At 47.5% G+C, this 284514-nt stretch overlaps 3 protein-coding genes and 1 long non-coding RNA gene across 19 annotated transcripts; 1 reads left to right on the top strand and 3 right to left on the bottom strand.

Moving 5' to 3' along the window:
* Positions 1-2229: 2229 nt before the first annotated feature.
* LOC110352682 (uncharacterized) lies at positions 2230-27908 on the bottom strand. Of its 2 annotated transcripts, XR_005267656.2 has the most exons (6): positions 27742-27908; positions 11826-11869; positions 10108-10245; positions 6774-6886; positions 4953-5079; positions 2230-3577 (listed from the first exon to the last, which is right to left on the bottom strand). It is a non-coding gene; the product is annotated as an uncharacterized lncRNA (long non-coding RNA). The 2 variants fall into 2 exon arrangements; XR_005267654.2 differs by lacking the exon at positions 6774-6886.
* Positions 27909-63514: 35606 nt separating this feature from the next.
* Positions 63515-78078, bottom strand: SEC16B (SEC16 homolog B, endoplasmic reticulum export factor). Of its 3 annotated transcripts, none has more exons than XM_038183334.2 (26): positions 77375-78078; positions 76575-76846; positions 76256-76362; positions 75621-75726; positions 75433-75511; positions 74966-75095; positions 74565-74713; positions 73914-73975; positions 72945-73080; positions 72254-72478; positions 71845-71942; positions 71076-71157; positions 70863-70980; positions 70585-70696; positions 70248-70353; positions 69862-70002; positions 67773-67886; positions 67466-67538; positions 65635-65853; positions 65320-65384; positions 64854-64982; positions 64556-64657; positions 64164-64278; positions 63980-64035; positions 63820-63882; positions 63515-63666 (listed from the first exon to the last, which is right to left on the bottom strand). In XM_038183334.2, the coding sequence occupies exons 1-26, from the start codon at positions 77630-77632 to the stop codon at positions 63601-63603; spliced, it is 3183 nt and encodes a 1060-aa protein (XP_038039262.1). In that variant the 5' UTR covers positions 77633-78078; the 3' UTR covers positions 63515-63600. The 3 variants fall into 3 exon arrangements, with proteins under 3 accessions (XP_038039262.1, XP_038039263.1, XP_038039264.1); XM_038183335.2 differs by having other exon boundaries at positions 64854-64979; positions 77375-78077; XM_038183336.2 differs by having other exon boundaries at positions 64164-64251; positions 77375-78074.
* A 526-nt stretch (positions 78079-78604) lies between these two features.
* Positions 78605-89924, bottom strand: LOC101795071 (quinone oxidoreductase-like protein 2). The gene is made up of 10 exons (XM_038183337.2): positions 89777-89924; positions 89425-89548; positions 89161-89257; positions 88143-88201; positions 87861-87926; positions 87444-87553; positions 87014-87095; positions 86332-86513; positions 85661-85889; positions 78605-84877 (listed from the first exon to the last, which is right to left on the bottom strand). The coding sequence occupies exons 1-10, from the start codon at positions 89797-89799 to the stop codon at positions 84809-84811; spliced, it is 1041 nt and encodes a 346-aa protein (XP_038039265.2). The 5' UTR covers positions 89800-89924; the 3' UTR covers positions 78605-84808.
* Positions 89925-95741: 5817 nt separating this feature from the next.
* On the top strand, positions 95742-272673 carry RASAL2 (RAS protein activator like 2). 13 transcript variants are annotated; one of them, XM_038183330.2, is made up of 19 exons: positions 95742-96022; positions 170915-171042; positions 179606-179729; positions 216703-216809; positions 230935-231044; positions 240930-241083; positions 242626-242724; positions 243524-244078; positions 246386-246530; positions 249853-249997; positions 250876-251112; positions 251787-251988; positions 254773-254972; positions 255739-256597; positions 260611-260745; positions 261849-262051; positions 262532-262619; positions 265336-265366; positions 267455-272673. In XM_038183330.2, exons 1-19 carry the CDS (start codon positions 95860-95862, stop codon positions 267595-267597), a joined length of 3828 nt encoding a protein of 1275 aa, XP_038039258.1. In that variant the 5' UTR covers positions 95742-95859; the 3' UTR covers positions 267598-272673. The 13 variants fall into 13 exon arrangements, with proteins under 13 accessions (XP_038039258.1, XP_038039260.1, XP_038039259.1 ...); XM_021272309.4 differs by lacking the exon at positions 95742-96022 and adding an exon at positions 128932-129170; XM_021272308.4 differs by lacking the exon at positions 95742-96022 and adding an exon at positions 148904-149698 and having other exon boundaries at positions 254794-254972.
* Positions 272674-284514: the final 11841 nt, after the last annotated feature.

The raw sequence follows: 284514 nt of genomic DNA, 5'->3' as shown, positions 1-284514 counted from the left end.
GTGAGATTAAAGCGGAGTGGGTTTTGGTGCCCACCCTCCGCCTGCCTATAAAAAAGCAAACCTATTCTCTCTCTGCATGCTCTCTACTTTCACAGAGAAGCAAGAGTTAAAACCAAATCCAGGCTGCTTCAGCAAAAGCACAGACACTGCCAAGCACATGAACATGAGGGAGAAGGCGAGCGCAAGCCCGCGGCTTGCAAGCTGCCCAGCTTTATTATTTTCTGAAAAAAGAGACATCTCTCAGTGCAAAGGTTTGTCAAGAGATACAAGGGATCCAATACCTGTGAGGAGCTCCTTCTGAAGCAATTCTCCTCTTGGGAGCACCATTTGGAAGCTGAGGAGCAGCTTTTTGCTTTGCCCCTTCTCAGCCCTCCGCAGGTGCTGGTGCAGCACCATTAGCACCCACAGACCCGTGGACCTGCCCGCTCCGTGCTGCACTCCAGTGTCCTCAGCAGAGTTAATCCCAGACAGGATCTTCCTAAGTTTGTGCCCCTTCTGAATGTGTTCCTTTCCACAAGGTGAACTGAAAAAGAAGAAGGGGTTTGGAAAGCCAGCCATGAACAGGAACAAAGAAGTGCTGTTCTCCAAAGGCCCTCAATAACAGGGCTTTCTCACAGAAACCACAGAGCACCATGATGTCTCGGCACACGGGAAAGCCAAGGACTGCAATTACCTTTGTGAACATCCTTCAAGACACCACAGCAGCACTTTTCCCAAACCCAGTTCTTCCAAAAGTGATAGCTTCACAGGGTACCTTTAGCCCACTAAAGGTACCCTTGTAACCACAGTCCCATCCGAGGGTTTAAATCTCACCCAGGAGCTGAAGCCAGAAAAGTTAAGTGGTTTACACACTTCTGCTGAGATGATGAGTATCGTTTTCTCCTGGCTCCCCACATGACTTACAGCCCCCTCTGGGCAGTGCAGAATTGCTTTTGAAGAGCAGCTAGAAACACTTCAGCACTTTCTGAACAGATAAAAGGAGAGCTTGAATCCAGCACATTCTGGGGAAGAGGCAGATTTTGCTTCCCCGCAGCCGTTTAATTACAGTGGTAGCACAGCCTGGCCAGGGCAGCAGTAACCACCCTGGTGCCCCGGCACAGATCCCAGCACCACCCCGCAGTTGTGTTTGCCGTCGGAAGGAGCAGAACTGGACTCTGCCAGCCTCCAGTGAGCACTCAAATCCTACCACATTTGTACACCCCTGCAACCATCCAGCTTCCCCAAGGCTCTGACTGCCAGCGTACCCACAGCAGAGCCAGCCCTGCTTTCACAGCCAGCTTGGGGGCAGACACTGCAGAGGCTGCGAAGAGGACCTGCAGGGAGGAAGGCACCGGCACATCCCAACTCTTCTCCAAAGCACAGCAACGTGATGGGCTCTTGGCAGATAACAGCACGGTGTGGATGCAGAGCAGCAGACCAGTGGCAGCAGGACCCCAACAGGGCGAGCTGCACCCCAAAACCAGCAATGAAACCATGGGACTGAGCAGCAGCACACTATCCCTCCTCCCTCCATGTCTTGCTTGTCCCAGTCTCATGAGGCCTTCCAGCAGTTCGCAGCTCAGGAACATCTTTCATTAGTTTGCTTAAATGCTCTCCAAACCCATTTAACTTTAGCATCCCCAGTATCCTGTAGCAATGAGTTCCGCAGTTTGCAGGCACACTGCGGCAAGCAATTTCTCCTTCTGAAGTATCCATAAAGTAATTTCACTGCAGATGCAGAGTGAGATGAAAAAATCAGGAAGCTGTCCGGAGGAAAAGAAATAAAAACAGCCACAGCTTTAGGAAAAAGAACTGGCAAGTAAAGGTTAAATGAACTAGGTTCATTCAGCCTAAAAAAAAAAATTAAGAAAAAAAGAGAAGGCTAAGGCACAGAGGCATAACAATCTTCCAATAGCTAGCAGGTTATTAAGACAGAAGTCGATTGTTCTCTGTGTTCACAGTGGCAGGAGAAGAAGAAATAATTTAACTTGGAGCAAAGAAAGCTTAAGTTTAGACATTAAAAAAAACTTTCTCACTGGAACAGATATCAGGGAAGTTGCAGAATTTTTCACTGGAGACAACTACGGAAAGGTTAAGCAAACACCTGTGAGAAGGGGAAAGGTGTAATTGATCTTGCCTCAATGCCAACCTAGAAGGAGATTTATCTGCAGCAGCTCGTTCCAGCCCTCTGTTCTACGATACGAACAAAACTTCCAAAATGCTTTCTTCATGCATTTTTAATTGCATTTTAATTTTTATCCTCATGTAGCTCGAGACACGTAAAAGAAGCAGCCATGTCTAATAAATCAGGAATTACATGTTTCCCATTTCTCCAATGTAATAAAAAGATGTAAAAGTTCCAAATCAGAACAGATATATGTTAAGCTATACAGTCACATCAATAAATATGTATGGGTGTCGCGTCCCCTTCTGCTTTGCCAAAAATAGTACGAAATTATGCCAACCAATGAGAAACTATGTTTCATTAGGAAATGAACTTTAAAATACAAGATTAAAATGTGCTTTTTAAATCAAGATTTCCTGCTTGTTGATTTAAATCATGATTAAAATGGGTGATTTAAATCAACCATCCTGAACAAAACATGCATCTTTCTTAAGTCTTCAGGGTGGAGAAGACAGTGGTATCCTAAGGATCAGCCAGATAATTCTAGTTTCTACTACGCTGCTCTTTCTCCAGCTAAGCAGTTCTATTGCGTTCATCTTTTGTGAACTAAAAGTAATTTCCCTACACAAGCCTGACACCCTGAGTCCCTTCCATTAACCTTCCCCAGACCTTGTGCCTGTACACCTCTCCTGCCCAAGCAGCATCATCAAGGAATTTCAAGCTGACACCGAATCAGGCTCAAACAAACTTCCCTGCTACAATTATAATCAGATCCTCCCTAGATGCAAATAACAGCCCCCACCCTTCCGTGCGTGGGCTCCAATCACGGCTCGTGAATAATTACGGCAGGATTTCAAGAGCCGCCCTCAAGAACAAGTGCACTGTGGAATCAACATGCCTTGCGGGGCTCAAAGGGTAAAGACAAAGTGGGAACTGCCCGCCAGCGAAGCAGAGAACAGAGAGCCCCAGAGACTTCACTAAAAACAGCTGTTGAGCTTTTCATCCCCAAGTTAGAGCCATGGCACCCACGAGAGATTCAGTGTACCTTTGCCAGACTTCCAGCGTGATCTCAAACATTTTATCCAGGGATGGCTGAGCCTCTCATCCCAGCCTTGTCTCATTTTTCTCTTCCCAGCACGTATTCCCTTCGCTGCTCAGTGGACGTGGTAGCCAGACATCGTTAGGAACAGAGCAGAGTCTAAGTGAGGTTTGCAGGCTGAGGTAGCTCTGAAAGCCCCACTGGGAGCTATAGCCATGCCTCACATGTTTGGGTGGCACAATGCCAAAGCTGACCTGCAGTCCCTGAACTGACACAGCCATACAGCTTGACGCGTGGCCCTACCCCACAGAGAAAAAAGAAGGTCACAGCCAAACACAGCAGGAGAGCACTGCTGGACATCACACTCCTCAGCCCCACCGAAGAGCACCAGGGTCCCACGGCAGGCAATGGCTCCACTCATCCACAGAAGGGACCTGAAACAGAAAATAAATCCTGAGGGATACATGGCCAGAACACCTCACAGCTTTCTCTTTCCTTTCCTCCAAACACCAACCTATGGTTCAGAAGACTGCCTAAACGGCTGTTTTTTAAATATATATATATATATATATATATATATATATATTTAAAAATAGCTTATACTTAACTTTTTATTTCCAAACTTATCTAACAGATGGGCAGAGTGCTAGCAAGGAGGCTGAGCTTCAGTTATTGCAAATCCAGAATGACTCTCCAGTCACTCCAGGCACATACAGCCACCTGACCGACCTACATGGGCCACGTGGACTGCTCCAGTGCCAGAGCCTACCTTGCCATATTAGGCTGGGAGAGAGATACCCTGAACCAAACTTTCCAGCAGTAATGTGTAAAGTGAAGTCAACTTGGTCAGCCCAAGAAAATAGCTCTGGGAATTATAAAGATCTCAGCCCCAATTAGTCCGTCCAGGAAGGAAACACCTCAGAGTCATTTTAACAGTCTTGACGGTGGTAATTTTAGTGGAATGGGAGGAGGAGTGGAAAAAAGGCATCAGCAAGGACAGAAGGGAGAAACACAAACAGTACAAGAGATGAAAAAGAAAAGCAAAGACGAGCACAAAGAAATAAGCAGAGCTCTAAGAGGGAGTGGAGAGCACAAAAACAACTCAAATTTTTCTCAGTGTATACCGAGATTTCATCAGAAACAATACAATTCCACCAAGTAACACTTCAGTAGGAACGCAGCAAAAATGAGAATTCAGATTTTTTTCTCCTCCCCGTAAAATTGTAATTTTCTCTCTTTTGGCTTTTAAGAGTCAAAAAAATCAAAGAGCTGTGAAGATTTTGAATGCTATTTTCTCATTTCTTTCTTCTTATCCCTGCCATTAAATGAAATAGAATGAATGGCACCTAGGCAGGATTCACCTTCCTTTCCCTTCCTACCTATTCTAACTTGCCAAGACTTTTTTTTTTTTAAACAAAATATAAAGAGTCTGTAAAAGGAAAGGCTAACTTGTGTTGAAAATTATGTTTCTAGAAGTCAACAAAGCTTTGAATACAAGCACAGAATGGAAACAAAAGGCAGCAAAAACATTACTAAAAATAACTTTTAAGCTTCCCATTAAGTCCTTCTTTTCTGTACAATGGATTTGGTTTTAACTCTTGCTTTAAATTGGCTGCTGTGTTGTCTGTTGTTTTTACTGATTTAATATTTCCCTCCGTGTGAAGTTGGGCGTCACAACAGGGCACTGAGCAAGTCAGGCTTGGTATTTCCACCTCTGTATCAAAAGCCAAAATACGTTCTTGATCACTTGGGCAGAACAGAAGAGAGTCCAGAGAGAGACAGAGAGAGCATTAAAATCAAATTCAGCACCTTCCACGGAATGCGAGGCACCTCTTCTCTTTCCGTCTGTCATCCCAACCAATTCTCCTTGCCACCCGAGAAGCAGGCCAGCACCTGAGCATATTTCGCAGATCCTTCTGTGATTTGCAAACTCGCCCTGTGATGAGAGAAATCGGCAGCACACTAGTCTGCGTCTCCTGCTCTCAGCGAGCAAACTGACTGCCTGGCCCTGGTTTCTGTCATTAGAGACAGGAGTCGTTAAGAATTCATGCCCACTGCCAACGCTGCATTTTTGGAGAGGTCTTGCACTCAGGCAGAACTAATGAGCAGGCAAAGCAAGAGAACGACAGCTAAAGCAGAAAACACGCAGACAAATATATCCAAATTGAGAATGCAGACTTATCCGAAGGTCTTCTCCCCTCCAAGGTACTTCAGCAGCATCGCATAATGAAATGTTTACCCAGGGGAAAGGATGATTGTCATACCTGTTATATGGATGGGGAGGCTGAGGTAGGAAGAGTGTGACTTTATCCAGACACACTGGAGGGCTGTGTTCAAACTGGGACTGCATTTGAAAGGACTGGTCCTGACATATTCATTCAGCTGAGGAGATCACCAGGTGAAGACAGCAGCATCACCTAGATGGGTCTGATGGCTGTGAATTCTCAGCTGTAAAAATAGGCCAGATAATGCCTGTTTGTCGAGGATTTACCCGCCTGTACTTGCAAAATACTTTGCAGTCATTGGACAACGGATTTTTATCAAAATGCAGCCAGAGGCTGGACAAGATAATAGCTTCCCCATCTTCCAGCTCCTGCAAAAAATCCTGCTGGTTTCTGCGAGCAGAAGGCAGTGCTTCTTGCTGTAGTTCCGCATGCAAGAGCCATCCTGCGGAGCATGTGCTTACCGCTAATAAGAGCCCTAAGTGCAGTGGGCGAGCAGAGAACTTAATCACATATAGGAACAGGGCATGCAGAGAAAGGACTCTCAGAGGGCCAGGCTCCCTCTGTGCCCGCGGAGCAGTTTGCATAACGAAGGATGCTCTCCATGTATACATGCCTGCATACCGCTTCTCTGAATTGTGGCTGCTGGGAGAATCGTAACGAAAGCATTTCTCACTCACATCTGTTTACATTGTAAGCCATAACGTTACAGCAGCATTTATTCCTCCTTCTCTTCCCTTTCTCTTCCCTGCCTGCTTTTTCCCCGAGCATCCCATTTTTTTAGACCTATAACCCTGAAAATGATGCAAGTCTCCCATTGATTTCAATTGGCTTTTGTTTAAGGGCTTGATAGCCGAGAGAAAAATTGAATGATCATTCATTGAAAGAGACAGATTTGGCCCCGTTCCCCAGCTGGTGTAAATCAGCACAAGCCCACAGAGCTCGGAGGCTCCCTGCCCTCTGCTGATGGCTTCGCCCACTTGTGTGCACGCAACGAATTTCAATGCTGCTGCCCTGCCCGTACTGCACACAGACCCAGCATGCAGTTTTCAGCTCCGTTCAGCACTGCATGGCCAGGGCTCATCCTGCTCCCTCTTCCCACCCACAGCAGACACCTCCATGGTCTAGGCATCCTCACTCTGGCTTGGGAAGGGTGAAAGAGGACCTAGTTATGTATTTACTCTGCCTCCCTCTATCTCCTCGCACACCAGAGCCCACCCAGCACCCCGTGGGGAGGCTGCCTGTGCTGGGAGCATGGCAAAAGGCACCGGGAGGATTTACAGCAGCAGGGGCCTAAGGCAAGACAAGACAAATACCATGCATGACTCCGTAAGCCATGCTGCTGCTGGAAATCCTCTGGAATTAACTTCCCCTTGTGATGCAGATAACCCTTCCTTCCACAGCTCACCTGCATGTCCAGCCTGAGCAGGATGCTCCTGAGAGACAGGGATGAAAGAGGACCAGGAGAGGATGCTGCACACCACAGCACTGCCATCTCAGGGTCTGGGGTCAGCCAGGGCTCTGAACAGGAATGAGGAGATGGGAGAGGGCCAAAGGTAACCAAACCTCTGCTAAAAGGTCTTTTTCCATGCATTTGCATTTATCTGAATCAAGGCATATTGCAGGAGACAGGCCCAGGGAACAAGAACTATTTGCCTACAGCCTGATCAGCTGGGTCCTTCTTCCCCCCCCCCAGAGGAAATTGCTTTGGTAGTCCAGGAACGGAAGGGAAGAGCCAAAGCCATGAAACGATCAAGCTAACAAGAGGAAAATCTCCTCTGGCTGGCATGTCTCTTGCTCACCTTGATTAGCCGAGCAGGATATAGACATAAAATTACAATTGCTTCCTCCATTCCCCCTTGCCCCCCTTTGTGTGGGGAAGATGTTAAAAACGTCAGGCTTGATTTACCCTGACACTCTGACTGACTCACGATACCTATAAATCCTCCCCACCAAAGGCAATCTCCTCTTTACCTGCTGCACAGCTGCGGATGGCAGGGGGGAGAGGGGGGAGAGACTGTCTCCCCCTCTCACCGTGTACATCAAGTCCAATAACTTCTTCTTTCACCTGCCTCAAAAGAGGAGACAGGGACCTTTTGTTCGGGTTGCTTATGCTTTGGTGTGAGTGTGTTTTAAACAAGGCCGAGTGATATCCCTTTCGCTTTGCGGCTGTCTGTGTTCATTTTTATTGATGCAAGAATCTGGGTATGTGCTGGAGCACACACGTTCAGCTCAATCTGACCACTGCCAACTGCATTACAGCTCAATTTCAGCAGGGTGATTAGCTCCAAAAGGAGAAGGGGGGGGGGAGAAACGACAACCTATCCTCGTGCAAACTTCCAGGCAAGAGAGGCACGAAAAGCAATAGCTGGGGTGCGTTTTGGATAGAATAGCAATAGAAAGCTCTATCCAGGAGGGAAGGAAAAGGGGTGGATGAAAGGAGAGAGGGAAAGATCTAATAGGAGAAGTGAATGCAGTGCAATCTGGGATACAGTTCTGGCACCTCTCCAGAGGCCGCAGTAGTTCCTACAGGATGGAGGCTTTCTTTTAAAAATACTAATGGGCTGATTTGCAGAGCTGCCTGGCTCCCAGATCTCCCACAGAAACTACTCCTCAAACATCATTAACATGTGCACACTGCTGAGAAAGCCTTCCAAATATGACCCTGCAGCCGTGCTGCCTGCCTGCAGAAACCAACTCCAGCAGTACCTAAATGAGAAATGGAAAGGATCTGCCTTCCCCTGCCCAGCCACCATGCACCATCCAAACACTCAGGTGTTTGCTGGGGTACCATCGAGTCCCATAGGTGGGCTGAAATTCACAACTTGGCTCTTACCTCTCAAGCCCACTGCCAGGCTTCAGCCCCATGTGGTGTCTGCTGCCCCACCGAGCCCAGATGTTTCTGGTCAGGACCATGATGTAGCCCACCAGCATCACAGCCCCTCCATCCCCGTGCTTCCTCAGCCACTACACAAGGCCACACACTGAGGGAGAAGACTCTGGGGACATCTGACCCTGAGGAGAAAATGCTCTCAGTGAGACCTCACCAACTATACCCTCCAGGGCTCAGCCCCTGAGCCCCTGCTTCACAATAGAGGATGCTCTGGGCAGAAGAAACACAGCCACAGTCTTGCAGAGGGGAGGAGGGAGGAAGCAAATGAGTGATGGGATATTTATGGCCCTCTTCTTTCTACAAACCCTTTGGTTGTGCTCTGCAACCCCCTGGGATCTGCCTTCCACAACAACCTAGGCCCACTTCACATCTATACTACCCTCTCGGACTCCAAAGCAGCCCACAGTGATGAATTACGTATGTAATTATGCACTTCAGGAAAATGTACTTTCCTTCATTTGCTTTAAGCCTTCTGCTTAATGAGTTCACTGGGTAACCCTCTTGAATCACAAGACATGGCAAACAATCATCTCTGCCACCTCTTCTCCACTCCAGGCTGCATGATGTCTCAATTGCACCCCTCTCCTACCTGCCTCTTTTCTAAGCTGACACATCCCAATCTGCTTGATCTCTCCTTATTCAGAAGCTCCCCCGTGCCTTTGATCACAATCTCTCTTTTTTTGACACTTCCTATAACCTTCCAAAAAGGATGATGACAACCCCAGAGGTGGCAGTCTCTCTCTCCTGGTAACGCTTATGTCTACTGCTGGTGTTGACCACCACGGAACGTGGATGAGATATCCGAAACACACACCAGCACTGGCAGAGAGCTGGCCATCATGTGCAGCTATTTGCGCAGCCCAGCACCCCCTTGCCACAACTGTTCCAGATACTGAAGGCTCAACAACATTTTTCATGTTGTACTTTTAGGAGGTTGCTGGAAGGATACTTTGTCAAATTACTGGAGGGACTAACAAGACATATTCCAGAGCTTCAGGCTGCTTGTATTTACTAGCAGAACCACTACAGAGTTTATATCTTATCTACAAAAACAAACACAGAAACCTCTCCGTCCCAAGGGGGAGAAAACACCATTTGCACAGTACAATACAACCCAACAATTCTCAGTGACACTGGCACACTGAGCTCCCTTGCAATCTCCCGGTTAAGAAAAGTTCCAAAAATGTGTGTTGTGCGATAAACAAAAGCAGCCCTGCTGGAACTCTTCTGATATGGAAGCCTGTTTCTCTGTAGTTATTTATAAACTCTTCTTTCCAATAGTCGGTACCTTCATAAACTAGAGCAGATCAATACAACTGGAAAGTTAGAGGCAGATCAGAGGGAATTACATGGCATCTTGTATGCATCTTCAGAAATTTAAAGAGAAGAGCTGATCAAAACGTGTAGGTCACTAAACCCTCTTTTTTTTTTTTTCTTTTGAAACAGGTATTTTCTTCATTTCCAAATATTTTTTTTTTCTGTTTGACATGAAAAATGTCTTTTTTTTTTTTTGATACTTTATTCTCACCCCCCCAAACCAAGTAGTTTCTGATCTTTTTTTTTTTTTTTTTTTTTAACTGGAAAATGCCATATATTAGAAATCAAACATACCATGCTTCTGGCAGGGGAGTGAAGAGAAAAAGAAATCTGACATGAGTTATTGTATTTCAAGCCTTATTTTAGCCTTTTTTTTTTTAAAAAAAAAAAAAAAAAGAAGAAAAACTCAAACCCAGCCGTTGCTTGGCTTCTAAGCTGTTCAAGAAAGAAAAGAAAAAGCACTGTTTTCTCAGTGGAAGCACTGCAGCTTGTGGATAGCCACGTGGTTATTGTTCATGTGTGAAAAACTTACGGGCTCCAGGCTCCTGACACAGAATGGAGATCACCCCCAGCCATGGAACTGTGAGCACGGTTTGAGGATTTTTATTCTGCGAGGCCAGGAACCAAGTCCAACTCTCCAAGTTGCCTCTGAGCCACTTCCTCAGGCTGTCTGCAATCCAAATCAAATCACATCTGACTTCAAGCCAAGACCAGAAAACTTGATTATCTTTCTCCCCTATCCAATGGGAGATGGCAGGTTGAGGGGAAAGAGAAGGGAGGAGTGAAAAATTAACACAAGCACTTAAGATGTTATGAAACTGCAATATGCATCTCTAGCCTGCCCCCTGGCCCTGAAGCCCATACATTATTTAACAGAAAAGAAAGCATAAATGAGCCAGAACAATAGCTTGAGGGAGGGAGAGGAATATATATATATATTTTTAATTCTTTAAACCATGCCCATTAGTTTTGTTTCTTATTTAGGATACGGCATTAATCATGCTAATATTTTACAGCCGGGCTGTACACTTTAGCCATTACTTTAATCAAACCCATCAGCGTACCCAAGAACACGCTACCAGGTGGGAATAGCTGCTACCGCTTGCTGTTAATTACTTTGCATTTTACAGCAATCAGCAGCAGGGGCTGAGATCATAATAAATTCATGACTTATGGGTCCATAAAATCATTACCGTAGGAAAATATGTTTTATCAGGCATTCGTCGGGCTGCTGCTCAGAGAGAGATTTCTTGAAGGAAATGACACCCATGAAATTAAACCAATCCTTGCAGTCAGCAGAAATGCTAATGTGGGCACAAACAGAGCCGAGGCTTGTGCGGAGCGGCGGGGTGTGGGAGCGCAGGGATAGGAAGATGGAGAAGGAGAAGGGCTGGTGGGCAGCCAGCTGCCCAGGGCAGGTGGGACACAAGGAGGATGGGGGCACCGGAGGGATATGGAAGCAGGACGGATGACACTAGGATGCTAAGGGGAGACTCAGGGTAGGATGAGGTTGGGGAAATCGCAGATGTGGAGAGAGAAGCAGCAGCGGTGGCAGGAAGGAGGTCTGCAGGAGCAGGAATTGGTGAGGGGAGATGGCCATGGCATTTACACCCTGCTGTGCCCCCAGGGCTGGTCCTGCCTTGGCCCCCAGGGGCAAGAGGAGAATGAAGGCAGGACTCAGCAGGGAAAGGCAGAGCACCAACAGCTTTGCAGCCCAGAGAGACATTGCTCCATGGTGCAACGTAAGCACACAGACACGGAGGGAAAGTCCCTCTCACGCTTCTAGTGGGAGGGATCCTTCCAGCTAAAGATGCATTGATTAGTTGATGCGCAGCGGCTTAAAAAGCCCAGGCTACATGCAGTTTCCCACGGCAATTTTCCAGGAGGAAACACATTCATGACAAATCACAACACCTCTTTGCTTACATGATGTGCCTGTGATTTTGCACATAGGTAACATCAGCTCAGCCAGAACTTCCTATCCCCAAATAGGGCAATCTGAAAGCAGCAGCTTTAATTCAATCACCTGAAATCCCACGCAGATAACATGAGATGTTACAGATGTGATCGATGTGGGACCCGCTCAGCGCCAAACACTGCAGTGCCATCACAGTAAAATCAAGAACGACAGTGAAATCAAGCAGTGTCAAATTGACATAAAGCAGCAATAAAGAAGCTTCAAGATTTGAGAAGCATGAAAGGAGCCTAAATGAACTTGCTGAATAGTTTCTAAGTCTTTTCTGCACTCACATAAAATCCCATGGCACTTCTGGAGTCATTAGCCCTGCCAGTTCCTAAAAAAAAAAAAAAAAAAAAAAACATACACAATAAGTTCACTTTTAATTTTTTCTTTTTTTTTTTTTTTTCCTTCAGTTGAAGACCAACTGAGCTTTCTTTGGCAAAAAGCCACTAGCTCTTCAAAGCTCTTGCATTTCTTGGCCTGTGAAAATGAAAAAGTAGAATGCGAGCTAGAAAATACCCCCGAAGTGTTAACTTGGCCAAGCCCTTGTTTTTTACTGTTTGTTTCAGTTTGAAAATACTAAGGAAGCTCAGCCATAGCTGGTTTGTTTGGTTTATTCGCCTCTTCCAATTACGCTGTGCAAACAGGGAACATTATTTAGTGTTACTTAAGCATGAAATTATAACAGATCATTTTAAATATCAACATCCTAAAAATAAATCTTTGTATCACAGCACAGCAGGACTAGATCTACTAGCTTGTTAACGTCCACCAGGGTGGGCAGATGGCAGGAAAACCACGGTGGAGAGCAATCCACGTACAAGATTTGTTGCTTTCCTTTGTGGGGATGGTGAGAACCTGGCCAGCTCGGCTCCATGCTGCTGCGGAGGGCCCCAGGAGGAAGCAGACACAGCAGCTGCGTGCCTGGTGCCCTCCTGAGCATCATCCAGTGCTGAGCCCAGGAGAGCAGCACCAGCTGAGGGTCCCCTGCCACCTCCGTGGTGCCTGGATGTCAGCTCTGAGGGTGGTGGTTGGTAGGAGGGTTTGTTATTCCCTCACCCCGGGGAGTCTTCCTGAAGGAAAAGCACCCCGTGCTGCTCCGAGCAGTAGCTATATCCCCACTCCTTGGAGAAGGGGGGATCCCCACACTGTGATGGGGAAGTCAGGGCTTTGGCCACACCACATTACAGCTCCCTCTCCAGATAATGCACCTGGATTTCTTTCCTTCAAAAACTTGGGAAACACATGGAAATAGAGAAAAAGACTGTCCCGTGCTGACTAAACGGAGAAGGCATGGGCCTTGTCCTACAGCTGGGATGTGCTCCCAGGCCATTTAAACTCAGAGGTTTTCACAGCACAGGAAGAACAGCCCCAGAGCTGCATTTGGCTGGCACCAACCCTCAGCATCCAGATACCCGGTGCCTCATCAGAGCCTCCTCGGCACTGTGCTTGGTGCCTCAGAGCAAGCCCAGGGCCCAGCCTGCAGCACTGCTTACACCAAAGCCCTGCGTGGCCCCACAAAACCAAAGGCCACCACAGCCACACTGAGCTCCCCGAAGGCTGCAGCAGAGCCACCCAGCCCCTCACCCTCCTTCTTGCCTGCCGTAAACCAGAACTCTTTGTGCAGAACAAACTGGGGGGAAGAGCAGGTTGCGGCAGAGCTCTGCTGTCCCCAGACACGCTGCTTTTTCTTCACGAGCTGTCTTTACCTTAAGAAACCTTAATCACTCTAATCCCAGGCAGCAACCTGCTCCAACCACAGCCCAGACAGCTGCTCGCTGCTCCACATCCCTGGCCTGGTGTCAGCCCTGGCTGAGAGGGAGCAAGGAGAAACCAAGACCAGGGGCCAGGTGCTCCACCAGCCCCCAGAGCTCCTAGCCACACAGGGCGAGCGAGCCAGGGCCTCGGCGTGAAGAGCTGCTTTTCTGGGGGTTCAGCACCTCACCTCTAGTTAATCCCCACCCTGCCTCCCACAGTGGCAGGAACGATCCACACCATGCTTGAAGATCACTGTGTCACTTCCCACAAATTTCCAACAAGCAAAAAAGCACTGTAAGCCATACAGAAAATGGTGGATTTTTTTCCACAGAAAATATCGTGCTCCAGCCAAGTCCACCTCCACCCCAAGGACCTAGGCCAGATAACCTGGGTGTCCCAGGCCCCTCACCTTCTTTCTTTCTTGCAACAGACTCCACGTGGGCTGTTACAACGGGGCCCATAAGTAACCTTATCTGACAGGTATTGCAGCCTGGAGATTTCCCCGCTACGGTCCTACCCGGCTATAAATATCTTTCTCTTCTTCAGGGAAAGAGCGTCTGACCCAAAGTGTATGAAGCTTCCTGACAGGCTGGGAAAGGAAGAGAAGAGGTTTAAATGTCAGCTAAAACAATCTTCATTTTCTTTTCTAAATTTGCAAAGCTCCCCGAGTCACTGGAGTGAGGCACATGCCTGTTTGAAGTTCAGCTTGAAAATCCTTTTGCAAAATATTTGCTGAAATACAATAATGCTGGAATTGGAGGGGATTAAAACTGCTTCTGTCCTTGCCCCCATCCCCCTGAAGCCCCTCTTTAAGAGGGTTTTTGTAGAGGCAGGGACTTATATCTCCATGTCTTGAAGGCGCAATACAAAAGAGAGCGGGAGAGAAATAAAAACGTAAAGCTCCTAACATTACTATTATTGAAATGCCTCATTTGACATTTTGACTGTTTCAATTAGCTAACAAGGAACGCTCTGCTTAATCCACCCTCAGATGCTGAAAGAAACTCTTTCCCTGCCTCCCCAGCCCCAATCCCTCTCTGCAGCTCTTCCCAGTCTCCCTCACCCCAAAGTGATCATGCGGGTGATGCTCTAGCCCCACCGGCTGCCCCAGGGAGCTGGCTGACACCTGGGAGCATCCTTCTCCCAGCCTCTTCATGCCTTCAGACACAGCACCAGGAATTCCAAGAAGCAAGTAAATGGGTACCCCGAAAAGCCCAGAACAAACAGCTAGTGCCTTTTCTTACCACTTCAGGAAACACAGCACTAATGGGGCACTTCTAGACCATCAGAGAACTGGCCTCTCTCCCTTATTAGCATTAATCAACAAGGACTGCTTGCTGGTTTGAACTGCAGCATGCTGAAAAATTACCTGCAATGATGTGGTAGCCACAAGAGAGGGCTAAACACAGTGAAAAGGTTCCCCACCTCCTGCACGTGGTCCTGGGTTAATTTCATTGGGTTTGTTTCATTTCTCCGGGATTTACCTGCCACTATGATTTTATGCCAAGGAAACTGAAGTGCTGGGAGCTCTCCTGCTGGCACAGGGAACAGCCGGAGCTTTCTGCCACGAAGCATTTCACCACCTCTAAACGCACACTCCATCCCATGAGTGAGCCATCGCATGCTGCTGGTCAGAGGGGGGCCGCAGGCATTACAGGGCAAACACTGCTCACTCCATAAAACCAGGGCCACCACGCTCAGCTGGGGGAGCTCTCAGGTGGATTGATTACCGTATGGGGAGCAATTGGCTTGCCTGGGGCACAAAAGCAATTTACTAGCTCTTCCACAGCTCCATTCCCACAGACAGCTCTCTGGGCACCACAAAGTGTATTTTCTCCGAAGTCTTCAGGCAGAGGAAGGCATGGGGATGGAATGGTGCACACATGGCCATGCAGATGTTTGATGTTCACAGCACGATGACTTGCCCAAAGGACTGTGCTCCTGAAGGCAGTAGGCTCTTACAAACCTTGGTCAGGCAATACTATCCATCCTTTGCACCTGCTTGAGGAAGCCAGGAGGTTGAGAATACGAGGGAGATTTAAGTAGGGGGAACTTCCAGGGATTCTTCCTGCTCTAACTAGGAGGCCTTTCGGGTCCAAACTCAAACATCTGGAGGCTGGCAGAGGGGAGGGAGCTGCCTGTCAAGCCAAGTGTTGATGGACACTTGGAGGAGGTAGAGGCAAAGTGTCAACAGCAAGTAAAGGGCCTTTTTTGGAGGGGTTTAAGACCAAACCTCCCTTCCTGCCCATAAAGAAGGGCTTGCACAACTGATGGGACAGATCCTGCCTATTTTATACCAACCACAACCTCAATCTCTTTGTCCTGTCCCAATCAAAATCAATGAGCTCCATGGAAGGAGAACAAAATCATGCTCAATCAGAATAGCCTTTTCATAGAGTCATTAAGGTTGGAAAAGCCCTCCAAGATCATCTGCTCCAACCATTCCCCTGCCACCAATGTCATTCACTAAACCACGTCCTTAAGCACCAGGTCCAGCCTCTCCTTCAACATCCCCCAGGGACGGTGACGCCACCACCTCCCTGGGCAACCCGTCCCAGTGCCTGACTGCTCTTTTTGAGGAGAAATTTCTCTAATTTCCAACCTGAACCTCCCCTGGCACAATTTGAGGCCGTTCCCTCTAGTCCTATCACAGTTACCTGTGAGAAAAGGCCGACCCCCAGCTCCCCACCCCTTCCTTTCAGGCAGTTGCAGAGAGCAATGAGGCCTCCCCTGAGCCTCCTCTTCCCCAGCCCAAACACCCCCAGTTCCCTCAGCCGCCTTTCACAGGACTTGTGCTCCAGGTCCTTCACCAGCTTCACAGCCCTTCTCTGGACACGTTCCAGGGCTTCAGTGTCCTTCACATAGTGAGGATATTTGAGTTTTTCCTTTGCTACTTCAATAACTCCCTATGACCTCTGCTTGTCACAGGTATGTTAGAAAGATTTAATTTCCCCTAAGCATGAGAAAAAAGCAAAACCTATACAAGTGCTTCCAGAACCACCCTTCCCAGTGCAGCCTACCTTCCTCTAGCACGCAACCAGCTGGCTTTGTAAGGGCTGTGCCAGATGCCGCTGGCACTGCTGCTCTTCAGTACAAAGTTAACTTCCATCACAGGGATCTTTGCAGCAAAACACTTCTGCCGTAGTTCAGGAAAAAAAAAATCGCATGCCAGGCAGCACTTAATTGAGAGCAAGCGTGTGCCAAGAGAACAAACAACTAACAGAGGGGCAGGAAGGCTTTGCAGAAAAGCGACCCCAATCCTCTCCTGAAACCTCCTGGCTACCTTTGAGCTCCCAGCCCCACAAAAGACACACAGACTGTCATAAAGAAGACAAGCAAGAAGCCCCAACCTCTGAGCAGTGCTGGAGTCCCATCACATAATCACTCTAGCTCAGCTTCACCTTCAAGAACAGGGATGTGCTTCCAGCTCCGTGACCAGCACCTTTCTGCTCTGTCGTGCAGGAGCCTTCAGCTCACTGCCAGGTCCATTGCCAGCATGTAACTAATTGTCTGTGTGCCAACAACTGATTAACCTAAGCACATTTTCCCCCTGCCAGCTGCTCCTGCCCCAACATACACACAGCACGTTACCTCTCAGCCTTGCTTTTGTGAAGCCAAACTCTCAGTGTCTGATCTTCATGCCCCTGAATGTATGTAGGTTTCCTACATACCTGCTCCCTTTTGACTTCAGAAAAGGTGGCCGGAGCATCCTGACTGCTCCTGATGGGGTCTCACCAAATCAGCTAATGACGGTGCTAACACATCCCCCAGCCTACCACAAACACCTCACTGGGGCTTCCTACAATTCCATCTGCTCCAGCCTCGGCTGCAGCTCATCATCCTGCTGCCTCATACTCACTGGGGAAAACAAGTTAGCTAGGTTAAAGGTTGGACTCATGAGGTTAAAGGTTGGACTAGATGATCTTGGAGGTCTTTTCCAACCTAAAAGATTCCATGATTCTAAGTGACCATAAAGCTATGGAGGTCCTAGGGCAAATTTCCCTGGAAAGAAAAGAAAAGATTTAAGAAAAACAAAACGATAAATCTATAGACTGGGACTGGAGACCCAGCCCACCCTCATGACAGCTTTGAGAGATTTACTGTCTTCTAGCTCTGTTAGCCAGGCAAAAAGACAAAATGCGTGCTGAGAGCTGGGCAGGATAACCAAACCATCTATCCAGAGCAGAACCTTGGAGCAACCCTGAAAATAAGAGACTTGGTTTCCCATATCCCCCAGAAGGGATTATCCCTCTGGGATGGTTCTTCTCACTCCCTTGCGTGATGACACTCATGCATCCTCATCTGTGTGCTCAGAAAGCCCAGGACACTGGGGACACAAACTTCCCTCAGCTCTTCCCCAGCATGGACACCACCAAGTTTGTTTAGACAAGGTCGCTTCGCTTCCTTTGCTCCTCTGCATTCCCACCACCGAAAGGTGGGAGGTGATCTGGAAAAGTCCTTAACGTTCAGGAAGGGCAGCTGAAGTCCCACCAGCTCAGCACAGGGCCCAGAAGCCACCTTACCAGCAAGCAGAGCTGTGCCTTCATGAAAAAAGCACCACTGTGTATGCAAAAAGGAGCTGGCAACAACTCCCTCCCAGGCAATTGCCTAGATGATGCACAGGCACAAAATACCTGGTGCATCCCATTGAGAGGCACCCCTATTAATCATACCCCTCTGCAGTTAAAGTTATTTAATTCAGAGGTGAGAGAAGCTGCTCAGCTGTTTATGTCCAAGGGTTAAACTTGCCCCAGCCGCACACTAAACACATTTTTTACAATCTGGCAGTGATCCTTGCCTATTAAGCATCTCTGGCTTCAGAGAAGAGGTATTGATTTATTTCACTTTTATGGCTGGAGGTATTTATTCCTATTTGCTTTCTCGCTTCTTCGCCCCACCTGGGGTGGGGTGGAGAGGGATGAGGAGGAGAAAAAAATTGCAAGACTGGTGGAGCCAAGAGGTGATGACTCGTGGTTTTTTGATGGAGGGCACGAGGGCTGGGACAAGGGAGGTGGGAACCAGCTCCTGGGCTGTGTCAGGTTTTGTCACAGCTTTTATTTTCATGATAGAAAGGGGCAAATATGTGGCTGGAAGAAAAGGAAATCACATCAAACTTCAGAGGGAAGGCTCCTACCGAAGCTGTGTCCCCAAAGGGTGCTTTCTGAGTTACAGCTTGATTGATCTGTACCAGCCAAGGACCTCAGCAAATTTCTCCTGTGGGAAGAACGTCAACATTTTCCCATATCTTAAAATGAACCTGGAAAGGAAGATAAAACCCTGCTGCCACCGGGGACAAGCCTGGACTAATATCCCTGACCCTGAGCCCCTTCCCCACACCACCAGACTCCCATTTCCAGGCAGGACTCATGGCCAGGGCCCCCAGCACAGTTTCTAATGCTGCATTTCAGCTTTATTCATCTGGCTTTGTTCTGCAGTGCCAGCACAAACACACTTCTTGCATTCGCACCACCTTTGCACACTCAAGCTCAAGGCCTGAGAAGACTCTGACTGCCGAATATCTGCCTGAGGTCAGCCACACTTCTCTTGGACTTTCTTTCCACAGCATCTGTCCAGCTGTCAAACATAGGCACAAACACAAACGAGCTTCACCCTCTGTCTTGTACCAAATTCTTCTGCCTCCTAGTCCGGGGCTGGCTTCTCAGAAATGCCAAAAAAGTCAATAGAAGACTCCAAACACGTCTATTTTCAGCAGCATCCAATGTCAACGTGACCCCCTGAAGCTCTGCCACGGAAACCTCTGGTGACGCAGGAGCAGCCCCCTTTGCCTCCTCGCACAACCACCCTTGCAAGCAGGAAGGAACAAAGCACCCTGCTCTCCTGTGCCTGCACAGCCTGTTTTGCAGCAGGCGAGCTTGCAGACAGGATGCCTTCCACCCCTGCGCGCACATAATGTGTACACAGCACACAAGCCTGCAGTCTTCAGGCACCACCTTGGGATTTAGGGAAACAGCTGTAACCAGGTTTCTGAAATCCCACAGCACTGGGTCTGGTGACAGAAAGCAAACAAGGACTTGGTTGCAATGCTCTGTGCTGGGAGGAGAGGGGGAGAGGAGCATTGGGGCAGGGGTTCCTGGGGGGAGCAGGCTTGCTCCAGCAAGGAGAGCTGGGGAAGGTACAAGGGAGGTGGGAGGCATGTTTTGGGAGCAAGGGGGTGAGCAGGGTTGTGGGGTCAGTACCCTACAGAGAGGGTGAAGCAGTTTGGGGTAGCAGAGCACAGCCTCCCAGCCTGCAGCCAGCTCTGCCCACCTTCCCCTGCTGCCAATGGGGCACAGGCCACGTGGGGCTAACACCTCTCCTCCTGAGCAGAGACAAGAGAAGCACATAACAGCATCACCCCAGCCAACAGAGCAAATGATGGGGGAATCCAACCCCCTCAGGAAGGGGCAGAGGATTTCTGGGCAGAGTTAGGAGTCACCCAGAGACCCCTTAACCGCACCCCACTGCTTGCATCAGCTGGGGTCTCCAGGCAGACCCAGGTCCCTGTCAATCCCCCCTAGATGCCCCCTTGTACATCTTAGCCTAGGAAATGAAAATTTCAGTCCCCACCCTGCTTGTTTGAGATCCCTCTGCATCAAAGAGAAGCCCACAGTCACCCAGAGCCAGGCAGACAACATGCAAATACCGAAAGAAGGAAAGAAAGGAGCAGGCAGGCAGGCGAGCTGGTGGCAGATAGCACGGGAGCTGCCACTGAGCGCAGCCAGTTCATGCTTCATTAGCATCCCCTCACCAAGCTGCGAGCACAGCCTTTCAGTCTGGCTACACACAGACAGGCAGGGAGGGAAGGATGCACATTTTCCATACGGAGCTGATCTCCCCCTTTCCAGAAGCCAGCCAGCCCCCACTGAGGCTTCCTTGGGCTGAAAGGTGCACAATTCTGCTCCAGCATCTCCCGCACTAGTTAAATATACCTTCAGGCAAGCGTCAGGAGTGAGCCCAGTTTGAAACTTATTGTGTTGTCAAGATGACAAGTGCTCTGCCAGGCTGTTAGTCTCTGCTGCCCTTCCCGTGTCTGCTCCCCCTCCCCTTCTGCTCATTAGAAGCTCCCTTGATAAAGCAAGGCTGGCTTTTTCTTTTTCTTTTTTTTTTTTTTTTTAAATCATTTAAATGTTTTCTTAACTTCAAAACATCAACAGCTGCGGGACTGCAAGAAGAGCAGCGATGACACTTTCCCTTCCATGCAGACGGAGGCTCAGCCCACCACAAGGCAGGAAGGCGGCTCGCTGGACGTGGAGCCCCAGGAAAGAGCCCCAGCAAAGGGGCAGGACAAGGCTGGAAGTCAGGCACCTGAAGCCCAAAGCACAGGATAGAGAAAAGATCATGCCCAAACCAGCAGCTCGTGCAGTGCAGGGCGGGAGGAAGCAGAACCGCATCCATAGGACAGACCCAAGGGGACAATCAGCAGCTTGACACACGGCTTTCTCCTTCCTCGCCTGCTTCTCAGTCCCTGGGCCTCCCTGTTCTTGGATTTCCACTCCTAGTTGTGGGGTCTTTAAGCACATCAGTTAAGGATGGAGTTAACCAGCTCTGAGAAGCACAAACTGATCTCCTCTTGAAAACAAGCTAACCCTTCCTACAGGCCTCCTACATTGCATCCTCCTGCCTGGGTTCCTCACAGCAATAAAATAATAATAAAAAACCCCACTACTCTTTTGCCCCTTTAGAAGCGTCAGAAAGCACACCGACTAGCAGCCCAAGGCCCTGGCAGAGCTTGCTCTACGTCTTGGCCAAGCTACTGAATCAGAGCAGCTTGAGAGGAGAGATGAATTAAGCACTCTCCTCTTTGCCTGCAAACAAAGGCCTAGGGGTGAGGAATAGAGGCCCTCGAAAACAGAAGGGACCCAGAGGACTGTCAGATATGCCTCTTGCCACAATTTAGCCTTCCTGTCGAGCTGCACTCCAGACTTAAAGCTTTCATTTTTTACTTTTACTCTGGTTTCCCCTGGAAAAGAGGTTTATGGAGCCGTGCAATGTGCCTGCCCATCCATCTCCCCCAGCACATGCTCCCCGGCAGCTCCAAGACCGGCAAACACAGGCAGAGGTATCGCAACGAGGACAAGCGGGCAGAGGAGAGATCCTGCTGCTCTGAGCAACCTCTGCTGAGTGACGGAGGAGGATTCCCAGGGATCTGCTGGCCCCAGTGACTCCTGCAGTGTCTCCAGGCAGCAGCGAGTCCTGAGCTGCCGTGGGTGCCTCTCCTGCGTGGTCAGTCCTTCCCCTGGGACGGGCTCTGCTGCCTTCTGCGGGTGCTTGCAGCACCTGGCACAGCGGTCCCGAGCCTGAGCCTTTGTGGTACCGCTGCCATATAAATGATCACGATTAGATACTCTAAATGAGCATCCCCATCTTCTAATAAACATCATAAAAATAGGAGAAATGAGACTTAATTCACTTTTATTGTCACAACTGACATGTTGCAAGATCTTAATTGGACTGAAAAGAGCTTCCAGTAAGGAGACGCTGTTTAACTAACTCATTAGCAGCAGCCTGACAGAGACGGATGCTCCAGTTTTAAGAGGAGGTGAAAAGAAAAAACATCCTACCCCATCCCCACCTGCCCACGGCCTCAGTACACCTCCCAGGCAGGGTTTCGCACTGAAGAGCCTCCTCTTCAGCTCAGGCACACAGCAGCCAGCATAGCTTGCACCCATTCAAACACCTGCCCCGTGTCCCCAAAACAGGGAGCTGCGTGCCAGAGCCAGAAAACAGCTAGGCTAAACTGAAAATATCGAGCCCTCTGCTATGCACTGCTCTCAGGATATTCAGAAGTCCCAGAGTAACAGGTACTCCCGAGGTCCTGAGAGGCAAGGCAAGGCGTGCAGCTCCTTATCTTCCCCTCACAAAGCAGAGGGACTGCTTTGCACATTAAATAAGATCACCCTAGGGGCCAAGGCAGATAAAACATCACCCCCACCAGGCAAACTGTCTAGTAAATTCTGAAACTCATGGGCTGGGATAGAAAAAACGGTGCGGTTCTCACTGATACTGCAGCATCAGCAGCACCCCGAGCACCTCGCGAGCCACGGACAGACAGACAGACAGCCTCGTGCTGTTTGCTCTCCCCAGCAGATCTGGAGCAGCGCCTGGCTGGTTTACTCCAGCTCTCTCTGTCCCGATGCAGATAAATTTAGTTTTCTGCTCTTGCTGCCTGGGGAAGAGTAGGGAGGGGGAGCTGACATCTTTCAAATGAGACCTTAAAAATAAGCTGTCTGTGCGTCTGGGCACTGAAGAATCCTGAGCAGAGCTTTGTCTGGCTAAGCCAGCTTGCTCCAGCACCCTAACCAGGTTATACCCTAACCAGCCTGCTCCCCACCCAGCAGCAGCCGCACTTGTGCAGCGTGCAGTCCTTGTTCACTGCATGACCGTCACCTCCAGCACCTCACCGTGCCAGGGATGCCCCTGGGGTGCCATTGCGCTCTGTGCTGCACACACACACAGCGACAGTTCCTGCTCTTCGTCTCCTACAGTCTTGAGGGAGATCTGGAGGATGAGAGGCCAGGGATATTGAGCAGTTCCAAAGCCAGGGCAGCACAGAGCAGGGAATAAAGCCCAGATCTCCTGCCTTCCCCAACCATGACCCACTCTAACCACTACGCCAGCTTCCCTTCCAGTGAGACGCTTACCTTCCCTGGGGCTGAAAGCTCCTCTGTGAAAGCAAGTAAGCATTTGATAAAGAAAATAACAGGATGAATAAAACCATGTGTTTGTACAAGAAAGCTTTTGCTCTGATCTTTAGTGCTGCAGTATGTTTTGACCTACTACTGCAAGACTCAGCTACATCTTCCCTCCCTCCAAATGTGACAGAAGGCAAAAAAGAGCCGCGACGGTTGCTGCAGAGCCCTGTGCTGGGATTCCAGCTGACAAACAGCATCAGCAGAGCTGCCCACACACACGGATTAAAACCCACACCCTCCTCTCTCCCGTCACCTGCAGGAAGTGCATGCACACACACACGCGGGGCCCGATTCCCTGCTCAGCCACGCAGCGAAATATCAGCAGCCTCCAACAGGTTTGTGCGCAAGGAGAAACACACCCACGAGATACATTTCCTAATGAGGGCTGACATTTACCAGCTACCAGAGATCCCAAACTGCCAGGAATAAAACTTACAGGCAGAACCAGCTCTGCTTGGACAGGGCTGCTCCCTGGCAGCGCGGGCGGAGGTGGGCGCAGGCTCCAAGCAGTGGCTCGGCACGGATGAGGAGCCCAGGTTGGTTTTGCTTGTGGCATCTGCTCTCGTGCAGCATCCAAGGGAAGGATCAATGACTCTAAGTGGCCTTTGGTACAGCCTCTCCAGGCTCTTTGGCTACTGTGAAGCCCTGTTGGCTTATCAGGTCTGTGTCGATACAGAGGTAAGAGGGACACTTATCACCACCAGAGGCTCACGGAGCAACGAAGGCCTCCGCAAAGCACTAAAGCTGCTGGGATCTCACCACAAACAGGATTTCGACTCTGAGGTTTGTTCCAGAGAGCATCAGTGCCAACTCCTCTTCAGCATGGGCCAACCCTGAACCACACACAAACTAAGTGCATTTTGCATCAGACTCCAAAACCCTGCTGGACATGCCTCATCTGATTTACTACTGCTGCCAAGGAAGGTGGATTTATTCCCAAATTTAGCAGCTGCCAAATCAATGCGAGAGTGCTCACATGGGGATTTGCCACAAGCTTTTGTTAAGCCAGGGCAGGATTTTCACACTGCCTTTCCCTCGAGATGCATCAGGCCCAGGGCTGGCAGTGCCCTCGCTCACTCCATCACAGCCCAGGCTGCTCATCAGGTGCCCTGCTCTTGCCTGAATCCAGCAGTGATCCCTCTTGGAGCCAGTCACTCACCTTTCCCGGGTGACACAGTGACAGAAAACAAGCAGCTGACAAGGAAATGAGGTCAGGGCTCCAAATTGCTCTCCTAAACTTCCCCCCTGACTTGGCATGCGTGGCACATGGCAGTGGGTTTATTTTTCAGCAAACAAGTTTCCTTTCTTCCAATCAACTCAGAGGCAATAAGAGGTGGGTTTCAACGAGGCATAAATCTGCCAGCAGCATATCAAGGCTTCTGAATAGCAAGGGCACAGACAATTGTCCAGTGGAAAAGAAAAAAAGGTCAGAGCAGTAACTCTTGCAGTATTTGTTCCACAAACAGAGAAGGTTTACACAGCTTTTCTGGGCAATTATTGGGTAGGAAATAAATCTCAACAGAAACTCATCTTCTTCTCCCGCTTTGCAGCTGAATCTCTTTGCCTCACGCCCCTAGCAATGTCCCCAAAATGCTTTGCAACAAGATGTCAGTTACACAACCCAAGGCTGTGCCCAAAGAGCCAGTGGAGAACTGTATTAAATTTAATAGCATTGCTCCAGGTAATCTACGACCAGTTATAATCAATTGTCCATGCCCACTGCAGCATGACTATAGCCGTCTTCAGTGCTGCAGGTGCAGGACTAGCTGAAAAAGCTCTGCGTGGGCTGGAGACAAGAGATAGCTTAGCACAGCCTTGAATACCTGGAGAGGCAGCGAGGAAGCCCAGCCCACAGCTGCTGGGCTCGTTTCAGGCTATGGTTCAAGGGCCCTTGGTGGACTGGAGAGCCCTGGCATGAGCATCCCAGCCCCGCAGAGACTGTTATCCTCACAGGGGGATAGTCTCTCCCCTTTGGTGTTAATTCAGCAAGGCAAGGAGAGGATCACAGTCTGTTGTACACAGAGGGAACAACACAGAGGGAGGCAGGAAGGATTTCCCTTGCTGCGAAGCTGGGACAGGATGGGTGTCGCACTGCACCCTGCATCCCGACCCCAGCATCATTCCCCCACCCAGGGCCAGATCCACTCCTCTGCAGCACTGGGGGAGCAGAGCACGAGCAGCCCAGGTGAGGAGCTGGGGCTGGCAGAGATAGGCCAGGAAGATGTTTCCCAGGCCCTCCAACCACCACCACAACCACCGCCACCACCCTGGAGCTGCCACTTCATTCGCCTGTATCTACACCCAGCCCAACACCCTGGCTGTAAATATTCCAACACCTCAGCCTCAGGGAGGCAGCCCTTTTAGACCACATTGCAAACACCTGCACACAAGGGCAGGCTCGAGGCAGAGGCATTAACAGCTGAAGTCCAGGCTGGAGACCATGACTGAAAGCCGGAAAGGAAGACCCAGATCCCAGGACAGCTGTTACCAAATGCCAGACTACAAGTCCAAGCAAGATCTTGGTCTAGCCTCTATTTCTGGTCCACAAAACAGAGAGAGTCCTCCCAAGATGAGGGTATAATTGGATTCATAAAACTTTGAGGAGCCGTAACATGGATGAACTGCTTGTCTGATCTTTGTTGAATACGGTGCTTGCTTTCCACCCTGCCTGGCTAGGGACTTCAGAGAGGGGCTGTATTTTCTTGCCAGCTCCTGGGAGGACAATAGAGGGAAGGGTTACAGGATCCCAGTCTACACATGCTGCATTTCACAGTGCTCAGAGGCTGGAAGACATCCCCAGCTCTCTGAATCTTCCTCTCCTCTTTTTTGACTGCAAGTGGGTTGAGCCCATGAAAAAAGTACAGCCGGGAAAAGCCCAGTGAGCTCAATACCCCTGGGAGCTGCAAGGACATCGGGGAGATGCTAAAAGCACGTGGCAGCTGGCTCCTCGGGCAGCCTGTCACTCAGATCTGCTTTTGGAGGGCCCTGAAGAAGGATTTGTAGCACAGGCAAGACAGATTTTTCTTGATCTAATGCTGTCTGTGGGGCCAGTGAGGGACAGCAGATTTCTGGTAGGCCTCCAAGCCTCCCTCCCTTGCCAGTGATGGCCAAAGAAAGTACCTGCTGCACTGGCACCCAGGAGAGATAATGAACACGGGCACAGTGTCCGAGCTGTGGTCTCCATCCAGCATCACGGCAGGAGCTCTGGGGAAGGCAGAGGGCATTTATCCCAGCATCCCATCACTCAGGCGCTGAGCAGAGCAGAGCAAGGTGCAGGAAAGTAGTAGCGAGTGACAGCTCTAAGTGTGAAGAAGTAATTACAGTCCTGTTCCCAGTGACATTTCCCTTCCCTAACCTCCCAGCTTTTCTCCTGCTGAACAGCAAGGCCCTGTTTCCACACACTCTCCCCTCCAGGCAGGCTGACTGCAGCAAATGGAGCTGCCCTCCTCAAGCATCCGTGCCTACTGAACGTCAGGAACGCCAAGCACTTCGCCAGCAGCTCCCAGTCACAGCATGGCATCCGCATCACTCCAAAAAACCCGGTGCCTCCCAGACCGACAGCAGCTCTTGGAGCGATCGAGCCAGAGCCAACTTTATCACGCGGAAGAAAGGAAAGCCAGAAAACTATTGTCCAGCCTGCTGAAACCACTGGTCCCCTGAGGTCACAAAATCCCAGCCACTTTCAGGAAGTGATAAGAGGCAGCAGGGTGTTAAGCTGTCCACTCCAGCTCCGAGTAAATCTCAGAGCTTCCCCAAAGCTAGGCACGGAGAAGAATGGCACAGCTTGCCTGAAAGCAGCTCCTGGCCTCCTGAACAGTAACATTGCCATCTAGAGGCCCTCTTGCCTTGCTTCTGGAAGGGCCTGGTAAAACTCGGTAGGTATTTCCACCCTCCCAAGGCTCCTGCATGGAAGAGAGGTGGTAGCAGGACCAGGGGCATGAAGGTGCATGTGTCACACTCCAGGAAAATTTCAATACCAGGTAAGGAATTTTAAAGGGTACTGCAATACTCAGCTGTGCTATTTCCTTGGGAGCGCTTGGACACACCGAGGCTCAGCCAGAGCAGGGATGCTCTCTGCACAGCTCTATGTAAGGCTCAGAAGGAAGAGCAGGGTCCCAGGTCCCAGCCATGCAAGGGGGGGGGAAATGGGTCAGAAAATTCTCCCCCCAGTAAGGAAGCCAGGCCTGCACCCAACCCTCCAGGTCTGCAAGCCAATGGTTGGAGGCAGTATCTGGAACCAAATGGGTCTGAACAGATCTGGAGACCTAAGTAAATCCATCACAGACCAGTCCATGAGAAAAAAGCCAGTGAGCAGGAGGAAAGGACAGCTTTTGGAGATGCCAGCTGAGAGACTCAGTCTTTCACAGCTGACCACACAAAAAGTAACTGCAGATATGGTCCTATGGAGAGCTGCAGGACAACAAATGCTGTGCAGTCCAACAGGACAGGTGTGCTTTGCTATCAGCTGCCAGGAAGCTTAAGCCAGGAGAATTCAGCCCCAAAACCCAATAATTTTGTGGAGCACAATGCAGACCTAAGCCCAAGTCAGCCACCTCCCCACAGCTCTAAGGCTGTGGAACCAGAGTAACCCCCAGAGACAGTAAAGGAGCGTGCCTAACCCGTCAACATATCACAGACTGATATCTCAGCTTCCTAACACGCAGCTTCTCAAATAGCAGAGCTCAGCCTAGTTACGTACACTGCAAAGGTCTCAGCCATGCACAGCCCTCCACACTCACACCCAGCTTCTCTGTACCTTCAGTCAGGGGTTATCCGGCCATGCTCATCCTTTCTGAGGGCTCTTTTTCATCAGAGCTAAAGCCAGCGGTCCAGGAGCTGGGAGAGAGAAAGCAATTCTATGCCCCTCCCTGTGCCACCAGGACAAGGGGCCAGCAACCCCCCACCCCCTTCCCATTTAACACTTAGCAGGCACCCCCAGCAGCAGCCACTCAAGTGGGGGCCCAGCAACTGCTAAATCACTCCTTGAGCAGCACCAGCTGCAGCTTGGACACTAATTGCTCATTAGCACGAGTCACCTCTCACCCGGCCATCTGGGTGGCTCCCCGAGTACCACAGCCCCCTCCTGCCCAGCTCCTGCATGGTCCTGGAGAGGTGGTCTCAACCTCACAGCTGTGCTGGGATACTCGGGAACTCAGCACCCATGCTGGCGGTGGGTGCTCTGAGCCCTTTGCTGCCAGGTTCAGTCAGTAAATACCCAGCTTCAGGCAATTCTGCAGCCAAACTATGATTTTTGTGCTGCTCAGGGCTCTCAAGGACAGTCTTAAGGATCTAGGCAATTTCTGTCAGATTTTTTGCGGAGCATGGCTCATCAAGCTGATACTCGGTCCTGATCACCACAGTGACCAACTTCTCAGAAAGAAAATAAGAAACCAAAATACGTAATTCCTCCCAGCAAGACCTCTCAACTTGCCATTTTAAAGAGCCGCAGCTCCTGGCTGCTGCTTCTTTGCCCTCTGTGGTGCAGCAGGGCCTGGAAGCAACAGCAGTGGTTGGGACCCCTGATCAGCAGAGAGGGTCAGGCCTGCCAGAAAGGAGCATGATTCAGGCAGTCCACAAATGCCCCCTTTGGGCTGCCCACGGTGTCCTCCCCTGGTAAGTTCAGTGCCCCACGGTGGGCACACACCTTGCACCAACCTCTCTGTATGTGGCAGTGCACATCCTGGTGCAATCTGCACCTTTTCAAGCTCACCTGGGAAGCACCCTGCTCACACACAGCCTGCAACTTCAGGCACATCCCCAAATCCAGATCAGCGCTTAGTAGGGAAGCCTTTGTCAGCAAAGATTAATTTCTGCAGTTTGCAGCTTTCTACCTGAGCTACCTTGGAGCTTGAGCTGTCTGGGGAGGAAAAGAAAAGATAATAAAATCCTCTGAATGCATTGATCAGAAAGAAAGTCTGGTTGGGTGTCCCACAATAATGTCACATTTCTACACTGGTGAATCTGCTAAAGAGTAGGAAAAAAAAACTCACCACCTGAGTGGGGAAGGCGAAAGTATATTAAAAAAAAAAAAAAAAAGCAAGGGTTTTATAAAGAAACCACTATTTGGTCTTAATTAGGGCTGGTCCAGACCAGGCAACAATTACCGTGCTTGTGCCCGGAGCCACGCTTAGTGCTTGCTAATGGCTGAGTAAGAAGACACCCCGGGATGAAAGCCCCCGGCGCCTCTGAGGACTGACGATGGAGGGGAAGCTTCCTGGTAGCTTCTTCTTCTCCCTCTCTGCGGTGAGATTCGTGATGGATGCCTGAGTCCCAGCCCTCTTCTCCCACAACACATCATTCGATTTGCCGCAGACGCGGGGCTGGAGGTCTCCGGCGGTGCTCAGCGTGCCAGGAGAGGTCAGCGTCTCTTTGAATAACGTCCTCGTGGAGCGCCAAGAAGTGACATCAAGCTTTGCCCCTTGCCACCCCCTTGGCACAGCGAGGACGCCAGCCAGCGCGGGGGTTCGAGGAGGCACATTCCCTGCCGTCTCTGGCTACCCATGCATGATTTATACCTGCTGTGTCAGACAGACATTTACATACCCTGGCACGGCCGCACACGCCGCCTCCCCGCAGCTGCAGCGGGGCTTGCCCTCAGCGAGCCCCTGTCCCCGGGGAGCAGGGCTGGAGGAAAGCGCTGGAGCCAGTGGGGAGGCTGCTGGGCACCCCCTTGTGTCCCTGCGGAGAGGAAAGCAGAGCCCCATTACCTGCTCATGCGTGGGGCACAGCCTGCTTGCATGCAGGGCACACGTGTAACACCTGGGCACCTCCTGGGAGGGCACTCCGGAATGGACCCTACCCAGTGGGTGGTGGAGGGCTCACGCTGGCACAAGGGGATGCGCATCACAGGGTGTTTGCCTCCCAACATCCATTTCCCAAACTTGCCTCCCAGCTACAGCACGGACCTGCTGCTCCCTGACCCTACTTTGCCAGGCACAGCTGGTTCGCAGCTCAGGCAAACCAGTGATGGCAGGCAGCTCAGGAGCAAGGAAGAGCCAAAACACAGAAGAGACAGTCCCAGCCGCAGGGAGAGCGGCACCACAAAACGGGGAGGCTTTGCAGAGCATAGACCCCCAGCCGGCCCAGAACCTAGCTATGAAGTTCCCCCTCTTCCCAGCATTTTCAATTTCAAGTTACTAAATTGTTTTATTAAAACATCTCCGAACACCTCACACCAGGACAGGGCCTGTGCTGTGTTTCCTCCTTTCCCCCCCCTCCCACCCACCTCTCCCTTCGCCGCTGCTCACCAGCCCAGACAGGAACGCACGTGAGCAGCCACCTGCAAGCACCCCGGAGGGCTCTGGAGCCTGCAGTTAATATTTACGGCGGTGTTTCTGCTTCTGCTGCTGCCTCTACCCGGCAGGGCCGGGGACGGTGGGGCTTTCAGGGCAGCGCTGCGAAGCACTCAATCTGAAATCACAAATATCGTCCCGCCACCGGTTGGCTCATCACAGGGTCTTCCATCATCGCGGCCAACTGGGACCCTGGGTGATTTTCAGCTGCAAAGTCAGCATTCAGATGGGGCTGGTGCCGCTCTCCCTGCAAGGAACATCGTGTTTAAAAAACAAAGTGCAGCTAGGGAAATGGCGGGGGGGGGGCAAGAGGAGAGATGCTCATTTGTCCTTGGCAGAACAGCGCTGAGGCTCCAGCAAACACGCAGCTTTGAGGGCAGGGGAAAGCACTGGCAGCTACAAATTACTAATCAATGTCGGGTAACAACAACAGCAGCTAATAATGAAAGGCTGATCAGCTTACTATGGCAGTAATTATTCCTGACACCAGCCCTCTGAAGGGGCATCCAGGCTTAGCACACTGTCTACCATGATGATAACCCAAGATAACTAGAGAAATTTTGTGCTGGAGGAAAGGAGGGGGAGAGGTAGAAGGAGGGAAAAAACTCAGCAATTAGCTAGACTTGTGGTGCTAATTACACTGTGAATGGTGTGCAGGCTTTGTCAGAGCTAACTTGAGCCTTACCCACAATGCTGTCGAGGTACGCGAGGTGCCAGCACACCTTGCAGAAAGCAGCAGTGACAAACGGTTTTGGCAGCTGGTTATTTTTGAGAACAACACGGCTCGCTGCTGCCAGGGCCCGCTCAGCCCACCCTAAAATCCGCACCAGCCCTTTGCCATCACCCTTGCTTGGGGAGAAGCCTCACACTGCTGTATCGGCTGAAATTGCAGGGCTCCTCTCCGTGTTTCCAGGTGGTGCTGAGCCTACTTGTATCAGGGTGCAGGACCAATCCAGGTGCAAGCCTTTTGGGACGAGACACAGCCAACGTGAGACCAGAAATCTCCATTTACCAATGTGTCCGAGGAGTATGTGTTCAAAACATGCTGCCTTCACCCACTGCTGTACGGGAGGCTGTGGCTACAATGCTCTGCACTGCTCCAGCAGCCAGCAAACCAAAACCCCCATCGCTTCCAGCACGTCCCACCCCCCACAAAAAGCCCCCACTGCCACCCGTGCCCCAGCAGAGGAAGGCTTCTTGCAGCCAGCAGGGGTAGCGACGTGAAGGTGCAAACACACGTGTGCTTCCCCCAACACCCGTGTGCTTCGTGCTGCGAGAACAGGTGAGAAGAAAACGTTAGCAGCCCCAAAGGCTTGCGATCACACATGCCTCCCTCACCCGCTTCTCTCCCAGGCAGCTGTAATTAAGCACACCGTCTCCTTGCACCCTGCATCCGTGAGGCTGCCGAATTGCTCTCTCGGTGGCTGTAAGCGCTTTGCAGACATGAGCTTAGCAGCGAGGCGGCTGCTTTGGGTGCGGGTCACCAGCATAGTCCAGAGACTAAGAGATCACAGCATCTCTATGTGCAGATCAATTCAGCTACAGCAGCAGCCCCCATCCTCCCCGGCTCTTCCCTCTACTCCCAGGCACACCGGCTTTGTCCCTGAAGGGGTACAGAAGGCTCTCGGGCCGCCAGGTCTTTGCAGAGAGCCCTGCAGCCTGCAACCCCTGCAGAAATTCAAGAGTCAAAGATGTCAAACACAAGCGGAGGTGCCCGTCAGCTCTGCGTTCATGGCCTGCTCCCCAAATCTGCATCCCTCTGCCCCACCCCGCAGGGTTTTCCTGCTGATGCCCTGGAAGATCCACCCCCCAGCCCACGAGCAGCGCTGCCATACAGCCCCAAATCCTATTACAGGGCAGTGCCGGGGGGACGCGGCTCCCAGCCCTTGCACAAACAAAATCCTATTACAACAGAGATCCTGATTCCAGCCTTTATTTACAGAAATTATTATTACAAGGGACCCTGAGGGAAATCATGACTGTGGGCTTTATACGCTGAATTCGTCATTGCTAGGGAAGAAGCCTCGTAACGCTTTGAGGCAGATAGTGAGATGCAAACTACCTCCGAGTTACATGTCATGGAGCGGGGAGGGGAAGGGGAAAAAAAAAAAAAAAGGAAAAAAAAAAAACAAACACAACCACAGACTAAGCTGTTGCAGGAGGAGAGGAAGGGAAAGACATGCATATTTCTTTTGTCCAGCCCAAGGCAATTTCCATCAGCAAGGTGCACTAAATCCTTTGTACCGCTTGATTAAATTACAGCTGAGCTAAGCAGAGGCCCTCGTTCTGCAGAAAAAATAGCAGCCCGGCCTCAGCATCCTCTGCAGGACAAAGGGCCACGGTGCTGGCCGGCAGGTGTGCAGCTCGAGGGGAGGCTGGAGGAGAGAGACGAGGGGAGAAGCTGCAGGGCTGAGGCAGTCCCGAGCCTGCACCACGTGCAGCAGGCAGCTCGTGAACACCCGACAGCGGGGGGAATCGATAGGGCAAGGGGTGCCAGCACCGGCACTGAATGTGAATGCGGGGCTGGAGCGTCTGCTTTTGGGCAGGAGGATACAGGTGAGGGAGGAGAGAGAAGCTCCATGGTGTCCTCTGGAGGTGGCAGACGGGGACAGTCCTGCCCGTGGCTCCTGCACGGCGCTGCGGCATCAAGCGCCAACGCAGCCCCATGCTCAGAGCGCTGCCCTCTCTCCTACCTTGAGCTGGGGATACGAGCAGTGGAGGCTGGTAGGGGACAGACAGGAGGTCTCCTCGGGGCGGATCATCCTGTCAGAGGCATGCGGTGCAGGCACGCTGTGAGCGGGACGAGGAGGAAGAGGAATCTGACCCTATACAAACCCACAGTCAGCGCTGAGCGAGGCACTGGAGGAGGAGGGGAGCTGCTCCGTGCTGCGAGGTCCCACAGGCTGCGGCACGGCCAAGCAGCACCATCAGGGCTATAAATTGGGGTGCTGGCACCGGGCAGACCGCAGAGACTGCTCCCAGCACCAGCAGAGCTCCGCGCTCCTGCCGCAGAGACCTCCAGCAGAAAGGTCTCGCTCACCCTGCAGGTGCTTGCATAAACAACCCGTCAGTGCTTTGCTGGCGCACAGCCAGAAAGCTTGACCCTAATGCCAGCTACACAGGTCACAGATGCTCTGACAGTCCCTGACGTGCACACATTTTCAAGCAGCTGTCCCTTCAGCCATCGCCATCCACTTGTCTCTAGACATTAGGCACTCCACATGAAGGTATCTGCCCGCCGTGAGGGGCGCAGGGAGGCACCAGCACAGCACGACAACAACAGGGGAAGGCAAATCCTTGCGGACAACAGCAAGGTCCCGCCAGCTGGGGGCTGCCACCAGCAGGGCCTTGACAGCTCTCCAGGAGGGAACCCAGAGAAATGGTGCTGCCCAGAGGGGACACGAGCACAGCGTGCAATCTCAGCCTCAGGACTTCCCAAATTTGAGGCCGGGGCCAAACCATTCTTCCTTTGTGTCTTCAGCCCTCTCAGCCTCCTCTTGCTGCTTCCTCCATCGGCAAGGGAGGCCGTGGCCTCCCCCACCTATGCAGATTGCGGCGCTGACAAGGCAGGGTAACGAGGGTGCTGGCCCCTGCGAGCTGTTTGCCAGCACTTCAAGGTGAATCTGATGACACAGCTGCTTTCCTAAGTGTTAGGAACGTGCTCCGCTCCGGCTTTTCATCTCAAGCAACACGCAGCATGAAGGGCAGCTTGCCAACACACACACACACACACACACACACAAATAAAAAAAAAATTACATGCAGGGCGAAAAGCATCACCCCTGGGAAATCTGCATCCAAAGAAGTCTGAAAACCTCCCCCCAAAAAGTGATATAAGCACAAGGTTATTCAAATCCCTCCCCTGCTGAGGCAGTCTCTTTCAATTTGTTCAGTGGAAGCATTTCACGCCTCACCTGCAGACCGACTGTTTCCTGAAGAAGGAGGGACCATAGAAAAGTTTGAGCACAGCAGAAAGCCAAGCCCGGATCATGCCTCTTGTTTTATTGCTTCTCCCCCACTGGGGCACACCGGGAGGGAGTTTTCGGAGAGGCTGGTGATCCTGTTAGCATCCGAGCCACCGACAGCAAGCCAAGGCTGGAAGGAACAATACAGCCCTCTTCATGAACTGGTCCGTTTTTTTTTTTTTTCTTTTCTCTTTTTACAGTACAATGGGAGGCTAAACTCACACTCAAATAGCAGTGCTGGGGATGAGTCAGTCTTCACTGTTGTCAGCTGGAAGAAGGATGAAATTACATCGCTTATCAGCCACGAGCCAGCAGGGGAGGTGGCTGCAGGACCTGTGAGCCAGGCTGAGCCCAAAATAGGGATGTTCCCAAAAGCCTCAACCTTTTGCTCAATTCCTACACACACTCAACGTTGCTCCAAAGCCTAAAAACAAGCTAAACATCTGCTTGCAGAGACAGCAATCTGCCTACAGAGGAGAAAACTCGTTGGGGGTTCGATGACAATTTTAGCACCAAATTGTGACAAGTTCTTAATGTTTTCAAGCTGGGAGTCCTGCAGGGTCAACGGACATGGACTCACTGATCACAATGTCTCTGAATGATCACACCCAGCTCTTGTCTGGCCATCTGGTTAAAGATCTGTATTACTCTGACCCTGCTCTAAAGCCAAGCCAACATTTTACAGCTTCATTTTTTAGGATGGAAAATACTCCCTACCCCAAAGCTGCAGAGCAGTGAGAGCAGATATTGAGACGATCATGGGGAGGATGAACACTCATGGATGGTCACTTGGGGAGAGATGATGGATCACAGGGCAACATCCGTGCTTCTGATGGACTCACTGAAAATCAGACATTACAGTTTGACCCCTTTTACAAACCAGTGCCTCCGCTCTCGCTGCCATTGCAGCAGCCTGGCTCCACCTTAGGCTCTGCCACCTTTCCCGCGTAGCTGGTTCCTCTCCCTGTTTTGGCCAGCAACCAAAAAGCACCCAGCCGGCAGGGTCTCACAGCTGACAGGCCAGCTAACAAGTCCGAGACGTGAAGCAGCTGAGCAACTGAAGCCGTTGGTTGCAATTACTTGCAGCAGAGCCATGCCTCGGCCGCTCCACATAAATCTCAGTCCACTGAGGTTTCCCCAAGTCCTCCCATGTTAGCATTTATTAATGACACCTATTCCCTCACACGCCTCCCTCTCAAGATGCAAGAAGGGGAAGCCTGTCACAAAGAAAGAGCCACCTGATGTATTGCAGAAGACATTTCAGGAGCACCTCCCAGCTCTGAAGGCAGCTGGTGCTGCAGCCCTTTGCCCGCGAGAGAGGCGAGCGTGCTCCTGGGGCACGCTTAACCCCAAGAAGCCATGACTCACCGACGTTTTCCTTCCGTAATTTGGAGTGTATCAGGCTGCGTAATGCCAGCTCAGGCTCAGTGATTCACGTTGGAGGGGATGTGTGAGAGATCACCTCTTACCCAAATGGGTATAATTTTGGCTGACAGCTGTAATGGGCACCGGAGCCCTGCTCTCCGTGCGAGATTCAGCCAGAGATGGCTGCAGCCTTTGCAAGGCCCAGCTCTCTGCCTGGAATACAAAGGGAGCAGCTGGCATCGAGATCGGTGCTTCAGGGACTGCGAGCTCAACCAGGCAGGCGGCTGCTTTCCCAAACGACAACGTAAAGCAGATAGAGGAGCTGCAGGCTAATTTGATGATTTAATCAATACGATAATTCTATTAATTCAATAGTTTGATACAAAGCCACTTCCTTTCTGTTTGATTTACCTGAGAGAACTTCATTTCAGAATTTTCATAGCTTAGCTGATCAAATACATAAACCAGGAAACGTGTTACTCAGATGGATTTTCTTTAACTGCGAACTGCAGGAGAGGCAGAGCAAGCAATGACCCAGCAACCACGCAGCACGGCCCTGAGATTCCCACCTACAGTCATCACACAACCCCCTGGAGGCTCATCTCAAATGTAGGATGTTTCCCGGGCTGTGGGGCAGACGAACCAGGAGCGAACCCAGCAGAGAAGGGAGGTGCTGGTGCACCCACGTCCTCGTGTTCCACCTCTTCTGGAGGTTCGTGTCCCACATCCAGCCTGGGGTCCAGCCACCTCTGGTGAAAAAGGACTGCTATCAGGTTTATAGCTGTTTCCATTTATAGGAAGAAGGAGTAATGAAGTGTCTTCCTTCGGGAGGTGCCTTTTTTTAGCTGTCGAACTGTTTTAACTTTGTTTCCTAAGGAAGCAGCAGCCAGAGAAGCCAACGAGCACTCCCACCTCCCTTGCCCAAAGGCACGTTCGCATGGTGAGCACCATCCTCCGTGGTACCAGCTCGGAGAGAGCCACTGCAAGAGGCTGACAAGCCATGGTAGGAGCCTGCCAGGCTGCAGCAGCCCCTCCACAAGGCAGGGAACAGGCATCATCCACCCCCTGTCCCAAAGGTCCCCCCGTGCTGCTGGGCAGAGAGGAGAAGAGCAGCTTCTGGAGCTGGGGGTCTCCCCTTTCCCTGGGTTGTGCAGCAGCCTTACAGCAATAACACACACAGGCACGTAGTAACTCCCAGTGTCACCACAGCCTGCTTTCAGGATTATCTTTTTTTTTATTCCCCTTTCCCCACCTGACAATTAGCCAACACCTGACACTGCCAGCAGAGATGCGGTAAAGGCAGCAGCAGGTCAGCCTCCTTCAAACAATTCCGGGGTCTTCCTGCCAGGTCCCTCTCTGGGTATCACCATCCCTCCAGCAAGAGAGAAAAGCCTCTAAATTAAAAAGGTCTGGACAGCAACCCACCAGCTCCCACTCCTGCCCTGATCAATGAAGCTTGCTAATTAAAAGCAGTTGACCTGAGCAAAGAGCGGCTTGGAGATTAGCCTGAGGGAGACAAGATTTAAGAATTAAATTACTTGACTGGTCTGTTCCATTTTATTCGACAACCCTGGTTTTCCCTCCTGCCACACGTAGGTAAACGGTGATTTTGAGGACTCGGTCCCAGTTTGTAGGGGCATGGAGCAGAGAACAAGGCTCTGCTGTTTAATCCACCGCCAACAACCCCATCCGTGTGCATCCACGTGGGGCTGTCGGAGCAGCGCTTGTCTGACTGCCAGGTGACAACTGCAGAACAGCCGGGGGGCACCTCAGTCCTCCAGCTTGATTAACTGGTCCTTTGCACCCTGCCACAGCACTGGGACCTCAAGCAAGCATGCAAGCAATTCCCCTGATGCTTGCTCTGACTCCATGGCCGGGGCCTCGCTGATGTATTCATCTCCGCCTGTAACCTCGGGGAGATTTATGCCTAGCAATCCAAGGGGACGACCACCACCCAAAAGCACGAGTGCCCAGGTCAGGTCCCCATCATCCCATCAACCAGTGAACTGCTGGTTTGAGAATCCCACCGCAGAGGGCTATAAAACAGACAGGAAGCCCTAAAGCATCACCGCACATAGCAAACACGCTGGGTCTCGTGTCTGGGGCCTCGCACTGTGCCCTGGAAGAGCAGCAAAGCAAACAGAGGGCTGCGCTCTTTGGAGAGCTCTCACATCTAATTTTCAGAGTTGCTCTGCCCTGCTCACGTCAGTGGGAGCTGCAGAGCCTCTGGAAACCCTGCTAATAGGAGGCAAAGGAGAGGAATGTAATGCTTCCTTGCTTCGGGAGAATTGGCTGGAAACGTGGCGTTGTTTTAGCCATATGAGAAGAAATTCGGGTGCAAATATGAAATAGGCTCTCCTTCAGACGGTGATATTTCAGGACCTTCACCACAAAATATCTGTAATGGAATTTGCCCAGAACATATGCGTTTGCACAGGGAGAAAGAATATTCCTGGGAGAAAAGAGCAGTTTCCTCGCAGAACGCTCGGGGGTTTGTGTATGTTCCGCATATAATCTTGGCACTCGTTTTCTTTTTAAAATCACTGTGTTGGAGTTGAGGGGGATAAGACCAAGAAAAGGAGCCGTGGCAATCTGCTGTGCATAACTTATTAATCCACTGCCCTGTTCCCTCCTGCATCCCTTCTCTTTCCCCATTCCAGACCCTTTCTTGCTGGGATGACTGGGGAGCTCTGGCACTCCTTGGGCTCGTGCTTGCTTCTGGAGGAGATTGCTTCTGGATAAACTGCTCTCAGGGTCCTAGGTGATTTATCCAGTGGTGGCGACACTCCTGGCCCTCCTCTCCCATTTATTTCTGGCATGGCTGCAGGGCCTAAAGGTTTTCCCCTTGCTCCAGGCCAACCTTCAGCTTCCCTTCCTCCATGGTTATGCTCTCTTCTCACCATCATGCAGCCTGCAGCAACCTGCTATTTTCCAACCAGCATGGTTTGGACACGCCTGAGACTGGACTGAACATCAGTGCAAGGCAATTTCTACTGCAGCTGCAACTCCCAGGCTAAAATAATGCTGCGTAGCTTCCTCCAGTCCTCTTAAATATACTGTCTGTAGGGTGAGACAAGGAAGTGACTGCACAGCATCCAGCAAGAGGAGCTGGTCATAAATTATGACCCTAACGTACTACCATCAGAAAAAAAAATAAAAAAATAAAAATGCCTACCTGCAAATGCCAACCAAAGGAAAAATAATACAGCACCAGAAATGAAAGCAGAGCCAAGCTGCATCCCAACGAGCCAGTAATCTTCTCCACAGAGGAGGGTAAGTGCGTGGCAGCAGGCATGGAGTCACACACACCTCTCTGCAAAACCACAGATCGGCCCCAAAGGTGCCCGGGGTGGAGGAAAGCCGTACAGCTTGTGGGGGGCAGCTAGCCTATGTGGACATGTGGCTGATGCATTGCTTACACAAAGGTGTCTGCGATGTACCGAAACGCTGTCACTCAGAGCGTAAGCCCTAATTCCCCTGCTGCTGTCACCGAAGTAACCCCTCGCTTTCATTACCAGGAGGGAGCAGACTGCAAAACCAACCACATTTTCTTCTGAAGGGGAGAAATTTCATCGGCACGCAGAAAGCCATCCTCATCTGACTTGTGAAGAAAGAGATTTCTTTCAAGAAAGCTCCTCTCTCCCGTGACACCTCCCTCCTGCCCAAGGCGAGAGCAGCAGAGGAAGGCGTGAAGAGCAGCAGTGCTGGATAGTCCATCAGAGCAGGGTGCTGAGCCACAGCCCTTCCAGCTACCTGGCTGAAATTCAAATGCTGGATTAGTGTCTCTGGCACATTCTTAATAGGAGGCAAAGGAGAGGAATGTAATGCTTCCTTCCGGCCTTGCAGATCTATGAACCTCTCCCAGGTAGCAGACAGTCTGGCCCATCAAACGGAGGCTAGAATCAGAAATGAGGCCCATTTGTCAGATAAAATACCCAGGTCCGAGGAGCCAAGCTGAATCCGTATCAGGCAGAGATGCTGTAACAACACAGCAGCAGCTGGGAGCCCCAGTCAGGTGAAGGTCAGGGCTGCTTGGCATTCAGTGCAGTCACAGGCCTCTCAGAAATCCACAACGAGCAAAGGACGAACACCTCCCCTTGGCAGGCTCGCTCCCCTCCAGCTGCATTTGATGGGCTTTGAAGGTTGGGAGCTCAGCAGGGCTGGCCGCAGCGAAACAAGGAGGAAAATGGACATATGGCAGGAGAGGTTAATCCTTAAAAACAGAAAGTGTTTTTGTTCATCTTCCCTTTGGTCACCAGGGTGGCGCCAGCTGTGACTTGTGTGCTGGGACTGAAAGGCAAACTCCAGCTGGAGCTCTCGAGAACCGGAGCCACTTCTGTGTCTTCTTTATACTGAGTTGTGGCTCCCGTAAAAAGGAGGGTGACAAGCCCTGAAGGTGCCTTTTAGCCATGTAACAGGAAAGGTACCGTGAAAGACAGACCTTGGTAGATCGCGATCCAGACGGGATGCTCACAGCATCCCTCGGGGTCCGTGACAGCTTGCAGCCACCCGACAGCTCCGGGCAGGGCTCGGGCACTGCCTTCTGCCCAGAGCCCTTCAGCGGGTAAAAGCAAGCGGGAGGGCTGCTGTTGCTCCCAGATTTGGAGCAACATGTCCCATTTCTACCACCAAATCCCTACAAAAGCAGAGCTTTCCCACCTCCCCCTTGGACAACTACGAGGACCAGCAGCTGGAAGCTCCTTCCCACTGCCAATCCCAGCGCCGAAGGACCTGCCATCTGCGCGGCAGCCTGCCTCCTCCACTGATTTGTTAAGTTTTTTGCCCTGATTGCACGCCTCGGGCAGGCGACAGTTGCTTTGTGCAGGACTTGGAGGGGGGAAGTTTTACAGCTTGGCTGCTGCCAACGCACAGATGTTACAGGCTGGGTCACGGCAAGGTGCTAAAGGCCTTCAGAAATGTTGCAAAGCATTAATTATGTTCCCGCAGCTGTTCTTTAACCCTCGTATGCTTCTCCTTTCTTCCAGGGGCTGCCAGAATGACAACTGTGAACGGGAAATCAAAGCAGGAGGCTTTGAAGGGAAGCAAAGCAGAGACGCTAAAGGTTAAGAGAAACAGCACTCTGAAAATAGGCTTTTTTTAAAGCTGCTTGTCCCTGCCATTTTCTGGAACGCCTCCTCCTCTCCCACTTGGTGCAGCGCTGAAACCGAATGGCACCCAAGGAGTGACAAAGAGCCCACCCAAACCCCGAGGCATTGTAGAGAGTGCCTCATCTGGAGGGCCAGCAAGTGCCGACGAGAGCAGGGAGACGGCTCTGCTCCTGACAGCCAGGGCTCCTGTCGGGGTTGCCCAGGGGAAACTCTGCTCACCCAAACCCTGCAGACCCCACTGCAAACCCAGGCACCACTCACACAGCCCCGGGGCTGGGCTGTGATGCAGGGAAGTAGTCTCGCCACCACCAGCAGGATCCCCCGTCCTCTCGCCCGAAGCTGCAGCCCGGCAGAGCAGAACTCCTTTTCAGACTCGCAGATGTTGTGTTCCTGAATCATCTGCCCGCACGGCTTGCGCTGGTGAGAGCAAACAAGATTGTTTCTGGAACCCTTTGTGCTGAAGCTCTCTGCACAATGAGCTCCCGCACACTTCCAGGCTAAATAACTTTTTATGTTAGAGATGAAGTAGGGGGGAGAAAAAAAATACAGTCACAACAACAGCAAGCAAACAAGCAGAGGCTGCAGCAGCATAACAGCACGCTCTTATGGAAAAGCAACGCTGCTGTGCCTGCACACCCCAAACTGCAGCATCTTCCAGCACCTTCCACGTTTAAAAAGGCAGGAAACTAACTGAAGACGACAAGCTTTGCCTGACATCTCCTGGACACATCTTCAGCCGGGGATGGTCACGACACAGCACGCTGGCCGGGACCTGAACTTGTGCTTAATGGACTCGGCTGCTGCTGCTCTCATCGGCTGCCGGCACGGGTATTAGCTCCATTGCCATCTCTGGAGCTCTGATAACTATAAAAGCCCGATGGACAGACCTTGAAAAGAGACCCACAATAGCATTAACCACTCTGAGCTCTGGGGCCGTGTCACACCTAACGGGGTGAAGGAGTTTCCTCCAGGCAGCTCAGGGCATTTCTCCTCCCTCACCCAAGTGGCTGGTGCCAGCTGCTCCTCCCTGCTGGGGACACCGCAGGGGCACGCAGCCCCTGCAGGGGTTCCTCTCCCCCATTCCTTCAGAATAGCAGCAGGAATTGGGGATCACCACCATCACCCCAAATCAAGCTCACAGTCCTTCCACGCTGGATGGGTTGTGCCCTTACCACCACGCAGACACGAGCTCCCCGCTCGGGTGGGCTCACGGCCAAATGACATCAGGGAAAAGGCTTTGCTGGGACAGCCTTCCTGTTAGACACCTCTGGAAACTCCCACGCTGCTAAAATATCGAGGCAGGAGACAACATTTTCATCTGCCTAATAGAGCTCTTCAAGCCACACGCAGTCACGTGTCTGAGGCCGGCTATTTTAGAACAATGCTCAGCCGAGACTTTTGTTTTCAGCAGAATAATTTAACACCCCTCTCTCGCAGAGTACTTTTGCCTCCAGATATCACAGCCGCTCAGAAAGGCAGGGTCAGCTATTCCAGGAAGGAAAAAAAATAAATAAAAATAATAATAAATAAAAAAAAAAGGCAGCAACATAACCCACAGCACCTGTGATCCCAGGAGCAGAGGCCCCTACCTGCCCCAAATCCCCTGCCCTGATGGAGGAGGCTTCTCCAGCGGCCGCTCTCCTCTGATCTCTCCACTTCTTTTGCGAGCAATTTTTTTATTTTTTTAAATCTTTTTCAGCCTCCAAGTTCAAGTTACTTAAATTTCGCAGAGGGGCTGACATGTTCTGATGAAGACGATCCCATCGGTGTTATTGTCTGGCTGCCAGCTCCCGGGAAACAGGCGAGGCACGAGGGCGGATGCTGTTTTTAACCGGGGGCCGCGTCTGACTCGAGCGTTCGGGGAGTTAATGAGCGCTGTGCGGCGGGAGGGAGGGCCGGGGGAAAGCAAACACAGAAAGCTTTATTTTTACATGTCGTTATTTTTGTAAGAAAGACAAGCCGGGGACTTTATGGAGGGGGGCATAGAGGGGATTGTTTAACAGCAGAATTGCAGGTTTGTGGCTGGAAGAGCCTGCCGGGACATCCCATGTTCCCACCCCGGGACAGCCAAGGTGTTCACACAGACACGCTGCAAACCTATGGGGACAGCCTCTGCTGCCCTCCCCGTGCACAGGGTGGGTCTGCGTGATGGGGTGAGGGGTCTCCAGGCTGTGCAGGCACCCTTGGAGCACCCACGCCAGCTCTGGAAGAGGCTCGGGCCACTCAGCACCACGCAGGCTGAGGCCAAACCCTGGAAAAGGTGGATAGGAGCAGCACATCTGACACTACTCCCCTTAAAGCAGCAGGGAACAGGTTAAAGGAGGAGATTTATAGACATATATCTTTGCCAGAACCACCAGGTGATCATGTGTACACATTTCTCTACTCTAAGACCTAATTTTCCACCATTTCCCTTGATTTGCTGTTCCTTTTCTCCCATTTCCTTGATTTAGGGCCCAATTATTTCTTGTCCTCTTGCCAGTGAAACAAAATATTTCATAAGCACTCCTGTCGTCTCCCCCCACTCCCTCCCTCCTCTGGATGCTGGTTTCAATGCCTGACTCATGCCTCGTGTTCTGCAAAATTTAGAGTATTTTAGTGAACACCTAACGATGATTTTACCATTTTTCACAGCGATGCAAATGGGATTTGGCACTGACGAGCTCCGTGTTGGAACTTAAGCAATTCTGTGGCCCCCGCAGCTCTGGCAGGTCTTTGCAAAGCAATCCCTGGGGACTGTCACCTGCAGACGATTTCCTTCTGACAAGGCTGTTTGCGTCCTTCAGCAGTGACGAGCCCCACACTCTGTGCAAGGATGGGAAGAAGGCAGACAAGAAAACTCTGAAGCTCACCTGGATCCTGAGCAATCCGCAGACATAAGTGGTTTGAGTGCAGTTTCCACACAAGGGTAACATCAGTGAGAACAACAGGACTGTGCTAGCACACGGCAACGCTCTGGCCGGGCTGGGCCAGCAGCTGGGTTTGTCGGGTCCACATCAGCCCTGGGTGCTGCTGCATGGAAGAGCTGGGGGCTGCCACCCCTGCACAGGCAGATCCTTGTCCATCAGCTTATAGACAAGTTCTGCCCTCGTTAAAAGGAACCATACAGAATCTGGAAAGGACAACACTGCCTGTCCCTGGTGGGCCCCTGCTCTAATATTCCAAGTGCAATCAAGCCTTTGCAGTGGTTCACCACAGAAGGAGCCCTGAAGCCCACCCCTGTCTGCAGCAGAGGACAGATGGACGTCTGTCAGAGCACTGAGCACCAGCCCTTGGGAACAGCTCCGGGCAAACGCTCTCCTCTCCCCTTGGGGCAATGGCTTTACAACAGCTTTCCATCCTTCTCCCCCTGCCCGGGCCCGTGCACGCACAGCATACAGCATTTCTATAGCATCCTCCTACCAGTTCCCATAATCATTTCCAAACCTGTCACAATACAACACAACCATGAAAAAGACAGTTAAAATGCTATTTCAATACTGGCAACCTTTATCAGGTCCCTAGCCTGTGAGGGGGGAGAAAAAGCTGTTTGCTCTGAATCAAACAGAGCAAGGACTCAAAACCGTGTCTCCCGTGTTCTGAACTCATGTCTCACATCCCAGCTCCCACAGCCTTTCCCATAGCCAGAGTCTCTTCAATGTACACACACATCCAGCAAGCCGCATCTTGAGCGGTTCCAGTCCTTCCAGTGGCTGGTAGCAACAAGGAGGAAAAATCCAGAGTGTCTGGAGGATGTAGAGGAAGGGATAGGAAGAGGCACTCTGTGGCAAACCCTCCCAGGTAGTTCAAGCTACGTCTGCTTTTGACCCAAAAAGAAAATTCCCACAGCATGTGGAATAGTTTCCAAAACTGATTTTGGAAACCTGGCTCCATGCTCAGCCATCACTGATGGGGACAAGAAAGTTGGACACATGCTGGGGGACACAGAGACCAGGCCCTAAAGCACCACACCAGACAGCCCCAGGCAGGTTAAAACAACGTTCAGTTATGGCATTGGGCTACTGCTCTCCAAAAAGCCTTGCAAAGTAATCAGCCACCAAATGCCACAAGAGAAAGATCGCTGCTAACACAAGAAGGGACGGGCATCCCTTTCCTTACCCTCGTAGGATCAGCCCTGCCGACTGCGCTGGCCTGGGGCTTGCTTGATTAACGTCACTTCTAATTGCTCGTGCGGATGGGCTGGCTGGCAGCACCCCTGTGGGTAAAGCGGGCTCACCCCAGGCCCTGTGCAGCACACCAGCTTCCCCCCAGGGTGCCTGCCAGCCCCCTAAAGCCAGCATCAGGCAGTTCACATTGCTGCCAAGTGCCAGCACAAGGTTCAACATCCCTGGAAAGTGTTGGAAATAGTAAAAGCCGGCCACCGGGGCAGCTTTATATTGGACAGAGATATTCTACCCTCTAAAGTGTGTTTGGAAGGACTTCTACATTCCTTCCCTCCTCCTTCCTTAGAGGAAAGGAGACAAATGTCTGGTCAGGTGTTCACAGCCCTGGGCAAGGGAAGCACAGCACCCTAAGTGACAGCTAACAGAAATACTGGAGAGCAGAGCTCAGGCACAGGCAGGGACTGCTCACACACCTGGCTCGCCCTGCCAGCGTGCCATCAAACCCAGACCACCTCCGGCAAGCCCGTTGCGGGTCTTTCGCAGCATCCCCCTGCAGCCCAGGGGCTGAGATGCTCATTAGAGCAAGCAGAGCCCTAGCCCTGAACGGCACAGGAGCTGTGTTTGGTCCTTGGAGAGCTCACTAAGCTAGTACTTCTGCATGAGACGGGTGCCTGTGCACCAGAACCTAAATATAGCTTGAAAAAATAAAATCAGGCTCTACTCCATCGGAGCAAGAGGGAAGTCTTCAGAGGGTAAACCAAGACAGGAGTGTTTGCTCAGATTTATGGGGAGTCTGAATAACAACTCGGAGAGATCTGAACCAAATCCATCCCCTCGGTGGAAGTGCAACTACATAACCCTGAAAGTCTAGCTATAACGGCCTTTGCTGCCTGCCAAAATCCACAAAGAGGGGACAAAAGGTCCCTTAATGACCTTCATCAGTGACTCAGATGACAGGACAGCGCACTGCCTGCAAGTTTGTGGATGAGACAAAGCAGGGAGAAGTGGTCAGCAGCCCAGATGGCTGCGCTGCCCTTCAGGGGGACCTCGACAGGCTGGAGAACCTCAGCAGGAACCTCAGGAAGACAAAGCCCCACATGTGGGCAGGCACAACCCCGTGCACCGAGAAGGAGGAGCAAAGACGAGGGAGCCAGGGTCCTCTTGGTGGTAACAGGCATGAACTGAAATACAGGAAATTCTGTTGAAACACACAACCTTCTTTACCATAAGGGCAATGAAACAGCTGACCAGGTTGTCAGGGAGGTGTCCACCCTTGGAGGTTCTCCAAGTCTGCTTCCCTGGAGATACTCAAGTGCTGCAGCTCCATCTGACCTTGCTTTGCACAGGCAGGTTGGTCTAAATGATCCCTAGAGGTCCCTCCAACATCAGCTATTCTGCAATTCTGTTGGACATGGGATTCATGGCTCCCTATTTTGATGCTGGGAATAGCAGGGATGTGGCTAGGGCCACCACAGATCTCCCATCCCTTGTCCCACCTGGTCTGGTTTCTAGCACAGGGCTGGATTCAAAGAGCTCTGGCACTTTCCCCAAAAGGAGTTGTCAAACAACCTTGAGAAAGCAGATGTCTGCCAGAGATGAGCTTTTCCATTCATCTACGGGATGGATCAGATCACAAGAGCAGGGACAACAGAAATCCTACAACACACCAGTCCTCATATGGTAAAACATCTCCCAGCCTTTTATTTGCAAAACTGGGGCAAAAAAAAAGACACCACGAGAGAGAAAGATGAAACTTGGTTTACTGGACCCTCCTAATGGAGCTCTAGTGCCTAGGATCAAAGATTAGTTGATTAAAATCCAATTTCAAAGCTTATTAACTTTTGAATGAGAAATGCTGCTATGGTGAGCTAACTCAGGCAGGCTATTTCTGGCTTGGCAGAAGTGGCTGGCAGGGAAAAACAGCTATTTGCTTATCAGCGTCTAGCTTAGACCCGGACAAAGCAGGCAAATCTGACTTCCCCAGACCACCCTGAACAAAGACAAAATGAGCAGAGGGACTCCCCTCCGGTCAGTGTGGCATAGCAAAGAACAGGGCTAGCTCAGATGCAGAGAGCTCCGTCCTCAGAGTGGAGGCAGCACCACGAGCAGCTCTGTCCCCCTGTGCCAGGGCCGAGATCGCCCAGCCCTGCTGCCAACCTAGGCAGCCAGCCAGCAAAGCTGAGATCTCCTTCTTGCCACCAGGTTTTATCCTGAGGGATGTAAATCCCTCTCCCAACCTGAGATTTCCTCCGGCCCCCATCCGGGGGTTTTAAAGTATGCAGGGTGCTGTGTGGACCTGTGTCCCGGAGCTTCGGGGTTAGACATATTCCTTGTCCCAAAAACAAATCGGGGGTAAGCACTGTTCCTTGGGGAGCCAGCTCACCCCATCCCCTCCTGCTCGAGCTGCCCCTCGCAGTACTGCCTGCAGAGTCCCCAGCTTCTCAACTCCTTCCTGCAGCAACCATGAGGACAAGAACCGAATTACAGAACCACAGCAACTTCTGCAGGCTGTACAGGTCTTTCCTCTGCGGTACAGACCTTCTCAGAACATCTCTCACCCCAGCAGACAGTGTTTAGGGCCATCCACACACAATGGGCTTCACCTCTTCTGGTGAAGGACTGAATTTATCAGCCGAGTGCAGTAGTTGTCAAGATCAAGTATTGACAGGCTCTCAGGTGTGCGTGGCGAGGGTGCCAGCGTGAAGCACCGAGGTCTGCATCTGCCTCTCGCCCCACTGGCAGTGAAACACACGGCCTGTCCTCAAAAAGCCCCAGAACAAGCAGAGGTTAACGTCAAAGAGAGCCAGGAGAAAGACAACTCATGCCAGTGCATATTAAAGAGAAGGCAGCAGGTTGTCTGGGTGACCAAGTCTGCTTTGAGGAGAGGCTGGCGATAGGTACCTGACAAACATCTCTCCGGGAAGCAGCTCGGTACTTGTCTCTGCTCCCAGCCTCAGACACACGCTGTCCAGCGCAGCGCATGGCTGGATGAGCTCCATTTTACTGCAGTCCTTCCACATCCAACCCCGAGTGGCCACCAGACCATTAAATGACACCCGTCTTTCTTCTTCAGGAAAAAGGCATCTTTTACATCCTGCCTCAGGCACACCACTGGGCACGAAGGAGGAGCCATTTACCTTCCAGAGGATGAACGCTCATGGGCTCTGCTGGGCTGGAGCAACCTCCCTGCACATTGACAGGAGCCCTTCCTCGGGATTCCTGCCCTCCTGGATCAGCCCAGGCTTTGAGGAGAGGGAGGTGGGTTATTCCCACACGCCTCGTTGCAATCCCCAGGCGGGGCTGGTGCCTCTGGGGATGGGAGCAGCTCGGACAGCACAGCCCACAGGCCCTCCCCTCCCTGCCAAACAGAGCAGCAGCTCTCCGCGTGTGATGACAGAGAGGGGACAGCAGCACACCTCACCTACCTGCGGGCCAAAAGGGCTGGTGTCCCTGCACAGCCTGGGACAGAGCCAGGACATCAGCAGCAGTTTTGCGAGTGCCGTGCCACGCTGCGCTGCCTGCTCCCGCGGCAAGCCACGAGCGAGCTGTGAAACAGCGCTCGGAAGCGAGGACGACACCAGGGCACCCAAGCAGACGCTGAGGAGAGGTGACAGTAACAAGGAGGGTTATGTTTAGCCTCACATCTGTGCTGTTCAGAGGCTCTCTTCAGGGGGGTCGGTGGTGGGAACATCTCAAGAATAAATCTTTTACTTGAAAAAAAAAATTAAAAAAAAATCCAGCCTGGGAATAAAAAAGCAGTCTAAGAACAGTTCAACAGAGAGAGGCTGTTAAACAGAAGAGGCCAGGGGATGTGGAGAGTGAGCGTGCGAGACCACTGGCATAGGACAGGACCCATGGGGTGGGCAGGAACGCTCTGCCTGCTCTGCCTGCTTCATGGGATCATCTTGCAGGGGAAGGGTTGAAGCCCTGTGCCTCTTCCACTCCTCCAGCCTCCCCTCCTTCATCAGCTAGCTCCGTTCCTCCCTGAGCTCCCACACCCCAAAGCTAGGCAGGAAGCCAGACACTGGACAGGAGCTGGGACCTTCAGCTGAAGGTAGCCCGGAGTGGAGGACACGCCAAGTCTGTGAGCCTGAGCCTCAGGGCAGAACTAGCTGCTGCAGAGTGGGGACGAACATCGCAGAGCCCTCCCCACCTCCTCCAAAAACCACCGGTACTTCTTTCTGTAGCCTCCCTCCATCCCAAAGCGCCTGGAGCAAACCCTACTGCAAGAGCCAGTGCCAGCAGAAGAGCCCATGTTGTGTGCCCAGGACCACCCAGTGCCCACCAGGAGCTGCACGCCGCGGCAGCAGGAAACCAAACCCAGGCAGGCCCTGAGGGGAAGCTCCTGCCACCGCTTCCACAGCAAGTGACAGACCTGAGCCCCACTGCAGAACAGGAGGCTGCACACCACATTTCCTCCCTGCTAGATCCTAGGCACGTTCCCATCTGCCTCCAGCCCTCCTGCACCCTGCCCAAGGCTGGACCGATTGGCTGAGATCAGCTCAGGCCCCACCTGCATGAACCCTACGTGCTCACATCAGAAACACGAGTCCTTCATTTGCTTCATCCCGTAGTCACCGAAACGTAAGCATCACTCCCGGTCCTACTTCTGTATTTATTTTTATGGTTGCAGGTATTATAATTGTTGTACTAGCAGTGCTTTAGTTGCTATTATAAATACAAAAACTCACATGCCTATACAAAATATATGTGCAGGCACGCATACACACACACTCACTCCTCTGCCTCTTGAGAAATGGGCCCGTTCCGCTTTCTTCTGCTACTGATAAAATATTGATTAGGGAATTTGAAAATTTGAAATGATTTAGGAGTCCCTGGATGGGAAACGTAATGTACTGTGCCGGTCGCATTATGAGCCATCCATCACCTGTCAGCAAGCAGCAAGAAAGTGACAGAATCAATACAAACGTGTCTGAAGATGGGTTTAACTCATTTCCCTTCCCCCTCGGGCAATGACTGGAGCATCCCAGCCCTAGGAGAAAGGAGGTTTGGGAACAGGCCAAGGCCAACCTCCAGCCACCCAAAGGGCAGGGGGTTACGCTCCTTCCACAGCAGCCCACCTGCGCCAGGCTGGGGAGCTAAGGGGAGCAGGCTTGGCCACATCAACCTCCCGAAAGTAGCTGCCCCCCGACCCTGAGGGGTCAGCACACTGGGCTTATGTAACCAAATCCTCCACACGCGTTGCAGCACCTCCCCATGGCACTTCGTGCCTCCTAGTGAAGCTCCTGACCAGCCTGAGACAGCTTTTGGTCCCTAAAGCCTCCCACTGCTGGTAAATGTTTTCAGCTCCTGTCTTTCCCTGCACACAGGCACTTCACCCCATGCCATGATCCCAGAACATTGTCCTGCTTTGGGAGGGACCAGGCTGGGCAATGCCACAGCGTGGATCTCTGCCTTGCTGCTGCCCACGTACATCCTCAGCATCGCCTCTCCTTCTGCATCACACCTCCAGTCAGCACGGCCTGACCCAGCTACTTGCCAAATTACACCACAGAGCTTGTTTCCTAAGCATTTGTTGTTCTTCCTTGGTCTGAGAGTCTTTTAAAATAGAGGAGGGAGGGGAAAAAAAAATAAAAATCCATCTGCAGGGTGATATATCGTGCTCCCATACTTTGCAGATGGATTCAATTGGCCTGTGATCCTATTTTGCAGATTCCCTCAGAGCACTGTAATTCATCCTGCGAGATGTTTCAAATGAGACTGGACAGAGCATGGGAGAAATGACAGGAGCCGAGAGCCCTGCTGTGCGGGCAGGGTGACCAGGCAGGCTATTGCTCATGTGTTATTAGAGTTAATTATTCTGAGGGCACACCACAGGAGGCGATGGCAGCACAAGGGCAGCTCAAACACAGCCGACAGAGCAGCCTGGGCACAGAGAGGCTGCTCCCAGCAGCAATCCCCAGCTCCAGCCTGCCCACCACGGGCCAGCATCAACACCAGCTGCAGAGCACGCTGTGTGGGATGAGGGGTGGAGCAGGGGAAAGGGGACACTTCACAGCAGGGGACACGCTCTGACCTACCATCTGTGGGGTACGAGAGCCAACAAGTCACTGGGTGGGAGCAGCAAGAACCTCCATCCAAACTGGCCCAGGTCTTACCCCTTGTCCAGCTCTTCCCTGCTGTGTCAGGCAGCTTGTAGGTGCCACCTTCTTGTCTCCTGGGCAGCTGCTTTTGTTCCCTGTTCTTTCTGTAAGGGTGGAGGTTCATCCTTCGAGCAGAATCAGGCCACTGACTTGGAAAAAGGAGGTTTTTAGCCCTTCTAGAGGGAGCAGCAGGAGCCAGACGGCTGCTACAGTCCAGTTCTGCCATTGCTGCTGCTGAGGCTGCAGGTAAAGCTTCTTACAGAAATTCTCATTTATTTTGCCTTTAGTTCTATTATTTAATAGACTGCAAAACCCTTAACGTGGGAGTGAGTTACTGCATCTCTGCAATTCACTCCGGATACATCCCTTCTACCTTAGCATCCCTAATAGACTCTATAAATGGCTTCCAAATCCAGCAGAAGTGGTCTATTTGCTGCCTAGTATACCATGTAATCTTTTGCAGAGGTGGTATTGATCTTGTTAAACCTGCAGCCATCGAGTCCTAAAATGTGTCTCGGCATTTGCTTTCCTATAGCAAAGCAGCTCTTCTAGCCACGTAGCAACATGCAGGTGACAGCACCAGCTTACCCTGACCTGCAGACAAGACGGTCACTGGGTTTCTGAGACCAATTTAATAGGCAGTAGAGCCATGGCTACAGGGTATGTAGTCAGAAGCAATACCCAGACTCACGAAAAAAACGTCTGAGTCATTTTAACTGTCAGGGACAGAAATTAAGGACTAATTCAGCCCGTAACAGGTACTGAATGCTGAGCCCAGAAGCAGTTTTGCTCATGGCTAATGGATTTTTCACAGTAAAGCTGGCTCGTGGCTTGAGGCGCACAGCTCCAGGACGCTCAAAAGATTCATTTGCAGCAGTCTTGCCAAATTTTCCTCACCCATTCACAAAAGGAGAAAGTCATGTGGTCACACTAGCACAATCCCCAACAAACAGCTTTAGCCGTGGCATTTTGCAAGCATCCCTCCTCCCCGCCCAGCCACTCCAGATGCCCCAAGGCGAGCAGCAGGCTGCTGCGGCACCAGCACTGCCAGCATTACGTGCTCATCAGCAGGACAGGTGGTGGGCACGTGGTGGCACACGGACAGCTCGGGAATGGGATCCCAAAGAGCCAGTCTGGGATCTCACACAGATTCCTGAGGGGTTTGCTCCTCACTAGGAGGAACAACAAGGTCCTTTTAATGAGTACAGCTGGACCCCAAAGGCTGCTGTGCTGGAGAGCAAGTCACACTTGCATTAATGCGTTGGTGTGAACAGTCTCCAAGACTGCATTGTGCAAATGGCTTTTGAGCAAGCTCCATAGGAAGTGAGTTGCATTTTCTGTGCCAGCCCTCCACAAAGCAGCCAGCATCACAAGTTCACACAGTCACATGTATTTTTTTTCACGTTTTTCCATACAAAACCAAGATTCTTACCTCCCAAAACCCCCAGACCATGGCTATTTTGTAAAACTTAGACACGCAAAGCTTCTGCTCTTTGGGAGCTCCCTGTGTGATGGCCACCAGCTTTGTGTAACAGCTACCCAAGGAGGGCTCCTGGGGTGACTGAGGAGAGAAGGGAGAGACACCGACAGGCTGCTTCGGCCACACCAGTTTGGGCAAGCATTTCTCATACAGCGACCCCATCACTCACGCAAAGCAGCCATTTTGTGTGGTCCAATCCATTGCTTTGCCTCCTTTCCCCACCTCTCCCATCAACATTTATCATTACAGGTCACCAGAACCCCTCGTGTCTTTCTGCCTGCAAGAAGGCTCACAGGTGACGTAGGCCTGGTGGGCCACAGACACCACCACAACTGTCTCCCGGAGCAGTTTGTGACATGGCTTTGCCTGGGGCAGGTGCTTTGAGCCCGGAGCATGCTCAGAGACCTTACGCTGCACCACCTGCAGTGGCTCCAGGGCCCCAGGCAGGAACAACTAACCTGTCCCATGTCTCAGAGAGGAGAAGCAAGAAGTGCTGAGGCTGCACGAGGTAGAGCACGGGCAGAGGTGCCAAGCCGCAGAGCACAAAGTTAGAATTCTCTAAAAATAGGCATATACATGTGCAGATATATGAAGCTCGCTTTTTTTTGGAGGAGGAAAAGGAGCGCCACAGTATGCTGAGAAGGGAGCAGAGCAGAGTCCAACCAGAAATGTAACTGACACTATCGGATATGTTCCCACACCGCCCTGGCACCAGCATCCGAGGAGAGGACAGATGGCAACTCCACAGAGCAACGTTAGGACCATGACTAGTGTCTTCCTCCTAGATGAGGCTCTCATGCTGCCAGCTTACATCAATAACGCGAGGAGGTGCTGATAAGTGGCGGCCGTCTGGCCCAGAGGCGCTGGGGTGCCAAGAGGAAGGGAGAGGGATGCAGTTCTCACCCTCTGACATTGATGCTGCCCCAGTTGTGTCAGTGCTGCTCGTCAGCCCATCTGTCACGGCGCTGGTTCCTTCTGGGCCTGCAGGACCGGCGAAGGCTGCTGCACGTGTTGGTCCATTTATCTTCTCAGGTTGTTGGGACAACAGGCCTGACAGTCCCATCAGTTATCCCACAAAGCAGAGCCCAAACATATCCTCAGAGAAAGGGACGGGGAACAACCGCAGGAGCCAGGGGAACACCACAAGCTGAGGGGCTCCTGTGGCCTTAGGGGAATGCAAAGCTGCAGCACAGAAAGCACCAAAACCCCCGTGAGAAGTCTGTGGGGAAGAGCCCTGGAAATTGAACCTTTCGCCCATCACCTGTCGTTGCACCTTAGCCAGGCCATCCGTACCTATGTGCTGGCCACGTGTTCTGGAAGCAGTCGGGGAGCTGCACCTCTCCCTCCCCCCAGAGAAGAACCAGGATGTATATAACAGATCATCAAGGCACTGAAAGAAACAGGCACAGGCATTAGCGACTGGGTGACTGAGAAAAAGTGTCCTACAAGTCCTCAGGACACTTCAGCAGGAGGAGCTGCTTCAGCAAGATGGCAAAAGAGGAGCCCTGCTCAAAAACTGCCACAACGAGAGCTCTTCCGACCCGTGTGCCTGTTCCCAAGGGACATGCACCTAGGCCATGCATCGAGGCAGCTCCCAACTCCCTGCCCATGCTGCCTTTTGGGTAGGGATGTCTCCGTGAGTAATTATGATCCAGGTTCTCACCATCACCCCCAGCCGCCCACCTGCCCTGCTGACACCCCAGCAGAGCAGGAGCCCAGCCAACACAAGGCTCGGGATCTGTCCCAGCACCTCAGAACATGGCCGGGAGCCAGAGGCCAAGCCGAGGCCTAGAAAATGGAGGTTGTCTAGGTGAGGAGGAGGCAAGACGGGGAGATAGCTCTTCAGGCAAGTCATTTCAACTGCCTCGAGGAAACAAGCTGTTAAAGTGATGGAAATAAATGGGTTGCTTGAGAGTCTCAGAGCTGCTTTCAGAGAATGCTTTCACGTAGGAACGTTGATTGCAAATACTTATTAACCGCTCCTTCATTATCAAAGAGATGAGATACATATGTTTACATATTTTGATACGCTTTTATTAATCCTACTTACTCTTTAATTCCCTGCCCTGCACACGCATGCGTGGTTATCAGAAGTCCCCCAAGCAGGAACAGGCCTTCAGTTAGAACCAAACTGGCTCTTGTGATCACAGCCTCCCAAAAGGAGGGGCTTCCTTTGGACAGCCGCTATGGCCACCCACCCCTCTGGCTACTCACCACAGCCATGAGTCAAGAGACCACAGGTCCTTCTAATTCAGCATCCCACCTCCAACAGCAGCCGAGCATGGTGCTGATGGAAGGAGCTTAACAGAAGGTGGAACATGGAGGTCTTCTCCCAGTACACTTCTCTAGCTTCCAGCAGCATGGGTTTATAAACCCCCAGGCTGTAAGTTGCTCCAGGGCTGTGTTCAGGTCCATTGACAAGGGTTATCTGCCATGAAATTGTCAAATCCCTTTTTAAAGGCTCATGTTATTTTTGGGCTCCCCAACATTTCAGGACAACAAAGCTTCCTCAGCTGAGTTACTTACCCCCAGAGACATAGCACGTACTGCTGTTTGGTTTAACCCCACATTGTTTTAAGCCTTCATAAAGCCTGATGCTTTCAGCAGGAAGCCCCAGCTTCTTGCACTGCAGAAAACAATAAAATTGCTTCCTAAACACCTTCTTGCCACTTCTTAGCCCTGCACTGGTCCCTCACAAGTCTTTATCATCACTCCTGTCTTTTCCAGGCTGGTGAGTCCTGACCTGGTGTCTCCACACATGGAAGCTGCAATGCTGTCAAGTTACTCAAAGCCCAGCTCACATCTCCAGCAGCGGTGTGAGCACAAGCAATGCGTTGCCCTGGGACATGGGCTCTCCTCTGGGGCTCCTCACTGGGGTCTTTTTCCCACAGAGAACCTGAAGGTCTGCTTATTTTAAGCAGGCCTTGAGAATGGGCAGGCAGAACAGTGAGAGGCACAGGCAGAGGGTAGGTGAGGATCTCTGCCTTTTACATGGTGGCACAGCCTGCCACAGGCCACTACTTCTTCACCAGAGACAAGATTTTCCCCTGAGCAGGCCCGTGCTGGAGGGGTGCACAGGTTGGCAGCCCTTGGCCCCTTGGGAGAGGCATCGTGTTGACAGCCAGATTCCTGCAGGTTTTCAGAGCCCACATCACCACCAGCCCTCTTTCCAGAACTCCTGCCTAGGTGACAGCAATGTTTCAACTCAAAATTGCCCTCCAAACACAAGAGAAGAGCAAAGATGTTGGTATGGCCTCCAAATGGTACCTGGCCCAGGTTGCAGTCAGCCCAGGAACACATTTTGTTTTCAAAAAGAGCAAAATGCCACTGAAAAGCCTGGTGAGCCTTGGATTCTTCACCATTAGCACCTTGCCTTAAGACTGCGCGCAGCACGGCTGGTGATCACAAGAGAAAATAGGAAATGGCTCTCTCTCCACACACGGCAGTTACAAAACGCTGCATCAGAAGGGCAAACCCAGCAGGGCCCAAAGCAGATTGATCACAGGCATAAATTGAGAAGTGTGGCGTATCTGATGGTCTTCATTCCCTGGCAAATCTCTCTCATCAGCTCAAGCAATGAAAAAAGAGCTTAAGCTTTCTGCAAGTAGTGAGGACATTGCTTTGGTGCGGTTGCAGCTTTCATACCTTCAGAGCAATGATGGTGGGTCACAGCAATGGGATGTTTCGGCACACAGACATCCAATTTGCAGACCTCTAGGCCCTCAGCATCTCTGAGAAGTCCAGAAATTGAATCAGTGTCTTTGGCACAAAAGCCAGTCCCCAAGTAACCTGTAGGCAACATCTAGGTTCTGCTCCCCATCACACACCCCCTGCAGATACTTCCTTCAAAAGGGCCACCACGTTAGCCCCAGAAGTCACTGAACACCACATCCTGCTGGGCACAATCCTAACCCAGAGCCCACAAAGTCCTCTGAGAGCTACATCAAAGCATCTCTTCCACCGGGAGAGCCCTCAGACACAAAGCTCTGGGTCTGTCTGTATAACCCACGGAGTGTTTTTACCACAGAGAGCAAACAGCAGCAGGTCTTTCCGCATGCACAGACCTCATCCCTCCCTCATTGCAACCGTGCAGTCCCGGGGGCCTTAATTAACTGGCATGCCTTCTCACAGGGAGCTGCTCTGTTGGAACATTTACATGTTAAACTCCTTTGGACAAGTTCACAGGCAGGCGGCTAATCCTCTCCCAGGTTTCAATGTCATATCAATTTCCTGTTCGAAGCTGAGTTCTCTCCATCAGGGGGTTTTAAACTAATGAGATGCACTGAGGCCTTCAACTCTGGGAATATCAAATGCAGTGGGATTCAATTTCGCTTGATTTTCATGTGTTTTTCCCTTTGTAATTAACACCAGACAGCATGCAACTTCTCTTCATCTTACCACCAGATACAATCTCCTCTCATGACAAACATGTCAAGAAAGGTGATGCTTTTACCCTACACTGTCAAAGGCTTCTACCAAACTTTTTTGGCCTTTTTTTCTCCCTCTGTGAAGATAATTTACTGCCTCAAGATGATATTCAGTACTTAAGATCTCCAAGAGCAGTGGCATAGGTCCCTCAGGTCCTGCAGGTGCAGGAGGCCCTCCTGCTCCCTACTCGCATGGATTATACTCCATGGAAACGCTGGTGCATGGACAGAGGATTTTGTAGGTCAGTCTTTCCTGCCGTCGTTAGAGGGCTGGGTTTCTCCCGTGTTTCTGAGCAAAGATGAGCAGGTATGAAACCATCTTGCAGTTCTCCCCAAGGCAACTCATTGGGCTTCCTACCATAGTGAATGTCCCTCATTTCACAGTGAATGCGGGCATATTTGGGTACCAAAGGCTTTCTGTGCTGTTAGGACATGACAGCCTGCAGCAGCCACAGCTTGGTGGCCAACACGCACCGTTTTTAAACATAAATGAGCACAGCTGTGCCACACCTGACAGGACACAGAAGGGAAGGTGATGCTCCTTTAGATCAGAGGAGTTTGGAACAATCCCTCTGTGTAGCATGGTGCACAAACCTGGTCAACTAAAGGGAAATTTCTACAGCTGCAGGCATGTGAAGATGTTGAAGGCGGATGTCCATTACTGTGACCAGATTCCAGCAAGATCCCAAGGCCCTGATCTGCCAAAAAACCCTGCAGAGGGGCTCCTGTGATCACTGTGGGCAGGGAACAACCCAGCCAACAGGGGAATAAGATTGCTCTACCTGAAAGCAGGGCAAGCAAGTGCTGCTTTGCTCCCCGTGGTCTCCTTTCTCCAGGACTGCAGCAGGTTGAAGCTCTTCCACAGATAAGAAAATAAGAGTCACCAGCCACCTAGGCCAAGCAGCTTGACCCTGGGCTCTCAGCATGGAGACCCATAAGAGTTCAGAGCAAGAGACCTTGATTTGGGGTCATCTCTCCAAGGTAGACTTTTGACAAGCAATTTTGCAGCCATTCAAGGCATATATTAAATATGCACTGTTGAAAGGCACAGTGAAATGCCTATATGACATTTGCCAGATTAGTATGTAAAATACTTAATTAAAAAAAAAAAAACTATTTTATCTATGAAATCTCAGTTGGCATCCAACTTTTCCACATAGGGTAACAGATGTTGGAAGGGACTTTCCCGCAGTAACACAGCAAAATCCCATTTCCCAGACTCAAAATTATGTTCCTCCCTCGTGCACATCACAGGCATCAGGCAGTCATCTCATTCTTTGAGGTGATCCCAGCAAAAAGAGGCCACTGTAATAGATGTTGTGTCGTGTCTGCCCTCCCCTGCTCCCATCTCAGGGCCCTGGAGGACGTTGACTTTCACTAACCAGCACATTTGCCACCTGAAGTTGCAACAACAAGCTCTCCTCTACCAGCAGTATCAGAAGTGTCCCAGTGAGTCCCCTTCCTGTTAATGTTCACACTGCTACGCAAGAGCGTGGAGAAGCAGCCAAGCCACCTCATTGCGCTGTGCCAGGAGCCCGCAAGTTCAAAGTCCTGAGCAGCACCTTGGAGCAGAGTTCATGAACACTTTATTATAGCTCCATCATGGAGTTCCCCGCACTGCCCAGCAGCTCCAAACGAGCCCTCTGCGGCCGTGACAGCCAGCACCACAGGACAACCGAGGTTTCATTAATATTCATGTCCCATTGACATCCGAGCAAGCAATGAAAGCAAGCTTTCTACAGCAGATCATTAAGTGGGGGGAAATGAGTGACCTCTTAAGACCAGCTGCGTCACAGATGTCACCAGGAGCTGAAGGGACAGAGACAGGGTCACCACCCAGCACTTCTTTTAATAAATAACAGTTCTAAATGACTGTGGCCTTGCTATACCCAGCGGGACACACGTGAGACTAAAAGCAGCTGGGCAGAAGATGCCAGAAACACAAGCTGGGCACCGCGGTGCCTCCTCTGTGCAGCGGGGAAAGCAAGGAAGGAACATCTCACCAGCCTAATTCCTAAATAAATCAGTGTTTTGGGCACAGCTAGCTCCAGCTCAGTGGGAACTGGAGCTGCCCCAAAAGCAGTCCATCCATACTCACCTGTCACAGGCACAGAGAGTATGTGCCCTCACTAACCTTCAAGGAACTCTGTATGCCAGTGACCCGTTTGAGAGCTCTTGCACCGCATCGCAGGCTGCTGACGGGTTTCCAGCACCCCCCGGCTGCACCATTACCTCCTGAATACTCAAGTCGTGGCTGGAACCATGCAGCCAGTCACCTTAATACCAGCAGAAAGCATTTGCAGCCTAGTTCAGCTTCCAGCCATTTTCACTGAGAAATGTAAAGACCTCACCAGCCCTCCTCGTCCCTCTAGCAGTGTTGTGCTCGCACCTACTGCCACGCTGTGCAGCACAATTCTGTCAGGAAACAATTCCTCTAGACAGCTCCTATGGCAATGACAGAGATGTGGATCCATTTCTGAGCATGGCCTGAATGAAAGACATCTTCAGCTGCCCTCTTTTTGTCCCCAAGGGTCTTCCTAAGCAGGCAGCCAGTGTGGAGACACAGCAAGGCTGCGACAGAACCCCGCATCCTCAGAGCCTGGCACACACACCTCCCTCTGCAAGCCAGTGGCATCGAGGAGCATCCCAGTGCTCCCAGAGCATCCCAGCTCAGGGCATTTAACGGGAGCTCCCCCAGGCAGCAATTACAGCACTGCACGTAGCAGACACCCCGTCTCAGATTACCGGCCCTAATTGCTGCTATCAGTCAGAGTAACACTTAGCGTCAGGTTAATGCATTTCCAAGGCTCCTAGGAGAGGATGGGGAAGAAAAAGAGAGCCTTCGTTCCAGTTTACCTCAAGTTCATCAGGAGGCCATAAGCAAGCAACTCACAGGCAAACTTCCCAGTTGAGGTGCCCCTCTGTAGACAACCAGATGCCCCGATTCCCCAGGATATTTAGCGTAGCTGCAAGGCCTGGGGAATCCCCTATTTCTTCTTAAAGGCTGGGCCAGCACCTCAGAGAATCACTGCAGTGCACCCCTAAGTGCACAACACGGGACAAATGGATCCTCTGTCTCCAGCCTTGCTGAGCTGGGCAGCGTGGTCCTGCAGGCCAGGGGGCTTTGCCCCCAGCACAGAGATGTTCTCGCTACCTCTGAAGCACCCAAAGCAGCACAGAAGAAAATCTCTCCCAGCCTCCTAGCCCTAGCAGACAGCTGGCCTGCCTCTACACTTCCACAGCAAGACGCTGATGGGAAATCACTTCTAACCCAGAGCCCAGCCCTCCCTGCTGCAAGGAGCCACCAACACCAGCCACAGCCTCGATGTTTTTGAAGCCCTTTGACTGAAGCCTGACACACGGTTCACACACACCAGACAATGCAGATCCACCCTCTGAACTTTTTCATGACTCCTGATCTCCATTCCCCCGTGCTATTGAGACCAAACAGCACACCAAGCTAGAAGCAAGTGAGCAAATTCCCGCTGCCCCTCCCCACGTGTGGCTGAGCTGCCTCTCCTGCCTCAGAAACACCTCGCTGCCCGACTCCTTACAACCCCAGGGGTATCAAGAAAGGAGTTTGAAACTAAAAACCCGAGGAGCGAGCTCGAGACCATACAACTTCTATCTAAAAATATTTCCCCTGACATTTCAAATTTCATTCTGTTCCTCTGCCAACACGCAGGAGTCTCCGTGTCTGCTCAGGCAGAAACTGCTTGCCACCCTCATCCCTCGGCGGGGAAGAGACCTGCCATTCATTCCCCCTCCACCACCGCCCTCACTTCTCCTCCGCTCAGGCTGCCCGCAGCTTGCTTGCCCCCAGCGCTGCCTGCTCCCTGCCTGCCGCTGCAAGCACAGGGCGTTATTTCAGCACCTCCGCCTTGCAGAAATACCAGATATTTCCACCTGTGCCATCTTACACAAGATCACTTTTCTCCCCCAAAAAAAGAGGTTTCCTGAGGGCCATGACACACAATCCCAAAAAAGTAGGATGTTTAAGGCTCCAGGTGAGTGCTGCCTGCTGCTCAGCCCATTTAAACCATCCTAAAAGGGGGGAAGGCAGCAAGAAGTGCTCAGTGCCACAAAGCAGGCGGGGTACGGACCTCACAGCAGGGCTGCCCTACAAGCACCGCTGTCCAGGGCCCCCTGTGGGGTCCGCAAACCTGTGGGGTCCATCCCAGCGTTGGGTCACTTCTGCCCCGTAAGGCAGACCTGAGGTGCAGGGGGCCCTGGTGGAGGCAGAGCCAGGTGTGCTCGGGTTTGTGTCACTCCTGGTGGGTTTTGTGGGTTTTAGGAGAGCAGCGATACCCCACAGGCGGTCACGGGTGGGTGCCGGCCCCACAGGGGCCCACTCGCTGGCGGTGCCCAGCAGCCGGCAGCGCCCCACGGCCCCTCGAGCCCCCCGCTGGCCGGGAAAGGGCCGCATGCTAATGAGGGGCGTGGCCTCATTTGCATGCGGCGCGGTGCACGCCGGGTACCTCGCCCTGACCTGAAGGGCAGGCGCAGCGCGGGGCTTTATATCCCCGCCCGGCACCCCCAGCGCTGTCCGGGGGAAGCTCACCGCCGAGGCCACCCACGGGGTGCCCGTCACCCGCCGGCCCCGCCTCGGGGAAGGTCTGAGGGAAGGGCCGCCCGCGGCCCCAGCAGGGCCCCGCCCGCGCGGGCGGGTGAGCCACCAGCAAGGGGGGGCGCCGCGCAGGGCCGGCCCGGGCAGGAGAAGCGGGGGCGGGGGAAGCCCCCATCGGCCGGCCAACCCCAGCCCCGCGGATGCTCGTGGCCCCGCGGGGCCTTGAGACAGACTCACGGCCGGCGCGCTGAGTCCAATGGGTGGGGTGGGGCACGGCCCCACAACCCAATTCAGACTACTCTCCCCCGGGCACCATTTTGGGGGGCCCCGCTGCCCACCATCTTAGAGACACCCACAGACACCCCCAGCATCTTGTGACAGAAGCACCTGCAACACTCACACCCCAACACTTTGAGTGGGTGTCGAGAAAGTGGGTGCTATTAATAAAGAAGGGGGAGATTGGCCATGGGGGTCGGAATGCAAAGTTGTTTGACCAGTGAAAAGTTGTTTGGAAAAGGACTGCTGTGGGGAGAAGGGCATAAGAGGGGAGCCTGTCCTCAAAATAAAAATAAAAGGCAACACAGCACAATGAAGTTATGCCATCAATAAAGGAGAAAGAAGGAATGGAGAGGAACAGGCTGGCAGAACAGAGACCAGGACGGGAACAGGCACATTGATCGCCTCATGAAGATGGGTTCGGCCACTCAGCAAACCGCTCAGAGAAGCTCGTACTGAAAGTCGCTGGAGATGGGTGCACCGGAGCTGGAGAGAAGCTGAAGCTGAGAGAAGCGGAGCCGCGCACACAACTGCCCCTCGCTGGTAAGCAGCTGCGCATTACGGGGAATCATACGTCCTTAGGAACAAAGCCTGTCCTGGTAACCTTACAGCTTATTCTCCTTGTTAACAATCGGACAGTTAATGATCCTGAAATACGGGACCAAATTGAGGTCAAGGTGTGGGACTCTGCAACTAAAAACGACCAGGTTGCAGTGGGATTGCTCGGTACCTTGCGAGCAGTCTCTGAGGCCTTAAAGAGCCCTGTGGGACCACAGTCACAAACGTGTGGTTTGCCAGACAGTGAGGGAGCTGCGGGCTCCTTTACTGATCCGACTGCTACACCATGGGCCCCTCTGCTGCTACAGCCATCGAAGGCTTTTGCTGTTACATCTCCTGGTGACCTGGACGTGCCTTTTGACCCAGGCCCTATTGGCCTTGAAAAGGAGATGGATGGTAACGGTTGCCATAGTAACAGTTGCCGTGGTAACGGTTACAGTGGTAATGGTTGCCATGGTAACGGTTCCATAGTCACAATTGCCCTGGTATAACCCATGGTAACAGTTGCCAGGGTAACATTTTATGACTGAAACACCCCCCAAAACCCTCATGCCTAACATTTTATGACAGAAACACACCCAAAACCCACACCTCCAACATTTTATGACAGCAACAGCCCACAAAATATGCACCCCCAACATTTTATGACAGAAACCTCCCCCCAAAAAAACTAACATTTTATGACAGAAACACCCCCAAAAGCCACACCCCCAACATTTTATGACAGAACCCCCCCCAAAAAAAAACTAACATTTTATGACAGAAACACTCCCCCCCCAAAAAAAAAACAAACTAACCTTTTATGACAGAAACTCCCCCAAAACCCTCTCCCCAACATTTTATAACAGAAACAGCCCCCAAAACCGCCATACCTAACATTTTATGACAGAAATTCCGCCCAAAACCCACACTCCCAATATTTTATGACAGAAATAGAATCACAGAATTTCTAGGTTGGAAGATACCTCAAGATCATCGAGTCCAACCTCTAACCTAACAATAACAGTCCCCACTAAACCATATCCCTAAGCTCTACATCTAAACACCCCCCAAAAGCCCCACACATAAGCTTTTATGACAGAAACACCCCCTCAACCCCCCTCCCCCACCATTTTATCACCCCCAGATGACAGAATCACCCCCAACACCCCCACCATTTTATGACAGAAACACCCCCCAACACCCTCAGAACCTACAGGCAGAAGCTGGGGAGAGCCAGACATTTTGTGTCATCCCCCCTGCCCCCCCCCTACCCCCCCTCCCCCCCAAAAAAAAATAAATAAAGAAACCACAAACACCATTTTATATCAAAGCTTTCCACAAACTGCTGTTGGTTTCTCGCAGCCATACACATGCATTGCCCCCTCCACTCACAAAGGGTTGGGGTAGCGGCGTTGGGAGAGCAGCCTGGGCTGGCTGGGTCGGGTGGCGGTGAGCTGGGGAAGCACAGGAAGAGACATTCATGGTTTGTCCCCACTGCCCCCCAAAACAGGTGTGATGGCTGGCCACAATCGCACCTCTGTTATGCCCAAAAGTCAGGGTGCTGCCCCCCCACCCAGTCAAGCAGCAGCCCAGAAGGAGGCTCTCACCTGGGAGATCTCAGCAGGGTTGAAAAGCGGGATTGTCCCCAGCGGTGGTTGCTTGGAGCCAGGCTGCAGTGGGTGAAGGGAGAGACACCAGTCAACCCCGATTTCAGAGCTGCCCCAAGCAGATGGGTGGCTGGACACCACTACGCCCACCTTCCCTCACCTGCTCTCCAGCCTTGTGACTGTCCACATCCCACGGGACTTTCATGTCAATGGACACTGCAGTAGCAACAAAGAGATTTGACTTTTTGGTGATTCTGGGGCATGCAACTCAAAAACATACTTAAAGAAACAAAAGGAGCAGCATTCCAAAGGGAGGGGGCAGAAATGCCCCGTGCCACACTTACCGGGGTTTCTGGAGGGAGGCAATGGGGAGGCTGAAGGACTCATCCCAGCTGCAGGAGCAGCATCAGGTGGGGATGGCGACATCCGTTCCTGAAACACATCCACCTGCTTGGGGCTCTGTGTGTGGAGAAGGCCTTTGCCCTGCACGTTCCGGTTTGGGGTGCCAGCCTGCACCCCCTGAAGAACCACTATGGGGGCTATAAGGCAGCTGGCTGGGGTGAGCAGTCTCTGGGGAGATTGCCCAGAGCTTGGGGCACCTCCCAGAGCAATAATGCCTCATGTATTTACAGTTATTTTCAATAAAGGATTCACTTCTAGGATTGAAGGATGGATGGGAGGGATGCAGGGAGCAATGCACCACCCATCCTCATAGCTGCACCTGTGTCCCTCCTACCTGTGGTTCTGGTGTGGGGCAGTCTGCAGCAGACGTGGCTTTGGGAGAGGCTTCTGTAGTGGGCTTCGACCGAAACCAGCCAAACCACCTGAATCCAGAGCTCTGGCAAGCACAGGTTTCACGGTCAAAGCGGCAAGCAGGTGAGGCTGCTACAAGCCCAACAGATGGGAGCAGGACGGTGCCTGCAGCTCCCCCTTGTACTGCTGACACCCAGACAGACATTTTGTCCAAGGCACAGCTGGGAGAGGGCAGCCAGGCACAGTACAGCCACGCTTCCCATCAGCTACAGCTTGCTCACCTTGTCCTCACCCGGGGTCACCTCTGCTGCTGGCTCCTCAGCTGCGCTGTCAGAAGACGGCTGGCTGCCTTCCTCCTGGGAGATGGTCGAGCTCTCTGAGACCGAGCGAGCCCTCGTGCTTAACCCCTGCTGGCATCGGAGACCACCTGGTCTGTAACATGGTGCTTGTGGAGCACCAAGTGTGACCAGAGCAGCCTGGGGCCACCACCACACCAGGCTTGATGGTTAATGTCCCCTGGGACCTGTTGTGTCCCTTAGGGCAGGTGGGAAGGTGCTGCCAGGTGCCCCAGATTTGGGATGGAGGATGCTGGAGAGGGCCACCATGACCCCTCGGCTCTCCCTAAGGGGACAGGTGGCACTGTGCTGTGTGGTACGGAAACCAAGGTGTGGAAGGAGAGGAATCAATGAGTCCCACGTCCCCATCTCAACACCAAGCACTGCGGTTTGACCGCTCACCCCAACTCACTGGCTCTGCTGGCAGGGACGGCTGCTTCTGCACCCCATGGGTGTCTTGGGGCTCTCCAGCATCTCCTAAGGAGCAGAGGAAAAGACATGGTCAGGGCTGAGCCCAGGAAGCTCCTGCCCCATCTGTTGAAAGTCTTTTAAGTCCCTTGCTGCTTTGGACAATGCCTTGCAGGAAAGACAACCCACATGACCAAGGTGATGGTCCTGGTGGAAACTGTTTGGGTGCATGGTGACCCTATTTTCCCAACGGACACCCCACTTGACTGCCACGACTTGGGGACAGGCATTTCTGCAGAAAAGCCAGGCTGGTGCCTACCTGCTGGTGGCACCTCCTGCGGAGAGGGCTCAGAGGAAAGCTCTCCTGGAGAGGTGGCCGGTCCCGTGCCCAACACTGCAACTTCAGCAGGTGCCAGGGGCTGGATGGACACGTCCTGGTGGGGACTGGGTCCCTGTGGTGGCACAGGGGGGACAGGCTGGTGCCACAGCTCCTGCTGGTAGCCATCACTCAGGGGCAGCTCGTAGTCGGGCTCTCCACCTGCAAAACACATCCGAGAGCTCAGACCAGTGTTTGCAATTCCATCGAGCTGTTGCACTGGGTTTTCTCCTTCTCCATTATACATCAGCAGGAGCTGCAAGGGTGAGGAAGGACCCCAGGGACCACACGTGGGCGAGGAAGGAGGCAGGGCACGGAGCAAGAGGCTCCAAGGAAGGTGGGCTGTGACTGATGGTGGAAAACCTCCTGGGAACCTGCCTGAGGTTGCAAACAAACCCAGAAGAACACTGTTGAAGTAGAGGCCAGGAGCAAGCAACACGTGCCCAGCAGTTGAAAGCAATCTGGGGCTCCGAGCCTTTTTTTTCCCCTCTCGCTGCAAACCCAAGTGGGAGTGAAGACCCACAGCTCTCCAGCTGCAGCCTCACATGTGGGGGAGCTTCTTGCTTCAGGCAGATTTGTTCAAGGGTGGGTTTTTGTTTGAAGGGAAGGCTGAGGAGGTGGCGAGGGTTGGTTTTATTTGGCACATGCAGGCGATGCTCTGCCTGATGTTAGACAGGTGTCTCAGGGATGCCCCAAGGTGCGTGTCCCTCCTGCACACCGCTTGCTCCAGCTCTGTGTCTCTGGGCAGAAACATGCTCTTCACGGAGCATCTTCTCTCCCATCACCCTGAGATGCCACCAGGCAGGAGCCAGACCCCGCCAGGGGAAGGACCACACTTCTTCTTGGATGAGGCTCTACCAAGTCCTTCACTTGGCCTGCTGGCATTGCTCCCAGCCTGCTCAGGGCTCTGCACCTGCCTGGAGATGCTTGCAGCAAGGAGAAGGGACCAGTGCACCACCAATACTCGACTCCACGTTCAGCTGGAGAAAGCCCAGGAGGAAGCCACAGGGAGGCTGCTGTGCCCATGCCCATCCCAGCGTGGCTCTTGGGAGGACACTTTGTGGTCAGCCCTTAGACTGGGTCACTGGGCCAAATCCTCTGCACCCAAACAGGCTTCATCCAGGCTTTTTCTTTGCAGGATGGATGAATTCAGCATCAAGCCAGCTTTCCCTGCACACCAGTCCATTGATGAGGAAGAACAAGGCAGCCTCCCGTCCCAAGGTTGGTTCTGGACAGCCTTCTCGATGAAGCAAAGTGCTGGGCATAAGGAAAGCAAGCAAGCAGCGGCGGCCACGGGCTCGGAGAAGCCATCCCATCATACCTGCGATGTATTTTTTTTTTCAGAGAGGGAGGATCATAGCCTCAGCCCTGATAGCAGCATGAGGCAATCAGGATTGATGATCCTTTTTACTGCCTGGGAGAGCTCCTTGAAGGGGAATTTGGCAGCAGCAGGGAAAGCTGATAGGAAGAAATGGCTCGGAGAAATCTGTCTTGTTTTATCCTGTCTGCTCCAGCCTTCATCCTCTACCCATCAGTGCTGGCATCTCCGCCGCCACTCCTCGGCGCCAGAAAACTGTACGAGCAGGCAGCCAGGAGCAAACATCCTCCTGATGGAGGTAGCTGTGGAGCACCACCAAGGAGCCACCTGGCTGGGCTTCTCCTCGATGGGATGCCCAATAGATGTGTGCCACCGGCACCCTCCCCACCCACAGAGATAATTAGGCCCAGTGAGGTAATTAGGCAGGCAACCTTTGGTCCTGTTCCCCTTCCGTACCTGCGGTGGACGCAGCAGCCCAGGAGAGCTCCGGCTGGGTCAGTGCCACCTCTGGAGGGAGGTTGTCCTCTGCCTGCAGGGAGCCAGAGGACAAACGTGACAAAGAGGAGGACAGGGTGGCACAGGGCAAAGCCCAAGGACACCGCACAGCCAGTGTGAAGCAAAGCACAAGCTCAGTTAAAGGAGACCCCCATACCGACACTCCCATGGCTCTGTGCCCCATTGCAAGCAGGCAGAAGGGGAAGCCAGAGGGGCACAAAACCACCAGAAGAGATGAGACCGGGAGCACCCCAGGGCTGCTCCTCACCTCCCAGTGCTGGCAGTGGGCTCGGAGCTGCAGCAGCCACTCTGGCTCCAGCGCCTGGTCCTGCTCAGGCATCTCCAGCAGCAGCGGGTCACAGAGCTTCAGCCGCTCGGCCAGCTGCAGGGACGGGGACAACGGGGATTTTCCTGATATCTAGGTGAAATCTGCCCCACTGCAAGCTAAGCCTCTTGATTCTTGCTCTGCAAATGCTGCAGGGATGGCCAGGCACCAGCCCCTAAAATCAACCTCCTGCACACTGGAGAACCCTTATCACATCCCCCCGTGCCCCCTTCCTCCGCCAGCTTATCTTGCCTGCAGAAAATAACCCTGAGGTCATTTTCCCCTCCACCTCTTATCACCCGAGCTCTTCTCTTCATCACTGGCTCCAATCTGGCACTGTCCCTGAGCACAGCATCCAAAATGGGGCACAGTGCCCCAGCTGAGACCCCTGAGCACGGGGGATTATCACCTCCTTGTCTCACACATGCCATTCTTGCTCTCACAGCCCAGAATAACATGATAACATTGGCTTTTTTTTTTTTTTTCAGCAGCATCCTGTTATCATTTTACTGCTCAATATTTTTTCCGTGCTCCGCTGTCTCCCCCAGGTCCCTCTCTGCAGCATTGCTGCTGCACGTTTCATTTCTCCAGCACGAGTAGGGTCCATGCCACCCCAGCCAAAGCCGTCTGAATGACCCGGGACTCCTGCTTAGACCTGGATCCAGTTTCAAGACAGAAGGTCGAGGGGAAACAACACCCAAAGCACAGCTCTTCGTCCAGTCTGTTCTTATTGCTATCAACCCTCTGTCTGGGGACTTGTCGAGCTCTCTCCCAGCTCTATTTCCCCGCCTGGCACTGATTTATGCTCCTTCAAAGGCTGCCACCCCAAGGGCCACCCTGCAGACCTCAGCATCCCCCCCCTGCACCAAGTCCACATCGGCTGCTTCTTCCTAATCCCAAAGATGTTAGAAACGAAGCCTAAACCAGCACAAACCCAGCTCCCACCACCACCAGGTGACAGCGAGATGGGACCCGTCCTGGGGTAGGGACCAGCCGTGGAGCCACCCAGTGCGGCTGGCTGGACCCCACCATCCCGGCTTTGTGCAAACACACGTGTGCTCATCCTAAATCAATTGCAGGAAAGAGGAAATTATAAGCATGATTACTCCTAAACGGGGGGAATGTTTAATCCAAAAGCTAATGTGCACTTTGATCCAATATTAATGAACCAGCACCTGGTTGTATATCGTCCCCAGCTTCAAAAGAGGGGAAGTCTTAATCAAACACTAATGTGTATCATAATTTGTAAGACAGTCTAAAACATCAAAGACAAGAGTGTCTACGAATGCACTGGTTTTTCAGATGAAAGTGTTTTCTCCCAGGAGAAGCATTATCCCCAGCAGAACTGCAGATCTGAGAGGCTGTTAGACAGTAAATAGGTTTCAACAACGGTGTGTGAGGGGGGTGTGATGCACAATGCCAAGTTTTGGGGCTGGATGCCATTCCTGCAGCATCCTGCACCCCCACTCTCCCCATTTCACCCTGCACCCCGCAGAGGACTGCCACAGGAAGATGTGCAACCTGCCCCTGGGGACATGGGACACTGACGTGCATCGTGCCCCAGCGTGGGACGGGGGATTTCCTGTTCAAGCTGCAACACTGTCACCAAAAAGGGGTGATGTACAAGCACCAGCACCTCATATGTGCCATAGGCACCTCCCAGCTCACCATGAGCATGAGACCATGGTTTTGCAGGGAAGAAGCTCTGAGCTGCAAACAGGGACATGCTCCCATCCACTGCCAGCCCAGAAGAGTCCCCAACCAGAAAATTCAACCATGAGATGATGTGCTGGGGAGGAAACATCAAGCGCCCCATGGATTGTGGCTTCTCAAAAGCGAATCTAACAGCCTGGGCTATTTAAAAGTTCAAAACCTCCACAAGAGAAAGCACCCTTGGCCTCTAAACAACTCCATCCCTGTTTGGCAGGTGATACCGTCGATGTGTGCAGGCACCCAGGTGAAGTCCCAGACTTGGCAGGAACCCCAGCGATGCCCCCACCCGGGATCTGCGCAGCAGGGACATAAGACTCACCTTCACCAGCTGCTGGGCCAGGACGGGGTGGCTGGCCGGATCCTGTCCCAGGAGCACGGTGGCAATGTGCTCGCAGTAGGTCAGGGCCTGGGCTGGGAGCCCATGGTCAGCCAGGCGAGAGGCGTAGAGGAGCTTGTACACCTTGGGAGAGCAGCGGTCATAGGGCAGGAGCGAGGGGATGCTCACACCCGCCAGTCCCCAAAACCCAAAACCCTGCCTTGGAGCAGCCCCTTGGCCACCGCAGCCCCACCATCAAGCCCAACAAACAGCAAGGGACCAAGTTTTGGAGAGCAGCCCCTGCCCTCAGCTCCAGCAGGGCCGGGGGATGCTTATGGGATGCCTTAGGGCCAGTCTGAGCAGCATGCGTGTTTGCTTGCCCTCACTACCTGGAAGGGGAGCAGGAAGGATTTGGGCTGCCGCAGCTGCTGGCAATACTCGAAGATTTCCATGCGCTGGATGGCCTCTGTGCTGGCGAACTGGGCAAATGCCTGCCTGTGGGGCAGAGGGGAGAGGGGTGCTCAGGGCATAGGAGCGAGGTTCTCCATCCCAAACTGCGGGGCCGCAGCTCTGCCATGGTGCCAGCCTGCAGCTGGAGGGGCCCAGAGCACAGCTGGCATTAAGGGCAATAAAATCCCCCCCAAACAGGCTTCGGTTTTGTGGGAGAAACCCCAGGGATGAGGAAGAGAGGGGAGATGAAGCTATGGTGGGACCGGGCTGACTCACCGGTGGCTGCTGCCCAGCAGCGCCATGCGGTCTGCCTTCACCCCGAAGTAACCGAAAGGAATATCTGCCATCAGGTAGCAGAAGTGAGCTGCCTCCACAGCTCCCCGGCCAGCTGGGGGAAGGCAGACAGATACTCAGCCCTGGCAAGCAAGCAACACCAGCTCGGCGCTGCTTTGAAGGCCTTCAAGCTCGCCTGAAAATCCCAGGCGTCTCCAGAAGAGCAGCTAACCGAGCAGCTCTCAGAAAGGGGTGCACGTAGCATCGGGGCCTCAGCTCACCCAAGCTGTCCCCCATGGTGATGATGGCCCGGTGGTTCAGCTCCATGTCTCCCACCTTGTTGGACAGCAGCACGGCCAGGTGGGGCCTCCAGTCTCCCCACTTGGCATCCCCGCAGCTCTGGAGGGAGAGGAAAGCCCAGGTGAGATGAGGCGGTCACCACCAGGCAGGTGTCCCCAGTGGGTGACTGCACAGGCCAGGACAGGCTCACGGACCTGTACCACCTGTGGGATCCTTCCCGACATGAGCTGGAAGAGGGTCTGCAGCGGGTCGTTGGTGGCCAGTGTGCTGGTGAACCTGCGAGGAGACAGCAGAGATGGGGATGCTGTGCCGGCACCCCAAAACTCTCACACACCCGCTAGGGCACGTCCCAGAGGCTGCAGCAAAGCAGTGTCCTGGGAGGCTTTGTTTTGCTGCTGAAGGCAAGGCAGAAAGGAGAGCAAGCCCCACCAGGCTGGTGAGCTGTGCTGCCTCCGGAGCAGGCGAGTCTCAAGGACAATGCTGGATAAAACCTTCTTAAAAGGATTCGGGATGCGCAAGAGAAAATTTTTCTTAACCCTCCCTGAAGGGATCAACCCAATCCAGCCTAAGTATATTAATTCCACCAGAAAATGCTCACACGAGTAGGATGAACAGCTCAGCCTGGGCTGGATGCTGGCAGAGATGGCTCAGCTACCACCTTCCCCAGCCTTTGCCCACCTGCAGCTAGAGCAAAGCCAAGCCCTTGGAACAAATCCCCCCAACGTCTCTGGGGAACAGCTTTCCTTCTGCTTCCCGGCCCCCCGGTTGGTTTCTGCTGCCCATCAGGAAGCCTGAAGGACTCAGCCCCACCTGGACGGGTGCTCTCCTCTCCCCTTTGGCTCCTCTGAAAGGTCCTCTGTTTCAGTGCCTCGGGGCGGAGGGTACCCAGGGGGACATCCAGGGGGATACCTGCTCACAAAGCCCATCGCCAGCAGCTCACCTTGCTTGAACTCCCCCACTTACCCTGCGAGCACCCAGCTGTAGGTCCGCGGGTCCATCTTGCTGGAGAGGAAGAGGGCATGGCCCCACAGCTGGTTTCTCATGGCCCAGAGCAGGGCATCCTGCAGCCAAGACAGAGGAGTAAGGGGTCCGCGCTCACTCCGGTTCCCTGCCCTCCTCCTCTGCTCATCTGGCTCGGAGAAAAACCCAACCTAGTCCCTGAGGTTCAACTAATACTCTCCAAGAAGTAGTCACGAAGCCCTATTTAGCTTTCTGACTTCCACAACGATGACAACTATTGTACAAACACAACTTGAAGAGCCGATCCTGCAACCACAAGATACTTCCTGACCGCCCTTCAAACCTGCCTGGAGAGGCCAACGGGACCAACAAAAAAGTCCCCCCTTCCTCCCGGGTCCTGCTCACGACTCACTTTCTTTCTGCCATAGTAGAGGAGCTTGGTGAACTTCTCCACTATCTGCGCCTGTGTCTCCACGACGGGAGGGACCTCTCCTGTAATGAGGTCCAGCGTCCCTGGCTGGCACCACTCGTCCTCCGCCAGTCTGGTTGGGTTCTCCATGGGGTTTTGCCTCTTGTACTTCTCCTGGTGCCTGCGGTCTTGCATCAACAGCTCGGCCACGTCTGAGCCCACCATGGACTGTGGAAGGGAAGGTGGGGAATGGAGGAACAAGGCCTGTGGAGGCCGCCCAACACCACTTCCAGCTCAATGCCCAAAAACTCTTCCCAGCAAGACCAGCCTTGGCCACCAGCATGCAGCTGGGGGGGTAAAGGAGCCAGCACCAGTCCCAAGACCATCACAGCTCTGAAGATCTTGTTCACCCACTTCCAACAAGCAGCCACAGACTAGATGTGGTAGATTTTGTTGGATTAAGGGATTCATCTCCTCGCAACAGAGCTGCCGTTGCATTGGGCTGCTGGTGGTTCACAAGGACGAGAAGCAATGCAGAAGGGTTTTGCTCCAAATACCCAGGCAGTACCACAGTGATTGACACCAAATTGGGAATGGGATGGTTTTAGCTTTCCCCTAAAGCAGCCACTGGATCAAGAGACACATAAAGGTTCTCACTTGTCTCACCACAAAGATCAAAAGGGTCAGTACCTACCCCGTTCTGCCGGCAGAGGAGGACCAGGAGTTTCCAGAGAAGAGCTGAATCTCTGCCTCTTTGTGTTGAAAGATCACAGCTTGTGGCTATCTTCTGCTGGCAAAATGTCATCACATCCACCTTGTGCAGATCTTCCCTACGGCAGCAAACAAAGGCATCAAAAGAAACCCAAGGGAAAGCAATCTAGGACATCATTAAGAATCAAAGCACCCCCAGGTTCACAGACAGGGATGCCAAAGATTCAAAGAAGCAAGAGACAGAAAAGAGAAGATCCTAAGCAGTCAAAGAAACATACTGCATTGACCCCACTAAGCTCAAAAATGCTTAACAAATTTGGTCATTTTGATGACTCTTTGCAAGTTTCTGTGTTTTGGGGGTGCTGAAGGCATCTCACACCCACTGCCCTACTAATAGCCTGTTCCCCAATCTACCCAGAAAGATCCCCCACTGCTCCTAGGTGCAATGCTGTCACAGACGTGGATGTCCAGGGCTGTAGGAGCAGGCACACATACAGGCAGTATCTTTTATTTGATTAACTGCCACAGTGCAGGGCAAAAGACACGGTTGTAACCATATAAACCCTTAGGGTCTGACAGAGGCAGAACCTTTAAGCTGTGTGCAAACCAGGCAGTGCTACTCTGTCTTACAAAGAGAAAAATCTGACAGTCGTACGGAAGGGGTGGCTGAGAGACATGGGGAAAGTCAGCCAGAGGAGAGGGACCTCCAGATCTTCCACCCGGTTACTGAGCACCTGCAGCTTTTGCTCAGTAAAAGTTTTTTCTCCTTTTGCATGCTGGTGTGACCAGGAGAATTGCCTGGTGCAACACGCTAAGATTCATCCCCAGGCTCCCCATCCGAACCCAGACTCGGCCCTTGCACACATCACCTCCCAAAACCAGGGGGGCTCTGGAGCCTGCCTTGGGCTTGTGCTAGCACAGGATGTGGCTCTGGGATCCACCAAGTCCATACCTGGCCAGGGGCCCTGGGAAGGCCTGCAGCTCCTCCTGCTCTTTCGTGCTGTGAAGGATTACCTAAAAAAACAGCAACAAATTCAGCAGCTGGGCTCCAGTAAGGAGGCCTGCTTCCACTGGGCTAGCTGAAAGTCAGTGCCTTGGCCCAGGTGAACCCATTCTCTGTGCCTTGTTAAGGTAACCCCACAGCATGGACACTAAACCATCATGTGAGGCCCTATGGCCAGGATGGTCCTTGAGATGGCACCTGCCTCCTCTGGGAGGCAAGAAAGGAGAGGGAAGTGTTGTGGTGGACTCGGGGAATGGGTATGGTCTCCGTATAGGAGGACCTCGGAAAGGTAGGCAAATCGGCAGATCTGTCTCTCAGAGAGGTACGGACCACGTCCACCCCAAGGGAAGGGGATCGCTGTGAGCAGGCCTTGGACAACACGAGGGTTGTGGAGCCAAAGGAGCAGGAGATGGGTCCAAAGGCTGAGAGCGATGCCCAGGTATGGGCTGGCACAACGAGGCCCAGGAGGCCATGAGGGCTGGAGATGAGATGGAGCAGGGGGTCGGGAAGGCCGCTGAGGAGGCCACTTGAGTGAGGAATGGGGTGGAAGGGGCAGCTCCAGGAAGGGAACCGTGGGTGGATTTGGGAGCTGGGGCGTACCTCCAGGCTGTGCAGCTCGACCAGGGGCCGCTGCCCCTCGGCAGGGCTGTGGGGACACACCAGCACCAGCTGCCCTCCAGCCCCAAAGCACACCGCCCTGTGCGGCAGCGAGAACTTGGGGGGTGCCAGGCCGGACACCGAGGGCCCCCCTGCAACAACACAAGCCAGCGTGAGACCCCCACCCTGACCCCACACCACCACCTCCACAGTGAGGTGACCAGCTCCCTTCCTGGCCCCCCAACTCGAGCAACGCTCCAGTGGCCCCCCACACAGGGACCGCCACCTAAAGCAGAAGACAAATGGGTGGTAGCTCCTCGCACCCAGCAGGATCACCTCCAGCAAAGGCCCACACCACAGGACAGCAAACCTCCTGAAGCAGCCATTTGTTGACGTGTCCTCACCTCCCTGCGCTGGGCTCCAGCTCTCCGAAAACGCGGTGTCACAGTGGTCGGCTCCGTCGCGGATGTACTGGCTGAGCTCGTAGCCGCTGGAGCTGAGCCCCGACTCACGGTACTGCAGGAGCAGGCTGGGCTGGCCAGCGGCATGACGAGGAGGGGAGAAGACATGAACCTGGCTGAGAAACTAGGGGCTCCACCGCTCACCCGGGGTGGCAGGACCCGCAGGAGTACAGCTGATTGCTGTCCTAGCAGCTCAAGCCCTCCAGCATCCTAGATTCACCAGCCCAGCAGACAGATTTCATAAATCCTAATAACCTCCAGATAAAACATTTAGCAGCAAGCATAACATAGCAAAGCAGCCCTTTTCTCCTCATTCTCTCCCAGCTGGAGGAGGAGCACAGGATGGCTCCCAAAATCCCTGGGAGAGCTCCAAGCCTTTCCCCCCCCATCCCTGCCCATCCTGGGGTTACCTCTCGGGGCTGGCCGATGGCCTCCCCCCCTGCCCACGACCGCCTGGAGCCCTCCTTGTACACGTCGTAGCTCTGGGACCTGCAGGAGGGAGCAAAAGGAGACGCTCTTGGTGCTGGAGATTTTGGGACCAGCCACAAACCCGCTGGTTTGTGTGAAGGGACGAGCCACAGCCCGAGCACCCCCTCACCTGTCCTGCCCAGGGGGGCTGGTGGCCAGGTTGGGGTGGTAGCCCCTGTGGTAGTGCTGGTCCCGGTAGGCGCTGCTCTTGCTGTAGGGCTCGCCCTGCCTCACGTCTAGAGAGGGAACCAAGATTTCGTGTTGCCCCCCAGAGCAGCAAGCCGTCGTGGAGTTAAAAAAAGCAAAGCAAGGAGCCAGGCAATTTGCTGCACGCACTCCATTTGCTTCCAAATTCGCCTGGCAAGTCGGAGGTCTGAGGAAGCCTTGTGCACATTTGCCAACAGCACCCTTCCTTCTTTCCTGCCTCCCCTTTTCTTCAGCCCAGAAATGCAGCAGAAATGAGGTACCAGCCGCCCTGACCACATCAGCATCCCCACGCTCAGCCTGCACCCAGGCACGATGCAGATTTTGAGCCATGCAGGTCAAAATTAAATGCTCCCTTGGGACGCATTAAACATGCCCAGCTCCCAAATGTAAATTTAGGGCAGCACAGCCCAGGGGGAACAGCACTGTTGCCCTGTGAGCATGGGCAGGAGAAAGCCCTGGAGGTGTGCAAGCCCCAGGAGAACATCCCATCCCGGAGAAAATATCACCTCCTTCTGCAAGCCAGAGGTCTGTCCCCAGACCCAGAGGAGGAGGGGGTACCTCTGTCACCCTGCCAGGCCGCAGGCTGCCGCTGGTGGCTTTGGTAAGCGTGGTTGTCCCCGTAGGTGGCCGCTGGGTACTGCCAGTGGGGGTCTTCATGTCCTTGCCTGGAGCAACACAAGGCGTGGAGCTGGGAAAGGACACCACGCCAGCCCCCGGCCCCATCCAGGGATGGGACCTTTAGGGTAGACCTTTTGGAGACAAAAAGCAGCTTCTCTGCCAAGAAGGTTTCACCGAACCTTCCAGAAAAATCGTTAATGAGGTGGAGGGATGAGTAGGGGCTCAGCGCAAGCCATGCTAAAAGCCACACGCCTCCTACCTGGAGTAGGGCCTGAAGGGGTGGCCGCTCTCGTAGCTCTCTGCCCGGGATGCCGGGCGGCGCGTGTCCCTGCCGGGGGGGTGGCCCTGCTCCCAGGAGCCAGGACGAGGCGGGGGACCTGCGTGGAGGACAGGCCACCGAGGAGGTGGCCCATGGGGGCCCTCTGCCCACACAGACCACTTCTCGCCCCGGGCTGCGTGGCCCTGCCAAGGCAGGGGTGGCCTCAGGGGGGCCCAGGGCTCCATCCAGAAGATCCAAGGGGCTTTGGAGGCCTGAGAGCAATGAGATGGATGACAAAGAGCTTCAACAAGGGCTTCTCACCCACCACCAAGCCTCCTCTGAAGCCTGTGGCCACCTTCTGCCCACCCTCCTGCAAGCCTGCCATCCTGTTTCCAAAATACCCATAGCAGAGGCAAGATAAAGCATTGATTTCCCCATTTGGCTCCCCATGAAGCTTCCCATAAAATATCGGGATGAACACGGCCATCGCTGCGAGCAGCCTGCAGCCAGGCAGCATCCTCCTGGCCAGCCTCCGAAGCGCCCTGGGGCACTGCTGCCCCACGCAGGGGGAAAACCTGCTCCCCTCCACAACAAGGGGGTAAAGCCCCGTGCTGTACATGTCATACTACGAGCAGTGCCCCTCACGATCAAAATTTAAGGCATTTTGGGGTCATTTCATGTCCGAACAGAGGTGAAAAAAGGGTTCCACCTAACTAACCTCCCCTTGCCCCGGTGCAAGTGGGCAGGTGCCCATCATTCGGGTTCCCCCCCATTTTCGGACCCCCCAGAGCCGCACACACCTGCTGGGAGGCCGCCGGGGCCCTTCTTCCGCTCCCCAGGCGCCGCTGCCAAAGTCCACTGCCACCGCAGGGGACAAAGGGCAGCGGCTCCTCCGCCCGGGGACCAGCCAGGTCGGTGCTGCTGCTGCTGGAACTGGGCCCCCAGGGATCCCCTCCCACCTGAGAGGAAGCACACGAGCCCCTGAGCCCCCCCAAAAAAGCATATTTTTTCCTGCATTCTTTTTTATTATTATTATTATTAAGCCATGGTTCACGCATCCTCCCTTGCCCATCTTCTTGTTGCTCCCACTGCTGTACTCCCTAAGAAATTAGAAATAAAATCTGCAGATTAAGCTCAGCTGGTCCGGACCCAACCACAGATGCTCAAGCAAACAACATCCGTCCCATGGGATGCTGACTGGGACACAATTTGGGCAGAACGGACCCAGGCAGCACCCCAGCAATGCCTCTAAGTCCTTACTCTGTAAGGGACCAGGGATTCCTTCCTACAGAGCCTCCTGCAACCCCTCAGAAGCCCTAAACACTGAAAAATGGAGGGAATGAAGGCAGACTGCATCACAGAGACACACAGCAAGAGCTAAACATAAAACTGCCTTCTGCCCAGCAGCACAGTGACATGCCATCTTCTCCCAAAATCACAGGGTGGCCCTAGAAAAAGACCAGGGCCTCTCACTCCCAAATGTGTCCTGATCGCACCTGCACCACCAGGAGAAATCCCGTTTTAAGGATGCTGGAAGATTACAGTGTTTCAGCTTCAGAGCTTGAAATTTCCACCCCACTGGGAAAATATAACTTTTCCCTGGTGATCCCAAGAAATAAGCGCTCAGTCTCCACAGAATTAAGGGCTTCAAATAAAAACCAACATCTTCATCACTCAGCCGTGCCACCAGCCTGGAGGAAACAAACCTGGGAAGCGTCATCCCCACACCCACAAGCTGCTTGGGCAGGGCAGAACGAAGGCTCCCCTTTCAGTTCCACAGCTGCTCTTCATCATTTTGAGTGGCTGGGAGCAAAGCAAAATGCCTGATATGGAAAGGGCAGCCCTCCTGGGACAGCAAGAAAGGAGCCTAAGAGAACACAAGGATGCTGCTTTAATATATTTAATATATATTTTAGCATGCACACACATAGATTTCTCCCCCTCCTCTCTCCACTGGCTAATAATTCCAGGTTTCTGGCCAAGAGGTGACTACTGGCTGCTTCCAGCCCATTTTCTTGCAACCATGAGGATTTATATGTGGGACTCCTGAGGGGCAAGCAGCGACACTTGGAGCACCTGTGGTTTCTTAGGCTGCTGCTGCCTGCAAGACCTCGGGGTCTGGGCTGCAGGGAAGATGCTCGACCTGCACAAAAGCAGCAGTGGCTGGTGCTGCCGGGGTTTGGGATGTGGGAAATGCTGCCCGGCTCTGCGCTGGGGAAGGAGGTGGAAGAACCACTGCCAGCAACATGAAGCTGTGAGCAACAGCAGCTTAAAATGGACAGCTGGGGAACGCCAATTTCTCAGGAAAAGCAAGCAGAAAAGTGTGTTAGAAGAGGAGAGCCAGGGGAAGGAGCTGGGAAATGAGAAGTGAAAGGAAGAGATGCAGACAAAAGGAGCAGGTAGGCTGGAAAGAGGGAGAAAAAGAGAAAAAAAAAGAAAAAAGAAAAAAAAAAGTAGCCCTTGAACTGCATCTCTCCTAGCCAATACATTTCTATTTGAGAAAGATCCAGAGATGTCCTGGGAACCCCAGAGCTGTGCCACAGGACTGCCACCAAGCACACAAGTCCACTGCAAGACGGGCAGTAGGCACTATAGATGGCATTTGTTACACGAAGTTGAAGGGGCACAGCTATCTCTTTAAAAAATCATATTTTTCACTTTAAAAGGTTTCCCTGCTGTTGTCACAGTAACAAGATTAGGTGGAAAACATTTTTCTCCATGCCCTGGGGTGTGCATCACATCGCCTGCAGCCAGCCCGGGCTGGGGCACCGAGCCCAGCTGGGGAAAAATCAGCAAAGCCTGAGCAGAAGTCCTTGCAACCAAAGGAGAAACCGAGGTGGCCGCAGCACCTGAAGCTATTTTTAGCGGTTTTATGTTGTTTCTAATCATCTCCAAGATGAGATCATTATTGTAAATGGCATGAGTAGGAAGTGTTGCCCACCTCTGAGCTGCAGCCCCCCGGAGGTGACGCAGGCTGTCTGCCGGCGGGGCTGTGGGAGCATCACGCCCCGGCACAGCAGGTTTGCGAGGGCTGGTGGCATCCGGAGGGAACACCAAAAAGCCTCGTCCCATCTGTGGGGCAGGAATGTGAGCAGCAAACGGGCTACAGAAACAGGGGGACTGATCTGCAGGTTCTTCAAAGTAAAGACACCAGCACTCGGGACACCCACCAGCATCTCACATCACATGAAGACTGAGACCACCAAACCCCCCCAGGAGCCTGCCAAGTATTGGCAGAGCCCTCAGCCTCAATCAGCCTCAGTGGCAGCTCATTAATTAGCCTGAGCACTCCTGCCAGGTGGGAGCCCCGCTCTGTCTGGGTCTCGCAGGGGCATTTTGGCCTTTCCAGGGTGGGGAAGGTGGCGGCTCCTGAAGCAGCAGAGATGAGAGCTGCTGTGTTAGCTCCATCGTGTGGATCTGATCCACAGCACAGCACTTCCCAAAATCCTTCTGTCTGCTTCAGCCCTTGCAAGTCTGTCCCCAGGCTTGAGGAACTTCACCATTCCTACAAACACACATTTAGCAGCACCAAAATATGCCTATTAATTTTTTTTTGTGACTTCAGGGTATGAATATTAATTGCATTCCGGTAGTGTTCAGCATAAAGCAAATTAAGAAACAGCAGTTTACACCCAGTGTTGTACTCAGAGAAAAAGCAGACGTGCAAAAAGCTCTTATCTGCAGAAATCAAAGCGTGCCTGTGCAATGCGCCGCACCATGTGTGCAATGCCAGCCTGCCATTACGAAGAAACGCCCCAAAAAATTCAAAGCCTTCCCCTTCCTCCATCCCTGCCGCAGCAGGACCTGCAGCTCCTGGCTGTGAATGCCACGTCCATCTCCCAGCCCTGAACCGAGGCCGTGCCACCGAGCATCCCAGCAGGGTGTCCACGGGGTAACGGGGACACAGCAGCCAAACCCCACCACACCGAGGAGGGGTCAGTACTCGGGTCCCCTTGTCTTTCTGCACAGCTCCCTCATGTTTTCTACGTCAGAAAATTGGTGTTTGTCTCCCTGTTCACTGCCTTACAGAGATCACCTGCAAATAGGCCTGGAAATATTCGGAGGACAAACAAATACTGAAGCAGCAGCAACTCCCGAGGAAAGCCGATAGCTCAGAGATACTCAGCCCCACCACGTTCCAGAGCGTCCTTTTGGAAAGATTGCCATCTTGTGTCTCCTCCGGTGCTCGAGTGTTGGTTGCCTCTGTACCGGAGACCATGGGGCTCGTTCCAGAGCTTTATTACACACAATCAGGGACAATAAAGACCCCTGACAGTTACAGATGGCTTCGGTGTGTCCTGTTCTCAGTGCTACCTTGTAAAGTTGGACAGTAATGCTTCCCTCATTTTTTTTCATCTCAATTTATGACTCCTCTACCATGAAAAGCCACTTATGCCCTCCACGGTTACATACACCATATCCTTCAAGGCCAGTAAATCACAGGCTCAAGTCATGTCAAATTTCGCGAAATAAAACTAAATTGCAGCTGTCCTCCGAGGCAAGAAGCTGCAGAATTGACAGGGAATGAGGTGTTTGAAGGCAGAAACCTCGCCAGCGGCTTCCTGCGGTCCGTGGGAGCAAGGGTCACTGAAAACCTCGACGTGGAAGAGAAACACCTGACACAAGGGAGCCCCAGGTACCCTCCACTTCACCCCAAGGCACCTCCAGGGGTATTTCTGTGGTCTAAGGTTAAGCGTTCCCAACCAGCAGAGTTTCTGGGCAGACGGAGGAACTGGCTGAGCACTAACACGGCAGGGTTTCACGCAGCTGAAGCCACCTGGGCACCGCACCAGGTAGGGAGAGGCTGAGGATGGGGCACACGAAGCACACGCTGACCCCCAAAGGAGCTCCTCCACGGACACGGGAAGAATCCGACCCTGGAGAACAGAGGACTACAAGCAGCCATGACGGGGAGACACGAAAAGATGCAAAACATCTCGTGCCAGATCCTTGGCTGATAAAAAACACCGTGCACAGCATACAGCTTGGGGCTGGGAGCTGCTTCCCCACCTCTGAATCTTTAATGTGCGTGTACACATCGGTTAATCAGCGGCGCGGGGGACGGAGCGCTTTGTACCTCCTCTCCACGTGTTCGGCAATTAAAAGGCTTCTCATTCAGGCACGGAGAAGGAAGGCAAGGGACTTTAGCTGCGAAGCATCCATTATTCAAGAGTGTATCCATTATTCAAAGTTTTTCTTAAAATCTTATTGTCAGCTTGAAAGGAAAAAGAAAATGAGGTTTTGAAAGCTGTGCTCCGCTGATATTCCACTCCAATTTCTGCTGATTTCAAGTGGTACAACTCCAGCCACTTTGAAGAGCTGAAGAAATCCTTCCTGGCTCCTGAGAAAGGCAACACCCTGTGGGTAGTCACAGTTGTTTCCCCCTCGCTTAGCTCCAGCTAGCGGGGATGCAATATACCCCGGCCCACAGCACACTCCTCTCCCAAGCTGTTCTGCTGCCCCACCACAATGACAGTAAGTGTTTATTCAGGGGAAGGACATAGCCAAGCATCCAGCCAAAGCCACCAGACAACCACCAACACCCTGACTGGCTTGCTGAGACCTGTAGACCCATCTCAGAGCAGCTGGGTGAAGGCTGGTGTGATGTCCAACATTCTCACAGCACCTGGGAGCTGCAGCTTCACTTCATGGTGCCACCAGGTAAGGGCTGAGCTGGAGGCACATGGTCATACAGGGCAGGGCAGGGCAGGAGCCCCTGAGCAGAGCTTACATAGGACCCCAACCCCACAGGTGGGGACAGTCAGGGAGGCCCATCATGGCCATTAACCTTTATAAGGTGCACAGAGGGCTGCTAGGGTTCATACACAGAGTGGGAAAGGATGGGCTGGTGCTCTAGTAGTGACTGCTGAAGTCAGTGCTAGCAGCAAACAGTTGCAGAAGCTGTGCATTAGGCTCAGAAGTGGTTGTTAAAGCCTGAAAAATGCTTCAAAGGCATGAAATAAGGTTTTTATTGCTTTAGCTAAAATAATTCTTTGTAAGCAGGCAGCAATAGGTCTTTAAAGGCTTCTCTGTTACTGAAGAGGTAAGGTGTGGGGTCTCTGAGTGCCTGCAGACCTTTCTCCTTGGGTGGCTGGATCTGAAGATGAGGCATGGCAGAGGTAAGCACTACTTAGAGTTAGCTGCAAGGGACTCCTGTGACCTTCTTCAGGGCTTCTTGTAATAGAAGTAATTTCAAAAATACTAACTATTCTTGAAATCAGGTTGTTTAGATTTTTCCATGTAACTAAGCTGAGGAACTGCTGTGGTGTGCCCTGAAGAAACCAAAGATATTATTTTAGCTAAGCAAATTGATGGAATGATGGTAATTAAAGACTAATGAGCATTAAAGGCTAATAGCCATGCTGACCTGGGTGCAGCATAGGGCTTGAAGCCCTTACATGTGGCTGAGTGCAACAGGGCAAGGGTCTTGTTCCTCCATTGCTGGACACTACTTGTAAATATTATTGGTAACTTTCAGAAGGCAGCTTGAACATACGTAATGAAGCTACTGTTCAGCAGTCTTTGAAACCTGAGATTTTCTTTTAGACGGCCCATTTACCTAAAACACAATGATACCCCAAGAGTGTGTGCTCATCAAGTGCTTCCAGGGTACTGAAATGAACCAGGCATTATCTACAGCACAGCTATGGCTCACAGCTTATTTGGATGAATTCTTCCCTGCAATAGACCATTTTCTGCTATTACCGGTGGAATAAGCTAAAAAAAACACCACTTTTCTCCTGAAAGGAGAAGCTGTGCATACCATGATGGATTTGCAAGGCTTTTAAAGGATGGATGGGAGTTAAATAACTTCCTCCAGGGTCTGAGGCACAGCAGAGAAGATGGGAGCGAAGCAGGGCTGGAGCTGCTGCCGCAGCAGAGGTGCACTAAGAAAGCCAGGAGGGCTATTGCAGCAGAGGAAGCACTTTGTAATTGGAGGCGATGCTGAAGCAGCTTGCAGAGCCAGAGTCTATACAATGCTAGGAGCTGGAACAGCAGGGCGCAGCACAGACAAAGTTAAGTGTTGGCAGATCAAATGGCTCAGCTATTGTGTCTCTGCAGTCCATTACAGCTTAGGTCTCTCTCGTTAAGCCTCGAAGAGTGTAACCTGCTCGTTACTGGAGCTTTGGGCTCCTTTTGTTTGCAGCAATGTGTATGAAGGTAACCCCACCTGTGATCGCCCTCCCAGGACCAAGCTGAAGCAACACCAGGTCAAGAAGCACGCTCCTTCCACAGGCACAACAGCCTGGGAGCGTAGGAGGCAATGGGGTGGGTGGGCAGCGGAGCAGTCACCCTTCCTGGCTGGTCACTGCAGGACAGGTCACTGGCTTCATTCCCTGTTCAGAACACACATGCCTACCTTCATCCCTCCACCCATGTCATCCTCACTTTGTTCTTCCCTTTAGACCCAGCCATTTCAGCAGGATGATCATCAGATGCCTGGCTGGGCACTGCTCTTGTGTCTTATCCCTGTGGCTCCCAAATAACCATCAGCAGGAGCCCTGTTAGTCACATTTGCTTTTTGTCCAGTTCCAACTATATTTTTTTTAAGAAAAAAAAGGCTGTAACTGACCTACTTTCCTTCTCCCATAACCAACAACCACAGCTAACAGAGGACATAAGGCTGTGGTCAGTAAGGGATAAGTGCTCCATAGCCTACTGATGGGCAAGGTGTGTAAGAACTCAGTTTATGCCTAGGCTATACACATGACTCTTTGCCCCAAGAAACATTATCGGGTCAGATTTTGAGTGCTGTGTAGATTTATTGAAGATTTTGGGAGGCCAGGCGGCCTTGTCCTGTTGCTGCAGGAGTAGTAACTTTGACATCTGTGAGGTAAGCTTGATACTGAGATTTGCTATATTGCACGCACACACAATCACGTAAGAAATCCCTGACAGTGCCATGGTGTTCCTGGGCTGTATGAAAGGTGTAGAGCAAAGCACTGGCTGCGTAACTGAGCAGTGGCTGCAGAAGTTGTCCAATTTGCTTGGGCTGCAGAGCTCTGAGCCTTGGCAGGAGCCTTTCCAGGTGGTAGCAAAGCAAAGAAAGGGGACAGCTAAAAGCATGCACACAACAGCAGCCACCCCTGTTCTGCTGGCATGCAGCAACTTGCAAAGCCACTGTAACTCATGTCCCTGCCTCATGTGGCTTGTCCACTGCTGGGTTCAGAGCTTGGAGTCTCCTCTTCAGGGCAGGGGAAGAGCAGGAGGCTGAGTCTGGGGAAACAGTCCTCTTACTTCATGGAGATGATGACCTTGCCTGTGGACTTGCGCTGGAGCACATGGTTGAAGGCTTCATTTACCTGTGAACACAAAGCCCCAAGTGTTTATGGTGATGGTCATCAGGGCAGGAAGGGACAGAACAAGAACGTGGGAGAAGTCAGTTGCTGTGTTGTGATGCCTGTGCTGTTACATGCAAAAAAAAAAAAAAAAAAAAAGTTAAGATAAAACAAGGATCTGGTTGTATTTCTGTGGATTGTACATCAGGCTGTAATACAGATTGGCATAAACAAATAGCTCTCACTTTGCACCTGAGTCCCTGGAATCGACTGCTGGGATCGAAAATAACTCAGGAGCCAATAAGCTCCTGGGTATTCCTCCACCTTACATCCCTGAATTTGCTGGATGGTGGCTACATTGATACTTCTGAGTAGCTGAGCTGTTACCTAAGGCTTACAACACCATCAAAAGAGGGGAAAAACATGTTTTGAACACCTTCAGAGGTTCTCAGGGGACAATGCAAATGAAGGCACCTCACAATCCACTAATCCATTTCTAAAATATTACCCCAGCATACTATTCTCCAAGACCAAACTCCTTGGTATAGGAGTGTGCGTTTTTACGACTTCCCCATTGAGCATGTTGCAATTTTAGCCCTGCAGTACCAAACCAGGAGTTAACGGCTCCCTGGCTGAAACCCAATGGAAGATTAAAAAAGGTGAGGGAAAATGGGATTTTTCGATTTAATATTTTTCTTAGGACTCTAGAGGCTTCTATGCCAGGGGTCTAACTGCACACACAAACCTGTTTCTACCCACATAAAAAGGACTTTGCTAACAATCCTCAGGCGTCCGCACAGCACGAACCTCTTCCAGCTTGAAGACCGCTCCAATGTGGGGATGGATCTTTCCCTCCTGGCAATACTGAAGAACAGAGGAGATGGCAGAGGAAAAAAGGGGAAAATCCTCCTGCTGGTACCGACTGCAGTACACTCCCATGGCAGACACGTTCTTCAGAAGCAGCAGGTTGGCAGGAATCGAGGGGATTTTTCCTCCGGCAAAGCCCATCACCACAATCCTGCCCTCCCAAGCCAAACTGCGCAAAGGGAGGAAGAAGACATGCGATGGGTATCCCGAAGCTCATCCCAAGGCAATGCTCACATGCCAAGGAGAGCTGACAGCTGTGGATGATGAGCTTTCAGGCGCAAGCGCATCGGCGCTCTGGGCTGCTCTATCCACTGGTAGGTTTTAGAAAACAAATTTGACGTGCAAGGGGGGCTCAGGCAGAGGTTTTGTCCCTGGGGTCTGGTGGGCGCCTGGACCCTACAGCAGCCCCTAGGGGTGAGTTAATCAGCCCTGACATGCATTAATCAAGCCACAGGAATGAATCTTACAAAGCCACCATCTCCTCAACCAGTTCAGGGCAGATAGCCTAAAGGGTTTGCTTCACCTTCCCCCAGTGGGCAGCAAAGCTTTCTGGCATGACAGCAGCATCACCTCTGCTGGCACAGCTTCATCACGCTCTGGTTTCGGCTCACCTTTGCAGAGCTGCCTTGAAGACGTCACCGCCGACAGCCTCGATGGCCACATCGACCCCTCTGCCGCCTGTGAGTGCCTTCACCTCCTCTCTCAGGCTGCCCCGGCTGTAGTTTACCCCATGGCTTGCACCTCTTGTCACGGCCAACTCGCATTTGGGGTCGCTGCCAGCTGCTGCTATCACCTGAGACCAAAGGGAAAGCCGGCACCTGGTACAAAAGCTGCTCTGCTCAGGAAGCACTGAGCATTTAATTTAATTTATGGGAAATGGGAACAGGCAGTTGGAAACCCCACTCTTTCTCCTTATATATGGAAATGTTTTCTCAGATGTGAACACTTTAACCTAGTGCTTCTTTTGATGCACAAGTGCCTGAATGCCTTTAGGAGCCTGGGGCTGCGAGGAGTGTCTAACCCCCTTCCAAAAATGATGACCCGCAGGGGAGGTGCAGGAGGTCCCAATGCTGCCCACGGGAGCGACGGAGACTTATAGCAGAGCCCGAGGGAAGTGGAGGAGAGAGGGTGTGATAACTAGGGGAAAAGAGGCTGGTGTCAGATCCAGCAAAGGCCTGGCCTCGATTCTCTGCCTCTGTCACCACAATGCTAGGCCACCTGCTTGTCAAGATGTGGCACTGGAGTACGCACACGGAAGGACAGGCTCTGGTGAAAAGGCAAATACCTGAATACCTTTGCCTGGAACACGTTGGCAGCCAGATCAATGATGGCAAGCCCAGTGGCCCCAGCTCCTGCCGTCACCAGCACTGTCTCCCTGGGAGGGAGAAGAAAAATGAACAAGCAAAGGTCTATGGCACAACAGGAAAACATCTCTAATTCCTGAATGAGGCAATTTTTCAGTGACATGAGGATCACCCTCCCATTATGGGGTCTGTGGCCTCCCCAGGCTTGGCCAGATCCATGCCACTTTTTCTACCAGAGCAGCAGGCAGAGGTACGTTAACTGCAGGCTGCAGAGAAAACACAGGTCCTGCATGGTGCAGGCCTCTGCTCCAAGCAGCATTAAGCTGCACACCCTGGGAGCTCAGTGCCCTGACAGTTTTGCCTGTGGAGATGCCCAGGACCAGGCTGCAGTTCCTGTGCCACCCCAAGCTGCTGCTTACCCTGGCTGCAGCCGTGCCCGGCGGCACAGAGCCAGCCAGGCAGTGCCATAGGCGATGGGCAGCACCGCTGCGTCCTCGTGGGAGACACTGTCAGGGATCTGCCACAGCATCTGCAGACAGAGATGTGATGTGGGAAGGGACGGGGTGAGGCTTGTGCATCTGAGCCCTGCTGAAGCAGACCCCACTGCACAGCATCAGGGGGGCCTGCTGGGAGAAAAGGCTTGTTTTAAGGTTGTTTTGTTTTTTTTTTAAACATCTATTTTGAAAAAGCTCCCCCATGCGTGTGGTCCCACAGTGGCAAGGAAAGTGGAGAAAGCAAACCTAAAGGGTGGTGAAGCAGCAGCTCCAGCAAGGCTAAAGGGCTGAGCAGAGGTGAAGCTCTCCCGCAGTTTGGGGGGAGAAATGCTCCGTCCTTACCTTCTCATCAACGACACACTCCGCTGCCATAGCTTTAGTGCCAGTCACACCGATTACTCTGTATCCCTGCCAAAAATAGCGATTGGATGGGCGTCGGGAGAGAAATAGCTCAGTCCTGCTGTTCCCTCCGAATTAAGCATTTCATTTCCCTGCATTTTCAGGAAGAACTGCGAACAGCTCAAGCTGTGTCTAACAACAGCCCACGTAGCCCATTAACTGCAGGTATTTACCCCTTTCCTCTTCTGAGTTTCCTGCGTCCTTACATCCCTGCGTTGTTCTTACCTCCTTCACGGCACTAACGTTTTCTCCAGTCTCCATTACAGTCCCCGAAAACTCCATCCCTGCAGGAGGACAAGGACGTGCACGTGTTGACACAACCCATTTTTGCTTATGCAATTAGCAGCATCCTCAGCTGATGGACCTGCAGATGAGGTCTCGCTTCCAGAACCATGAAGCTGTGGAAATCACTCAGCAACAGGAATTTCTGTGCTCCTCAGCCCTCTCACCTTCACTTATAACACCGCAATGCAAAGAAATAACCACCAGGCTCTGCTGCCAAGGCTGCTGAACATCCGTGGGTTGCACCCACACAGTGCACATGGAGCAGATCCCTGGGCCAAGCCATGAAGTTTTCAGCAGCAAAGCACCAGTTGGGCAGAAGATGGCAGCATCAGCACGGGGGACAGCAAGTGCTTGCTCGTTAAGGCAAGACTCTTTCAGTTTGGAATACCAATATATTTTTGCAGAGGAAGGAAGGCGCTTCCACACCGTGAGACTTCAGAAATGTGCTTTTTTTGCACATCTTTTTTGCTGCGAGACAGCAGTTCCTGGGCTGGTGGAGCCAAAGGAGCTGTCACAGCCCGAAGGAGCACCACACACACATTGCCTGTGCGCAGCGCTGCTGGAAGGCGCTGGGGCAGAGAGATTTTGTGGAGGGAGAGGAGGTGCCTTCAGCCACATGCGCTTATGGTGGTTATTGCAGCTCTGGACAGAAGGACCCAGCCCTGCCCAAAACCACTCTGTGCTTTGGTGTTCATAGCTTCCAGGCAAACAATACTTCCTGTTGTTCTCCCCAGACTAGCAAGTTCTCTTTGCATGCCACCTTCGAAATGCAATATGTTACGTCGGGTATTATCAGAGGGTGTTAAAACATGATCCTATGGACCCTAAAAGATTTGTCAAGTCAGCTGATGCTTTCTTGGCAGCAGCCTTCTCCTCGCAGGGCTGCTCATCTCCCTAGGATGTGCCACTCGAGCACATTTGGCACTGCCCCCTCTGCACAGCTCGGTCACCTACTCACCAGGGGTGAAGGGAGGAGTGTGTCTGTCCTGGTACAGACCCTGGCAGGCCAAGATATCAGCAAAATTTAACCCGCAGTACTGGACACCCACACGGACCTGCAGGAAAAGGGGACAAACATTAAACCCTGGAGCACGAGTCCTGGGGTCAGCAGCTTGTTTTTGCTGTGGCCACGGGGGCTGTCCCCAAGAAGTTGTCCTGGTGGCAGTGGACAGCACGTGTTGAAGGGTTTCTGTCCCGCTCCTGCGAGACCCCATGGCCCTACCTGGTGGGGCTGCAGCGGGGGGGCCGGAAGGTCCTGTAGGATCAGGGGCTTGGCCAGTTCGGTGCACTGAGCCACTCGGTAGCCACGGGCACCCCGCAGCGAGGCCAGGCCCAGGGCGCTGATCCTGAAATGAAGGGGCACGGGGACACCTCAGGGAGGGTGATGGAAAGGGGGGTCCTGGGGCTGAGCTGGGGAGCAGTGAGGGCAAAAGGGGTAGAAAGGGATGGGGAAAGGGGGACGGGAGGGGAGTATGGGGGCAAAAATAGGGAGCATGGAGAGAGAGGAGGCTGGGAAGTGGGAAGGGGAATGGGGAAATGGGGAGGGGAGCGGGCAGGAGGCAGCCGCCCCGCACCGCAGCGCTGCCGCCGCCGCCATTCCGCGCCCCGCGCCGCCTTCCGGGCCCCCCCGCGCTGCTGCGGGACGGGGCCGGGCCTCGGGCGTCGAGGGCGGGCGATGGCGGCGCAGTTGCTGTGCCTGGTGCCCTCTATCAGCCGGCACCTGGAGCCGTAATGAAGGGCAGGACGGGGGCTGCTGGGATGGCACCGGCTCCTCGCCCGGCTCCTGGTGAAGCAGCCCGGGCTGCGCTCCTCTGCCTCGCCTGAGGGAGGACGGAGTGCTGCGCTCATGGAGCAATGTCGCTGCCCATCCCTTCAATGCCCCATCACTGACTCCCCAACGAAAACAAAGCACCAGAAGCCTTGCAGAGACCATGTCGGGCACCATAAAGGCTGAGGGACCAAGCGCTGAGGCTCATGTGGTGGCTGAGGGAGCCCACTTGAGGAGGGAAGGGGGCTTGGAGCTGTGACACCGCAGCACTGCTCTTGCTGGGCTGCTGATGGGACCCTTACATGGTTACACCCCTGCGTGCTGGTGCTCCCGAAATGCCTAAGCTGTTTCTGTGCTTCTCTAACATCCTAAATCTCCTCTTGGCCAACCCTCAATCCAGCTTGTGTGCTACAGGCCGATGGCCTGGTGTGACCAGCGCACACAGCCATGGCTCACCACAGCACAATTCTTGCTCGGAGACCCCATTTCCTTCTGTCACACCCAACTCTGGGGTCCTGGCATTTTATTTTAAATACAGCTTGAGCCAGAACCCTCTGGGGGTAGGGAAGGACGGGGGCTGTGTTTGCACGTAGGTGAGCTGCTGACGCAGCTGCCTTGTGCTCCAGACCAGTGCGCTTTCCTTTGTTTATTCGGACTCCTAAAGGAACAATAGGTTGGAGGATGGGGAGGGGAGGCATATACATTTTGCTCCTCCTTTCTTCCGACATGTCATCATCTCACAGCTCTCGACCGGTTCTGTTTGGAAGGTGCCACTGCTGCATTCAGCTCCAACAGCAGACATGTAAGGGCAGCATCATTTTGGGGCCGTGCATCTCAAGGCTACCCCAAGCGAGGCTGTCTGTGTCTTTGCACACCCTTTGTTTGCAGACAACGGCCTCTCTAGGTAACCACACGACAGGCCATAAGTTCCTATGTATTTGCATCTGTCTCTGCTTACAATAGCAAGGGCAGGGAACCCATCTGTTTAGGCAACACGGTGCAAAAATACAGCAGAGATAGGCTGGATAAAGTAGTAGGATAGGCGGCCCAGAGAAAGAAGCTCGTGTTCCTATAGATGCAGATAAATCCAGGGGTTATGTGCTACGCAAAGTTCAATCCAAGTCACCTAACCAGGGCTTTAGCAAGAAAAATAGGGATAAATCCATCATTCCTTCCTTGTTGCCCAAAGATAAAACACAACCCATGCAGCCATCATCACAGTATCTGCTGCCATCAGCTCCCACTGGCCAGGGGATCAGCTCCATCTCCTGAAAAGACCCATTAAAAGACTACATTTTAAAATGCCAGTCCCCTGCTCATTAGAACCAGCAGGAGGGTTTTACAGATCTGCTTACGAGACTACTTAACAAGCAGCACAGCTCTCCTGAAATAAGGGATGCTGCCCAAATAGCTGCATGTCAGGGGCAGGCAGTATAGCCGGTAGCTTTCCAGCTGTGTTTTCTCTCCACGGGGATGGATGGACAGGGACAGCACCTTCCATGGCCATGCTGGCAGCAGCACAGTGGGCAGCAAGAACCGGTTGTTGGCAGGATGGGATCTTGCCAGCCCACATCTTCGGTGTTTCATGCCAGCCTCGGCCCTGTGCTGCCCGGCATCGCGTGTACGGGACAGGGAGTGAAGAGCCGAGAGCTGCACCAATCTCACCACACGTGTAAATAGAGAGGGGATGTTGTCCTGCTGAAGTGAGACCAGATGTTCCTCCTGTCCCTTAGTGAAAAATTACAGTTTCATTAAAATAGCAGCCGCCTTTGCAAGGTAGAAACCCAGCGTCAGCTCAAGTATCCTGGGGGCAGCTGGCACAAGATGAAGGAGGGATGGCGGCAGCCGTTAAAGCCGGGCTGCAGTTCTTTAATATTTAACTTTCCCCTGTGCTGGTTTTTCTCTTTTTTTAATCAGCATGCGCATTATCTGCCGGCCATGTTCAAAGGGGGCTTTGCAGCGGAGATTTTGGTGCTTAATCCCAGAGGCAGGAGGAGCGGAAGGCTGGCTCGGGAGCCCTCAGGGCTCCATCACCCAGTGCAGCAGCAAAGACCGGCCACCGCCGACCGCAGCAGGTCCAAGGGAGCAAAACTGGGGTCAGCCCCATCTGGGTGATGGCTGTGGTCCATCAGGCTCCATCTTTAGGGAATTAGCAGGAGGATACAGGCATGAGTGTGACCAGCGCCTGGCCATGGCCAGCTGCAGATGCTTAGGAAGGGATTTCGGAAGAGGGAACGAATAAAGCAATCCTTCCTCCGGCGTACCCTGCCGGCTTCCGGCAATCAGCAGCGGGGAGACTTCCTGAGCTGCAGGCTGCACGAATCCGTCTAATCCTTTTTTTTTGAATTCATTTATACTTTTGGCCTCCGTGACATCCTGTGGCAGTAAGTTCCACAACGTAATTATGTGTTGTGTGAAAAAGTGCTTCCTTTTGTCTGCTTTGGACCTGATAGTTTCTCTCCGCGCTCCTTAGCTCTTGCATTGCAAGGAATAAAACTCTAGGTCCGTGTCATCCTTCTGATTTCTCCGCCTTTGCTTGCCCCGAGGTGCTGCTCTTCCATGCTGCAGCCCCTTCCTTTCTGTAGCTTTTCCACATGCCCTCTCTACTCCATCGCTTCCACTGTCCTGATCCCTTCCTCTGTATCTCTTCTCATTTTATTTTTCCCTTTTTGAGACAAGATCACCAAACTGAGACCTGTTTGCTCTCGAAGACATGGATGTGTTCTGGAAGAAGGTCAGCGCGAAAGCGTTGTTCTCCCAAGTCGTGCTGATGTAGCTCAATTTCTTCTACAACACGTGCAGGCTTTGGATGAATTGAAATACAGCTGCAGCTCCCCTCACACGCTTTGCTTTAACCTGTTCTGTTTAAGTAAAGCTCCAGTCCCAATTTAACCAGAGCCTGTGGGTTAACGTGACGGCCACAAGCAGATTAGCTCCTAGCCCTGCTTCTCACAAAGGGAATTCCGTGCATGCACTTGGTTACTGATCATTTGCGCCTGCACAAATCCCCTCTGCACTACTGGCCGAGAAGTCCCCAAGCCAGAACAGCTGAGCTGATGCGCATGAAACTCAGGCATCTCTTATTTCCAGGACATCTTTATTTACAAAATATGTCTATTTTTGCTGCTGCCATGCCTGCAAAATCAGCCTTCCTATTTTAGTCATCTCTGCTATTTATTATTGTTTATATTGCACCCAAACCCACAAGCGAAGGCAGAAGAATGGATTTTGTTTTCTGCTGCAGTGCAAATTTCAGAAACTTCACTTTCCGGTCGCTCCAGACCTCGTGTTGGGAACGGGCTGATGATACTGGCAGACACAACCAGTCCCCGCTTGATGGGAACCAGTTGTCGGTGTCCCGCGCCGGTCCTGTGTAATTGTCGTCCCGGCACTATGTGGCAGCTTTTTCAAACTCCACAATTCCTCTTTTGGCAGCGGCTCAACAGCCACATCCTTCCCTCGCAATACGCCAGCTCCTGTTCGTGTTCTCCAAGCAGCTCCGTCCCCCCTTCCCCTGCAGCTGCCCGTGCAAGCTTGCCGCAGCTGCAGCAGGTAGAGCCAGGGACATGGGCGAGGGACAGGCTTGGGACAGGCTGAAGGAGAGGAGAGGGCTGCAGAGAGCGTAGGAGGGAAAACCTTGACGAGCTTATTGGATTATGGCCACTAAGTGATAAGCTTGGAGAATATGTTATTATTATCAGCAGCAGTGGGAATGAGCAAGGGTAGAGTACGTAGGAGGGAGGAATTGGCTTCCGTGCTGCTTTATGGTATCATTATGGCAATTTATGCAGATGTCCTCTCTGGAAGGAGTAGCCCTGCACACCCTCAGCTCCCAGTCCTTTGGAAACCATGACGCAGAGCATGTTCTGGGGTGGGAGGGAGCCAGGAGACGTTGCTGGGTGTGCTGGCTCCCCAGGGACGCGCAGCCCACATGGCCAGCTCAGATGGCGAGGGGCTGCATCTTTATGCAAGAGACCGGAGGAATTGTCTTGCGCCTGTCACAGGGGTGAAAGGATGAATCCTCTGCCTGGTCTAACTCTTCTTGTTTTGGGGGGTAAGTTTTTCATCTTTACTTCCCAGGAAACTGAGGCTGACACCACCAAACTCAGGATCTCTCTTTTCTCATGCTCCTGAGTCTCACTTCATAAAACCTCAGTAAGCATTGAACCTGCTGATCTGTTTCAAACAGAAGAAAGAGTCATAAAGGTCCAAGAGCTAATTAAATTCCAGCAGGAATAATGAACACTGGCAGCAAGGTAAAGCAGAGAGATCCTACGAGACTCTTGACTGCAGGTGTCCACCCCTTGCTAGATCCCAGGGAGTCTCCTTTGGGACGTGAATCAGTGGGAAACCAGGCTGCACCGGTTCTGCCGATCGTGAAACAAGCCAACATTTCGAGGAAGGAGGTTTCTTTGTTTTCAAAGTCAGCCTGGAAATTGCAGCAGGGCACGTATTCCCACCCTACAATGGAAAAACTGCGATGCAAACTCATCCCATTCCAGAAAACAGAGCTCCCGACTGGATAGAGAATGACCCAGTTGTAGGGCAAGATTCAGGTCAAGCTCTTAGTCAAGCATGAGACAGAAACCCCCAGGAAACAAGGTTTCATCAATTAATCACAGGGCTGGCAGGACTTTTTTCTCTATTGAAATAGTTCATACATCTTCCATGGCGAACACAACTACACCAGCGTGAGTGTACTCGAATCCAGTTGGTTCAGTGCTGCTGTGCAAGTCCTGAAGCTGCGAGACAGCACCGGAGACAAACTTTGGGGTTTGGGCAGCTGATTTTGTTACGCTGCAGAGCTTGGAGAGTAACGGCCCCTTCAGAGGGAAGTTATGGCTCTTTGGCCGAGGTGCTGTAACTCACCACGCGCACGCTCGTGCTCTGTTGTAGTGCCAAATAAAACAGGATGGCACGCAGCACGGCGAGAAGTGGGGGAGCTGTATCTGGCTGAAAGCAGCTTTATGGCCGCGTAACGGCTCTGCGGCCATGCCAAGGACAGCGCTGTTTAGGTGTCTGAACCAAGAAAAAGTTGTTAGGCTCTTTCTGTGTGCTGAGATGGGCCTGCAGAGACAGCCGGCGCTCAGCTTTAGGTTTCAGTACGTTGTTTCGGAGAAACGTGGGAGAAATGGCTGATTCGCTAAATCACCTATGCACCATGGAGATAATCACTGGATCTTTGTGCTCGGATGGATGTGCCCAGCTCGTATCGACCAGGGACGGGCCCAAACCCAGAACGAGGGAAGGAGCCCAAAGCCAGCCGACCCCCTGCCCACCCTCCCTGCGAACCCGCGCCTCAGTGTTGGAGTAAAACACGATGGGACACACACACGCTGCCCTCACAGCTATTTTATTCAGGATTTTTAAGAACACACGCCTCGATCAACGCGAACTTGACCCAAAACCCAACGGAAAGTTAACGCCTGGTGTAGCTGGGCAGCACAGAAACCCCGGGGAGCGCCGCCTCGCACCCATTTTTGAGGCTAAAACCTCCCTTTTGAGACCCCTGCGAGGGACGGCGGCAGCGCTGCAGGGAGACCCTCGTGGCACAGGACCCCCAGCGCGGCCTCACCCCTGCTCTGAAGCGGGGCGGAGCAGCACAGCCCCCTCGGGGGGCTGCCCCCACACCCCCACACCCCCCCAGCGCCCAGCTCCGGGCCTAGGCCGGGGCGGGGCCCCCTGAGGAGCCGGGTGCGCGGCGCCCAGAGCGGGGCGGCCTCGGGCTGGGGCTCGGCCTCCGCCGTGACGCAGGGGGCGGGGGGCGGCGGGGCCGGGGGAGGCGGGGATGGAGCCGCGCTGAGGCGAGGCGCGGCCGGGGCGCAGCGCGGGCGGGCGGCGGCGGCGGCGGCGCCTCCTCGGCGGCCCCCCCCTCCCCGGCTCCCCGGCATGGAGGCGCCCCCCGCGGCGGGCGAGCCGCCGGCCTGGGCGGCCGAGGCGCTGGCGGAGCCGGAGCTGGGCTCGGACGAGCTGGAGGCGGCGGCGGGCGGCGCGCTGGACCGCGTCCTGCTGGAGTCGGTGTGCCAGCAGCAGGGCTGGCTGCGCGTCTACGGTACGGGGGGAAAGGGGCTGGGGAGGGGGGGGACAGGGGGACGGGGCGGGTCGGGAGCGGAGGGAACTTACCGGCGGGCCCAACTTTTCCTTCAGTTTTTTATTTTTTTAATTTATTTTTTAATTAATTAATTAATTAATTAATTATTTTTGGGGTGAGCCAAGCCCGTTGTTGCACACCCCCTGAGCTGCTTTGTCCTTCCTTCACCCGCCCCGCCACCCTCACGAGCGAAGCCCCCCAACACTGGTGGCACCGAGCTGGGGGGCCCCGCTCGGACAGGCCCGGCTTCCCCGTTGCCCTTCGACGCCACGCAGAGCCCCCCAAAACGCCTCATGTCGCCGGTGTCTCCTCGCAGCAGGTCCTGCCCTGCCGCCCCGCTCTCCGTCCTGCCCTGCCCGGCATCCCAGTGAGGTTCTCCAGGCTCTTCCTGGTCTGTGGGGCTGGAAGCCAACACGCCCCGCTATCGGTGTCGTTACGCACACGCTACCGGTTGCGTTGTGCCCAAAAGGTACGGGAGGCGCAAGGAAGACACCTCCAGGAGCCGTGCTGGGTCTGCTGGCTGAGCACAGCTGGTTACGGTGAGCACCACCACGGCCACTTAGCCTTGGGCACCCCCAGCCAGGAGGACCAGGCTGCAGGTTTGCAGGGGCACACGGGCTGTTCAAAGAGCTTTGTGTTCATTCCGGGAGCTTGAAAAGCTGGTGCGGTGGGACGAGGTTGTCTGGCTGCTTTCTGTCTGGTGCATCAAGGAGCAGAGTTATACTTAGCGCAACTAATTGTCGTAGAAGTTTGGGATTTTCAGTAGCTTCCCCTTGTCTAACTTGCGGCTTCTTGCGTGGCTTTCTTTTGTTACTCTCAGCCTGATGCTGAGACTGTAAAACGCAGCCTTTTTTGAAAAACAAAGCAAAAAACCACCTCTGCTGCTGGCGGGGGGAGCTCAGAAGAAAGCAGAGCGCCTGCAGATTGTTTGTTTGTTTAGAGCACTTTCCGAAGGTAAAATGAGAACGTACTTATGAAGAGGATGTCTGGCACCAGCCTATCTGATTGTTACCCAAGGTTATATCTTGAATGAGTGGAAGCAGGAATGTGGTTTCAAAATTAGCCACAGTGAGAAACCCTGCTCGTTGATAAAGTCGTGTCATGTGTTGTGATGTGTTTGTAGTCTGACACTAACATGTAGATAAATGGACAGAGATTCCACGCGATGGAGCAGCTAACCGATAGGCTATAAAAATCAGGGCAGGCTTCAAGCATGTAAAAATACATCGTGTAGCCCAAGGACAATAACTAATTATTCTTAGTTTAAAAACAACTCATTATCTCTCTCCCTCATGAAGGATCTGATGTGGTGGTGGCTTCCCTCCTTCCTATGAAATTGCAGTTGGGTTAGCTAGCATTTGTTTATTTCCTCCTGCTTCCCAGCCTTTTTTCTTGTATGAACACATCTGGATAAGTTTGCGGACGATGAATCGAACTGAAGCTGTGCCATGTTTGTGCACAACTAAATATGGGTTACAAATCTATGAGTGACAAGTGTTATTTATAGGATTAAAAGTAAAGCCTTGCACAGTTGTTGGAGGAACCACAGCAGCACAGCTAAAGAAAACAGGAGCAGAAAGCTTAGCCTTATTGTCTGTATTGTCTGATAAACAATGCGAACACTAACACTAATTATTTCACCATGAATGGCTGGGGGAGGGAAGGAATATCTAACATGAAAAGATGAGAACCATTTTCAGGCGTATCAAGAAACGCAGCTTTTGATGTCACAGCGTTTCTTTTCTGTGTGAGACGTGGACAACTGTGCTGTGGAGTTGTTCCAGACGGAAGAGAATAGTCTGAAAAGCTGTGGAAGTGCTTCTTTTAGAGTAAAGAAGTTGGGTACCTGCTTGGAGATGACTGCTTATTTCTGTGCATCTCTGTTCTGCAGCGGCATGCCACCCAGCTTGCCTCTATCCAAGGAGACAATTAGTAGCGTGAGGGGAGCTGGTCCAGTTGCAGAGCCTGTAAAACTTCATCTGTAAGCAGAGAGAAGAGTTTAGTCGTAAAGTACCCTCATTACTGGTCTCTGTGGCTTGCCAGCAGCATGACAGCGATGTGAGTACAGTAGGACTCTGCAATGCCTGTGATGTGATTTCAGTGTGACACTGAGGTCTCGTCTGACCTCACTACCAGATCCAAATCACAGTCTGGCTATTTTTGCATTTCCTGCGTTCCTGCAGTAGTCACAGAGTAACTTTTTCATTCTGTTTTCTGGACTTTCGGCACCTTCTGGTTAGGTGAATTAACAAGGACCTTACCAAACCATGAAACCGTTTCCTTGCTGAAGCACAGAGCTCGTACCGCAAGCAGCGTCCTCTAACCCCATGTTTGAACAGTGAGTGGGAACAGCACATTTGCTTGTCAGAGTGATAGGTTTAATTGCTTGTGAAACACAAATCATGTGAATGTCGTCAGATGATGTTTCCAAGCACTAGTTTTGACACACAACTGATGTTTCTGTAAAATACGTATCAGCGTGTGTTGTGGTTGGTGGCTTCCTTCGGCCTCACGGTGCGTGTGGAATGGGTGAGAGGGAAGAGATCATCTTGCTTGGGTTAATACTATGGGCTTTTTCTCAATAATATGGATAACTGACTTCTGAAAGCATCCACCAGTGTTTTAAGTCAAAGTTTCAAGGTCTCTTTCTCCGTTCTGTGGAACTGATTTGGTGGAAGACAGGAGAATGACTGAATTTACAGCTTTCTCAGTGCTAACAGTGAAAACAGAACAATTATATCGCTTGGTATGGCTGACTGCACATCCATGGATTTTGTAACAATGAATTATAAAGCTAGCGTTGCAGCATTGGTGTTAAATGTTGCATGTGATGGGGGCAGAATCAGATTCTGTCAGACTTACAACCTGTTTAGATACAGACTGTAAACTTCTGCAGCGATGGTTGTCAAATCTGTTTCTGGGGCGCCTGTTCCAAGCTCACCGTAAGCACTCATGCACCAGAATGATGGATTGTGAGCTAGGAGTTGCTGAAATACACAGAAAACAGCACGTGGAAGGGTCTGTTCCTTCCTGAGGGTTCATCTTGGGAGTGGGCAGTGCTGCTCTGGGGCCTTATCAGGACTAGGAAATGTCTTTCCCTTTTAGCACTGGTGCTAAAAGACGATAGTGGTTGTGCAGGCTCTAGTGCAGATCGGACGTGGATGTTTTCATCACCTTGTCCTCTAATCCGGCCAGCAGCCTGGAGACATTCCTTACTGCCAGAACAAACCTCCTCACCCCCCTCTCCCGGCAGCAAGAGCCTGCTCTGCAGACCAGGGCTTGAAGAGCTCCACGCTTCCTCGTGGATATTGATCTCCAGGCAGAGCTTCGCTGGCTCTGACTCCAAATAAAAGCGCTAGACCCCATGTAACCAGACATAAATGTCTCTCAGCTGCCTGAAACTCGACTTTGAGGCTTTTAAGTATTGGCTGCCTGAAAATATTAGGCTTGTGCTCGGGACTGAAGCTCTGGTAATCCACACAGTGTCATGTGGAGATTAAAAAATAGCTGAGACTCAAGCACTGTCCAGAAGCATCTCTAATCATGTGAAGCTCAGTCCAAAAACCCAATTTCTGTGAGTTACCCGTTCCAGCAATCCATCATTTACCTTGCTCAACTGTATTTTATAAATGACTCTGTGACTCGGGCTCTGTCTGGGGTTTTCTGTTTCTTTACAGCCTGCCTCGCTGTGGCTTTGTAGGTAGCTTGATACCTCTTTTTTTTTTTTTTCCCTAATTTCTACTGTGAAGGTTATCCATTTTCAAACCACCTCTCTTTGGGGGAGCACCAGTAACAAACAGCTTCTTGTTGTTGTTAGCAGATCTTCTCCTTCCATGCTCATGGCGAGATTCCTACAAGATACCCGTGCGAGGTCAGCAACCATCCCTGGGGGGTCACAAGCTCCCCAAACCCAGGGACCGCGTCCCATGACCCGGAGCAGATCCCACCAGGTGGCGGCATTTTCTTTACGGTGGTGCCGGAGCTGCTGAGGATGCCCGAGGCCGCACGGAACACTCTGGGGAGTGGTGTCCTCTCCGCTTCCAACGCTTATCGCCTGACCCCAGAAGCTCAATTAAAAAGTCACCTAAAGGCTGCCTAACAAGGAGTAGGTAGGGAGGGTGTGCTTAACGTAAAGCCAAACAAAAATTCCTAAACGAAGTGGCGAGGCAATCTGGTGGTCGAGAGACAGAGGGTTTTCTCCTAGGGATGGGTGCAGGCAGTGTGGCTGGGCTTTATTCTGCATAGAGCTGCCCTGTGGGTGTGTGTGTGGCTGTGGTTGGTTGCAGGAGATGGTGTGCTGTTACAAAGGGGTTCCTGCATGGCACAAACTGAAGGGACGGATGAGAGCTTGCTGAAAGGCAGCTTACGAGCTGTGTGGCCTGTCTGCAGAGGTGGTCTTGTGCTGGAGAGTGGAGGTTGGTGTTCCCGAGTATTGCTTTTCCTTCGGATCAATAGGCTTATTTTTAACTCACCTAGCAACCTGGTGCAGAAGCAGGCTCTGGAGACAAAGCTCACTGGGCCAGGCGGTGCTGTTTCCCGTGCATTTATTTGGCCAATGCCTGCTGTCAGCATCTGACCTTACTGTGGCCTTCAGGTACCAAAGAGGCACATTGCTTGCAAATGTTAAGTAACAATGGCATAAAGCACTCCTGCATCTCGTCGGGGTGGTAAATAGCAATCACTTGTGGTCAGTTGTGCGCTGTAAAGGACAGAATTTAATCAGAACCAAGAACCAAGCTTTTAAGGAACTGCGTTTGCTACAGACTGCAAACAGACGGGCGTGCTTTGGGCAGGGGTACTGCCTTCCCTTGCCAGCCAGCAAGGGGACGTCGAAGGGTGGGACTGAAGCTTTCATGCAGGTGATCTGCTCATGCCTGTGGTGTGCCAGCTCTGCTGGGAACTCCTCTGGGCTCCAAGGAGTTGTAGTGCAGGGGGGAATTGCAGATCCTCCGTGCTGCTGCTGTTCGGTCTCTGCTCGCTGCCTCCTGTGTTTGTGGCTGTGACCAGGAGCACAGCTGAGGGCTGGGTGTAGGCTGTTTTCTCTTTGCTTTATTCCCAAACTTTATTGCAGTATTAGCCTGTTGACATTAAAACCATTTGCCCATCATCTTTTTTAAGGAATGCTGACATTAATTTGTACATAAATGGTTGTTTTGGTTTTCTTCACTTTTGTTACAAGTTTTTAGCTGTGCTCTTTCAGCAGCTGCCTGTGTTGTGCCAAATGTTGCCTAGGTTACTAATTTATTAAAAGTCACTTAAATATTTGGAGGCATCAACAATGCTAGTGTGTGTTGGGGAAAATGAGGATGACATTATTTTAAAACACCAGCTTCCTGACTCCTGTATTTCAGTCACACAATTTATCTCTGGCTGAACATTTTCATGTGGTGCTGTTTCCTATTTTTAAACAATAGGGGAAAAAAGGGAAGATAAGAGGAGCATAACTGTGACCCATTGACTTATTATGAGATCATGAGTTCCTTTCAACTGATATTTATAGGTTTAAAAAAAAAATAGTTGGGATTTCAGCATTTTCTGGTGTATATGCTTTCTTAGCCCCAAGGTCACTGAGTCGAGCTCTCATCTGGATTCTTTTGAAATCCTCTGTAAAGAGTCACAGCAATCATGGAAGTATAATTTGTCTGCAGGAGAAGGAAGCAAGGGAAGAGAGAAATTACTGCATTTTGGTTTGTAAACTTCTAACAGTCCTTTGTGTGTTTTGATGCCGCCACCGCCCCCCTCTCTGAAAGCCATTACAGAAATGATCAGGAGATGATAACATTTGTTAATTCTCTTTAATGGGATTTCAAAAGGTCACAATACTGTAGAAGGGCTCTTCTCTAGGAATCTGGATTATTTTTAATTACAAAACAAGTCGAGTAGTGCAGGTAATGAGCTCTTGGAGGTTGGGGGGGGAAGGGATCTTTGCACTTAAGTAAATGTAAAACCACGTCCTGGCTTTAGACCCTTTATTATCTAAAGAATTATTATTATTTTTTTGCTACAGCTGCGAATGCCCCATTAAAAATTAGCTCTTACACTGCAAGCACTGGCAGGCACTTAGTTCAACACATTAATTCTGCAAACTGTGGGAAAACGACACCCAGTTCAGCAGATGTGCAGTGTCTGGGATGGATTTGCATAAGAATGCGTGTGCTGCTCCGGTCGGTTCTGGCTTGATTGAAACTTGCAGGCACCTTTTCCTTTCCTGTAGGGCCGTGTCTACATTCTTGGACGTTAGTGCTTTAATGGTAAACGCACTGTTTTATTCTTTGTGAAGAGAATTTATTTTATTTACACGGTGCTGTGCTGCAGATGCAGGTGGTGTTTTACAGACGGAGGCTGCTTTCCCTGCCTTTTGGAATTTGTCATCTGGACCGGAGAAGAAAGGAAATAGCAATGATGAAAAATGGCAAATGAGTGTGGAAGTGGATGGGGAATTACACGGTAGCGTATTGTGAGAAGGGAGGGGGCCAAGTGCATCGAGTCCTTGTTTCCAGGGAGGTGTGGGACTGGGAATCAGCACTGCGATGACAAGGGAAGAAGTGTGGGACTGAAGATGATCACCCCTCAGTCAGGCTCCACAGAAGCATCCAGGCTGGAAAAGGCCTTCAAGATCGCCAAGTCCAGCCACCAGATCCCTCCCAGCAATAGGCTTTCGTGTCGCTGCCCGAAGGACTCAGCAGAACCTCTTCACCTCATGCCTTTTCCCAATCTGGATGGCATGAGAAAAAAAGCAGAAAAAAAAAAAAAACAGAGAAAGTTATTCTGGGTAGACCACAGACACCGTAGCGTCAATTCTAAGAGAGCTCACCACGTTCTGGGTAGCAGAGACTTTGAACAAGGTGCTGGAGACTGGATATTGGAAAAGAGGATGGCAACTCGGATTCTGGTATGAAGTTTCTGGCAAAGAGAGAGAAACTAACTCGAAAGCAACGCTTTGCATAGGCTTTACCCTTGTACACCAAATGCTAGGTGCCCTCTGCCGTGATCCAGGGATCTGGGAGAAGAGGTTTTGTGTCAGGACTGCTTTCAGGGGATTTTTGGCATGGAGGAACAAAAGACAATTTAGCAGTATTCTAGACGAAGCTTAATGCTCGAGGAATGCAGCTCTGGAACTGTGCTGCCCTGTCTCTCCTGCTAGCCATGGTTTTGTGTCAGCCCGGGAGCCAGCAGAGCACTTTGGGGTTGGCGAGCGCTGGAGGGAGCATGCTGCACACCTCTCGGGGCATCGTTTCAGTGGCAGGGGGCTGGGAAGGAAAGGAGAGAGATGTTCTGCCTGGGCTGCGGGGAGGCTGTGAGCTGGCACTGGATGGCAGCTCCCAGCTTGCAGCCTTACCAGCTTCCAAGTTTGAAAGCTTAGAAGCTCGCTTCTTATCCTTTTTTTAGGGGCATGCACTTCACAGAAGAGCTCGGAGTGACTGCCCAACAGTGGAAGTGCATTTTTCCTGCTAGGAAACGTGACCTGCCATCCCCTTTTGCCAGCGAAGGTTGAGAGGAAATGCAGATGGAGCTGACGCTTCTGGGGGGATCTTTTTTCCAGGGTCAGTAGCTGTATGGCAGAGGGAGTTAAAAACTCGCTTGCTTTCTTTGGTTTCTCATCCCTTGAGTCAGTGGATCGGCTTGAGATAAGAAGAGGTAATTCACACCTTAATTTAGCTGACTCCTCAGTGCATGAATGCCACCTCAACAAGATAGGGTACAGATGCTGCCCTCGTCAGCGCAACGTGTAGTAGCAGGGATTTCCGATTCGAGCAGGCGTGTGGAAAGCAGCAGTGGCTGGGAGGGCTGAAGCGAGCGCTTCGGTCTCTTGGAGGACTGAAATAATGGTGTAGCTTCAGTTCTGTGCAGGGGTTTGTCATGGCAAACGGTGACAGCTTTATTAGCAATTCCCGTGCTGCCCATTGGGGTTTTTAAAAAAAGAAATGTTTTTACTTACATAGCAAGGCAATGAGTGGTGTGAGTGAGTGCATCAATGGTTTTATGTGAGAGCGCTGCTCAGACGCAGGAAGATGAAGAAACAGAGCACAGCTAGGTCGGATAGCTGGCCCAAGGACATGCAAGAAACTTGGCATCAGAAGTCAGATCTCCTGAGACCTCTGCGGTGCTTTGCTTGCATAGCCTGAGTTGCATTGCCTTGCATTTGGGCTACCTTTAAGCCTGCTGCTTTACTTGGATCCTCTTGTGACTATTAATAATCCTCTCAAATACCCTATTAGCTGTCAGATCCGCAGGTCAGTGGGGCAAGATGCTCTCAGGGGAAACTCTCTCATTCAGGTGTTTATGGCTGCCTGCTCCCTTTTTTTTGGAAACAAAGGTGAAGTTTTGCTGACCTTCAGACTGTAATAAACTTATCTCCTTACAGTGATAGCAGCCTGACCTGCTGGTATGAAGGAGTTTGGAGAGCTGGCACTGATTAACTTCTCTTCGTTTGTGGACAGGGCCAGGTGTTGGACTAAATCGTTGCTTCCAAGAAGGTAACTCTGCACTGTAGAGGAAAATGCATCACAGATGGAGACTGGAAAACTACAAAGCAAAGATTATACCACCTGAAGCTCCAACATACTTTCTGTGGCATGTGAAATCCTGTGCCCCTGTGTAACACGTCTTTGTTTAGTTGGCTTTGTGAGGGGAGCTGATGGGTCCAGATCAGTTTTCCATATTAGTTAGGTATTTTATCTTGATACGCAGGAGTGGAGTACAGTACAGGCATTATGAAAGAAGAGGAGACAAAAAGCTTCCCGAACAAGATGTTTTATTTATGTTACAGGGTTATACCTCAGGCCATGCAGCCAAGCTGCTGCAACAAAAGCACCATGTGCTAACACTTGCTAGGAAACCATTAGACTTCTTTGTCAAATAATACCGAGAATTTGCTATTTTGAGGTATGTTTCCGTAATTATTTTCCATCTTTTTGCTCAGGATGGTGAGTAGTTGATAGTACCCGGAAAAATGGAGTAGCATCACCAAAGCAGAAATTGAGAGCTATGGCAAAAGGATGTGGTGTAAAAATTCAACATGCTTGTAATCCTGCTTGGAGGAGATTTATCTCTGAGATGGCACAGGCTCCTGGGGTCTCTTTCTTTGCTCTCTGGCAGCACTTACATGGGATGTCAGTGAGGCATGGTGTGACTGATTACCTCGCTGAATGGATTTCATGGGGTTCTTCCTTAACTCCTCCTTCCATAAGCTGAGGTCTTGCTCGGTGAAGTTTTCAAACAGCCTAAGCTCTGTGGAGGTAATGACTTTTATATCCCAAGTAGGAAGGTAGCAAAAAAGCTTGATGGTCTTGCCGTAAATATTTATGTCGGTTTTCATTCACGTGCCCTCAGCTGGTGACTCCTCTGCTTGAAGAAGCCCAGCATTGCAGAAAGTGGTCGCTCACGTCAAGATTTGTAAGTAGTGGCAGAGCACAGCAAGGCTCTCTGAAAGGCAGCTGTCCTGGCCTCGATCCTAGGGGTTACTAATTTCCCACTTTTGTAACCATTACATCAAATTAAGGAAGAAATCCTTTCTCTCTCTCTTTTATTTTTGGTCATCATAGACAAGCTTTACAGAAAGAAGTTATGCATTTTCTGCTCTAATTTCTTTCTTTCTTTTTTCTTAGCTAGTAGGAAAGTCAGGGCTGTGATGTAAACAGCCTCTGTGCACCACATGATGGATGTGTAGGAGAAAGGAAGGATGATAAGAAGTAAAATACTCCTGGTTCATGCCCACTGCTGGAAAGGGAGCTTGTATGCTATAAAAATGAAAATATGTCTGAAAGAGTGGTGGAGAGAAAAAAACAAGCATCAAGAGGAATGCAGTACTAATAGTTTAATAGCTAGGTGCTCTGAAGAGGCATTGTTCTTCCCTATACTGGCAAAACTTACTTTCTGCTAATTCTATGTCAGAATGCATTTGTTTTTTCTTTGTCAGAAAATAGAATAGGATGCAGCTAGAAAGTTCTCTGAAAATGTAGTGTGGCTGTCATCGGTAAACCTCTGCTTAGTGTAAGAGCACTGTTCACCTGGAGCTTTGTGTCCTAAAGTTATCTGGATCCTGCCTTCATTGGAGTGTTAGACCAGTTATCCCACATCCTATGTTTTAGGTGGTTTGGGCTTAGTGGCTCTCAGCACCTTTGACCTCATCCTTGGAAGGAGAAGGCAGCCAGTCAAAGATAATGTTTATATAGATGAGCCACTAAGCAGCTGTGAGTTATCCTGATCTCCTTAGCCCTGTGTTCTGACTTTAAATTTTTTGTAAACGTGTCATGAATGATGCTGTGATTCTGTAAGCCCCGTCTGTATGAAGAATTTGAAGTGCAATAGCTGTTAATGTCAAGAGATGGTAAAGGGATAGTAACTGTTTTCCTGGCAATCTTCTGACTCTGTTCTCAGAACGGTTTTGAAACAAGATCAGCTCAGGACACAGAAGGCACTCTGACGAGAGGTAAGGTAGTTTCCCATGTGAGTAGTTAGGTGTTCCTATAAACATGTGCCAAGAATTAAATTGACCTACTTTTTCCTTGCTGAGAAAGTGCTTACTCTGTGGGTTACACTAACTCGGACATTTCACTAACAGCTTAGGAAAAAGGGAGAGTGGACTGACAGAGCCTAGCTTTCCGTGTGCTCACGACGACAGCTTTGGGTTGCAAGCCAGCCGGCAGCAGCCAAGGCTTCACTAACAGATGCTGTCCGAGCCGTGAGGTCCCTGGGTTGGCATGTCCATCCTGTTAGAGAATATAAGCACCAAACCCAGTTACACATCTGTCTTGTACCAAACCAGCTGTCAGGTGATTCTGAGATGCATCTTGAGTTAAAACTGTGATGAGAGAGGGGTGTGCAGGGGTTGAGATCCAATAGGATAAATCTTTGTTGTCAAGATTGTTTGTGTTATTGATGGAGTTTAGAAGGGTTATTGTTTCAGTCTGAAAACCATGCAATTATGGTTAAAAATACAGTAGCTTTAGAAGAGACTGAAAGGAAGAGCCTTAAAGGAAGAGTAGTACATCACTTACTGGGTGCTTGTATTTCATCCAAGGAACAGCTTCCCGGCTGAAATGTTCTAGCCGTACTTTTGAAGCCCATTTATAATAACCACTCGATTCTGCAGCTGACACAGTATCCCTCCCAGTTTTGTTTCCAGACTTTATTGATGTGGCTTCTTTGTGACCTACTTTGTGTTCACCACTTAAAGGTTGCTTTTTTTTTTCATTCCGTTCCAAAAGGAAGTGCCTTCCATGAGAAATGTTGGAAGCTCGCTAGCCAGTTTTACCCTGGTGGATGGAAACTTGGACCGACCGATTGGGTGGCCTTTGACTACACCCGGGATGGACGATGAGACTTGGTGGTGCTTTCCTTCCTAAGCTCTGTTGCTAATCGTTCTGAGATCCTGGAGAGGGGGTGTTGGGAGAATTAGGGAAGGAAATGCCTGTGTTTCCGTGGAGCTCTCGTTACTCATTGCTGCGAACGGTGACTGTAAGGACGTTGCATTTGCCTCTTGTCCTTGCAGGGGGGCAGCAGTATGTCATGTGCTTATTACTAGCACGGCTGGAGGAAGGAGCATCCCAATTCTTGCTCCTTTTACTCATTCTGGGGTATTCTCCTTTTGCATTCCTCCTTGCGGTTTCTTTCTGTAATTTCCACTAGTGGTGATTCAGTTCAAGGCTTAGCTGTATCTCCTGTCAATTAGTGGTGCTTTTGCTTTTTATCTGGGGCATGAGGTATGTGCTTGCTTATTCGTGGGGACACTTAAAAACCAGCTAATGTGATGCAGATGTGCAGTTCTCAGCAGCTGCATAGCATTTAGCTAAGTCTTATGGAGGAATTAATACCTCAAGGCATTACATATCATTGGAAAAGAGTAATTCACTTCTGTAATTTCACAAAGTGGACATAGCTTAGTATTTATAATCATCATCTCGTAAGATTTGAGGCTTTTACCCAACCCCATTTCACGTGAGTGTCGTGTTGGTATAAACACAGGTTACACCAGTCCTTCGCCTGGAACCTTAATGGCTTTTTGCTTAAATGGCTTTGGATCCAGAGAGTAGCCAGATCTCTTGTTTGTTTGTTATAAAATGGGCATGCTGTGTAACAGTTTTGGCTTGGAACAGCAAAGACAGCAATGAGGAAAGTAGTTTTTTTTTGTCTGTGTCAAAGGAATTCCAATAGAGGTGACATCGATCTTTCGTTACAATTTGGACACAAGCTTGTCTCCGCTCCGTTGGTGTTGGGCATGCTGACTGCATTAGGAAAGCCTTCAGCAGAGGATGAATGAAGAACTTAGACCAGCAAGAGCTGCTCACCGGTGGTGCAAGTTGCAAGGCATCTGAGGAGAAAGTTCTTCTTGTCACCCACTGTTACAAATAATGTTCTGCGCTCCCTGCCTTGTTGCCCTGGAGCATGTTGGACTGGACACAGCACGCATGCTGGTATCAACGTGAGGTGTGGGTATGCTTGTACGTGGAGAGCTGGAAGGGCCCAAATTGCCAGTAATGAGACTAAAAGTAACCGGCTTTGAGTCACTTGCCTCAAAAGCTGAGCTTAGGGCTTTGGGCTGAGCCTCAGTAGGACTTTGAGGTTGAATGAACTGGATGTGATTGGGCAGAAAATGAAGAATTCAGCAAAAGCTGTGGATGCCAGCTGCAGTGTGGTGTCAAGCTGTGTTACCCAGTGGATTGCTGGACTGAACAGCTCTTTCTCCACATTTCTTGCCAGCAGGGTATGGGGTGAAGGGGGGGGAAGCTGTTTTTGTTGGAGGCGAGCTCAGTACAGAGGCCGTGCTTGTACAGAGGCAAGGCATGTGAAAGCTTCTAGTGGTTTGTAGAATTTTTAGGATGTTTTTTTCTCTGGTTGAAATATCCAGTAAGGTGGGCAAAATGTTGGCACCCATGAGGGAAAGCTATTAATTTTGATCCCATTTTTTATTCAGTATTGCTCTTCATCAGAGGATAGGAAGCAACGGATGCAAATCTGTTCTCCAACACATGCGGACACATTTTTTTGCTTGGAAGCTGAACAGGAGCTGTGATGAGTTACCAGCACCCTATTCCAGAGCTCTGACAATCTGCCATCTCCTTAATATTCTGACAAGCCATCATGGGTATTATTCCTCTGCATTTTTCCCCCTTTGTCCTCGTCAAACCCATGTTCTAATCTGAATGCCGTTGGTTTTTAGGATTGAAAGAGACATTGGCTGCCTCTATGCTTTGCTCAGTTTTCCTTTGACAACAGAAGGGGAGAGAGGACAATATGATTCCTCTTTTTCCCTCCTATTGATAGTGCCAATGCTGCCTGAACTAGAAGTCACTTCGAAAATTGAAGAGCTTTCTCCAGTTCTGTTCCTAATTGTGTCTCTCTCTTAAGAGTATTGCAACACATAACTGCTTCCTGATAGGAAGAATTCCCTAATTGGCAAGAAGCTTTTTGTAAGAAATCGCAGTACATCCGAGGAAAAAGTCTTTTTGCTTCCTAAAACTTTGAGCAACTCTGCTCCCAGTTCTCTGGCAACAGTGGCAGCTTATCTTTGGAAATAAGTGCAGATGGATTTACATGTGTCTCCCTTAAAAAGTAGCTTGCTTACCCAGATGGCAATTAGATACAAGTTAATGGTAATGTAAAACAGCAGGATCTAGAGTAGTTCTCCAGCCTAAGGGCTGACCATTTTTACCATCCAGCTGTTTTCCAAGTGATTTATTTCATTTTCCCACTTGGCTTCCTCGCCTCACCCCTCGGTCTCAGTCTCGGTGCTCGCAGCACGGTGTGGGTGGCGGGACGGGGAGAACAGCTGCGCTTCGCCACTCCAATAAATGGCTTTATTAGAGTTAGAGCTGTGTCTGTTACACCCAGACCAAATGGCTGTGTTCATCGGGTGCCTTCTAAACCAGGCTGCTGCCTTTTCCACCCTGCTTGCTTGCTGTGGCAGCCCTGGCTCAGCCTCCAGCCAGGAGGGGAGGCCGTGGGGATTTGCGTGGCCTCTGTTAGGGGCCAGAAGTGCTCGTGCCTTTCTCCCACTGCTTGTGTGCCAAGCGAGGTGTGCAGAAGGAAGGACGTGCTCCCCAGCAGCTCGGGAATCAGTCTGAACCGCCCCACTGTCAAACTGATGCAAAAACGCCCTTACGCCATGCATTTAGCTGGAGGATCTAATGCAGAAATCTGGAGGAACACTGCAAACATCCCCTTCCTCCTCCCTGGAGAGGCCTGGCATGCTGGTGAGGAGGCTGTGCTCTGAAATCCCACCTCTGGGAGGTTTGCACCTTCGCTGTGAGGAAGCAGGAGCTTTCCTGGCTGCTGGTGGTACCCGCCTCTGTCCACGCGCCTTCACAGCAGGTTTTTTTCTTTCAAAGACTGCTTGTTTCTTTTGGAGAGCTTGTAGAGGCAAACGCAGTGGCTAGGAGAAAAGGGGTTTAATTTTATCTTGCCTTAGCTGTGCTTTGAAGAAAAGAGAAGTTGGTATATTTATGAACAAGATGTATTTTTGTAAAGTGCAGCGTGTTTTTTTTAACTGTTCTGCTTTTAACTGGATTTCTGTGGGTGAGGTGCCAGAATCAAGCCCAGCAGCCGGATGCTGCTCTTGCACTTCAGAGAGAAAAATACCCAGAAAGCCAGGCAAATGGACAGCAGCCCTGAAAATCTAAAAATCTCTTCGTAATCCCTGCCTCACTCCCTTGTGTTACTCCGTGCTTGGAGCTCGCAGCAGCCTGAAAGCAGAGACTGAAGTATTTCAAGGGGGATTTGACAAATCCACCTGTCAGTGTCACCAGACGACTGATTTATCATCTCTGACAAGTAGAAAATTGCTTTGACTTGTCTGCAGGACAAGTAAAATTTAGTAATAGTGATGGGGTATTTTAAAAATTGTCATGATCATGTAAATCCTGTTATCTCTGTAACCCAACGTTAGCAAGCTCCGAACTGTAAAATGACATTAACTTTCTCAAAAAAAAAAACAGTCCAGTGTTAACAGATAACTGGATATTTTTCCCCCATGGTTCATTTTTAAATCCTGTTGTCTTTCAAAGGATGACATTTCTGTCCCTTAGCCCTATTTCCCTGCTAATAGAATACTGAAGGAGATGTCTTCCTAAAGAAGCAGAAAAAAGCTACATTGCGCTGTGAAACACCAAGGAAGCAGAGTACGCCTAATCTGACAAAGCATCAGTGTTTAGGCTGTAAGCTCATTATAAGCCTTGTGTAGTGGGAGCTGATTTTTTCAAATTAATTTCTATGTATTACCATAATAAACATTTTAATAATATCCTTTCCTTCCCTCATATCCTCAGCAGCAGAGCTACAGAGTCCTTCATAGCAGCCCATGTGGATCTGCTCACAAGAACGCTTATGGGTATCTCCAGCTTAATTCAGCAGCCCGGGTTATGCTGCTTCAGCCGCTTCTCTCGGCACTTTTCAGCTAGCGTTCGGGATGTTTCCAGAAAATGCTTGGGGAATATTAAGCCTTTCTTTCTAACCACAGTTTTATTTGGTAGTAAGTTTAAAGAAATCACATCTTTGTTTAAATCTCTCAAGTGGCTGGGAAGGGACTTCTTGTAGGTAGCATCCAGCACCTTAGGAAACAAGGCTTGAGCTTGCAGGGTTTTGTTTGGTGTGCTCATTGTCTGCCCATAATGAGAAGTGGAGCTGAGTGTTTGCTGCTGCAGTGGATGAAGGGCTGGGGAAATTGAGAAAGCAGAAGTAGGACGCTGTTAGATGATAGAAACTGGTAGGGGCCAGGGAGCTGTGCAGAACCCAAAATTACTTGCAGCTCCCTAAGAGCTCCCTAACTTCCAGTTTGTGACACATTTGGTCCTGCAGCTCGCTCCCCTGTTGCTGCTGTTCTTCACTCTCACCATTCGTCAGCAACTTCCTAGAAATAAAGTGTCCAAAAAATGCCCCAGCAATCCCGGACGGTCGTAACACATCCTCTGGGGTCAGTCATTTGCATCTAGAAACCCTCTTAGTTACTGGCTCGGTTTTCCACAACAGTCTCATGTTCAGTATGCTGTCCACGATTACTCCATCCCTTTCAACACTTCTGCTTCTTGAGTTTCTTTGCCATCAGTAGCTTTGAATATTTGCCAGCTATCCTTGGGCGTCTTATCCTTAATGTCTTGTGCTGTGCCACGCTAATGGGCAGCAAGTAGAAGAGATCTGAAAGCTGTCTATGTGAAGGCGAGGTGAGCATTTGAAATCAAATTAAAATCTCCCAGCAAAAGACTAGATTAATTGTGAGTTGTGGTATGTAAAGCTGGTGGTACTCATCTCTTCTCCACCCTCAGCTCCACGCTTCCTTCTTTTGCCCTTGTGTCACTTGGGCTTATCTGGGGGACCAGGGGACCTTTTTTAAAATAAGATGCAGCAAGTGCAGTAGTTAAATGCAGCCATCCAAGATAACTGCAAAAAAGGATTTAGTAATTGTAAAAGTCTTCTCTCAGAACTTCCACAGTAGAATTAAGGCACAGATAAAATGTACGACATTTCCTCAGTGATTACATCCATTAGTACTGCAGTTAGACAGTGAAATCTAGACATGGTTTTATTTTTCTGTTTCTTTTTTTCTATTCCCCCCCCCCATTTTTTTTTTTTTTTTGAAGCTTGTAGATGGCTGCTGGTAAGTGACAATAATTCTGTTATCTTCAGGCTTTTTGGCGGCAGCTTGTTAAGAAACCTTGTATTCCCAGAACCGCACTGTTTTAAAAACGGGGGGGTTGGAGGGTTGTGGCAAATGAGGAAGTAAACAAAGAGCCTTTGGAATTTTAGTCTGCTGCAAAGAGGAACAGGTTCATTGTTGCAGGAAGAAATTGTTTCTAAGTTCTAAGAAACTTTTGAAAAAAAAACCAAAAACAAAACCCAACAAAAATAGCAGCCCTTAAGCCTGTGACCTGATACACACTTTAAAAGTGTTTCAACATCAACATGGATACAAGCAATAAAGATGGAAGATAGGAGTTAAAAGCACCTCGAGTGAAAATACTGATAAGACCAGAAGAAACAGGTTTTGCTGTAGAGATGAAATGCTTCTTGCACTTGCATTTTAATCAGCCTTATGTTTTTTTAAAATTGTTTCAGAGGAAGACAATCACACAAAGATTACACAAAGCAGCTCCTTTACTGCCAGCACATCATGCCAACAAGAGTCAGGAGATGTGATGAAATCAGGTTTAGAAGGCTCTTTCGCTAAACTCGAGTTGTCATCTTTTTTTTTTTCCCATTTTATTTTAGCCGTAATTTTGTCTTATGCAATTGATCAAGGCATAAACGTACACTGCTTTTCAAAAAAAAAAAGAGTACTTCTAAGGGCATTTTTGTACCAGCCTGAAACAGGTTCTGTGTCAAGGTATGTCCTGGAACAAGGGAGCACTGAAAAAGAGAATGCTACAAGCACCTGAGAATACAACCCCAGAAAAATAAGGTAATCTCTCCAGGCAGTTGTGCTGGCCGCAGTTTATGGGGTGCACTCATCCTCGTGGGGAAATAGCACAGCCCTTGTGGGATTGTCCTGCTCTCCGGTGGTGGGCGCAGGAGGTGCCCATTGACCCCATCCCTCTAGTTGGTGCTATGTGCCTGGGTGGCTCCCGCCTGTAGCCAAGGAATGTGCTTTAAAAAGTCACTTTCTGGAATACCAATTAGTTGGGTTTTGTTGTGTTTTTTATTTTTCCTATCTCAAATATTAAGCTGTTGATACTTTCAGTGGTTTTGACCCTTGTTTCCTGTTGGAAACGTTCTAATGTGGAGAAATAACAGTGGTTAATGAAGGCAAAGGCTGCTTGGATTTGAAAATGACCTCCGGGCAGCCACGTTTTTACTTATTGTAAGTCATGTAGCACACATCATTCCATGTTTTTTTCTCGTCTTACAGTATCAATTTGCAATATTTCATCTTCTTTCCCATTTGCTCCGCGTGCATCCAGTTAGGAGAAAATGGTTTGCCCTGAGTCTCTCCTCTTGCAAACCGTAAGCCCTCGGTAACACTGGTGCTGCTCTTGTCACCAGGCTGGAGCTTAATCAACGAGCAAAAAATAGGCAGAGTGCAAAGGAATGGCTGTGTTAGGTGCAAAGGAATTACTTTGTTAGTGCTCAAAGCTTTGTCTCGAGTGGGAAAATAAAAAGCCTTGTTAGAAGTTCATTAAGCATGCTATCGCCAGTGCCCACTTTTAAAGATGTGTAATCAGAGAGCAAACTAACAGCAGCTTGACAGTGGGATATAAAGAAGATGGATGATATCTGCCTGAAATCCTACAGGTTCTGTTCAATAAATTTAGTTACTTTGGTTAAATGCTACCATACTTTACTCGTCCAGTTAAACATTTTAAATAAGTTTTGGCAGCTGCCTGAGTTAATATACATATGCTTGGTTACTTTGCCTTCGTTTTTTTTCTTTTGCCCTACAACCTTGTTAATCTGATCCTTCTTTCAGGCAGCATCCTTCCAATGCACAGGATCATTAGAAAAATGCCAGTTTGGAGAAGTCTTCTTAATAGAGCCTGTGTGCAGCCACTTTATGTCCTAACAGGATATGCAAACTTGTCTTTTTTTTTCCTCCTGTTCCGCAGTGTATTACTTGCAGTGGTAGGTGAAGCCAGCAGCAGGGACCCTAGCAGTTCCCTGTTGGGGCTCAAGACTTTTGCAGTGACATCTCTGAAGCCTGCCCTAAGTAAGGCTCAGTCAGCGCTCACTGAAGGGGATGTGTTTTGCTTTATCAGTCGCAAGGCTTCAGGTCCACCATTCTCTTAACACCTTTGACTCTTTCTTTGCAGGCTAAAGAAAAAAGGAAGTCCATCTTCAGTAACATGTAGCTAAGCTAGAAACAGAGATAAAATGTGTTTTGATCCTGTCTTCATTTGAACACCATTTCAGCCGTAAGAGATGAAGAAGCTTCACTGGCCACAGATCCTCTGTAGCACTCATAATGTGCCATATTCTTCCAGCTGACTTTGGATACTTTCCTCTCTTTCTTACACTTGTGATCTGAGAGGTTGGGGTAATTTCTCCCCCACCTTCTTTCTTTCTTCCTTCTGCCCAGAGAGCTCACGTTGTTTTCAGACACAGAGAAGCATGGTGAAGTAAGTCAGACCCCTACTTCTGGTTTGGTTGTGGTGACCCGTGGGGCTCTGTGGCTGGCACTCAAGGACAATTACCTGGAAATCCGTGCACCCTCTTCCTAGGCACTGCCTCCACTCTGTTCTGGCTCAGTGACCCTGAATAGGGTGTTTGTAGAGCGTTCTCCTTCTTTATGAAGCAAATGCAAATCTACCAGATCCTGTATTTCCCAGCAAGAGGCTTTCTGTCATTCTAATTCCCTTATCATAAACACAGCAACTTCACTTGTCCCTGAATCCTGGCCCATCTGTCTCGGATTTACTAGAATAGTATCGCGGTTTAAATAATGCTCCCTCCATCTGTGGGAACAAACATTTATTGTTTTATCTGCAGAAGGAATTGATTAATATTAGTGTTTGCAAAGATAAACTGCATTTTATCTTGGCTTTTAGCAGCAGTCCCCCTGGCTGCACCTGCTGTTGGAGGCAGCGCATGGGGAACAAATGAACAAGTTGCCTTGCAGGCTCCGAGGGGAGACAGCGCTGCTCTAGCTCTCCAAAGGGCATGTTTATAAATGATTTTTTTTTTTAACATGAAGCGTCTGTTTCAATTTGGGGTTTTACTTTTGAGATCAAATGCTTATCCCGACTCCCTTTATCTGCCTTTCTTAAGCATTTTTTTTTCTTGGGCAAGGGCATAAGAAATGATAACATGATTCAGCTGGGGGATACACATTTATCTGGGTGCTGTACCATTCGATTGGGCATCCTCGATGGACCAAACTTGCTGCTTGTTTAACCTGGCCACTATGTCATTCATACTTGTGCTGGTTTCACAGGTGATGAAACTTTATTTCCCTGTTTTACAAGATAATTTTGCAAATGGTAGGGGAAAAATCATCCTGCTGTGTAACTAGCGTGAATAATTACGTGACTTTTTGTGTAGCTTTCCAGTATCTTTTCTGCTGACTTTTTTTTTCTTATTATTATAGTGACTTTTGTAGTCTACTTTGTCTGCTTTATAACTGGCTTGTAGGAGCTGTGCGGAATCTTTGGAGTTGTTGGGAGGGGGGGATTGAAAAGTTGTTAATTCACATCTACTTGCTTGTGAAAAGAAAAAATAATTTGTTTTTGTTTGGTCATCAGTCACTTCCATGGTCATTTCCCACTTCTGGATTCCTCTGCATCCTCCAGGTTGGCGCTCTCATCCTCAGCAGCAGAGCCTGTATCAGCTCCTCCGATCGGTTTGAGAAGATTGTAGGTCCCTGTTGTAAGTCAGAGCTTACACATGTGCCCTGCTGCCCTGGAAAGCTCGGTTAAAGACCTCTGTTTTTCTCTGGACAAGGAGATGGGTTTCTCCCAGTTAGAATTTACCTGTTTCTATTGCTGCAGTCACTGCTGAGAGCAGCTTTCTCCTTCAGCCCAAAATAAAACAGCCCACCGTGTGTCCTTGGTTCATGCTGGCTTCACCGAGTGAGCTTGGGCTTTGGGAAGCTGGGTGCAGGTGTGGCAGCAGGGCTGCTCTCCCCTTGTTGCTCTCAGTGGGACAGAAAGCAGGGTGAGAAACTTTGCTGAATTTTTCCTCGTTGCTCATTACTCAGACCTCTTCAGTTTCTTGCACGTTGAGATATGTGTGGGGCCTCAGCATGTCCTTGGCTGCTTCTTGAGGTCTGGGACATTCGATGCCCATGGAGCTGATGCACATCCCACCTTGCATCTCACTGCAGGCGCTGCGTGAGGGCTGAGCGTGACAGGTTTGCCATGCCCTGTTTTTTTTGTTTATTTTTGTTTTTTCCTAAGCTACCTCCCTTCCTTTTCCACTACCTCTTTTTAGCATTTTTAGCCACTACAACATTTCTGTTATAATTAGCTCTGAATATGTCTGTTGTTATCTTTATGGAGTTTAATTTTTAAAAGACGGTCTGGAGGAAGTAATGCTCATTTGGCTGAAATCCTTTTATTGTTCCAGCTGAGAGGCCAGCTTGGTGATCATACACAAAACTGACTTGTAAAAAATTATCTGCTTGCCCTCTTCAGCTCCTCAGCCTAGGTACGGGACCTTATGTACCTTGTGATGTACAAGTGGAAAGAAAAACCAACCCTCCCTCTCCAGTGCACGCGCTGGTTCACTTTGATTTCATCTGGATTAGCATCAGTGCAATTTGTCTATCATATCTAGGTCACCGGTGGAAATAAGCTCAGGGTATTACGACCACCAGCCATCCAAGAGCTGCCTGGGCTACGTAAAGCAAATCTGATCGTGACCTGTTCCCTGCTGAACCAAACTCCCCTGTCAATTGTAGATCTTGCAAACTTTTCAGCCCGTTCACTCAATTCCTTCTTGTGCATGTGCAGCTGAATTTTGTCTCCATGTTTAGTAGTGTGAAGTTTTTTTTATTTTTTAAACAAATCAAGCAGGATATGGCATCATTAACTTTGACTTCACCTTGCACCATCTTGCAAACAAATCAGCGGCTATCGAAGTGCCCTTCCCAGAACTGGGTGTGGTGGCTGAAATAAAACATGTCAGGAGTACAAAGAGAACAGAGTCCCATTGTTTCAGGGCAGGCAGAAAGATGACTTCTAAAAGCTGAAGTGTGGCTTTATTTTTTTATTTTTATATTTTTTTTAAGTAGGATATTTGTGCTGCTCTTGTCACTTTTCCTCCAGTATTATTATTATGTTGATTATCTAAATAAAGTTATCCTGCAAGGAGCCCTCAGGGCCAATTTCTGTAATTTGAAGCTTGTTTCGAACTATCTGCTCCAATTTAATTGAAGAATTTCAGCGAGTGGTAGCTTAGCTTTGAAGTGTTCCTTTGCACCGAGGAGATCTTGTTAAAGAGGGATTTCATTGAAGCAGAAACTCCCTAGACAGTTGCCTCGAAACCTCGCCTCAGAGCGATGTTCCTGTTCCTTTCTCTGCCTCTTCTCCATTGTTACACGCTCGTGCTTACATCTAGCTTGCATTTGATGCTAGTTTTCCAGCCAGGGTTTTGACGTTATGAATGCGATGCCATACAGGGCTCTGTCTTGTACGTTGAAGCCTGAATAGATTCAGTGCCTAAATAGCAAACAGGAACGACTGGAAGATGAGAAGGCCTCCTGGGTATCTGATTCCATTTTTCTCGCTGAACAAAAGTTACTGTATCGTTTCTTTACTGATAATAGTCCTCAAAGCTTTGTAGCCAGGATGCTTGTTCATGTCTGTGTCCTGCTTTGGGACCTGTGCCCCTGCGTGAGGTCCAAAGCGCGCCTGGTGTAAGTGTGATGGGCACCTTGGTCTCGGAGAGGTGCTGGGCGAGAACAAAAGAATTGGGCTTGGCACGAGGAAGGCAGGCTGAAAGTTGTATAGTCCCTCTGATCTCAAGCTGCTCGTCTCCCAAGGAGCCCTGGATGGTCGCGCAGCAGAACCCAAGATGAAAGGAAAAGCACACACAGTGAAAGCAGAAGTCAGGGTGGGGGCTTCCTCGTGGAGGCAGCCACGTGTGGAGAGGGGCATTCTCAGCAATGCAGGGAGTGTCTTCGGGTCTGTCGTTCTGTTCACTCAGAGCACTCGCTGAGACTGGAAGTGCTTGAGAAGAAGTGATTTTAGGGTGTTGATATTTTTCCCCCCTTAAAATACAAGGAACTGGAGTGCGAGCTTCTTCCCTTGCAAGCTACTACTTCCATGTTGCATCAAGGTACGTGAGCACAGCCCAAAGTCCAGCTTTCAGCAGGTCTCTCACTGAGGTCATTCCACATAACATAATACATGCCATTGTACGGCAACACTTTTCCTTTTTAAAGCCTTTGCTTTTGTTTACAATCAGCATTCGTCCACGTGGGAAGTGAAAAGGTTTCCCTTTAAGACCTGTTGTTACTCCTCCCATGCCTGTTCTTTTAAATGTATTCTTGCATGCCTCTTCTCTCTGTTTGCTTTTGGAGCAAATCTGATAGAGTGACTTTGGGGGAGGGAGGGAGGGATTTCTGAGTCAAATATCCTGTTTCACTACTAACCTGATGATACAAATTTGAGAATTAACGTCTTGTCAGAACAATTTCAGGCCATTTGCATTTCTGCCACTGTGGACCAGCGCTTGGTCTTTCAGTCTCCTTTGGAAATGTAAAATTCAAATTTTAAAAACTTCTCATTTTCAGACCAAAAGCTTAGACTGTGTAAGCTGGAAGTGTGCTGGAGCAACACGTGCTAGTCAAATGAGATAAATATTTGATGTCCTTCAGCCCTGGTAACAAAAGGACCATAGTGTGTGCAATCCCTCGTACCGCCTGTGTCAGAGTTGCTGACTGCTCGCCTGTGGCTGCTGCTGATGCAGTGTTGTGTTTCTGCAGACACGCTCCAAGCTGTGTGCAACTTCCTTTTCTTTTGTATGAAAAAATAATAAAATAAGCACAAACATAAGCTAAGGGATATGTGAAAGAGCTGTGTGAGACGGAAAGCAAAGGGCAGGCAATCCAGTGTGTTTATCAGGGTTACTTTGTGAGTAATCCTGTTTCTGAGGGTTGCTTGCCTCACCTTCACTTCCTTACCCCTTTTTCCTTTTGCTCATCTTCACGAGTGCTGCAGCTTTGCCTAATTCCTACAGAAGAGAGGTAATGAAGTGGCAGCATTTCCAAGGAACGTGGCATCACGCCGCCAACGGGGCAGCTTTCCTCGTGCTTGCTCTTTGACTTTGTGCTTTCTTCTACACGTGAATAATCAGGCTCCTTTTCCAGGGCTCTTCCTGCCTGCTGAATCGCATGGAATATAGATATAGCAGCTCCCAATAGGTGATTTCTTTTTCCTGTTGTAATGGATAGAGGTGAGTAATGGTGTTTTCCTTTTTTCTAACCAGTCAGGAAAACAGAGCAATCTATAACGTGTCCAGGATGCCGATAGGGCTGCTACGTGTAAAAGATCGGAGTGTTGTGTCAGAGGGGGTTTAAGCAGGGGTGATAACCATGCACAAATTTGGCAATATCTACATCCCATCTACTCACAAGAGGCAGAATTTGTCATGTTCCTTTTTAAATATCTTCCCAAGCATTTTCAGTTCTCCAGAATCATGGTCTGTAGGTATGGGACCAAGATAAAGTTGAATTCATCTGCAGTTGTAGAAAGTTTGCAAATACTTCATGTGACTCATTTTCATAAGCTTGACCGGAAAAGTGACATGTATTTTACAATGCTGTTTACAAGAAAACTTCCAGGAACATGTTCCTGTGAAGGATGACTTGTAGGCAGTGACAGAATTTACTGGGGGCCCTCAGGACTGATTGCGCTCTGGTGGTAAGCCTCCCCTTGCAGAGGAGAGTCGCCTGCTCTGCTCCTGTTGGGGGGCTGAACCCTCCTTACCGTGCCAGCAGCTGGATTCTGGAACCAGGAGCATTTCCACAGCGATAAGATCATTAAGAATTGCAGCACCGTGACTTTTACTTCACTAGCAGCGAGGAAATCCTTTGATTTCACTGCAGGCTGAAGATTTCTATTGCTAATCTGCCACAGAAAGGCGAACGAGACTTAGCTGTTCTGCGTCTAAATGTGGCCTGTGTGAAATGAAGTTCTTTGCAGCGTAATTTTTTTCTAATCAGATCCATTCGTTGTTCCCTGAGTAGGTGATTCCTCACTGCTGATAACCGCCCGGCCGCTCTTCCTTTCTGCCGCCGCAGCTCCCTGGCAGGAGCGACGTTTCCTTTCCAAGTGCCACTGGCGGAGCTGCAGCCCCTGGGGGGGCCACATTTAGGCCTTCTATTAATGAATCGTCTCGTTCCTGTAATTACAGGGCTCTGAGAGCCGCCTCTGCAGCTCAGGGCCTGTCGCTGCTTCGCCCTCGCTCCGGTTGCAGCCTAGCCCTTGGTGCTTGGTGAGGAGGTGGCAGCACCAGGAAGTGCAGGAGGTGTTTTGTGGTGCCCGGCCGGCATTGCAGTAAGCTCTGGCACGGTCCATTTATCCGTGACACGGTGGGAAAACGCTTTTCAATTCCATCATGACCTCGTTGACTCAAAATGGCATGTTTTGCCATGAGACGAAGTGGGAATAACGCGGCTGCTCCTGAGCGGGCTCCACCAAGAACCTCAGTGTGGGGCTATCCGCGGGGCTGTACCCAGTTGTGCAGTGGTCCCGGTCACTCACCTGGCTGCCGAGAGGCCAGGGTGGTGGGACAGAGCAGAAGATGCCATTTTTCTATGATTTTAGTGTAGAAAAATTTCCTAGCTTTTTTTTTTTTTCAGCATCCCTGGCTTTGCTCTGAAGGAGGTGGTGCAGAGACAGAGAGGAAGGCTTTGTATTTTTGCTAGCAGCAACTGTGCGAGCAAACTTAATTTGGCATTCTTAAGGCCGTTGGTGTTTTTCCAACTTTACCCCTCAGCTGTTGCTGACTGCATTGCAGAGGCCTCTGTAATCCTGCCGTGTTGCTTTGTCTCCAGCCACGGCCATTTATAAGCGGGGATTGGATTCAGGTTGCGTATCAGATGAAGTTCGCATTCCCTTTTATTTTTAATTCTAATGTAAATATTTCTTCAAGTCTTCAGAAAAACGTGCCTGACACCTCACTAGCCTGGGGATACGTGCTTGTTAGCTGAGGTGAAAAATACCTGTAGGATCTTGTCCTCTCCGATTTCTATAGGAAAGAACCAGTTGCATACACTTCATTTATTGCAATTCCTGTGTTTCATCTCTTCCCTCCACCCCCCGAGCTACCACGCTGGCTTTATTCTCTCTCCTCTTCCTCCTCTCTCATTTCCTTCTGACATAGCTCATGGTATATCTCATCCTGTCTCTTTTGTCTGTGGGCTTCCTTTCCTTGCAGCTGCCCCACGTGGGGCAGCGTGCCATCTTGCTGCTTTCCCATCAAAATACATACCCTGTGGATGAGGATGTTCCCTAGGTTTGCTGCTACCTGTGCTCTTTCTCAGTCCGTTGGAGAATTAGAGATGTTTTCAGCAGCTGCCAGCAGAAGGCAAAGCTTTCTCTCATCTCTGTGCCACGAGGACAATCTTGGCTGTCCCCTACTCAGCCTCCAAATTTGTGCTTTAGTTGGGGAAATAAATGTGAGGGGATTTGTGTTTTTTCACTCACCCTGCCCTCCTCCCTTACTATGATCATTTTACACAAAACCATTTTGCACGAATTACGCTGCTCAGGTTATTGATGTGGTGGTGGTGGTGAATTAGCAATTGAAGTCCTGCTCCGGGGCTCCAGAGGGCCTTTCACAACAATGGTACCCCCTTTAAAACTGGTCTCTATCTCAGTTTTACCCTTGCGAGGAAGGCTTTGCCCTCATTAAGTAAATTTTTGGCTGCTTATTGTCAAAAAAGGCGATATGGGCATGATGCTCAGCTGCACTCTCAGGTTTTCCAGCCGGCTGCTGGATCATGGTTGCACGCGTGAGTGGCTGAGCCGGCTCTGCTTCGGTAGGCAGGGAATTATTGCTCATGTGTAAGGATACTTCCAATTCCTCCTGTAAGGGAAGCATCTCTCTCATAAATGCTGCCCCTGCTTCTTTCTTTCGCCCTCTCTGGACAGACTTTTGAAGAGGAAGGAAGAGAGGAAGGTAGGTGGGGTTGATTTCTTCTTGCTAGTTGCAGCTTTAAAAAAAAAGCCCAGGATGTCAAGCACAGAAGAAGGGAAAATTCACCACTCTAATTAAGTAACAGAGCTGGAATCTGGTGGGAAGGTGGGATTTACTTCTTTGGGCTATGATATCTTGAAGTTTTTCTCATCCCATCTTTTCCAAAGCACAAGTGGCTGCACTGTGGCGGTGTGTGCATCTGCTGACTTAAAGGAAAGTGGATTACGAGGAGTGGTACAAAACGACTGGAAACAACTGCTTCTCTGTTTCGCTAAGGGAAAAGCAATGGCTTCATAAAACTGTGCCTTCGGACTTTTGCAGAGCCAATGTAAAATTCCCTGATTTCTCAAAAACGGTAGTTTGGATTCACATGATGACATGGGACTGAAATGCTCGTTTGAGGTTTTCTGGGGAAAAATAAATCCTGGAGCACTCGGATTGCCACGGGTTTCAGGGGTTATTTCAGAGAGCTAATTACAAGATTCTCGTGCGGTTCCGAACTCTTCTGTTTTCGTAGCAAATGTGCTCAAGTTTGGGGATTAAGCGTGGGTTTTGCGGCAGCTGTCTGCCAGCTGTGAGAGCGCGCGGTCGGGTCTGGACTTACAGCGATGGAAAGCGTTTGCTGGAGGAAGCGCGATGGGGAGAGAGGTGCTGGGAGCAGAGAGGAGAGCCAGGCCCGTTTCCCCTCTGTCCTGGGAGGGGAACCGAGCAGCCTGGCTCTTCTTCATCTGCCAAATCCCAGCCCAGAGGGGTGCTCCAGGAACGGGGTGCTGGGTTCCCCTCCACCCGGGGAGGTCGTCCTGTTTACTAACACAGTAACAGCTCTACCTTGTTATTTTACCTTGGCGGTATCCTACAATAAATAGATAGTAGCATTTTGTGGGATTATGTTCTCTTTATGCAGAGTACCATGAAGTACGTCAGGAAGTGCTCACTTGTTCTTTTGTCTCTTTAGCATCCTTCAGCTGGAGGTCCTCCTTCAAAGCAAGGGTGCAGGGTGAGGCGAGGCCTGATGCGTTTTTCTCTGCTCGGGTGCCAACAACAACGTTGTTCATCTCTCCTCCAGCAGAGCCAGTGGCAGCGACTGGGAATGGCCCTGTGGTAGCAGTGATCAGAAGGGAGATGCGTGTGATGCAGGTGCAGACAGTATAGGGTTGTAAAAATACATTTGTGTCTCTTACATGGACCCTAAAATTGTTTTTCTAGAGAGATGCCAAGCCCCATTCCCAGTTTATACGCATCTGTTTAAGCTGGGCTAGCGACTGCAAGATCCTGCATGAGGACCAGGAAAGTGTAAAGACAAAATTTGAGTGCACATTTCTTCCATTTTCTCCCTGTTTTTTAAACTGTTGTAGAAACTCGACCCTGTTTTAGCTTCCCACACTCCCTCTCCCTGATTTCTCCCTTCCCTTTTTCCCTCCCTTGCTTTTTAAAAAAGTGCAGTTTGATTAAGAAGCTGTAATCTCTTTATTGTTCATTTCACTTAAAAGCACCTTAACCAGCCTAATGAACCAGGGGCTGTTTCTCAGTCAGTTTGCAATAGATTTCCTGGATTCTGGGTTATGTGCTCAGCAGCTAACCGAGGCAATTAGGCTGCTGAGAACTCCTTGCAGCTGAGGGCTGCCAGGCTGGCACTCCTGGCCCTGGGTCAGCCACAAAGGCTTTCCCCTTTACTGGCAGCGGTGTAATTTGTGCAGGTTTCAAAGGCATTTACTCGCGTTTCAGATTTCCTATCTTCTGAATTTAGCTTCTTGTCTTTTGTGTCTGGCTCAAATTGCAACTCCAAAGCAATCTTTAGCACGCCTTCCCTTGCATGCTTACGCAGAAAACTGTCTGCCTCCTGGGGCCGGGAGGGCAGTGGGAAAAGGAGAGAGCAATCTGCAAATTCTTCCTCATACAAACCTTTTGTTGACAAAATAGGAAGCCTTATGGAAGCCTTATCCTTCTCTATAGACGTTTTATGTAGTCTTCGAGTACCGGGTAAGCTCCAGCAAAGGTCATTTGTTCGTTGGCTACGTTGTGCTTGAGGCGAGAAGCGCTTGGCACAGCGCAGTTGTATTCTGGGGGCAGTGTTTTGCCTGAGCCTTTTGTGACAACCTGTAGCTGCTGAGTGCTGCAGATCCCAGTGGCTGCTTCTCCAAGGATGGCCGTGATGTCCCCTCCTCCAGACTCACTGTGCTTGCCCTCTGCCCTCTGACAGAGGACCTGGCCTCTGCTTCCTGGCCTCTGTTGTTTGTTTTGTTGTTGGTGGTGGTGGTGTTTTGTTTTGGTTTATTTTTGGCAGCTTTTTTGCAGTGTTTCTTGTCCTGTCTTGAGTTAGAAGAGACATTTGGTTTTGATAGCCTGGATTCAAGAAGACAACAGGTCACTTTACCATCACGTTTCTGAAGATGTGTGTGGTCTCCCCCTCCCTTGCTCTAGGTGTCCTATAAACCATAATCATTCTATCAAACACAGCAGTGTTAATAATGCCCACAGATACCAATAACATGCCTGTGCTTCAGTTCTGATGAAGCAAAGCAGAGACCTGGAGCTGTAATGGTCATTTAGGCATTGAAAATAACTGTGCTTCTGCTCCCAAATGAAGCCCATCTCTTCAAACAGACTTACAGCTACCTCACATGCAGCCTCAGTGCTCTTTTTCTCAGCTATGTCTATGCCGTATTATTGCACAGAGAGTCTTGAATAGAGGGCACTGAAGATGCATTTTTCAGTTAGGTGACTTTTTCCAGCCAGGACCCGTTTTGCAGGGATGGGAGGTGGGGAATTGGTGTATATCTGTAGAGATAAGCTTTAGGAATGAACATGGTAATGTGAATATATATTTTTTTAATAATCCAGCAGGTCTTTCATCTTTTTTTAAAAAGCAAGCCTTTGAATACAGACTGTGTAAATACTTTGAGAATGATCAAAACTATTAATGCATCATTGATTTCCTCCATTGACCCGCCTGTTAGATATTTAATCTCTTCTTTTTAAAAAATGTGCGTTTCTCCATTTCAAAAGCAGCCTCCCACCGCCCTTCGCCTAGCGGGAAGCATCCCCCGCTGGCTTTTTGTCACGTCGCCAGCCTTGACGCTGCTCTTTCGAGGCTGGCTGAACACTTTGGGCTCCTTCCCGTTGCTGGGTTGGGTTTGGGGAGCAGACTCCCCTGCTGTACCCACAGCTTTGCTCAGTGGCCACCCAGCCCATCGTGGAGCTTCCCGAGAGGAATTGTGGCCGCCCCCTGCTAGTCCCCATCCTGCAAGCTTCCTTCTGCACCTCCTTTCTGCTCGCTACGTCCGTGGCAATACGCTTCTATGGCTTACTCACCGCTGGTAAGATTTTTAATAGTAGTGGCTAGTAAAAGCATTGCCTGAGTCGGGTCTTTTCCAAACATTTGTAATGGTTCTGGTGTTAAGGTTGTGTGTCACTCTCAGAAAAATATTAGATAAAATTGAGAAACGATCAGCTGCGCTGGGAGCTGCATAGGGAAGGTGTTTTGGAACTTCTGAAGCAACTTGTTAAGTGGAAGGCTTGAGAAACAAAGTGTTTTGACTCATGGCTTATATTTAGTATCATTACCTACTGCACTAGGTTCCTTTTTCTTCTGAGCATTAATGTTTCTGTTCAGGAAGGTTAACAGGGAAAACGCCCAGCAGAAGGCATTTGTGTGCTTATCAGAGGGCAAATGCATGGAAAACATCAGGTCAGTGTGCTGGATGTCAGCTTTTTTTTTGTGGTTTAAAGAGCATGTAGAAGGAGGAGTATTCGAGGGTGGGGAGAGGATGTCCTTCCTTTTTGGTGAAGCCTGTAAAATTGGAGGTGCTCATGGGTCTTCAGTTCAAACATGGCCTGCAGTCACAACCTTCTTTGTTTCTTGAATCAGAGCTGGGTATCATAAATACGGGATCCTGTGCTTAAAGTGTGTGCTGGGATCCCAGCCACGAAAGGGATAGTTCTGAGGTTTCAAGTGAACTTGTAATTGAAGCAAAAAATCTAAGTACTGTTTTCACATATAATGTTAAAAATATGATTGACCTTAAGGTTTTTCACAAAATCACAGCATGTTAGGGACTGGAAGGGACCTTGAAAGATCGTCTAGTCCAATCCCTCTGCCAGAGCAGGAACATCTCATGGTTTTTGTTCGGAGCAAGTTTTTACTACTTCTATCTGTAATTATTTTCAAGCAAGGGAGGCATGCCCAGATTCAAAGGGCTGCTTGTGGAGCTTCAGCCTGAAGCATTAAACTTTCAAAGATCTTTGGGCAGTCCTAGATGGCAAAAGAGCCCTAAACCCAGGCATGTTCGGGACAAGAAACTGTGGGACTCGTCCTGTTTCTGGGACGGGGCGAGGAGCTGTGATCAGCTCTCATCACCAAAGCATAAACCATACAAATAATTGTGATGTGTGTCAGGTGGAAGTCCCTAATACTGGGGAAGCAGGGTTGAAAATGGAAGTGAGTGGAAGAAGTGGAGCGCAGAGCTGAAGGCCGTGTGCTGCTCTTCGTTCTCGTTCCTGTCTCTGGACCTGATGGTGTTAGTTTACCCCGAACACCTCTTCAAGGGATCAACTGACCAGGCGGTTCTTCGTAGGTGACCTTAGATAAATGCCACATTCAAGACCGTGTTCCTTTTCCTTACAGTGTGTGAGAAGCAGCAGAGCAGCTATAGGACTTCTCCCTGTGTACAGACACGAAGGAATTTGATGTCTCAGAGTGCAGCTGCTGGAAGCAGCATTTTCTTTCCCTTGCTGCCAAGCTGTTTCATCCTGGGGCTTGTTAATTTTATTACCTGGGACACCCTTCACAACCCGGCTGAGGAGCCCCTGCTGCCTGGGCACCCCAAGTAATCGCTCTTTAGACCGACACAAATCTGAGGTGCTGTGCAGAGCCTTGTTCCTCCTGAGATTCCCCGTGAGAACAGCATCGTTCCGCCGAGGAATCCCTGGTAATATTCATGTGGTAATTGTTTCAGCACTTGGCAGGGATGAGGGTGTTAATTCGAAGCCTTCTTCGGCTGGCGCATGTTAAAGAAATGATTTGTGTTTTGTGCTGTAGCAGCGATTTCATTACATCTGAAGAATGAGGTTCTGGATGTCTCGGTGTGGATGCACACACACACTGGTATTCAGGCAGTTCGCTGACGTATTGGACTGCACAAACCTCGTGTTATCTTCTGTACGGATCAGTTTCCCAAACAGGACAGGCTGTTGCCTAAATTTCTTAATACCCAAGTGCTGCTTTGCTCGAATGATGTCAGTGCTGGACACCAGGTGAGCATCCCGACCCTCTCAAGGGCTCCCAGGAGATTGTGGATGGTCCCTGGAATGTGCACACCCACATGCACCTGTGTGACCACGTGCACAGCCCCAATGCATGGTAAATATTTCCATCTATGTGGCTAGGAGCCCCAAGTCCAAGTGGATGTGGACTTGGGGTATGTTGGAGATGACTGTTTCTGAGTCGTCCCAGTATAGGTGGGGGTTGGCCATGGGGCTCACTTAACTGGCTGACAGGGAACAGCCAACCTCTTTGGGCCCTGTCCCCTCAATCTCGCATTTCCACGCCTTCAGGGATAGCAGCAATTCAATTTTACTTTGCTCCTATGGCACGATTTGAGAATTTTGTTTGTCATGAGAAACAGGAGGGGAAGAGGTGGGCTGTGGGGCCTTCGGGTAGCCAGCTCTGCAGGGCGACAACAAGAAGGACTCTTGCTGAGTAGTCCCAGACCTTTCGGTGTTCCAGCTTGGAGGGAAGAAAGCTTTTTATTAGGGTGGTCTCTGATAGAAAAAACAAAACCAGCGTGTCTGAAAAGGTGGCAGCTTTTTCAGTAGGTGCCTCCTGTCATTCTGGAGCCATGCATTGCTGCCCTGCTTGCTGCAGCAGCCGGGGCTCCTGGTGCCTCTTTTTGGGCTCGCTGGGCTTCTGCCTCCCCCTCTTTGCCTTCCCTTCCCTCCCTGGAGGGACAGGAGCTCTCTGAAGTCTTCCGTACAGGCACTGCAAGACACTTGGTGCTGGAAATCCAGGAGGCTCTCCAGAGGAGGAAGCGGTGTCTCCTGTTTGTCCTGAGTTATTCTGTCACAACAATGGCTTCAGAATTGACCTAATGTAAGAGCTGGGTTTAATCTGATGGGAAGATGTTTGTGTATTTAAAATAGTTGTTCCTCGCCGGGGCCACTCCCTGCTTTTGTCCTTCTCTGCCGGACTTTTCAGCTTCGCTTAGCTAATGTGCGCTGCTTGTTTACAGCAGAGATACTGCAGCATGGAGAAGGAAGTCGCTACAGTTCGTACTGATTCAGTTCCAAGCTTCCTGTGCGTGTGCACACACGTGTGTGTGTGTGTGCAGGGAGCTTTCAGCCTCCTTCAGCCAGACCCTGTGCAGCCTCAGTAGGAAAAGCAGCGGGAGCGGCGCAGGCGGACGCAGACTAGATGCTGGCAGGTTTTTTTATTTTGAGCTCTTCCACCCAGTTTGGTTCGGAGCAGGTTTAGACAACACGGTTAAAAATTCCGGTATGGCAAGCCTGGTGAGGAAGATGCTAGTGCAGACAAAGCCGTGGAGCGGTGAGTAGGAAAAACATCTTGCCTGATGGAAAAGATAACCGGGCAGAAAGCATTGTGCTAGAAGAAAGTAGCGGGCAGAGAGCTTTGGGGCTTTGTTGTTGTTTTCATCTTCCATTTCCAGTGTGAGGAGGCTATATCAAGAACTTTATCAGTGGAGGATAAGGTTATCCAGAGGGATGCGCCAGTCGCTGGGCATTCACTTCTAAAGTCCCCTCCTCAGCCTGCCCCGGGATTTCTGCCTTCGCTTGGCGCAATGACAGCAGCTGCCCATGGACACGGGATGGCTTTTTGCTTGTTTGGGAGATGCTGGGGGGAGCGGGGAGCTTGCAAAAGACATCCACCTCGGGAGCACACGAACTGTTGTGGCGGTTTTGACAAATGGATGGGACTGAGAAGAAAGTGATGCTAATAAGCTGTAGGAGAAATAATTCCGCCGCTTTATTTTTATTCCTTTGATTTGGTGCTAACCGGGTTTCGGTACGGTTCTCTGCTGTTGCGTTGGTTACAGAGATCATCATTGGCAGTGTTGTGTATTTTGGATTTTAAAATATTCCAGTAGTAGCAGCAGCCTGTGCCTGGGGTTTTTCATTTAAATTTATGGTGTTTATTCAACTCTTAATTGCACAAATTAGAATAATTGTGGAGTGTGATTATATGTGGAGCTGGTGAATGTTTTTAAAAAGCTCTCAAATTTATTTTATTTATTCAGGAATTTATCGTTAGCTGTGTCTCTTGTCTGGTGTAGGTGTCCTTGCTTCATGCTGCTGCTCTGCAAAGCAAACATCAAACTGCCACAGCAGGGAACGATTTTTGCACCCTCATATCCGAGTGAATCAATCTTTAATAGGATGGAAATCTGTTCGGTATCTCAGGTGAATTAGGTCTGTTGGGGTGAGTTATCAGAGACTGGAAGAACCTTCCCCAGGCAGGAGACCCCTCTGCTGAGGACAGGAGGTCACGATCTGAGCGGATAGCCATAAGGTTTGCACGAGTGTCCATTTTCTCAATGTATGAGCCTCAACGAAAGGTTATTTCTGGGAAATAGGACTTTTTGTGAATTACTTGCTGCTGTTGTTCTCTCACAAAGCAGCAATTTGGTCTGTATTTGCAGAGGAGACAATTCAGACACAGGTGTAATTTCTTGCATACAAGTTATGGACTGGATGCTCAAAGCATTGCTTTGGCCTGTGCTAGCAAGAATGGCTTACTGGAAACTGGTATTCCCTTCTAGCCCAAATTTACTTGTCTCTCTTCATTTACTCAAGGCCTTTTAGAAACTATGAATTTTCTGCCTCTAGGAAAAGGAGAGACATCATTTGAAGTTGAATAATCTCCTTGATTGCATTGTGACAGACGTGGCATCACAAAGACGGAGAATTAAAGAGGGTAACTCTCTGATCTCACAGGGCCTAACCTGGGACTTGGAGTAAATTAACCAATCTTTGTGAAAGGAAGCAGAATGAAAATACATAAATACAGCTATATTTCCCCGTTTTAGGGATAAGGAGACTGGAATGATTGTAGTTGAAATTGCACTTGAAAAAAAGGCAGTCTGAGAACTAGAGGTTTGTTTTTTTGTTGTTGTTTTGTTTATTTTTTCTATACAAAAGTCTAGCAGGTATTAAATGACTAAAGCAAACATTGACCTTGCATAGATTTTTTCAGAGAAGTTTTAGCCCATCAATGCTTAAGAGAACAATTCTTTGATGAAAGAAACATAGCCAATAGGGAAACATGCAATAAACATCAGTGTGATAACTTTCTGCATAATTTTGGAATCCCTGGAGAGGCTCTTTGGGCTTATCGCACTATTTACGCTGTGGGGATGTGTGTTAAATGCATTTTTTTTTATTTTTATTTTTTAAGTACGTGCAGGACCTTAGGAATTTCAGAATGCTGGGAGAATTGACATGAAATACAGCTGTTTGGAGCACGATTCCAGAGGAGGCACACCTGATGAAAAAACCCTCGGGTAGGGCACACACCTCCAAGCACTCATCCTGCCCTGCACGACGGTGTGTGCCTGAAGCCACTTGGGTTTCTTTATTGGGGGGGGACTGTGGGTGCTCAGGACCTTGGGTCTGTAATCCCTGCCTCCTGTCTGAAGCTAGCGCCTGCGTGAAGGGATTGTTGCAATGGCTTCAGATGGAAAAAGGAGTGACACAGTAATGAGACATTATAGGGAAGCGTAAAGGACACTTCCAGTACTTACTTTCTTGTGTTTAAGATACGGGGAGCAGTAAGAACATTTATCTACTCCTTATGCTGTGTTACCATATGTAATTCTGGCTGAAGGAACATCTGCAGCAAGATTGGCTCATGAACACTTTGGTGTGCCTAAGTAGAGTCTGTTTCTCATTACCACTTGTCTTTATTTAACTCTTCTCATGCCATTAAAAAAATATCTCTTACTTAATTCTTAATTCCTAGTGATAGATTTACTTATACAGGGTATCTGGATGTTTTCCTGGGTTTCCGTGTTCCAAATTTATGCATGGTTTTAGCACTGACAACTGGCAGCAGCGCTCTTTCAGAGATTTCAGGATTAATGAACCAAATGAAGAGCATCAATCTTTAGGACGGACTTTTAAGTGGTGACTTCTTTATAAGAACACATGTTGGGCACAGGTTATTTCAGCTGCAGTTATCTTCTACTTACTTTGAGAGTTCTTTTTTAAATGACCCATCTGTATAAATATGTTCAGGGTTGGTTGTATAAGAGAACTCGTGAACATTTCACCAATGGTGCTGGAACTGAACATCTTAAGATTTAGATCTTTATTTAAAACAAAAAGGTTATAAAAAGTGACGGTCAAAGGAGACAAGTGGCATATTGCCAGCTTAGCAACTGCTATTGTGTTTCTCTCTCCTCTGGTGAGATCCCTGTTACTTTTAAAATGCTGTTTAATTTGGCTGACTGCTAGTCGTCTACAACTGTAGGAGAAAATGCAAATCATTTTTTGGGGATTTGAGGTAAACTGAGAAGAGCTTGAGCCATGCCTTAGCTGAAGAGGCATTTAAGTCAACTAAAATTGGCTCTTCCTTAGAGTCACTGTTTGCCCTGTGAAATAACAAAGATAAATGGTATGGAAAACCTAAAACATTTAAGAACAGCAAAATAACAAAGACTTATAGAGAAGCACTTAGCTAAGCAGTATCCTTTGTTTTCTAACTCCGTGCTGTATTTCCTTTAAGTTAATGTGTGAAATGACACCCATTATTTCAGCTGCATCACCACAAAAGATGCTGCCATATCATCTGAAGATTGTGCAAGATGATGTTGGGTGCAAGAGGCTGTTCAAGGAAAGCTGAGGTTGTCACATCAAAGCTCTCAAATAACAAAAAGCAATAGTCTTAATGGCTGCCCCATCTTAACGGTACTTTCTCTGGCAGGTGAATAATGAGAGTCTAACAGGAATCTCCAGTACCTCAGAGGGTTTCTAAGTCGTGAGGAATATCTTATATCTGAGAATGCCAAAGATAACACACTGGGGGCCTTTACAGTAACCCGCCATACATGACTAGTACAGCTTTTAAAGGTAATATGCACAAAGTTGTCATATCAGACCTCCATAACCAAGTGAAATTCGGCATTAATTTCATCACCTGCGTGCACTGACACTTACGCTCCCAGTTCAATTGAGTGTGCTTTAGAGCATATTTACCAACAAAAGCATCTTGTGGCATCAAAATCCTGCAATTCAGGTGTCAGAACTATTGCAAGTCTGGTTTAAATGTAGTAACGCTGTATTATTCCATCATGCAGCCTTCCAAAACCTAGCTTCAGCAACTCTTTTAATATTCTTTAAAAAAATAAGTAATAATAATAAGGCATTATGTTGCACATTCATTTTTCTTGCATGCCTTCTAGCTTAGCACAGAAATTTTCAGTATTATTTCCTCTGCAGACAGGTAATTGCAGGGAGAGGAAATGAAGCAGTGTTAAGTACAGAATCTTAAACCATGTGTATAAAATCATATTTATGTTTATTGGAAACAACAGAGTGTTTTAAATTGCTTGAAATACTGTTGTGGCTTTTTTTTAGGTTGTGAAAAGGAAAGTTGTCATTAGGAAATCTCCTTTTTAATTTTTAAGATCCTTTGTTTCTGAAGGTACCTTCTATTAAAAGTAAACCTCTTCTGTTCTTTGTATTTCCATATCTGCTCTTTACTAAAAAAAAAAAGGGGGGGGGGAGACAATACCAAGGTTACTTCTTTTGTTCCCTACTTGCTTTTCGTTGTGAAAGTAAACTGGCAGTTGTGTTCTGACATGACAAGATAGGTTTTTCTTTATTATTGGAGTGCAAGTAGTATTCTCTGACAGCTCCACAGACTGGACTTGCTTTTCTATCTCTGCAATAGGTTTGTGCTTAGATCCTCCATAAGCGAATAAAGAGTTCCATGTCATAGACTATCCTCAAAAACAGGACTAAAAATAATTCTTAGTATCCTTGCTGTGATACTGCTTGCGGAGTTCAATAGAGTGCTCTGAAGGGGCTCTCTCCAGTTCGGAGAACTGTTCATGCCCTTCCATCCCGTGCTGTGGATGCCCTGACTGTTTGAGGACAAGCTTTTTTTTGGTAATCAACACAATTTTTCCTGATTTAATTCCAAAGCGATTTAAGCTGTACCAGGGAAAAGCCACTTTAGTGGCTGCATTTCAGTAAGGTATCTTAAAAGTTTCTTTATCCATGTTAAATAACTGCTGAAGGTGCTGTTTTCCAAATATGCCATTGTTATCCACTGAAAGTTCAGAGGGTGTTTATCCCATCAATTGTCATGCAGTTGTTGTCCCTTCTAACCAGCTCCCCACTCCCACCACTGTGTAAATAAACACCACCTATTGCTGACGGTGTAAACACTTAAAGCATTCAGGTTCTGCCCTCAGTATTTTCAGCTATTATCGTGATTAAATTTGCAGTCCTGAGGGTTGTTATCTGATAACAGTAACAGAGGGAATTAGTTTTGAAGATGAGATTTCCAGTTTAGTAGGGCCTGAGAGGAGATAGCAAATGAGATGATAGTTGAGGTTGAGGGAAGAGGAAATCTAAACTGTGAGTTCAGTTAATACTGAAAGTTGCTTTGGGGCGGAAAGTTATAATTAGGCTAGTCAAAAAAGCACAAACATACGTAAGTGATTAATTTCCTGCTTGTGTCTCAAGTTTTTTAAAGCTTACAAGTGCTGCTATGAATCTTTGGATATTGCCAGTTACTTTCTGGGACAATCACAGGCAGTGGCTAGCTCTTCCCTGAGCTAAATTCGGCTTTTTCCTCAGTAAGGGCTCAAAAATAACTGCCCGTGCTAAATTATAGCTTTCTAGCTGTCAGATTTCAAGAGCTCTACAGAAATTGTCCAGTTCGCATGGCCAGGTAACGGTGGTGTTAGACATGTCTATGTCAGAAGAAGCTGCAGTTGAATTTCCTTGATGCTTTATTGCTCCTGGAATAGCTGCAATTAGGATTTGAAGACAATAAATACATGTGTGTCTTCCTTCTCTTCTCTGCTTTCTCGCTACTATGTGTCATGTTTCATGACTCTTAATTTCCGAGCATTAAATACAAGTTTATTCTTTCGTTTTCTTTTGTGAGAAATTGTGTTGTGTGCCACTAATCTCTTTTGTATTGCCTAATTGGTAGGCAATTCTGCTTAATTTTCTCAGTAGTATAGTTTGTGGCAATTGGCTTCAGTCATTTTAGTGGGAATCCTTTTGTGTTACCTTTAATAATAGAGAAAGGATGTAGAAAGGGGATTTTTTTTCCTTTCTGGAATTACGTGGAAGTTGCCACCTTTTGGTTCATTTAAAAATGCCCTTAACTATATAGTGCAAAAATTAGGGGCCTTAATGGTAAAGGAGCTGAAGCTCTCACTTTAATGGTACTTTCATTGCTCACTTTAGGAGGTGTTAAAAAGAGAAAATGTAAATTAGCATTAGACTAGATTCGTTGCATTTTTTGCTTTGTGGAAACTGTTGAATTGTAGTTCATTTTGTAGTCCACAGTTGTAATTTTAAAATGGACCTTAAATAATGGACTGAAATCAAAGATGCACAGGGGTGAACTCTCCTGTGAATTTCAGTGATATATGAGCTCTTAAATTCCCTGTGGATTGGAACGGAATAGATATGAGCTGTTCAGCTGTGAAAAACACAGTGAATACAACAGGAAAGGCTGTATGATTTAATCCATCTATTGATTGTGTTTGATGGCTGAGCAGAGGAGAGAAGGAACAGAAAAAGTAAAAGGAAAAAAATCAGTAGGTAGAGGAATGGAGAACAGACGTAAAACTAACTTTTTTCCAGTGAATGTGCTAATGAGATTCTGAATAAGGAATTGATGTGCAATCATCTCTGTATAAAACTTGTGCTATTTCTGGAAAGCCTTTTGTAGACTCGAAATTCCGCTGTAGACTGATTTCAGTAACAAAGTCAGTTTAAGACGTATTTGTCTTTGTTCTCCTGCCTTTGGTACAGGTTCTGCAGATGAGCCTTCATAAATGGTGGAGTTGTAAGCTCCCAGTCACTAAACTGAAAGGTTTAAAAAACTCAGAGCACCAAAATCCTCCCACCAGATCGCCTTACAACCAGAGCTTCTGCAGGGTACAACGGTCCGGTGTGAATAATGAATTCTGGGTTTGCTTGTGTTGCAAATCAGGATGCAAAAAAAAAATATGAAGCTGACTTTCCCTGGAGTGGGCAGCCTTAGTGATCCTTCTTCTGCCAAGCTGCCCGTTGCAGCTTTGCCAACGTGTACCTGAATTTCCACCCAAAGCACCAAGGCACACTAAATGGGATGTACATGATAAGATCCAAAAATGTCTTGGTAGTTTGGTAGGAAATGTGAATTTTTGTTCACTTGATAAAATCACAGTTCATTCAGGCATGCGGAAAGCTTGCAAAGTTGTTAGGATTTGGGGTGAAAGTGTGGGATATTTTGTGAGTACACAGGTATATGCCTTTGGGAACACTGCACTTCTTGTCTGGGTGGTGAACATCCTCCTGTGCATGGAACAAAGCAAACCAGAAAATACAGAAACAGAGCTCTGACCTTCTGTGTGTGGGAAATATTATGCCAGAATGGAAAGGTAAAGAAGCTCAAAAGAGACCTTTTAATGTAACCTCTTATATCTAAAGAGTGTGCAAAGGTTAATTCAAATTTCCAAAATAAATGTCTTAAACATAGAATTGATGGTGTATTTACTGCAGGACTGTGAATATCTATAGCACAATCAGCTATTTTCGGGCACTTTCGGTATCAAGAGTTTCTTGCTGCTTTGTGATAACGTCAGCTGCACCTTTGGGCTAGTGGGGTGAAGGAAGTCTGGTGGGGCCTGAGACCCAAAGTTGGATGGCGAGACCTTGGGCTTCACTTGGTGCTGTTGTTGTGTCTGCTAGGTGAATACATTGCTCTTTGCAGAAGTTCAGTGAAGGTATGAATGGAAGAAGCTGAGACCTGAGACTTCTTGCTAGTGAAACAAGTAAATGTGCTAAAGCTCTTTTTGGAAAAGCTATCTCGGTGGTGCTAGGAGCAAACCTGAACACTTCCTATTCCGGCTCCTGTGTGCGTCTGTTGTCAGGGAGAAGTTGAGAAGGAGGTGGGACAGGTCAGCTTCAAACACTAATACATACATTTAAAAACAAATAAAACAAACAAGCACAGAAACAAACCCTCAAGCCTTATTAAACTCTTAAGGTGATTTGTTAAGGATTATCTTGAGGATTGTCTTTTTATTTTTAATTGCAGGAAATTATGTTCCTTGAGGGGTTTATATTTTAAGAAGATAAGCTCTGATTTATCCCTGATCTTTTTTCCTCCTCTGTTCCACAGTTTACTCTAGAGAAATAATCATTTTTCTTCTGTCAGACTTCTTTGTTTTCTTTTTTTTTTAGACAGCCACTCTCCTCACTGCAGCCCCTGTCAAGGAGTTGCAGAGTGCAATGGGGTCTTCCGTCAGCCTCCCTTGCTAAGCAGCCCCAGTTCCCTCAGTCCTTCTAAAAACCCCTTGTTTTCTCATCCCTCCACCAGCTTTGTTTCTCTTCTACATATGCAGGAGCAGCTCCGTGTCCATCTGGTAGCAAGGGGCCCAAAATCGCACATGGCGCTCGAGGTGCCAGCTCACTGGCACTGAGCACAGAGGGGCAGTGGCTTCCCTGCCCTGCTAGCCACACTATTCCTGACACAGTCTGTGTTTGAGAGACAAGTGTACGCGATCTGGGGACGCTTTCCTTTGGTCTAGCTGGTGCTTGGATGGAGGTCTGCAGGAGATCAGCACTGCCCTGTGCTCCTGTGGTGAGATGAGGACGGTGGCATCAGGGCTGGCTGCACTTTCAGTGAGGTGAAGATTGCTCATTTACAGAGCAAAGATTAAGGTCTGTGTGTGTGTTCTTTCCTCCTCCTCTCTGTGTCCTCCACGAGTCACTTGTGACCTGCTAAGTTGCATTTTCTGAAGCTCCCAGAGCTGGGGCACCGCTCGCCTCAGGCCTGGGGACATGGCAGTAGGTGCAGGAGCCCTGTGAGGAGGCCCCTCACTGACCCTGAGGCCCGAGCTGGGATTTTTAAAGAACAAAAAAGGATGCATTAAACGGAGATAGGAAGTTGCATGCTATCCAGGCAGTACAACCAATCTCGTGCCGAGCTGACCCAGAGCTTTATCTCTATTTGTGGCATTCCTGTGAGATCTGATGTTGGCATTGTCCTGCTCCAGCCCCGCTCGCTGTGAAATGAGGAGGCGACAGGAAGCGAAGGCCTTGCATTTCATCTAACGTGGCGGTGGTGGGAATACCAAATTGGGAGGATTTCCTGGCCGTTCTTGTTTTTTTGGAAAGAAGAAAACAAAACCTGACAACAAAATACCTTTGTTCTCTTCGCCTTTTCCCTTGCTGCTCCTCACCATGTCTGCCGCGCGCATCGCCAGCCCAGGCGGGATGTTTCCAGGCTTCTTTTTGAAGATATTTTTAAATAAGTTGAGCTCCATATGCTTTTTGTGTTTTTGTTGTTGCTTCCCCAAATGACTTCTTTACTGTAAGTCATTGTAGTGCTGCATAATTGATCCACGCATGACGACTTGCATCCAGGGAGGGAAGTCGCAAATGGTTTTGGCCCGCACTGTGCAAGCGTAGAGAAAGGAAATGAAAGAATAGCTTGACAGTAACCCGAACAATGACAGCTGGGGAGAGAAACTTGTAAAAATAAATAAGTAAATAATAACTCAAATTAGCTTTAACTTGTTCAGAAACAATAATAATGTGCTACATAACTTTCACAAACTAAAATAGACTGGGGAACAGCGAGCAGATTTCTCTCCTTAAGCCTCATTCTGCCCTGCAAAATCGAGCTTTATTTTTATAAATGTCAATAGATCAAGCAGGGCAAAGGCACTTTAAGTCGTGAGTATTTTTAGTAAGGAAGAAAAGCACTTCAGTGGTGTTTCTTCCCATACATTATTGTTATAAACTGCATTGCATCAGTAAGCTTCAAAAAAATCAAGATTTCAGGTTCCATGCCTTCAGTTTGTAGATTTTCTTTCCCAGCATAAAAGAGGTCAGTTCTGCTTGTTTACACATGTCCCTTCCTGTGTGTTTGGGGAAGGAGGGTGAAAAAGGAATATATGGATGTGTGCTATGGCCAGGAATATCTGTGGCAGAAAAATATCTGCCACAGTGGGAATAGGGAGTGTGCTCCAGGCATGAGATTAGCTTTATGCTGCAGCATAGGCTTAAAAAAAATAAATTAGAAAAGATAATGCTGCATTAATTCATGCAGGCTTAATTTTTGTAGCACAATGACAAAGCAAAACTAGTAATATTCCAAAAATGTAACCGTGACTCAAAGAACTTTCTCTTTTTCTCCTCATTCTCCCTCTTCGCCTCATTTCCTGCTTGGACACCCAAAGTCTGAAACTCAGAAGGGTTTTTTGAATGGGATTTTTTTTTCCCATGCCTTGATTTAAAATAAATAAATAAATAAATAAAAACCCAACCCTGTTTCTGTAGATGTGACTCAGTCCTATGATGCCTATCTGCCTAGTGTCAGGACTCAAGCTGTCTGTGGGAAGCAGAATACACGCATACCCGAACCGTGATGCAAGTTTTGAAATTGCCCCAAGTGCACTCAGAGCATTGGACGCGCAGGATCGCGCCGTGCATCCGGCAGCAGTCAGAGCTTGTGGGGCCAAAGTGGTCATGCACCCTGCAGGGGGGAGAAAATCCAAGCTGCACATGCGTTCAGATAATTAGGTAAACAGTAAAGATGAGAGAGAAGTCTGTCTCATTCTAAAATGTCATTTTTTTGGTCTTCTAAAAGTCTCTATTTATAGATTTGGCAGCGAGATTTATCACAATAATCGGGGCATTGTTTAAACAAGGTCACTGGTGTGTGTGTATGTGTTTATCTCTGTTTAACTGGATTGCTTATTTGAAATAGAAATACCTCCAAAAACATTATGCAGAGCTATTGGAAACTTGGGCGCTCGACTCCTGCAGCACATGGTCTTTATTAGAAAATAGATGCAATTATTCAATTTTGCAGATTAAAGTCCTGAGGGATTTGTACATAAAAACAGTAGAGATTTGATTACGTCCTGATTTTATGTCTGACTGCTATAAGAGTGTTTCGTATGTGTAAAATCTTTTTTTAAAGTATGGATTACAATATGTTGCTTAGTGGAGCTGTACAAATGCCGTCCAGTCTCTGTGAATTGGGATACACGTGTTCTTTAACTTGGTCTAGCTTCAGTGGTTACTTACGTATTTATAAAAATCAGCGGAGCTTTGTGTTTTGTATTTACAGCAAATACTTCCGGCCTGTTGGCAGGTTGGTTTGTGCAACGAATGTTTGAAACTTCGGGATACGATTTCAGCATTGGACTTTGTTGTTGGCAGAGGTTCTGAACCACTTGGTAAGGATGGAGCATAGTTTACTAATAGTACTTGTGTGGTCGCAGTAAACATAGTAAATAATAGCTCATTGTTCTTTTCTACTGATGAAGTGAGTAAATACAAGACTCTGAAATATGGTCACGGGGTAGTTTGTGCAGAGATGTTTTAATCAACTTTTTTTTTTTTTTTGGACATCAGGAATGGGTGGGACAAAAGTATATTTATTAAAACTTCTCTCATATGAACTTGGTCACCACTGGGTAATGGCAGGTAATTTTACTGGCCTGGCAGTAATTTGCTTTGTGGACAATTAGTGGCTTCATTCTGAAAGCTGGTTTCTTTGTTGGTACGATGGCTGTGAGAGTAGCACCCCAAAGAGCCCAGTACAGAACTATTTGAGGGTTTAAATAAAAAGCATTTAAGAAATAGCTGGAGTGGATTTTATTCTGAGCAAGAGCATGAGGTACAGCTTTTCCTTTTCTTGTTAGAGCTTTTGGTTAAAATCTCCTTTTTTGCCATAGAAATAATTGAGAATATTTCTAGAGATTGCTGAGCTCTGTCTGCCCCCTCCACACTGGGCTCAGTCTGGAAAGGACTGGCCGCAGAAATGGGCAGTTTTGTCGTCCAGTAACTCAACGTTTGCACCTGGTGAAACCAAGTCAAAGTCATTTTGGAACCTGGAGGAGCAGTAGCCTGTGGTACAGTAATAACGGGTGAGGACACATGCAGGAGAGGGAGCGTTTGTGTCCTGCACAGCATGAGGGCCGAGCTGAGGGCCCTGCCCAGCAGGCACGTCGAAAACCACCTCAAAAAGTGGTTTGAATGCTTGGAGACTTTGCTTGGGATGTGATGACACGTGCCTTGTGCAGCTCCATTCTCACAACATCCAGTTCTTTGCTTTTGTCCTTCAGCAAGAAGGCGTGTGCATCTGTTGCAAATCTGCTCCATAAATAGGCTGAGCGAGAAATTCCCTTCCTTCCTTCCTTCCTTCCTCTCTCCTCACAGCTTGATGTTATTCTGTGTCTTTCTCTTTTTGGGGGATAGCCTCTTTTGCATGTGCTGCCATAAAATACGTTTTTCATCATGTGTGCTCCTTTCTTTCCCCCCGGCTCGTGCAGGTCCATGTCTGCAGATCATCTTTCTCCACGTGTTGGCTCAGTGCACTGCTGCCGGTCGCGAGATCCCCAGCACTGGCACTGGGCACATCCTCGTGTCGGCGCTTTATTGCTACCCAGCCTCTGGCTTTTGTACCGATTCACCTCTGCTCCCTACAGACACCCTATGTAGAAAGGGCTCTTCTGGTTAGAAGGTCACTTGCATTTCATAACTGCTCTTTTTTATCTTTTTTTTCCTCCTTTCTCTTCCTGATTTACTGTCAGTTGTCACACGCAATTCACTAATGTTCATACATCATTCTGCAGGGGTCATGAGGTAGGTGTTAGGCTAATTCTCCTACAGCTCAAGGAATTTCACTGTCTAAATTTGGAACCTGAAGCAATTTGTGCATTCCTCTTGCTGCTGGTTGGTTGTACTCCCGGCTCCCACCGCCTTGTCTCGGCAAACACTTCAGAGCTCTCATCCGTGGCAGTCTGCTCTAACAGATAGAAACACCACTGAATACAAAGGCTGTCCTGAACCCCCGAGAAAACAGGATACAAAGCTGACCAGCAACTCACGTGTGTTTTTGTTGATTTCAAGAATTAGGCTTGTGTGGTTGTTTCTTCATGCACAGATTCTATAAATGTCAAGCGTCTTGGGTGTTAAATACTGCAGAAGCATGTTTTAGGCTGTGTGAGCTAATTGTTTGTTTGCTTTCTTGTTACTAACGGGGCTTTTAAAAAGTCTTGCTAGTTTGGCTGTGGAAACCCCCAAGCCTGTTGGCTTTTTCCAGCAGCAAACCAGACTTCAGCACATGTAAGTGCTTGGCACAGGGCATTGGAAAAACCTCTCCGCAGATGAGCTGACGTCCTGCTGCTGCCCTTCTGCCCACCTGAACTGCCAGTCGTGCTGCTTAGCTCCAGTGAGGGCAGCAGTCATGAAAGGGGACAGCGTTTGTATTAAAAACTTGGGGCATTGATATGGTGAATGCTAACATTGTGATTGTGGATGTTGCTCCAGTTTGTTCCTTACTTGTACCATAACAGTGCACCGATATGCAGTGGTAATGATGCTGGGGAGTGTTGTGGATTAGTTGGTGGCTATCTTTGTTTACAAAGCTAGCATTGCATGAAGGAGCTGGTGAAATAGAGGTGGTTTATTTGCTCTGAGGTTGTCTGTTGTGGAGAAGAGGACAAAACAAAGCCAACAGAGTTAGGGCAATTAAGGAAAAAATATATAGAATGAAATCCTGCACCAAATTCCTTATTAATCATCATAAAAAAAAAAAAAAAAAAAAAAAAAAAAAAAACATTTTGAATCATCTCTAAGTGTAATTGCAGATCTGTATGAAAATTTACGTGCAGTCTCCCCTTCCTGGGCACCCAGTTGAAGCGGATTGCATAGATGCTTGGGTGGCTGGTGCTGCAGGCAACAGGCTGGGCTCTCTCACATCTGAGAAGTGATACTCTCACCAGCTTTTCTACATCTCTTTTCCTCTTCTGGTCCCCAGCCAGCTTGCATTTAATGTGGTGGATGCTAGAGTTAATGTAGGTTGTAGAGTTAATAGGTCGTATTTTTGCAACAGCCTGCACTGAGGATGTGGTCCTTGACAGCTACATAAAAATAAAGGGTGGAAAGTTTGAATATATACACCTGCTATTTGAGTGCTGTTACCAAGACTGTTCTTGAGATGTTTATCCACTAGCATGCCTAAATGTTACGACTGTTTTTCTCTTAGCAATGTTAAGGCTGCCTTTGGTTTGATGCAAGCTGTGACGGCCTCGAGCAGCACTGTGTTCTGCTGGTAAAACCCTGATTTAAAGGTTGCAGGAATACAGTGATACAGTGTGTTGGTTTTTTTGTTTTTTTTTTCTTTCCACAAAAATCCCAAACTCTTAAGTCTGAAAAGGAGTGGGGAGATGGGAAGGTAATTTTGCCTGCTGGAAAGCACTATCACTAAAAGGTGAACCAGTAAGCTGCTTGTGATATTGAAGGTGATACCAAGCCCCACCTGTAGGCATGAAGGAGCAGATGTCAGAGTGGGGATAGGAACTGTTTGTATGGTTTGGGAGATGGTTGGAACGGGTTGGAGTTGGATAATCTTTGAGGTCCGTTCCAATCCAAGCCATTCTATGGTTCTGTGGTGTTACAGAAATTGTCAGTAAAGTAGGTTAATGCCCCTGTCTCCCTTTAGGGGCTAAAATTTGTGATCTGCAGCTCTGAAGGATTTCCTCTCCGCTTTCATCCCCTTTCTGCATCGGTGGCTTCACAGTACAGCGCATGGGTGAGCCTGCAGAGGAGGCAGCGTTGCAGGAGCAGCTGTGTCACCACCCGGCAGGGCTGCGGGCTTCTCCACCTTGCAGAAACCTGTACCTGCAGCTCTGCAAGTTCGAGGCAAGTGCTGCCAGTCAGTAGGAATGGGTCTTTTTGCTGTTCTGACTCTCTGTGCTGCAGAGCAGTTGCCAGAGTGTTTACCTTCAGGTTATAGGTTTGTTTATTTGCACCAGCGCATGTTTCCAAAATATTTGGCTGGCTTGGGCTGATGTTGCTCACAGCTGTGTGTGGGCTCGCTTAGCCGCTGTGCGCGCTTGGCTGGCTTCTAGATGTACGTTTTTATGGCCCTTGAAACTTGGCATGAGTTGTGTTTTGTCAACAACAACAACAAAGAAAATTGCTGGTGAAATTAAAATCTGGCATTGCCGTTCCTACAGGTTTGCTCTTGGTGTATTGAAATGGGATTTTCTTGCAAACTTTTCTTGGCATTGATCCAGAACGCAGCATCTCATAAATCTGTATTATCACTCCGCTCAGTTGTCAGGGCTGCAGCATCTTCTCATGTAGACCATGGGAACAGCATGAAAAACTGAAGCTAGGAAACTTTTTCAAATGAGTAGTTTGTATCAGCAGAGCCATGGCAGAAGAAATTTGCCGTGGAATTAGGGGGCAGAAATCTTCAAGAGGTTTTCACTGCCTTCCTTCAGAAACCAGACATCCCAAAACTGGAGGGTAAGGGACGTGGAAATTCAGCACAACGCTCCAGCAGCTGCAGTGTGCCTTGTCACGGAAATGGTAGGTCATGAAAACTGGGTGCTCTTGGGCGTGTGGGTATGGCGGTGTCACTGTTCAGTTTATTCATAGATGCCCTCTGTTCTCAGCATAGCGATGGTGAGGACAGCCTGCCTTTTTTATTTACCTGGCACAGGTGAGCTTGCTGTGTAGTCCCTGCTAGGTATTTCCAACTCGAAGCTCTGCTCCCAGGGACTCCACTTTGGGCTCAGTAAATTATCTGTGTTCCAACCATGCGGATTCCGATCTCCAGCAAGCCTTGCTCTTCGAGTCACTGTAATCCCAAATGCAACGATTTTTAAGGTACTGTTTGGTTTGTCCTCTGCATAACTTGGTGCACTGAACATGAGGCAGTCAGGTGCACGGCTGCGTGCTGCTCCAAGAAGTGATGTTCACCTGCAGGAAGTGTTGCGGGGGAAACAGATGCATCTCGGCGATAGGGGATGGGAAGGGGATGTTAGGTCATTAATTACTTAGCCTTGCATAAACAAAACTTAATAGTTTGAAAAGTCAGTAATTTAAAGGGGAGGAAAAATCTTTCATCTTCGGCTGTGCTATTTAGCTAAATGTCAAGCTGGGTCAATTGGAAGAGTTTTGTGATGATTTCTGCTTTATATATTGATTACTTTTTCTTGAACAGTGCCAGCGCAGGGAGCGTTGGACAAGTTTTGAAGGCGGAAAGGAGGGATCTGGTCTGCAAAGTCAGGGATCCCTGCCCGGATGAATCAATTCTGGTTTATCCAGGGATGGTGCTGGGTGCGATTGGATTCACTTTTCTGCCTTGGAGAGAACTCACTTCGTGGCTGGTAGCTGGGGACTTAGCCTGGTGTCTTCTCAGAAATGTTGCTTTCTGAACCTGCTGTGTTTATTATCATTTTGAGGAGAGAACATAGCTGAAGGCCCACGTGTGGTGATAAAGCTGCAGGGCTGGCTGGGGGCTCCGGTGCCCTCTCTCCTTTGGTTACTGCCCTCCTCTGCCCCCCTCACCCCATCCCCGCCTTGGAAAATCTTCTGTGCTTGGTCCAAAACTAATTTAAAATGGAGTGGATTGGTCATGGGAGGTTTCAATTCACGTTTTTCTCAGTATGAACTGTAATAAAGATGAATTTAAGTGTTATAGTTTGCATGTGCCTTTACTGGAGCACAAGACGAGAGTGGGACAGCATTAAAAATTATTTTTTATCGTCAGAGACACGTTCTCCCTCCAGCTGCTTGGCAGTGCTGCTTTTGTTTTTCACATTGTTATTGTTATTTTTGTAATTGGCTGGTGGTGTTTAGTAAACAACTGATATTGCGAGGAATTTCTGCAGCTTCTTGCAGCAGAGCTGGGTAGGTTTTTTGGAAGGCTGAATGGTGGAGGGAGGACTTCCCACGCAGGAGGCCGCTGCCAAAGACTTGTCTTCATATGCTCGGTGAAAATGTAATGCTGCTCGTGTAAATTTTCTGTGAAATGTTGATACACATTTAAGAAAGATTGTTTTCCCAATATAATGCTAAAGCTGGAGTACAGTTATATTTCAGGGTAGCAAATCTGCATTTTTTGCATAAATTACTTAAATATTTAGGAGCAGTGAGATATATGCTGTTAAACATGTCAAATCAGATGATTAAATGACTGGATTGTTAGGAAGAAAATAGTAATTTTCTGAAAAAGCTTAATGAATGATCTGGCACAATGAACTACAAACACACCAGAAAAAAAAAAAACACCCTTCTGAGAAAATTTGCCAGCCGAGGATCACGTCTTTATGCAGCAGGTAATAAAGACGGGAGGCATGAGTGAAAATATTCCTGACTTTCTCAAGTGAATTGACAAGCTCCTTTCTTCCACTGTAATTATTTTACCTGCTGACAGCTGAGTGGGTGGCTCTCCGTGGTTAGGGATTTAGCAACGTGCTGGCAGTCACTGTTCAAGTTGATTTCTTTGTGATAGTCAGCCGTGCAAGCGCTTCCCAAGAAAAGCTGCTGCTCTGAAACGACTTCAGCTTCCACGTGTGGCCTGCGGATCAAGGAGAGCGTTCAGCGACGTGAATCGCCGCCTTGCATCTCACGCAAGAAATGCTGAAGCCGACTGTAACTGGGTGGCGTTGGATGAGAACAGATTTGTTTGGGCATCGCCTTCGCTATGGATGATGTGGAGGAGGGAAGGGTCCGGTTTGACTCGAAGCCCAGGCTAACATTTTTGAGTGAGCAGCTTAAAAGAGTTGTCTTCTTTGTAGACTAAGCAAACTTGTGCATCAGTGGTTTTATGTCAATAAACATGTGAGCCTTGCGTGCCCTTTTTAGAATCACTTTGAGAAAAGACCATGTTACCCTGTGAGTATGCAGTGAAATCCCCACTGAGTTCGGCAGCTGGGTGACTGCTGTCTTGGAGCAAGACTCACATTCGTCTGAGCGGTGGCAACAAGAAAGCAAAAGGGAAATCAAAAGTGAAGACCCTTCTGACATTACTTGAACTTAAACTGTGCCTAAACCCATGTGCCAGAGTAACGTTGCCACAGCTGGTGGCAATTTATCTGAGTTGAGCCGCTCCTGTTGGTCCCACCGAGTCCCCTGGTGCAGCACCTAGGTGCTTCCGAACCCTGTTGCCAAAAAGGCGCCTTGTATCAGCTTTCCGCTTGGTAGCTGTGTTTCAGCAGCAGCTAGAAAGCACGCTGAGAATCTCCAGCAAGCAAATCCCGGGAGGAGTTGAGCTACTGCAGTGCCTGTCTCTGTTTTCTGTCCTCCCCTGCCCTTCGGCGCTCCCAGCAGTCCATATAGATGTGCTAGTGGAAACTCACACAAGCGAGGCTTGCGGAGCTGACCAAAAACCTACCTCACGTTCTCAGTTTTCTCGGCTTATTATGGCCTGTGCCACGAGAGCAAACCACACTGTCGTCTGCCGGCTTTATTTGTACTTATTTCTGAAGTTCCATGGGGCCGGTTTTACCAGACTGACTAATTCAAAGCATTTGTTCAAGGCGCTGCTGCCTCTTGAGGGGTCAAAGGCTCACCAAGGAAAAGCAGGAGCTGTTGCTGGAAGGGGTGGGTGACCAAGTACTGGTGGCTATGGTTGAGGTCAAGCTCAGTGCCATGCTTGCCTCAGAGGCACGGCCCCACAGGCCTCTGTGCTCGGTGAAGGGGATCGAGGAGGAGAAACACTGCTGGCTGTGGGTGAGCGTCACGTCGGGAATTATTTACAAGACCTCAAGCCATACAAGTCCGTGGGACCAGGTGGGCTGCCTCAAGGGGGGATCAGCAGCCCCTGGGATTGAGAAACAGAGAAGTGTTTCCTGGTCTGCCTGGAGAAGAGCCAGCTCGCTTCTTCCCCGGTGAATTCTCCACCAGCGTTTTGCTCGGGTACGTTTTGCCACCGAGGACACGTGCGCTGAGCAGCACGACTTCCTACAGAGCAGGAGAGGCAGCTTGGGTGCTTTTGATGCGGAGTTGGTATCGCAGTGTCCAAGCTGTTCGAGTGTCTGAGGTGGGTGAAACTTCTTGAACCAGGCAACTTTACTCAGCCACTTCTCTTGCTTCAAAGTGAGAACGCAGCTTGCTGCTGAATAGAGAACGGATTTCTCCACGTGGTGCAGGTCTTGGGTAACTGCGTCCTTGTTTCGGGGAGCAGTGACACCCTTCTCCCTGTGCTTGCAGAAGTGAGGAAGTTTTGCATCTGCAGCTGTCAGGAATGTGCTTTGGCTGATGAATGCCGTCGAAGCTTAAAGGCGAGATCCCATAGCGGGCCGGTTAAGCTTTATTGGTCTGCCAGACCAGATTATCATTTTATTTAACCAGAGAAGTAGTTTTCATTGTCACTTGATTGCCAAGGGTCTGTCAGCATTTCCATTATAAACCCCCTATTTTCAGGGATTTGAGTAGACTTGAGATTTAAGTGTTCTGCTCTGAAACTTGGCAAGCATGGTCTGAGTTCACCAGCAGATATTTTCTTTATGAGATTTTAAAATAGTCAGCTGTTTCTTAAATTGTAGAGAAGGCAAGGGTGTTTTTTTTTTTTTCCTCTTGGTTAAACAGATAGGATTATTTTTTCCACCCTGCTTATTCCAACGAGATTTATCAAAACAAAACCCTATTCTCTTGTTTAAAGAAAGAAAGAAAAGAAGAAGACAAATATGCCCACTGTCAGGTTCTGTTTGCCAGCAGATCATGCCTCAAAGCTTTCCCAATCTCTGCTTCGGTGTGTGGTTGATGAAGTCCCACCCACCCTCTCTGCCCTTTTTCTCCTCCCCTTCACTTCTCTCCCTTTGGTGTATTTACACTCTCACTATATTAAGTTGCAGCATTTCTTCTCCCCCCTTTGCCTTGCTCCGGGAAGCTTCCAGCACCCGGTTCTGAGCAAGCTGGGTGTTTCACTTCTCTCTAAAAGGAAACTCTGGGGCCTTCCTAAGTGATCCAACGTACCCGTGGTAAATATCAGCTCCAGGAATTGTCTTTCTGTTGTGTGTTGCTCTGTTTGGTGTATTTACTACTTCACTGAAGGACGTGTGCATTGCTCTCAGTGTGACTATTGCAATTTCACCACTTTTCTGAGACTTTGGTGCGACTTAGAGTGAAGGACTTTCACAGTTGTCTTTTTTTTTTTCTTTTTTAACCAAATCTTTGATGTCGACTGAAGAAAAGTGAAGTGTGATTGGTGCAGAACCCCACTGTGGCTTTTCATGGCTGGGCTCTTTTAGTCATTTCCTGAGAGCTTGGTGCAGAAGGGCGACAATGCAGGAAGCGGCAGCAGGCTCGGCGAGGCTGCGCGTGCTGCTGGACGTGAGGGCTTGTCCCTGCTGCTGAGATGTAGAAGTACCTGGCGCTGGGGTTGATGCTCCTTGGGGAGAGCCTCCGCTGTCCTTCACAGCGGTGAAGAGCATGATTTAGGGCACCAAAAGCTGAAATTCAAGAGCAGGAAAATGAGTGCTTTTAAAAAGTACTATAGTCTCTCTCCCAGGACCTTTAGAAGATCCTTGTCGGAACAAGATGCTGGCACGGCTACCCTGAAGGAGTATCACTGGTACCACCAAATGAAAAGCAAGAAGATGAATAAACAAACGGCTTCGGACCCCGAGAAGGCGCTCGGAGCGTACAGGTGGCAGACACATCCGCGGCTGCCCTGGAAGATAAGCAAAAGAGCGCGCTCCTGCAGCCTCAGAGGGGAAGGCAACGACCCGAGCCTTGTCAAAAGTTCTGCAAGCGTGGATGCTGCCAGCACTGAGGATCTCCACAAAGAGCCAGCGGAGATGCTTTTCCAGGCGAGGACCAGGTCGCTGCGGGTTCCCTTCAACCGCTCTCTGTCCGAACCCGTGCCGCACTCTGCGGCCAGGAGCACAAAGCCCTTCCTGCAAGCCGTGCGCTCGGTGGACTGCGAGCAGCAGGGCTACTTCGTCCGTGGCATCTTCTCCACTCTCTCAAGTGGCTTTTCAAGGATAATAAATCGAAGAGGGGAGCCTGTCAGTGGGTCACTGGGCGAGTGGAAGGCAGATGATAATCAAATCGATCCGGTCACAGGTAATGGGCTCTGTTTTGTTTTGTTCTCCTCGTGTTACAGGTGTCTATAGTTATTCTTTGGGATATGCCATCGTTGTTGAAACTGGTTTTGAACGTGGTGTTTATTAACATGAGATTTGCAACTTTCTGCTGTTCTACCTTAATTTAAAAAAAATGACTAGGGAAAAAAAAAAAGGCCTTTCCTGATTAGGGAAGTGGTGTGATGTTTTGGCATGTGCTTAAAAACCTGCAGGTCCCTTTAAAACAGATGTCTTGGAGGAAGCAGAAGCATTGCTCTCCAAAATGAACTGCGTGTGTGGTGTGCGCAGTCCTGCGAGTGCAGCAGCCTCGGAGGAGCTGTCGTGCACTGATGGATATATCAAGCCTGCTACTGTAAATGGAGTACTAGGGGGAGAGCGAAAGAGAAATAAAGCTGTCTTTTAACCAGTGCTCAAGGCAGTGGAACGGATCTACTTCCTCATACCAGATTCAGAGTTTTGTAATCAATCAGCTAAATTGATGTCTGCTCTGTGTTAGATGCCAGGGACGGCAGTGCTGGGAAGGTTTAGCCAGCCGGGATTGAGGTCAGCAGGATGCCAGGCCGAGATTCCCTTTCAATCTGCCCTGCTGCTAACAATGCTCATCAAGTGTGTGTGTGGGGGGGGAATGGGAAGAAGGAATTTGACTTCTGTTTTCTCAGGTCTTTTGTGCAACTTTTTCATGGGCTCCCCAGTCTGAACTGAGCAACTGCAGATGCATTGGGGGAAAAAAAAAAAAGGTTAAATTTAGAATAAAAACAAAAATATACCTCCCTTCACCCCAAAGCCTCAGCACTTTCCAGAGTCCTCCAGATTATCATATTAAAACCTGATAACATCTGTATCTAGTTAAAATTGCTGGAGAAATCATGCATAATAAAAAATAAATAAATTCATCTTGCTGTTATTACTAGGAAACACTCTGTCCACATGGGTGCTGGGTCTCAGCCACAGTGGCTCGTCTCTTACAGGGTTGTGTTTGGTGCTAGGAGCAATCACACCACTCTAAAACACGAACAAGTGGCCAAAGAGGAGGAATAATACAGAAGGACCATCTCCCCTGGCATCCCAGGGTTTGTTCAAACCAGCCACGTACAGTCTGTGACTTGTATTCCTCCACGACCTTGCTCGGTTGGAATTTGGCTTGATGCTGCTTGTTGAATCTCGTGGCATACATGGAAAAAGTGAAGACAGAGGATTGCTTTATTGCTGTTCTTGAAGGCAGCTGTGTTAAGGGGTTGGTTTGATATTAGGAACAAGGATTTCCACTGCAGGCTTGCACTGTTGTTGAGAGCTCCTGGGAGGCAGAGGTATTATTGCGAGCTCCCTGGGAAGGTTTGTTTGGTCCTTTCCGCCCACCAGCATACGTCAGCAAGCTATATTGGGAAGGTATTCTGTAGGACATGAGCATTTTGCATTAAAATCGTGCAATCTCTGAAGGGCAGAGCATGCCGTGGTTGCTTTTTTCTTGGTCCTGGTGCACTTCGATACCGAATGGTTCTCTAATAATTCGTACGAGCTGTTAGTTGGCTAGGTTGTTGGGGTCTCTGCTTCTAGTAGTGCGAGAAGGGAACAGTGGAAAAGGATTATTTGTGAGAAGTTACATGTTGATTACGGGACAAATACAGAGCCTTCTGGCTCTTGGACCCCGAAACCTCTGCCCGAGCCAGCCAAAGGTGGTTTCACAAAGAGCCTCGCAGTTCAGGAACTGAGAGAAAACAATGGGACTCAAGGTAAAAGCCAAACCCTCTTGAGGGAGGAAGTCATAGCTGGGAAGGTGCCTGGGGAAGCGAGGCTGTGCGGGCACCTACATCATCTGAACCAGCCGGGCCCTGCTTCTTGGAGGCTTACCCCCTGCTCCTCGAGCAGACAGCAGTTGGGCTCTAAGAGAACTCGTTTGCCCCCGAAGAAGACGTGCTGCCTTGTGGGGTTTATAGGCACAGGACAGCGAGTTGCTGGCCTCGGGATGTTGGCCCTGCTGCGTCAGCCCTGCCCCAGTGGGCCTGAGAGCTGGCGGCACCGCCGAGAGAAATGTAACTCGCCTGTCGTGCCTCCTCTTCAGGAATAAATCCAAGGAAATGGGTTGTTCTCCTGTCCAAGAGGCAGGATTTGGGAATCCTGCTGTTAAGCCCCGTGGTCTGCCCAGACTTCCGCCTTGCCCAGAGGTAGTGTGAGCCACGGGGTCTCTCCAAAGCATGCAGGCGCTTTAACTTGGAAGGTCTGAAGTGAAAGTCTCCCGGGAAACATCTGGTTGGACAGAATTTCTTGTCGCTGTGACCCAGAACCAAGGAGGACCTTGCCTGGGGGGTTAAATACACAGCCCGAGAGGAGAGGCGTGCTTTGGGGTTGAACCGAGAACCTGCAGGCATGCTGTCCGCCTTCTGTCCAAGCAGCCAAGCCCTTTCCTTACTCTTCATTAAAACCCTTTCCACTTCCTCTGAAATAGTTGCAGATTATCAGCTTAAAAGGAAGAGAAGGAAGTTTTCCTCCTGGAGCGTGCCTGCCCTGCTGTGCTCAGCCTTACCTCTGCGCTGGGGTCGCGGTGGTGGGACCTCGGCGTGGGCTCGGGGAGTTTGCTGCTGACCTTTGGAGAGCCGGGGCAGAGCAGTTCCCTTCTTCCAGAACCGGTTACCTCCCAAAAGAGGGTTGGTTGTTTCTTTTGGCAGCTTGCGGAGGGAAGTGGGATTTAAAAAAATAATAATAATAAAAAAATCTGGATAAATATTTTCCAGTTGGTCTCACAGTCTAGGAAGCATGTTCAGACGCTGCTTCATCGCTCCTTGGCTGCAGAAATCCCTCCTGGATCGGTGCAGGCATCCTCTTGGGCGAGGAGGGACGCCGAACCTGCGGAGAGCTGGCTCCTGCCGCGTGTGCTCGCTCCCCGGGGATGCTGCAGTTTCTCCCCTCCGTGCTGCTTGGGAGCAGCTTTTGGTGCGTGTGCCCTGGCTTCTGAGCACTTCAACACCCAGGCGTTTCGCACAAGCCTTTAAATTGGCATGTGCAAAGCCCCGAGTGAGAAGGACTTGGGCTCAGTACGCAGTTATTATTTATACCATCGTTAATTAAAGAGCACTTTAATTTCTAGCAGATGTACCAGCTCAAGGAAAGAGAAGTAGCACTCTGATAAGCTTAATGGTTGTGAACACACCGAGATTTCTTTAGGAACGAGATAAGGAAGGAGCTATGCAGACAACTCAAAGCCTTGGATCCAAGGGTTGTGGGTGAGCTGCTGCACTCGGTTTTATTTTGTTTCTATCTCTGAGTATTGCCAGTGACCCTTCAACTCTGTTAAGAGTAGATTTGTGAGAGACGTCCCAGATAACATGTATTTCACTGCTCCTTCTTATCTAGATCTCAGGGCAATGCAAGTTTAATTGGAGATTGATGACAAAATAACTCTTCAGTAGAATCAATTACCTGTATCTTCAGTGGCTATCTCTTGGGGGAGGGAGAAGGTAAACACGGATTTCTTGCAGTTGACATGCATTTGTCTTCCACACGCACTCTACACTTGAGATTTTTACGGTGACGCTTCCCACAGGATTATTTCCTTTACTTTCTTCACTCTGGGTAAAGATCTGTTTCTTCAGTATTTTAATTTTATGCTCTAAATCATTTTAGAGGTTTTTTGTACGTAGGCTGAGAGAGTGTAGTTTCTATCCTTGCTTTTCTGGAATTGTTCTTTTTTTATTTCTTACAGTTCACTGAAGTTACTCAAACGTGGTGCTCTTTTTAATACAGTCTAGGTTGATTGAATTCTAAGTTTTGTATCTTTCCATATAAACTTCTGTGGAGAGAATCTGCATTTTCACACTTATTACTCAAATTAAAGCCAAGGCATTTTGGTTTCTTCAGTGATTCCCCAAACACGAAACTATTTCTTCTGTCTGCAGTGGGAATTCAGCGTTACTCATTGAGGCAGCTTTTCAAATTTTCATGTTTCCAGAAGTGCTTTCTCATTTTAGAAGTGCTCCTACTGACTCATGTTCCCCCGCACCCCCGGTTCGCTTTTTCAGTGGAGCAGTTTATTTTTGGTGGGGTTTTTATTAGCGAACCTCTACACAATTGAGCTCTCCATGTAACTCACACGCCCATTGACGCGCTGTGTAAATGCCACTTTATCTGCACTCTGCTGTGTTCCTGCATTTGGCTGCAAGGTGCAGGCTCAGTGTTTGCAGTCATTAACCTTTAATTGTCAGAACAGCTTCAGGATGGCTGTTCAGACCTAGGCTACATCAAAATGACCGAAGCTTTTTTGGAGAGTGACAGCTATGGGAGCAGCAGTCTGCAGCCAAGTATCGCTCTGGTTTTCAAGCTGTGGTGTGTCTTTGTGGGGCTAAATGTTGTGGTGCGTGGTGTACTGAAAGCTGCAGAGGGGTGGGATGCACTGGGGAGCATTCCTGGCATTTCACAGCTTCGGATATGGATCCCAGTTCTTCCCCCCAAGGATTTCCTTCGGATCTTGACCCGTGTGCCTTGCTCAGCACGACGCCGTATCGTTTACTGTGGGTAATAGGCTAATGCTATGCAGATGAATGTTTATGATTTCAACAGAAAACAATTAGCGACAATATCTGAGGCTAATAAAATTACAGTCATCCGGTGCTAATTATGCTTAACAAAGGGTGTCTCTGGGCAGGTAGTTGCGCTCATTTCAGCTCTGGCTGTTGATTTTCCTCCTCCTTAATCCCAGACCGTTTTGTCTGAAGCCAGAAATTAACATCCACCGGGATGAATGAGGACATTTTTATTTGTGAGGACTTTCCTGACTCATGAAATGATGACGAGGGAATGGCAGAGTCTTGCATTCCAGGTTGCTTTCTGCTGCTCTTGGGGTCTGTGCCTCTGTTTTTGCTCCTTGTGCGGAGCGTGCTGATAACCTGAGCTTGCAGTACTGTTACCTGTGGTTACGTTGGTCATGAGAAATTATTACATGGGAATTACCGTGAGGGTAAGTGTGTCCTAGAGATGTCCCCTGTCTGTTCTTTGCAGGGAGACAGGGTTTGAAGAGATGCAGCTTTCACAGAAACAGCTAAGGAGTGGAGGTGTGGGGATTAGGAGAAAGGGCTCTCAGCAAGCTAGAGATTTCGGGTTGTGGTGGGAGAAGCTTTTCCTTTGATTCCAGGCCAGACAGGGCCGAGAGGAAGCAGCCGGAGGAGGAAGAACAGCCTTTGCTGTGCAGAGGAGGAGCTACGTCTGGCGAGCAGTTGGACTGGGAGCCTTTGGCCAAGTTTCACGTCCTGCCTGCCGAGTCCCCGGAAAGAGGAGCTCCGGCGCGAGAGCCAGGGGGCAGGAGCAGCTTGTGGTCTGGGGACAGCCCCAGCAGCCTGTCCTCACCCTTAGCCCCACAGAGCAGTCAGCCCAGGTGTGGGAGGCGTGCAGAAGACAGCGGAAAGAAATGGTGTTAGACTTCTCTCAAAATGCTTTATTTGTCTTAAAGATGAACATAAAATGCAGCTGTCGAAGTGTGCTGAAAGGGGAACTTCGCACAGCGGCTCGGCTCTTCTGGAAAACCCTGAGGTTTTGCCACTCCAGTAATGGGAACCTTAACTCTTGGAGGCATTTAGAGCCTGCGTCCAGAGGGCAAATTCTGCCAGGGTGAAGCTGCCTTCAGGCAGAGCTCCCTGCTTTGCGTTGCCCCAGCGCTGCCGGTGGTAATGGAGCTCGGTTCAAGCTGAGAATTGCCGGTGTGCTTACACAACCAGCACTTCCTAGGCACATTGACCCTTTTTTCTTAAAATAACAAACCCAGAGGAAAGTATTCATTTTAGGTCTTTGTTTCATTTTTCCAAATAACGAATGGTGTACATCTGTAAGGCTAACAGCGCTTGATTTAGGACTCAAAGCAATGGCATGTTAGAAGTAAACAAACGTGCACAAGATTATCTCCGTGCTCTTATTTATAGCGTTACTTGATCGCTTGCTTCAACTAATTAACTTGTTTTATTTAGCCTTATGCTTTCTCTGCTGATACTTTGGGGTAGTTACTCAAAAGACTCTCTAGGCTCTTCTGAAATAAATACTTCATAATCCTGTAAAACATCACTTGTTTTAAAGGAAGCTGTTTACATAAATAACAAGCTAATGCATGAACCTCTTGACATGTTAGCATTGAAACCAACTGTCCCCTGCGTGGTTTTGTTCCTACTACGAGGGAAGCTGAAGCCAGACATCTGGTCCTCTGTGGGCAGGAGAATGCTGTGCTAGTTACAGGGCTGCTCGTCTGAATGGAGTCAGAAAACATTGTGTACAGAGGAGGTGAAGAAAATGACTGAAAGAGAGGTTTTGAAGAGGCTTAGGTTTCGGAGAGCAGGCGTTCTCCCCCTCTGTTCCTTGTGGGGGCATGCTGGTCATTTGAGTGTGTGCATCTGGTGTAGGAGCATCCCTCCCAAAGCTGCTCCTGGGGAAAGTGGTACAGAAAGGGGCAAAGTTCCTGCCGGTGGTGTGTGAGAGCAGGGAGCAAGCGAGGGCGTTTTTCCAGCTCCAGAGCAGTGTTTGTCAGCTCTTGCCATGCTTTGCTGTCAGTGCTGTCTGTAGGTTGGAGACCTCGGGGATCAGCTGTGTTGTGGTTTTATGGCTCCTCCCTTCAGTGAGATCTGAGTTCTTACTCCTGAGCTCGTTTATTTGCAGAGCTCTCAGATCCCTCTCCCCTCATCACAGCCAAATCCCTGTCTCTAGGTGAAATGCAAGGAGCTACGCTGCCAAGTCCAGCGGCAGGCTGTAAGCAGACCTGCTTGGACACCTCGGGGCTCAGTGCGTTTCCCCAGGAAAAGCAAAAGCCTCTTTTCAATGCAGTCACTTCTGGTGCGATTCTCCTCAGACAGTTGCTGACTGACACAGATGCTTTGGCGTGTGGTTTTGATGAATTACCACTGAAAAGCCTGCCAAGCTTGATACTTGCTCCACATCTCCATCTACCTCGTGGCTGCTGCTGGCTGCACGTGAGGAATGGCTCTGTCGCGACACTGCTGTGAGTGTTTTGGGCTGCTTGGTGAGGGCTGGCTTCTGGCTGCACTGCTGTGGCCACAGGCTTCCTGTCAGCCTGGCTGCTGCCTGATACAAACACAAGTATGGTTTCGGCCACAAGTCTTGAAATGATGGTCCTTGCCTCTATGCAGCTTCCTATGCACCTTCTTGAACGACACCAGGACTTGGTTTAATCAAAACAGGGTGAAGTTTGGGCAAGGAACGGAAAAGAAATGAGTAGCTGTCCTGCATCTGCTGTGAAGGAACCGAGATGTCTGTCTCCTGGTTTTCGTGGCTGCAGACCACGATGTCCGTGTCTCACTGTCATGTGCAGGGTTGACTCCTGTTCCCTGTTTGTTGGCGGCGGAGCTGACCTGGGTCACTGAAGGCTTTTAATTAACCCGGAGGGCTCGCAGAAGGCATGAGGCACGCGGGGAAGTGCTGAGTGCTCCTCTGGTGCGGGTTAGGGCAGGAGGTGAGGCCTTGGAGGCTCTGCGGTGCTAGGCAGTGGCAGCTTCATTTATCTTGCACTATTAAAACCTCATCGAGAGGAACTGGCTGGGCTGTTCACCCCGGTGCTTCGGAAAACCAAGTGGGATGTGACTGGTAAGGCACGAGCAAACCAGTGAGCCCCAGTAAAGCATTAAGCAGAATCATCTTTTGGTGCTGTAGAGGCAAGTCCTGCACGAGTCCAACCCCAGGTGGGTGCCTCCCTACAGCTCTGTGGTGCCCAGTAGGTGCCGGCGAGCGTGAGCAGGGCCGGGTGGACATCACTGCATCCCTGCCCTGTGCTGCCTCCGGATCAGGGTCCCCCCTGTCCACCACAGAGCTCGTCACTGATTTTTCTCCCTTCCCAGGGAGACGTGGTGCCTGCAGCCGCTGTGGAGCTGTGCTAACGAGGTGGTTCTCGGCTGCTTTATCCAGCAGCAGGGAGGTGTGTGCAGGCTGCAGCACAACCTGGTTATGGTGAGAGGTCCTTTTATCTCCTGCTTATATAGGCTGCAATAGCTGCAGAAGGGAAGAAAATCCTTCCAGGAAATAGATATTTATTTTTTCTTCTTCGCTGTAGGGTTTCTTCAGAGCTTTCTGTGAACGCTGCGTGCCCACAAACAAAAGTGAAGGCCTGTACATGTGGTCGTAAGATGCCATTGGGTTTGTCTGAGGGAAATTATTTGCATACAGCAGGCGTTTTGAGTTACTTTGACAAAAGAAGTGAATGGCTGTGATGCACTAATTGAGAAATTGGCATTAGGGCTGTGACCGAAACAAACTGGCTGTGCACATGTGTGAGGCTGGGGACTGGGCCCCAGACCCCAGACCCCCCCCCCCCCCGGCTCTGTGCTCTTGCTTCTAATGTTGGCCTGTCTGTCTCCAAAATGGGTGGTTTTGTCTGTCAAGGCAGTAGGGGACAAAGTGTGCAGACAAGGAGGAAATACTCATGTGCAGGGTGCGCTGGCGGCATCTGATTTGAACGTGCTCGATGGGGAATCACGCGCTCGTTTGGACGCAGGTGGATTTATTTTAACAGTGGGACTCCAGGTAGGAGAGCTGCGTGGGAACAGACACGTGGGCTCAGAGAGGAATGCACACTACAAAAGGTAGGAGGAAGAAAAATGTTTTATTGTCCCTACATAGAAAGGACTTGCCCTGGCCGAGTCACACGTTTCTGAGCTGTCAAGTACGTGGAGGAAAAAAACGTGACAGCACAGAGCCAGCCCCCAGCAGGCTGAATTAAACACACACATAGCAGTCTGCGCTCCGAATAACTCCTGCATGGGTATGTAATTTAAAAGAGAAATGCTTTCAGGGTGATGATAGGTTTTGTCTACATCTGTAATGTCTCATTTGTCTGTGGATGCCCAGCAGCCTTCGCTTTGTTTATTCAAAGAGGAGCAAACATGAGGCTGAGTGTACTTTCCAATGATCGGTGGGAATCAACATAAAAAATGCAGGTCTTTATAAAATATATATGGACACAGATACACGCTTAGCAAGGTTTGCTGGATTGATTGCTCCTAAACCTAGAGCTTGACTCCTCTTAAGCGCAGAGGATTCCCAAGGAGACAGTCGTAGCCCAGGGACAGTGGAGCGTGGCCACTGATGGATAAAATAAAATTCAAGCCTGTTTGCATTTTAGTGGACCTTAATCACATGAGGGCTTAGGAAAGAAAAAAACGGATATTTTTATTCTGTTCATCATTTGTCTAATTGCTTCAGGCCTAGTGAAACCGGGCAGCAAAATATCATTTTTGGTTCTTGTACTGCTGTTAAAGAGGATTTTACAAAGAAAAGGGATGTGCATTATCATCATTAGTCACCGAGAGCAGAACAAACAGTGCTGGTCTGTAGATGTGGCAGGGAAAGCAGAGCTGCAAGTTTTTGGCAAACTAAGTAGTGAGGAGGAAATGAGCAAGATGCCATGCATGGTTTTTATCACCAGAGATTTACAAAAATAAGTTTGACATCCGTCAGGGGCTGGGGGTAGGGTACCATCCGGCTCCAGCAGCGTGGAGGCAGCACGGTCTGCCTTTGACAGCCTCAAACTCCCGAAAAAGGCAGCTCTGCCTTAAGCCCTCGCTCTCCAGGGCTGCCTCTCATCTGTTGGTCGCTGATCGTGATGGGATCCTCAGGCACATTTTGAAGGCTCTTGCTTCGTTCTGCTGGCATAGCCCAGGTCTGCCCAGGTCACTGCTTCCTCCTGCTGCTCATCCCGTCCGTAGCACCAGGCACACTCATCCCCCCATCCCCAAACATGGGTTTTTGTCCGGAGCATGGTGCAAAGGCCAGCTAAGCAGGGTGTTTTGGGATAATGCAGTCGTTTAAAAAAAAAAAAAAAAAAAAAAGCAGGAGTGGAGGGTGTTTAAAATGCCAAGGTATTTTATGTAACGGGCAGAAAATAGAGAAGCTCAAGTTTTTGCCCCGTATTTTCTTTTGTTGTATCACTAAGTGGATGTTTGTGTCTGTTTATACTCTGGTTTCGTGTGTGCTTTGAAATCTCATTGTGCTCGGAGGTGGAAAGTTGGCTGCTTCAGTAAAGGCACGTTAAGGACAGCTATCTACAGTAGCTGGAAGGAAATGCTTCTCAAACTTATTGTCCGAGTTGGTTCGAGTTAAATCTCTTGGGTACGTGAACTTTCCTTACCTTCCCCACCCATCTTCTGGCAGCAAACAATTCTTAGTATTGCGACTTAAAAATTAATACATGGAATAAATCCGTGCTGCCCCTGTAAGTTGTTTCCCAAAAGCAGTGACGTGGGTCTCAGGAGCAGGTCAGAAAGCACTTGTGTTGGTAATTCCCTCTGGAGATGGTTGTTGTACTGCTTCGTGGGACTCTCCCCCTTTCCAAACTGGATGAAAATGATCACGTTGATGTAAAGATTCCCTCTGCCCTCCTAGTCTGGTCGGATTTACTGTTACAAAATGCAGTAGCACGGCAGGATTGCTAATGAGATGTTATCAGGGCTGCTTCTGCAAGGTTGTGACCTGTGCGCTTCTGTTTCCTACTGCTGTAGGAAAGAAATTTTCTTGTGACTTGTTTGTTCTCCTTACTGGGCTCACTTGGTCTCCTTCAAGGATTTTGGAGATGAGCACCTGTGACTTTACCCTGATAAAAGGGGACTGGGGATCTGCTGCAGGGGCTTCGTGATGTCCATTTGCAAAGTGCACGGCACGGAAACATTTGGGAACGGGTGCATGTTGGTGCTGAGGGGATTGGCGGCATTAGCACTAAGCATCAGAGAAATCAGCACTACAAAGTGAATAGTGGGAGGTTTCTCCTCTCATGCTTGATGTTTTGCAGGCTTTGGAATGGAGCAGGAGCAGCACGGGCTCCGGGGTAGAGGGGATGTGGGGTTGCCTTTATCTGGGGCAGCCTCGCCTGCCCGAGAGAGGAGGAAACGTATTACATAGAGGGAAAACCCAGCGGGTCCAAGAATACCTGAAATACTGCACCCTAGCTACAGATCCCCTTTAATTAACCAGACCATCATCAAAGGAGACGTTAATCACACTCATTTGTGTTTGCCAAAAGCAGAGGAAACCTGCTGCTCCTGTTCTGGGGGACCTGGGAGCCTGGATCTCCGCGCTGGGAGAGGGCCCCGCCGAGCTGGCCTCCTGCACAGGGCTTCTCCCTGACACTGCCTTAGCCCAGCACGTGCACGTTCTCTGCCCTGGCACTGTTATTTCTCCTCCTGTTGCCTCTTTTCTGCAAAGTTACTTTGCTTCAACGTCCCACAGAGTAGACGAGAAGAGAGAAATCACCTGCTGCCTTCTGGAAATTCAGAAGGAAATTGAAAACTGAACTTGGATTTGCAAATGTTCAGGCCTTGTGGCGACACTGAGAGCGATGCTCCCTGAGTCAGGAGGCTCCTGAGCCCTCGTGGGAGCCAGCAGCTCCATCTCCTGCCTCGACCAAACTGGCTGTGACCTCCTGAGGTGTAACCAAAGAGAGATGCATCTCCCAAAGCCAGCTTTCCCTCCCTGGGAGGAGATACAAGAGCAGGGTGAATTTACGAGGGGAAGCAAGCCTGGTGCAACCTTCAGCTGGGGGTTTGAACAGAGAGCTGGAAAAAGGTCATTACCTCTGAGCACTGGGTTGAGTGTGGGGCTCAGGTTATTTGCAGCACGGCATCTCTTTGTATAAATCTGGATATGGCTCAGAATCGCCACCACGTCCATGCATGATCCAGTCGTCCTCCTCTTCCAAGTGTTTTGCGCCTGAAGCATCTTTAAAGGATGAAAAAGTTCAGTCCTTTGTATGGTAGCAATGCAGTGCTACGGCACAAAGACTCCTTAAACATCAGGGTTGGAACGAGGAGTGTGCTGGTGCTTGTTTTTGGGGGGCATTTGTGTGTTTCAGTAAGTCCAGTCAATTAATCAGTGTCTAACGGCTGCTTCTAGGTTCTGGAAACACTCTGCAGGTGCCAGAGGGAAGGGGAGTGGGTCTTTTCAGATAGCATGAGGGGTTACTGGAAGGCTTCTGCTACATTTGAATCCTTTTGGATGGTCCCTTACGAAGTTATCAGCTTCAAGTTGTTAAATAAGAAAGCAAAGCTTCGCCTCTGTGCCCGAGCAACCGGGTGGATTAGAATTGAGTGTCCTGAGAACTCTTCCTTCTGCGGGGAAACTACGCTCCTAGGTCTGTGAAATTCCAGCTGTGGGCAAAAATCTTCTGAGCCAGCCCCCTCCAACCAAAAAAAAGGAGATGCCCTGATCACTCGTGTGTGCTCAGGCTTGAAGAAATGTTCAGGTGGCACGCTGGGAGGTTACACATAGCTAAAGGAGAAGAGCAGCAGCAGCACTGGCAGAGGAGCGAGTGCCGAAGGCTCCCAGGTCTGGGGGAGCACTCCACGCAGGTTTGTGGTTGTTCCACCCCCTGAACTCCTCTGTCCCATCCCAAAACCCACAGCCACACGGAGGTTTGGGTTTTCAGACCACAGGGGCTATGCTTCCGTAGAGGTATGCGTAAGGGGAGGGGAATTCAGCAGTCGTGGCACTGCTCTGAGAAGTTAGTTTTTGGGCTGAGATCAGTGGCACAGAATGCATCGGTTTTCTTGAAGGAAAGCTGAAGGCAAAGGCTTCTAAAAGAAAAAGCCTGCGTGGTGCAACACAGGCTGCCTTAAAGACGGTGTTTGTTTTCTGGTTGCTCACCTTGAGCTTGTTGTGGTCACTCTCCTACCACCTCGGGTATGCCTGCGGCTTGTTCTTTTCCCAGAAATGCTCCTCGACCTGGGCTAGCCCCGTGCCTCCCTCCCTTCATCTGCCAGAAGGAGGCAAAAGGGTCTTGAAAGAAAAGCCTCAGTGGTGAGCAGAGCCGCGTGTTGGGGGTAGAAAGGATAGAAACAGCTTTCACCAAACTTTTTTTTTTTTTTTTTTTCCACAGCTGCCTTGGGCTGAGGTCCTCCTTTTAAAGTTGAGGATGCTTTTCCTCAGTCTCCTTCCTGCACTGCTGCAGGCCGGCTTCAAAGACCAAAGATTTAAGAGGGAGCAGAGCAGGCGGGGTGCTCACTGCTGGAGGGGCTATGGGATGGAGCTGAGGCCGGGTGAGGGTGAGCATTACAGGGGGAAGAGCAGAGCTCGGTGAGAAAAGGAGCGTGCATAAATTAAGAGGGAAAACTGCAGCTTTTTCTCCCAAGAATAATTAACTTTTCTGCTATTCTTCATTTTCCAGTTCCTTAAACCTCTCACGAAAGCCTCTCCTTGCTTTAGGGAGAAGTGTCACTTGAGACTCTTCTCCGAACTTGGCAGCTTGGCAATAGGGGCATGTAATCTTTTATAATCCTCTCTTCAGGTTTGTAATATCAATTTCTGTTTGGAGCTTCCAAGGCGTTTTGTAGGGCAAGCGGGAATTTAGCGGAGAGAAGCGCACGCTTAATATTCAGGAGCAAAGACGAGTGGGCCTGGGTGAAGAATGAGACCTGAATAAGAAGGAAGGAAAAACCTGCTCGGTATTGTCGGCGGGGTCACAGCCGTGGCTTTGAGCAACCGCATGCGGGCGGCTTGAACCCCTCCGTGCCCTGGGAACCGAGCTGGTTTTTCCCCGGCTTGCAGCTTCTCTGGGGGTGATGTCATGGGAGCGACGGAGCCCTGCAAGGAGCTGCCCGTCTGCGGGCCGGGCCCAACCTGCAGCACACCTGTGTGCTCCGGGAGGTTCCCACCGGGGCTGGGTTTTGCTGTCAGCTTCCCCTCGCCATCGCGGCACGATGCAGTGCTCCTGGCTCGGGTCCACCTGGGGAGGTGCTGATTTCTCATCCTTCACATCCTTCTCCCAAACCTGGCTGCGAACAGAGAAAAGGAGCAGAGGGAGAGAGGCTCGGCTCAATTACCCCTCGGTACGCTCAGTGATCGGCTAGGCGCCGCGTAAGGAGCTTAGAGGAGCTCAGCAGCGTTCAAGCTAATTGGCAGCTTTAAAGTGCTATTAAGAGCTTCCACACCTTGTGCTCAGAGAAGCGGCGTGGTGACAGTGAGCTGGTGCAGCTTGCTGCACTCTAATCAGAATTACCCTCCCAGACCAATTTTAGCTTTTTGCTTAATTTTGCTTCCCCTGCTCGCTCCTTAGCTCATTTGCAGGAAAGCTCCAAGCTGTTGGCTCGCTCAGCATCTGCTAGCTGAGCTCCTCGTAAGATTTTAAGACTTGCGGTTTCTCTTCTGGAATGACTCCACGCTTTTCCCTTCTGAAAAAGAAATCTCAGCTCTCAGGGCTGTGTCCTTGTGGCCTGACTGAATTTGGGTCCTCTGGCTTGTGCTCGGGTACTGGGAGCACACAAACATTAGGGGCCGAGGGTGGTAAAGGTGCTAGGAGGTCTTGGGAAGGCTTGGTTTTGAGTTGTGTGTATTACAGGGAAACGAGGGTGGAAATCTTGGCGCATCTCTAACACAGTCTCAGCCTTGGTGTGAAAACTACTGAGCTTTTGATAGGCAAATGGTGATACTGCAAGTTCGGGGCAGATGTTTTAGGGCAGACCGAGTTAAATTGGCGGAGCCATATGGGAGCTCAGCTGGGTGAGCGAGCTCGCTGCAGCCATCTCTGTGCAAACAAGTCACATCTCTCCTAGTGCAGGAACGGAGGGATGGGAGCAGCGTCACCACGAGGAGAGGCAGCAAGAATCCATCCTTCTGGACGATGCCAGGTTCATTAAACAATACCATTCTGTCATGTTTTTTCTTTTGTATTGAGGTGAGATTGTTGTGCCTGGGGGAATTGGGAGCAGGAAGGCAAACCTCCCACTGCCCCTCCTCAGGTCTCATCAGAGCTTTTTGGCAGCTGGTGGAATAAAGAAGAGATGCACAGCCCTCATTCAGAAGGGGAAAAGCTCAAAACCCAGCTCCTGGGCAGTGAGCAGCAGATACCTTCAGGCTTCTCATCTCTAAACGTTGAGATTTCCTTTGCCATAGACAGCACAGGGATGGTGGGGATGGGAAGCATGCACCAAGTGCACAAATTATCATCGTGGTGGTTTCCGCGAGGGTATGGGGCATGAAGACTGAACCTGATTGACCAACTTTTTCATGAACACGTGGCTGATGAGATTCTCCAGCGGGCTGATGGAAAACCAATTTTTTTAGACCGTGCTTGATCACTACCACTCAATAAAACAGCAGTGGAAAGTTAATAGGTTACTACTGCAAGGTTGGCCAACACTAGAAGAATTAAAGATCTTGTAAAGAATTTGTGTCGTGGTGCCAAAGGTGTTGGAATCTGAGAAAGTCCTGGTGCTGCTCACGGGCTCTGCCAGCTTCTAAAACACCGTTTTCACCTATTTAAACCTTTTCTGGCTTTGTCCTGTCTAGAATGGGTTTTCCAGGTAGCGTTTTGGCTGTAACCAGTTGGTGCGAGAGCTCTTGCAATCACTGAAATTTGATGGTTTGGCTGAGCTTTCTGACCTCCTGCCCTTTCTCTTAGGTTTCCATGCGAGGATTCGGTTATCATTGCATGCAGCTGCTGGAGGAGAGCAAATGAGTTCTGCTGAACCGAAGGCTCATTGCGGCATGTGTGCCGAAGGTTGTTGAGCGTGGCTGTTAAAGATAGCGGGAAGAATTCACACTAGATGCTTACCTCCGTAGTAAATCCTATGTAAATGACATGCCTCTCATCCCAAAGGGTCTGCTCGTGCTTTCTGTGCGTAAGACAACACAGCTACTTCCCCACAGAGGTCTTTTTCCAGCCGTGAAAATGCAGGTGCCTCCTAAATGGTGTGCAGCCATGCCACACTGATCAAGAGAGAGTGAGCCATGCTCTGTCTCACAGTAGCTACAAGGCAGTTCCTAGAAAACCTGCAGCCACTTCACTGCCTGGGCCTTGATTTCAAATAAAATGACAGAATTAATAGTTTCATGTCTGCCATGTGCACTGGCCATATCTCTAGGTGTGTTGTGATTCACAGAAGAATTAATCACCCCTGAGAGCATTGTTTTCTCTGGCTCGGTAGCGTGTGAGTCTGCTCATCCAAGTTACCCACGTAGCATGTGCTGAATTTCCTCTGCAGAGTTACCTGATCAGGCGTGAGCACCGTGTGCTCCCCTCTGGGACGTGAAGGATGAGAGCCCATGCATCTTCTGGTGGGATCATGCCTGGGTCAGAAGCGTGGCCAGAAACCATTGCTTCAAGTTGGAAGCAGAACTTTGAGAAGTAGAAAATGCAAACACAAGCTGAATATATATCTGCGTCAGAGAAAGTGGAAGTTGTCTTGGTCGTGCTTTCCCAAGCAGACCCCTGGTAGGTGCCGAGAGGTTAGCAGTCCCCTCACAGCTGAGCGGGGCTGCTCTGATGCTCTCCAAATCTCTGCTCCCTGTTAAATCCCGACCCCGCAGACCTTGGTGTGAGCTCAGCACAGCGCTCTGAAATAGCCGCTTGCACACAGCCGTGTGCCACCGAGCCGTGCCGTGTACGTTCACCTGCGTCGGAGCCTTGTGCAGAAATCCTGCCTCGTTGCAAGATGCAGGTTTGAGGGAGCGGGACGTGTTGAGACACAGTGTGTCTCCGCTTCTGCCGTATCTTTCCCTTGAATCACTGCCTTCATCAGCTTTTAGAGATGGTGCAAGTTCGGCGAAGGCCTTTTAATTGCCGCTCGTCTGTCGTGACGCGTCACGTCAGTAGTCAGGCTTGAAGTCTCAGCTTCTGTTCAGCGGCTTGATAAAGCTTCGAGCTGATGATTATTCAACCCGAGCTGCCTGCTCGTGCACATTTGTGTAGGTTGGGGTACTGACAAGCTCTCAGACGACAGCATTTACCTAAAGCTCTCCAAGTCTTGTCTCTATGGCAAGTACATAAAGCCGCACGGAAACACTGACAGACCTGTTGTCAGAAGGTGTTAGGGCTCCTTCTAATCTTTCTCTTCAGGGGAAAGCACACAAACTTGGCCACTCCGTTAGTTACTCAGCTGCTTGGCAGCTCCTTGTTGGAAACGCGAGGAGCAGAATACAGACCCTAGTAAAGTCGATGAAAATTTGGCAAAGGCTTCAGAAAGCCCTCGATTTCGCCCCAGGAAGAGCGTGGCTCAGGAAAGGGGCTTTGGCACGTGCCAGGGCTGCTCTTGTCATCGCTGGGATGGAGGTTTGCTTTTGTGTGGTTATTGATGGTAGGCAGAGTGCTTGTTGGCAAAAGGAGCTGGAGACATGGATTTACCTTTAATGTAGTTTTGTTGGCCTGATTTCTGCAGATTCTGTAGTTTTCGGGAGTTGATGCCCCCCTTCTGTTTCAGCAGAGCTGTTGGGGACTAAGTGCTGCTGGAACACTTGACATCGCTTGGAAATAATTTTCTGATTCTGCCCACTGACTGGAAAGTACTCTCCGCTTGTGAATGCGTTTGGAAGTTGCTTTTGTTTGTGTTTTTTTTTTTTTTTTAATTGTTGCATAGTTGCAATGGAAGAATCAGAAATGTTCCCATCTGATAGCGCTCGTACTGCTCCCTCAGCTGCCATCAGCTTTCAGAAAATGTTTTGGCCCTTTCCGTGGGGATGGGCTTGGCATTGGCTCCTTCTTTCCATGTTTCCATGTTCCCAACCAACACCTTTATCTGAAACGCCGTCGCAGCAAGACTGTTCCCTTTTTTTGCCTTTTTTCCTCTTTTTTTTTTTTTTTTTTCCCTTCATTAGCTCTGTAGTTGATAATAAGGTACAAGTTGTCATTTGGCTGAGAGAAAGGGAGCTTTGTGGATATTTATAAAGTGCCTGATGGCATTTCAGTGCCCCGAGGAAAAACAGCCCAGCTTCAAACCTTCAGCCGTGCCAGGCGGGCAGCGCTGCTCCTCTCGGGGTGTCAGGGGAGGATGCACAGAGGAGGGGATTTTTTCCAAGCTGTTACTTAACTGCCATTAGCATTTGTAGGCACATAAGGCATGACCTTTATTCCATGTATAGGCTGACTGATCTGCTTTCTTGAATGCCTCATTGTCATAGGGCCGAAGGGAGCGGGTTGCAGCAGACCAGGGGAGGAAGGAAGGACGTCTTCTCCCTGCTGTGTGCTCAGGTGTGGGGCTGCCTGAGCCCGTCCCACACACGTCTGCAGGCTTGGAGCTTTTGGGTGTGCCTGCCTCATGTCTTCCCCAGCCCCTGTCCAAAGTGAAGTATTTGCATTCATTGGTGAGTTACCTCGGGCAAAGGCTTTGTATGAACCGATAGGCAGCGCTGTATGAGCTGGCAGAGAATAGCCCCGAGGTGACTTTCAGCCTTGCCCTGAAGCTAAGTGGTCCCAGACAGTAGTGGACCTTGGCGTTCCCTTCCTTAGTGATCTGATCAGTGGTGCTAAATCAGGTTTATAGGGCATTAGTGGAAGGGATTGGTAGGTTTTATTCCATTCGCATGAAAACTTGGGACCAAGAATGTAAAATGAAGACTAAACATGAAACCAGAAAACAAAACACAGTTTGTGAAGCAACCGGGTGTATACATGATACTGTGTGAAGTCCCAAAGAGCTTCAGTCTAAACCTGTAGAACCCCTCGGGGTGAGTTTTGGGGTTACAGCTGTTGCAAGGGGCTCTGAAGAGGTCTGCTTGGGCAGGCTAGCTGACATTTGGTTTAAACAGGAAGAGAAGTGGCTAGGCATGGACACACCGGAGCTTTCACTGTGATTTCTGTTGTGGGCAGCTTCCTTGTGAGCTCCCCTCTGGTGTGCGAGATGTGCTTTTGTACCATCAGCCCTGGGGAGAGGGCCGGGGGTACCCGGTACCTCAGGAACCCACCATGCTCTGCTCCTCTGGGTGGAAGACTGTGGGGGCAGCGGGGCTGTGTCCTGCTGTGCGATCAGAAGGGTGCCAGCACACCAGATATTAACGCCAGGCCGTGACTGACAGCTCCAGGCACCGTGACGGCACGCTGCGCTGCCAGCAGGCTGCAGAAAGCTCTTCTGACGTAGCCAGCCCACTTGGCAGCAGAGCTGGGGCTGGCCCGCAGCGCCCGATGACTCAGTTAGGTCCCGAAGTTGTTATTGCGGTGGAAGGAGCCGTGCTGTTCTTTAATCCCTTTGTGCGGCCCCGCAGATCAATCGGGTGGTGTGCTGCCAAGGCCTGTAGTTAGCAGAAATTATAATGCAAAAGTCTTTGGGGGCTGGACAAGTCATGACTGTTAGATTCTGCTGGGGGTGCAGGAGGGTTTCCTTGTGTCGGGAGAAAGCTGGCTTTCCTTCCTGAGGGGCTGGAGCCCCCAAGCTCTGGGCTTCACCTCTGGTACATGCTCACGGCTGGGGTCCGGGGCTTTGTCCTCACCCTGCAGCCTGCTTGCAGGCCCAGAGCCTGCAGGCCTCGCTTGGGCTTGTTGAGGCACGGGCTGGGTTCCTCTGCTGCTGTTGGGGAAACCAAGGGCTAAGCAGGAGCAGCAGCATTTACATTCTGCGTCTGGTTCGGTTTGGGGCTGGGAGCCGCCATAAACGTGAGCTGCAGGTGTGCCAAAAGCCTGCCTCAGGAGCGAGCCTCTCTGAGGTGGCCAAAGCCGTGGGTGACTCCTGAGAGAGTCTCCTGTGCCCCAGCAGCTTGCACGGCCGTGCTTTTGCTTCACAGCGGCCCTGGTGGTTTCCCTGGGCTGTGCCTGTATCAAGCAGGGTTTGGGGCTGCCGGGAGAGGCTCAGAGCTGCCCCGAATGGCAGCACCCCTCAGGCCAGGCAGCACGGTGTGCGGCCTGCCTCTGAACCTCAGGTTCCCGTCTGAATTATCTCATCCGAAATCAAGGAAACAGAGGTGAATTTCAGTATTGTGCAGAGTGGCAGGAGCGATGCATTCCTCTGCTTTTTCTTCCTTACCCGTATCAGATTGCACGTCTCAGGTATTCCTCTGAACCACCACAGGACTCCGAACGCATCTCGGGGCGTAACTGGGTTTTTACTTCCCCAGCGTTAGGAGCAGACACGTGCCTTTCGGCGCTGGGGCAAAGCTGCCGTGTGGAGGAGGAGAGCAGAGAGAAACTGCGGTTTTGGGAGCCACGAGGTGGGATTGGGAGCACCACGGCTGCAGCTGGCCGAGCACCCAGGGTCAAGCTGGGCTCCTGCTTGGGCTCCAAGGGCTCCCTGCAGCCGGGCGGGCGCTGGGTGCCTGAGGATTCACTGGCCTCTAGCGGTGACTGCGGGCAGCAGTCACAGCAAGCATCTTCTGAGCCTTGTGCCACTGCAGGTTTATGGACAAGCTCTGCAGAACACCTCAAGTGGGTTTTCAACGCCCCTTTTGCCTGCTGGGTTCCTCACATAGGAGGGGATCCTGGGCTCCTGCACAGCAAGGGGAAGCTGCTGGCAGTGGGCTTGCTTTTTGTGGTTTGGAGGCTTCAGGAGGCTGCAGAGCACAGCCTGAGAGCGACTGGTGCTCACTTAGATCAGGGCAAAGAGAGAGGTGTAAAACTTGAGTGCAGGATAAAAGTGAGGCTCAATGTTACAGATCATGCAGAACGTGGAACTTCAGAGATTGACTTCAAACCATTTTCTGAAGTTGTATACGTGGTGCTACCAATGGCTCTGTTGCATACATCCCCTTTACATTACTCTGTGGTGTTTCGGTCTCCTGTAAAGAGGTTTTTACAGTGAGTTGCCTGCTCAGTTGAATTCCTCGGGCTGCCTTCTTTGTACCCAGCCTGCTCGGGGCACTGACAGGGTGCCTTGCACAACGGGGTGTGGTGCTCCAGCCTAAAAGACCTGAAGCAAATCGACTTTTTATTTATTTATTTATTTTTGTCACTGTGCTGGCTGTGACTGAATGGAAATGCTGGAAGACTCCTATCTGCCACAGCTTTACCAAACAGCTTCCTGCCATAGGAGTGCTACTAAGCCCTTCTCAGTGAAATGCCGGTCCCTTTGGATTTTCCCTCCCTTCTTCAAGCCAGCCTGCCTTGCTCCCAGTCTCTCTTCCTGTGCCTCTCCTCCCTAAGTCTCAAATAATCCAGTTTGTTAAGAGTTCGGGTACGCTCAGGGCCCACACTTTTGTGAAGGAAACAGAGGGAAGATGGAGCTTGCGTGAGGCTCTCGGTCTTTGCTTTTGGTTATATTTCAGTCTTAAGCAACAGCATTTATATTCTTCTCGGGCATTGCCATTTTCGTAAGTCATGCTCTAGATAACTAAGTACTCCCGGTGTACCTCACATTGCGTTCCCCACGGGTGCCTCCCAGGATTAGCAGTTTGTCTTTTAATACGCTGAGCCAGGCGCTGCTGAGTACAGATTGCAGCTCTGGTGTGCAGCTTGCTGCAGAACCACAGAAGCGAAGGAGGGCGGGTAATGACACACGCTAATGACTCCGGGATCCCGGTTTTCTGTTCGCAGATGTGAAAGGACCACCTACGCACAGGCTGTCCTGCGGCCAGTCCCCCTACACCGATACGACAACATGGGAGAGGAAATACTGCATCCTGACCGACAGCCAGCTGGTGCTGCTCAACAGGGAGAAAGAGGTGAGAGGAACACACGTGGGCCGCTCAGCCCGTGCCTGTTGGCCTTCGTTGGTGAAATGGGAAGGCCATTTCTTCATCTCCTCCTTTTTGTTGTTGCTCATGAGGTTAGTGATGAGCGTGAAAGGAGGGAGCTAACCTATTCTGCATGTAGGGATAGCAGTAGCACTCACAGTCATAATCTAGCTGGCCCAGATGCCGGTTGCATGGAAGAGGTGACAGCAAACTGTGTGCATCCACCACTCCTTGCTGGAGTTCTTTGCCCTGCATTTAACTCTGCCACTCCATCTTTCTGCATTATTGCTGCTTTTAATGGTAAGTAAAGCCACCGTGGCTTTGTAAACCTATCTCCTCGCATCAGTGCGGACATGAGCTTGGGAAATGGGACGCTGGTGGTGGCTGCGTTAGAGCGCTGAGCTGCAGCGTGCAGCCTTCACACCATACAGTCATCCTTCCTGCAGTCAGAAGGCAAATTGAGGCAAAGGTTTGCCTTCTCTCTAGCTAAATGTAGCAAACAGGATTGGGTGGCCCTTGGCATGGAATACTCAAAGCTATTGCAACCATCTTTGCCTTAATTATAAAATTACTGTGTGTGTGTGTATATATAGCATGTAGGACTGGGCGTTGTGCCGTGGTATGAAGGTAATGTCCGTGTGGTTAAAGAATAGGCACATTTTAGTTGATTGAAACATTTTGAACAAATAAATGCTGATAAGTTCCCTCTCGCAGGTTACACCTTGATATGTTTTTTCTTGTTATATTTGATGTCTGTGGACTCTCACACATACGTTGGCATTAGAAGTTGATAATATTTCTGGGTTTGTTTGCTCAATTACTGTGCTATAGATTTACCCTGTTTAAATATTTCAAGATAAAGCAGGAATGATTTCAAATTACTGGAACAGATTTTATTTTATATAAATGTCCATGAGTTTGACTCTAATCCCATGGCTTCCTACCTCTTGGACATAACCTAAATTTTTGCTTTTTTCTTTGTTCTTTGCAATCTTCTGTATATGGCTGAGCACAGCCTGGGCTTATTATACCTGTTGCTGGCATAGCACTGAATGTTATCCGTCTTGAGCTATGATCAGGTGTGTCTACAAAGGTTGAAATATTTCCCTTCATAGGGAGAGTGGGAGGAAAAGGTTTAGAGAAGGACTTTAGTTATTAGAAGGGAACAACATCAATGCTAATTTATAGGAGAGGTGATCAAATGCAGGGAAAATGGAAGACCCGTATCATAATGTTTGTTTACTACATCATTCTTTTTCTAGTCTGGCAGGAATGTCACCTAGGGAATTAAAGTATAACCTGAAGAAACTTAAGGACATGAGAATTAATCCTAAAGCTGTACTGTACCAGCATAGCTAGGCTAAAAGGATGCATCTCATTACAGAAATGTAATTGGGGAAAAAAACACTGGCTCATATCAGTAATAATTATCTGAAGGTGGTAACCATGCTCGTATGGCTTGTTAATTTCTCTTACCGCATACAGTTAAAAACATTTTGCCAGGAGTCAGATAAGCCTCTTGCTTAGATCCTGAGGAGTAAATATGAGGAGTCTAATGCATCACTGATGTAAAGTTCTCATATATGACATTTAAATACACTCTGGTTTTGCCTGTTTTCTGCCAGAAGGTGGAGAAATTCATTGCTGGGCGTGCACAGCATGGGCTTTAAGTATAGTAAAGGAAATCTTTGCGCTGTGCTCTCAAAGGAGTGCTGCCAGCACTATCACGATGAGAAATAACTTGTTTTGGAAAATGCTGCATGCAGATGAACCAGGCAGACATGCTCTGGTGCAGGTGTGGCTCCACATGCTGATAATGGGATTTGCTTCAGAAGCTAGTAGCTGGAGTCATATTTGCCATTCTGATTTTCAAGTAATTGGGCTTGCTGTAAGTGAAAGGAAAAAGGGAACTCCTTGCAGAGTCATAAGTACTTTATAGGAAAATACTTTGCAGAGTCATAAGTACTTTATAGGAAAATAAAAGGTTGTTTTAATCTACTTCTGCGTCTGTACGCATGGCAGCATAGTTACAGTCTCCTAAAGAAACACAAAAGAAACGCAGAACAGCTGCACTGGTAGAACTGTTCAGCAAGAGACGCTGAGCTGATGCTCCGGATTTGCTCCTCTGATGTCCCCAAAACAGAAGCGTCCCTTGTAGCTTTCATGGGAAAGGGAAGGGGAGGCAACCTGGTGCGAGTCATTCAGAGGTGAAAGGCTCCATGAAATGTGATCTCCAGGTAGCAGCAAACAAAGGCCTAAGGCAGCGCTGGGGGAGATGCTCGAGGAGCGTAATGATGGAAAGGTATGTAGGAGGAGAATGGAAAAGGGCCCTGGTGGGACCACAGGCACCCGCATCCTAAACAAAGGACAGAGTTAAATGCATAAGGAAAAGGGAGATTACTAAAAGAGGAAAACAGAAAATTATATCTAGAGTAAAATTATTGGAAAGGTGACCCTGGAGGAAGTCTTTTTAACCTGAAGTGAGGTGAGATGGGCAACAGGAAGCCGAAGAGGGAGAGGTTCCTGCTCTGAATGTGAAAATTGCCAATGGAGTCGGTAGGTCGGATTTTCTTTGCACTGTTGATGAGGATCTGAGGAAGAATGTGAGGCACGGAATGATATGCATCATTAAAGGGTGGGTGTGAGGGAAGGAGGAAGAGATGCTAACAGCAGAGCGCCCTTTCAGCCGACAGGGAGCGCCTGCACCATCTAAAGGCTGGTGTAATTTGAACACTGCAAGTCTGATGCACCTCGTTTTATTTTCTATGCATCTGCATTGTTACTTCACAGAGCAAAAATCCAAGAAGCTTAGACCGTGTGAAGTTGAAAAGGAACAGAAGTGTTTGATGTGTATGATCTTTGTAGAATTATTATGCAAGTATGAATGTCAAAGCCCAAAAGTAGGAACACATACAAAATGCAAACAGGTAAATGAAAGGTGTCTCGGTTGTTTCAGGTAAATACTAGCATGGGTTTCTTTCAGTTAAAATACTGCATTATGAATCACACAGTTTTATTTTAAGATGAAGGGAACAGAACAGAAGGAAGCCAAGTAGTAAGGAAACTTTTTTCTTCTAACACCCTCCCTCTTCCTCTCTGTACAGCTTTATTGACAGGGCAGTTTGGATGGACTGTGTGCAGACAGATTTTGCACTGTGCAAGCCCAACAGCATGTTGGAATTCAGAGAAATTTCAAGGTACAATGTGATCCAAAAATATCTGTAATTGCTTAGACAAAAATAGCCTGAGAGTATCACCTTGTGCAGCGTGGATAAATACTAATTTCTTGACACCTTGTCATACAATGAAAATGGGTGAGACTGGAACGTGGAGATTATTAATGAAGGGAAGAGATGGAGGCCCAAAAATTAAGTAGAAAGAAAATGAACCCCTGTAGTGACATGAGGGACGACTTGGCACATAAGGAGTCTCGAGTGACAGGAGCAATGCAATTACTAGAACATCTCATGGTGTGGCAATATCTAGCAACACCTTCTAAGACTAGGAGAACAGGTCTGGGCTGATTCACTTACAAATCAGCTTTTTTTTTTTGCTTTTTTTTTTTTTTTTTCCTATGAGGAAGACAATTTCTCACTGTCAGGAAGGTGTCGATGTTTTCATCGCTGCTGAAACCTGTTCCATAGGGAAGAGCGGTGAGGACATACTTTCAAAGAGGACACAGGAAAAGGTGGCTGCAAAAAACAGCAGCATTTAAGCAGGAAAAGGGAATGAGTCAGTGGCTCTGATCAGTGGTTTCAGATAGATAATCCATTGCACAGCACTTTCACGAGGGATGTGACAAATGGCTGCATCTGGTTTGGGGCTGCCTTTTAGTTAGTCATTGTCTGTAACTTGGCTGCTGTCCTGCAGAATCTTTTAATTTTGTGTTCAGCTGCAAACGGAGATGAAAATCACTTTTCGCTGTGTTAGACTCTTATTTTCCTTCCCATACTTCCCTCATTTTTCTATCAGATCGGGAGGCATTTTTAATCGAGGGCAAAGTAGAGCTAAGATCTGCAGTCACCATTCTCCATGACAAGGTTGGCTCCTTACTGGTGCTGGTGGCAGAGGCCAGCAGCAGGACATCTCCGGTGGGTTTTTTGCACTCGTCCATCTTCTGCGACTGACACCAGTCGTGGAGTGACAGCGATGCTCCTGAGAGCTCATAGCAAGAGCAGACAGTGGTGAGTGGTGCCCCAGGGGAGGTTTCCAGAAGCGCCCCATGCCATCCGCAAAACTTGTCACATTGGTATTTACAGCACGTCTGGCTGGCGTGTAAGTGCGAGTTTGTCAAAGCTGAACTCAGTCATAAGAAAAGATTTGCTTCAATTCCCAAATGAGTTTAATTGTTTGTTTTCCAAAGTCCCCAAGGAAGGTAAGAATTGAAGTGAAGAGCTTTCCATTATCTGTTTGTTGATGCGGTTCCCAACTTATTGATTATCATTTCAGAAGAGGCTGCAAGTTTTCAAGTGTTTGTGATTTTTTGTCATGAATCAGTCTTTCCAGTCTGAAAAAATCTATCTGCAGTGAAGAAACTCTTTTCTGCCTACTTATTTTTTTTTTAAGGAGACCAGTTTACTCTGCCTTTAAGTGGCGTTAAATGCTCATGGAGATGTTACTCAGTTTCTTCTGAAATCTCTTCATCATCAAGCTCGAGATCCCAAATACGGTGTTTATACTTAAAAAGCACGTTCAGTGGCAGGTCAGCTGTGATGCCGTTCAAGGGGTGAGAATCCGAGCTGTGAACCTGCCCTCATTAAAATTTGAAAATCCGAAGAACCAAAGAAACGTGGCCAGTGATCAAAATTGTGAAGATTTCTGAATTACCAACAATTCAGCTCAGGGCTGGGCAACTCCCAGGTCAGTGAAGTCTTGGCAGGCCAAAGAACAAAAACCCAAGATAACAAAGCTGTACAAAGAAAAGAGGTGGGAGCCTAAATTGCAGTTCAGTCCTGTGTTTGCAATACTTTGTTGTCCTCTGTTCCATGGCTGAGATGCCTGCTGGGGAGGCAGGGGCTGGAGGAGGGGTGGCAGATGCTGATGTATCGCTGTTTGCACAGTGTCTGGTTGTGCACTTGCCTTTGAGTGCCACCCAATCTGTGAATCCCTTTGGCCTACCCCGGGGTGATTTATTTACAGGCTTAGAAACGCACCCAGTCCGCAGAGGTGCAGCACTGCTGGCCAAGCTCGCTCTTCACATTTGTGGAGCTGGATTTTTCAGAGCTGGCTGGTCTTGCACTGAGCAACGAACAGCAGCAAGGCAGGCTTGGGATTACGTGTTTTTATGGTCAGTGCAGGCCGAGACTATGTTTTTGGAGGTGTGTTATTTAAAATAACATTGCAGTGTTAAGTCAGACTTAAGTTTTGTGGCTCCTTTGCTACTTTAATCTCACCGATGGAATCGTGGGCTGTTTGTACGTGTGCAGGCATAGATTGAGCCATGTGGCACGAAAGTGTTGTTCTTCCTCGTGCAGCTTACACAATTCTTCAATCAAATACACAGTAGTAGGTGTTTCTCAAGCCCTTGTGAACACACCAACAAATGCAATCTTTTGCTGTTTCGCACCAGGTGAACATTGCTACACCAACGAACCTACTTTAGGGTGCAGCCCAACTGCATTTTCCCGGTCTGGGCAAATGGTAAGTACAAAAGGCAGCGTGACTCAGAGCTAGGACCGGAGCCCTTGGACACTCTTCCTGCTAATGGCTAGGTCCTCTTTGAAGATAAATCCTATCTCTGGTATGCAGAAGTAGGTTTGTTTTTGACACCGGCTGCCTGTTTGTTTTTCCCAAGGGCACAAAGGACAGCGCAGCCCCAGCCACCATCCTCCTCCTCCTCGCCCCAGCAGCAAAATCTGCCTTTGTAGTGTCCTGGCTGTTGTCACCATCCCTATACACACCATAGCAGCGTGGTGCTAGCAGCTTTTTCTTGTCTTTGGATTAAAAGAATGCTTCTGTCCTGTGTCAGGAAGGTCCCAGAGGTACTGAAGTGCCTGCTCGTAGTTGTTCCGGAGATGTGGCTTGCAGCATCCCCCAAAAAAGTGCTCTGGAGGAAATCGGGAGAGGCAGACCAGGCAGTCAGCAGAACAGCGTGTAGAAGGGAATAAGACTAAGTGGCGTCTCCAGATGAAAACTGAAAATCTAATCTGTGATCTTGATTGAATGAGTGTAGCATAAACTAACAAAATTAGTCTCTGCTTAACTTCCTAATGGGCTTCGCCCGGCTATCATTCAGCAAAGGACCTGCTGTAAAAATCTACCGGTGAAGAAAGTAGCCTTCACAGAGTAACCACCAGGGATTTGGGAAACTTGTTTTAAAAAATGAGCACTGCTGGAAGGAGACAAATAGACTGGCATAGTAACAAATAGCATTAAAAATGACCTTATGAGAATGCTAAGTGCTTGAAAGTCAGGAAATGCCAGAAGTAGTTTGTGAGAGCCAGTGTAGTGCAGCCTGTTTCTAAAATAGTACAGTATCGTATACATCTATTGCAACCTTCTGTACAAATGAATAATATCTTTTTGTTTGCTATTAATACTCTGTTTTCAGAGATGCTTGGAGATATGAAAGGATAAGCAGCACAGGAAATATGACAGGGGCTTCTATTCCTCAGGCTGCAAGTTGTGTTTTTTCCAGAGCTGTCTGAAAGCAATTGCAGCATGACATGCATCACGGCTGTAACGTCAGAGCCAATGTCCTCACTAGAAGTGTGCTGGGACCAAGGGGTTGTGCCTGCCTCCGGCCCCTGGCTGCTGCACCTCTCCCTCACCCTCTGGGCTTCTTTCCACAGGTGATGTCTGGGCTCATGGGGCAGCCCCACCAGGGTACGGGCTGTTACGGGAGGTGGTAAGACCCCGGGCAGACAGCTTTAGGGTTAGACAAGTCATCTCTAAATAATGGTGCTGTGATAAATATGGATCAGGAGCACGATTAGCTGTGTTGTTAGGAGAAGTCCAGTCATCCGGTCATCCAGTTAGCCAGAGCAGAGCAACAGCAGGTTCAGTAATCCACCAGCATGGGGCTAACAGTAATTTGTGAGCGTGCAGAGACCTCCACAGCCCCGGGCATAACCACGGTGAGCAGGCAGGCCAGCAGGAAGCAGGGCATGGCTGACTGGGGGTAACTGGCAGGCTCAGAAGTTCCCAGTTCCCCGCTCAGTGTCCTCTCCTGGTGCCGCGTTGTAGAAGCACCAGCTGGACTTGCTGTCAGCCAGCACATCTCAGCTCTGGTCCTTCTTGGGGACACCCTCTTGGGTGTCCTGGGGCACACAGAGGTGTCCTGCACAGTGCTGGCCTTGCCAGTGACCCAGCAGGGGCAAGGATGGTCACCATGGGCTAAGAGCTTTTCTGCTCCCTTCTGGAAACACCCTTTTTCTGTGTAGTCTCTGTCTTCCTTGTCCTCTCTTTTACCAACTTGGATAACCTTTGTTGTCTTTTGGACCTGCTCAGAACAATCTGTATGTTCTTCTGAAGGGTAAAGCTAAGGATAAAGGTTTTCCAGTGGCTTGTGTGGCTCGTGCTGTAGCGAGCAGGCAGCTCTCTGCAGTTTTTGTCTGTCTGCGTTCCTGTATGCAAAGTGACCGCTGCTCCAATTGATCGCATAAACAAAATCAGGATGCACAAAGCTGTGCGTATAAATTTGCAAAGCAGTTGGGTTCTCTTCCTTACCCCTCAAATCCCTTTTTACATTTTCCTGTTTGGGGTAGGAGTAGGTCAGGCTCTGTTTCTGTCGATCAAGGAGGCTGCATTGCTTGGGCTCTCTTAGAGCTGTTGGTTGTTGTCTGAATGCCCTGCAGCTGTAGTGGCAGGTAGCTCAATTTCTCTCTGTTTTTGCAGCATAAGCACCTCTCTAGAAAGACGTCATCATCCAGGCAGGTGTTTAAAGGCAGAGGGGAAGGGGGAGCAAACCCTGAGGGGTCAAGTGCTACCAACATTTCAGATGAGAAACAAGATTTTTAGACATTCACTACTTTTGAAAAGAATTTGGGTGCTGAGAGAGCTCTCTGCATCTGGGACTCCCAGCCTTTTGTAGACCCTTCTGAGGTCCTGTGTTTAGGAAGACTTTGACTCAATTTTAGTAGAAGCTGCTCCCTTTCTTGATGTGGCCAATATCACCAGCTGAATGCCCGTTCTCCTCCGGCATGCTGCAGCTGATCGGTGAGTATGGCTGTGCAGAGACTGGAAAAATTGCTTTTGTAACCTGAGTTTCACGTGCAGCCAGCAGCCTCGGCTTGGATTTCCCTGTGTTTTAGTGGGCAAGACAGGGTAGCAATGGGTCCGGCATGGGGAAACAGATTTTGCAAAGCAGCACTGCCCTGTTATTCAGATGGGTTGGTTTGTTGTTACTTGATACCTGCGTGCAGTCCTGTGCGGGCTGTGCACCAGCACAGCTCAATGCTCCGGTGCTCGCCCATAAGCCCACCTCTTCTCAGGGAGTTTTTGGTAAGGCCAGCCATGCCGAGCTGCTCCTGAACGTTATTACTAGATCAGCAGAAAGTTAACTTCTCGACGGGATGGAACGTTAACAGCTGTCGGCATCCTTTTCACGCAGGTGCCGATGGATGGGGCGCAGGAGCCGCAGGATGCTACCAAAGGGCGCTGCCTGCGCCGGACGGTGAGCGTGCCCTCCGAGGGCCAATTCCCCGAGTACCCGCCAGATGGGGCCGCCAAGCTGGGTAAGTGGAAACCTCAACCGCAGCAGATTGATTTTGATTTCTAGCCGCACGCCTTATCGCACAGCGCCGCTTCCCAGGCAGCATCCTTGCAAAGGAGCCTGCTGAGGTCTGTCATGCTGCAGCCTGGTGTCAGTGGAGGTCACGGCGGAGTTTGTAAATGCCTGCCTTCAAAGGGACTTAGGCAGCAGGATTTGTCCCAGCGTCACTGAGATTGTTAGGCGATGTCAGAGGAGCTGGGCTGCTGTGGCACACGTGGAGGTTTGTGATTGTGAGTGAAGGATTCACTGCACAGTCCCGAGGTGTGTGGCTGAGAGCTGCTGAACGCAGGTCAATAGGAATGCAACATTTACTGGTGGTTTTAAGGTGGCTCCACAGTTTGTTTTAGAACTGTTATGTTGTTATGGTTTACCTCACTTTTGAGTGTCTCTGGAATTTCCTTTGCTTCATATTTTAGTACCAAGTACTAGATAACAGGTTTTTCTCAGACATACCTCGTGCCTGTTCAGGGCGCAGTTCCTAAACGAACCATCAACTGCCTGCTGCTGCTGGCTATAATTATACACGTTGAAATCTAAGGAAAGCAAAAAGAAAGGGCAGGTATTAAAATGACAGACAAAAGCTCTCTGGAAGTGGTTTCCCAAGTCTAGTTTTGACCCCATTCTCCAGGGTTTTTCTCCCCTCTTTTTTCCACCCTACCTGTGGCTGCATAAAAAAGTGCATCATTCCAGCTCTTGGCAGAAGCAAGGAGGAGTGAGGGGAGGCAGCAGCCATGCACGAGGGAGTTCTTTCCATTCCCACCTCATGCAGGAAACTTGCCTAGGCATAGGCTGTGAGCTACTGATAGAGTCTAGGAGCAATTCTTCTTTCATTTAGCTGTAGAATATTAATCTTGGGAGAGAGGGAGCTATGACAAAATAACAATTATGCGTCTCTGAACAGTAAAACAGCCGTGATAACATTGTTATCAGAGGTGAAGAGCAGGTGAGGTATTTTTCATTTCACAGGCTCATCTGCATTTTATGCCAAATAATGTTATTCTGTAAGTATATTGCACCCAAGTCATTTAAAGAGAAAGTTCTGTGAGGCTAAACATAGAAAATGCCACTCTTCTAGATAGTTAATTAACAGATGCAAGGGGGTAGCACTTGTTATACTTGCCAATATCACTACTTAACTCTTCCCTATTTGGGGAGGCGGATAGGGTTGTGTTTTTTGTTTTTGTTTGACTCATGGATTAGGAGTCTGAGAAGAAAGGGGGCAGGTCAGTGATTTAGGGAGGAAAATTGCAAAATACAAAATAATAGGATGAAAGATGTAAACATAGCTCTTACTGTATTTGTTTGTGGCATTTCAAACGCAACTCTAAACGATCATCTTGTTTTGCCATACAAACAAATATTCATTCTTTTTTTGGAAATAAAACAGCATGAAACACATTTGCGCTGTGTTAAAGGCAAAACACCTACTCCCAAGCGCAAGGCTAGTGAGATGAGTGGGGAATCACGTTGCAGCCAGTCTGCGCTCAGCAATGGATGTGATTTGTAACTGTGCAAGCTAGAAAGACCTTTACAATCCAGGGGATTCAAGCGCCTTCCTTTTCTATACCATGTGCAAAAAAACATGGGGAAGAATTTATAGACTTCAGTGAGCATCTGAATAGCTGGAAATCCAAGTGTTAGATTTTAAAATGTGACCTTGTAACCTTCTTCATTTTTCTTAAATTGCCACAGGGAATAGATGACTGTGCTCTTTGGGTATGCGCATTGCTGTGTATTTTGCTGCAATTTTAGATCCGTGTGGTGTGCTGCTTGATGTATGCCTGACAGGAATCTATTAAAAGTACAAGGGAAACCCATATCCACATGGTCTTCTCCATGTGATATCTGCAACGGGAGCAAATACAGACGTCAACGAAGTTTGTAGCTGAAGGAAAGGGGCATGCAGTGGGTGGGGAGGAAGGATGGAGCTGCAGAGAAATGGAGCAATGCCCGTGCCATGAGGAGTGATGAGAGTAAGTGGGAGGGCTGGCTGTGTGTAACCTGATTGCAGCACCCTCGGTAACGTTCCCTTGTCTTCATATCCTGGTTAGAAATGCCTCCTATCATGATTACAGAATCCCTGCTAGTGGAAGAAGGTGGGTTGGTAGAGCAGTGGGAGTAGCTTTGTGTCAAAATGTTGAACCAGAGGACAAACCAGTGCAGGAAACTGCTGAGCATCTTTATGAAGAGAAACAAGGGGATGGTAGCAGCCAGGGCCTATCACCAGCAGTACAGATAACAACGAGACTGAAATAACTTTGGAATGGGCACCAAAGCTGAAAAACAAGAGAGCTCTGCACAGCAGAGGCTGATGAAATATCTAGTAGATAAATTGCCACGCAGAGCTGATAAGAATATCGAGCTTGTCCTTGGGAAGCATGTGCATGACATGGCAATGACAGACAGTGCATCTTAGGATGATTTGTTGAGGCTTTTTTCCAAGTAAGGTTGCAATACCTTTTGTGCTTTAAAAATAAAAATAAGGTGATGGAATTTCTTTTCATCTCTAGCACTGGTTACATCTTTTGTAAAACCTCAAGAGTATCGTATCAGATCAATCTTTTTTTTTAATGGAGCAATTAGAACAGTGCATGTACGTCTGGGGCTCTGCTTAATTAACAATAGTACCCATTCTGCAAATAATTGTGGCATTCTTTATAGCACTGGGCACATATCCTTGTAGCACCATTCCTAGGAAGTGTGTGGGAGTGAAACTACCCATGTTACAGCAGAGCAGTTGAAGCAAGAGACGTGTAACTCACCAGAGGTCAACATTAAGTCAAGTGTGCTTTACTCAAGGGCTGTTGCAGTCATTCTTGCCATCTCTTTCATTTCTACCCTTGCTGCAGGGTTGGCTCAGCTGTTTGTGTGGCAGCTGCTGAACCACCATGGTTTACAGTCCTGTGTACTAAGATAGGCACCAATTTCCACATACTTCAGTACAGTAAGCTGTAATTTGTGATGGGTCAGCAGCTGCCAGAGAAGCAGCTGAGCCATCCCTTCTGTGCAGGCAGAAACCACTGCAGTCACCCCGCCATGAGAGCCGGAGGGGTGGACAAACAGATAAAGCACAAGATAGAAAGCAACTTGTTTAAATAGGGAGAACTAGTAAGGTCATCTAAAAAAAAATTTAAAATACTCCAGAGGACATTCTCCATGTACTAGCTTAGGTGCTCACCCTCTGCTTGCGGGCAGTAGAGAGACTGCTTCTAGTGCTGAAATTCTTAATTCCCATCTGGAAGGGACATTGTACATACCGTTGTGTAATCCAGTTCTCTGTTAAATGTATGCCATGAAATTTCCTTGGTATGTAATCTCCATCACTGTAGTAATACTTACTGAGCGTGAGTAGGTGCATTCTTAAATATCTCATTTACTTGCTAGGGTTTTGTCTTGGCAGCGCTTTTTGTCAAAAGTGCTTCCTTTCGGGGAAGCTAAAAATGTAGCTGTAATTTATCCCTAACTCCGGTTTGACAGCCCCTTTCCTTCTTCTTTCAAGCATTACTTTCAATGGGCTAATTTTTAAATGAAGTGTGGAGGTGTGATACGGGCCTTAGAGACCGGTGCCTCACTCAAGCGAGTCCTTCCGTTGTGCTTGCCAACACTTCTGGTGCAGAACCTCCTCTTCTTTAACAGGTGTATGGGTTTTTGTTAGGGAGATTGCATCCTTTGTAGAAGATCATTGTTGATAATAGCATATTGGAATTAACCATTCATACAGTAAAAGCGTGATTCAGATTTCCACCATTCATACTATTCGACAGACTAGTAACACAGTTATTGCTTCCTTTCCTAAAATAATCCTCTTCTCTCTTACTCTGCTTCCTTCTCACCACCTGCTCACGCTAAATGAGACTTGTTAAGGAGAATACATAGGGAAAGTTTTGATTCTGGCATCTGGGTGCATCTTTGTGGCATTAGTAAGAGATTTTTTGCCTGCATATGTGAAAATACCAGGGGAGATTGGGAGTGGGGAAATTGATTTTTTTAAATTGTTTTTAAATTATTAGGAAAATGTGTCATCAGGGAGAGAGTTTTTTGAGATTCTCTGATGCTAATGTTTATGCAAATGGATTGCAAAGGGCTAATGATTCAGAGGACTAATGTTGATGCAAATGGATTTTCTTTTTATATTTGGAGGCGAAGTCATCTGAGAAGAAAAGGAGGACTTCCACTTGTTGAAACAAGTTAACCCTGTGTTCTCTCAGTCACATCTCTGACTGCTTGAACATGAGGGCTCTTGAGAAAAGACTGCAAGCGCTAGCTGAAAGCAGGTCAAAGGCAAATCTTTGTTCTGTCCTCACCTTGAGTCACTAGCATTGAGAAATTTTGTTTTCTGTGCAGTCACTTGGTCTAAAAAAATGGAAAATATCATTTGTACCCTCAATGCACAATGAATGCTAGTGTGCTGGTTCTTGCCTTCATTGATCTAATTGCTGTAAACAATATTAATTTGGAGTGTAGATCAGGAGCTCTGGCATAGAGCACTGGTCTGATTGAAACTTCCCTTGGCAGTAACACTCATTTAGGCTTTTTCCACCTCCCTTCTACCATGCCAGTGAGTACGTTTTTCTCCTTACACTGTACGATCATATATTTCTGCAGTTATTCTTCAAGCCACTTCACTGCACTGCCTTGTGGACAGCTGTGTCAGCACAACTGGGGGAATGGTTCTGCAATAGAGACGTGCAGCCAAAGGTGAGAGGAGAGGAGGCAGGGACTCCTTCAACTAGCTTTGTTGCTGACAGGTTTCTAGAACTGCACTTTTTTTTTAATTTTTTTTCCTGGAAATACATTCCAGTTTCTTTGCTGGTAGGCATGGTAGGCAAGAGAATAGTCACCAAGACTGAGGGCAATCTGGGTTAGCAAGCCTTATGCCTTTTACGAGCTTCTGTTCAGTCAGCTCAGTATATCCAAGGTCTGCTTGTAATTGCATAGCTCTGTGGCTCATCTTCCACACTTTTGGGCTGGAATCAACATCTCTTCATCAGGGAGCCAACAGGCCTTCAGTGCTGTTACAACCAATAACATGGCAACAGGTTAGTTGTGTGATCTCCTGTACTCGGCACAGCTGGTGTGCCAGGAATAGTGGGTCCAGTTTCGGGCCCGCCAGTAGGAGAAGGATGTTGAGAACTTGCAGGTGGTCCAGCAATTCTTAAAAATACAGGGAAGGAGACTGGGCTGCTTCCGATATATTTCAATGGGAAATACAGTTGGGAGGTCAGGGCAAATATCTAGGAAACTAGGCATCCTGACTTTCCTGATGTCTCAGGGATGTCTTCTATGTACAGAAATATTTTATGTATATAAAAAATACAGAAATATTTACACATGTAAGGAAATCATATTGATCACAGCCTCCCTACTGTACTGTCACTGGTACATGTACAATTCCGAAATTTTAGTGAAGAGGAAATTTTGAACTTCAAAAATTACACTTAACTTCTTGATCCTCTGGTTTAGTTGCACAGTTGATAGATTTTATCTCAATAATCACCGCCTTTCCACTTGCTCAAGCGTATTTTTTCAGTAAAAAAATTCCACTGAACTTAGAGAAAGCTCTGATCAGGCAAAAAAGGGCAGAAGTGATGAAAATGAAGCACTAGTCTGTTTGGGTGCCAGATCCATGCTGCATAGCTATCAGGTGACCTGTAAGATGTGCAGAAATCCGCCTCAGTGCTGTTTTAAAAGGTTATGTCCAGAGACTTGGAAATGGAGCGAGCAACAGAAGATCAGTTAAGTGTCTTCTAGTTCCCTTGCTGCCTGGCGTGCACCTCTTTACAGTAAATAGTTCTGCAAGCCACTGCTGAGCCCTCCTACGTGGGGATCATTGCACCAAGGAAATACACAATCCGTGCTCTTCCTTCAGGTAAAAACTTGGCAGGAGAGAACAGACATTAGCTGAAAAGATTTTCAGGGTTATTTCAGTAACTGCTGCTTCTAAGACACAAGGTTCTTTGCAACTAAAGCAGTCAGAGCTGAGCCTTGCTTTCTGTATATTCCAGCTGGAACAAATACTTTGTGATGAAAGAATAAATAGACTTACTGTGTGAACACTGCATAAGTGCAGTCCTGGGGTGCTGAGGTGTGGGATAAAGACCTGAAAAGGGTTACTGCTTGGGAGGGAAAGGGGGGAGACGGTCTGTTTTGGAAGAACAGAGATTATTTGTGACCTGGTCAATGAAAAAATCTGCAATGCACCAATCCCTACATGTTCAGTAAAGATTTATTTAAGAAGTACCTCGGGTTTTGGAATAACAGATTTACTCTAACTTCTAGCAAAACTGTGTGTTGGAAAGAGGGCTTTCCCTTCACCTTCCCTAACCCAACTCTGCCTATAAAGCCTATCTTTTAGAGAGTGAGGTTGAAGAAATGCAGTTTACTAGCTTCCAGTATCTCAGCCTTACAGATTTGTGTTGTGTCTTGATGAAAGAATTTCCCCAATAGCACTGTCTGCTTTTTCACTGTGATACTATGTGCAAAATAACAATCTCCTGACAACTGTCTTGTATGGCTGGGATGCAGAATAGGGGCTTTGGGTTTAGCTCTCAAGCTGAGGGGAAGGATGTGCGTGTTGTATGCACACCCGCAGCACTATTCCTGGCGGGAAGATAGATTCAGCTGTGCTGACTTGTTTGCAACTCTTTGGATTTGCCTGATTTGGGCTTGCATGAGCATGTTTGTATATACACACACAAATAAACGTATGAGAGAGATCCACATCTTCCTGTATACAGATCCAGGAGCCTAAAGGATCAGATTTATCACTGTCTGCTTTTTCATTTAAATTAGCACCCCGTGTTGCTTCTTTTTATTTTTTTGAACTTTAAGTCATTTGTGTCAAAAATCTACCTTGAAAGGTTCCTAACAGCTGAAAGGTGACTGAGAGCAGTGCAGTGAGCACCATTCTGCACTTGCGTGGCTTGACACAGCTCCCTGGTGGCCGAAGAGCTGCCTGTGTTTCCCTATGCCACAGGTGGGTACCGTGAACATTTAGCCACGCAGCCCTGTTGTTGCATGGCACCTCAGTCATAGCCCAACAGCGTTGCCAGAACTCCCATGTGAGCCTTTTGTGAGATCTGCAGCCCTCACTTCATGGAATAGCACAAGCAAGGGTTTGCTAAAGCCTTAATCCTTCGCCTGGTTTACTTTCTGGTGTATTGGATCAATTTGCTAGTGCTGTCACTACTGGGTAAGTTTATCAGGGACTGATCTATGCTGATATCAATTGAAATTCTAAAATTTCATCCCTCTTCAGAAAACATTGTTTACCCACCATGTTCTATCCCAAAAATTCAAATACATGCAAACTACAAGTTGCGTTTTAAAAAACCTCCTGTAAAATACAGCTGCTTTTGGGCATTGTTAAACAACCAGTGAGTGACACGAGGAAGCATGCGGTATGTGGAAAGTGGCCTGCTAACTTCAGCATCCACAAAAAGAGGTTAGGAAACTTTGGGAAAAGCCCTGAAGTAATCTGAAATTTGGACTATGTACAGTGCAATTTGCCTACCTCGGAAGGATGAAGAATTTAGACAACTCTGCTTGAAATTAAAACCAACTCCAGGGAGGCTAGATATAACAAACAGGATGCCTAGATCTCAGTGACATTCCCCCTGGGCAATTGGAGTTATTTGTATACAGAAAATTGCCAAGCTGCTGTCTTTTTCTTCTTGTCAAACCCAAGAGAAGCCAGAGGATTTTGTTTTGTTCTGAGTGCTGCTGAAACTTTATTCCCTTGGACACAGATCATCTGTGCTGAAAGCCAAGTTTTGTCATGAAGCAAGTTTTATCTGTTCAATTCTTAAACCTTTTTAGAGCAGAAATTAATAGGGGTATGAACAAATAATCTTAACTCTCTAGTATTGACACACAATCCATTAAGGTTTTTTCTTCTTGGAAATCTCTTATGTTCCTGCCCACTACTTCCAGCACACACAAGAAATTGCTTTAGAAGATTTTAAAGTTTTGTTGTGTGAGCACAAAGAGCACTTTATAAATACAGCATGTTGTGCAATGTATTAATTGCTACGAAATGGTAGCTCTTGGACCATTTGGCAGGTTTGTTGAGTGTGTTCTAATCAATCCTCAGTTCGTTATAAAGGAAGCTATCGTTTTCCTTAGCTTTTGTAAGAAAAATATTTATGAAATACCGTAGAGAAATCTACCTTAAGTCATGCATGAACTTACTGTGCATTGTTAAATTTTGTAGGTTCTCTTTTATAGTTGTTTGATCTTGTGGCAAAAAGTAATTACGTTTCACCCAACCATGTATACGTTCCTTTTTCCTTCAGTAACAACCAACTTAACACTTAATGGAAAATTAACCTATCTTCCTACAACCTGAATTTCCTTATCTGAAGTCTTCTCTACAGTTAATTTGAACTGTTAAAGTAATTAAAAAAAAACATTGGTGTAATTAAATCTGGTTTGGACTTCTATTTACAGTACTAGTTGCTAATCAGTTTACTGCTTTAGCATGCACTGATGGCAATACTTGTCAATGCAAATATTTATGAACTCAGATTATATGCACCTAGCTTTAAGTTTGTATGAAATTAAATATACTAAGTTCTCTCCACAGAAAAGGGTGTGTGTACACTTCTATAATGCTGCTTTACCACCCTTTTTGGTGCTGGTTCTGTCTTTATCTGCCCTCCAGGAGAATCAGTTTGACTTCACACAGCGAAGCCCACTTCTGCCACTGCTGAGTGCTGTGCTCTCACGTTCGTACAGCTGCTGTTACTTGAACTACTTCTGGTATGTCTTCATGCATTGCAGTTAGGGCTTGTAGTTACAGCACGCTCATGCCTTGCTTGTGACAACTATTTCGTTAGGGTTGCACATTTTTCTGTCCTAGGCATAGCCTTAAGTTCCCTATCTTTCTCTAGCTACTTACACATTGTTACAAGTTCCTCCATTCCTGTAGCATTCATGTGTCTGTAATCTTCTTATAGTCCAAACTTTGAAGCAATCAAAACACAAATATATGTGATACACAAGCCTGTACAAAAGATGGGGAAAATGTGGAGTTGTTATGGAGGACCACTCTAGTCATTCTTCCAGGGAACTTAGAGATCAGTTTTAGTAAGTGCACTAGTCAGACTAGTAAAACCATCACATTTTTATATTAATGGAGCTTGAAAAATGGACCGGCCACTTCTATTTCCCCTGCTTTTATTTCATGTATTGTTTCTGGGAGGCCTGAACCTGTCTTTTCTCATACCTCCCTCTCTTCCCAATGTACTCTCTTCATGTAACTCTACATCAGAGTTGCTCGTAACAAACATATATGGACAGGCAGTGTTGGTTGGTAATGTACCGTAATAATAAGTGAGCTGTCCTGTATCTTCTCTTTAGAGCACTGGAAACTGTGAATCCGTGTATTTTTATTTTGGCATTAAGGGTTACTGTTGTGGCTTTTGGCACATCTCCATCTGCACATCTGAGCTGCCCATGCTGAAGTGTCCCTGCAGGTATTGAAATGTGTTCGTAAGTCTGCAGAAACAGTGCTGAAGAAGTTTTTATTGCTGCCCCAGAATGCAAAGTTTGGGGGGATTTTCTTTCTTGTAATTAGTTCTGGGTGAAGATGGCAGAGCTTGCTAAGAAGGCTACAATGGGGCAAGAAATCCATTGTCAGTTATATATTGGGTTTTTCCATGCAAGACCTCAGGAGATTTCTTTTCCATCAGGCAGCAATAGTACTTACTTACATAGCACTTTACATCTGCAAAATGGTCTATGAAGATGAGCTAATTAATCTGCACAATGCCTCTGGGAAGCAGGCAAGTAGAGTTTTTAAAAAATAAATAAAAGAAGCAAATTTTATGGTGTTTCCTGTGCCATCTTGTGATGTTTACACTTCACTGGGGCAGTGACATACCTCCTGTGGGCAAACTACTTTTATAGCTGCACAAATAAAAAAGTGCATAATATATGAGGTGGCTTATGTATTAAATTAGACTTATTCAGGTGTGTGCTGCATATTTTGCTAACCTGCTAACCCTGTTGTAACTGATTGCCCTTTCATAGCACAAGGGGAGGAAAGAATTATAACTATGATTTTATCTTTAAACCAAAGATGTCTCAGCAGCACAGCAGAGAGATAATTTACTTAAAAGAAAAATAATAAAGCCACAGAGGAAAAGTGGGCTATTGAACTCCACTGGAGTTTATCATAAACTCTTCTAGCAGGCACCTCCGTGTCGCAAGCAAATCCCTGATTCCCCAGAGAAGCCCTGGAGATGGAGAGGACTGTAAGTTCTAGTGGTGATTAGTGCCCATTAAGATTCAGCTCGGTGTCCAGTAAAGTGCTTTTGGCTACAAGCTAATAATTCCCGATGCACAGTTGAGACTGCTTTATCTTGTGTATTATCCAGTGATTTTTTTTTTCCATTTCAACTGCCAACATTTGCTTGACTAGCAACCTCTTTTTTCCAGAGAGTTGCATGTAGTTTTGGTGCAGGTCTGACCAGTGAGACCATTCAAAATTCAAGTCATTTAGTTTTTTCCTCACAGACAGGCTTTCCCCACTGTTACGTGGTATGCTTGGGCTAAGAGAGCAGCAGGAAAGTACAGCAGTGGTCACCAACCTTGCTGACCCCAAGGTATCAGCGCCGTGCAAATAATGAGTGCTTTGCTTTTCCAGCCAATTTTATTACCCTTTAGCTGTAGGAGATGCTGGGAAGGACTTTATGTGTGCTAAACAGTGAGGATTGCTGGTCTAATTGCTGGGAAACCCTAAGGAAGCATCGGGTGGCTGCTCTGTCATGGCCACCATTGGGTTAGCACTCCGGTCTCCCTTTGACCACGGTGAGGTGACCAGGGTGAGGTGTTAACAGTTCTGCCCAGGAGCGAGCAGATGGGAAGGATTGTAGGAATGTTTTCTATTGGGTTTTAGAGACTGAGTTTTGGAAGAAGTGTTTTATTCCTGGTGTTGGTAAAGCAGGCTGTGGTGGGTTGAACACAGCCGGCAGCCCACCCAAACCCTTCTCCTCAGAGGGACTGTCAGAACCAGCTGCAACGAGCAGACTGGAACCAGCCGTGACTGGCCAGGACCATCCAGAAGCAGCCATGACTGGATGGAACTGGTTGGAACCAGCTGTGACCAGCCAGAACCGGCTACAACCAGTGCAGGGCACCCCGGCCTCTCCTCACAGGGCCAGGGCCCCACAGCCTGCGCCTCACGACCGCTGCCCAACGTGTGCGCGTGGGAGGGAGCCAAGGCTTCACGTGCTATTTCTGAACATGTGTGGGGAAAATGCGGCTTTTCCCCCTGCTGCTGCCATTTGGGGTGTTCGTGGGAGGAAGGGAATCTGCACTGGAGTGCCGTTGCCATGTTGTGTTGCATCTCTCTCAGGCTTTTTGAAGGTAACATGTTCAATAGGTGGGCCCAGTGACGTGAGGTGAATTCACTACTTGTTGATGATGAAGAAACTATAATCAGCACCTACTACAATAATGCACATTTATTCAGATTAGCAGGGCTCTAACATGTTAGGAAACTTAATAATGTTTCTCAATTTTTAAATTAATTTCAGTTCTTTGTGCAAATACCAATTAAGTATTGGAAACTTTGCTAAGTGCAGACAACTGTTTTTTTAAGAAAAAATGACCCATCTCTCCCCATGTTACACAGTATTTTAAAAAATCTTCTGCTGAGTGTTCCCATACATGTTTCTAATTTAAGTAGTTCAGATAGATCACAGGGAGATAGACCGTAAGGCAACATCTTGCATTTAATTGCAAATGATTTATATTAAAAGAAATTGATTTACATTTAAAAGTTAATTAAAAAAAGTCCGATTCTCAGTTATTTTCTTTTATCTCTTCTGCTCTACTGCTTCTGCTCAGTCATTGCTAATGCATTTCTTCAGCTGCAGCCTCTGGAGACAGAAGTTTTAAATGTGTGTGGTTCCCTCACTGCCTTCCCACGAGGTTTGAACAGCAGCAGCAAGCTGGCCAGGAACGAGTTAATTCCTTGAATTGCTGTTTTTCTTCAGATATTTGGTGGCAACCTCCCTTCTTCCGATTCAACAGGGTTTTTCTGTGTTTGGGTTTTTTTTGTGAGAAGTAGAAGCCTACACTTGTCAGAAGATTTGGTGATTTGAGTAAAAGTCACATGGCAATGCATGGGTAATGTTATTGCTGTCTTTTCTGATAATCTTTAACCGGTGTTGCAGTCTTCTGGAAATAACTTTTATTCCTAGGCTTCATAAATTGTGTTTCAAATATCTGAAACTGTGTAGATTTCTAGAATACTTCAAAGTACTTGTGCAATTTAGTGTTTGTTTTTTTTTTTTCTAATAATCTTCCTAATGTGCTGTCTCTTCCTATATCTTCAGAAGATGTATTTGCTTGAGTTGGGTAGCTCCTTCAGCATTTCAGAAATCTTTTCTTTGAGGCTGCTACAAGACGTGTTAAGGTTGAGAAAAAATAAATACAAAGACCGGACCTACCCAAGTCACTAAAAGTGGCTTATTTATAAACTACTTGCTAGCAGGCAGATTATGGCCTTATTTTGGAGCTGGATCCAAAATTCAACCCTTGTGTTTGAACCTGATTTAAAAACAGGGAATTCCTGAATGATGTGAAATGAAAAAGCAAAACGTAGAAACAAAAACTGGAAATGTAATCAGAGAAACTTCTTTAAAAAAAGAGTTTATTGTTGTTATTTAAAAAAAAAAAAAAAAAGAGAAGAAAAATGTTTACCCATAAAAGCGTTAGAACTCTTTGAAGAGATGTACAGGCTAACTTCAGCATACCAGCCCTTAATTTTTCCATCTCTTCTATCATTCTGTGTGGTATACATGAATTGTCTGATGTTGCTCCACCCTCAAGAGAGATGCTTTTCTGTGGTGCTGTGAATGTAGTTGGTAAAGTGCTCTGGAATGAAATGTTCTATATAATTACTGTAGTATTTCTTTGTTTTGTGGAGCGGGGCTGGCAAGGGAGAAGAGATGGCAATCGTTCACAAGCGGTTACTGCTTTTTTGCAGAATCTTGATCAGCTGAGATCATGAGACCGTTTTGCCCTACCGTTTCCGGTAATTGGATGTTTCTAAGCAGCAGGTCAAACTAATTTGTCTTTAGAGGGACTGTTTATTTTGTTATACTGCTGTCAGTGACAGGTTTGGGGGGTTTGGTGTTGATCTTTTTTTTTCCTTTTTTTTTTTTTTTATTCTCTCCTGATTTTGAGCTGCTGTTCTGTTCCAGCACTTTGTGCAAGAGCCCTGGGTGTAGTTAAGTGATTAGCTTTAGAGGGTGAGGGAGCAATTACAATTTTGTATTATTTATTTTGCAGTCAGTATTGTTTAAGCACACATTCAGCAAGTTTCTTTCCCAAGGCCTGTGCTGTGCTCTTCACACAGATATCTCACGTGAGCTTTGGCAGGGGGTAGGGTGACCAAAGCTGCTGTTTCTTCCAGGGGAAAGACTGTGAGGGTGTGGGAGGCTGTTTCCCAAGAGAAGTACAGAAGTTCATCTCGAGTAATGAGGTGGGTGGCATTAGAGGAAGAAAAGGACTGAACTGGACGAAAACACCACGTTGTAAACAAGTGGCAAAGTTGGAGGCAAACAGTTCAGATCACTCTGCCCCCTGCCTCCAGCACACCTAAAACTGCAGAAGGTAGGGGCAAGCGTGCAGCCTCTTAGCTCTCTTAGGAGCAATGCTAGCCTGTTTAGCAACAGGCTCAACAACTTTGCATTCCTCTTGTGTGTGTGCTTGTCTGCTCCAGTCCCTGACTGGCAGGTGGGATCTGTTGGGAATCAAGCCGTGGACTTTTAAACTGATCCAACTTGACACGCTATTTGCAGCGGGGGCCTTATAATGTATGAGACATTATGATGGCAGCAGTAACCAAAATGTGCAGGTTTCTGCTTCTGTGTCTTGAAGAGCAGCTTTTGCCTTTTCATTCGAAGCAATGTTACACCTAGAAGTTCAGCTCTTGGCACTTCTAAAATAAACAAGAGCTCAGGAAAAAGGCTTTCAGTATCAGACTTAACCATTTCATTTTCAAAGCCATAAATCACATTATGAATTAAAAAAACAAAAAAACAAACAAACAAAAAAAAAAACACAGCGCCATCAACAACAAAAAGGAGACAACAAAACAAAGAGGAAAAAAAATCATTGTTTTCTTTTAAGTGAATCTGCAGGGTATTTTTTAGTACTGCATATTTCCTAAGCTGTTTAAGGGGCAGAAGTGGGGTTACATTTGCAAATAAAGTGGAATTTTGCCAGGCACATTCAGAGACACAGTTCCTTGTTCAGCTGACAAAACCACGTTTTCATCTTGACTGCCTTCTTGCAGCCCGGACAGTTTACGCAGTGATATCAGCCTCTTAAGTTTCCCTGCTGCTGCTTTTAGACTTTGAGTCAGCTGCTCAGAATCCCTGACTTTTCTCAGCATCGGGCGTGTTTCTGCTTAACAGGAGTCTCCTCCTGCCCACACACCCCCCCTTTCACCCCACCCTGAGTGCTTGCGCTGGCGCTCAGCTCCCCCACCCTCCCTTGGGACAGGAAAAATGAAGTGTCTGCCTGTCCCGGGGAGATTATGTCGCTGTTCGCAAGGAGAGCGGCGTGCATCCCATGCGCTGGCAAGGGAGGCGAGAAACCCAAGGGCAGCTATTGTTCAACTGGAGCCAAGGAGCTGAATAGAGAGGCTTGCGCTTGACGGGCTTCAGCTCTGGCTTTTCTGCATTCCAAACCGTCTGCGGCGGGGAAAACAGTGCGGGAGAGGAGCATGCAGAGGCTGCACTGACTTTCTGGTTGGCATGGTGGCAGGACCATGGTAGAGGCATTGGGATTACCGCAGAATGCAGTTCACAGGTGAGATCCCTCATGACATTGTCCATGCAAATAGGGGACGGTATTGCTGCAATACTCCAGGGAGGCGGGATTGGGTAGGAGGCACCTAGGTGTTTTGCTGGAAATTTAAAGTGACTAGGTATAAAGTAATGGGAAAGTTAAAGTCTTTTTTTTTTTTTTGAGCTTTTCCTTGCTGCACATGTGTGTACACCTTTTTCTTCATTAGTTCAGGTGTATGTACAGTGTTTTTTAAAGTCATGTTTACATGTATTTAATTTGTTCATTGGAGAAGTGAATTATTGGTACTTTTCTGCTTGCTAGCACAGAATTCAGATGTGTTTGTATTCAAACCTCATCGAGATGCAAACATGAGAGAGAAGTTTTTGTAATGGCTTTCCAAGTTTAGCATATAGTTTATTGCTACTTAGATCATTAGGTTTACTTTCTCACCCTCTCGGTGAAAGCCTTCTCTTGCCTAACATAAGTCAGTATGTGTACGTTTTTATATGACATTGAATTTCTGGGCTAGGCCAGGCATCATTCTTCAAGGGCACACTGTGGGAATATTTTTCAGTGTTTACTTGCGGCTGGCATTGTGTGATGTTTTCAGCATGTGATATTGCCAACCTTGCTTCCTGTCCTCCAGCAAGCGATGGTAAATCAAAGCAGTTCAGGGAATACTATAGGTTGCTCATAAAAACAAGAGGATTTGTTTTCAGTACAAAGCACGTTGCGTTAGTAATGGAATGTACTTTTGCAGCAGCTTTTGTCTTAAGATAATAAGTAGTAGCAAGCTGGAGAGCATTTAAATTTTGTGCCTTTTGAGATCGTTGAGACATTCTTCAGTGGCTACACAAGCAGTGATTGTTACCTAAGGAAACCAGAATGGAAACTACTGAGTTAAGTTTTTTCTACCTCAGAACCAGCCTTTAATAGGTACTGATTATGAAGTCTTTCTCAGTCATTTTCCTCCTCTTCTGTAGATCAGGGAGAATACTAATTTGCAAACTTGGAGAGACTGTTTTTGTTAGCCTGAACCAATGAGGTTGTTCTGTAGCTGCTTTTGAATTACATGATCAGAAAATGAAAACCTTCTGCCTTAGCCTTTTTTGGGCAAACATGTTTCTTCCCAAAACAAGCAAACTTTCAGCAAACTGATTAGTTGAACTCGTGGCAGCACAGTCCCAATCCCTTCCAAGTTTCATTTAGATGATCTTGGGGTGGTTGCCAGGACGTACCCTTTAGAATTTCCCACCTTTCTGGGCGGGCTTCTTCATACAATTTACATGTTAATGCGACGCAGAATCAAAAATACAGTACTGGGGATTTCTGGAAGGCAGACGTGAGCAGCAGCTTACCTTCCTGCAAATTCTTCATCTCGTGCCTAACTTTATCTGATACTCTGTGGGTGCTCTTGCTCTTTCTGTCTCCAGAAATCTAGAGGGAGGGGAAACCTGCATAATTCTGATGAATACTTGAAGTGACTTCTGTCAGAAAGATCTGTCATGGCTATTTAAAGCTCATGGGAACAAACCGGCTTCATTTGTATGTAAGCAGGAGGAAGGGGCGTTCTGGTAAACCGAGGCTTGACCAGCTCATTGCTATTTTCTGATAGCTGGGAGAAAGTGTCACATCAACTCTGTAACACGAAAGTCAGGGAATTATGTGATGTAGCAACATACAGCGTATGGACGGCATTTGTAAATGGCTTGCTGGCATCAAGAGACGGATTCATTCTCTAGCCTGTGGAGGTACGTACCTTTTCAAAGCTTTAATTCTCCACAAAGGGAATACTTCCTTTTATCTAGATTTGTTGGCTAATTGGCATCAGACAGCACAAATGTTTTTTACAAGAGCTAATAATGGTGAGTTTTGAAACTGGGCCAATGGCAGAAGGGAGACCTAATGATCCCATTCCACTTAATTTTCTACGTATTTGTGTGACTGCTATTAGTAAGGGAGAGAGGGGGAGATCTGCACAAGAACTCAGCAAGCAAATGATGCAACTACAGTCACTGCATACAGTTTCAGCAGAATTGTCTCTAAATGTTAAATGGTCAGCAGCCTTCCTATATATGTATATACTCTGTGGATTTAATGGGAAATGGTGCTGGAATTGTCATGGTAAACCTAACTGCAAAAACTGGGTTGTGGACTTCTATAATAGCTGATTATCTGAGCAGATGATGGCATCTACAAGTAGCTATGGCAAGTGTACATAGAGTTTCCTTACATAGCTGAACAGTGCTGCTCCTTACGCAGTGGATCTATTGTTATGATACACAACATGGCATTTTTCTTCTCTTGCACCTGCAGCAAGCTCAGCAGGGACTTTAGTAGGGCGATGGCGGGACGTGGGCGCCTGCCAGAGAAGTGAGACAGCTCCACTGATGTGTTTGCTCGCAGTAGGCCTCTGGGCAACCTTTGAGTGTCACCAGCCACAAGCATTCAAAATTGCAAGTCTGACTTAGAAGAGAGGAGAATGAAGGGTGGGTTGGTTGTGGTTGTTTTTTGTTGTTGTTGTTTTGGTTTGATTTTTTTTTTTTTTTGGTACTCATTTTCCTGTTCATTTTGATGCTTCTGAGAGTAGCCTTCAGTCAGGTTTTCAAGCTCAGTTGCACTCTAACCAGGAAGGCCAGGTCCTTTTTCTAGAATAGAGGCTGTAATTGTCTCTGTGTTTGCTTGATTCCAGGAATAATGGCTACAGGAAAAGTGCCAAATGCTGCAAAATACAGCATGATTCCCATGCCTACTTTTACAGCATTAATTTTCTTAAAGCCATGTCCTGGTAAGTCATGAGGTCAGTCTAAAATGCCGGATATATTCTTCAGTGGAACTCGTGCCAGTGTCCAAGAAGAATCTTTTAAGGTACTGTCAGTTGGAAATTAAGCCTTTGTCCACAAGATGGAGGACTTGGTATGTCCTCACAAAAGTTACCTAGACCAGAGTTTCTTGCCTGTGCTGTGTTCCCTTCCTTCACCACTAAATTTGGTCCCTGATTTGGAAGCAGATTAAGAAAATACAAACAAACTCTGTTTACTGCCTTTCTTCTACTTATCTTTGGTGTTTGGAAAGACCTTAGGCTTTGGCAGTTGCCCTATTTTGATGCTTGCATAGAGATTAACCCGGTATTCCTATAAACACAGGTGGAACCGAGTAGTAAGAGGGAGGGAGACCACATGATTCATAGGCAGGGTAGGAAATCATATTGCTGGCCATAACCTCTCATTTTCAGAATGTTCCTTCTCTGCTACATACCTGGTAAGTGCAAGCTGCGTGCTTTCAGGCTGCTAGAGGCTTAAAGCTTTTGGCTGTTGGCTTTCTGTCTCATGACCTGGTGTTAGAGCCGCAGGTTGTTATGAATTTGTCTGTGCCAGTCAAGCAGAGTTCACCTCCCACCTGATGATGTTGGCAAAGCTGTGGTTTCTCGCCGTACAAAAGGCGCAAGTGGTGACCTCAGGGTGGAGTAAAGTTCCCTATTGGCACAGCACCCTCAACCCGGCTTTGCAAGAATCGCTGGTATTTAGTTTGTTCTGAAAACAAGTACGTTGGACTTGTTGTGGGAGTGCTACATAAAACTGATGTTACCTTGTACTAAAGCTTGCAGGAAGAAAGGAAGCAATCTGTATGCTGGTGGGGTGGTGTGGCAGTTCCTACGTGATCTGAGCAGAAGTTAAAAAAACAAGTTGTATGATAGGTAGGGTACCATATATTGATTGTGTTGAATTGCTTCTCAAAAGACTTTGAAACCATCTGGCATCAAACTCTTGCAGACTGGTAAGACACATTTAGCTCTCTTTCACCTGAAACCATTTATTTTTCTCAAAATTCTACTTCTCTACCTATCTGATCATATCTCGTCATGTAACACACACACATCCCAACAGCAACACATACACCCAGACTCAACCCTCACTGTGTTCTTTTTTCATCTGTTTTGTTGTTGTTATAGATGTCCAAGCAATTTATAGTACTAATAGGAAAAATGGCTCCCGGCTGCTTCCCTGCTGTGTTTGAAGGTATAAGCAGTAGGATATGGCCAAGGATAAGCAGTAGGTCAGAAAGTAATATACAGACCAGCATTATTTAAGGTAGTAGTCCAACAAAACTGTCTTGATTATTTTCATCTGCTTTTCTTTTTGAATTTGGGCAAAATTCAACACTTGAAGATGCAAGTTGTGCAAAGTATTTGGCCTGCACAATGAGTAGGAAAAATTGTTTTCATTTTCCATCCTTGATTGCTGCTTTCATGGGAAAGTTCTTTGCTGTCCAAACAGCAACTCAGAGGACAGTTTAATACAAGGTGTCCTTTTCCTCAAAAAAAAACTCCTTGTTTTCTCCTTTTGACAATTCGTTGGAAGTCAGCCTCCTGAAGTGCAAAGGACAAAGTAGGTGCCTGTGAGGATAGTAATAACTTGTCAGATCACTCACCCTGTATAGCATACCTGTCCCTGCCGATTATGTTACAAGCACTAGGAGTTATTTGAAAGGTACTTTTTCCATGGTATTTGAATATATTTTCTGATAAATCAGTCATATTATAGATGCTTCTCCTTATCTGTATTTCTGATACAGCCACTTTAAAGGGGTTTAGAATGGATAAAACCTGAAGAATCTTTATCATCTGTAAAATAGCAGTGGTGCTGTACCCGAACGGTTTACGCCCAATATTTTTTTTATTTCCTCCTCCTTCTTCGTAATACTTGACAGACTTGAAATTACAGCCAGCAGAGCTGCATCTGGCTGTTCATTGCCTGGAAAGGTTCATTTTTTGTAGACAACCTGAGAGATGCAAGTCTGAGGGACATAAGAGAGGAAGGAAGCTGTGTTGCCGGTGTTCTGTTTGTTTTGTCAGCATGTATTGTTTTTAGCTTTCTCCAAAACACCATTTTTCTTCCAGTAGCTCTGCAGAAATCGTGTTCATCCTTGTTAACTTTCATCTTGATCATGTTTAAGCTGTGCTTGTCTTTGAAGACGGGAGTTCTTGGAAATTGTTGTTCACAAAAGTGCTGTAATGCTGATACCACAAGAGACAGTAGGGATTTCAGTCCTCCCAGTATCAAAGTTCAAGAATCACTACCTATCTTTCTCTTATACTGCTTTAAAAGATGGACGATCTCTTGTACTTGGGCTGGATCTTCAGATTTGTGAGGCAGGAGATACGACTGGTCTCAGTGGGTGGCGGGAATCACACCCTGAATATTGATCTTTTTCTTGTTGTTCATCCGTTTTTGAAGGTTTGACATCACTCAGGTTCTTTTCTTCTTAATTTTTCTTATAGCCTTGGTGTTGAAGTGCTAAATATCATGTCTAGCAACAATGCTAGCTCAGAAATCTCCTTTTAAAGTGCTTGAGACTTGATCCATTTCAAGCTGTCGCTTCCACAGCATCCACTTACCAGCGATTCTGGAGAAGTGCATGTGTTGGTGGGGTTCGCTTTGGTTTGCTTTGTGGTATTTCCACCCACCTCACTCCTCCAAGACAGAGCTCTGTGTTTCCAGAACATTTTGAGTCTGTTCCTCCTTTTGAACACCCAGTGTTTTTGATGGGAGGGAAAGAATATAGGTGGTGTTCCTCATAAACACATTCTTGGGGGAAAAGGTCATCGCATGAAGACCAGCATCAGATATTAAGTAGTCTTTACGTACAGCTTGTTAAATACATAGCTGGATGTATTCAGGCTTGAATACAAGATGTCTGTTTACGTAAGGCATATGGCTCACAGTTTGGAAAAGCGCTGTGGAGTGGATGACTCTGTAAATAATGTCTTCGCCCTAATTTGGAATGAAATTAGCTTAATGTTTTAGAGTAGTCATTAATAGACGCTTACAAAGTACCATACTGCTAGCAGCGTAACTTAGCCGAATCCTTGGCTATCCTGAAGATACCTGAAGTTGGATGGAGTACAAAAAGGTAATTAAGTTAGTGTAGAAAGGGAAGGGGGGAATAAAGCCACAAAAAACTGCGGTTGCTTTGTCAGTGAAGTTCAGAAAATGCAACAGTCTCCCTGGCAGAGATACTTGTGTCAGAGCTGTTGATTGCTTCTGGTTGGTCACTGTTTTGTAACACCGGCAAAATATTTTTCCGTGGAAAGTAGAGAACAAGAAAAGGATGGTTTGCCCTGGTGTGGTAAAACTGTCCTAGTGCTAGCAAGCTCTGACTTTGGGAACCGGCTTGTTTAGGGTTAACATGCCCAACAACCAAAATCACAGTAATTTGCTTAGTCTTCAATTACTCCAATTTTTTTATTTTAAGATCATTTAAGGCTTTATCCTTGTCTTGCTATGCGTGAGCAGCATGGTGGTTCCTTCTATGCCTGCCTCCTTGGCCTCTAGATAGAGCCACGTTTCTTTTCTTCCACAGTGCTGGGCACCCTCTGTGATGCAGGTGCAGGTGCGTATCTCACTCACTCTGCGTTGGGCTTCAGCTGATGGCTTCACTCCAGTCTTCTGCTGTTCTCAAGCATCCCTTTAAGAGGTGTTTTAAAAGTAGGTTGAAATTCAGTTCCCTAGCAGGTGGCTTCATAGACTTCTGACAGTTTTGTTTCTTTAACGTGAAAAGCACGTCTGTGATGCTAAGCTATTGCGTGTACTCAACGTAGTTTCTGTACACCAGTGAAACAATGAAATGGAAATCCCTTAAAACATAGCTCGCAATCACAGAAAAGATTCTGTAGCATTGTTAGGTTCATACAGGCAGACAAACAGATCTTTATGTTGCAGGGGAAGTCCAAGCCAACTTCCGTGCTGGCAGCTGCCGTCCTTTGTGTCCAAGTGACCTGCCTGAAGCGGCTGCTGGCTGGGAAGGGCCCCTGGTTAGATTTAGGTACCCGGCTGTTTGCTGTGTCGTTGTGGTAGGGGCTTGCCACTCAGTTTCTACGAGGTGAGGTACAGGCAGCCAGCCAAGAGGAGATGATTTTGCTGGAAGGCTAAATGGGCATGGAAAAGCTTTATAAAAGCTAGGCCCTCACGGTTTAAATTCTCATTTCAGTTGCTGACCTGTTTGCCTCCAACCCCTTGTCAAAATTAAGTGTGGAAATAGCTTCCTGACATTACTTAAAATGTCACTTACACGAGAGAGCTCTTGACTGTGTTATTATATACTAGAGAACTTCAAGGTTTGTTGTGTTGTTCACCTTCATTTTGAGCCTTCCTGTCCCTATTTATCTTTACAGGCTGTCAGCAGGCACGGCTCTCGCTGCCCTCACTGCCTTGCTGCTCCAGCAGTTATTATTTAGGAAATGTTGTGCTTCGCTTCCCTCCTGAACAGCCACTAGGTTCATGTCTGTGACCTCAGCTGGGTTTGGAAGGCAAGTGATGTTTGCTCTGCAAATAAGAGGGGCTATCACCCTGGTACAATGAGGTGTGGCATAAAGAGGTTGTCACCTTCAGCTGGATGAGAGCTGCTGAGAGCGAGTGCTACCGATCCCTGACTGCACTAAAATCACTTCATTAAGCAATCTCAAAAGATATAATACTAGATGATACTGTGTACATGTGGGCTAGCAGTTCAGCAGTGTGGTTTCACTTTCCAGAGCAGAATGGACTGGTTTAAGGAGACCTGAGTGTCCATCAGTTCTGATAAAAAGGGCTTCCTGTGTGCTTTGCTGTGCTCCACATCGTCTTGTGCCTGACGTAAATCTGCCATTGATTTACTTTGCAACAGAATGAGTCTGCTCAGCTGCCTCCAGCTTGTGTCATGGTATTACAGGCTGGTGTAGTTTATGGGGCTTAAGCCAAAAAGTTATCTGTGTCACCAAATAGTTGTGAATCCTTTTGCCATGATTCCGTAACGCAAAATGAATGACTCAGCCTTGTCCATCCGGATGCTCTTAAACTAGATTATCGTGTGGTTAGAAGGCTGTTAAATTGTAATACTGCTTCTCAAAACAATATGATATTCATTATATATGGGCACTTAAAATGATTTAACGCAGGAAACAGCACATTTTTGCATCTAGAACTGACATTTTTAGATACCTAGGAAACTTATTTTAAAGCTAGCTTTCTTGTTCTGCTCCATGGCATTGAATAGGATAGAAAAGTTATAGCTGCTTGGCATTTTTCTGGGGGAAATGACTGAAATAACTTTTCCCATTTCCTAACGGACAAGTGTAGAGGTGAATAGTGTTGTCTGGTATATATGACATTGATCCAGGAAATGGAAGAGCAGGTGTGTATCGTGTCTTGTGGATTAACAAGTGCTGCAACCGCAGGCAAGCTATTTTATACATCCTTGCCTGCCTGCTTTTTGTGGGAAAAAATTGCCCTCTCCCTGTCAGTTGTGCCCCTGCTCTGAAGGGAGGATTTCATTTTTCAGGTCCGTAAATATCCTGTCTTCCTTTGCTCCTAAACTAACCGTAAAGCGTTTTATTAGGAATGACTTGGGTGTACAATGTCTAATGTATATTGCTGTGAAGAAATCACCTACTGACTGTAGCAATATCCATCAATCAGCCCGTCAGTCCATCCCTGGTGCAAGTAAGATCCATTTTTCCTTTTCTTGTAAGTGGCTCATGCAGAGACCATTAATACATTATGATTTATAATAGTGCCGCTACTTTGTGCTTACAAAGCATCCACATCAGACGGCAACTGTGCTCTATTATTTGCATAGATTATGAATTATCATTTTCTAAAATTCATGTAGAAAAAAAAAAGAGTTCTCATGCTTCTGCGTAGTTTTACTTATCAAGAATGCTAATTTTTAAATCCACGGGATGGCAAAGCTGCTTAGTTTCATAGGTTTCAAAGTCATGTCTGTAGGAGGCTGACATTTCTGACAAGTGCAGAAAGGAGCGGAAGCTTGTTCGCTGGCGGTAATGTAAAGAATTACTAGTTGGGGATGTGCACAAGATTTAAATTATTTATATAAGACATTGGAAAACATAAGGGTTTGCTTTAATTCTCGGCCTTGTGGGCTCGTCTGCCTTAAGACCCTCAGGGGTGAGGGAGGTGAATCCCAACACTTTGAAGGAGTTTTTTCATGACAGAACCTGCTGTTCCGTACAACTACCAGTGCTAATTTTGGAAAACAGCAGTCTCTCAAGGCAGCTGCTGCTCATCCCCGTTTTGTTTTGTTTGTTTAGCATTACTTCGCTGATCTCTCCCATCTTTCTGTAGCTTCAGTCATCTGCAAAGGATAGTTGTACGTTTTGGGCACTTCTGCTCTGGTTGATAGGACAGTTTCTGTGTTTGCAGTGGTTCAGCAAGTGGGTAGGTCTCACAGCATGAAAATATTAGATACATTTTGAATATTCCTCTCCTGCTTATTTGCAGCTTACCTAAAAACCTGGCTGCCCTGAAAAATTCAAGTGGGACTTTTCTGAAAGCTTTTGGTAAGCTCTAGAGCACAAGACCTTCTTTAAGGTGGAGAAAGAGCAATTTAAGAAGCAATTCACAGTGTTTCTTCTGCCTGTGGCAAGTTTTAATAGGAGACCAGTACTATTTCCCTCCTCCAGGCCTGGAGCAAGTTTGGTCTTCTTTTTGATTGTGGTAGTTTTTTTGTTTGGTTGGTTGCTTGTTTTTTTCCCTAGAAGTGTTCAAAATGAAAATTAATGCTACAAAGGAGTTTGAAGATATTTTTGAAGTGATTGTCTGAAACCAGACATTCACAAAGGATGCAAACAGGGAGGAGATTTCTGATACCAAAATTTGATAATGGAGAGTACCGAAGCATATAAATGTCAGCCAATGCCCAGTGGTTAGGAGATGAGGCTAGATAAATTCCTTCTTGGAAACAGGGAGCAAATTGCTAACCACAAGTGCAGTTAACCATTGGAACAGCATAGGGAAGGGGAACGGGCTGCCTTGTTACCTCTCTGCAGTGTCTGTTAAAATAAGATGTCCTTTTTCCTGGAAGATGTGCCTTTGCTCAGCTAGAAATAATGCAACACATGGAAGAGAGTTGCTGGGCGATGTTCTAGAGGTGTTTCAAACCAGTCAGGTTAGATGACTGTAATCATGACTTTATCCCCATGTGTTGCCCCAGGAAGGTGAATGCCACAGGAGAGCAAGGGTTCTGCATGTGGAAAACTTAGATGCCATCTCAGTTCCCAGGCAATGCTACTGTCTGAAATCTTATGCCTCCGTTTTCTTACAGCATTTAATATATTTCCCCTGTTAACATGACCTCTATAATATATTGAAAGGATTTCATAAAGCTGAATCATGATACAAAAGGTGAGACAGCTGTGGAGGAAAGCAGAATTTGTACACAATATGTGCTCCTAGAAAGGACAGAAAATTCATGGGGATGAGAAGCGTTCATGGGAAATCAATACTCTTAATTTTGTTTTCCCTAGAACCTGTTATTTATGAAATTGATAGATAATATTGTGAATTAAACCAGTTTTAATAGAAGGGTCATCAGGTATTCTGGAGCACCATATCTGTTTCACAGAAAACTAAAAGGAAGGAGATAAATATTTTTGTTTCATATTGACCAGCTGGATAGCGAAAAATAGCTACCTAATCCTTTCTCAAAAAGTTGTATTTAATTCCATTCTTACTGCAAGTAGATTTGCGTCATCAGTTTGCCTATTCTTAACGCAAAGAAGATCCTACTTGTAGAAGTTGGACAAAATGTAATCCTCCTCTGCACACAGCGAAAATTTATTGGAAAAGCTCATTTTGTCAAAAAAAAAAAAAAAAGCTGGTATTTGCATAGATGGAAAAGCATATCTGATGTCTGTCTATCTGTCTTTTAGATTATGCAGACAATATTTTATTTTTTTTAATTCCTGTGTTCGTAGGGTGGGGTATGCACTTCATCAGTGGGAACGGGGGGAGGACTGCTCAGCTGAGTCCTGTGTGCTGCTGGGTATCTCCCTCCTCAGCTGCTCTGTCCCATGTTCCCTCGTTAATTGTGAATTCTGTAGAGCATCAGCCCTGCTTGGCAGGTGTTTTATGAAAATATCCCTCCTGCACAAACGGTACTTTGCTACAGTTTGTCTTAAGTAATTGGAATTTTCTTCCCTGCTGGGACTTGATAGCTGTCTTTTTTTTCCCCTGGTTTGTTGGTTGGGATCTAATTCTCCGCTTTGCTGATCTAATGGCTTTTTGTTGTTGTTTTGCCTTGGCTTTTAGTCAGTGGTCAGCAAGCGTCCTAGTTTGTAATAGGGATTGGCATGTGTATAAATTATTTAAAATCAGGACAGGTTCAGAAAATGGTGAACAAAAGGCGGCTGTCTCTTTAAAGAGTGCAGTTTGATCGGAGCATCAGCTCCATCCCCTGAGGACAAAGGCAATTTTGATTTGTGGGGCCCGGGAGTCCCTCACTTACATGATCCGTCTCTGCTCCTGCATGTGTAAACCTGTAAAATGCTCTTTTGTGTAGAATAAATCAAGTGCTATAAATCCTGTACAATTAAATGTGACCCTTCAGAAAGTCACAATGACAAGTCCTCGTTGCAGAGCCGTGCAGAGCAAGCCCACTGTCTAGACAGAGCAGAATTATTTTCCATTTCTCTCTCGCTCAAAAAAAAAAAATCGACCATTAGCACTGATGACTTCTTCGAGCCCCCGTGAGCGCTGCTCTCCCTTACCTCTTCCTTATTTTGCTCTGTTGCAGCCGAGGCTGAAGCGCTGCGGGGCTGCCTGCTGCTGAGGAAGAGGAGCGGGTCCCTGTAATGCTGCTGCTGGCAGGCAGAGGCAGATTCCATTATTGCCGATCAATGCCGCCGCCATGCAGGAGGAGGGGAGAGGGAGGGGTGGGAGCTTCCTATTCACAGATTGATCAACCTGCCATTGCATGAACAAATTCATTGTAAGAAAGGCTGGGATGCTGTTATAATAGCTGGAGCACGAAGGGGGTTGCAAACAGGGGAATGCAGGCTCTTTGGGAGTGAGGAGGGTATTTAAATTGCCTCTGAGCTTTGTTTTTTCTTTTGGCATAAAGCATAAAGCCTGAGCCTACAAACAAAGCCAACACTCTAAGGGATGGCAGGGATATATTACACTTAGCTGATGAGCGATTTCACTTACTTGTTTGAGCTTCTTGAGCTCTGAGATCTGTTTCTTCTTTTTATTTGAACTGTTTCCATCATAACCTGCAACCTCTTTTGGATTTTCAGACCTTGTTTTCCCCTGCTCCCCTTTTTTGCCTTCTTTCTGTTCCTGCTTGGACTGAAACCTGACACAAAGGGACAAGAAGTACAGATCTCACTTTGTGCTCCCACCCATGCCTGCTGTGTCAGGATGGGCTGTCAGATGTAGGGCTGAGAGAGCAGGGCAGGATCACGCTCTTGTGTTGTCAGTGTAGCCAACAACTGGAGTACTGGAATCCCAAGACCATCCGCTCCTCCCCACCCTTCCTACCCTGCTTCGTTCACTTACTGAGTTCTGTATGGAAAAGTTTTCTGGCTGGAGAATGAGTCTTCTTTCTCCTGGCGATGTGGCCGAATGGCTGGATAGCAGCACAGAAGAAGAGAAAAGCCTTCTCTCATTTCTTGGTACGGTACGGTGCTAATTGTTGTTTTTTGTTATTGTTTTTTTTGTTGTTGTTTACATTTTACTAGCAAGCCTTTACTACTTTCACTGCACTTAATTTCTTCAGTCACTTGATGTTATGTCTTTTAAAGTGTGTGAATGATAAGTAGTTATTAATTAAACCTGGTTAGAATCTGCTTAAAATAGCTGCAAGTGCAAAGGTCAAGTTAGAAATGGGCATGTGCCATCTTAATATGGCAGTAGATTGTTTCTGGACTAAAAAGTGTTTCTTTACAGCCTGTTTTTCTCCTCCTCTGTGCCATTTGACCAGCTGATCAGTGTGTCAGAGGGAGAACCCCCACTCTACTTCTACTCATTGCTGTCAGCATGCCTACAACTTTATTTCACAGCCATGTGATGCTAGTAAGATAAATCAAAGAGGAGACTTTGCTGAAAGTTTTGCTTCTCCAGAGAAATGTCTGGATGTGTTTGGAATAAAAATTTCAGCCAAGGGATCAGATACTTCTCTAGTCCAGAAATTAAATCTAGGAAGCACAATCAAACAATCCTGTGCTCTGTTTCTGCGTACTTACACATCAATTTAACTGTATTCAAGTAGAAAATTGAAACTACTCTTTTATTTATAGTCCAGCATAAATACCAGTAAAAGCCTGAAAAATGTTTTAAACAGCATTCGCACAAAGAAGCTGATTATTGTTTTGTCTTTCCCTTTCAGCTGTTGCTATGTCAAGCTGTTGTTATTTGTTTTTATTTCAGTGTCAGCTCTATAAATCATTCCGTCTCACTCTTTCACATTTTGTTGTTCACAGGATGCTTTCATTCTCTTCTGATAATTTCCAGGTTCCAAGTTGCTCAGACAGGAAGCCCGAGACATATCCCCCTTTCCTCTTGATGAACTATTTAAAGTAATTTGTTTGCTATAACAGTTTTTTATTTTTGCCAAGATACAGTAGTCAGCAGTGTGTGGAACTTTGTCAGTCAAGTAGGCAGCAGCCAATCTAGTGCATTTTGCCTGATTTGGTTCTCCATCCAGAGCCCAGGGCAGCTCCTGGTGTTGCTATACTTTTTCCAGTAGACAGCATTTACAACGTTCCCTCTATGGGAAGCAGTTCTCTTGCTTAGCAGGTCCAGAAAAGTACGGAGTGTGGAAGGAAAGGAAGTGTTCCCAGGTCTGTTAGTATTTGCTAATTACTTCATCACTATGTGCCGTGGACTTCTTTGGGAATACCATGTCAAATGTGAGCAGGGACAAGAGGATGTGTGGACTGCGCTCCAGTGCTGTTCTTCCCAAGATTGCTGTTTCCACCCTTACATGTAGGCCTGCATTCATGTTTTGTTCCACACCAAGAGGTCCTCAAGAAGTCTTCAAAACCTCACCCTGTACATGCCAGGGAGTATTTATTCAGCATGGAGTCTGGAGGGTGTAACAAAACTGAGATATTTTTTGCCTCCAAGCACGTGTTAATTAAAATTATCCAGAGCCACACTGAAGGTTTGATGGCATCTATCAGGTATCTGCTGTACATTGAGACTTTTCTTCTTGTGTGTCCATAGCAATAGATTTTATTGCCCAAGGGCAAGATCCTGCCAGAGTGAGCAAGAGGTAGTGTAGCTCAGAGCAGGCTTCTGGCCCATCACGAGGCACAGGGGAGAGCTGTGGAGCTTCCATTCCCCAAGAGCCAGTGACAGGTGAGGACATCCCAATAACCAGAGAAAAGCATGGCTTTTTAGAGAATGTCCCGATTCACAGGCTTTTTGCAGAGAGTAAAAGAGATGATTTCTGAAAGTTGTGGCTTGAGGCTGTTGTTTAATAATGAGGATAATAAATACTGATATCATAATACTGTGCGTCTAAGTCATAAGCCTCTCAACAAATGACACTGTGAGAACAAGTTTCCATTCATCAGCTCATCTGTGTTAATTGTCTGTGTGCAATCTCTCTGCAGCAAACACAAGGTGATTTGAATTAGCAGGGGCAGTCCAAGATCATTAGGAACTAACGAGGACATCAGCATCTCCAGGTCAAGTGTGGTAGTAGCTCCTCATCTCTGTTTCTGTGTTGGCTGGCAATTTATACTGCTGTGTCTGGAGTCAACCTGCTCAGGAGATTTTCAAGGCTGATACATGAGGAGGGTAAAAAAGGGCAAGTATTCCAAATTTCATGTGGCTGGACTTGTCATACGGAGGAGATACTGAACAGCCAGGGATGCACATATGCTTCATTCCTGACTTGTATTTGCAGAGCTGGAGGATTCTTTCCACCGCTTCAGAGTGAATGCATCAGTCTGATAACAGCTGATGATGTACTCACTAAATGCCACGTTCAGTTTCTTCAGAACATTCTGCATAAAGGGACTGTGATAGTCAGTACTTGAAAGCCAATTTTTTTTTTTATCTTTTATGATATTCTTGCCCTTTCTTCCAGCCTCATCTGTGCATTCATCTGCTTTGCTTGTTAGGTCTTGTCTTTCAGACTGAACTCCTCAAGAATCGATGACTTTAATGTCTTTTAAGTGACTTCAACTGTAGGTTGCTCGCTATGCACTTCCTGAATTGGGCACTAATTCAATCACATTTTTTTAGATGCCAACACAATGCAAGTGTCTAACCAACAGAATTACCTGTATGCAAATTAAAATCATTGCTATTTACCTGGATCATCTTGCAAGACTTGTCTGATTGACTTAGTCCTCCGTAAAGCACAGGGTTTTCTTTTAAAATCCCTGCTAATGGACTGAGAGGTTTTGATCATAACTGGGATCTAGTAGTTGTTTGATGCTAGAGTTCTATAGCTTTGCGGGGTTTCCTTTGTGTTTCCCTTTCTAGACTTGGGAGCTTTTGTTCAGTGTAGTGTGCTGTGACTGTGACTGTTGTGTTCTCTCAGACTTATCTTCTTCTGGCTTTTTTCCTCCTGTCTAGTTACCTAGATAAATGTGGAAGAGCTCTCAGTGCAAATTTCAATTTTCTCCTTTAAGTTACATCAGGTAGAATTTGCATAATGTATTTGGAACACAAATTTAGATTTCAGGACTTAGTACAGATCATATTTTTTGAGTTTGCTATTAGTCTAGGCTTTTTACACAGGCATTTAATTAATTTTTATAACAGCCTGTGAATTGCACCAAAGTCTGAATTTTCCCCAAGTGAGTAAAATGATAGAGAAAAATGCTCCAAGATAAAATGTTAACAGCTTTATTTATTTTTATATGAGGCTTCCTATTTCATTAGGTAATAAGCATCTTTCAGATGAGGTTTAGATGTACCTTTTTTTTTTTTCTCATTCCTTCTTATATATCTCCTAACACTTGCCTTCTTCCTGCTTTTTATTACTCCCTGTAATTTGTCAGCTGGTGTGGGTATTTTCACCAACGTAGAAGAAATAGTAAGTAAATACTGACTGCACCCAAGATCTCTTTCTCGTTAGAGCTGTCACTTGGGCACTTTGTCCCTTTAAGGTTGTTTCAATGAGACAAAAATAACCTCTTCTGTCCTGATGAAGTCTTGAATGCCATAATGTGATACTCAGTTAATGTGCTGTAGGTGCTGTGTGTGTGCACATGCCCATCGATACGTAGAAAGACAGAGGTACATGACGAAACCAAACCATCGGGACTGAACAGGCACCCTCACTGCTTACAGACTGCAGTAGGTGATCAGTGGCTCACAAGGGAAATAGTTAACAAAAACATAGAGCAGAAAGGCAGTGTCTGTACTTGGCTTTGTAGTTTTTCTGCCCTGCAAGCCAGAAGTTGTAGTGTGCTGTCTTTGTAAAGTAAGGAACAACCTCTGTAGTTGCTGATTGTGAAACAGTGAATGTCAGTGTGTTTGTCGCTGTAGTAAACCACTCAACTGGTGGTTACATTAATGAATAACATCTTCAAAAACCAGCTCCAGTGGCAAACCCGTAAGTGCTCCAACTCTTCCAAGCTTAGATTTAAGCCCGTCATTTCTTGAAGTGTGTTTGTAAAAGAAATACTAAGTCACAAAAAGTCAAGTGTTGCTGGTTTTTGTGTTTCTCTTGTAGCTAATCTGTAAGACTAATTGGCCTTTTGACAGAGGAGAAAATAGTGCTGAGGATGGCCTTGAAATCCCGTAGTGCGTTGTAATCCATTGCCATGTCTGCAGTAGGGTCTCTTCTGTCTGCCCTCTTTGTGAGAAGCACTTCCCTAGACCCTTCTTACAAATCTTAAACGACAAAGGTGCTTTTTCACAACCCTTCTCAAGATACTCTTTTGTTTTCATCCCCTAGGATTTGATTATTTTATCTGAGGATAATTACTTCAGTATAAGTTTAATTTCCAAATAAATAATCACCCAGAGGCCCATCAAGGATAACTTACTTAATTTGCATGCCTTATTTTCTTAATGCACTTCTTCCCTCCTGCCTTGTAAGGCTTATCACACTCTAATAATGCTTTGTTTCAAATTAAGAAGGCTGTAGGCTCTTTGGGGCAGAAACGGTGTCTATTTAGTAGTTAGGCCAGCCAGGCTGCAGCCTGGTAATAGACCTCTAGGCATTACTGTATTTGAAATGTATAATAGGCTGTCCATGCAGATTAATTTAGAAAATGGCACGGCTGATAGGTAAATAATTAGGTGGTTTGCCCACTGGGGTAAGTGCTGCTGAGTGAATGGTACAAGATTTAAAGCAACAACAACAAACTTTGCTTTAGAAAACAAGGCATAGTGTGTGTGTAGCTCATTGGATCTTGCTTACATAAAAAGGCTAATTGCAGGATTGTTTATATACCAAAAAATAACCTTTTTCTCCCAGGGAGTGCCAAGGCAGCTATCAAAAGTGGGGTGAATATTTGGGTCGGGTGCTGTTTTGGTTTGTGTCAAGCAGGGACATTTGAATACAGTTGCACCTGAGAGGCAGTCTGGGAATGGTTGGCTATGGGTGTGTAACTGGTAGTATTGAATTGTTTTTGTGTTTATCAGATACCTGTAATTAAGCTAGACTTCAGAGGCAGGATGCATTGATTCTTTTTATGAATCATATTCTCTATCCACTCTAGTCACAGACCAAGGTACCGTATCAGGATGTGCACAGATGAAAAAAAAATGGAGGTCCCAGTCTCTGAAATCCTGCTGAATCTTTCTTTTATCCTCCTATCAAGGAGATGAGATAGAACCAGCAGCCTGCCCCTTTCCCAATAAAGACAGAACAAAGATTTCAAAGAAAGATTATTTGGAGAATGAGTATGAGGATGGGATTTTTGCTCAGCAGTATGTCTTGGGAAAGAAATAGAAATTTGTTGTCGATAGTCTGTCTTTGGCTGTTCAGGGTAGCCTTTCACAAATCCGAATATTTTGTGATCATTGGAGCTGAGGATGTCGTAGCAGGGGATCCGTCAGCGCTAAGCCATGTGCTGTTGTTAACTGGTGGCTGCTGCCACAGAGGCCAGCACCAGCCCCTGTGAGTAACGACAGGCGGGAGCTCTGCTTGCTGGTGCATTTTCCCTTTTTCTGCATTCCTAGGTAGATCCTTGGGACTGCTTCGAAGTCACCCTTGTGGACTCTGTTAGCAGGAGCTCTCAGACCTGGAGGTGCTCTCGCAAGTGCTGGGAGGACACGAGCACGGTCCGGACGCGTGGCAGGGCGTCCCACTGCGGCCGTGCATTCGTTCCAGTGCCGTGCCCTTCGCAGAGTCAGGGAGACCCCTGCAATCTTTGTTTCTGTGACCTTATTTACAAGTTCAGTAGCTTCATTCTTTTCACTGTAACCCCTGAGGATGTTTCTTTGTCCCTGATTGTTTCTCCTGCCCTTCTCCAATCCGTTTCTAATTCACAAAAATTGAGATAGAGTAGCAAGGGCTGTCCTGCAAAGCTGGGAGGTTTGTTTCATCTTTCCTCCTGTCATTCTGAGAAAAAGCTCTTCACAGCAGAATACAAATTCCCACAGCAGTGAGGTTTTGGATTTCAAGTGGCCGGAGCACCAAGCTGTAGGAAATCCAGGAGTCTGAGAGACACATCCCGACTGGAGGGCACCGAGGCTGTGGCCCAGATGGTCTCCTTCAAAGCAGGGCAGTCCCTGCAGCTGCTTATCACAGAATCTTTGGGGTTGGAAAAGCCCTCCAAGATCATCTGCTCCAACCACCCCCCTACCACCAATGTCACCCACCAAACCGAGTCCCCCAGCACCGTGTCCAACCTCTCCTTGAACACCCCCAGGGACGGTGACTCCACCACCTCCCTGGGCAACCCGTCCCAGTGCCTGACTGCTCTTCTGAGGAGAAATTTCTCTAATTTCCAACCTGAACCTCCCCTGGCACAGAGCTGCCTTCTGGCCAACAAAACGAGCCCGAGTGCTACAGTGGAGAGGGAGTGGGGCAACGAGAAGAGGTTGAGAGATCTCCCTGCCTTGCATCCCTGGGCACGTCCCTCTTCAGAGGCATCTGCCATGGCGGAGTAATTGCCTCAGCTAATTGGTGTATGTTACCATGTAGTGTGTAAGTATGGATCTGCATAAATATTTATTTACATAAATATTGCTGCATATCATCATTCTATGAGGGGATAGATTAAAGGTGCCCCATAGGGATGCTCACAACTCATTTCTTTGATGGATTTTTTTAAGGTTGAAAAGGGGAAGATCTGTCTCTCTTTTTTTTTTTTTTTCCCCCCCCCAGAGATTGAGAGGGGATGAGGAGGGTTTCAGACTGTTTCTCCATAGAAACAATGGGATTTATTTGTAGCTCTGGTCCCTGAGAGTGAGCAATGCGGAGAGCAATTGTAATTTAATACTGAGCCTATGAGAGGTGCATTGATTTTTACAGCAGGTGAAGATTATGCAAGAGTAGCCTCTAGCATTGCTTGTGGAGCCGGAGAGGGAACTGTCTAATTTTTTGCTCAGTGATGACAGTATAGATTTTTTTTTTTACACAACTCAGCAAAAATTCTGTTCTACGGATGTCATGGCAGCGCCGTTAGTTTCTGAGTTTGAGTTAACGTCTCCTGACAATTGTGCTCTATCTAGGGCCTTCAGTTTCCTGGGGACTGAGCATGCTGTCTGTTAGCTCTTGCGTTTTGGAAGGGGAAGAGAAGGTAGTTTTATTTTTAGGTTGTTACAGGTGCCTCGTGAATATTTCATTTTCCCTTTCCCATTTGATACGCTTCCGTGGTGGGCTGAGAACAGGAGAAACTCATTGCACTGACGGAGCCTCAGTGGTTTATTTGCTGAGAACCTGAGTCGTTCCTGGACAGATGTGGTGGGAGGGGGGAAGGCGAGGAGAGCCGGCCACGTTCCTTGGTGCAACTTCAGCTCCCTTTGCTTTAATCAGAAACTTCTCCTGATCTCCCAGCCTCGCAGAGCGACCACCTATTGTTGAAAATCGCGGGGAATTCGGGCTCCTGTTTTCATTTATGACTCAGCAAAGTTAACAGACTGTGTTAAATTACTGAAGCAGCTTTGATGTGATTTCCTGTGTGTGAGAAGTGGAGAAAGCCAAACCTATTACGTTACTCATTACTATTCAATCTAAAATGAAAGGTGCTCGCTTTACTCCCCGGTTCCAAGTGAATATATCGCTCCCGTTTGCTTTCATTACATTTACAAGGAGAACAGCAAAAGCCATCATTTAAATCCGACGTAATACGGCTCTCTTTGGGAGAGCTGAGCTTACAGGAGCTGCAGGAAATAAGTTTTTCTTCTGAGGGGAAGGGGGATGCTCGTAGCGGTGTAGGAGAGCACGTTTTTGGATGAAACCAGCCGCCTCTGCAGAGGCTGCTGAGGGAGCAGTGCTGACCATTACACAGAAACCCCGATTTAGCACCGGCATTTGGTTCTCTAAAGGTGCCCTGACAGGGACTTACCCTCCAGCACCGGGCAGGCGATGCCTCCTGAGCTGTGCGGGGCAGTGCCCGATGCTGCTCGTCAGCCAGAGGAGAGGGCTCCCCGAAAGCAGCATCTCTCTGTTGCTGTTACCGGCAGCTCTGGCAGCCCGTGATTTACTTGGTTCGGGGCGAGCGGGGCTCGTGCATCATCCTCGCGGTCGGCAGCGAGCCGTCTGCCCTGCCCATTTCCCAGGGGTAGCTGCAGTGAGCCTTACACTTCGCTCCAGAGCCCGGGTTAGGAGGCTCTTCTCCCCGCTTGCAGTCCTCTCCCCATCGATGGTTACGAGCAGATCGAGAGGCTGAGTGTTAGCGGTCGGGTTTTTCAAAAGATAAATATCTACAGCGTGAGACACTAATACTGCAGGGTCCGGGTTTCTTAGCCTCTCGTTCAGTATGCTCCATTTTGTCGTTCTTGAAGCATCCATGGGAGATCCGTGCTATAACTCTGATGACATGGAAATCCGGAATGCAAAGCCATCACAATGGCATCGCAGTGTTATCCCTGAAGAAGGCTTTTCTCGGTTTTTCGTCAGTTATTTTGAGAAAGGCGCTGCTCTCGTGGCACCAGCTGGCTGTATATCTCTGTAAACCCTTTTTGCTGCTGTGAATCAGGATATACAGTGAAATTTGCTGTCACGGAGGGAAGCCGGCAGTTGGGCGTCTGTTAATAGCCTGAAAGTAACTAATGAGGATGTGCAGTCGGAGCGATTGATTGAATAGCTGCAGTCCTGTGTGTTTCTTTTTCACTTGCTCGCTCGCTTGCTCTCCGCAAGCTGTGGGAAGGGAGGGGAGCAGAGACCCAGCTTTCTCCTAAGTGGAAGTAGCACGGATCCCCAGGGCCGGGAGGCCAGGAATGGAAGTTTAAGCGGCATCTGTCTTTGAAAGGAACACGGCAGGAGTCAGAATGTCACTGGCTGGAGTCGCCGTTTATTCCTTTTCTGTAGGATTCAGAAGATAACAATAGACTTTCTGCTAGGAAGTGATTTTTTTCCCTCCCCGTGTTAGGATGTTTTGTGAAGCTGGATTCCTTTAAGGCTGGCAATTGAGCCGGAGATGGGCAGCAGTTGCGATAAAGGTATCTGTGTCTGTGTGTATGTGCGTGTGTGTGTGTGTATCTAGCTAGGCATAAAAGAGCATGTATGCGTAGTATACGTGTGCCTGTATGCCAGATTTTTTAAAAAAATACTGTATATACTTTGTAAGTCAATAGAATCAGATAGAAGCATATCTTTTATGAATATTTGTGCTCATCAGATCAGCCTGCGTGGATTTAAGATGCCAAAGTCGTGTCTTAGTAAGGTCATATTGCCAGAATGATAAGTTGACCTATTTTTTTTTTTTTATCTGCGGAGATATATATGTCATATTACCCGGGTTGCTACAGGGCTTCTGGTGGTTGTAGGGTTTGAGCAAGTTGTGTGGTCACATAAGACCGAACTTTGACCTCTGTCAAATTGTGTTCAGCTGTGACTAGAATTGAATTTCTCTGTGGCTTCATTTTAGTTACCAGTTAATTACTGTGTTGCTTATGTAAAAAATAATAATTTAAAGTTCTCTGAATATTATCTCACAAACAGCAATATATGTTTGGGTGTTGATCTTTACCAGCACTTTTCATGCCTATTGCCTCCAATCAAGTCAGATTCGCAGCCTTGAATCTGTCAGTGGAAATGCTCCTGTAATTTAGGGAGCAAATAAGACAAAAAAAAAAAAAATAAAAATAGGTGAGTGTAATTCAGCAGTTTAGTGTGTACTGGAAACTTTGCTGAGGAGTCTGTCCTGTACAGCATAAAATTCCCCACCCCCCTGCACCCATTCACCCTCTTTTTCTTTTCTTCCTCAGAGGTCCCAGCAGAGAGATCTCCTCGCAGACGGAGCATCTCCGGGACCAGCACATCTGAGAAAACCAACTCCATGGACGCTGCAAATACTTCTCCTTTCAAAGTACCAGTAAGTGTGCCTTTTCTACAAAGGAGGAATTTATTTTTTTCATGGAATAGGAGGAGGAGATAAAAATATCAACAGGGCTCTGGCAAAAAATGAGTATTTACTTAATATTTCCAGTTGACCAAGAAGTATTGGTATCAACTGTCATGTATTATAGATGAAATTTCTGGTAGATCTATAGCTTGCTTATTTTCATTGGATTGATCTGAAGTTGCAAATAATGAAACATCAGTTCAAATATGGGCAGCGACCTATATAAATGCTTTTGAAGTCGCCGCCAGGGATTGCATTACATATTCAATTTTTGACTAGGCAAAAACTTCCTTTATGTTAGTGATAGCATGCTATTTTTCCCTCAAGTCAACGAACTACATAGCAAATTGAAATGTATTTATAGTTTACTCAGAAGCTGGTGAAATCTCTGCAGGTGTGTTAATTGCTCTTTATCTCTTCAGCTTTTGCTGTGAGTTCAGCTGGCTGTGAGTCTGCATCAAATGTTTTTGGCTAGAATGTGGATTTTCTTGCCCGTGTCAGTCTTCGGCCAGTTTATCCAAGAACAGAAAGGCTTTTCTATTATTAGACTGAGGGCAAATGCTTCAAGTTAAAATGAGATGCTCAGTTTTATCATCTTTTGACAATAGTCATTCATGGTTTAAAATATCTTACTTGAATATTGCATATCGTTTCATAACCCCCCCCTCTTTTTTTCTTTTTTTCTTTTTTTTTTTTTTTTTTTGGCTAGAAATCTGTCTCATTTAAAGTCTGGGGGGGAGGAGAGTTATCTAGAGAATGTTGTCTCTTCTTAAATTATGTGTGGACATGGATACCGTTTCTGTACCTCAGTGTATATGTTCTTCCCTTGCTTTAGATAACATTCATCCATTTTAAACACATTCCTTAGCTCACTTTGTATCCAAATGCATGTAAAAGTTGTTTTCTGATTAAATTGTACACTGTGTCATCTCTAAAAATAAGAATTTAAAAAGAAACAGCTAAGGATTTGATAAGAGCTATTTAAATTATAAAAGGGTTAAAGCTCGCCAGAGTGTATATAAAAATATATCATGTCTAAAACAACCTATAAACTCAGGATTTAATGGAATTGAGAAGCGGAATAGAGCAACCTGGTTGCTTCCTAAGTTCCTTCATTCAGGGGTGAATATACTGAATATCCATCCTTGGTTCCTGTCTAGAGTCATAGAATAATATAGATCGGAAGAGACCTCTGGAAGTCTATGATCCAACCCCCTCTTTTAAGTTGGACCAACTTCTATCAGGCTGCTGAGGGTGTTCTCTGGGCAGGTTTTGAAAACCTTCAGGGGAGCAGTTGCACAGTCTTGCTGGACAACCTGCTCCGATGTTTGGCTGTTCTCATTGTGAAGAATATTTCTTTTGTAGAGGCTTTTTTGTCAGATCGTACTTCAAACCTCTAGTATCAATAGCTAATTATCAATTATGATAGTATCAATTGATACTATTTTAATCCAGTTAGAAAAATAACTGAAAAAGCAGTTAAAATAGAATGTTTTGCTTAGCCTTGAAGAGAGAGAGCTTTGGGGGAAATCTTAGCAACGTGCATAAATGCATGATAGAAGGGAGTAAAGAAGATGGAGCTGGGCTCTCTTTGAAGAAGAGGTAATAGTTGCAAATTGAAATGCAAGAAATTCCATTTGAATGTAAGAAAAAAACTCTTTTAGTGTGAGGGTGATTAAACACTGTAACAGGTAGTCTAGAGAGGTTGTGGAGTCTCCATCCTCGAAGATGTATTCGAACCCCAGCTGGACACACGGCCCTAAGCACCGTGCTCTACTTGGCACTGCTTTGAGAAGGGGATTTGACTAGTTGACCTCCAGAGGTGCCTTCCTACCTCAGCTGTTCTGTGCTCCTGCCTTCCATCACTTCAGTGATCTGTTTTCTGGGCAGTGCTTTGTGGGGAAAAAAAGGGTTTCAGTCTAGTTAGATGTGAAGCTACCACAAGAATATTCTGTTATGCCAACCTCTGAGATTTTTATTCTGAACCCATATGGTCCATATGATGTCAGGAGGATTTCTGAACTCAGAGAGGCTTCATAAGTCCTAGCTGTTCTCACCTTCATTTATAAGAAATTCTCTGTTTTCTTTGTTTTCATCTATAAGTAATTGTCCTAGCCTGTAGATCTACACACATGTTGTGGTGGTAGCCTGTACCTAACAACTGTAAGCTACCTATCAGAAGTGCTTGTTTACTATCTGTACTGTTTATTTTATCTCTTTTTTTTTTGTTCCCCTTTTTTGGACGTTGTTGTTGATGATCCCATCTGTAGGTAATGTTTTAACATTTCCCTAATTCTTCTCTAATAGTTCTGCAGTACTTCTTAGCTCTTTCCCCATTTCAAACCCAGAACTTTGCAGAATGGTCCTCATTTATCCTGGCAATTTATTGGGCTTTTTTAGGACTCGGGCAAAGAGGCTCAGGAAGCAGTACATGGCTGCCTTTCTTGGGCATAAACCAGCAGAAAACTAGAAGCTATTTGTGCCACGTGTAGCTGGTATTATGCTGCTTTGTCTGTCCGGCCACCTGTATACCCAGGAGCATAATGCACCCTCCTGTCTTTCTCACAGGGACGAGGCTTCTGGCTTTGGAGGTTTTGTTCTGAATAGTCCATTTATACGCCGGTACTCCTGAGCAGGTTGTGGTGCAGGTGGGGGCTGAGATCACCCTTTTTTAAAACAGGCCAACTTCTGATCTGTTTAAAAGAGCAAGCTGCAATTAAAGTCAGATCGCCTAAGCATACAGATGAGCTCAAACCAAAACTCCTGAAATAAAATACCCTGCTAACTTTGTGGATTAGTGCAGATCTAACGAGTGGATGATAAGACAGGGAGAGGAGGATTCATGTTTCTTCCTTTGATTTTCACATTAAGAATTCGCCAGCTCTCAGGAGGAGGTGGATGATCTGGACACCTTGTGGAAGTCTCCGACCACTGGTCTGAGAAGAGCTCCAAGTGAAGGGTGTAACGGGTGCCTATGATGGCTTTAAAAATCTTTTTATGAGGTCATCTTTATTTGACAGGGATTTATTGTACACATAATAGAAATGAATAATCAGAGCAGTTACATTTTTGGTTTTCCAAACATTGACACCCACATTGTGAGTTGGGGGGCTAAAAGCAGCTGCAGGGTGAGTGCTGTTTCAGTTAGCCTTTCTGCAGACCTGCCTCTGTGCTGTACCTTTTCTACACCCTGCTTCGACTTCCGAACAGAAAGCAGCTTAAGGCAGGGGACAGCTTAACCTTCTTCCATACTGATGAAAAATTATGCTGAGACTTCCATAATAAGTTGCTTTTACAGCTTTTTAAGTTTGCCTCTCAGAAAAGCTATTTAAAAACTGTCTTCTCAGTCGGGCAGTGGCTTCCAGCATGTTCTGTGCCATTTTTTTCCCTTCAAACACCAGGCAGTGATACTCACTCAGAACAAGGCATCTGTTTTTTTAATACTGCTAATTGGCATTTGTTTGGCATCTGGAATTTTGATTCATAAGAGCATAATGGCCTTTAAGCGAACATCTCCTTGACGAGACATTTTTTAAGTAGTCTCTTCAGTGGCAGCGGTCAGTGAGGGATTTATTTTAAGGGGCTGACGTGTAAAGTTCAGGAAATTTGCCTTCTTACCTCTTGCATGTATACTGGAGGAAAAAAGATTTAAGCTCCCTACTGTGTGAAAAGTGCGATTTCAGTAGTTATACTCTTTCTCAGGACCAACCACTTGTGGACCAGCACGTGGAACATGCTTGTTCTGGTTTAGTCCCACCAAGAGGAACACTGTGGGTTCTACTGATGCTGATGTTGTACAAGCCACATGTGCGGAGATGAGAGCTCTCGTCCTTTCTTTTCTTCCCCATTTCCCCAAATATCGTGATCTGCGATTAGTCTCCATCTAGGTTCACTTGTGTTAATTGTCATCTGACAGAGGGTGGAATGGCACAAAAGGTAGGAAAATTGCGAAGGGGAAGTGTGTAAGCGTGCTCTCTCACATACAGACAGATGTGTGCTGTTTATAGAGATTCATCTATAGGAAAAGTCATATTTTTAATAATGAATATTACTTGCCTGAGCAAATAGGAAGACAGACGGAACCGGCTAGAAGCAGGCATCATGACGCATAGGTGGGCGAGAAACCAGCTTTTCCCTTCCCACACACGCTATGTCCTGGCAGTGCCTCCGTCTCAGTGCATCCCGTTCCCTACTGATGCACTGTCGGGCCCCTGTAGCACTGCGGCAACACACCGTGTTCTCTGCCACTGGAACTGAGGGCCCAGGGTAAATAGGAGACTATTGGCATTTTCAGACCTCCTGAAGTGGCAGGCTCAGAGGGGTTATTGGTAAACCACTCTTCAGGCTCACATCACTCTCCTATTTTGCGTCTTCGGCATAGGGGTTTAGTGAATCGTTACCACAAACAATATATCATTCATCCATGTCTGCTGGCTATTAGAAAAGGAGGACAAGAAAGAGGCAGAAAAACAAGTGCAAATGTGATAGAAAAGCCAAAACATAATCTCTGGAGTAAATAAAATGATTTTTATAGGAACTCTACGTGAATGTGATTGGAAGACCGATACTTACTGGTTGCCTTCCTTGGGTTGTTTCAAGTCGAGAATATAATTGGATCTATAGAAATACAGTCTGCCTCTTTGCTCTTTAAGAGTACTGCTAAATGGAACAGAAGACAATGCAGCCAGCCTAAGTGAAGGTCAAAGCTTGATGAGATCTCACGGCTGCCCAGCCTCATCTTTTATGCAGTCAGCAAGATTGTTGCTTCTCCAGAGCGCTGCTCTGCTACCGTCATGCTGCCAGGTTAGGACAAGTCTGATCTTTTCTGGCCATGTGACTCGATGGCCTGCAAGTACATATTTTTAATTCTGCGACAGCGCCAATGCGGAGATGGAGCTGTTGATTCACATTAATGTGAGGCATCACAGCATCCTTCATGAAAAAAACTGCTCAGAGCTGTCCTCCCTGTTGTAAGATTAACGTTTTTCCTTCTACTTCCCACTCCATCTTTTCTCACAATAGCACATCTGTTTAAATCTGCTTCTATCTTTTTCATCTGCTGTTACGATGGTTTAGGTTTGTTGGTTATTGCTCCATGGGTTTTGTGTCTTAAGGAAAAATGGGTTGTCTCCAGGATGCTCACCCAGCTCTCATCTGCGTTCTTATTCTGGCAGAAAGGCCGTTCATAGGCTTGGTAACCTTCACAACATCTTTCTGCCAAACCAGATTTGTTCATCATGTCAAACTGTTCAGAGCTGAGTCAAATGGTGGGTAAATCCAGTCTGCAACACCGGCTGGTGGACCTCAGCTGCAGGAATGTTCTTCTCATTTTTGTTATAAGCTTGACTTTATCTAATTCACTTGCAATTAGTGTAGGGGAACTATGACTGTATATAGCTTTAAACACCTGGTCATGTTCCAGTCTGTCCTTGGTTCAGTGGTACTTCAGTGTGTACCAACTCATTCATTCCATTCTTCACCTCTAAATCACAACTTAGTCAAGTTATGTGCAGTTTTATTAATACTTTCACTGCAAATCAGTCATTCTCAACCTTTTATCACTTTTCTTGCTTTTTCTTTCCTTTTTTTTTTTTTTTTTTTTTTTATATTCCCTTCAATTGACTCACATAGTTCTTGCACTGAAGTTCACGGGAATGTGTGTTATCGGTTTCTAATTGCTCACAACCCTTTGTGTTATTTCTCTGTCCTTGCTGGCCCTTGCTTCACCTCCTAATTTAATATAGCTCAGTGTAATTAATGTGCTGTTTAACTTTTCTTCCAGATCATTAACAAAGATGTTAAACAGAAGCAGTCATGCCTCTATCCCCATCACATCCCATTGGACTGTTTCTCCTACCTTGACACCTTATCATTTGTCATAATTACTCTTTTTAGATATTCCTGCAGCCAGTTCTCAGGTTTGTGCTACTAGCTTTGTCAAAGCTCAGTTCCATTAATTTTTCTAATTAGTATGTACACTGTGTTATCAGAAGGTTTTCTGAAGTGTTGGGCTGCTTACTGGCAGTGTGCCAGGGCACTAAAGAGCCCGGGTCACAGAAATTATTGCCTCCTTCCCGACGTAAGGGAAGGACGAAAATGCAGCCGCCTGCATCCTGCTGGGGCGAGCTGAAGGCCACCACTTGCTCTCCACGTGCTTCACCTGCCACAGCCCATTTGTTGATAGATGCTGGTGTTTGATTAAACACGTTGATAGATGACTTCTTTCTCATAATATTTATTGTTTATCACCATTGTTTTGGACAGACTTCTGACCTTTATTCCCCAATTCGAGGCTATGAGCTTTCAAATGTGATCTTTTCTTATGCTAGTGCCTTATGCGAACAGCTCCCAGGTTCTTCTCCCCGTTGTGACCATGTTAAATGCCTTGCTGAATTGCGATCTGAAAGGCTGTTGTAGCTCTTTCCAGCTATCCGGTAGCTCTTGTTTCCTCATGAATTTTTCAGCACGATACCCAGTGACTTGGAAATTTGATTCCTTTAGTACTTTTGACTGCATATCATGCAGAGTACAGGCAATCTTCAGATACATGTTATTAAAAGATACATTATCAATGTATCCCCGTTGTATCATTTCCGTTCCTCTGGTTTTCTTAAACATGTTCGTTCTACCCTGCGTCCCTTCTGTGGCAGTAGATAGTTTTCATTGGAAAGTCAAAATTGTAATCTGGCCAAATCTGCAGTGCTGTCCCACCAGGGGAAAAATATCTTCCTGATCCTTGCTGTTGATCAGCTTGTGTCCTGAAGCATGATAATTGCTCACTCTTGTTATTTTTAAACCTGACTAATGCAGCTACATATGTTGTTCTTCCTTATATAAACACGTAATCCTTTTTTAATCTCGCTGAAAAATTTGTCTGTATAATATCTTGTGGAAGAGAATTCTACCAGATGATTTATAGATAGCATTAGAAAAGGTCTCCTGACAATCATTTAAATTTGCTGCCTCTCATGTGAAATTGCCCCTTGGTTTTGTTATGTAACAAGGTGCGTGCTGGGCTTAGTTAATTCCCATTCTATTTGTTTTATACATCTCTAATCCCTTCTTGCTTTTATTTCTAAAATAAATAATCGGTCTTTTAAAATATATCTTTTGGAAATCCCCCTCTTGCCCGCCTTTAATCAGTTTTTACTTCTGGAGTTTATTTTTTTTTCTGGTTTTGCTGCTGAGATGAGAAGATCAGAAAAGGATGGTGCATTAATGTGAAAGCAATGCCGGATTTCCATAATACCACTTCCCTCTGATTGTGCTTTATCCTTTGTTTGTACGTTGGGGATGTTCCTTATTGTCCTCTGCCTGGGCACAAAACACCTCTTCAGTCACATAGTGCCAGGCTTTTGGGATGAGTTGATGGTGGAATTTTAGACCATCTCAAGTCACTGTCTTGTCCTTTATATCTCCACAGAGGAGGATATATAGTGGTTTTCATCTGCTTTTCTGCTGCATGAGTGGCTCAGAGCCTTTTCAAAGGTAGTCATTGCTAATATTTTAGTAATGAGTGTTACTGGGCTCATAAGCAAACTGTTCCACATCCTTGCTACTTACAGTGTTGGTTTTTTGTTTGTTTTTTATTTTGTTCTACAGGGGATAGTAAACTTCACTGTGTTTGCTCCTCATTCTTGGAATATCCTGCTAGTCATATCATTCCATTTAATGATCTGGCCGTCTCCCCCCGCTTGCCATAGCTTTACAAAATTACTGGCACCTCAGAGAATTTTCACTTGGCTCCAGTTTCTTTTCTTGGTAGCTGCTTTTGAGCAACTTAAGAAATGAGGTGCTTCATGTACTTCTAATGAGCAGCAGTTGGGAGGCAGTTCTGTCATCGTCCGTAGTCATCTGAGTGTTATCTTTGTAACCCATCCAGTCCTTCCCCTCCGAGAGGACGAGTCTCTTTGCTCTGTAAATGAAGTTGCCCACCTGCTGTGATTAATAATGCATTAGTGCTCCTCATCGAGAATCATAAATGTTCAAGATGTGTTGCAAACCTGCAAAAAGCAACGTGTTTGCCTCCAGAAGCGCACGAGATAGGTAACGGTGCTGCAAACCACAGCACGGCACATGAAATGAACCTTTATTGTTACCCATTTCACTCCGGTTTGCTTTGAAACTTCCGCTAATAATGTTACGTGCTATTGATTGATAATTCATATTGTAGTTATGTATATTTTTATTGGTTCGGGGGTGAATTAACCTTTGACTTCTGAAACAACAAAGAGAACCATTATTTATTATGCATGGGCTGTTCTCTCCAAAGTGAAGAGTCAGTATGTCTTCTGGGAGCAGCAGTCGAAGAGTTGAGCAGTCCGTAGTTGGGCTGTCTTTGAATTTGTGGAAGAGTTCGTGTGGTGTTGTGCTGACATTAAGGACAGATGGACAGTTTTCATCTTTGGCACAGATTTCCCAAAGCCAAAGCAGCCCTTAACAATAACCAGCCCAGAGTTTAATATACATAGGGGTCAGGGTTTACATGTTTTGCCTGCGCAGCTCTGTATGATAGATAAATAAAAATAAATGTTAAAAATCCTGCTTTCACACTTCTCCTTTGGCCATTTTTGTCTGACTGTGAGTGAGATGGGTTGCTTCACTTCCAAATGAGATGAATTGGATTCTCAGTGGAATTGGGTTATTTTTAGATGTTGTATCATTGAGATTTCTAAGCCTTGGGTTTGATGCTTTTGGCTGAGATGCGGAGTGCACTCTGAACCTCCTCCACGTGCCTCATTGAGCATGTGGCATTGCTCCTGCTTTCCCTCTGTCTCTCTTTTCCCCTAAACCCATGGTGCTGAGAGGGATTTGTACTGAGATGTGTCCTGTTTGATGTGGACCATCCAGTCTGTCTCGGGAGGGATTAAGGCATGGTTCTCCTACAGTTGCTCTCTCCCTGGACTCCCTTCAAAATACATGTACATGGGACTGGTCTTTCCCAATTACATGGTAGATAATTTATCCTACCACATATTTTGTATTTTTTTACTGAGATAATCTCATCATTTCTGGCAGTTTGGGTAATAAGCTCACATGTTTCTTGTCAGTGGGTGCTTTTTTAAGGAGTAAAATTCCAGCTGTTTATAAAAGTGTTTCATGATGTTTCTTAAAGCTCGGATACATCATCACTGCATTTAGGCATAAGAACCAAACAGCAGTGTTAAAATAAGTATTCAAAAGAAATATATAGACAATAACATAAGAAGTAAAGCCTTTTAGTGTCTTTAACAGTACAAGCTACAGTTAGTAGCATTGGCAGAGTTTTCTTCTATTTAGTAGGAAAAGGAATTTTTTTTCAGTTAGACGGTTTGTTGCAGACTGAAGTTTATTTTTCAACTCTGCATACGTTTTATATCTGCAATCTCCATTTAAAAGGATTTCTGTTGGCAAACGGAAGTCCAAAAGCTCGGCTCAGTTCTGGCACATGTGAATTTCTTGTTCTGCTCCCAGGTTGTCCATCTGGAAGCGCTGACCCTGCATGAGCTGCCAGCAAGGTGCAGAGAGCAAATATTACAAATGTTTTCAGGTGTTTTGAGGATCACCAGCAAGCAAAGTCTTTGTTTGAATATTTTTTATTATTAAGTGTGTTCTCTGTTCTTTTTTGTTATAGTCAGTCCTGGGTAGCCTCATTCAATCAAAGATAAGGAACGATCTGTGAAGGAATAGATGAAGTGCAATTAACCCAAGAGTATGTTTCACTGATGTTTAAGCAATGCCAATTTAAAATTGTGTATGTGCACAGAAATGACTTCACGGTCCCTCTCTGAGTGGGTTTCGGATTGATGCAATAGAAATACTTTTTCACCCTTGCTGAATTGGGTCAGCTTTGTCTTATTTGTCCTTAAGGGGAGAAAAACATTTTATTTTGCGTTTGCAATCTGAGTAGCCTGAGAGGTACTGGAATGAAGCCAGGGTCCACCAGATCTGAATCCCTGTAGTTGGGTTTGTTACCTTTTGTGCTGAGAGGTCAGAATACACGAAAGTGCCTTTGAAAGCGCTTTACATCCTCTACTTGAATTCCAGCAGTGGCCCCAAGAGAAGCCCAAGAGCATCTATTGATTACAGGGTTTTTTTCAAAGGCATTTTTTCAATACCAGGACCAAGAAAAGTGTGGGAACATGGGCAGAGTTTGAGTGGCATACACAGCTAAAAACACGTCTTCCTTTTCGACAGTACCTTTTCCCCCAGCACACTATGTAGATTGGTTTTGGGAGGTACTGTCTTGGTATAAGGTCATTTTTTTTGCACTTTATTTTGTTTCAGTAGAAAATAGCGGCTTTCATCTCGGAGGAGCCTGCTGGGAAGCCTCAGAAACTGAAGGGCAGCCTTAAATGTAGCACTACCTTCAGATGCAAAAATCAGATTCCTTCTTCCTTTGTCCCACACGGCACCATCCCAGAGGCTGCAGGGCACCCTGATCTCTCTGTGCTGCCCACAGACAGGCACTTTGTGGGCTCTGGTGCGAGCCAGCAGGTTGTTTCCTACACAAGTATTTGGGAGAGGGTGATCTGCATGTGCTGGAAAGATCCCGAAAAAAAGCAGAATTGGGAAATTGGTTTGGAGAAGCTTATAGATGAACCGGACCAAATGCTGGTTTTGATGTTTGGAAGTGATTTTGTCCTCCAACAATTAACCTGGCATCCCTTAATGAGAAGAAGGTAATAGCCCTTTCCTTTGAATACAGTAGACAAATCTAATTTTCTTCCTCAAGAGGTGAAAGACGTGAGATTTTTCAGGCTAAAAGATTACAGATAATGTCTTGTTTTGCTGGGATGGCCTAATTCTTAGGAGCCTGTAAAACAAACAGGTTGGATGCTTCCATCTGGTTGAGTCACCTGGAGCCAATAAAAAAACCTCTTGCTTTGTCAGTGTTCTGTGTAGGAGAGAACAGAAGACCTTGTTGTCTCCGATTTGCTGACTTCTGTGTTACAGGAGGCAGCTGTGGGCAACATCTGTCACCTGTCCCAAAGGCAGCTTGAGGGGCTTGCTTTGCAAACATCTTGAAAGTCGCTGTGCTTGACTTCTGTCCTAGCAGAGCACGGATGGTGGGACAGAGGGCTAGCCCCAGCTGGCTGTCGCTGTCACTACACCTGTCCCAAAGCAGGGCTCTAGATCTGCATGTTCAGTCCACACCAAAGAAAATTAATTTTGAGCAACTTGTACCAACCAGCCTGTAATACTCTTTAACAAACGTGGTTTTGCTCGCATGCATTTGGGAGATGTCCTGACAGCAGTGCTCTATCTATGCAGCTGTTCCGTGAAGGAGCAGAAGAGATTCAGCCAGTAAAACGTTGTTTAATCCTATGGATTAAGAACCTTTATATTTGCTTTGATCATACCAAAGAATGTATGTGCATGCATGCCTGCAAGCTCCGGAAATATTTTGACACCGTTTGGTTTTGCATATTGCATAAAGTAATTTAAAGGGCTGGAGGAGAAAATCAGCCGTGCAGGTGTTGAAACACTTCCCTGAGCTCCCCACCCGTACAGATGCACGCGCCCTTGTGTATCAGTAGTGAGCTGCGCTCGTATCGCACTGGTGGTCAAACAGCTGTCGTTCCTGCTGATGTCTGCAGGAAGATGACTGCAAGGAGAGGCTGAGGTCTGGTTTATCTGGGAAAGAAGAGGCTGAAGGGTGACAGAAGGCAGCCTACAGCCATGTAAAGGAGAGTTAAAAGGTGATGGAGCCAAACTTTTCTCCATCGAGATGCTCTGCAGAGGCAGCAGCTGCAAATTGCTGCTCAGGAGGTTTGGTTGAACACCCACAACACTTTCACTGGAAGGTCATGCAGCACTGGATTGAGTTGCCTAGAGGAGTGGTGAAATCTCTGTCTCCAGAGGTTTTCAAGGTTTAGCTGGACAAAGTCAAAGCAAAGCTGACTTGGTGTCGTGTTAAAGGGGTGTAGCTGATTAACCGTTACGGGCCCGGTTGGATTCAGAGTACTGAACCAGTCGGACATTCACCAAAACTGGGGGTCCGTTCGGACATTCACCAAAAACGTAATAACCACCTGGGGGTCCGTTCAGACATTCACCAACAATGCATTAACCGTCTGGGGGTCTGGTTAGATTCAGAACACTGAACTATCACGGATAACCACCCTCACCCTAGTTGCATTAATGAGAGCTATCACAATGCAATCAAGTATGGTTTATTACAGCAACAGATAATCAGGTTCTTTTGGATTGCCGGTGATAGTGACTATCTGCAAAAGCAAGCTAGTATGCATGAAATACACAGGTGTTACAGGTGTTACAGGTGTTCTAGGTGTGGGTTCTAGGTGTGGGTTCTAGGTGTGGGTTCTAGGTGTGGGTTCTAGGTGCGGGTTCTAGGTGCGGGTTCTAGGTGCGGGTTCTAGGTGCGGGTTCTAGGTGCGGGTTCTAGGTGCGGGTTCTAGGTGCGGGTTCTAGGTGCGGGTTCTAGGTGCGGGTTCTAGGTGCGGGTTCTAGGTGCGGGTTCTAGGTGCGGGTTCTAGGTGCGGGTTCTAGGTGCGGGTTCTAGGTGCGGGTTCTAGGTGCGGGTTCTAGGTGCGGGTTCTAGGTGCGGGTTCTAGGTGCGGGTTCTAGGTGCGGGTTCTAGGTAGGTGTTACAGGTGTTACAGGTGTTCCAGGTGCGCAGCCTAGAAATAAACACGTTAAAAGGATCAAAGACTCTATAGAGATTTATAAGCAAATATTCAGATCTCACCCAAAGGCGTCCCAATGGGGGGGGAAGAGAGGCTCAGCCCGTCGACTGATCCCAGGAGTCAGGAGGTCCTAAGGATGTTGTATGTCCTCGGGATGGTATCTCCCCTGACGATGGTATCTTCCCTAACATCCCCTCTCTCTTGGGCCAATTTATATTATTTTCTATCTTTTAGGTGGAGCTTGAGTGGCTCTAGTCAAGCATATCTTAGTTATGATTGGTGTAAAGTTTTCCCGTCTCCGTTTAAAGTAATAGGCTCCGAGAAATTCAGGGCGCATGCTCAGTGAGGGGTGGTCGCACCTTGGAGGCGGGTAGCTTTTGGGATGGAGGTGTGTTTTGGTATTATAATGATATTATAATGAGCAAAAAGTACACTAGGGTACAGCATTTGTCAAAACATGACAGGTCTTTGGCTTAGGGTGGCAAAAAGTGCAGCTTTGTGCACAAGAACAATCGAGGCCCCACCTGATTACAGAGCCTAGCCGTGGTGTCTCCACTCCACTCTACGCTCCGTGGTGTTCCTTAGAGCTAGCACACCAAGTTTCCCCAGCGCGATAGCATCTAAGGTTGGGAGCCTAGGGAACGCTCAGATAATGCAGTTATGCCCTACCCTGAAAGCCTCTTCAATGCTGTACCTTTTCCTTAAAAGTGTGAATGTTAGTTTTATTTTCCTAGTTACTTCAGGCATTTACACCACACTTGGTGTTGGCATTGCACCCCCATTGAGCAGGAAGACTGTGTGACCCCCAGAGGTTCCCAGCAGCTCTCGTGTCTTTGGTCTGCAATTGTCCGGTGAACTACCATAGTTCAGAAGAGAGATTAGTTGAAGATTGGTATTTTTAGAGCATAGGTAAATTTTTGAGTTGATCTTTGCTTTAAATCAGTTTCAGGACTAGTATCTGAAGTCACTGGTGTGTGAAATCTTTTGAGAGTTTCAGTTTTGGCTAGAAAGGCTATTGAAATTACTCATTTTTGTAAGACTGACCTGCTGTATTTAAGTGCAAAAGGAGAACCTAGGTGCAACTGTGGGTGCATAAAGAAAGACATCCTTCAAGTCTGAATCTGTAGAAGAACTGGAAACATGGCATGTAAAGGGGAGGTGGGACCTAATACCGATATCTAAGACCATCCTTATTAAATGACGTTTTTTTTTACCATTTGTATAGTAGTTGCTATTCAGTGAAGTGCACCTGTAACATGAGAAGTGCTAATTACTGCAATATGAAGCTGTCATGAACTGGAACTATTTAGTATTGCCTTCGTGCCTAGAGGAATCCCAATACAGCACATTCCTCATAATTGCAGTCAGCAGGAATTATTGCTGAGTTTGGACTCAGTGGCAGTGCATTGATTGATTTATTACTGGCATCAGTTTCCCCATTTCACTTCTGTGATTTCTCATTTTAGGGCTTCTTCAGTAAACGTCTGAAAGGGTCCATCAAGAGGACAAAGAGTCAGTCCAAGCTGGACAGGAACACAAGTTTCCGTCTCCCATCTCTCCGCAATGCTGATGACAGGTAAGGTTTGGTGTGTCTCCCAGAGCAATCTCTACTTATCTAGAGGCACTTCACAAAATCTGCATGCATATGTGCTCGCAGAATTAGAGTAAGGAAGGAGTTTTGTTGTTAAACTGGCAGATGGATGGGTTTTGGCTGACTGTATCTTATAAGTTGTTTTTCTTTCTATACGATGCATCGCTGGCACGCCACTGAAAATTTCTACTGTTCTTAACAGCTGATAAAAAGTTCTGGTTAGGCATCTGGACTCAAATGCCTTCTTTTGCATCTGTTTCAAATAAAGTACAGACATTAAATTTCATGATACAAAGCCACTGGCTTGATCAGCTTTTACAAGAACTTGCCTTAATGAATGCAATACTTATCTGCAGATCAGTGCAGTGGCTGATATGAGATTGTGCTGGTGGAAGCAGATCAGTTCAGCTAGCACTGGCAAAGCCCAAAGGTTTGTGGTGCAGTTAAAAGTCCTTGTCCGTAGATCATATAGTGCTGCAGTGCAGAGTCCTACAAGGAACAGATAGTCTGATTTTCAGAAAACTGGAAAATTTGGTGACTTCTGTCCATCTTAGTGCTCCATTTGGTATAGTCTTACTTGTTTTGCTTTCACCTAGTGATTCAGGCTTGAGTGGATTGTATGTGAGGCAAACAAGAGCTTATATGCTTTTTTTTTTTTTCTATTTGGAAAGTGTCTTGATTGTCTTCATTAAACATTGCTGTGTGTTACATTCCACAGCAGCCCAGCAGGAGAACTAGATTGAGTGGAAAATAAGTTGCCCTGTACTTAAGGCCATGACAGGCTTCTCTGATTTTACATTGTTTAGTGCATTTTCCCTTTTCTTTAGCTGAGTTGAATTCATTAGCTGCATCTGTCATGCTGTGCTGCTTCAATCAGTGGTGCTATCTTCTCCATCTGAAAGTCAGCACCATAAAATCATGGAGATAGCAAGGCTTCGGATGTAAGAGGTCTTGTTAACTTTTGGAGTTACAGAAAAGACTGCTGTTTACCGAATGTGACTAATGGTGTGGATGTTGTTGCTCTTTAGTCATGGTAGTGTCTACCCGGTCTGTTTAGAGTCAAGTCTGTGGTGGTGGTGTGATTTTTTTTGGTATTGTTTTTGTTTGTTTTAATTAAATGCCTATTTTCAGGGAGATGGAACTTTGCTTTAAAAAGCAGCTCAGTGAGCATGTGAAATAAAGCCACCATATAATAATGCACCTGTTATTTGTACCATTGTTTGTAACCAGCTTTGCTTGAAGTTTTGTAATGCAGAAGTATCTTTGCAATAAGTAATGTGTTTGTCTTTTCCTGACTTGGTACTCATGCTAAACCCGGACGGATGACACTTCCATTGGAGTGTCAGGGAAATGCTATTATTTTGGGATAGCCAATACATTTAGCTATAATTAATCCTTACAACTTTGGTTTAAGATGTTATATGCAGCAAAGCCACCGTCTCTCTGCCCATACCTGTATGGGCATGAATTGTCAGCTAGACCCGAATGGCAAGTGGGTATTCTCTGACTGTTCAGAGAGCATAAAATGCACTACATGTGGAGGTGACATTAGGCATCGCTGGTTCTGTAACCCTTCTCTGGACTCCTAGGCATGAACTTAAGGAGGATCCATGAGAACTGAGAAGTTCCAGTGGCAGAGTCCATGCAGAGATTTGCGGGACAGAGCCAAGGACAACCAGTGACCTGCGGGGTGTTGGACAGGGACGAGGCGATGGCTGCGCTTTCCGTCTTGCCACAGTTCTCCTCTGGCCTCCTACGCTGCTAGCCTTATAGCAGTGTCTCTTGCAGCTGTAGTCCTGGAGATGGGACAGTGGTTTGGGTGTTTTGTGACTTGATAGCAGCACTTGCTGCTAATGGACCTGATCTTTTTTGCTAACAAGTCCAGACGAGCCTCCGCCTTTCAGAGCTACATGTGCTGAAGTGAACAGAGGGCACAGCGTGAAGGCAAGGGAGATCATTTGAGAGCAGCCAAGCTATGTAGAAAGCAAGCCAAGATCAAGTTTACTTGGAGCTCATCTTTGCACACATGGATGTAGCTGTTCTGAAGCATGAGCCTCACCTCTAGCTCTGTGGGTCATGAGTTGCTGATAAGTTATTCTAGGAAAGAAAGCATAACAGCACTACTCAACCTTGTAGTTACCTTTTGTTGAAAAGATTGAAGGCTTTACAGAGTTCCGTTTGCATTTGTGATCTAATCAGCGCACCAATTGAACATAGCGACTTGGAAGCTACGGTTATAGCTATTACTTCCTAAGGGTATTTCTAATTTTATGAATAAAGCCTTAAAGGAAACTCATTTCCACTGTAAAGTTAAACTTGCCAGTAATTTCTCCCTTCCTTCCCATATGTTTCACTGTGTTACCTAAGGGTGCCTGAAAAATGCACTTGGTGCCTAGACTAATAGGAAACACAGCTCAAGACCTACGTGGGAATGAAGCACTTGAGATGAGGAACAGATGAGTGTATTGGGAGGAGATGGGCTGGAGGGAAGAGAGAGGCTAAAAAAAATTATTCTTGCTCAGAATTACACTGTTATTTGGGATTTTTCCAATGGAGCAAGTCAGTTACAACTGTTTGTGCGTGAGAGAAGGTAACGTACAGCAGCTGAGTGGGAATTGACATTTTCTCACCTTCTGCTCTCTCAGCTTTCTGTATGAGTTTGGTCTGTTGCAGGAAAAACTTTCTTGGCCTCTGCTTCAGTGAGTCAGCCCTTTCCCATTTTAAGCAGGTGGTGCTGGGTGATGTCATGGTGCTGTACTGGTTTTCAGGGCCGGATTGACCGATAGCATCTACCTTTTCGTGCTCTGACAAATACAGAGCCTTAGCTTCAAAGAAAGCATTATGTAGCTTTATAAAATAAAACTCTTAAAGGTTAGAAGGAAAGAAATGGAGGCTGCTGTTGTGTTTGTTTCTCTTGTGCTTTTGTGGTATTCGGGTCCTATTAAGAAACAGGAGATGTCCATAGATAAAAACCTATAAAATTCTGGAATATGGAAGACGGGTTATCCTGGTTTGGGATACTGTCACACTGCGTGCCATTCAGGATGGTGACAGAGGAGGGATGCTGTCTGTTCAGAGTTGATTTAAAATAGAAAGGATTCAGGAATGTTGTCAGAAGGGAGTGCTGGAGATTGTTGCAGATTTTTTTGTAATCAGATTTTCTGTTTCATCAGGAAGAACCACAGGCAGCCTACTTTGTTTTTCTGGGTTTTAAACTTTGCTTCAGTGTGACTGAGTGGATGGGGAGGAGAGAAAACTGTGGTCCCCCTGCGGAAATGAGCCCACTGTGGTCAGTATCCAGGTGTCCTGCACGAATCCACAGCCTCTGCAGTTCACACCACCTTTATCACTCCAGGTTCTCTCACTTGTACTTGAAAACTTGTGGTTTGTCTTCACAAGACACCAACATGGGAATGCTTGAACTGTGCTTGGTTGTGACCCAACCAGATTTGAACGAAGCTCTTCAGATCTGTGGCCAGTACGGTATGTCATTGGGTTATCAGCGGTGCTGACTGTGAGGCTCTCTGGCTCTGTGTTACCAAATCACCTTCCACAACTTTCCTAGCCGGATTCCCACTGCATTCTTTGAGCTCTCCAACCCACACATTTCTTTCTTAACATTTTCTCAGTCACATATAGAATGTAAAACAATAAAAATAAATATTTAAAAAATATATATAAGGAGAGACCAAATTAATCTTTTCATTTGGGGGCCAGGAATTTAAGAGTATTTCTAAATGGTCCAACAAATCTCACCTCAGTTCTGTGTATGGAGAGGGAGCAAAGATTGTTGAGACTGGCTGCATACAGTCTCAGCGACTGCAGCAAAGCTCTGCAGACAGCTGGGAGGGTTTTGCCCTGTTGGGATTTACTGCCACGTGGGAGCCCTCCTGATTTACTAAAAGTCATTTTATGGCATTATCAGACAGTCGTGGTCGAGCGCAGGATCCCTTCTGTGCTTGCTCAGGATGGGCTCGGGCAGGTCGTGGGGAAGCAGGTAGCCATGGCTCTGGGCTTCATGGTGAAGCGCTATCGCTGCTCCAACGACAGCTTTTTCTACTTTCGGTAAGTGCCCGCGCCTCCCTTCTTGCTTCTTTGCAGTGTGAAAATAGCATCCGTCGTAGAAATGGTAGAACTAGATCTTGCTGTGTTTTCCTATTTATTCATCGTAATTTAATCCCAGTTTTCAAAAAAGGTGGGTAATTTTTATCCTGCTTGAGACTTGAGGATAAAAATCTGTATTGTGCAATGCATTGTCAAGGCTTGACTCAGTCAGAGCTTGCATTCATTCAGCATATCTGTGTCTATCTGCACACTGGAGTATGGAGAGAAGGGAGGAGTGGTTTGTTTCCAGAGAGATGTCTCACTCCTGTTTTGGTGGAGGTGAACGTATTTCTTTCAGCCACTTTTCTCGGTCCTTGTGCAGCTGTTTGTTTTCCAGTGAAAACTGAACAAGATCTCAACATAAAGCCTATCGTTGCAAGCCTCTGCCTTGGCCTCACTGTAGGCTGCAGTGACCCCCTTTTAAAAGCGTGCTCCTTACTGGCCAGTGCTTTTCTGCATGCTGCGGGCTCCTCCACATAGCACCCACCTGTATATCACTTAGCAGTGACATGAAACTTAGCAGGTTAAGCATCTCGGCTCCAGCAAAACAAAAGAATTTCACACATTAACAGCAAAGATTTCTGGTTACAGGAGGGGTGGGAGCACATTACCCCTGTGAAATTCACAGCCGGTGCAGCTGTGTTGCCGGAGGTGCCCGCTGGACACGCAGTGCTGTGGAGGGAGGCAGGGGAGCTTCAGGCAGCGAGGCTTTGCATAGGGCCTTGTGAAAGCAGATCAGAAACTCAAAAGAAGGCAAAAGAGATGTGCTCGGAAAAAGCTCTGAGTTCGACTGCAGCCGGGTGGAACTTGCATCTAAACAAACAACCCTAAATTTCCAATTTAAAAACAAACAAACAAACAAAAAAAAAGCCAATAATAATAAAACTGGTTAGACTTGTCAAATTGTTGACCAAGTAATAGGCTGTTTCACTAATAGGCAGTTGGGACACGAAGCAGGGTGTGGTGTGTCTACAAAATGAACGCATGCATGGGGCAGGAGGGCTGGTGCTGCGGCACTGCTGCTGCAGGCGATGCTGCCGACCTTGGGGTCCGGCCCAGCGGGGCTGGGGATCCGAATAGCAACGCTGGGCAGAAAGTTCACTGCATTAGAGGCCAAACTCTCTGCTGGGACTTTGCGAGTGGCTAAGTATTGAATTCAGCTTTCTGATCTTGGGGAGTGTCTCTAAACACACGGGTATTGTGCCGGAGCGGTTTGAATCATGCAGACGTCCAGTTTTGCGTAAGAGCGGTGGAGACGAGGCTTTAGCTGGGTGCTTGAGCTGAACAAATAACTCTTTTCAAGAATTCTTTGCCTTCACACCAATTTGTTGGTAAAGGAAACATAGTTTAGGGGATTCTGTTACTTGGTAGCTCATTTATATAAATACATATATGTATTTTAATTGTTACCTTTTGGGTTGTTGATGTCCACAGGCTTGTTTTTGAAGCAATACACAACTCTCCCTGGTAAGCTCAGTAATTGCAAGTCCTATGTGCTTTTTTGGTTGGCTTTTAAATAGGTCAGAATCAGCATGAGAGCTTCATAACCAGAGAGCAGTTAGGACTTTAACCCTTTATCCTACATGCCTTATAGACAGTAAAACGTACCACAAGTCAGCTAACAGCCTGCCGTGCACCTTGGGCTGCTGCTGGAAGCCAGAGGTTTCCAGGTCCGGCGTTCTCTCCTTGCAACCAAGCCCTTTCTGCAGCAGCAAATTACAGAATTACGGTGTGTGAGGAGAGGGGGTGGCTCGGGGCTGGGCTGTAGGGTGGTGGTGGTGGTGGTGAAGAGATCTTTTACGTATCGGCTGGATGCTGCCACGGGTCAGACCTCGGGGCATTGGCTTGGTTTAGGAGGAAATTAGGCAGCCCTGAAGATCACTACTCCAAAATATGTGAGAAGAGGTGAGAAGTTTAAAATGTTCCCTGACAGGCACCTCCTCCACCTGCTTTTCCTATTGGAAAGAAATTCTGGGAAGCAGCTATATGGGAAATGTTCGGTGCTGCTTGTGACTGCTCTGAACTCCTACATCAGCTCCCTAACTCTTTGTTGCACACAGCAGTGGATAGAACCAGCAGCAGGAAAAGAGTTTGTTATCTGAGGTTAATTGTAATTTAAATGGGGATTTGGTTTGTTAATGGGGCTGTTTAACAGAAACAGATTTGTGCAAACAGCCCTTCCCCCGCCTTGTGCATGGCGATCTTCCTGTTTACAGTAATCTGCTTCTCTGGGATTACCTCTCTCTTAACAGGGGCTCTAAGCAGCACTCGCCTTGCCAGTAGCTTCCGACCCAGTACAGAAAAGCCCCTGTTAATCTTGTCCCTTTGCTAGACACTGGGAAATAAGTTAGCGACTTCGGCTTATTAACTCTGCCTCTGTGCAAAAGGGAAGGCAGCAAGCAATTTCTCTTCATTGTTACTTACAGCCTCGGAAAATGAGATGCGGCTTTAAAGAAGCAGAGAACTATTATTTCCATGTAATTATTGCCTTTATTGATCGGGATGCTGTTGATTTAGGCACAAGTCAATGACTTGCGTTGCAGATCTATCAATAGATGAAATATACACGATGGTGTTTACAAGTGCATCTCCTTCTGTTTGTAAATGCATGTGGTTGCACCTAACCAGTGACTTTCCAGCATTGCTGTGATGTTTGTGGAAGATAAAGTGGCAATTCTAAGCCACTTAATCAGTTTAATGAGCTATTTTAAATATGGTAACTTCAAGGAATTGCTCGCACAGATAGACATTCCTCTACCATGGATCCTGAGACAACAAAACTAACCTTCTCCAGCTCATCTGCAACAAAATGAAATATTCACAGCTCACAGGCTAACACAGCAGTGAAGCAGAGTAGATGCTGCTAGAAGGTTTGTCTTGCAAGGTGAGATTCAGAGGCACCGAGTGCAATTTGTCATGTACTCAGTACCTGTCATGTCTTTGCCCCCACCCCATCCCTGAAGGCTGTTTGGAGGCATTCTTGGAAGATGCCTCTCTCTCTCCCACCGTCCTCCACCTTCTCGGCCTCAGTAAACTCTTTATAGGAAGGGAAGAGGAGGGACTTGTTTCTTTCTGCAAAGGTGACCTCTGCATCAGCAGAGCAGGCTCCCTGTGCTTGCTGCCTCCCCCTAATCCCCTTCCAGGAGGCCGTGCCATGGCAACACACACCAGGAGCCTCCTCGAGTGCCCCCGGGAGCCTCCTTGAGTCCCCCCAGGGCCTGGCAGGAGCACAGCAGACCAGCACAGAGATTGCTGCACCCGTGCAGCTCCGACTTCGACTTCTCTTCTGGCCCCAGCGTATCTGCTCGGTGCGATGCTCATCCAGAATTTGTAACCCAAGGCTTGAGGAAGAACTCTGCTGGATTTGGTGCCCTCCCGGCAGGATTTAGTGCCTGAGATGTAGCCCAGAGCACGAAGTTTGAAAAGAAGGGCTCTGACATGTGGCACCGCTATGATTTGGGGATGCACTGCTAAGTGGCTGTACAGTTGTTTCATGTAGGTGTGCTTGATTTGTCTTACTCCCAAGCGCAGCCTCTGCTGAACTGGGATTTGTAAAATCTCTTCTTTCTCCTTTATTTGGTCGTTTATTTTTTTTTTCCTCCTCTTTGTGACCGCTCCACACTTCTCTTCTGTTACAAGGAGCTCCGGCTGGAGTTAGCTACAGGCTCTCAGCCAGCTCCCCTGCATCATGCACCAAAGCACCCTGTTAGGGCTGGGATTGCTGAGAGTTTGGGATAGGGACAGAAGCCAAGTGACCTCAGCAGCGCTTTCTTGAGAGGAGAAATTAGAGAGGATTTTGCAGAGATGATATTAAAGTGGTGTATTGTGGTGTGTTTATTTTAGTCTTGCCCTACCTTAACTGCAGCAAGTGCTCAATTATACATGGCTGAGGTTTTAGGTTTGCGTTGGTACAGCTGCTGCTGTAACCTGTTATAACAAAGCATGCACAGAGCAGCCAAAGCGTTCGTACCAGCGCTGCTGTTTTGCATTTGAAATCAGTCTCTTTGTAATATCTCTCTGATAAAAGGTTTTTGCTGCCTGCATTTAGGTCATTTAATATATTTAATGGGAACAAAGTTCTCCCTCAGTGTTTAATAAATCTTATCGTATGTGAATCTACTTGAATACTTTGAGTGTTTCATTTTGCACAAAAGAGCATTCGGGTGAACTCTGCTTGTTGCTTTACACGAATCCTTCGTGATACGCAAGTTTTTGTTAAATGGTCTTAGAAGTACTGAACACACCTGCTCCGAATGTTTTTTTTTCCTTCCTGTTTTTCTGTAAGGTTGCTTAAGGGTATAAGGAATCTGATTCTGCTAAGGTTACAAAAACAGAGGATTTATCTTGTAAGATGCACTCAGAAAGCACGCAAAACATACTTGCTTATTTTTCAAAAAACAAGGATGCTGTTAGAGGTAGCTGTGCTTTCCATAACTCAGTGAATACATTTTTTTGAACATTTTCCTTTTCCTACTGTGCCTTGATACTGAGAGTCAAATGAAAGAGAAAAAAAAAAAAACACACTGTGAGGACAAAGACAGTTGAGAAAGCATCATTTCAGAGCATTGCTTTTCTCCGCATGATGTATAGACAATTGATGCCATTCTACATTCACATCTGTTCTTTGTGCTCAGCCACACTTGGTAGCTGAGCAGCCGTATTTATGGACATGCTTCCATAGATGACTGAACAAGCGTAGGGACCAGCACAAGCTTGAACATCTTACAAAACCGAGACCTGCCAGGTAAACAGCTCCTCTTCTGCTAATCTGGGACTCTCTGCTCCTCCTTTTTGTTGATCGTCTGCTTTGTCTGAGTCCCAGCTAGAGGAAAGCTGTGTGTGCACATCATGATTGTCTTTAAAAGCAGAAATCCTAGTTGTGCCTAAAATATTCTGTGACTTTATTGCAGGAAGAGATGCTCCAGGTGGCAGTGCGGGGGGAGAAGCACAGGTGAAGCTATAGTCACCGATAAATGAGCACATTTTGGAGTGTTGCAGAGCTCCCTGCTGCAAATGAGCATTGCATTAAATGAAATTGGGAGGATGCACAAATTTTAGAGCGTGCCTTGTGATGTTGCTGTTGGTATTGCAAAGCTGAGGGCTTTACAGGCCAGCTGACTGAAAAAGAACAGCAGTGTGTGTGGGAGGGGAAATGAAAAGAGAATGGGAGCATCTTGGGGAGGGAAAAAATGGAAACTGTTAAAAGTGGAAGAAGCAGCTGAAGAAGACAATGAAAATTTAAATGTAGGTACTGAGCATTGTAAAGTGGTAAATAGTTTGCATATTTGACTTTAGTTAAAAGGCTCTGGATCTTAAGAAAAATAAGGTATATTGCAGGGGAAATCTGATGAGAAAAACTGGTACTCTGCATTGGTTTAGAGATCTGTGCACTTCTTGCTGTTACACACAACATTTACCTAGTAATCGGGCAGTCGATATTCCCAGTAATATACCCTGAGCTGGAGATCTCTAGGTTTTCTTTAAATGTCAGCAGTTAAGTTCTGAACTTCTCATTTTGTTGTTCTTTCACTGGTGGCTCAACAGGTACAATTTGTAGGTCAGTGGGAATGGACTTCATGGCCTTGTTTGGCTGGGTGCTTCCTTAGGAGCCGGGATTACTGACTAATGTTACTTTTCACGAGGCTCACAAACTTAATTGTAGAAGCAGTTAGGAATAAACAACGCTTCGCAGTTTACTCTGGGACCTTGCCAAGCCTGTTAGTAATGGTGAGAAAAATAATATTTCCTTTCTCCCTTGTTGTACAGGTCACGTGGATTGCCGAAGCTGAAAGAGTCCCGTTCCCATGAGTCCCTGCTGAGCCCCGGCAGCGCGGTGGAGGCCCTGGATCTTGGGTCAGAAGAAAAAGTCTTTGTCAAACCACTTCACAGCAGTATCCTTGGACAAGACTTCTGCTTTGAGGTAAGGGAACGTTCTCCAAACACGGAGCCGATTATATGCTGTTGGGTCGGTCTGAGCCCGCGCAGAGCGCTGTTCTGTGTCTTTGTAATTGGAGAAGAGATCGGCTGCCAGAGCTGTACTGAGGTTTGGGTGGGGGCTGGCTAACCAGCGTGCAGTCTCAAAGTCCTTGAGGCTAATGGCATCAATCACTCAATGAAGGGAAATCTTCTTCAGTTATTGCGTATTCTAATTGGAAAAATCTTGTTAATTTGATAAGTATCTAAGCATTTGGAGTCTGCATGCAAATGTAAGGTTGAAACGTGCTATTATTCCTGAGCTGGGTGTTCATTCTTCCCAAATTCACCTAAAATTAAATTGAGAAAATACGACGTAACTGAGAAATGTGATTTCAAGTCTGAACTCCCTCCCATTAGCTCAGCCCATTTCCTGATTGCTAAAGGAGAGGCTTCAGTAGCTGGGGACATGTCCACTGCACCGTAGAGCTGGATCCTCCTGCTGTTTCAGCACAAGCTGCAGCCCAGCTTTGCTTGAGAAACAGGCTGTTGGTGCAAGCACAATCCTTACCTTCCAGCACGTTCACGTGTGCTGTTTGGATGTGTCTAAGGCCATCATAATGCATTGTGGCAGGGGCAGTGGACAGTCAGTCTGCTCTCTCTTCAGCAAGGTTAGTCAGGTGTGTCTAACTTCTGGGACAAAGATCTGCTTACAACCCGGAAAACTGCTCTGGCAGAAAACCAGCAAATCAGGCTCTTCTCCCTTGAGACGGGTCCAGGAACTGTTCCTGTTTGCTTCAATCTTGTATTCTTTTGCTTGGAAGCACCTTCCAGCTTGCTTAGGTTTGGGGAGTGCAGTGAAAATACTGGCAACATCATAGCTCTGAGGCTGTTACCTCAAATTGCTTTTTAATTGTGTGCACAAATGAATGGGAAGAGTAAACGAAGCTTGTCAGGCCAAGCAAAAGTGAAAGAACCAAGGTGGATCACTCCTGCGTGAAAGCAGAGTTGTGCATGGCATCAAGGGGTGGAGCTGGATCAGAGCACAACTCCTTTGGTTTCTTTTAGCCTGCTGCTGTATATCTGGACCCTCAGAAATATTTTGTATTTCCTGAAGACACCATTTCCATTGTGCTTTGCCTTACATTAATACATTGCTCTGTCTTTGCACTGTTGGTAACCAAATCATCTGTCTCTGAGATTTACCAGGGAAAACTGCGAGTGTTTAATAATTATACATCAATTAGCAAGTGTTTAAAAAAATAAGTGGTTGATTTAAGCCTTGCTTAAAAGTCTTTAAGAAGAGCTGTTGGTGCTCCCCTTATGTTTCTTTCTGCTTCCTGCTTCGTATTAATTTGAACTGACTTTTTTTTTCTCTGCATTTTGTGGATCTTTTAACCTTTCCACATCTAGACTCTCATACTATTTTCCATCTTTTATTGTATTGACTTTGTTGCTCAAACATTGCTTATCTTCTTCCTTGCTTTTTGCAGCCCCTCACGTGTCTTCTAGGCTTGCCTGAACTCTGCCTGTCATTTATATCTTCCAGGTAACCTACTCCAGTGGCAGTAAATGCTTCAGCTGTTCCTCTGCAGCAGAGAGGGATAAGTGGATGGAAAACCTACGCAGAACAGTACAGCCGAATAAGGTAACAGGAACGGCGGAAATAAGATTACCAGGGGAATGGAGGTGATATGATTGGATTTTAGTCCAGTGTAACAGGGCTTCCCACAGATACATGCTCAATTAATTTAGCCTGGAGAGAAGTCCACTCATCAGTGTATGATAAGTTGCTGTGCACTGTTGTGTTGAGTGCAGTAGGTTAAACCTTTAATGAATAAATACCATGCCACCTTGCTTCCTCATCCCCAGGTGCCCACTTATGATGGTTCAGACTTGGTTTCTGATTCCATGTACCGCAGAAGAAAGGGACACCAAGCTTCAAGGTTTAATGCAGAGGCACAGTTTGGGGAAAAAGAAAAAAGGAATTTGAGCCAGAGTGAGAATGGGAGTCAAGTTATTGATTAGCTGGCAAACATCTGATAAGTCACCTCCATAGTTAGCAGCCACTTGGGAGGGACTTGCTAACAGTGCTCTTAAAATTATTCACAAGAGTAAACAGCACAGTATGCCCCACCAGACCAGCGGCTTTTGAGTGGCTCCTGTGCAGTGTTTGTTTTCCAAACCATTTCAAATACAGCTTTTTGAGAAAAAAAAATGTTCTGCTCCCTACCTTTGACATGCAAAAGACAGTCCTTTGTCTCTGCTTCAGAAAATGTTTGCTTTTCTAGAGATTCTGACTCTAAGGATCAAAGAATCTGAATGTGAATTCTGATTCTGCCCCTACCTTTGACGCAAAGGCAGCCATTTGCCACTTCTCTAGAAGACAAAATGTTCAGGTTTTTTTAGAGGTTATGAATAAAAGCTGAGCTCCTTCTTTTGCACAGGACAACTGTCGTCGAGCTGAAAATGTGCTCCGTCTCTGGATCATTGAGGCAAAGGACCTGGCCCCCAAAAAGAAGTACTTCTGTGAGCTGTGCCTTGATGACACTCTCTTTGCCCGCACCACCAGCAAAACAAAAGCAGATAACATTTTCTGGGGAGAACACTTTGAGTTCTACGGTCTCCCACCTCTTCACAGCATCACAGTTCACATCTACAAGGATGTGGAGAAGAAGAAGAAAAAGGACAAGAATAACTACGTAGGCCTGGTCAACATTCCCATGGCCAGCGTAACTGGTCGCCAATTTGTGGAAAAATGGTACCCAGTCAGCACCCCTACACCCAACAAGGGGAAATCAGGGGGTCCTTCCATTCGGATCAAATCGCGTTACCAAACCATCACCATCTTGCCCATGGAGCAATACAAAGAATTTGCAGAGTTTGTTACCAGCAACTATACTATGCTCTGCTCTGTGCTGGAGCCTGTGATCAGCGTAAGGAATAAGGAAGAGATGGCTTGTGCCTTGGTGCACATTCTTCAGAGCACTGGGAGAGCGAAGGTAAGAATGGGCGGCCTCTGTGTAAATGCCTCTTGCTGATGATGGGTGCTACCTTCTCAGCTACTGTACAAGATAGGCAGTCTGGGCTGGCACAACCACAGCAACTGATGAGATAAGGCTGAGAAGAGGACCTTGGGAGTGTTTTTAAACATTTGGTCAATTACATCTACCAAGGAGGCACATAGATAGGTACCATACTGACACAGATTAAGTGCCCGAGTTGATAAAAAGGTTAAAGATACCGCATACAAAGTGTAAGTGGCAGGACTGTATAATTTCATGTTGCTCTAAAAAATGAGGGCCTGCACTTCTGTGCTCAGGAACGTTTTCTGTATTTCTAAAGTCATGATACAGGATAAGAGATAAGTAAGCAAGAGTTAAATAATCCAGAGAATGGCTTCTATAAATATATCTCTAATACAGCAAGCAGCAACATGCCATTGTTGATTCAGTGCTAAGTCAGCTAATCAGTGCAAACATTGATTTGGTCAGCATTTGAACAGCCATTTGGAGAATCCATACTCAGTTAATGGTGATCCTGTCTGCCCCAAGAATGTTATTAGGACTTTTGGGTGCGTGCTGCTGGTTCTCTGTGATGCAGCAATTGTAGTGAGCCCTGGGTTCTTTGAATGGATTGTGGGAGAATGTCCCGCAGGTCTCTAGAAATTCTGAGAAGCATTAACCAGCATTGACTGATCCAGATGCTGCCTGCCAAGTGGGTGTACGAGAGCAGTACCAAGCTGTAGCCAGCTTCTTCCAGTAATGCCAGCTAGAGCCAGACAAGCACCACCAAGCACAAGATAAAGAATTGGAGATATTGAAGAATGACCATAAGCAACAGCCAAGGGACAGCTTCAATTAACTGCTCTAAAAACAATTCCATTATTAGCCACAATGCTTTCCATCCCTTACTTGACATACATTTCTAAAAGGCTGGTGCTCAGTGGCAATGCATGGCAGGAGTTTGTTCCTTACCAGCTTGTTTAGCTGATCTCAGGAAGTTGATAGCTGGGACAGCTCCTATAGAGCTGTGTTGAAACCTCCCGGAAAGCATGCTCTGCTTTCCTGCAGTGCTCGGTAGATAAATTATCGTTATATCTTTGCCCTCTGTGTGCCTTTGTGTTTGAGTCTGTTTTTACTGGAAGCATTAAGTGGCTTAGGCTGCTGTAACCTTAATCTGCAAAGAAGGTACGTTTCCACCTCACATTGTGGTGGTGCTGATGCAGCTGGGTGTCCATGGTTTGCACCAGGTGAAAATAATTTTCTCCAGTCTTGAAAAGAAGCAGTAGTAAGGGATTGAAAAACAACAGTACTGAATGTATTTTTGATGTATTTTTATAATGTATAATTTGCTCTGGGTATTTTACATAAATATGCCAGCACTGCATTATGGTTTGTGTACATAATGGGGTTGTGAAACCTTGCTATAACTCTCCTCAAACTGTGCTGCTGCTGTTTCCAGCAGAACCAGAAAGTCACAGTTGTCACTCACATAGTTGTCACTCAGCCCTAATACAGGATGGTGTTTTATTTCTGTTTTTGTTTTAAGATTTAGAAAAGAGTGGGGGTGAGGTGAGATTATGGCTCCTCTCCTGGAGAACTTGGCAGTGGCTGACATTGGCTGTAGTGAAGCTCTGAGCATTTCTTGTGAAATGCTGAATGTCCTTGACTCGAGTTACCACCTCAGGAATAACAGAAGTATTAATGTAGAATTAGACCCTATACCAAGAGATTTTTCACTGTATCAAGACTTGCTGATCTTTCCTACCTGAGCCTTTGAAAACAATGCAAGTTAAGCCATATAGATCCACAGCAAGCATGTTAACTTTTTTCCTAAATCACTTTTCTTTTGTGAATTTAACTGTTGTAAGCAATTCTTCATACTTAAATTTCTCAAAGGGGTGAGAAATTGTGTAGAACTTCCAACTTGAATTTTTAAATCCAATTTTATATGTAATATTCGGTATCAAAATATAAACGTACATTATCAGTTTGTTTCAGCAGACAGAACCACCGATAACCGAACTAAGGAGGGTTTCTGTTCAGGATCTAAGCTTAGCTATAAAGGTTTTATTTTAGAGGCTTTTGCTTTTCCCTTTATCATCTGTGATTTGTCTTTTATTTTTTGAGGAGCTCTACCTATTTCCTCAGCCCATACTAATGTTGCATCTGCGCCCTTTGTCCCAGGCTGGGCAGTTATTTCAGTAATCCTTTGGCTCCTCTGTCTTTCTTTCTTGGCTTCTGTAGTTAGCCTGGCATACTGGGCCTGGTTAAACTAACCTCTTGTCATTTGACCTATTTCTTCAGGACTTCTTGACGGATTTGGTGATGTCTGAGGTAGATCGTTGTGGGGAACACGATGTCTTGATCTTCAGGGAGAACACACTTGCTACCAAAGCTATTGAAGAGTACCTGAAGCTGGTAGGGCAGAAATACCTTCACGATGCACTAGGTAAGAAAGAGCTGCTCACAGCTGCTCACATGGAAAGGGCTGATCCTGCTGCAGAGAATCAGTCCAGCATTCCTGTTAGATGTTATTCCTTGTACCCATACTGTATTACCCCACGAGTCTGGTGCTTTCCAGAGGCATGTGGTGAACCCTCTCCACTTGGGTTGGTGAAGTGGCAGAGTCACAACATGGATTTTTAGTTCCGCTACGTGACTAAAGCCTTATGCAGCTAGGTACGTTAAAGAATGTGGGATGGGAAGAAACTGCCTCAGCACTAAGCCCAGATGTCTGCTATCCAGATAGCAAAACATGCATTGTCTGCTCTTGATGCCTTTCCTTTCTACAGAGGAAGGTGTAGCACCCAAGAAAAAGCTAACTTGATTTGATACAGCTGAGTCCCTCTTAAAGTTTGCATCACCACGTTATGTTTTTCTGGGTAACCTTTGTGTCTCTAGCTGTGATGAGGGGATATAACACTGCTTAGTGAGCAACGGTTATTGTTCCATCTGTTCTATGAACAAGCTTAAAAAAGGAATTCTGTCACCTCATTTAACAGTGGAAATGGAGTCCAGTACTTTGCATTGCGGCGTCAGGAATGAACACGGAATCACGTGCAGTGAAATTAGGTAGAGATTTCAGAACAGTTAAGAATGTGAAACATATTTCACTAATCTTCTTTTATGTTAAAGAAGCTCCTGCAATCACTTCAAGACAAAGTGAACCGCCTAGGGGGTTAGCTATAGCTAACAGCAAATGTTAGCTATGGTGTTAACATTCATCAGGTTTGAGCGCCCACTGTAGCGTTTGGGTTCAGTGGGTACATAACAGGAGAGCTCATTCTGAGATGCTTCAGCTGCAGCTGTTGGTAATGCTGACACATTCCAGAGCAAGTGTTAGACTTGCTCAGCCCTTATCTTTGCCACAGAGCAATTAATAGATAAATGTTTGTGTCAACTGTCTAAACTGCTACATGGTCCCAACAAAAGTCCTTAGACAAACATGGCAGGAGGGGATGAGGCCTCAGGGCTGCTGAGTAGCACAGAGCAGGAGACCAAGACACAGACTATATAGGGAGCCTTCTGACTTTGTCCAGAGTGCTCTTCAGTCACCACGTCCTGAAAACTGCCTGGCCATCCTGCGATGTCCTACTCCATCCCCCCCAGCGGGGTCTTACTGTCCACTTACTGTGATGGGTTCTGGTGACAGTACTACTTACTGTCCTCTCCCCACCAAAAGATTCCGCTCTAGCAATAAGCCCCTGTCCTGGAATTACCGTACATGCAACTAATATCGCAATAAAGAGCATTAAAACATGCATGCCCCTCTATGGTTAGCTTTTACCAACTCCACACAGCCTTTGTTATCCAAGTTTGCACAGTGAGCCACCCATCCTCCTGTTGTTTCTTGGATGAAGCAAGCTTTGGAAACTGATACAAGGGAAACAAGATCAGGCCAAAGCCAAGTCCCACACCACATCCTTTCACCAAAAAAAAACAAAACAAAAAGCCACCAGCTTGCTTTCCCAGCAGTCTCACTTGTTCTCAGCAATCTCAGATGCTGGCAAGTCATCAAGGCGTTAGTTGGCTAAATTAGTCAGTGTTCCAAGGGTCAGTATAGTCAGGTCTGTGATTATATGCATTTTGGGAATGCTTTAAGCATAATGAGTCTGTTCTGGTAGTCTTATTCTCATGGGTGGAACCACTGAGCACAAGTCACAGGCCTAGGCTCTCGCTGGTGGGGATAAGTAAGCAGCATATTGCTTTGGGGATAAGTAAGCAGCACATTGCTTTGTGTTATGCTTTTCAGAAGACTGAATGATCGGCTTTGGGACCACTATATTACATTTGACTGCAAGCCCTTTAAAGTGCAGTAATTATGTTAAAATATTTTAAAATTAATGACTTATAATGTATTTAGAATATTGGTGCTGAGTGACAAGATTGTAAGAAATCAAAAATCCCCCTAAGGTCACCTAGCCTGTCTGTAGCCCAGGGCAAGGTTGTTCATGACAATACACTCGTCTGATTCTTTGTCAAGTTTTAAATTGTCTTTAGTCATTTTGCTCAGATGCCATATCCTTTGAAAGGATCAACAACATTATACTTAGTGTTAGCTGTTTAATACATCTGTAAGAGCATTTTGGTGTCCGATTAAGGCAGGGCCTTGTGGACCACAGAGAGAATGTTTCAAATGTGTTTAAGAGAGAAAATTAAGCCAGCAAACAACAGACAAAACAGAATTGGCTCACACCAAAACGATGTCAAAAGTTCAGTAAATAAGTTATCTAGATGCCCTCAGCAGAAATTTTTTGGATCCCAACAAAAGAGCTTAAGAAAAAGTGCCATTTGCTTTGCTTGCAAGAGCAGTGCTGACTGAAGATGGCAGTGGCTGGGGGGACCACTAAAGGTTTTTATAAAAATAATAATAATAATTAAAAAAAAAAAACAAAAACTTTGCACAAACAAGCCTTTTGGCATTAGCTCAGAGCCAGCTATATCTTCTGAGGAGATGAACTTAAAAGACATTGAATCATGAACGAATAAAGGGGTTTTGCCTAATGAACAACAGTGGTTTAAAAAGCTCGTGGTGTGCTAGCAGAGATAGGAGAACTAGTAAGTAGCTTATTCCAGTTCATCAGACACAGGAAACTTCATCTGGTTTTGTATGTGTCCAGTGCCTGTTGTGATGCCGTAAGAGGAGAATGACAGAAATGCAAAGGATTCTGAATGATAGAAGCAACAAAAATGTTGTAAGATGCTGATAAAAGAGGTTGAGCATACTAGTAGTATTTATCTAGTACTCAGGTATTCCTCTTATTCAAGAGCAAGATGAATAAAGTTAAAAAACAAACAAACAAAAAACGGTAAATTTAAAAATAAGCAAAATAAATACCATTGTCGAGTGTATTTCCTGCAGAAATTATGAAGACAAATATTGCAGCTTCATTTTTCAGGCTGTGAAAAATTTTATGCTTGATAATGCGTTTTGAGTACAAAGTCAAATCCTGTTCTTTAGGCTATAAACGAAGTGTCTGCAGGGGTTATAAGCAAAGCCGTCCTGTTATTGTGCCTCTGTCTGGGGGCAGCGAGGGCATGGGAGGCTGAAGCATTAGAGCACCAGTCGTCTGATCTGGTACGGCAAACGCTGTGCTCTGAAGGAGCTGGGAAGAGTCGTGTCCCCAACATCTGGTGTCTGGAGACTGTACCGCAGACACAGAGAGGAGAGGAGGCAGTTGCCAAGGAAAGGCATAAACAGGATTTAAAGGTGTGTCAAGGAGGCTTTTCATGTAATTACCCTGGTTTGTCATCCTCTTCCCTTTGTCCAGGGGAGTTTATCAAGGCTTTGTATGAGTCAGATGAAAACTGTGAAGTGGATCCCAGCAAATGTTCATCCAGTGAATTAACAGATCATCAGAGCAACCTGAAAATGTGTTGTGAGCTGGCCTTCTGCAAGATTATCAATTCTTACTGGTGAGGCATCTCCCCTCCCCTTCTCCCCCATTAGGTCATTTGCTCATAAGGTGTCCACTCCTCTACAGAAGAGAAAACAGCAGTTGTACAGGGAGGTAGAATAGACCCATCTATCTTCAGAGACTGCCTTTATTTCTTTCCCTTGCTACCTTACTACATGGGAGACAATATTGCAGGTGGAACTTGTGCCCAAAACAGGGTGTTGCAGTCCAATGCACCAGACCCAAGAGGAGCTTCTGCTGAAGTAGTCTGCCAAGGAAACAAATAGTGAAGTGTGACGAGAAAGGAGGGAATCAGTGAGAAGATAACAGCTTACTTTGAGCTTGGAATAAAAAGCTGAAAGTTTTGATATTTATAAAAGACCTTCAGACCCTTTAGATCTGTAAAACTGAAGAGGAAAACAAAGGGAGAAATCATTGGCTGAAAGGTTTCTATTAATCTCTGCTTCTGAGTATCATTGAAAGAAGGGTCTTTTTGCTTCAGGGTGAAATACATGTGAAGCATTGAGAGAGCTTAACAAGCAGGATAATAACTGTAGTTACAGAGATGAGTTCAGTTTGGTTTTTATATCCTAACACCCTGTTTGCTCCTGACTAGCAATGGATAGGTAGTACTTAGCTGGTAAATCTGTGTGTCTGAGAAAGGCTTCACTTAACATATATAAAAAGGGATGCTTTAAAGAGTACTTAAGTATCACCAGATTAAATGGGGATCCAAGAATAGATGCCTAATGACATTTCCTAGCCTAGAGGGGAAAAAAAAAAAAAAAAGCCGATTATGATTTCTCACAGATAATTACTTCAGGTGATTGATCATCAGTTCAACTTGTTACATCTCATTGCCCGTGCAATTTTATTTCCTGGTTTATTGTTTTTCAGCGTGTTCCCTCGTGAGCTGAAGGAGGTATTTGCATCTTGGAAGCAGCAGTGCCTGAGCAGGGGCAAGCAGGACATCAGTGAACGTCTGATCAGTGCTTCCCTCTTCCTCCGCTTCCTGTGCCCCGCCATCATGTCCCCCAGCCTCTTCAGCCTCATGCAGGAGTATCCTGATGACCGGACATCTCGCACACTCACGCTTATTGCTAAAGTCATTCAGAATCTCGCCAATTTTGCTAAGTAGGTGGTGACAACAAAACTGAAATCTGTGCCACTAGGGCTGCAAGTCACTCTAGGTTACTACAGAGCAAGGAGAGCCCTGCTGCTTGTAGTTGTGTCTGCAGCAAACAAGACAGCTTTAGAAAGGAAAAAACTTCTTATTTAGATGTGAACCTTGTTCTCACTGGGACACCTCAGTGTTGAGAGGGAGAGATTCTCCTTTTCACATGCAGATTTGGGTTATGTTGAATTCAGTAGAGGGACACCATATGAAACCAAGAAGAGTGGTGTGCACTAGCACGTCAGTGTTTATGCTATTTCAAAAGAAAGAAAGAAAAAGAAAAAAAAAAAAAAGACTGTTCCCACCAAGGAACTTGACTTTCTTACTTCCCTCCTCCAAAATTCGTAGCTGAATTATACAAAGGGCATGCTTCTTGCAGACAGGAGAGAAAGGATGACTGGGGGGGTTGAGGAGGCAAGATGTGTTGAACCCCTTGTTCATAATACAATCAACAAGTTACTAGTATTTAAACAAGTCTAAAAGCAGTGAATCTCTTAAATGGTTCTTTTTTCTTTTCCCCCTCTTCAGAAAGGGAGATCTAAAGTTAAGCATTTCACAGTTGTCTGCAAGCACTTATACTTTGTATTTGTCTGGAGGTTATTGACTGGGTTTCCCCAACTCCCCTTTCTTGCAGGTTTGGGAATAAGGAAGAGTATATGGCCTTCATGAATGACTTTTTGGAACATGAGTGGGGGGGAATGAAGCGTTTCCTCCTGGAGATCTCTAATCCAGATACCATCTCAAACATGCCTGGATTTGAGGGCTACATCGACCTGGGCAGAGAGCTCTCAGTTTTGCATTCCCTCTTATGGGAGGTTGTGTCCCAACTTGATAAGGTAAAGCAGGCTGGAGGCCTGGGCGGTTGTATCGTAGCAACTGTAAACACTGGGAAACATCAAGGGAGCTGCTGAAGCCTGCTTTGGGGATAACTTACTCAACAGCTTTTGAGAGGAATGTTTGATAATGGTATTTCACAAGTGCTCTTTCTGTGATTCCAGATCAAGGCTTAAAGCAGAGCATGTGAAGTGGTTGGGCTTCAGCAGCAGTGCAAACACTCTGCAGAGCCTTAAGTGAGGCTGGGTGCTAAATGGTGGAAAGGGCAACACTTAGAAGTAGGCCTGGAATTCCCTGTGCAGCCGGTTTTCTCATAAGTGATCTGGAAAAAAGGGAGGGTGTTTGGATGGAAAATTAAAATCTTACAGGACCCTTTTTGATGCTAATGGAGGTACTTTGCTGCACACCAGGCCCTACCTTACTCCTCTGGTGGAATAATGTGTTGGCCAGGCAGAACTGTTTTCATTAAACACCTGATCCAAAGCCAGCTGAGATGTTCTCATTTCTGCAGTCTTTGGATTAGGTTTTAATATATAAGAGGGTGCCTTGTAAAAACCTGGTTCCACTCTCAGTTTTATCCTGTAACAAAAGCAAGATGCTTTCTGCCCCTGTGCTGTGCCGGGGTCAGATACATTTTCCAGACTCCATTCTGCTGATCACAATAGACGCTCACCGCCAACTGTAAGCATTATTTCCATTTAGCTATAGAAAGAGAAGAGATGCTAGTTTCTTCCTTAGCTATGTGGTTTTGCAGGATCCAAAATCATTAAAACCTTGATAGCAAAGGTACTTGATAAGACCCAGAAAAGCTGAGCCGTGCATCGTCATTTTTTTTTGCAAGTACTTGGATCTATTCCATATTATAATTTTTAGAGGTGCATTATTTTGTCCATATTCCATTTATATTATTCTCTTTCTTTTAAAACTGAAGAGATGAGGTGACTTGCAATGCATTCTTCATATTTTTATTGCACTGATGTTTGCCAAAGTAGTGATTTGTTTGGTTTCTGTTTTCTCACTGTACATTATTTAAAGCAGAAAACAAAAAACTGAGCTTGCTGCATCAGAGTAAATAGAAGTGTCCTTGACTCAAAAAGACAACATATGTTAATATTAGGTAATTGTTGTTCGATAACAATTTATGGTCTTGTTTGTCCATTTCCCCCACACATGCACACAGCATACATTCAAAATGTCACAGGCAGTAAAGTCTGCTATAGAGACAGTTCAGCAGCCTCAGGAAAACAAGCAAAGTGAGCACTCAAGACCAGTTCCTCCAATCCTATAAATCGGGTAAGCCCATCAGTGTAGGAAACACTGCCATCTTTCCAGCTTTCCATCCTTCCAGCTGCTCAAGTGTCAGGTCAAGAGAAACCCAGCTCCAATCCTTAGAACTGCAAATGGATCTTTGCATTTAGCCCTTGCATTTAGGGAGCTGCTTTCTGAGTGTCATAAATATCTTAAATATCTTAAATATCATAAATATCAGTCATAAATAGTCATATAAAATATGACTATATAATATAAATATAAATATAATATAAAAGTCATAAATATCTTAAAGGGAGGAGCCGCACCTGGCTAAGCCATCAAAGCAGATCTGCTTTGCCCTTTCTGTAGGTTAGATGCTTGGATCTATCCTAACCAGCCCTTGGGGGCTAGTGTAGTAGCTTGCTAAGAGAAGAATGAAGGGCTAAAGTTACATTGCAATAGCGCTTTACTGCAGGTAATGACTGGGAAATGATGAGAGAACCTCGGAGATTTTAATAGCTGCAGAAGAAGTGCTGTAAGAAAGTGAATGTAAAGAGACCTCTCCCTAGGGTTGAACCGACTGAGTATCTGCCTACAGGAAAAATAAGGATAGCTTTGAAAAGACAGTGGTCTTTGCAGCAAGGTTTTACCTTAAGGTACACCTCCAGCACTTTCACCCTCTTCCTTTAGACCCAAGAGGCTGTGGGTGCCCTGTAGATGATGTAACCAGCGGTGACCCAAAAGGGGAGAAAAATAAAGAGCCTGTATGAGCAGCCTTGCTCACTGGAGTGTCAGCTGCCCTTCTCCTGGGCCTAGGCAATGCTGAGCAAATATGTAACTGAACGAAAAGCTGTGTGTTTAATCCCAGTCTGATGTGATAATGTTGGGATGAGGATCACTGATGTTCTCATGAAGTTTTTTTTAGGTAGGAAAGAATGCCTTAATTTTTGATAACAAGTTGCTACAGAAGGTGGCATCAGCAGAGGGTGCCAAAATACAAAAGCTTATGAATGAAATCTTCCCCTTTTCCCATCTCCCTCAACCCCTGCAATTCTCTCATGATCCCCGTGAATGCCGCATCCCCTTGTCTGTTGGCATGCATTTCCTTTACCACATGACACCCTTTGCCTGGAAAGTTCCCCCACTAGCTAAATCTGTAGTCTTTGAATGCCGTTTAATGAGTAGATACCGTAGTTTTCACTTTGACCTTACCCAGCCTGGACTTAGTTTGCTTTGCATGATAGTTTTGCATTGGAATGGCCATAGTTCTGTTTTGTTGAGCATGATTTTTATTTTTGGGGGTCAATCCTAATTTCTTTTCTATTTCCTTTTCTTTCCTCAATGTCTGCTGCACCCCGTTTCGTCTCCTCCATCCATCTCGTCGTCGTGGTTACGCTGCTCCGTAACACTGCATACGGCCCTGGCACACCCGCACACAACCACCCACCCTCCTTCCTTCCACCTCCACCCCTCCGCCTCTGTGCATCGTTATCAAAAAAAACTGGCGGATGTCGCGGTGCTTGTTGTCCAATTAGGGTGAAAATTCCTTCCTACAGGCGACCGTGGCAAAACTGGGACCCCTTCCTCGTATTCTTGCCGACATCACCAAATCAATGACCAACCCTACGCCAATACAGCAGCAGCTGAGGCGTTTCACTGAGCACAGCTCTAGTCCAAACGTCAGTGGCAGTCTCTCCTCAGGGCTTCAGAAGATATTTGAGGACCCCACTGATGGGTATGTAACAGCCAGGGCCCACGGGTGGTGTGGGGAGAAGGGACCTGTTGAGGACCAGCCTTTAAGAGTTGAGAACTTCTCCTGAGTTGTCAGCCCAGCTGCAGCAGCAGGGAATTTGGGCCTCTGTGCTCCGGGAATACTCGCTGCCAGTACGAGGTGCACAAGGTGGCACTTGAGATCTGAAGCTCTTTACTTACCCAGGGCTCAAACACCTTGCTGAAAGTCAGTAACTTCAGCTGCTAAAAAGCAGTCTTGCTGTTAATCTGAAGCAAAAAGCTGGCATGTGGCAGAACTGCCAAAGAGCTTGTGTATCGTGGTCTCTGTGCAGTTTCTGTGCTGATAGGTCCCTAGGGCCAGTTTTGACACATGGACGCGTCTGTCCTCTAGACCTACAGGAGCCTTTAGGCAACTCCTGCTGAATTTTGAAACGTAGGTGAAGGGTTAAATGGAAACTGAACTGCTCTGAAGTCTTGATGGAAATAAAAGTGTCTAAAGGGGAAGGATTTGGTGGGGTTGGTTTGCATTTCACCTCTGAAAAATAAAGATGAAGCACTGCTTGAATCAAACTTAATTTTCAAAGATAAGCAGTAATTAAGGAAGAGTGTGTTCTGACTTGAACACAGAGAGCTCATGAAAGGAAATCCAGTTCCTTGAAGCTTTCAGAGCAGGGGAGGGAGGGTTAAATGAGGTAAAGAGGCTTCTCTGGGACAGGTCTCTCAGGGTCTCGGCTGCTTAAAAATTAACTGAATTCCTTTCCTCTCGACAGTGACTTGCATAAGCTGAAGTCTCCAACCCAGGAAAACGTGGATGGATATTTTAGGGGCAAGACCTTACTGCTGGTTCAGCAGGCATCCACCCAGAGCATGACTTACTCAGATAAGGATGAAAGGGAAAGCATCTTGCCCAACGGACGTAGCATTTCCCTCATGGACCTGCAGGATCCTCACACGGCTCACAGTGACCACGCTTCTATCATGCACGACGTGCCTTTGCGTTTGGCTGGCAGCCAGCTCTCCATCACCCAGGTGGCCAACATCAAACAGCTGTGGGAAGCTCAGAGCACACCCCAGAGCGCGCCCCAGGTGCGGAGGCCCCTGCACCCAGCTTTGAACCAACAGGGCAGCCTCCAGCCACTGTCCTTCCAGAACCCCGTTTACCACCTCAACAACCCTCCTCCGCCGATGCCCAAGGCCTCTGTGGACTCCAGCCTGGAGAACCTGAGCACCGCCAGCTCCCGCAGCCGAAGCAACAGCGAAGACTTCAAGCTCAGTGGGCCCAGTAACAGCAGCATGGAGGACTTCACCAAGCGCAGCACGCAGAGTGAGGACTTCTCCAGGCGGCACACAGTCACAGACAAGCACGTCCCCATCGCCTTGCCCCGCCAGAACAGCAGCAGCCAAGCACAGATCCGCAAAATGGACCAAGGGCTGGGCGCCCGGGCCAAGGCACCGCAGTCCTTGCCGCACAGCGCGTCCTTGCGGAGCACGGGCAGCATGTCGGGGGTGTCGGGGGCCATGGTGACTGAGCCCATCCAGAACGGGAGCCGGTCCCGGCAGCAGTCCTCCTCCTCCAGAGAGAGCCCTGTCCCCAAGGTGAGGGCGATTCAGAGGCAGCAAACGCAGCAGGTAAGGAAAGCCTTTTCCCAGGCAGTTTCTGCTTTGATGTTTAGCTGGTTGCTGCGCTGACCATCGAGGCTTTTTGATCTAAATGGAGCTGAATCAGTACTGGCCGGTGGGATGGTGACACTTAAACAAGTGGCCAGTAATAAGGGTGAATGAACAGTCATGCTTGTTACCATTACAAGCCTGGCAAGCCTAGCGTGCATATTATTTCTGGTCCTTTTTGTACTGAAGTTAAAAAAATAAAAAAACTTTTGCATTTAGTAAGGTAGCAGCCCACCTTAAAAGAAACAAAACTTGAAAATTTTCCCGAATAAAAAAGTAGAAGCAGCTCTGTTCCAAAGGGTAGTTAAGATTGTCACGGGAGAATGCATTGCCCTGTGGTGCTAATTTAAAAGCATAGCTACCTAAAAACACAGAATAAACAAAGATAAAGTATCATGAACTAAGCTGCTGCCAAAATAATAAATAAGTAGAGTTGTCTAAGTGTGGAGAGACCTATATTTCACCATGATGCAACAACCTACTCTGGCCCCAAATAAATGCTGTTTTTTCATTAATCATCCCAAACTATGAGTAATGCAAACACTTTCTGGAAAGGAGTGTTTGTATGTACCCGTTCCTAATACACCTTATCAGCTGCTCATAGACAACTGTAAATCAAGATTTCCCTATCAAAAAAAAACAACATTCCTTAACCTTTGAAAAAAAATGTTGTGATTTGCTGTGTATGAAAAGCATTTGCTATGTTCACTATTAAAGAGGAAAATAAGTATTTAAATGCTTGGTGCTGCAGCAAAGGTAGAAAATGTCTTGACTGCAGGTCAGAGGGAAGGTGGTTGTTTTTAGGCATCTCCTGTTGGTGCATACAGCTGGGCAGGGTGAGGCAACACCTGTGCTGTTCCTTGGGGCTAAGTGTTTTCTTCTGTGGTCACTGCAGGGGTAAACATGGGACTGTTTGATTTACCTTAACAGCTTCAGAAGGACATTTTTTAAGCTGTGGCTTTCCACAAGACCAAGGAAGGATGCTGCCTCTGCACGGAGGCATGAGCTTCAGCAGCAAAAAGTTGCAGCCCCTGAGGCTGCACCATGCTGTCCGTGCAGCTCCATCTGCAAGAAGCAGGAGGTTGTGATCCTCCTCATGGGAGTAGCCCTGCTGGCAAAGGTGCTGCCGGAGACGTGGTTGTGCAGGGGAAGGATTTGGCTTATAAGGCAAAGCTGGCAGAAGAACTTAGTTGCCAGCATAAGGTCCTGCTCTGCTGAAGGCTTTCCAGGTATCCTTGTAGCTTTCCTGGCAAACCCTCCTGAGTGTTACAGTCTAAACGAGATGGTGCCTGGGAACCCAGGAGCAATCAGGGCTTCAAAACTACTTTGATACCTGAAGTTCATTACAGCACAAGGAGATCAGAAGCACTGAATCACAAAGCCAAGGCTGTTACGCCAAGTTAGTAATACCAAAAATGTAATTGCTTGTTGTTTGAAGTGCGTGTGTTTGTGTCCTCCTTCTGAGCATGTGTTTTGCGTTTGGGCAAGGAAGGGTTGCTAGGTAAAGTATATTGGATTGCAGCTAAACCCAGCGCAGAGGTGGTAGGAGTTTGGGATGCAGGTAACAAGGCAGCCTCCCTTGCTGCTCTCATGGCCCCTGCGAGCACCTGGGCTGGCTGATCTGCTGTGGTTTATGGTACGGCCCTGGGTCCTTGCTGAAAGCACCGGGGAGCTGGGGCCTTTCCTCAGGGCTTGTTAGAGGGAAGGGCCTGGACAGATACATGGAGAGGCTTTGCTTTGGGGGCGTCAGGATGAGGAAGGAGCAGGAAGAACAGACAGTTGTTGTCCCCAGCCTTCACATGTACACCTTGCACAGGTGGCTTCTGCCCTCTGTATTTACAAGAAACACTCCGTCCCCTGCTTGCTGCCTACCTCTTGGTCTGTGTTCATCCTTCCACTGCCGACTGCAGCTGCCCAAATAAATCAGGTACCTGGGGAGACTGGCTCCAGGGCAGTCTCCTTCCCCTGTCTTGTATGCAGCGTGCGTCTCCTTATTTTTCCACTCTCCTTCCCATGCTAATTGTTTTCACTGGATTCATTAGAGTGCTTGCTCCCACTGTAGAGAAATCAATTTGTTCTTTCCTTCCCCACACCCTTGAGAATGTCTTGAGTTGTGCCAAACTGAGTGGCCAAAATTTTTTTTCAAGGCAAATTCCATTGCGTCCTTTTAATTGCAAATCGTGTTGTGGAATTCTGCTCTTATTTAAAAAAAAAAAAGGAAAGCGAGGAGAGAGAAGTTGGGCATGTTCTTTCTAGGCATGCTTTGTGGGCGTCATAATTATTAGACTCTGTTCTCCACAAGTCCCATTTGTTTCTGAATGTAGAGTGAGGCCCTTTGTTCGCTGGGAGAGGTCAGCTTTTGCCTTCCATTTCCATTTAGTAGGTAGGTGGGAACAGAAATGTCAGTGTGTTCCTCTGGAAGGGAGGCAAAGAGGGGAATTAATACATGTTCCTAGCGGGCGATCCTTTTTTCTTCTCTATTAAGAGTAAATCATAAACCTTTGGCATCTGAAGTACTCGCCATCCTCTTGGTCTTTGTGAGCTTTCTGAGCATGGCTGCTGAAAGCACTCGGTGCTGCAGCTCAAAGGTGGTCTGGGGAGGTTCGCTGGTGCCCAGTGGTCTGTTGCAGGGCAATTCCCAAAGTCCTTGCCTCGGAGGAGAGCCTGCTGGTGACAGAGCCCTGCACTGTGTGGGGTGTCCCGTCCCACAGCTGCCGAGAGAAGTCTCACCGAAGGAGCCTGGCCAAGCTGAAAGGGGCTGATAGCCTTTCCTTCCCTCCCAGGCTAAAGCCTCTGCCTAAAACCATGCATTTTTCCCCAATTCCTCCCCCTTTCCTTTGCGTTCGTACCTGTCCTTGCTCAGGCTCTTCCCAGAGCTGGAGACCGCAGGGCAGTGGAGCCGCTGCAGCTGCTGCAGGATGTGCAAAAGCCCCCCAGATAGAGGATGACAGGAGGATCCCTCACCAACTTCTCTTCAGAAGCAATTACTCCCTGATGAAGAGCCCCTCCCTGAGGCTTTGACTTTCAAAATCACTGCCTCAGAGCACCTTTCACTTACCTGCAGTGCTGACAGGAGGCAGGCTGCTGAAGGGCTGCCTGAGCACAAAACAAAGCCATGGATGAGGGAAAAGTTGATCTTTTGCATTTCTTGAAAACTTTTAGACAGCGTTGCTCTTTCAGGAGTTGCTATGCTAATTTCTGTGCTTATAAACTTGTCTTTGTCCATGAGAACTGCTTGGAATTTGTACCAAGCCATGTTTTCCCCAGCTGGGTGGAGAGTTTTGGGTTTCTCTTCTTGGCTTCCTTTTCAGCTTCCCTTAAGGAGGATAGCCTCTCATTGTGTTTTACAGTTCTCCTGGTAAGCACTGCTGGCCCTGATTTCCTTTCACAGCCTTGACTGGGTGCATATGCTACAATAAACCACGGAAATGTGATAGGCATTATGGTGATAACATTACGCCTCTTGGCACTTTTAAGTACTGCTGTGCTGTCTCCTGTCCAAGCCATGCAGCCTCCTGCTCTGTAGCAAATTCCTGCCTGCAGCCTGGCCAAGAAAGTTGCTCTCGAGCTCCCCAGCTGTCCAGCACAACCAATCTGTCTCACCTGAACTGGGCACGCGAAGCTTCGTTGCTCTGTTCTCTGAGGGAGAAACCTCAGGTTGAGGAAGCCTTACTGAAACTCTGGCAAAGGGGGAAGGCAGATGTGAATGGGATTTGGAAACAGCGTTTTTTTCCAGAGAGATGTTCACTTAGACAAAGAGGAAAAAAAAATTTCAAGTGCAGTGATTTTAGAGGGACTCATGTAAGTGCTGTGTGCCTAAAGTCAAGGGAGGATGAAGACTCTTTGCAAGAAAGGTTTGGGGGTTCTTTGGAGACCAACAGTTCCATGGGCATTTTTCTCCTCCAAATGAATTATTTCAGAGCTGATTTGTGTGTAATTTCCTTGAGAAATGCTTATAAATGTCTCTGTTCCAGGTTCAGTCGCCTGTGGACTCTGCCACAATGTCACCAGTGGAGAGGACAGCTGCGTGGGTTCTCAACAACGGGCAGTATGAAGAAGTCGAGGAGGATGCAGAGCAGAATCCAGATGAAGCCAAGCATGCTGAGAAGGTAGATTTTATTCTGTATACAGCACACTCGGGGGCTGCTGGTGAGTCCTGTCCATCCCAGGGCTGGGTTCGGAACGGCCTCCAAGTGCTGCTGTGCCAGAGTTGTGCTTTCAAACACAGGTTGCATTGGCACAGCTTCCTGCTGTACATGCCGTCACGCATAGCCAGAGCACAGCGTGCCGTACTGTAGACTGACACAATTACAGGCTGTAGCATGTCAGGTGGATGCAAACTGACATAGCGGAGGGCTTAGAGACAACAGGCTGATATTTGGCATTTACTTGCATCGTGAGTCACACTGCCTGAGTGTATGAGATCCTCTTCAAGTCATTATTTTTTATGATGACATTATAGCTACGTTATACTGCTGTTTTTTTAATGCTTTGTTTTTTTTTTTTAGTCATGATGAAACTCCATTAAAAAAAAACACAGTTGTTAAATCCAACTGAGTATAGTTTAGGATATGCTAAGTGATTGCGCATGGCTCTCTAAGTGCAATTCAGACTTCATCAGTAGTTGCATTCAGATTTCATCTGTCGAACAAGAAACAGGAACATAGGATTTAGGAAAGGTGAATGAACCCAAAATGAAGTGGAACGTGTTGTGTTCCACTACTGTAAAAACAATTGTCTGTGGAGACAGTAAATGGGAGAACAAATCCTTAGCCACGTAAACGTGCAGTGAATGATGTCCCGGCTGAAGGCGGTGATTTCATGGCATGGTACTGAAGAATGAGTCACTTGGGTGCTGTAGGGGTGCTGTAGTGGCCCCCTTCCCATGTTTACCCCAGGACATTTCTACTGTTAGCAGCTTTTGTCTGGGAACCCCTTGAGTCTCAAATAACTGCGGATGTTGCCAGCCAGGACTGAGGAGCCATGTCAGAGCCATCAGAGTGCTTAGACTGTGCTACAGAATGACATCCTACAGCGTGAGAACAGCCTAATGCTCAGTGAGAGCTCTGCATAGTCCTTTGTCACAGCTACTTGCTTGCCACTTCCTTTACTTCTATCAATGTATTTTAATGAAAGAAGCGTTGCCTCTAAACATCAGAAAATTATAGTGACGTGATCTGTTCCTTCTTTCCTTCTTCCTTCCCACCTGCAGTATGAACAAGAGATAGCGAAGCTGAAGGAGCGCCTGAAGGTGTCGAGTCGCCGGCTGGAGGAGTATGAGCGGCGACTCCTAGTGCAAGAGCAGCAAATGCAGAAGCTGCTGATGGAGTACAAGTCCAGGCTGGAAGACAGTGAGGAGAGACTGCGCAGGCAACAGGAAGAGAAGGACAGCCAGATGAAAAGTATTATCAGCAGGTAAGGCCTCTGAAAGTGTGGCACTGTTTAGGACAAGAAGCACGTGCTGTCTTTGACACTGAAGAAGGTAGTTGTGTGAGCATCTCAACGTCTCTGGAGTGATAGCATCCTTCCTTGGAAAAAGAAAAAACTGAGTTACAGGTGTGGAAACTCTCCTCAGATTGCCAGCAGAATGGAGGAAAAGAATTAGGAATTTTGACTCTGGTCTCTGCTGTTCTTACAACTGGTCTCTTTGCTTTGTTTGGAATCTGTTCTTCAGGCAATATGCTCCAGAGCAGTTGCATTTTTGGCAGTGTCCACTTTGAGAATAAGGTTAGCCAATTGGGAGTGTCAGATGGAGAAATAAGCCTTTCAGAGTGCAGCAGAATTCTTCTGCAGAGCCAGGACAAGCAAAGAAGTCAAATCCAACAAGCCATAGTACCTTCAGTGCTCTGGAGTAATACTGACCTGTCCTAATATGTACCTCTCTTTGTGCACCAGACTCATGGCAGTTGAAGAGGAGCTGAAGAAGGATCATGCAGAGATGCAAGCTGTCATCGATGCAAAGCAGAAAATTATTGATGCACAGGTAAGGAGCCTTAGGATCTCCAAGAACCAAGTGTTCTGTGCATAGAACCCATTATTTTCTCCTATCCTCCTGCCCCAGCATTGTTATCTAGCTCCCAAGCCAGTGTTGGCCCGTGGTGTTGCACATGTGACTTACTGCCTTCTAGGAGAGAATTGGGTTTTTAATTAATAAAGACTGTGCTGTCTAATGCCAGGCTTTGAGCAGGCCTGGCAGCAAATCACGGGACTGACTGCTTTTCCAAAACCTCTTCTACTTCATGAGATCCCAGGGGGGGCAAATCAATAGTGATGCTTTGTGTAGACATTGTTCCAAGTGTGGGCCTGGGAACTCTGGAAAAGCTGTGCTTCATACCAGCATAGTTTAATTGCCATGTGCATGCATCTCAGCTATGCGAGCTAAAAGCACGGCTTTGAACGTTCCAGTCAAGAAAAGAGAATGCTTGCAGTGGAGCATTGCCCGGTGTAACCTCGTATGTGGCATTTCACCCCATCTGACTGTCCACGTCAGTCTTGGAGAAATGCCCCCTTCGCCACAAACCCGCGGTGCTTGTCTCAGTCAACACAAGTTAGCTTGGGGAGGTGGGACCCAGTGGGCAATGCATGTGGGTGTATTGTGTGGGATCATTTCAGCTTTTCTTCTGTGTCTGTGCTGATCCCAGAGAGCAAAGCTTGTACAACAGAACCCGAGACTGGTTTGGTGTCTGCCTGCCACGTTACGTTTGGGATATTTGCAGTTGGAGGACGTCTCCCCTGCTTCTGGGCTTTTCAATAGTTCCAACTGTAAAGTTTAGTAAGAGAGAATCTTTCAGATTACCCGTTTCAGGAATGACCCCAGTTGTTTCAGAAAGTTCTTTCCCTTTATGTATAGTGGGGGAAATAAAAGCCTCAGCTGAATATTGTTAAAGATGCTACTGGTGTCTTTTGAATGTAGGCGTAAGTGAACACAGAAGGGCATCCACTGGCCATTTTTTCCTGCTGAATGGACAGCAGTAATAGAAACGTTTGAGCTTGCAAGGAACTGCAGGGAAAATAGAATGTGGAGAAAAAAAAATGTGTTTTTAAAGGCCTGGTGATGTTAGAAGCATATTTTTTTAGCAGATTTCTTTTTGATAATCTGAAAAGTTCTACATTTTGTCTGCTGCCCCTGCCCATTTTACCACAGTCCTTTCTTCAGAAATGATGAGGGATGGATTTTTAGATCCTTACTATCTAATCTGAATAAATCACTTGCATACAATAACACTGCACTTCTGTTATCCGACCTCATAGAATACAAAGAAAATCTTACTGGAATTATACCCTGCATATTTCCTAGCTACTGTGCAAGATGTTGTGCACAAAGACACCGGTGTAATTGGCCTTCCCAAGATGTACTCCACATGAAACCCTTTTTGTGAGGACTTGCACTCAAAATGTAAAGGGGAGAGTGCAGTGCAGGAGAGGGAACAGGAATGTAGCTGGTCACTTTGTTTTTTCATCACAGTGGGGGAACAGTACAGCACACTCCAATCTGATCAGGCAGTATGGCAGGTGGAAGCTAGAGTACAAATTGAACGTGTTAGGCTGCTTTTTGGAGAGCCCACAGCCAGAACACCTCATTGTTAGAACTGATGGATGGCAGCTCGTCTGAACAGCCACCTCCTTGTTGCAGGAGGCGATGCCTTTTTCATCTGCCTCAAGAAGGTGAAAGGGACGCTGAGCAAACACAGGAAAATTTATTTTGGAGGGGAGGATTTGAGAGATTGTGACTTGAATAAGAAGCTTGCCCTTCCCTTTGTTCTATCTCTGTGCCAGTGGGCTCTCAGCCTTGGTCACAGACCAGCAAGCCCAAGGGTGGCCCAGCCAGGTCTGTCAGTGTCACCAGCTGGCGGAAGGGACGGCTGCTGACTTCTGAAGGCTTCACAACCTCTGGGCTGGAGAGGTGTGCCCCTTGATTCCACTTGATCAAATCATGCTTAATTTATCACTTGCAGTGGAAATCGTTGTAAAGACTGTAGCAAAACAGTATCATTAATGATTCCTCTTATAATCTGATGCATTTTTTCTTCTGAAGTGCTGTTAGTTCCTTGAGCAAGTGAAGTCATCGGCAAACCTCGACTGCTTCACTCTCAACCAGCTCACGGGGAGGGCTGAAAGGTAGTTAGCTGCCCTTTCATGGGTTCCTGCACAGAAGAGGAAACCAGTGAGATTCAGAACAGACGCCAGAGGAGCCCTAGTGTTTTCTGAGTTAATGTAGCAATCCCTCTAAGTCACACTTGAAAGATTTTTTTCTTATTCTGTGATTCATTTAGCAAGGGGATATAGCAGTGGCTGGATAAGAAAAGGTCTTTTCCACAAGAGATTTATGGAGTGGAGTTGGAACCTGGCTTATCACACCTGTTTGAGAGGAGTGGCTGCTAGGAACCAGCAGTAACCCGGGCTGCTTCTGCTTAGTTACATCACCACGAGACGCTTTTCAGCATTTGCTCTTTAGCCTTGTGTCCAGGTGCAGCATCCAACGCTACACCAATGCACAGCCTTGTCCTCAGGATACGTGCCGTTGGCACTGGCTCTGGGCAGTGCCCGGCGTGTGCAGCGGTGCTGGAGGCTGCCTCTGAGCTGCCTCTGAGCATCCCTGGCCGAGCAGGGGAGGTCTGGCAGAGCTCTCTCCTTGGAGCTGCAAAGAGTATTAGCCCAGCTGCTATTGCAAGTGACATCTCCGCTGTGTTAAATTACAGGTCATAAATGGGGATGAGATAATTCAAACAGGCAAGTAAACCCAATCAGTTCTCTAGCTGAGCAGCACCCAGTCCTGGCCCAGAGCACTGCCCTCCTACCCATTCCAGCTCCTGCCACTCCCTGTGCCCAGTTCCCGTGTGGTAGACGTGTTGGGCAGATGGTATTTTCCTTTGAGCGAGAAGATGCCTCTAATTGCTGAGCTCATGCTTTTTAAGATGGACTTTCCAGGTGTAGATTCCCAGCTGTTGTGCAGGATGGTACAGCGAGCACTGATCGGTGCCAGAATGTAACCAGCCTTTCATTTTTTAACTTGCTGCAAAGATAGATTATTTAGGAAAAAAAAATAAAAAATTTTGAAATGCATATTCCAGGTGAAATTTAGCTCGAGGAGGAGGAGCTTTAACTTGCTGAAGAGCACATTTCTGCTAAGGCAGTTGTGTTGTTTTTTTTTTTTTTTTTTTTTTTTTATGGGATCTTTTTCACATTTCACATACCCCCCCCCTCATTTATTTGAGGGGAAGGGCTGAGGCCTTCAGCTCCTCCCTTGTCGATTCTCCTTGCTTATGTTGACTGGATCAGGGAAGGTGCTAGGGCAGGCCGTAGCCTGCCTCGCTGTTTGTTGACTTCTACCTCCTCCTCCATTTGCTCTGCTGCATGGAGCTTGGTCTCTCCAGGGCTGCAGCACAAGCAGTGCTTAAATTCTGCTTTGTTTTTACACCCTCACATTTACCCCTGTGGGGAAGCCCACTGAGAAAAAGCCAACATTGCTTGATTACAGCTGTACCACACAGCTGATGTGCTGGGATCAAAACCTCAAGGGGCTGGCGCAGCACTTGTGTCTCCTCAGCAGTTTGCCTGAACTGTCCCTTAGTGTTTGTGCCTTCTGTACATTGTTTTTCTTCCCTTTTGTTTCTCAATGGGCTGGACTGGGAAGAAGAGTTCCTGCATGCAGCTTTTTCCAGTCAAGTAATTAGGTGTTTTTCCTTCACAAAGAAAAAAAAGCCAATCAGCTGGCAGCACGAAGGGTGTATTTACCTGCTGCCATCTCTGCTGCCGCTGTGTGTGCATTTTTTTTTAAAGGGAAGACAAAAATTGCCATTTCCTATTGTGCCACCAAGTCTTCAGCTTGCCCCTCCAGCACTGAGTCCCTATGCAGATGGTTTATCTGTTAGTAGGCTGGGTTGCGTTGGTGGGTTTTCAATTTGATTTATTTTTAAATAAATTCAGTGTATATCATTTAGCTTTTTGATGACTTTTGCTAAAAGAGGAGGCTGGAAGTATCAAAACGTGGGAACCCAGGATTCGGCAGAGCCCGGGAGCCCCTCTGAGCTGGAATGGGTCTAGGAGCAGTGTGTTCAGTGTTTGTTCTTTGTGTTCTGTCGATGGCATCTCCCCTCCACCCACACCGCCCCCTTTCTCCTTCACCTCAAGTAACCCCTTAGTTTTAGCTTTTGGCTGCTTCTTTTCTATGTTGCTATTGCACCCTCACCCCTGCTGGTGACTGCAGGCTGCCATTATTTGCTTTTTTTATTATTATTTTTTAATTTCAGACATACCATGAGTTTATTCTGAGCACATTCCATCCAAAATAGAGAGACAATGGCCATTAGATACCACCTGCACTTTTCTCTGCCAGATGAAACTTCCACCACTTTTATTTTCTGCTGCCTGTTTCTGTTTTTCTAACATATTAAAAAGAAATATTGGCTATTGTTGTTATTAACGCCAACACCCGTGCCCCCCTCTTCCCCCTTCCATGGCAAAATACCACATTTCCATCTGCCTCAGTCAGAGGCTGTCTGGATAAAGCCACTGTGACTGCACCAGTTCACCAATGTAACTTTGACTCACCCTCACCTTCCATCATGCAAAAAGGCCAGGAGGGCTGGACGGGCACGTGGAAAGCCCGCGGTGCACAGGGCCACGTCACCCCGAGAAAACAGAAAGAGGCAGACATCCCATCGTACCAGAGAATGTTAGCAAAGCTGCCTCTGCCTAGAAACCATCTGAAGATACTGTCACAGCCCCGGGGCCTGGAAAATCCCCGTAAATGAAGCTTGTGGGGCAAAGGCATTTTATTCGGGAAGGAGCTCTGACTTTGTGGGGTGTTTGTTGCAGGAGAAGCGGATCGTGTCCCTGGACTCTGCCAACACACGGCTGATGAGTGCCCTGACGCAAGTGAAGGAGCGCTACAGCATGCAAGTCCGCAATGGCATCTCCCCCACCAACCCCACCAAGCTTTCCATCACGGAGAATGGTGAATTCAAAAACAGCAGCTGCTAACCGGGCAGATGCTGCCGGCCATCTCCCCAGGAGAAGGGCAAGAGGGAGCAGACTCAAGAAACTCCCCAAATAGCCCCCTTCCCCTTACAGGTTTACATAATGCTGCTAATAAAAAGGAAAAGAGAAAGAACTCTGAACGGTGGGCTTTAATTCCCCACGCAAGGCCAGGAGAATCGGGCTCCCGAGAACAAGTCCTTCCATATCACTGTGTAAATAGCTGGAGCTCTTGGGTCATGTACAGAAAATGCCGATGTAATATACCAAAAGGAAGTGAATACTGTAGATTTTTTTAATTATTGCTATTTTTATTATTTTTTTCTCTTGTTGAAAGCACTGCAGTCCTTGGAGGGGGAAGAGGGGAATGTGAGTGCATGTGTGTTGTGGGTGAGAGCGAGCTGAGCAGTGGGTTACATTAGATAGCAGCTGTATATATCAGGCTGACTGATACAAGTACACGAGTGGAATGAAATAGTAGTGAAATGAACTCTGTAAGAAAACTCATCTGCTGGTTTTATTCCCCTCTTCTCTAGCTGTTCTGTAACTGAATGCCAACTCAATAGCAAACATTTTAGCAAGGAAGTTGACTCTTGCCGGATCCTGCACCTACCTTGGGTAGGATTCCAGCAAAAAAAAATGTCAGTCTTTCTGAACAAGGTAAAAATTTGGAGCAGCGAGCTTGTTTCCTTGCATTTGCACACAGTCAGGCTCCCCATCAAAAAGACAGAGGGAATCTGCAGTTTTCAAGGTAGGATTCTGTCTTTTTTTACCCCAGTTCTAATGCAGTTTATATTTTCTGTTTTGAGAATTTACAAACCTGTAAATACCTTTTTTATTATTATTATTTTTAATTTCTATCCAATCCTCACTTTATGCACCATGCAGTGGCATCCTGAATTCATTCTCTGCACTCCATCAGGAACAATCAGGTTAATGCTCTGAGGAAAGAGCTAACCAAAGGGTGCCAATGCCCAGCAAAGTAGACTTCTGTATGCAAAATTTCAATTTTCCTAGCAGATTTCTTTATTTTAATTATGTTTTGTTCAGTTTCACTATTTCAGCCACTAGCTTAACCTGTCGAGTTCCAATGAAAGATGCTTTCTGCACATTTTTGTTAAAAGATCTTCCATTTCCACTGGATACTTTTAAGGGTGATTTTTTTTTTTTTTTTAAGTTTTGTACACACCATCTTTTCTTAAGGAGTTTTGACTGAACTTTCACCTGTGATTACTTTCAGTTGCATTTCACAGAAGCATATTTACAGGCTGTATGTCAGTGCAATTACGAAGTGCCCTTTTCACGGAAGATAGTGACATTGACAAATAGTAAAAGATTAACAATAAATTGCACAGTATTGCCAATTCTCATGATTTTATCAAATGCCCCAATATTTAGTCTGAGGTTCTTTTAAAGTCCCAGATTCTAGAGGCAAGCAGTAGTGTGCCACTCTTGCCTTTCACTTGGTGGTATACATCTCTAGCCCCCAAACTCTGAAAGTAAAAATTTTGCAACAGCAATTCAAGTTTTAATTTGCAGTAATATACTAATAACAGTGAATATGATTAACTGTTCAGATAAGTTTTGGAAGTTGGAAATGCTGACATCAAAAATGGGACAAAACCTCCAAAGGATGCCTTGAGGTGGGATGTGTTTAGCAAAAACAGTTCAGGCTTCAACGAGGAACAAGTTAATGAGATGAATATGGGGGTACCTGCCTGAAATTGTGCAGCCTGTGCTAGGGACAAGGTCAGAGCTGATATCTCATTATCCTTTCTGGCCTTCATTTATGAATCTCTCAAATTGTACTACATTAAAAATGTAGCAATTTCTAATCCAATTCCATGACTGCTTGAAATGGACCCATGTTGCCTTGAACATGAACAATTGGCAATACTGAGGACCCAAGTTCAGTGTCTGTTGTCAAGTTTGTTTGTTGTTTGCAAATGAATTAATCTTGCCTCAGTGGGCGAATTTCAGTTTGTGACAGAGCACACTACGTTACCTGTTACACCTTGATTATTGTGAGTTAAGATGCTTTGGTTAAACATTGTCACACAAGTATGTTACGTTACTAACTATGCATAAATACAGAGACCACATCTCCTGCACTGTAGGATGGATGAGGAAAATGTGTGTGAATCTCTCTTCACAAGGCTGGTATTTGCATCTAGAGGAGACTTGTCTGCAGTGAGTTGGGATTTATCTTCAGTGCTTAGTTCTTTCAGATCAAAGCCTCTCTCTGGCTGCTCAAACGTGACGTGGTGCTACAGGCCAGGCAGCATCCTGCTCTGCTTCTTGGCCTGTTGTAGCCAAGTCAGCACTGTCTTTGACGCCCCCAGGGCAGTGCACTGCATTTGCTCAGTAGTGATTTCTTCTCGATACTTTCCAAATCGTCTTCCAGCTCTGGGTAACTGCTGACCTCTGTTTTCTTCCTCAAAGTGTGCCTTTCAGTTTCTCCTTTCCTTCCTCCTTCATGCTTCACAGCCGTAGGCACTCTTGGTGTGTAATAATCAGACTTGTGAGTAGTTCTCTCTTTTATAAGAAACCTTTGCCACCCCCCTTTTAGTTGAGCATTTTTGTGTGATTTGCATCTCCCCTTTGCTATGTTCTTAACTACACAGCTGCACCTTGGGCAGTTTGTTCCCCGAAGTAGCCTTCACAGATGGCCACATGTATTGGTCGTTAAGTACCCAGGGCAAATAGTATGGGTGTTCTGCGACTGAGGCATGAGAGCAAGCAGTCCTAGGAACACATTGACTAGAACAAGGCAGATGCAGGTATGTCATGCTGGCAGCATTAGTGTAGCGTTAATTTGGGAAACACATTTCACCAGAGCTCCCCAGCTTCCTGGTAGTCTTTCGGAGAGCACTGGCTGTGCTGTGTGGCTTAACGCTGAAGCCTACAAGGAGTCCCCTTTGGTTTCTGCAGAGAAATGCAATAGGGCAACATTTCACTGCAGATTTTGTTTTAGAGGGAAATTTAACCAAGGTTGATACGTTTTAGTGAGCTCTTCAGGGCTGTATCATTCTGAATGATGTACCTTCTCCTATGTATTTCTTAAGCATTTAGACTGGGAGAAGTTGCTGTTCTGAAAGAGTCTGATCCATTGATACCATACTCACAGCTAGTTTGTAGGCCAGTTGTTTCTCTTCTATTTCAATTTCTACCCTCAAGTGCAAAATACACTCCTGTCCTTGTGCAGAAGAGAAGCTGCCTGTTGACCCAAAAGGAGGTGAAGGTTGCAGCCTCAAAATGCTGCAAGACTAAAATTGATTAGTTGCAGCACAAACCATTCTGCTCCTGAGTTCAGCAGGCAGCTGTCTCTCCTAGTTTGTCACCAAGCAGCCTTCTAGAGAAATTTTAAGCTGCTTCAAGCCGACAATATGTGAAAATGCCAGCTTCTATTCTGTCCAGTCTGATAAAATTCAAGTGGTGCTAAGCCACGTGGCAGCCAAAAGGTCTGTCTGTTTTCAAGCAAGAACCCTAACTGGGCCTGATCTCGTCTGTATTAAGACTAATGCCAGTGGGTTTCTGCAGCAGTGAAAGAAAATAGTGGAAAAAATTGGATGATAAGCATTATAGACCTTAGGTTTTGGTTCATACATTCAGCAAAAGCATCTGGCTGCGCTAATGCTATTGCAAGCAACTGCTGCTATCGTTTAGAAACAGCCGAAGTAATGCAGGAAAAAAATTAATAATCTGTCAGAGTAATACTCGTATATTCCTAAGTCCAAAACAGAGAAGTTGTCCCTTGCTGGCCATGTTACTCAGTGCTGTTCCAGGATGACTCTCCCCAGACCTCAAAGCCACCCGGCTTTCCGGGTTATCCATGAAAGCTCGGGGTTTCCCTGGCAGGGCAGGGAAGCAGCAGCGTTTTGTAGCGCTGTGGCCTTTTGCCACGTCGTGTGTGGTATCTGTGGAGTGTGTGCACAACACAGGGTGAGCAGAGTGCTACAGGATAGGTAACTGAGGAAGCCCAGCCTTGAGTGGTGTCCTGTAAATTCCCCTTTTTTAAGGGGAATAGGCACGTTTCACATCCAGGAGGTAACAACTATTACATCCCTGGTGTGTTGGAAATGCTATGTGTAAAAGCACAGATTCATATAGTTACACATTTTGCAACGTTCCTCCCCAGGGGAATAACTCTAAGCAGGGGATCCAGAGGAGCATGGAAAGAAAGGGATGTGTATGTTTTCTAGTTAGAGAATTTGTGCTGTATCCAGTAATAAATTCTGTATCCATCTAATAAATCATCAAAGAAATTGATTTTATTTTATGTTCTTGCAATTGCTTTGGTTTGTCTTTTTTACACCATATATTAATTTCATGTTTTAATGCTTGCTTTAACCCACCAGCTTCTAACTTCATCTGAAAACTCAGTGATTGAAGTCAATCAATTTTACAGCAGCACCTGCGGAGTGTGCCAGCAATATTTATCTGCTGAGGTCACCATGTATGTATGAATCCTGTTTGTGTTCTGAGAAAATGTCTGTGTCATTTCTGGAGAACAATCCCTGTCCAAGTTGAACCGTTAAATGTAAATAATAATAAAATCTGTGATTAGCATGGTCAGCCACAGGTATCCAGCTGAGTGTGACAGAGCAAAAAGGGTTAAATTTAGGCCAATGCTTTTAGGTATTTCCTTCCCCACAGTAAGTTAACTCCCATGAGAAAGAGCATGTCATTACAGATCATGCCTGCCAGGAATCCTACCTGTAAAAATAGATTTTCTGTCTCAAGGGCCTTAATAAGAGTGTTACTACACAGAACTGTTTTGCAATGATAGCTCTAAATAATTTATTTTTTATTTCAACAAAGTACACCTTAAAAAGTAATAAACTTGTTTTTCAAGCCGTATTTTTATGCTAGTAGCACTGGACTGTTTGGTCTCTGAGATCCATTTCTGCATTTCATTGCCTGGGTTTGTTCTAAAGAAGATTTATTTTTGTTCTGTGAATAATTTTTGAAGGTTCTTGTAATATGTACAGATATAGATACATTTGAGGTCTTTTATTGATATTCCTACAAAGAATACAAATAAACTTTAACTTTAAACAGTTTGGACTCAGTAAACCTATGCTGATTTCAAAATCTCTTCTGTCTGCTCTCAGGTTGTTCTTGGGTTTTGTGTAACTTAAGAGGGAGGAGGGAAACGCAGTGTAACTTAATGTTTTGGGACAGACTGCATTTGACACCTGGAGCTCTCGGAGGGGGTCCGTGGCTGAATAATTCCTTTCTCATGTTTCCGTGGATGTTCTGATGGGGTGGCCAGCCCTGAGCACTGCCTCCCCGTGCCAGCAACCTCTCGCTTTCTGAAGCTTGCGGTGCTGGGAGGTGCCTGGCATTGTGGAGTGAGAGAGCGACAAGCTGTGGAGACATGGAGAATTGCTGGGTGCTGCTCTGGGACAGGGGATTTTTTTGTGTGTAATAGCAAGTGGTGGAAAAAAAAAAACTGGTATTAATTAATGTGTTTATGCCTCTCATATTGGACCAGTGAATGTGACCAATTTTCTTGCTCGGTTAATTCCTATTTTACAGGTTCTCATGCACCAGCCCAAAGCTGCAGTGAGTGTTTGAAGTATGGACATACAGAGGAATATTTATTTCATAACAAACATAAAATGCTGGATTCTAAGTAATTTTTATTTATCCTTTCATATATGTAATGGATCTTGTATACAGTGAGTCAAAAAACCCTTTGCTATTGAATGTAAAATCTATAAAAGGGATGTCTTGCTAAGATTTTTTTTTTCATTTTACCTGCTATTATTTTTTCCACAGCTTTGAAGCCTGCAAAACACACACAGCAAACTTCTATTTGTTACTGTGCACCTCCACCCTGGCCCTATACTTTGTTCTGTTCAAGTCCCCTGCATGTTGTGCCTTGTTCTTGCTTAGGCTGTAAGTTTTCCATGCCAGGATTGTCTTCCTGCGTGTTTGTACAGAACCCAAAACAGCGGGAGCCTGATGCTTCTGGGCACGAGGGCAGCACAAACAACATCTCCGAAGATGGATGCAGCTATAAATTCCCACACCCGTGTCCTGTCCATTTCGCCAACACCCACCCAGGAGAGTTTCCTGCTCTTCTAGGGTAATTCTAGGCAGTGTGCAGGGGGAAGGCCAGGCCCAGCTGCCAGGATGTGACCAGGCAAGGCAGAGGTTGGTGAGACAAGGGGTAGGATGATGGAGCCCTAGTGGGGCACAGAGGTCTCGGTATCAAGTTTACCCTCCTGGGGAGAGGGGATGGGACAAAAAATCCAAATGGAAGAGGGATGGGCAGGGAAAGGCAGGGCTGGGAGGAAGGAGGCGCAGCATGAGGGTGGTGTTAGTGAGGCAGGGAGGAAACTGAGGGAGAGCAGCAGGAGCTCTGCACAAGTGAGGGCTAGGATGGCACTAGGAAAATACATTCAGTGCTTTGGGCTTCTCTGTGGCTATCCAAAGCATCTGATAATGAAGTGTTGTATCCTACTGAGGATGTTAAATTCTGCTTTACCTTGGATGTGCTCCTTACTTTCACTGTACAAAGCTGTCTGTGAATGTGCAATTTTTTCTCCCATTTTTAGACCTTTGGATAAAATGTGAAGGGTTCTGAAGCTTGTCCTCAGCACTCCTGTAGTTCCCCTGCTAAAGCCAGGAAATTGTTTTGGAGAAGCTCCCCTGCAAGACTTCTCCTGCATAAAGGATGCAAGTGTAAAGCCTTTGATTTCCTGTGTGTAAGAATGTGTGCTGCTGCTTTAAGTAATCAGCAGCTGCTGCTTAAATCCATTAGCAGGTGGAATACCAATTTGCTTACACTGAGATATTAGTCTCATGAGGAGAGAGTCGTTGCTCATACTAGAATCCATCTCACGTTGCTGTCCTTCACCTTTCTCCTTTCACAGATTAAATATCCTCATGTCTCCAGAAGATGTATTAAATTCCTACTTTTTGCTGTTAGAGGTGGATCAAATGTCTTGCTTGTAGACGTGAAGCCTGGCTACCCCTCAGTTCTTGTCCTTGTCCTTACTAAGCTCTATGGGAACACATAATCTTGCTGATGAAACTGGAAATGTGAGTTCTGTGGACCTGAACCCACTTTTCATTACACTGAGTCAGCCCAGCTCAGTAGCAGAGCAGCTTTGGCTGAAGTCGGGAGGAATTATTATCAATACTGCAGGCTTCAGCGTAGCTTGGCAGGGGCAGGGCCCTCAGGATAGAGGTTCCCCACACCATTTAGGTTCTTCCAGCTTTATAATATGACCCTCAGGGCAATTATGTTAATAATAGGGAGAAGGAGACTTTGAGGTACAAATACCTAGTGTTGACACTGTAAGTGAAGGATGATAGAGTGATGATAGAAGCTAATGCAGAATGAAATGTAATCAGCATAGAGATGAATGATGCCTCTCGTCCCTTTTCTCCCCTGTCTAGGCTTCTATTTGCAGCAGAATACAGATGTTGAGGGCAGTTCCTATTTTGCTTGGCAAGGAGGAAGTCCTGCATGCAGTGAAGGAGGAAGAGTTACAACTAAGTTGTAGCTGCATTCATTCACCTCACCCTTTGTTGCTTCTCTCCCTACAGTTAGCTCACGTAAGTCAATCAACAGGCAGAGTCCATCCTGGACCCCACCTGAAACTCACTTTATGAATTATTACTGTAGGAGTGGCTGATTTATTGATGGGAGCTACGTCTTGCCTCCCTAAATTAACTACTCTTTTATAGCCTCCTGGTCTTTAGGGTCACATGAGAGAAAATCAATTTTCAGAATTATGGGCCCACTATATTTACAAGGAAATTATGCTAATGCCCAAAGAAGTGCTGAGTATCACACGGCGTGCGGTATCACGTAGGGACTGGCCTTCCTGGGAGTATATCTGATACCGGTGTGTAACCCATTCATCACGGGAAGGCTCACAGAGGTGGCTGCACGCTGCCTGTGCACATGCATTGCCGTTGTGTTTCTAGGAGCAAAGTAAACCTGTTGGGGGCAGAAGGCTGAAGAAAGTAAGTCTATGGTAGATCCCTGCCTGGGAGATGGTTGCCTCAAAATAGCCTACGACCTGTGCAGAGCTCCTAGCTGGAGGGTCCATGTTAGTGCTACTCGAATGTTCTACCTGTTCTGTGTCTTGGCCGAGGTAGAAGGAAATGTTCTTCTCTTTGGGAGATGTAGAAAGGAAGAGGTTGAACAAGATGCCATATACAAGAGCATGGCATGGGTAACACAAGAGCAGGAGCTGAAAAAACATTAAGACACTTCTGTGAGCCCTCAGCAAGATGGGGGAGAGCTATTTCTGACTATTCACCACCTGGGGGGCAGCATCCAGAGGAGCAGCTTCCACCAGAAGAAACTGGTTTTGTCTCCATGGAAAAGTCTGTGTGGAAGCTGCCTGGCTGGGCATTTGGGTGAGCTTCCCCTGACCTGCGACACAGCGTTTGGGGAAGAGGGAAAGTGAAATTTGCTGACTGCTTGGAGGCCAAGCCTTCCCTGCCAGGGCCACAGGTGCTGCTCCCCTGTTCTGGCAGGTAGCCTGACTGACACCCTGTGCACATTCAGCAGCTGACTTCTGTGCAGAACATCATTTTGCAGAGCCAGCATTGTCTCTGGAAGGAGGAATTGTCCTTACAGGGGATGCTAGTGAGGAATGTCTAGCAAAAAGCTGCTTTGTAAAGGCCTTAAAAAGGTGCTGGGTGTACTTTCATTCTCATCAGCCAGGGATTATTAACTTCAGAAATTAGCTTCTGGCTCCAACTTAGCTGAAATATGCGGGGACAGGCATCCCCTTTGGCCACATAGGACTGAGCTCATAGACTTGTTACTAAGGATATATGCGTCTTTTTCCCTTCACTTCAGTGGTGGCTAAACGGTCTGTTTCACTGTTCAAAGCTTTGCTCCCCAGTAATATCTCTGTGCACTAGTTCCTTTAGCACTTTCAAAGGCCTCTTTTCAGGATTTCCCTGGTGGGAAGGCAGTGAAAGGAGTGACTTTCTTTTCCTTGGTAGTACCAGAAACCACTGCAACATTTTATGTTGTTGGATTCTTTTCATGATGAGTAATCACTGAAGAACCTAGACCTGATCAAAACTCTTATGCTTGGGTTTAAGTGGAAGACTGCCTTTCAGATTTTTCTCCATCGTTGGGAAACTCAGTGGTAGCTCCCTGCTATGCCAAGATCTCATTCAGAGATTTCACTCAGAGGGTGGTGGGGCCCTGGCACAGGTTGCTCAGAGAGGTTGTGGATGCCCCATTCTTGGAGGTGTTCAGGCCCAGGCTGGAGAGGCCCTGAGCAACCTGATCTGGTGACTGGCGTCCCTGCCTATGGCAGGGAGTTGGAACTGGATGATCTTTAAGGTCCCTTCCAACCCAAACCATTTTGTGATCTGTGCTTACAGGGCTGCACTCAGAATGGCATTGCCACAGCAACCAGCAAAGCTAAAAAAGTTGATAAAGTACATAGCATCTTTGGGGTTTAATTGAAGGGCAGAGGTATTGCTATTCCCTCAATAATGTGGGTGTTGTGTTTTTTGGGTGTTTCTTTTTTTGGGGGGGTTGTTTTGGTTTTTTTTGAAAGAAGTAAATTCCCTGCAGGCAGATTCCAGACTGTGGCTTTGGCAAAATATGGAGCTGAAAAAGGAAAGTCCATCTGCCCCAACTGCTGACTTGACAACTGTGCTGTTGGAATAAGTGGTGTTCCTAAAAAGGAAAGAGAGAGAGACCTAGGAGGCAGTGTACGTGGTCCCCCTTGCAGTTCCCTATTGCGTGCACAGTACTGCTCTGTTCAGTCACGGCTGACATGTTTTTACGAGACTTCTGCTAATGCGTTGGTGGTCTGACAGCTGCTAGGAAATTTTCCTGAAGGGCTAGACTTTTTTTTTTCTTTTTTTCCTCCATGATGACTGTACCCTAGAGGGTTAGCGTAATATCACAAACATCAATGCTCCCACCTGTATGCAAAGCATTTCCTGCTCTGGTTAGGGACAGAAGCCCAGTGTTAGAGGAGCTCCTGTGTTGGCTGCTAAAATGTATCAGCACTAGAGGAGTCTGTGGAGAGCAAGCATCAGTTATCCCAGAGATCAGAAATCCTGAGTGAAAAAGAGCCATTTACAGTTACAGTGCTGACAGTGGCTTTTCAAGTGTCATTAGAAACTACTAAAATTATCTCATTAGCCAGTAATTGCTGGGACCCTGCATGTAAATTACAGTCATCTGAGGAGAGGCTGGTGGCAGACTCAGATCTGCCTTACGTAGATGTTTGTGTCGTGTCACCCAGCTTCGGGAGCTGGCATTGCTGCTGCTCCAGGTCAGGCACGAGCCGGGTGGCAGCCAGCTGCCCCCATCCCACAGCCACGCTCCTCAGCCACCTCCTAGCGCAGGAAGAAGCTGCAGGCAGTCACAAAGATGCTGCGAGGAGAAAGGAGCAACCTTTCTCTTTTTTTCCCTAAAAGAGAAATGAGCTGACAGCAACATCTGGAGACCCTCCCACTGCCTGCACCAGCAGCTCTGAGCCGGTCTCCCACGCCAAGAGGTAGCAGCTCTTGTAGTACAGCTCTAGGAGCGTGTCTTGGCTGCAGCCCGCCTCAACTTGTGCCTGACCAGTGCTAAAGCCCAGTGACTGGAAACCTCCTGGCATGGGACTCGATGTACAAGAGAACAAGCCGAGCAGCCCCAGCTGCCAGCCTGCACCCCGGCATCTGCAGCCAGCTCACAGAGGGCTCTGTGCAAGGCTTGGCTTGTGGGTAATGAACATGGTTTTCAAAGACAAGATCAGAAATGAGGCTGTGGCCATAGGAGACACTGAAGTTTGTGTTACTCTGCTGATAAAGATTTATTCTCTGTCACGGGACAAACCAGTGGTATATTGTGCTCCCATACCTTTCTGCTTAGGGGAAATGCTAGCCTCGCTTTTCCTGGTTCTAAACAATTAAAATGGCTTTTGCTTCAATTATGTTCATTACACTAGTTGGCATAAAGGTAAAAGGGCTTGTTGCCCCACAGTCTTTAGAGTATCAGCAAATCAGTACTTTGGGTTTTGTCTCCTCAAACACAAAGCAGGATGCAATTAAATCATTAGAAAATCTATATTGATGGTGAAGTTGTTAAACCTTCCAATAAGATAGTCAACCACAGTTGTCTGTGGTCAAAGACAGGACGCACTTGGTCGTGAGGGCAGTTGTGGTGGACAGCTGATGGTGAACACGGAGGAGTCCAACAGTGTTGAATCTGCTCAGCTTAAAACTGGTCCTAGTCCAGTTTGTGGCAAGCTGGCTGCATTTCCTATGGGAAGTGCCACCCTAGCAGCTGGAGGGAGCAAATCTGGTGAGTCAGAAGTCTTGGAGCTATGATTTTATCCAAACTGTGATTCTTCCATATGAAGGTTGGCTTTATCATTGTCAAGACTCCGTGTGCAGCTTCCAGTTTTTCATTTAGTTTTGCTCTCTTAATAGTTTAGTAAGTGAGTGTCTGAGTACATTCTGCACTGCTACCAGCCTGTATGGCCATTCTTCTCTGATTTCTCCAGGTTTCCAGTGCAGATAGTTTGGGCTCGTAAGAGCCACAAGTATTTGAAGGGCCCCTATTAGAACGAGTTTGGAATGAATTTGATAAATAAACCCTATGCCTGCATGACAGGAACATGCTCATTGCTACAAGTGTTTCTTTAACCACTGCTTCCTTATCAGCATGAAAAACAGGTACGTTGAGTATCTTGGGCAAATACACTTGTGTAGATGCTACAGAATTACAAGTGTTATCAGCAAACTGGTTCAGGGATAACATTTGCAATTCCCTACACTTCGAATTGCTGTCAGTAATGCTCATCTTTCCTGAAAGCCTCATCCCTGCTAATTTACTCACATTCTCTCTGAGACCACGTCAAGATATGTCACTGTGATAGAGTCCACATAGACTTCCCACACAAACTGTCCTTTAATTTATGTCTTGCTGAAGTACAGGGAACACAGAAGGCAGACAAAGCAGATGCTGAGTAGCTAAATAACAAATCTCTCCTCCCACCCTCAGACTGGTCTAAGAAGCTCATCTCTCACAGAATTGATATTTATTAGGAAAAATTAGCTAGTGATTAATAGCTATGCAGTAGTGTACTGATGTTGTAAATAACTTAAAATGAGGAGCGCATGCACAGCAACAATAACCAGCTTTCTTCATTTCAACACAGATGAGTCCTAAGTTGGACAAACCATGCTGGGCATTTCAATCCCTGCTCATACACAGAGCTAGCCAGAGTAGGTAGCTTACGAAGAAGGAAAATTTTCTTGCTCTTCAGAGATGAAGGAAAGTGAAGGTCACAGAAGATCTTAGTCCCAGTCCTGAAGTTCAGAATGCAAGTGAAATAAAACACTGCACTGCTGCAGGCAGCAAGGAAAGCATCAGCAATCTTTAATCTCTGCTTCGTATCACTGAGGAGGAATTTTGAGTGGGCTTGAAAATTTCTGTTTAGAAGGTCTCTTGGATGAACCAGCTACTCCCAGGCACGCTTGCTGGGCTGGAGAGCTGACCAACCAGTGTAACATCATTTGTCTCAGGGGTGCAGCCTTCCTTCTTTCACTGGGCATTTCCTCTGCAACTCGGGAAAGAAATTTCAGGAACTGAGAGGTGAAAGAGATGGTAGTGCTTGTCTGTAGCCTCCATGTGCCATATTTCTGAAGGTTTACCGTGTTCTTTACCATGTAACCTCCTTTTCTGTGACACATTTATAACCCAACAAGCAAGTCTGGGATCAAACATCAAGACTAAGTAAAAACTGTGAGTTTCTGTGAATGGGGTGACAACATCTCAGTAGGAGTTAGGGTCTTTCCACATAAGGGATATGCATTAGATCCATCTAGCAGAGCTCTGGACGAGTATGGGATAACGTGGAATGCTGTTGCTTAAAATGGAGATCAGAAGTTTGCTATCAGATTGGAAGGTAAGATTCTGTCTGAAAAAGAGAGTAGTAAATCGTGCTGAAACATGAACTGCAGCGCTGAGATTGTTCAACGTTTATTTTGACCTTGGCATGAACAGCACTAATGTGCTAATGAGACTGCTTAGGAAGCAACTTTGGAAGCCATCTTCAAACACAGGAGGACCAGAACATCTTGCTAAATTAACTGAATGACCTCACAGGCTGGAATGAAAAGAACAGGGCATCAGGTGGGGGAACAGGAAGGAAACTATTGAAAGTCGATTTAGAAAGAAGACTGTAGTTTTGATTTAGATTTGTACGTTATAGTTAATAATTCATCATGTAGAAAATGCATGATGGAAGCCCACTTGGCCTATCAGCTAGCCAAACAGTAGGAACAGCAGTCAGAGCTGTTCTGCATGCAACCATGCAAACCATGCTGGAGCCATGGGAACACAGCAATTTGCATCTCCTTCGCAGGGATGGAAACAATTTGTTACCCATATCAGCTATTTTAGTTTCCCACATGCTCAAAATCAAGAGAAACGCTAAGGAGAATGGGACCTACATTGTCACATGGACTGGATCGTTTGCTCAAGGCTTGGAAACAAGGCTTGAAAGCGGACTGCTTTTGTTCCACCTCAGGCAATGTACTGGAGGGTGCTGCTTGCCCTGGGAAGTCATCTGCACATTTTAGTGAGTTACTCAGAGCACAGCATCCTGTGAAGGTTGGCTTCTGCAGCTCCATACAAAATATGTGCTAGGCAAGCAGGTCAAAAACAATCCCGAATGAAGTTTATCTGCCTCTGATGACTGTAATAATATGTCCCCAGCAGAGTATTTATGGGGCTTACCTTTACTTTATACTAAACTACAACATAATGACATCCACTTAGGAATTTGCTTGATTATTTCACAGAATCACAGAATTTCTAGGTTGGAAGAGACCTCAAGATCATCGAGTCCAATTCCTTCCCTTCTGTTATGCCCACTTTGCCAGGAGCTGGAAATCAACACAGCAGCAAAATTTTTGTTCATGATTGTATTGTACAAACTGTAGAAATGAGAAATTAGGTAAGACATGCACTTTCCTGAGTCCCAGCCTTTTCTGCTAACCCCTCTCTTGTCATGCACGTATCTGAAGTGAGAAGAACCCCTGCAGAGCTGAAGGCAGACAACAACAGTGCTATAAAATCCCCTGAGCTGAGTTCTCACTAAAGCATTAGCGTCCTTAAAGCATAAAATTATCACAGTCTTCAGAGCACGAAGATTTCTGAGATGATGTGGATAAATCCAAAGGGATGCTCCACTGTCCTCACGGCCTTGCTCAGGGCTTCAGCCACAGTGAGCTGAAGTCCTTTATGTTTAGTTCAGTGGAGTGTTGGAGAAAGCTGTTCTTGTTCTGTTTAAAACACTGAAAGCAGTTCTGTGTATTTGTGTGGCCTTCCTGTTTCCAGAGCAAAGTATTCATTGGGTAATTTTGGAAGGAGCTTTAGCAAGCCTCATTGCTTCTGTTTTGCAGTGGGAGAAACTGAGTCCAGGAGGCATTGTGACCTGCTCGACGTTGCACATTGTCTGTATTTTGTGACTCTTTCATTTGTGCTGTGCTGCATCCACGTCCTCAAACATCCCAGCTACAAGCTAAAGTCCCTCTGTGATAGAAGCAGTGGCCTGGTCCGAGGTTTATTTGCAGAGGTGGTGCGCTGGTTATGATGAGTATCACACTGACTGATGCAGTGATCCAGAAACCACAGCCATTGTCCTGTTTTCTCCTCCCGTCGTATTTTCAGAAGAAAAGCACACAGTCTCAGCCTCTGTATTCTACAGGTACCAGATAGCTCAGGCAGGATACAGGGAGCCTATAACCATGGAAGATCTTGGATGATCATCCTTTGTCTGCTCCTAAGTCATGAATCTGCAAAACAGAGCTGGATATCTTGAAAAGACTGAGACATCTGCTCCTTATACCTCAGATCCCAAGGCCAAATGTAGACATTCAACTGTCCAGAGTAAATCTAGCTTAATTACTTTTTCAGACACTACAATGATTTCAACTTTACAGTGATTTTAATGGGGACAGCATTGTTTTATGCTCAGCTTATGTTTTGGTATTGTCTGTCTTCAAAGATCACTGTTCATGCAATGTCAAACAAGTCATCATCACCTCTGCTGGTATGTGGAAAGTGGCAAAAATCTCCTGTCAGTAACAGCACTTCCATCCCCTAAAGCTACGCTTTTTATGCTTTGACCCATATCCCATTATCTCTGCACAGATACTACTTTTGTTTACCTGCCACGTTCATGCCCTGCAGGCCAGTTTTACCGCAGTGCTCCCCAACAGTGCAGCCTTCAGCTGCAATTTCAGTGCGCTGTAGTAATTATGTTTGAAGGTTAATGTTTCATGAAAATATCAAAGCATTTCTGCCCCTCAGCTTTACTGCTGACTTTGGTAAAAGCCTGGTTTTCTTTCTTGTTTGTTTGTTGTGGTCTAATAGTAATCTGTTCAGCAGCCTGACGCTTGTTTCTATCCAGGGCTTAATCTACCTGGAAGAACAGAAGTGAAATATGACCCGTGGTTTTGGTAATCTTTGAAAGGTGAGGGGTGGCAAATTTCTCCCTGAAAACTCTCCTGAGACTTAAAGGAATATTTGGAGCTATGTCATCAGGCTGTATTAGGCCAAAGACCTAATCAAAGGCCAGAAAGAAAGAGCCTGTGCTAGTGACAGAAGAGCAGGAAAGATAATATTTATCTTCTGGCTTTGCTATATGACACAGAAAAGGAAGACTGAAAAAAAAAAAAAAGCAAAACAAAAACAAACAAATCAAATGGCTGTAAAGAGAATCCTTTTTCTTAGAAATTTGCATGCTGTATCTCTGATGGCTTTTGCTCCCCCTATATGATGTGGAAAAAAACAACTTCCATTTAAAAATAAAATAAAATAAAATCCCTGCATTATAAAAATACTCTGAACTGATGAGAATCTCGTAACGCACCAATACCACTACTCAAAAAGTAGGCAGATGAACACAGACTGAAGGAGGATGGGGTTACATTTCATCAGAGATGCTGCTGGCTTTGCTCACAGTACGCTCCAGACGTTCAATTAGCATGCAGAACGTGGTCTTGGGTTTTCTTTCTCCCAAGATTGATGGGCAATTGATTATATCTGCAGAGAAAGGTTAGGGTTAGGGCTGTTTCAAAATATGCTGCCTCTAAATTATGCAGAAGCGGAGAGGGATGGGTGAGAAGGAACCCATCCAATTCCCCCCGGCAATATTCCAGTTGCTGATTGCCTGGCCACCCCAGCTCGGTCAGGTGCAGGGCGTCGCACCCCAGCAGGTGGTGACCGGATTCAGCAGGGGCAGGGGCTCCAAGGACAACGTATGGAATCGCCCCCGAAAGGTATTTTCAGTACTTTTAAGCTGTCTCTCTTGGCCTTGTTGCATACGCGACTGTAGCTGTGAGAAATGAGAGACGCTTGCCTAGCAATATGTCCTGTCTGCGCGAGGGTGGAAGACGCTATTGACAGCGTGGTGTCGCATAGCAGGGCCTCAGATTTCAAGTGTGAGCTGAAAAAATCAGGCTGCATAGGCAATGAAGACAGATTTCTTTGAGGACTGTGTGTTATTTCAAAGCGCAGGGTTCCCAGATTCCCTCAGTGCTACAGACGTGTGCTAACGAGGGGTCAAATTTGGAGGTATTTTGATGACAAAATGCCTGCTGAATTCAAAGCAAGGAAATTCTGACTCTTCCTTGTTGTGTTTCCAGTAACAGAAGCAATGTGGGGACAGGGGCTCCTTGGCTGCAGCCAGAGCACAACCTTCTCTTCCAGGTTTCCTCAGGAAGCCTCATTTCACCTGCCCTGCACAACGCCCCTGTTTTCCAGATTCCTGCCCCTTGGTAGACTGCCATTCATATCCATGTGCTGCAGGCTCTGTGAATTAGCCACTTCCCTTTGTCCTGTAAGTAAAACCACAATAATGCCTTCCTCAATGCACTGTACAAATTGTTACCAC

This window comes from Anas platyrhynchos, chromosome 8 (genome assembly GCF_047663525.1).
Source record: "Anas platyrhynchos isolate ZD024472 breed Pekin duck chromosome 8, IASCAAS_PekinDuck_T2T, whole genome shotgun sequence".
NCBI lineage: Eukaryota > Metazoa > Chordata > Aves > Anseriformes > Anatidae > Anas > Anas platyrhynchos.
The sequence above is the reverse complement of the archived record's forward strand: the minus strand, read 5'-3'. Positions and strand labels throughout refer to the sequence as shown.

Coding starts and splice junctions, on each gene's coding strand:
- SEC16B (XM_038183334.2), bottom strand. CDS start 77,632: ATGCGTGAACCATGGCTTAATAATAATAATAATAAAAAAGAATGCAGG. Junction 70,981..71,075: donor GGATCCCACAGGTGGTACAG/GTCCGTGAGCCT, acceptor CTCTCCCTCCAG/AGCTGCGGGGATGCCAAGTG. Junction 67,539..67,772: donor CCCACTGCCAGCACTGGGAG/GTGAGGAGCAGC, acceptor GGCTCCCTGCAG/GCAGAGGACAACCTCCCTCC.
- LOC101795071 (XM_038183337.2), bottom strand. CDS start 89,799: ATGGCGGCGGCGGCAGCGCTGCG. Junction 88,202..89,160: donor CACTCCTCCCTTCACCCCTG/GTGAGTAGGTGA, acceptor GTCCTCCTGCAG/GGATGGAGTTTTCGGGGACT. Junction 87,554..87,860: donor AGTGTGTCGTTGATGAGAAG/GTAAGGACGGAG, acceptor CTCTGTCTGCAG/ATGCTGTGGCAGATCCCTGA.
- RASAL2 (XM_021272307.4), top strand. CDS start 149,104: ATGAGTGCTTTTAAAAAGTACTATAGTCTCTCTCCCAGGACCTTTAGA. Junction 251,113..251,786: donor AATCTCGCCAATTTTGCTAA/GTAGGTGGTGAC, acceptor CCTTTCTTGCAG/GTTTGGGAATAAGGAAGAGT. Junction 265,367..267,454: donor GGATGAGATAATTCAAACAG/GCAAGTAAACCC, acceptor TGTTTGTTGCAG/GAGAAGCGGATCGTGTCCCT.